General features: G+C 39.4%; 1 protein-coding gene across 2 annotated transcripts; it reads left to right on the forward strand.

Moving 5' to 3' along the window:
* Window positions 1–1,109: 1,109 nt before the first annotated feature.
* LOC136866094 (dehydrogenase/reductase SDR family member on chromosome X) lies at window positions 1,110–137,936 on the forward strand. Of its 2 annotated transcripts, none has more exons than XM_067142757.2 (6): window positions 1,110–1,437; window positions 39,971–40,078; window positions 43,079–43,252; window positions 94,732–94,942; window positions 118,047–118,248; window positions 136,286–137,936. In XM_067142757.2, the coding sequence occupies exons 1-6, from the start codon at window positions 1,266–1,268 to the stop codon at window positions 136,475–136,477; spliced, it is 1,059 nt and encodes a 352-aa protein (XP_066998858.2). In that variant the 5' UTR covers window positions 1,110–1,265; the 3' UTR covers window positions 136,478–137,936. The 2 variants fall into 2 exon arrangements, with proteins under 2 accessions (XP_066998858.2, XP_066998859.2); XM_067142758.2 differs by lacking the exon at window positions 136,286–137,936 and adding an exon at window positions 127,969–128,326.
* Window positions 137,937–259,045: the final 121,109 nt, after the last annotated feature.

Here is a 259,045-nt window from a genome sequence, read left to right on the forward strand (position 1 = left end):
TTGGACAATCCACATTGCCAGTTGAATGGGAACCGCGACAATGCACACATTGAAAGAAAGTTTCAGTACAGTTCGCCGTAGTATGGTGCAATGCACATTTCCCACACCTGGGACTTGTTGCTCTGCAATGCTTATCAACGTGCCCGTACCGCTGGCATTTTTTGCAGATGATGGGAGCAAAAACATATGGCTCCACCTCTAAATGCACTTGATATAAAGACACGTACTGTGGAAGTTTCTGTGCACGAAAAACCACTTTGATAGATCCAGTAGGTACATACTGTGTGCCTTCTTCGTTAACAACTCGACGGTTCAAACGTTTTACAGATTTTATTGTAGCAGGAGACTTCAAGTGCTTTAATATGGCATCCTCAGTCAAGGTCTTCTCTACTCCCCTGATGACTCCTACCCGCAATACATTAGAGCTAGGTATGTATGCCCGTAACTGCAGCTCAACTAATATAGGGTGTTTCAAAAATGAATTTGCCTGTACAGCATAGACAAATTCTATTTGTACCCTATTGCGTCCCTTGCGGGCCACTGATTTTATGCCTGGAATATTGTTCTCATAGAAAGTCCTACCTAGGGTCATAGGATGCATGTTACCGACATTGCCTGATGCTGTGGACTCCACAAAAATAATGAAAGGTCCATAATGAGTACTAGGATAAAGTTCCTGCGACTCAGTCTTCGAATTCGAAGTAGCAGTCTCTTTATTCACTACCTCATTGGGTGTATTAGGTGTACTCACTGTACTACTATTCTCACTTAGACTATCATCCTCATCCTGTTCCATTTGAACTGTCTCTTCCCGAGCAACTTTGAGGGTTGAAGGATCAGGAGACTCCTCACCACCACTTTGCTCCCCCATAACTTACGTATTACACTCGCAAAAGCACTACTCTATACCGTCCACGCTACCTCCTCACAGCAACCGTCAACTCAACTGCACACGAGCACTGCTAAGAGGGAACTGACAACCGAACCTGAATCTCATATTTGAAGTTCCTTCGAAAGTTAAAAGATAGCGTGTGATGGGCAAAGATCGTCAACTGAATGTACGAACACACTGTTCATGTCTACATGCATCAACTTTGGTCAGGATTTGTCACGTCCTCTGGACGATGCACATGAGGATAATCTTTGTATTTGGGATGTGTCACTTTGATTACAAATGTGGCACACAATTGAAATTGTGATCCTAAAAGAAAGTGTCCGTTCTATTTTACAAAGCTCAGACGTGGCATCAAAACTTGTGTTTAAAAATGATCTTAATTTTCACATGTGCTGTTATTTTATTGGTGCTAGGTTTAACCATAAAGATGAAGTTAAATTTAAAACATCTACTATGTGAAGTTTCTTATCAACTGTACTATTATCTTCTGGGTGGAACAGCTATGTTTGAAGATTACTTTTACCGTCGAAATAATAAAATAGGTAAATACTGTACCTGTATGCAGAATGATATCAGTATATTTCATACTGGTGGGCTGTCATTAAATTTGTGAATGAATGTCTATATCTGTATTTATTTTTTTAAATTCACAAGTTGAGATAGTAAGTAATTGATAGATGACATTGAATGATTAATAAACGATAATGACGATTGATCGTATAGCCTACTTTGTTCCTAAATTTTCTTTTCAAATCTATAGGTCAAGAAAATATTATTGAGTAGCCTTATAGGCTAGAATAAATAATAATAAAATTTATTGTGCACAATGTGCATAGATGATCACAATTAGATATGATAGCGTGACGTCTACCGCGCTCTGCATAAGTGTTAGTCCTTGATAACCTCACTAATCGAACAGGACCTCAAGGAACATTTCTGGATATGATATCCTTCACATAGGCTACTTGGTCACATAGCCTACAACACAGGTTTATGTTCGGTTCATGAAATACTTTGTTTTTACACATCTTGAAGTGGAATCCGTGAACAGCCAATCTCATAACTATGTGTCTCAGTTGGTAGCCCGTTTCCATCCATTTCCGATCCGTCATGCCCTCCGTTGAATAGAAGTCTTCCCAAATGTCCCTCTTTTTTTAAATCTTAGTTTATGCAACAGATTATCATATGCTGCGCCTCCTGGTAAAACAAGATTTTATCTCAGGTCCTCAATCAGGAAAGTTCCTCTCGCAAGCTCACATACAAGTCGAGATCTTGTAGTCTTTGATACACTCGGGACTTGCTTCAGGTATCTGGATTTTATCTTTTCCAGAATTTCTAATTGCTTCACACTCAGAAATTCCCCTATGACCTCAAGCCCATAGGTTAACACTGGTAGCACTTTTACTCGAAAAATCACCATGGCTGTATCTACTGCAATTTGTGTGATGTTCTCAATGTCATTCATCGCTTTCAGAGCTGCAATCATTCTAGCTCTTATATGGATTCTGAAACTGCTGCATGTGGTCTCAAGGTTACCCCTAGGTATCTGAAACTGTTAACTGTGCGAAGGCAGATGTTATTACACGATATGTGTCTGTTTTCTTTAGTTTACCTCCTTTCCTGAATATGACTAGTTTAGTCTTCTCATTTATTTTCATTTCATTCCTGTTTGCCCAGTCCGCTAGCAAGTTCATCGCACGTTGTAGTTCTGTTATGTCATCAACCGCAATTGCCATGTCATCAGCATACAAGTACTTTTCATTGTTGGTCTTTTCCTTTATCTCTGACACTACATCGGAGGTGAAAGCGTTAAATTATATAGGACTGAGTGGATCACCTTGAAGAACTCCTATAGTCTGTGGCATCCAGTCAGACAACGCAATGCCGTCGTCCACCTGTATATAATTCTCAGCCAACAGGTTTGATATGAGTGTTGTGACATTAGATGTTCCGATTAACTTCTCCAGCTTATCTATGATTAATCTTCTGTTTACCCAATCAAATGCCTTGGAGTAGTCAATGAATGCCACAAATAATTTGCCTCGTGGCGTTTCTAGGGTAAGACGAATGTGATTAAGTAAATTCTCCAGTGCCATCGTTGTAGATCTTTTCCGTCTGAAACCAAATTGCTCCTCTGGTAACAGTGGATCTAATTTATTCATCACTCTCTTCGTTAAGATCCTCGTCAGGAATTTCAAACCCGTTTGTTCCAACGCGATCCCTCTGTAGGCATTCGGGTAATCTGCGTCTCCTTTCCCCTTATACCGCATTCGGATTGTTGCCTTCCTCCAGTCTGTTGGGACCCTTCCAGTTTTAAGACATTTGTTCAATAAGGCACTCCGCACCGGTTACATTTCCCTCACTGTCTCTTGTAGATGCTCATTTCTGAATCCATCTGGTCCTGGTGTTCTATTGCTTCTTCCTTCGTTGATGGCCTGAACGATGTCATCTGATGGTTCTCTGTGTTGTGGGCACCTGAGTGTTGATCTCATGTCTGTCGATGCAATTGTTTTGTTGAGATGTGATTTCCATGTCGATATTAGAATGTATATTGCTCTTTTCTGGTCGTAGAGCCTTGTATGGTTTCCAATTTAGCTTCTTCTATGATCCTTTTCTGTTGTTCATCCATGTACTGAATCTTTTTCCTCTTCAGGAGCTCTTTGTACTTAGCTATCTGTTGCCGGTACTCTTCCAGGTTTTCCATGTTCCTTCTTTCTCTTGCTCTGTTCAGTATTTCTAAGCTGCTTCTCCTTGCCTCATAACATTGTTTGTCAAACCAATTTTTTGACTTTCTTGTCCACAGGCTTAGAGGAGCCGCTTCTTCATAGCAATTTGCTAACCACAATGCTGCGGAATCTATTTCACCTTCATCTATCATTTTCTTCACCTGGTCGATCTGGCTTGTCTTTGCTTTCACTTTGTTTATGTCTATATTCTTTCTCATTTTGACTCCTTTTCTTGGGTCAAGTGCTTCTTTCTTCATGATGATGTCTGTGCTCACTGGTAAGTGCTTTCTTACAACGGCGCCTTCTTTGAGGACCAGTTTTGTTTTTCCCAATGTTGTGAGTCCCCTTGAAAGTATTTTATCTATTGTGCTGCCACCATTTGGTCCTACATATGTCCATTCCTGTTTCTTGTTTAACTGCACAAATCCACTGTGTCTCAGGTAGTCCACAACTTCTTCAGTTTTCCAGCTGTGTTTATCTACTGGACAGTTCAGGTCACCGGTAATTAACACCTTTTCTTCTTCATTTATCATATTCAACGCATTCCCAAGCGTATCAAATATGTCTACTGCAGTGCGTTCAGGGCTGAAGTATTCTGCCATGATCACCAAAATTTTCGTTTGTAAAATCAATAGGTTTTCATCTCTCAACAGTTGTTTACATGGGGTTAGATTAGGTTTACGAGTACTGATACCCCTCCTGACAGCGATCCCCTTTCCTTGAAGTGATTATGGCGTACACATGATAGTTGTAGAAACCTGGTACATTTATTACCGAGTCCTCCCTGATGAATGTTTCTGTTAATACACATATGCCCAATTCCTCTAGTATGTTACTTGAGATTAGATTTAATGCACCTTTCAACCCCTCTACATTCCAAGTCATGGCTCTAACCCTGTCATTACTGTGTACTACGAAATTTCAAAGGTTTCCAAAAATGCCGGCATGCTACACGGGCGGGCCAGAATGAACTGTCATGCACTCGTTCTAGGTCTTTGTACGGAATTCCAGTTTTATATGCTGTTGTCCTCTTGCTAACTGTATCACAGAACACCTTGCCATCTATGCCGTATTCCTTGAGATATTCGCATATGTCTTCCTTGGTTGTATTTGGTTCCAGTCGTCCTACACATAACCATGCGTTTGACTGCTGCCCTTATCTTGCTATCGCCTTTTCTCGCTCCTATTATTGGTCTGCTTCGTTGGGTGGTTGTGTCATGAATATCAGGAGACTCCCAGTTTTCTTCTCTCCTCTTTTGTCTCTCCTGAAGAAAGAGGAGTAAAATTATATTGTAATGTATAATCCTTATCTTTTAGTTCTAGTGTAATTTAGTCATTTAAAATAACACGTTCAGTTTGCATTGAAATAATGCAATAACTGAGCATATAATAAAGTAGAAAGTGCGCACAGTGTGCATGAGGGATGTGGTGCAGAATTTCACTAGTGTCCTTGAGCGGAGCAGCACATCTTTCTCACACACGGTCTGTACCAGGTGCATGACAAGTATTGATGTAGCACGGCCTTTGGTGAGCACTGTGCACAGCAAGCCACGTCACTACGTGGGCATAAATCGTGCCCTACATGGGGTCCATTTGCGATTCAGCATTGCGTCAGTGGAATAAAATTCCTCCCATATTTTTTTATTCTTCTCATACAACTCCTTCATACTCTAATTCTGGTGTTGCTTGTAGTAATAGTTTCAATCTCAGATCCTCTATATAAAATGCCTTCTTGGAAAGTTCGTAGACAAGTAGTGAGAGTGTGTACTTAGAGAGAGTATTTTCAAATATATTATAACTGAGCATATGAACTCAGCTCTTTGTGTGCTATCAATGTCAGTGGTGCAGTAGGTTAGACATTGAACTTCTGATCCCAAAATAGTGGGTTCAGTCCTGTTTAATGGTGATATTCAATAACTTTTTGTTGTTGACATCTATTAAAGAACTCTTGCAGAACAGAATTCTGGCAACCTAAGATCTTTTGAAGGTTGTACCAATTGAAGGGATGTAAAGCAATCAACATTCTGTATTAGTATTCTGGTTGTCCATAAAATTATTGTTGTCATGTCTGTTCCTGAAGGATCATTGAATCCATTAGCCTATATAGGCCAAAAATGAATTTAGATAGCAATAAGAATTACCAGCCTATCTACAGCAATGCATTTATTTTTATGTCTATCCCTTAGCCCCGTTTCATGATACAGGGTCGGGGATGAGGTGAGATGAAATTATATTGCATGTTTTTATGTCCGGGTGCCCTTCCTAAGACCAACCTCATTTGAGGAGCTAATGAATTTGAAATAAATGATTGTGAATGAAATTGGGTAAGGAGGTCGAAGGAATCAGCTGTAGCTTATAAATAAGAACTGTCCTAACATTTGCCTAAAAGTGAAAATGGGAAACCACAGAAAACCATTCTCAGGACAGCTGAAGGTGGAGTTCAAACCCACTCATCTCCCGAATGCAGAGCTTGGCTTCATAGCCATACCGCATTAGCGTGCATGGCCATTTCACTCAGTAGCAAGCCACAATTACTTAAATGAGTTCAATAATTTCAGTTGTTAGATGTGAGTAATAGGAATATGTACAGGTATGAACCATGGCAAGGTTGCTACATCTAAATGCTAAATTTGATTGGGTAGGCTGGGGTAAATTGGCTATAAAAATAGCTTTCTTTTTTTAAGTTTTTAGCTTGTCACCATAATATTTTCCATTCGAGTTTTGATACAGTAACTTATGTTAGCACTCTGACCTGGAATGATTCTATTGACTTCTTCTTGTCAGTTTAACTACACCCCATGGATGGGTGAATTTGGGTATGATGTGTATTATGCAAATGAAACATGCTTTAAAGTTTTTGTAATCTTAAATTACCCATCCTCATCATTATCATCATCATCGCCAATCACTCGCGAGCGAGTATGATAGTCTTCCTGTTGGTGTGTCTTCAGTTGGCTGATCAGTTCAAGTAGTCAGGGACAGAAGATACAGATTAGGTAGATAAGGCCTACTTAAGTTTAATTAAGAAAAATTCAAACAAAAATACATTAGGTTACAAACCTGATTAAAAGTCAGTCAGCCTGTACTTTAGTTAAGTACTTAAGTACCTAATAAGACTTATTTTGTAAATTTAAAATAGCCCCTATTAAAATCAGGAACAGAAAACACTTTGGATCTTTGCTCTTCATCAGTCCACTCAATATCATCAGTTTTGAGAAAAATGTAACAATGACCATCTGCCTTGCATTTGGTTGAAAACTGGACTAAATATTGATTTTTCTTGTGTGCATCTTATCATCCCCATAATGAAGCGGAGAAGCAGGAACAAGCTAGTAAAGGTCTTCTTCTTCCTAGCGTTTTTTCCGCTGGTGCAGGGTCCGCTGTTCGCCATTTTGCACAGTGAGTTTTGAAAATCTTAAACTACTGGTCAGATCATTTTGAAATTTTAACCACAGGTTGATATGCCTATAGTTAGGATACATTCTGAATTTTAACTTGATTGCTCAAATAGTTTTTGAAATAATAAAAAAAAATGATAAAAAGATTGGGTCATAAAAAATGTTCCTTGCAATGGAGTTTTCACTCATTTTCATTCATACTTGGTAAACGTATCCTAAATAGATGCATAATTAGAAATTGCTTTTGAATTTGATGGTGCCTTTAATATGAGGATCAGGAGAGAGAATCAAAATGATTACATTTATGTTTTGCCCAAAAATCAGAAATTATTTATATTTGAAACCACAAATAATGCAGTTATTTTTTCACTGACATAAAAATTAAGAGCTAATTATAATTTTCATACATATTTAAATATCCAAACCAACTTTGAACTAAATAACTTGAAAACTGCAATACAGGGAGCTTTTTTATCATAATACCTGTAACAAAAATCACTTCATGAGAAAACAGCAAATAAAGTTGGGTGGTTAGTTATTTATATCAGAACTGCCCTGTACCATATCTATAGCCCTCAGATCTCTTCAGCCTTTCTTCTAAGGACACATTTTGCAGTTTTCTCCCTTTCCTTGCAGTTTTCCCTCCTGGGGTGCTCCTTTTTCTGCCCTGATGAAGACAGCTTTGGCCACGTTGCGCACTGATCTTCAGTGAAGAAATTGTCATAGGTTCTTGCCTAATGTCATGCATCACCTCTAATGTTTTCACACAACCCATGTTAAATTCACTCTGTGCTTTTGTAACTGCTAATTCCAGCTTCTTCTTTGAAACGAAGACCTCTTTAGGGCAGTTATGCCAAATAATGCTATGGAGACTCTCATTAGCATTTTGAATTTTCCCTCTCTTGCACCTCTCCAGCAAGGCATCTGAGGCCAATCTCTGGTAAATAGGCAGTATTTTCCCAACAATTTCATATGACAACTTGGTTTTCACACAACTAATACCGCGAAGTATCAAACCAGGAATAATTAGGCACACTCCAAACTATATTACCCTTGTCACAGATCAATATACACCAACAAATATTCCAAAAACAACCCACATGGAGCGAATGTCAACAAAGATTGGTAAGAAGTAACTATAGTATTTGAATAAGCAACTCATTTATTTACATGTTTCTTCTATTTACTTCATTACTGATAACAAAGGTATATTGGATGGCATAAAGAATATGAAACTAAGAAACTAAAGGAAATTATTTCAATATTTTATGACAGGTTATTTCATTCCCATGTATAAAAGGTTATAACTTGACTATCATTGTAAAGTATGAGAATTTTCCGTTCCTAGATGTCAAAAGACACTTGCATGACCATTTCCGCAAGTGAATTTTATGGTAACTTGTTAGCAATGATATGGGAAACAAAATCCGAAGTGTTTCAGTACATGAGACAGGTAGGCGTGCCGTGCTTAGGTATTTAATAATGACGCGCAAACATCTTTAAATCACCACCAGGGCTTTAAAAATGGCGCTATGGGAAAAATTTCAACATTCTTTTTTTTTCAGATAAGGTTTGGGCGCTAATTTTCTTCAAAATTCGGTATTTTGGCCGTATTTTCATGAAAACTCACTCATAAGTCCCCTTAGTCCAGAGTCTTCCTATCGGCATTAACTATGTCATGCCAGCGCTGCTTTGGACGTCCGCATGGTTGTTACCCATTAATTTCAAAGGTGTGGGTGAAATTGGCAACTGTTCCAGGTGCAGCACGCAGGACGTGACCATACCACTGGATACTTTTTTCCTGTGCCTTCTCAGTGATGGGTGCAGTGCCCATTTACTGGCAGACGGTGTCGTTTTTGACATGATGCGGGAGTGTGATGCCCATTGACCATTGGAGCATGCGCATTTCAATGGTGTGTAGTTAGCGCTCTGTAGCTTTGTCAGCTGGTCGACATTCAACACCGTAGAAAACAACAGGACGTACTACCATGCCGTATATTTTGGACTTCAGATGTACATCCTTCTGTCGCAGAGTGCGCGTGTAACTTCCCTCCATCTCATCCATGCTGCCTTTATCCTACTTCGCACTTCATCACGTATCCCACCATCAGTCTGTAGGCGAGATCCTAGATACCCAAAGCTTGCGGTCTTCATTAAGGTCTCTCCATCAACTTGAAATGAGCTGCTGCTTGGGATGGTTTCCAGGTATTTGGTCTTCTTTTAGTTCAGTGTAAGACCGTACTGTGAGAGACGGCTGTTCCAATCTTCAACTTGACGCTGCAATCCTCTTCTGGTGGTATCAGCAAGTGCAACATCGTTTGCGTATAAGAGTCCAGGGGACACTGCTCTGCAAGTCCCATGTAATTGTGTCCATGACAAGAATAAAGAGCAATGGGGAAAATGCAGAGCCTTGATGTACACCGACTTTCACTGGGAAGCTCTCTGAGATGCCGACAGTGCAATGTACACGACTTGTGGTGTTCGTGTAAATCATCTTGATCCAGTTGACAAGCATTTCTGGTACACTATGGTCACGAAGTGCATACCAGATAACACGATGTGGAATGCAGTCTAAAGCCTTTCCAAGATCAAGGAAGGCAATATGTAGTGGTTGTTGTTTCTCTTGATGCTTTTCAATGAGCATTCTGGCAGCAAAGATGGCGTCAGTTGTTCCAGCACCTTGATGTGATCCTGCACTGGTTGGTACTAATGCTGACAATATCACGCAGTCGTCTATCGAGGATTCTCTAAAAAATCTTCGATGTTTATGACAAGAGGCAAATTGGACAGTAATTTGCACATTCTGCTGGGTCACCTTTTTGCTTAAAGTTAGGCACAGTGATGCTTTTAGCCCAATCACTGGGGGAAAAAAACCAGAGTTAACTATGACATTGAAAAAGTTGGTTAGCCAGGTGGTCGCGGTTTCTTTTGATTCCTGCAATTTCCAGAAGTCTGCCGGAAGATCATCGGGTCCTGGTGCGTTTGCTTCTTCATACTCCTGATGGCGTTGCTGACTTCCTCTGGTGTGATGTATGAGATAGGACCTGCTGTTGCATTACTTTCTGGAATAGGAGGATGTGAGAATTCAGTGTTGGAAATCTCTTCTTCAAAGTGTTGTTGCCAACGTTTGAGGATGTCCTGTTTGTCTTGTAATTGCTGACCATCTTTGCCTTGTATGCACACATAGTACTCAATATCCTGTGCAGACTTTGTTCTAGCTTTGGCCAGCCGGAAGATAGTTTTCTCTCCTTCCTTTGAATCCAGTGTTGCATACAGTTTATTATAGTGACTGCGCTAGCTTCAGCAACGGCTTTCTTAGCCTCACATTTGGCTATGACATATCTTTCCCTGTTCTCTGGAGTCTTTTGTGAAACCTACTTTTCTATATGCCCTCGTCTTTTCATGTACCTTCTCTTGGACTTGGGCCATCCATAATCACATTTGCTTGTCAATACGGTGGGAACTAGGTTTTGTTGTACCCAAGGTTGCTGCAGCGGTTGCATTGACGGATTTGCAGAATGTGGTCCATGTGTTGTCAGTTGCGTTCGGGTCGATGGGAGGAAAATTTACACTGCCTGCTAAGGTCTCCTTTTGATCTTTAAGCTTCCACCACTTGATCTTTTCAGGGGGGCATTTTTCTCTCTACTTCTATGATGTTTACAGATTCTTAAGTCTGCCATGAGGAGCTTGTGTTGAGGGGTTACACAGTCAGATGGTATGACCTTCACATCTAATACTAGTCTGAGATCACAATGTTGAACAAGGATAAAGTCAATTTGGCTGCTATAGTCGCCACTAATGTAGGTGATGAGGTGGTTGATGTGGTTTTTGAAAAATTTGTTTCCAATAACCAAGTCAATTGCCTCGGCAAAATCCAAAATTTGAGTACCATCATCATTTTGGATACTGTAGCCATTACCACCATGGCAGCTATAACCATCCTTGGTGTGACCAACATGCCCACCACAGAGAAGTAGAAACTCATCTTGAGGACACGCTGAAACATTGTCTTGTAGCTCCTGCCAAAACTGTTCCTTTTCTAGGTCACCACAGTCAGATTGTGGTGCATGTGTAGAGAAGACACGGAGTTGAGAAGATAGTGTCATTACAAGAAATTCTGAATTTTTTACCCAGTGATTTCATCCCGTGTTTGATTATATCACACGCAAAAAAAATGTTTGGACCTCACTGAAACACTTATTTTTCATTTCCGTCTTCTCATTTGTTTTCATTCTTTTCTCTGTGGGTTTTAACACACTTTTTAGCTTCAATTATATAAAAATGTTAACCTTTTTTTCACTGAGAATGTCTCAAGTGTGTTGTTTGTTGCTCCATATGTTGATGGAGATATGTATATATTGCATTGTTTTTTATTTTCTGTCATGTCTCTTTTGTTTTTTCATTTCTTCCTTTATTATGTTTTTGGCACATTTTTAGCTTCTATTATGTAAATAACTTTAACCCCTTTTTTCACTGAAGATGGCTCAAACGAGTCGAAACATGTTTGTCTTTTATTACTCCATCTAATGATGGAGTTATGTATTGAATAGGAGGACACCTTAAATTTTCCTTTGTAAAGATAGAGTGTTGATAGTAATTGACATGAGGCGGTCTGAATAGCACTGAACCTCAGGATACAGATCTCTGCACATGGTTATGAGGATGTTTAGGGGTTGTAGTGAGGATGTAAAGGAAAGGGCTTGTAAGTCTCTGGTAAGACCCCAACTAGAGTATGGTTTCTGTGTATGGGACCCTCACCAGGATTACTTGATTCAAGAACTGGAAAAAATCCAAAGAAAAGCAGCTCGATTTGTTCTGGGTGATTTCCGGTAAAAGAGTGGCGTTACAAAAATGTTGCAAAGTTTGGGCTGGGAATAACTGGCAGAAAGGAGACAAGCTGCTCAACTGAGTGGTATGTTCCGAGCTGTCAGCGGAGAAATGGCGTGGAATTACATTAGTAGACGAATGAGTTTGAGTGGCGTCTTTAAAATTAGGAAAGATAACAATATGAAGATAAAGTTGGAATACAAGAGGACAAATTGGGGCAAATATTCGTTTATAGGAAGGGGAGTTAGGGATTGGAATAACTTACCAAGGAAGGTATTCAATAAATTTCCAATGTCATTGAAATCATTTAAGAAGAGGCTAGGAAAGCAACAGATAGGGAATCTGCCACCTGGGCAACTGCCCAAAATGCAGATCAGTATTGATTGATTGATTGATTGATTGATTGAATCTCGCAGGCTGGCGCAGACGATGATGGCAACACCATTCCTGTTGGATGTACCATGGTAGATCAGTTTATAGCTATCTCCGATGTCACAAGATTTCTGGCCTTTCCAACGTGTTTCTTGCACACATGCAATGTCCACTTTCTGTTCTTTCAGCATCGCTGTTAGTTCGCGACTGCGTTCAGTAAGTGTGTCATTGTTGAGCATGGCGATGCGTAAATGTTGTTTGCGTTGAGCTAGCTTCTTTAGCTGGTTCCGCCCTTGTCCATTTGTCACGGCGGTCAGGCAAGTCCAATGCGTGTCCCTTCTGGGGGACTCCTAGCATTATCTGACAAAATTGACGTAGACATGATTCATGGATTGAGACAGAGCTAGCGACTGGCTTTTCACTACAGCCTGGTGTCGGGCATTTTAGAGCTACTTCCAGCAGGAATTTAGGCCGCCCCTAACATGGAGAGCAGACGTCTTTCGTAACCGCTCCTAACATGGAGAACAGATGCTAACTCTGATATGCCTAGAGTTATGGACAAATACCTTTTACTCTTACTAATCCTGAATACTAGGATGCCACTTCCGCCAGCTGCACTGTTCTGAATTCCAGCTTCTCCACCATTGCTACCATTGTGGACTTCGCTCATAACCCTGAGCTGAGGCCCTCCATATTAATGACCCCTGGAGAGAGGGTATCCCAGTAGTATAAAGCCCCCAGGTGTAGGGCTGCCTGTTGGTCTGCGAGTTCATTTCCGAGGTATCTTCACCAGCCCACATTTCTGTAGGCCCTCTATCTGCCACCTGGGGACACGCCCTCTGGGGGTTGACAGGCTCCCCCAAGCTAGTCAGGGTATGAGAAGAAATAAATCTGGATAAACCAGAGCAAATTACTTCCACACGAGTGCAGTAGTATGTTTAAAATGTGGGGTTTATTCTTATCCTTTTATGTTTTCAGTACTCATGTCTTTATCTCTCCTTTCTGTTGCTACCTCTGCCCACATAGGATGTCATTGTGTTCATGCTTTTCATCATCATCATCTTAATTTCCAGTTTCCAGCTTCCCGGGTTAGGTTGTGAATCAAGGACCTCCATCGCTGCCTGTCTCTCCACCACTCTTCTCCTTTTTTATGTACATCTTCTGGTTTTCTTCCCCTCTTCTCTATGCACTCCCACACTGAATCTGTCCACTTCTTTCTGGGTCTTCCTTGTGGTCTCTTTCCTGTTAACTTCTCTGAAAAAGCTTTTTTTTGCACTCTCTCTTCTCCCATTCTCATCATACGTCCATACCACTTTAGCTTTGTTGTTTCTATCCCGTCTTGAAGTTTCACGATTCCTGTCCGTTTTTTCCTTATCTCTTCATTTCTAATTCTATCCTTTCTGGTCTTGCCCTCGATGCCTCTTAGGAATTTCATCGCCACTGCCTGTATTCTACTCTCCTCTTGTTTTGTTGTAGTCCACGATCCAGCTGTATAGGTTAGTAGAGGTTCATAATTGTTTCATCCTTTTATGTTTTCTTATTCTCTTACTGGTACCTAACTTCATATTAATGATTTATAGTGTTGATTTTATTTTCAATTGTTAATAACTTAATCTAGATCATAAGTTAAACTTTTCCTTGCACAATACTCAGCTGTATGGTGGACTCCTTGGCTGAACAGTCAGCATTGAGGCCTTCAGTTCAGAGGGTTCTGGGTTTGATTCGCAGCCAGGTTGGGGATTTTAATCACGTTTGATTAATTCTTATGACTCAAGGGCTGGGTGTTTGTCCCAACACTCTCCACTTCATACTCGCACAACACACCACACTGCCAACCACCACAGGAACATGCAATAGTGATTACATCCCTTCACATACGGTTAGCATCAGCAATAACATCTGGCCATAAAACAGGGCCAAATCCACTTTGTAACACAGTTTGCACCGAGTTTATTAACTTAACCATAGTGGTTTGATTTTATATTAGTCCATATTGACTACAATCAGTACTCCAATAAATTTAGTTATATTTGAAATCAGCCTTGTCAATACTTAAAGTTACTTATTTATTATCTCATAATATACCGTATATGTTTTGAGGACCTTAGTGTCCTCTTCCTCAGTGGTTTACTCAAACTACCAATTATCTCCTGGACCTATTTATTTTTAATTATTATTACACAGGTCAAGTACATCCTGCTACCTGTGACTGTCTGGCCAAGGGTTGGGCAGCTGTTACCAAACTGACAAACTAAGGGAGAACCAATGGCTATGGGCAGAGGAGTTCACCCCTAGGGGGCCATTGTGTAGGAAATGACACATAAATTCAACTGGAAGCTGCTGCCTGGCAGATGTGGCAGGAGACTGCTAAAGGCTAAGGGAGATAACTCTGACAGAAGATCTTCTCTAACGTGAGGCCTGACAAGTCAGTTGGAGAGTAACTGCAATTGCTTTCAACACTTATACAAGCCTCGGATGCAAACTAAGAACTCGGAGTAGACAACAGCACGCGCAGACCCACGCCAGGTATGATGACTTACAGCCTGATGATAGGCTAAGCCTTGCGATTGTGCAACAACCCCGGAGAAGACAACACACTTGAATAGGAACAATCAATGTACTGAGTTTGACTGGGAAATGTGAAGAGTTAGTGGATATATCATGGAGAGAAGGAAAATATCAATCCTAGGACTGAGTGAACCTAAATGGAAAGGTAAAGGGAAGAAAGAGTTGAGGAAAAACTATACCCTGTACTGGAATGGTAACAACAGAGACATGGGAAATGGAGTAGGATTGATATTCTCTAAAGAGTCAGATGGTATTACAGAGATTGAGAACATCAATGAGAGGATAGTAAAGGCAACAGTTCACCTTGGGAAAGAGAAGCTGACAGTGGTGCAAGTGTATGCCCCTCAGATAGGTTGCAATCAAGATGAAAAGCAGCTCGATTTGTTCTGGGTGATTTCCGACAAAAGAGTAGCGTTACAAAAATGTTGCAATGTTTGGGTTGGGAAGAATTGAGAGAAAGAAGAAGAGCTGCTCGACTAAGTGGTATGTTCCGAGCTGTCAGCGGAGAGATGGCGTGGAATGACATTAGTAGACGAATAGGTTTGAATGGCATTTATAAAAGTAGGAAAGATCACAATATGAAGATAAAGTTGGAATTCAAGAGGACAAACTGGGGCAAATATTCATTTATAGGAAGGGGAGTTAAGGATTGGAATAACTTACCAAGGGAGATGTTCAATAAATTTCCAATTTCTTTGAAATCATTTCGGAAAAGGCTAGGAAAGCAACAGATAGGGAATCTGCCACCTGGGCGACTGCCCTAAATGCAGATCAGTATTGATTGAAGTTTCTCAAAGACCTAGAAGAGATCATCAGTGAAGGGAGGGCAATCATCATCGGGGACCTCAATGCACAGCTCAGGACAGACAGGAATGGCTATGAGAAGGTGATGGGACCACATGGCTATGGGAGAAGGAATTCAAAAGGCGAACATCTCCTAGACTTCTGGATAAGAAACTGTTTGGTAGTAAAAAGCAGTTGGTTCAACAAAAGAGTCAATCACAAAATTACCTGTTACAGCTGGGATGAAAAGAGCAAGACGGTCATTGACTATGTCATCACAGATAAAGAAAGAAGTAGACTTGTGACTGATGTCAAGGTGATTCTAAGTGAGAACCTCAATAGCGACCACCAGTTATTAGTAGCAGATCTGAAAGACATTAATGTACCAAAGATAACATCCAGGAAATTACCTAAGTTTAAGATGTGGGAACTACAACAGATTGGAAAAAGGACCAACTTTGAGTACTGTATAAGAGGACAACTGCCTACTGAAGAAGTGGAGAGTGGTAAGGTAGGGTGGACAAGAATTAAAAACACCTTGATAAAAGAAGCAATAGAGGTTTGCAGGAAGACAAGTGCAAGAGTAAGGGAAAAAGAGACACCCTAGTGGAATGAGAGAGTAAGATCCTCAATAAAGGAAAGGAACATGGTACAAAAAGAATGAGAGAGAGAGAAATCCAAGCCAGAACAGGTAAGGGACGAGGGAAAGATCAGAGACCTCGAACAAGTTTACCGGGATAAGAAACTGAGAGTTTAGTGGAAGAGGAGAAGATAAAGTGCTGGGAGAAATTTACTCCAAAAGTGAAGGAAGACTGCAGAGGCAATATGAAACTATTGTTCAGAGTGATCAAAAACAAAAGGAATTCACTTGAAACCATCAAAGTAATTGAAGATCCTGATGGAAACTTGGCCAGGAAAGAAGAGGGCATCAGAGAGGTTCTGAGGAATCATTTTGATCACCTATTGAACAGGACAGAAGCAGATCAGAGAACAAAAGAACCAGCTATTGAAACCTGCACAGAGGTACTTCCCATTACATGGGTAGAAACAGAAGCAGCCCTTAAGAAGATGCTGCAAGGGAAATCCCCAGGAATCAATGAAGTCAGCACGGACATGATTAAAACAGCAGGAGTCCAGGGTTTACAGTGGTTACGCAGAGTGCTCAATGCAGTTTGGAAAGATAGCAAGATACCTACTGATTGGAGCAAGGGTGTCATTATCCCCCTGTTTAAGAAAGGAAATCGCCGAAAATGCTTCAACTACCGGGGAATAACACTCCTTTCTCATGGGCTTAAGATTCTTGAGAAAATCTTAGAGAGCAGATCGCGAGTCATCTTAGAGCCACAGTTTGAAAAGGAACAGGTATGGCTTCAGGCCTAACAGGTCCACAACAGACCTAATCTTCAGCGTCCACATGTTAATAGAAAAACATTGGGAAAAAGGCAAAGACATGTTTATGGTTTTCCTTGACATTGAGAAGGCATATGACAGCATTGCAAGAGAGAAGATATGTGAATGCGTGAGAAAAAGGAATGTGCCAGAGGGACTGGTGAGGAAAGTTAAGATACTGTATGAGAACTGTACCAGCTGTGTGCGATTGGGTGATGAACATACATCCTGGTTCAAGACCGAAAGTGAAGTCCAGCAAGGGAGTGCACTATCCCCATTATTGTTTATCACCATCATGGATGATATAATGAAGAACATCAAGAAAACCTCTGGTGAACTAAATGCAGTGGCCTTTGCTGATGATGTTATGATCTGGGGAGAAACTGAGGAACAAGTACAGTCGAGACTCAATGAATGAAAGGTTAAGTTCCAGGAGTTCAATCTCAAGATAAGCGAACTCAAAACAGTAGTGATGGCAATAAACAGAGAGGGATGACCAGCGAACATCATGCTACGAAACCATCCACTAGAAGGTGTGGAAAGCTTTACATACCTCGGCAATGTAATATCTCGAGATACACTAGCCACAGAGGAGGTGGCAAATAGAGTACAGAAGAGTTCTCACTTTTACCAGCAAGTACAAACACTCCTCTGGGATCCCAAAGTACCAACAAAATCAAAGCTGGTGATGTTCAATCAGTACTTCATACCAATCTTAACCTATGGTATTGAAACCTGCACCCTCACTAAGAAAGACTCATCAAGGTTGCAGGCATCCGACTCAGTTTCAACTTGTCTTTCCAATCTTCTGTAAATAACACATGTTAAAATTTTGCAGGCATGAGATACTAAACTAATGGTGAGGTAGCTTTCAAACCTGTCAGTACCTGCCTTTTTAGGAATAGATATAACAACATTCTGCCTAAAATCAGATAGCACTTCTGTATCATACATTATACACACTAAATGGAATAATCTTGCCATGGTGGTTTCTCCTAAAGCAGTCAGTAATTCTGAAGGTATGTCATCAATTCTTAATGTAAGGTCCCTTAAAAATTATTTCAAATCCAAGATCTACAAGGTGTTCACCTGCACTATTGCATTGTATGATACAGATTGCTCGATGGCAACAGAGGATTTGGGAATTTCCTTTCTCAGTCATGTTACAACTGAAGTTATCCAACGATAATATGGTGTGTAATTAATTATTGACCAAGAGTGTTGGCCATGCAGTTAAGGTTGCATAGCTGTGAGCTTGAATTCGGGAGATGGTGGGTTGAAATCCCACATTTGGCAGCCCTGAAGATGGTTTTCCATGGTTTCCCATTTTCACACCAGGAAATGCTCGAGCTATACCTTAATTAAGGCTACAGACGCTACTCTCTCAATTCTAGCCCTTTCCCATCCTTGTGTCGCCGAAAACCTTTGATGTGTAATGCAACTTTAACCACTAGAAAAAAGAAAATCTCTGTATATAAAAGCAAGTTGGCTTGGAGCGATCTATATAGGGTTGGGGGTCCAATACCCGGACAGATCCTATTTCCTGACACTCGTAACGTCTGTGTGGTTTACATTTGAAATAAGTGTCAGATGTGTTTTTGAAACAGTTAACTAGATGGCAGCATCTTCTTGCAGTAGAGTAAAACAGTAGTGAATGGCAGAACTCGTCAGTTCTAGCTCCAGACAATATCAAATGAAATATGGTAAGGCACATGTGTGGCAGCGTACTTACCTCTCGCACTCCTTTCCCCGCAACAACACGTCTTCTCTCACCTATACTTTTCCTTGACTGTATATTTATTCTGATCTTTCACTTAAATTGAGATGTACAACCTGTGAGTAAAAGAATTATAGTATTGAAGATGAAAGGCAATGTGTGGGTGTAATATGTAGGTCACAGCACGTGTGATCATGGCATAAAATTTGAATAATGGACGGACTTGTTCTTATTTCCGGATGCTTGATTGTTCCCAATTCCAGACACCAGTACATACTGTAATGGTTGTCGAGTCTGCCATGCTAACTCGCTACGCGCCGGGGCCGTCACCCATCGCCCCACCCCCCTTACGCTCGAGCGCGCCAATCCACGAGCAACACTCAAGCGCTGGGCCGGCCCTTCTCACTTCTATCTGCGGTCGCACCGCAGCAAACTACGGAAACGACTGGAAGACTAATCTGGAGTCTTCTATTTCGCGAGGTCCCTCGATCCATCGAACATCCGGACTATTCCAGAAGGGCTGGCGCAGGTATAAAAGAGCAGTTAGTTGCCTACAGAGTTAGTCAGTGAGAATTGTTCAGAGTGTGAGGGTGAGGAGTGAGCGCAGTCAGGCTGAGGTGTCAGCCTAAATGGAGTATCTGCCTGTGGGAGCGGAGGACTCGTTCCTGTCTCGTTGACGTCGTGCGTGTGTATCTCTTGGGACCGGCTACGGGAGAAGAACCTTGGGTGTTCTGGAGTAGCGCGAAGAGAGCACTGGGTGCCGACGTGGAAGACTGCGGAGTTCAACGGGTTGAGTGAAGAGCGAATACTATCCCGACCTGCGAGGCTGACGACCGTGACAGCGCTAACGAGTGTGACTGAGTGGCTGAGAGAGTGTACTGTAAATAATCGATGACTATGTGTGTGTGTGTGTGTCATTGTAGATGGAACCCAAGAGAAACTAAAGAGAGAGAGCGTGCGAACCGTAAGTGTGTAAGTGTACTTGTGTAACTTGTAAGCTCGGCTATTGTCTCTGTGTGTGTGTAAATCTGTAGTGGTAGTGCTTAGTTAATAAATCTTAGAAATAGGTTGCTACCAGGTGCTGTACTCATTTATTTATCTACCCCGCCAACCCGTTACAATACCAATGATATATTCTAAGCTGGTTAATTGTACAAGTTAAAGAGACCACCAACATATATAAAGACATAATTATTAAATGTAATTACTCTTTTATGTTTGATAACTTTGGTTCTCAGACTATCAATTCAACTTAGAGGGGTGCCCAAGATAAAGGGGTCTGACTTTTTCTTCACATATCAGTACAGCAGTGCTGTAGATACATTCTGAGATGAAGAAAGTATACAGTAAACACAAGATACTATCTGCATCTGATGGGAAGTCGTGGCAACTTGTAGATATGGCAGGAGTAACAGAGGTTAGGGGCTGAGCTTGCATCCAGGAGATAGTGGGTTCGAACCCCACTGTCGGCAGCCATGAAGAGGGTTTTCCGTGGTTTACCATTTTCACACCAGACAAATACTGGGGCTGTACCTTAGTGAAGGCCACACCCGCTTCCTTCCCATTCCTAGGACTTTCCTATCCCATCGTCGCCATAAGACCTATCTGTGTTGGTGTGACATAAAGCAAAAAAAAAAAAAAAAAACAGATACTGTACTCATTACAAACATTAATCGTGTTGTACTACCACTTTGAAACTTCACAACACCTCAATTCACAAGAGTCACCATGGACGGAACAGGTGTTTTATGTCAGGCCTTGAGACTTGAGATAGGCACATGTGTGGCAGCGTACTTACCTCTCGCACTCCTTTCCCCGCAACAACACGACTTCTCTCACTTGCTTCTTATTCGAATGCCAGGTGGAATGAGGAAGATACAGTTACAGGGAAAACGCACCCTCAAAAGCTATTTCTTTAAACCCATTGTGTATTGTGTTCGTGACGACTGAACCCTTATCAGGCAATTTAGCACTTCTAACAGGACAGACTTGATATGACCCTCAGGGCTGACCAGCTTCAGTTATAGAGGGGTGTCCAAGATAGAGGGGAAATGAGGCTCTACCTCAACCCCGTCCTGAAAAATTAAAAAAAATGACAAGGACAATACGTGTTTATGTGCTTTCGTGGGATTAACTATTTCAGTGATGTTTCTGCACGAATAAGATCATGGATTCAGTGCGATCTGTGCCAGATATGGTTTCACAAAGTATGTGTGGGAACGACATGATTTTATGTGCGACAAATATATTGAAAATAATATGAAATGTAAATAGTAATGTACGTGTGTGTGTTAAGTTGAATAGTGGGGAAAGAAACCATCGGAACTGGCAAAGATATGATGTCCGGGAAATGGCACACTATGTTTCAGTGGTGTCCGTATTTAAGACCATCTGTTCCTATTTTCGGATGTTTTCAATTAATTCTTCAAATATTATTTTCTTGTAAGTATGTAAGATTATCTAAATGTTAATCCTACTAGTGTCATTAAAGCATCAATATTATGAAACTGTATATATTTCAGCAGTAGAAATATTCACTGATGTGCTACATCCAAAAACATCTGAATTGTCTGGTTATAGGGCCCCCTATCCTATACAGGTATAAAAATGAAAATAGACGTGAATTAATGAGGCACTTTCAGGCATCTCAGAAACTTTACAACTTGGTACCAGAGAAGGTGATGACCTCAGGATCCCTAGAAAAATCGAAAATCCTCAAAATCTTGTGAGGGGGCGTGCTGGGGGGGCTTCTTATTTTGGGCTCAGCTAAGAACGCAATCGTATATATTTATCCAAAGCGATGACCTGTAGGTTTCCTGGGCTTAAAAATTTTCAGGAAATTCTTCATTTTTACCCCCTCCCGCCCAAATCAAGATGGCAGTGCAATCTGCCAGGCAAGCTAGAAAATTGAAATTGGGCAAAATTATAGCTTTTAGCCTGTTACCAATGGAAAAATTCCAAGATGTTTAAATTTTTCACTTATCACCCCCGAAAAATATCAAAATATGGAGGCAATTTTAATGATGGTGCAGACTTTCCTTTCGAGGTATTTGGTGGCTAAACGGTCCTATTACAAAATGGATGACACAGTCTTGGTTCAGTTTGGAGTGATCTACAAGTTAGGTCCTTTGACTTTTTGTCGTACCTCTTATACATTAGATTTGGCTGTATTTCTCGATTGTACATACATTTTGTGATTTTTACACTTATATTTCATAGTTTGACACACTTATAGGAAAGATAGATTCATCGAATTTGGCATGCTCATTGACACGACTGATGGCCATATTCGAGCCAAATTTCATGGTTCTAGCTTCCACATAAGTATGCGAAAAATAATGTAAAGTGTTAAAAATGTACCCAAATTTCTCCCCATTCAAACTTTCTAACTCAATCTTACCCATAAATAGAGGAGATAGGAGAAAATGTCATAGGATCTGCCATGTACGTGCTAAAAGGGGCATTTGATTTTTCAAATCTGTTAATATGACGTACTATTAAGCAGCATTTAATCTGTATATGAATGTCTGCTATGATTTAAACGTGGATATACCTTTGTATATTGATGTGTACAGTATTCATTGAAGTCAATTTGTAGCAATCTAGAAAGGGTGTGGCTGTCATTAATGTTAAAACTTTACAAATTGACAGTGACTGTCAGCAGGAAGGCATCTCCTGTTGTAATCAAGTCTCCCCACATCTACTTTGACTGGCAGTAGGAATGGGGTCCTTCTCCAACTCCTGTGTAACTGGCATTAGTAAGGAGGGCCTACTATTTTAATGAATAATTTCCTTCTCAGTTTGACTAGCAGAAGGCAAGGCAGCATGCAAATTTGTTTAAATCTCCCTAGCCATTTGTGTCTGGCAGTAGGCAAGGGTGCCCTGCATTATTAACTAATTTACCCCATGTAAATGTGACTGGCATTAGGCAAAATGGCCTGGTATTATAATCGAAACTCACCAATTCAAGTTTAACTGGCAGTAAGCTGACTGGCATTAGGAAGAGGGGCCTGTCGTTATGATGATAACAGTTTAACTCAGTTTTGCCGTTATAATGAAAGCTCCGCAACTGGAATGTGTCCAGAAGTAGTAAAGGCGGCCTACCATTGTAATGAAAACTCCCCAAATCGATTGTGACAGGCAGTAGGCAATGGAGCCTGCCATCATAATGAAACTTCCGAACTCGATTGTGAATGGCAGTAGGCAAGTGAACCTGCCATTATCATCACAACTCCACAACTCACACCTTACGTGGGAAAGAACGTATGGGGTCCTACCCATGACATTTCTTTGTTAACGCTAAGAGACATGCTATTTAATAAAATCTCACTCACCGCATGTAGGCTACAGTAATTTACGTGGAAATCTGTATACGATGTAAAATAACGTAGCAAAACACGGGTACATTTGCTAGTTACAAAGTTAGGGAAGACGATTGTTACTGGCATGGTCTTTATCTTGCTCAGAGTGATACCTTCTGCTGTTGCCAGAACTGTTTACACACAGGCAATTGATGGCCAATGGACACAGGTGAGCAAAGCAGAAATTGCAGAAACCTGTTAATAAGGAGATGCAAATAATCATGCTATACCTTGAAAACACGGTTGATTGAACAGTGTGGTGTTACAAGATCTGAAGAGCAAACTTTGTGTCTGCTAAAAGAAAGTAAAAGAAAAGTAAGGACCATTTCATCGTTGGCGGAGGCGGCTGCAACTCGTATCCGAGTAAACATATACTTCAGCAGTTTACATTTTCACATTCTTAATGCTTCGTGAATATGTTTCATATGACTTAGTAGCCCAGTCTTGGCATGAAACATGCAACCACACAGATCACATGGAATAGCTGGGGGAAGGCGGGACTGAGCTTGATGGAGCTTTTGTGCTTGTTTATCCTCTTCACATAGTCATCATTCCTCTTCAAACACCGTAACTGATGTAAAAATAGTATGGCACCAGAGTGTATGATTCTCAGCAAGCATATCCCAGAATTGATTGTTAATTCCAGCTCTTTTCACAGTATGCGTTAGCTGATCCTTGAAACGTTTCAAAGGGGCTCCATGAAGTCTTGTGCCAGAGCAGAGTTCACTATACAAGAGATTATGAGGAAGCCTGGTTTCACTCATGCGACAGATGTGTCCTATCCATCTGAGACGGTGACCAATGATGGTAGACTCAATGCTTATAGCATGCGCTTTCTCAAGAACTGCAAGGTTGGTGGCATGGTCCTTCCATTTGATGTTAAAGATGGATCTAAGTTTTTGCAGATAGAAGCACTCTAGATTTTTGACGTCCTGACAGTAGGGAGTCCAAGTTTCACAACCATAAAGCAGTGTTGATATGACAACAGCATGGTAAACCATGATCTTGGTATGCGTTGTAAGGTCCTTATTCATGAAGACACGGCGGGATCAACGTCCAAATGCTGAGTGGGCAGCACTAATTCTACTATCCACATCTTGTGAGCAGTTAGCATTTATTGAGAGGATACTTCCTAGATATGAAAAGTGATTGCCTTGCTTCAGTGGAGTGTCCACAGTGGAGATATTGAAAGCTGGGAGTTTCTACCCAGGTGCAGGCTGTGCAAGTACTTTGGTTTTCGTTTTTGGAACATTAATGGAGAGATCAATACAATCGCAGGCACTTTTGAAACAGCTGATGGACTGTTGCAGCTCATCAGGTGTGATCTGCATATTGCATATTGTAATTCTGTAACAGAGGAAATCTTAGTAAGCTTTTGGGAGCAAAGTCTAGCCAGATTGAACAGTCCCCCCATCAAAGTGATATCTGACCTTTACACCTTCGTTGTCTGTAGATGTTCCATATAACATGGCACCTAGATAAAGAGCGAAGAGTGTTGGAGCAAGCACACGTCCCTGTTTCAATCCATGAGTAATTGGAAATGGATCAGAGATAATATTTTGATGAATGATTTGCTCAGATGTGTTATCATGAAGAGCCATGACCAGATCTTCAAAATGCTATGGACAGACAAAGTGTTTCAGTACTGTCCACATAGCTGGTCTCAGGACTGAGTCGAAAGCCTTTTCCAGTTCATAGAACACTAAGTATAAAGGAGTCTGTTGCTCTCTGCATTTTTCCTTGCTGTGCCTTGCACAGAAGATCATATCTGTTGTGCCTCTGGACATTCAAAAACTGCACTATGACTCAGGTAGAATCCTCTCGAAAATAATATGCAGGCGATTGAGAAAAATTCTAACAAGAGTAACAATAGTGGCATTTTTAAGGTCACCAGGTATTTCGCAGGTTTCCCATATTAAGAGGATAAGCGTATGAAGTCTGGTCTCTAGAGGTAGGTCTCCACTTTGAATCAATTCCAGAGGAATGTTATCTGGGCCAGGATCCTTGCCAGGTTTCAGTTTACTGAGAGCAGCATTGAATTCCTTGAATGTTGGTAGGAGAACCATCTATGGTTGTTGGGGATGTAGAGGCGCTTTATTGAGAAAGTCTTCAGCAGCATTTGAACTCCGATTGAGAAGAGAAGAGAAATGTTCTTTCCAACGCTCCAAAATTTCTTGCCTATCAATAATAGTAGTAGCATTATTAGCAGCTTTCAGTGTCCCGGAGGAGTAGCGAGTTGGCCATATGGCTCTTTTATTCCTGCATAGAAGTTACGTGGGTCTCGCGCATCAGACATACTTTGCAATTTCTGAGTTTTCTGCTGCCACTAGTTGTTCTTTACCTCTCTTAATTGCCCCTGACTTTTACGCTTGAGTTCAAGAAAATGTGCTTTCTTTGCGTCTGAAGATGGATCTTGAAGAAGGGGATTCTCGTTTAGCATTGATGACACACAAAATGTCTTTGTTGTTGTCATCAAACTAGTTGTCTTATGTTTTTCTTAAAACCAATGGTTTGAAAATGCCTGGGTGGTTTATGGCGAAGACTGACCCTAAGTTAAGAGAATAATAGCTTGTAATCCATCCAGCAATCATCGACATTTCTAGCTGTCCTGGTGATAAGGACGTCCTTTTTATCACATTGTCGAGTGATGATGTAATCAAGGATGTGCCAGTGCTTAGAGCAAGGGTACATCCATGTGGTCTTGAAGCGATTAGGTAGGCAAAACTTCATATTACTTATGAAAAGTCCATGTTCAGTAATAGACCGAGAAGCAGCAATCTGTTGGCATTGCAAGTACCAAGTCCTTCTTTGCCCATCGCATTTTCCCATAGCAGATTATCCTTTCCAACTCTAGCATTGAAGTCACCTTGTACGTAGAGCTTATCTTTAGTTGATACGTTGGAGGTCATTGTGGAAAGCATGTTATAGAACTGGTTCTTAGCATCGTCATCAGCATCTAATGTAGGAGCATAAACAGAGATGAAAGTCATGAAGCTATCTCCAGAGAGTGGTATATGGAGAGTCATAAGTCTTTCACTAATTGCAGTTGGGAAAAGTTGGTGATTAACAAATATATTAGTCTTCACGGCAAATCCAACACCATACCAATATAAATGGTCCGTTATTGGATATTATAAATTTTCCAGCTAGCTCATTCTTGGTTGCCAGCGTTTCGCCCTCGTGTGCTAGGGTGGGCTCATCAGTTGGTACCTAGCACACCTACCAATACGCTGGCTAGTGCATACCGTGGAGGCCACTGCGTAGGCTAACTGGAGCCACCGGCAGTGCCAATGCACTAAGAGACTTTGTCTCATCACTAAAAATTGATGCCTGCTTGGCCATCAGATGATATAGTTGTTGAAATCCAACACCATGAATACAACGCTCTCCATCCCCCTTACCCTTCCAAAAGATGGTATATCCTAAACTGGATTCAGTAACTTCACCTTCACTGGATAATCTTGTTTCACTCAAAGCAGGTACATCAATATTCAATCTAGAAAGCTCGTAGACAACAAGAGCTGTTCTCCTTTCAGGTCTGTCACTCTCTTTTGTGTCAAGCAGTGTTTAGACATTCCATGTTGCAATTATAAATTGTTTTCCTTGATTGTTTCGACCACATATCGGGTGACCCACTGAGTGCGGTCGCTCAGCTGGACAAAAGTGTGACTTTCTATGTTTATCCCACCTTTTCTAGGGCCTTCCCCATTTGGGGTGGGCAGCCGTGATCCTAAATAGACCTGCCCAAACACAAGTGCAGGACCGAATTCTCAAGTACAATTCTTAGAAAGACAACCATCACACACCTGCTGTCAACGTGCAGGTCCAAACTGAAGGCTTCCAGTTTCATCCAAAAACCTGCCTCCACCATTCTTATCCCATCGCCGTTAGTCTTGGAGTGAAAAGTTACAGCTGAAAAAAGTGCCACTGGCATGGTTTTGTTTAAGGTGGATCACAGCTTGCCAGGAAGTGACCCACACACTATGATTTCGGAATCATTCACCACGGCACATATGCATAAGACATGTGGTGTCAAACACCGAAACTACAACGGACTGCTGCTGACTTGAGAAAAACCGAATGGCACCTTCATAGCCAATCCGTCTGGAATTCTCTTTCTCGCTTCACTCTCCATACCAAAGCCCATCTTCTCCGCCGAGTAAACTGTTGAGTAATGGTATTTCGGTAGCATCAGCCCTCCTAAAGAGCCTCATCTGCCTGAAGCCATTGATCTCCTTAGATTTTACTCTTATTTATCCCCAAGTCCAGGGATGCTTTTTCCGCCATCTCCACCGTACTGAAGTCCACCTTCTCTGCCGTAGATGCTGTTGAGGTCTTAACTCATAACCCGGAGCTGGGACCCTTACCAGATGCTACACACTTGGTTAGTGTGTTCTGGGACTCACATAGGCAAGGACACCACTTCCTGGGTAGGGCTGCCTACGAGGAGGGTCCCTACCTGCTATGTTTTAAGGGCCATTTAAACAACAATAATCATCATTGTGGGTGTATGAAAATCAAAAATAACAATATTTTTTGGTTATTTTGTGAAGTTTTGAGTATTAAAAACTGTGATTTAAGGTCCAATGTGATTTATTCTGATAATGAAGATGTAACTCTACCTTCCATGGCATTTACAGGATATTTTTTCTGGGGAGCCTGGACAATGCAGAGGTGGGACAGGTTTTTTCTCCAAGTACTGTGGTTTTCCCGGTCGTCTTTCATTCCAGTAACACTCTCCAATATTTCATCTGTCAGTTATCAATCATTGCCCCAGAGGAGTGCAACAGGTTTCAGCACATGGCACAATTCTTATCCTTGCTGCCAGATGGGGGCTTCGTTCATTCCATTCATGACTTGGCCGAATGACTGGGAACAGGCTATGGATTTTCAGTTTCAGATAATCTTTTTCTGGGCCAGAAAAGAAGAGGCTTGTTTTGAAGAAATAGATCTCTAGCTGAGACTTGTGGGTTCATGTATGGACATTCTTACAGAACTAGATTAAGGATTTGCTTGAAAGGACATTTGCATAAAGATCTTTAAATAGGAGTTTGAGACAGAGAAAACCTCCTGTGAGTGGGGGATGCAGATGAAGAATACACCCACAGTATCCGCTGCCTGTTGTAAGAGGTGACTAAAAGGGGTGACGAAGGGATTACTGAATTAGAACCATGAAACTACTTGTGATTAGTACCATCACGTGGGGAACACCATGGGCCATCTTGACTTGCGAGTAGTACTACTATGTTTGGTACTCGTTAGGTTTGTGATTAGTACCACTATATGCGAAACACCATGGACTTATGTTTGCCTGTGATGTACCATTATGTGAGAAACACCACAGGTTTGGGCATTGCCTGCGATTAGTATCACTATAATGAGCGACACCATGGGTCTTCGTTGCCTGTGATTAGTACCCACTATGTGAGGAACACCACGGGTTTGTGTTGTCTATGAGTGGCGCCATTATGTGAGAAACATCATTGCGATGTAGAATACTTGTGAATAGTACCATAATGTGTGGAACACCGTGAGTCTACGCTACTTTTGATTAGTACCGCAACATGAGAATTGTCATGATTCTACTTTACTAGCAATAAGTACCATTACGAGGGGCCGTTGACCTGGATTTTGGACCCCTTTAGATAACAAGCATCATTGATTCAGGATTGTGCTTAGGAAGAAGTCCCTTTGTCAGCAATAATATTGTTTCAAGATAGTTTCTGGGAACGTGGGCCATTGCGGGTCGGATCAGCTGATTGTTTAAAGTTTATAATCATTGTTCATCATTGTCCTTTTGAATTCTAGTCGGGATCAATTTTGGAATTATTTTTAACCTTCAGTATTGTGAGTTGGATTCGCGGATTATTTTAAATTAATATTCATCCATTCATTCTTCATCATCACATTCTGAATTCTGGTCAGTGGATGAATTTTGGACTTTTAAATTGCCATTACTTTTTGTCTCATTTTGTACCATTATGGGCCAGTGACCTAGATGTTAGGCTCCTTTAAACAATAAGCATCATTATCATCATCATCGAGACAGAGAAATTAGTGAAATACCAGGTGAAGCTGGAACCCATCTAGGGCTATTAAGCAAATTAAGAATATTATTTAATTCTGTCCCTCTTAGCTATTTTTATCACAATTTTATCTTACTTGGAAAACCCTTTCTTTTCTAAAACAGCCCAAGTTAGCTGGTTTGGTCCTGGTTCAGTCCGGTGATATTTGAAAGTGCTCAAATAACTCAGCCCCGTTTTTGTAGATTTACTGGCACATTAAAGAACTCCTGTGGGACAAACTTCTGGCACTGCAGCGTCTCTGAAAACTGTAATAGTTGTTAGTAAGACATAAAGCCAAATAACATTATCATCTTTGCTGTTGATACTGACTCCTATATTACTTGGCATTTCCTAAACCTTGTCTAAACTTATCATCTGCTCTTTTACATAGTGAATTCACTGATACTGTTCTAGTCCTAATTCCTGCAATGACCAGATCTACCCTTATCATTCATTAATTCACATGTCTAATAGAAGCTTTGTTGTGTGCTTTGGTTTTTTCTAACAAACAATTTTATTAACACTCTGCTCTTCCCCCTTTTAACCCGTTAAGAACACCTTGTAACTTCCTCGCTATGTCCCCTTACTGGCACATGAATATCATTAATTCTTGAGCCCCATTGATATTGATGTATCCACAATGACGCACACAAAATGTTGTCAACTTGTGAACACGGATTTATTTAAAATTATTTACAAATTGATTGCACATAACCTAAATCACTGCCATCACAACAAAACACTTCACTCCATAAACATGAACAAGCCGCCATTTCTAACAACTGCCTGTCACTTCAACATGGAGACTGCTACCATTGTATGTCAACTACCACCTTTACTAAACCAATTCACATACTTCAAACACTTGTTAGCACGACGCACGTCTGGTCAGAACAACTGTTAAACCATAACTCTTACTAAACAATAACTCGTCTCTACCGTCAAGATCGCCTCCTTATATATGTTCTGGCCAGGCTTCTAGAAAGATACGTTGCAAAAAGAAATACCTTCTCGTAGATTCTCGAGTGCCTAACAACATACATATAGTGTACAGAATATTCTCCATCGTTCTCATCTACCCAGTACCACTCTGGACGTTACAGTGTGTTTCACAATTTTTTAGTGGATTACATATCATTAATACAGGTAATAATAAATTATATACAGGTACTTACATTAACTAAACTCATATAAATGTCTATATACAGTAAATATTTCATGACATAACCTCAAACTAATAATGATACTAATAAGTGGATGTACATCACAAGTCATAATAATAATCATAATCGTAAAATAATATGTAATAATAATTCGAGCTCGATACTTGCATTATTTACCCATGGGTGAGAGAATATTTTTTTCAAGTTATATCAGCTTATCACACTTATGTCAATGCCCCCCCTATAACTTGAAACAATTTCCACACTCTGTCACACTTGTCGACTTTGCTTTGGTCGTAGATTGTATCTTCTTTCTTCCTCGATGTTGCTGGATGTGCTGTCCTCTTGACCAGCTTATGCAGTGTCAGGGGTCGGGGTTGCCTCGCTGCCAGCCTCTTCCTGGATGATAGTCGATGCATTCTCCTCACGATGACCAGATGGTGCTGTGTCATTAGTAGCCTCTCCTCCAGGCTTACTCTGTATGCGCAGCAGTTGGGTGACTTGCTGCAATTCCAATGCCTGGACTTTGACAGGAGGGTTGGTCTTCAGAAAGTAGACCCCATTGCCCAGCTGTTTATCCACCTCAATGGGACCAACCCACTTAGGTGCGAGACTTGCGTGAAACCCACCAATCTTATTATTGACTGGGTATTTATGATGCAATACTTGGTGGCCTAATAGGAAGATCTGGGTCTCTTCGACATCTTGAGCCTTGGTCTGGGTAAGGGATCTCTTCTCAGCCAAAGCTTGCTTCTCCTTGATGTTCTGCTGCTGCTGCTACTGCCACTCTGCCAGGGAAACAGCTGCATTATTTTGACCAGGAGTGGGTGGTTGATGAATCTCCCAATCCCCGGTGCCGTATAGCTGTTGACCAAGGAACAGTTCCGCTGGGGAATAGCCGGTGACACGGTTGATGCGTCGCCGCAGGGCAGGGAGTGACTGCGGTATCTGATGGTCCCACAATCGATGTTCTTTGTCTATCAGGTGGGCCCGTAGCATCCTTTTCAGCTCCTGGTTTCGTCATTCTGTTGGATTGGCCCTTGATTGTAGATATGGGTGGTCCAGTGCTCCACACCCCATTCTGTCATCCTTTGCTGCCACTTCCTTGACGTGAACTGACAGAATGCACCGTGGATAACCATAGAGGCTGAATACCTCGTCTTGTAGCAGGCTGGTGATGTATCCCGTCGTGGTTTCAAGTATTGGAAAGGCCTCAGTCCATCTTGTGAAGAGGTCGGTGATTACTAGGAATCCTGTTTTACTGCGTGGTGTTCTAGGTTAAGGACCCATCAAGTCCAGGACTATGATCTCCCTCGGGTGTTGTGGCTGTCTTCCTCGTTGGCTGGAATCTGCCTTCCTGTTGCTCGCCTTGGTGCAGGCACAGATGGAGCACCCCTTCACGTAGTCCTGGATGTCTTTCCGCATGTTGACCCAGAAGAATCTTTGTCGGATAGACTGATACGTCTCTTCGTCTCCTGGATGCCCAGCTTCAGTAGTGTCGTGGAACTTCTCAAGCATGTCTGTCGTGTGTTGTCTAGGGATCACCACTATTGCACGCGTGCCGGAGAGGTGCGACCTGTACATCAAGAGTCCTCTGTCGACCCGGAATTCTTGTAGCACTTCTTGAATTCCCTCGGGACGAGTCGACTATCGGTGTTCTGTCTCCTGATTCACTGCGTCATGGTCGTGCAGGGCTTGCCTTGCTCCTGCCAGTGTTTGATCACTCCCAGATCAAGTTCCTTCTTGATGGTCATAAGGAAAGTTTCCTTAGGCTCACTCTGGTGTTTTCATGGGAACTCCCTCTCGACAATGGTGCTCCTAGCTTCAGGTTCCATCGCCGGGTGCCTAGATAAGCTGTCTACTCCTATGTCCATCGGTCCTGGGATGTAACACACATCAAAATAAAATTCTGCGATGAACAGAGCCCATCGCACCAATTTAGATTTTGAGCCAAAGTCCGAGTTTAACCATTTGAGAGCAGCGTTATCGGTGTAGAGCTGAAACTTCCTTCCCTCCAAGAAGCTTCTGAATTTGCCCATGGCCCACACCACGGCTAAGGCTTCCTTCTCGCCCTTGCAGTAGCATTGTTCGGTGGGAGGTAGCTTCCTGCTGGCATACTCGATGATGTCCCTTCCGCCGTCACTCCTCTCATGGAATAACACTGCTCCTAAGCTGGAGTCGCTAGCGTCCCTCTACAGGCACATCTTCTGTTTAGAATCGGGATGAGCTAGACCGGGGTTTTGCATATCGCAGCCTTAACGCTTTGAATGCTGCCTCTTCCTTGCTGGTCCATTGGAACAGGCGGTTGTTATGGAGTAGATCGGTGAGTGTTATTGTCTTCTCTTCAAAACGTGGCACAAAGCTGCTATACCATCTACACAAGCCGAGGAACTGACGTACTTGTCGCTTGGTCCGCGGGTGTTCAGCTTCTTCGATAGCTCGGTTCTTCTCTGGTTGCCTTTCTAAGCCTTCAGATGTCAGGACATGGCCAAGATATTCTACACGGGACTGGGCGAAGTGGCACTTCTCCAGTTGGCAAGTCAGTCCGTGAATCTTCAGTCGTTCCAGCACTTTCCTAAGATGTACAAGGTGTTCTTGAAAATTCTTACTGTTAATTAAAATGTCATTGAGGTATACTTGGCAAAAATCTCCAACATATCCTGATAATACCTTATCCATCGGTTGCGTGAAGATGGCAGGAGCATTCTTCAATCCAAAGGGCATTACTGCAAACTGGTACAATCCTCTCTGTGTCATGAATACGGTTTAGTGGTCTAGAACTTTCCTCGACCTCCACTTGCCAGTATCTGGAGTTGAGATCCAGCGTGCTGAAAACTTACTTGTTTCAGTGAGTCTTTCAGGTCAGGCATGGAGTAGGCATCACCAACGGTCTTCTCGTTAACCTGCGGAAATCCACACAGTGTCGATACTCCCCATTCTTCTTCTTCAGTAGGGCGATAGGTGAAGCCCAACAGGATGTAGAGTGTTCGATGAGACCTTGCCCTTCCATCCTTGAATCTTCTGGATGATGAAGTTGCGCTTATCCAGGTTGATTGGATGTGGACGTTGCTTGATTGGTGAGGAAGCGTTGCATTCAATGGTGTGGGTTACCATGGTAGTCCATCCTATTTTATTGCTGATGACTTCCGGAAAGTCCTTTAAGGTGTGTCTCGGCTCCGCTTCTTAACTCGGTCAAAGATGCGTTAAGTGGATATCTCCCAGGATACACCGACTTCTGTATCCTTGCAAGTTCAGAGATTTCCATCATGCCAGGTGACCCTCAGACGTCTGTCTATTCTCAAAAAGACTTCATGAGCTGCATAGTCTAGGATCACCTTGTATTCCACCAGAAAGTCATGACCTAATATGATGTAAGATATCAGGTCCTGAATCACTGCAACATCAATTACAATAGGCATACTCATACGTTTAGCTGTTAGGTTAGTCTGTCCTTGGATGGAATAGGTTACCTCATCCGCTGCTCCCACTACCCTTCCGAGATGGTGAGACTTCATAGGCAACAGTCCCGTTGACAAATGAATGGCTTCCTTGGCTGTCAAGTATGGCTGAAAAATTCTCGTTGCCAATCCTTAAGATGATAGCTGGGCGGGGTTGACCTATTCTACTCACTATCTGACCAACCCCTCTTCTATTTGACCAGGGTTGCTCGTCTGTCAGGTCTTGAGGCACCTTCCTATTCTTGGTCCCATCCCCCTTTATCCAGAATGGGCCGGACCTAGATTCTCCGACGTCAAGGTTGGGCACTTGTTCTTCTGGTATCCCGCTTTTCCACACTGGTAGCACCACTTAATTGCACTGGTCTCTTCCATAGCTTTGCTCTTGTTTTCCTCCTCCAGCTGGGAAGTGTAGGTGGTAAGAACAGTAGGGGTAGACCAAGGAATGAATATGACAAGCAGATTAGAGCAGATGTATGATGCAGTAGTTACGTAGAAATAAAAAGGTTAGCACAGGATAGGGTGGCATGGAGTGCTGCATCAAACCAGTCTATAGACTGATGACTCAGATAGATATCTTTAAGCTTCTTTTAGAGTTTTCTACTACACACTTTACAACCTGATTCTAGATTTACAGAATATGAATAATTCATATGAAACATGAAAAATAAAGCATGTAAATCTCTACAGAGAATGTTTTAATATACTCACAATTACATGTATTAGATTGTAAAGTTGTTTGATGTCATTATATTATGGCTTTTTAATGTACCAATTAAAACCATCATTATATTCTTAATATCTTCTGTTTGCATTCTTTTGCAATTAATTTTGTTGCATGAATCCTAAACAACTCTACAACAGGTTCTCCGTTCAGGGACTCACCAATAATAACATTCATATTACACTGCAGCAAAGCTCTCACTACTTCCACACCCAGTCCTCGGGCACCCCCAGTGATGACAGCCACTTTCTCTGGTCTGGATACTATCTCTATAAGTAACAAACATTTAAATAAATTACCACATCTCCAAAAAACACACAGTCATAATATGAAGAAAGTTCTCATGCCAGTTGGTTGTGCCTCGGTCAATAGCTTCCTTTTCACGGAGCTCTTCACCCCTTCGGAATTAAACCTAGCAAGGAATTACCTCTTGAAGTCTGTCAGTTTAAATTTAGACCCTTCAGGTTATTCCACCAAGTAGCGGCTTGGCCCTTTAATCGCGGTGTGATGAGTTGCACAAAGATGTCCCCTGGTAGGTTAGTCCATCCTAACAGACTGACCGATCCCTCGATGAAGCTAGTCGGGTTCTCTTCCAGTCGCCCGTGGAATTCCGGAAGGCTCTCTATAATCACCTTCGGGTCTAGGTGTCCTCTATTGCTGGTTAGGTTTGAGGGGGTTAGAGGTGTGGCGGTACGTCCTGTTTGAGTTATTCTATTTTCTACTGCATGAAGGATGCTTTCCCTTATATTCTGCACATATCCCTTGATGGTCAAAATGGGTTTTCTAACCTTCCTTCAACAGCAGAAATATGGCTCCCGAAATTTCCCTCGATGGCAGAGATACGGCTCTCAAAATTTCTCTCAACTGTAGAAATTCTCCCCTCAACCTGTTGCTTTATGCTGGAAACCTGGATTTCCACCTCCTCCTTCAGGTTCAAGATATCCCCTTCCAGGTGGCTTACTCTACTATCAATCTGGTCAACCTGTCCCAGTTTTGACCTGATGTCCGATATCTGCTGCATTAATCGATTGGTGACGTCGCTAATTTGCGATGAAATTTTGTCATTTACGCTTGAAATTTTTTATTTTATGCCCTGTTCAACTTTGTAAACCTGCGTGTACCCTTGTGATATTTGTCGGGTTAAAACTGAGTTAGCTCGAGAAATTTCGTCTGAAATTTTGTCATGTACGTCTAAAATTTTGTCATTTAATTTCGAAATTTGATCTGCAATCTGTCCTCTTAGGCCGGAATTGATGCCTGAAATTTTGTCATTTAGTGCCTGCACCATGGTTATTAAGTTAGAACACATTTTAGGGATATTTACCTCTTCTTCTGTCTTGGAATCTTTGTTGAATTCAATGAAAAACTTTTCGGGATCTTCTCCTCTTTCCACGAGATCTTCCCGTAGCCGCGCCTGTAGCGATTTCTTCTTCCCGTTCTTTGGGAGATTCCTCTTGGTAAATTCGTCTTTGAGCTGTTTCACCGACATATTTTCTAGTATTACTTGCAGTTTGATCTATTTCGCGTTCTTATGTCCTGTCCCACGGTCGCCAATGATGTATCCACAATGGCGTACACAAATCCTGTCAAGTTGTGTACATGGATTTATTTACAAATTAAATGCACATAACCTAAATCGCTGCCTTCATAACAAAACATCTCACTCCGTAAACATCAACAAGCTGCCATTTCCAACATCTTCCTATCACTTCAACATGGAGACTGCAACCACTCCATGTCAATTACCAACTTTACTAAACCAATTCACATTCTTTAAACACTCGTTAGCACTATTTAACGTCAAAAACATAACTGGTCTGTATTGAAAAAAGATTTACATTGAAAGATAAAGGTATAGGATTTTCCACTTGAATAACTGAGGCCGTAGGGTGACGGGTGCGAGTTCATGAGAAACGGTGTTGTCAGGTGGTCAAATGTAATTCTAGAAGGATCTTGATTCAAAACGGACCTCAAGCACCACGTTATTGGCGAGAAGTTAAAGAGGAACTGCCGAGCGATGTGTCAAGGACATTCACATGTTTGAATATACTACTGAAATATAGATTTAAAAACCATTTTACACCCTGACAGTCAAGCTATTTCAGTAAGATTTAAGCAAGATACAAACCATGAAAGCCGTTTACTTGATTTTTAAAAATTCGACCAGTCTATGATGGCTTTCCGATTATAATCCATAGAGGAACTATCCTTTACAAGCATTGGGCAATAAATGCTCTTCTCTCTTACACTATAGTAATACTCTGAAAAACTTTAGCTAATATTGTATATATGCTGAAATCTCTCATGGTAGAACGTTCAAAAAGTTTTTATATATTACATGAAGGTCAATACTCTAATTTTAATCAGCTGTGTAAATAGTCTACACAGAAGATTTTACAAAAACTTATTGGCTACTGTAATTCTAGACACAATCGTAGCATTTAACATCACCAGGTGATAGAAATGCACAGAGCTGTACATAGATCAATTTTACCTTTTGTTCTGAACTTCATTATGATGTGCATATGAGAGTTTTATACAGTCAAATGTTTTATGTTGTGATGCAATTTTGAATTGCTAGACTTTTAGAAGGTTTTTTGTGTGTGTGTGTGTGTCTGTCTGTCTGTCTGTCTGTCTGTCTGTCTGTCTGTCTGTCTGTCTGTCTGTCTGTCTGTCTGTCTGTCTGTCTGTCTGTCTGTCTCCTTAACCTTAGGCTATGGCATATAAAAAATGCCAAAACCGGTACCTAAAAATTAATAATAAAATGTGACATTTTAATTTATATCACATTTGTAGTTGTATTGAACAGGTGGAAAATCCTATACCTTTATCTTTCAATGTAACTCGTTAGCACAACGCATGTCTGGTCAGAACAACTGTTAATCCATGATACATACTAAACAATAACTCGTCTCTACCATCAAGATCGCCGCCTTATATATGTCCTGGCCAGGCTTCTAGAAAGATACGTTACAGAAAAATACCTTCTCATAAATTCTCAAGTGCCTAACAACATACATATAGTGTACAGAATGTTCTCAGTCTTTTTCGTCTACCCAGTACCACTGTGGACGTTACAGTGTGTTTCACAGTTTTGTAGGGGATTACATATCATTAATACAGGTAATAATAAATTATATACAGGTTCTTACATTAACTAAACTCATATAAATATCTATATATAGCAAATATTTCATGACATTACCTTACAAATAATGCAATCATAAACTAATAATGATACTAATAAGTGGATGTACATCACAAGTCATATTAATAATCATAATCGTTAAATAATATGTAATAATAATTCGAGCTCGATACTTGCATTATTTACCCATGGGTGAGAGAATATTGTTTTCAAGCTATATCAGTTTATCACACTTGTGTCAATATTTATTGATAACACCCACCAAGTCCTATTTTGTATAGAAAGCTTTTTCCAAGAAGTCCCTGGTCTGCCAAATGCAAGTGGGAATCTTGCTCTCATAGGTCTGAGACTTTAAATTTCTGTCAAACAGTGCCCTGGCTTTACTTATACGTAGGTCCAGTGAGAACTCTTTCACCCTAATATTTTAGGTACCCTTGGTGAGATGGGTAGTACTAGCCACCGCAGTAAAGGATAGACTAAACCTTGACTCAGAATATATTAGAGATGCCCTCTGTACTCCATAGAAACTGGTATTCTGCCTCTCAATACCACTTATTAGGTCACTCAGCCAGTGCTTATAGTTCATGAAATAGGGCATGACTCCAAGATCCCAGACTATGAACCACTCCAATAATACACTGACTGACAGAGCAAATGCAACACCAAGAAGGAGTGGTCAGAACTTTATGCCAATTGCAGGGTAGACTGACGTCACTGAGGTATGCTCATGATGTGAAATGCGCCGCTGTGCTGCGCACGTAGCGAACGATAAATGGGACACGGCGTTGGCGAATGGCCCACTTCGTACCGTGATTTCTCAGCCGACAGTCATTGTAGAACGTGTTTTCGTGTGCCACAGGACACGTGTATAGCTAAGAATGCCAGGCCGCCATCAACGGAGGCATTTCCAGCAGACAGACGACTTTACGAGGGGTATGGTGATCGGGCTGAGAAGGGCAGGTTGGTCGCTTCGTCAAATCGCAGCCGATACCCATAGGGATGTGTCCACGGTGCAGCGCCTGTGGCGAAGATGGTTAGCGCAGGGACATGTGGCACGTGCGAGGGGTCCAGGCGCAGCCCGAGTGACGTCAGCACGCGAGGATGGGCGCATCCGCCGCCAAGCGGTGGCAACCCCGCACGCCACGTCAACCGCCATTCTTCAGCATGTGCAAGACACCCTGGTTGTTCCAATATCGACCAGAACAATTTCCCGTCGATTGGTTGAAGGAGGCCTGCACTCCCGGCGTCCGCTCAGAAGACTACCATTGACTCCACAGCATAGACGTGCACGCCTGGCATGGTGCCGGGCTAGAGCGACTTGGATGAGGGAATGGCGGAATGTCGTGTTCTCCGATGAGTCACGCTTCTGTTCTGTCAGTGATAGTCACCGCAGACGAGTGTGGCGTCGGCGTGGAGAAAGGTCAAATCCGGCAGTAACTGTGGAGCGCCCTACCGCTAGACAACGCGGCATCATGGTTTGGGGCGCTATTGCGTATGATTCCACGTCAAAACTAGTGCGTATTCAAGGCACGTTAAATGCCCACCGCTACGTGCAGCATGTGCTGCGGCCGGTGGCACTCCCGTACCTTCAGGGGCTTCCCAGTGCTCTGTTTCAGCAGGATAATGCCCGCCCACACACTGCTCGCATCTCCCAACAGGCTCTACGAGGTGTACAGATGCTTCCGTGGCCAGCGTACCCTCCGGATCTCTCACCAATCGAACACGTGTGGGATCTCATTGGACGCCGTTTGCAAACTCTGCCCCAGCCTCGTACGGACGACCAACTGTGGCAAATGGTTGACAGAGAATGGAGAACCATCCCTCAGGACACCATCCACACTCTTATTGACTCTGTACCTCGACGTGTTTCTGCGTGCATCGCCGCTCGCGGTGGTCCTACATCCTACTGAGTCGATGCTGTGCGCATTGTGTAACCTGCATATCGGTTTGAAATAAACATCAATTATTCGTCCGTGCCGTCTCTGTTTTTTCCCCAACTTTCATCCCTTTCGAACCACTCCTTCTTGGTGTTGCATTTGCTCTGTCAGTCAGTGTATAAGACTGCACATGCACTTTTAAATCTATCGAAATATGAAGCATATCAAATTAATTGCCACTTTCAGATCTATAGTTAATTTTATGACAACAGACTGCTAATCTGCCATCAACTTTGTTATAATTCAAATATTTACAGGAATGTCTCAGCATGTTAGCATGAGACCTAATTCAGATATCTCACATTCTGGATTCAACGATTACAACTTATTTAGTCCACCCCCAAGAATTGAATTTAACAACAAAATCTCTTCTTTTTCTTCATATTATGACTGTGTGTTTTTTGGAGATGTGGTAATTTATTTAAATGTTTGTTACTTATAGAGATAGTATCCAGACCAGAGAAAGTGGCTGTCATCACTGGGGGTGCCCGAGGACTGGGTGTGGAAGTAGTGAGAGCTTTGCTGCAGTGTAATATGAATGTTATTATTGGTGAGTCCCTGAACGGAGAACCTGTTGTAGAGTTGTTTAGGATTCATGCAACAAAATTAATTGCAAAAGAATGCAAACAGAAGATATTAAGAATATAATGATGGTTTTAATTGGTACATTAAAAAGCCATAATATAATGACATCAAACAACTTTACAATCTAATACATGTAATTGTGAGTATATTAAAACATTCTCTGTAGAGATTTACATGCTTTATTTTTCATGTTTCATATGAATTATTCATATTCTGTAAATCTAGAATCAGGTTGTAAAGTGTGTAGTAGAAAACTCTAAAAGAAGCTTAAAGATATCTATCTGAGTCATCAGTCTATAGACTGGTTTGATGCAGCACTCCATGCCACCCTATCCTGTGCTAACCTTTTTATTTCTACGTAACTACTGCATCATACATCTGCTCTAATCTGCTTGTCATATTCATTCCTTGGTCTACCCCTACTGTTCTTACCACCTACACTTCCTTCAAAAACCAACTGAACAAGTCCTGGGTGTCTTAAGATGTGTCCTATCATTCTATCTCTTCTTCTCGTCAAATTTAGCCAAATCGATCTCCTCTCGCCAGTTCGATTCAGTATCTCTTCATTTGTGATTCGATCTATCTATCTCACCTTCAGCATTCTTCTGTAACACCACATTTCAAAAGCTGAGCTAGTTATCGTCCATGTTTCACTTCTAAACAATGCCAGGCTCCACACGAAAGTCTTCAAAAACATATTTCGAATTCCTATATCAATGTTTGAAGTTAGCAAATTTCTTTTCTTAAGAAAGCTCTTCCTTGCTTGTGCTAATCTGCATTTTATGTCCTCCTTACTTCTGCCATCGTTGGTTATTTTACTACCCAAGTTACAATATTCATCTACTTCCTTTAAGACTTCATTTCCTATTTCCTGCATCACCTGCCTTCATTCGACTGCACTCCATTACTTTTGTTTTGGACTTATTTATTTTCATCTTATACTCCTTACCCAAGACTTCGTCCATACCATTCAGCAGCTTCTCGAGATCTTCTGCAGTCTCAGATAAAATAACAATATCATCGGCAAATCTCAAGGTTTTGATATCCTCTCCTTGGATTGTGATTCCCTTTAAATTCCTCTTTGATTTCCTTTACTGCCTGTTCTGTGTAAACATTGAAAAGGAGGGGGACAAACTACAGCCTTGCCTCACTCCTTTCTGTATTGCTGCTTCTTTTTCAAAGCCCTTGATTCTTATCACTGCAGACTGATTTTTATACAGATTGTAGATGATTCTTCGTTCTTGGTATCTGATCCCTATTATTTTCAGAATCATAAATAGCCTGGTCCAATCAACATTATTGACTGCCTTTTCTAGATCTACGAATGCCATGTACGTGTGCTTGTCCTTCTTGATTCGATCCTCTAATATCAGACTTAAAATCAGGATTGCTTGACGTGTTCCTACATTTCTTCTGAAGCCAAATTGATCTTCTCCCAACTCAGCTTCAATTTGTTTTTCCATTCTTCTGTAAACAATACGTGTTAACATTTTGCAGGCATGAGATACTAAACTAAGAGTGCAATAGTTTTCACACCTGTCAGTACCGGCTTTCTTTGGAATAGGTATAACAACATTCTTCCGAAAATCGGATGGGACTTCTCCTGTCTCATACATCTTACACAATGGAATAACCTTGCCATACTGGTTTCTCTTAAGGCAGTCAGTAATTCAGAGGGAATGTCAATCAAATCAAGGTGCCTTGTTCCTATTTAGGTTGCTCACAGCTCTTTCAAACTCTGACCTCAAAATTGGGTCGCCCATTTCATCTGCATCAACAGCCTCTTCCTGTTCCAGAACCAAATTATCTACATCTTTACCTTGATACAACTGTTACCGAGCTCGATAGCTGCAGTCGCTTAAGTGCGGCCAGTATCCAGTATTCGGGAGATAGTAGGTTCGAACCCCACTGTCGGCAGCCCTGAAAATGGTTTTCCGTGGTTTCCCATTTTCACACCAGGCAAATGCTGGGGCTGTACCTTAATTAAGGCCACGGCCGCTTCCTTCACACTCCTAGCCCTTCCCTGTCCCATCATCGCCATAAGACCTATCTGTGTCGGTGCGACATAAAGCAACTAGCAAAAAAAAAAAAAAAAAAAAAAAAAAAAGATACAACTGTTGAATATGTTCCTGCCATCTTTCTGCTTTGTCTTTTTTCCCTAGAAGTGGCTTTCCATCTGAGCTCTTAATATTCATACACCTAGATTTCCTTTCTCCAAAGGTTTCCTTGATTTTCCTGTATGCAGCGTCTACCTTTCCCAGGACCACACAACCTTCGACATCCTTGCACTTCTCCTTCAGCCATTCTTCCTTAGCTATCTTGCACTTTCTATCCACTTGATTCTTTAATCACCTGTATTCTTTTCTGCCCTCTTCTTTTCTAGCATTCTTGTATTTTCGTCATTCATCAATCAGGTCTAGTATCTCCTGAGTTATCCACTGATTCTTAGTTGATCTTTTCTTCCTTCCTAACATTTCTTCAGCAGCCCTACTGACTCCATTTTTCATGACTCTCCACTCTTCTTCTATAGTGTTTCCTTCAGCCTTTTCATTTAGTCCTTGTGCAACATGTTCCTTGAAACAATCCCTCACACTCTTTTCTTTCAACTTGTCTAGATCCCATCTTTTTGTATTCCTTCCTTTCTTCAACTTCAGATGGCATTTCATGACCAACAAGTTGTGGTCAGAGTCCATGTCTGCTCCAACACCTGGTTTCTGAATCTCTGCCTAATCATAATGAAGTCTATTTGATACCTTCCAGTGTCTCCAGGTCTCGTCCACGTATAAAGCCGTCGTTTGTGGTGTTTGAACCAAGTAATAAGGCTTCTTTACTGACTACAAACTGAAAAAGAGTGAGGGGATCTATTTCAGATGAAACTTGTATCCTTAAAATGATTTTGTGTAGGCCTATAAATCAGTTTGCTGCATGTTGATAAAGTTCTTTTCTCCTTCCTTTTTATTTAAAGGTTGCCGAAATGTTGAAGCGGGTGAAAAGATGATTGAAAAGATCCGGCCCTCTGGGGATTACAATGGAAGAGCTTCTTGTGTACATCTAGATTTGATGTCATTGAAGTCTGTCCAATCATTTGCTGAATTTGTAATAAATAAATATCCTCGGTTACATTATCTGATAAATAATGGTATGTATCACCCTTCTTGCTTGTATTTTGAACTTTCTGCTCTGCAGTATATCATAATTATTAATTATCTCTCCAGCATGTTTGTGGGTTGTTTGGGAAAATATTTTTTTATACTGGTTTGTAAAAGAGGAAAAAAGAAAAGATGCCATTCACCGACTCTCTCTTTAAAAGTAATAAACTTCATTGTTAGGTTCCGTATTGAGTTGAGACTATGCTTAAAGTAAATACAAAATTTTAATATTCCACCTACTCAATACTAAAAAATCATGTGATGTTTTTACAAAAACATTACAATGACATTAAAAGGTACTAGTTTCGGTCCACTGTGGACCATCATCAGCCTAGCCAAATTACAACAGTAAAAGACATAGTGATAAAAATAGTATGGAGAAATGAGAGGATCTAAAAGGATGGGATGGTGGTGGAATGACAGATAAAAGTGAAAAAACCGTATTTGCGAATAATGATAAAAGTAACAGAAGTGTTCACAATGACAAGTAAAATCTTGTGAAGTCACAGTAAAAACTCTTGATGAGATAGTCAGGTTGGCAGTTGCTCCTCTGTTGCACGATTGACATATATAACTACGTATATGCTTCTAGAAAGTTGTAGATGTAAGTTCCACTTTTGCGTAGAGGGAAGTGGAACTTACATCTACAACTTTCTAGAAGCATATACGTAGTTATATATGTCAATCGTGCAACAGAGGAGCAACTGCCAACCTGACTATCTCATCAAGAGTTTTTACTGTGACTTCACAAGATTTTACTTGTCATTGTGAACACTTCTGTTACTTTTATCATTATTCGCAAATACGGTTTTTTCACTTTTATCTGTCATTCCACCACCATCCCATCCTTTTAGATCCTCTCATTTCTCCATACTATTTTTATCACTATGTCTTTTACTGTTGTAATTTGGCTAGGCTGATGATGGTCCACAGTGGACCGAAACTAGTACCTTTTAATGTCATTGTAATGTTTTTGTAAAAACATCACATGATTTTTTAGTATTGAGTAGGTGGAATATTAAAATTTTGTATTTACTTTAAGCATAGACTCTCTCTTTTATCATCTTACACATTTTCCCCCCTGAAGTCATTAACATACTGTTTATTAATCCAATCTTCTCTAACAGTCCTTCACTATCCTGTAGGGTACAGTCAAATGCTTATATTCCATATTTTAGAGTTAATATGCCCTCGATTTTACCGTTTGACGTGACCATGAGGGCTGTGAGTATGGAGGCCAACGGGAGCTGACAATGCCAATGGAACAGCGACTATGTGGGCAGGGTCAGTGGCGAGCAAAACAACAACCCCTGTGAATGGTTGAGGCACATCATAACAAAGTTGGCCAAGCTCCTCAGGAGATACAGGAACCTGCCTGACAATTAATAGGCACCCGGAATGATCTGAAAGTGGAAACTATGAGATTATCTACACTCTTCTGTTAGCTTATATAAAAGCAAAGCTGGGGAGTGTGAGATGGTCTCAAGTCAGTTGCGTGTATGCACAAAGGAGTCAGCAAGGAGTGAGACATTCTTGATTACGGGAAGTGCAGTGTGTGAGTTGAGTTGTGGAGTGAACTGCTCTGGGGGTAACAATGTACCATGACAGGCTGTGTTGGAGCGCAGGAGTTCAACACATTGAAGGGCTGTGTGCAGGGCTGTAGTCCCAAAATTTGTACAGGGTATACTCTAAAGTTAGATGATGACTAATCCTGATTGTAAGATCGCCATTGTCCCCAAAATTAGTGTTTGGCGCTTTATATACTACTGATTTCCCGTAATATGCAACAAACGTGGTACACAGAAACAGAAAAAATGAAATGAAATGGCGTATGGCTTTTAGTGCCGGGAGTGTCAGAGGACAAGTATCATAATGCTCACATTGACACATAAATACAGAAAACAGCTTGAAAACATAATTACATGTATTTTGTTTATATAGTAATCTTGTATGATAGCAACTTCCAGGTATCTATTTAAAAACATTCCAAAATACCTCTTTTAATCCTGTGCTTACACATGCGTCCAGCATCTCCCATATGTGTTCTGTTGAATTTAAATCCGATCTTTGACATGGCCATGACAATACTTTTATTTTTGCTTTTCCACATAATCTGTTACACATTTACATTTATGTTTGAGATCATTATTATGTTGAAAACCCATTATTGACGTATGTTTTCTCTAGTATAACTTGTTCAAAATATACTTGAACTCACGACACTTTATTATACCATCGATGCACACTAATGGACCTACACCCTTAGCGGAGAAGCATCCCCAGTTAACACCATGTTAATTTTGCTTTCGTCGCTCCATAATACTCTAGACCACTCCTCCTGCTTGCAAACGCAAGTCTCTTTTTTCTCTTATGAACTCTTATGAAGGGTTTCTTGCAAGGGCAGAGAGCTAACAAATCATGATCTTTTAATCTGTTTTACAGTATATACACGGACATCTACTCCATAATTCTGCCTCAGATCAGCAGTGATATGTCGAGCTGTCTTTCTAGGGTTTTCTGATTTTCTTTTATTTAGTCTATCCTCTCAGTTGTTTTTTGAGGTTGACTTTGTTATGGTTTATTGTGCACATGACAGTGTACCTTGTTCAGTTTTTCCCAGACAGATGCCAGTTGTCTTGATATGTCAAACGTAAGAGCAACCTCTGCCTGAGATGTCCCCTCCTGCAAAGCACATATTACTGCCTGCTTAAATTCTATGGAGTACTCTTTACACTTAGGAGGTGGCATTGAACTAGTTAATGATTTTCAATTACCCTGCAACACACGGAATTTCACACTTGAGGATGAAATCTCTAAAAACAGTTCTTGTCAACATTCACTACTGTGTTAATGCCCATTGGAAAACTCTTTTAATACGTAGACTTGTTGACTCTGCGGTGTTGTAGTAAACACTGCAATCCCCCTCCAACTTCAGGCACTATAGTTGGATCGTCTGTGTTTGTGCTGCCATCGTTCAGAGGTCAAACACATTGTGTCAAAATACTTATGAGCACTCCTGTGTTTGTAAAATATTCAAAGCTATGCAATAACAATACTGTCCTGTACAATAGGTATCTGCCTTTATAGATGCTACATTATAAAATATGCCAGTAAAATTTATTGGTAAAATAAAAATGTTGGCAGCACTAAGTACAAATCAGTCGGACATACTCGATACCTCGAAATCTGAATTCATGGTGGGTTGAACTGTGTTTGTATCATCTGTAACCAACAATTGCTATCTACTCCCATAACGACTGCACTGGGGGTAGATTGCTACTAGCAACTTTCTAGATATTTTAATGGAACATGCCCGACCGGGCGAGTTGGCCGTGCAGTTAGGGTCGTGCAGCTGTGAGCTTGCATCCAGGAGATAGTGGGTTTGAACCCCACTGTTGGCAGCCCTGAAGATGGTTTTCCGTGATTTCCCATTTTCACACCAGGCAAATGCTGGGGCTGTACCTTAATTAAGGCCATGGCTGCTTACTTCCCACTCCTAGGCCTTTCCTAACCCATCATCGCCATAAGACTTATCTGTGTCGATGCAACGTGAAGCAAATAGCAAAAAAGAAAGAAAGAAAGAAGAAAAAAGAAAAGGAACATGCCCAAAAGCAAACACCATCACATATTATTCAATAATGGCAAGATAAAAATTATATATGTTACAACGTTCATGATTATTATGAGCATAATGCTTAAGTAGGAATGTTAGAAATCAGTGGCAGAATAGCAAAATAAAATTAAGTCAATAAAACAAAGCAGAAAGTATATTCAAAAAAACAGAAAGTATACTCTACTGAATGAAGTTAAGCAGAAGGCATCCGGTGTATACCCGCATATACCCTTGACTACAGGCCTGGCTGTGTGTTCAGCCAAGTTCATGAGTACCAACTGTATGAAGTGGAAAACTCAAACACGAGTGTATTTACAAATAACTGTAAATAGTACAGTTTAATTAATTTAGTCATTTGTAAAACACATTATCTCTCTGAGTAGTCATTTTAGTTTTAAGAACCCTGATAACCTGTCACAGTATATGCCTCAGCTTAGAATCAAAGGGAAGGAGAGGAAAGGCGTGAGGACTTCCTGGTTCTCTAATATACTAATGTGGACGGGTCCGAATCTACAACAGCTTACTAGAACAGCTCTGGACAGAAATGCATGTGCTATAATGATTGTGAACTTTTTTTTAAGAAGCATCAGTACCTGCCTTTCAGTGCTTTTACATAGAAGTGGTGACTTCTAGCATTTTGAAATTATAAATTTTTTATTTTGATTTGTACATTTAGCATTTTGTAGCATTTGCAATTTAGCATTTTATTACATTTTGAAGAAAGACAGAATTTGATATAATTCTGATAAATAGATAGTGTCTTTTGATAATATTAATGTGAAATTAAAATTTCATTTGCAGAGAGTGAATATTGAAATAAAAATCCATAAAGTATAAAGAATTTGTACATTTATTTTCAATTGATATATGATAAAGCAAAACATAGAAAAAATACAATTTAATTTTTATTCAAAATCGGAATAATAAAAATAAAATATACAATATTAACTTAAATCATGTTTATGAATTTGTACATTTATTTTCAATTGATATATGATAAAGCAAAACATAGAAGAAAAAATACAGTTTTATTTTTATTCAAAATCAGAATAATAAAAATAAAATATACAATATTAACTTGAATCATGTTCATGAATCAGTGACACTGTTGAAGGAAATCATAGAACATCAATCTCCAAACCTCTGATCACCATCAGGAATGCATTAGCATGATGCAAATGGTACCAAGACCATGCAACATGGACCAACAATAATTGGAAGAGAGTAATAAGGTCTGATAAGTCATCCTTCCCTCCTCTGCGAACCATGTGACCTTATTACAAGTGATGAAAATCATTTTTCGTCCGTATTGAAAGTTTCATAAACTGTATATAGGATAATATTTTTTGTTTATTTCCACCTATTCAATACATTACAAGATGTTGGCATTTACTTTAAAACATTATTCAGATGAGACTGTGAGGCATCCTCAGTCATTATCAAAAACCTTATTATTTTACCAGGCATCTGGTTAAAGATACTCAAAAATGTGTTTGATGATTATAAGAGAGGTAAGATTTACGTTTGTTATAAACATGTTCATGAAGTAACTAAAAATCTAATATATTGATAAAAACATATGTAGTTCTTTGTTGAATAGGACTTGTTTGATTGTACTATAGTAAAAGAAGGTGGCTTGAAGCCATAGTCATTAATAGATGTCTAATAGATAGTGGAAGGCATAAAATATCAGTTCTATGAGAATATACATTACATTCAATTGATACTAAAAACTAGTGGATTCATAGGTAATACATATAAAATGTTCAATGAAATAACTAAAGATCTAATAAAATGATAAACACATATGTAGTTCTTTGTTGATTAGGACGTCGTATGATTATTATCCTAATAGCGCCTCGCACAGCTTGTCAAACGGGCCTACAACGCCATAGAACCAATCTATAACAACAATAATTCAACAGCCTCATCAAACTTCCATAATACTCTTCAATAGTATAAATTATTAAAATCAACGTTTTATAAAATATATTGTCATCGAAGAAGAACACAACAGCTCTCCAACCTTCACGTCAAAAAACCAAATCAACGTTGAGAATTTCCACCCATCATCATCTCTGCAACTTTCTTGATGACTTAATACAAATTAGGCCAACTATAAACATCTGGTGAACTTCTTGTCAACGCAATCTTGCCGAATAAATCTAAAATAACCTACGAACTGTTGACCAATAAATATCACGGACAAATGCATGCCAACGTCAAGTAACTTTTGTCAAACAATTGGAATGTTTTTCCTTCATATTTTTTATACTAAGCTTTATATTTTGACTTATATCTTTTTACCATATATTAGCAGTTATTGACCTATATTTTAAACTTTGACTACGGCTTTAAGCCATCAACTGTCATTTATAGTCACATGACGCCTTCATTTTTAAATGTACTGCTTATGAATCTACCAGTTTTTATGTATGAATTGATTGTATTATATATTCTCATTGAACTGATTTCATATGCCTTCCACTATGTATTAGACATCTATTAATGACTACGGCTTTAAGCCGTACAATCATACGACGTCCTAATCAACAAAGAACTACATATGTGTTTATCATTTTATTAGATCTTTAGTTATTTCATTGAACATTTTATATGTACTACCTATGAATCCACTAGTTTTTAGTATCAATTGAATGTAATGTATATTCTCATAGAACTGATATTTTATGCCTTCCACTATGTATTAGACATCTATTAATGACTACGGCTTCAAGCCACCTTCTTTTACTATAGTACAATCAAACAAGTCCTATTCAACAAAGAACTACATATGTTTTTATCAATATATTAGATTTTTAGTTACTTCATGAACATGTTTATAACAAACGTAAATCTTACCTCTCTTATAATCATCAAACACATTTTTAAATATCTTTAACCAGATGCCTGGTAAAATAATAAGGTTTTTGATAATGACTGAGGATGCCTCACAGTAGGAGGCGAAACATGTCTCATCTGAATAATGTTTTAAAGTAAATGCCAACATCTTGTAATGTATTGAATAGGTGGAAATAAACAAAAAATATTATCCTATATACAGTTCATGTGACCTTGCCGCGGTGGGGAGGCTTGCGTGTTCCAATGATGCTGGTTGAATTCTGCACTGATCATAATTTAGTCCTTGCCAATACTTGGTTCAAATACCACAAACGATGACTTTATACATGGATGAGACCTGGAGACACTGGAAGGTATCAAATAGACTTCATTATGATTAGGCAGAGATTCAGAAACCAGGTGTTGGAGCAGACATGGACTCTGACCACAACTTGTTGGTCATGAAATGCCATCTGAAGTTGAAGAAAGGAAGGAATACAAAAAGATGGGATCTAGACAAGTTGAAAGAAAAGAGTGTGAGGGATTGTTTCAAGGAACATGTTGCACAAGGACTAAATGAAAAGGCTGAAGGAAACACTATAGAAGAAGAGTGGAGAGTCATGAAAAATGGAGTCAGTAGGGCTGCTGAAGAAATGTTAGGAAGGAAGAAAAGATCAACTAAGAATCAGTGGATAACTCAGGAGATACTAGACCTGATTGATGAATGACGAAAATACAAGAATGCTAGAAAAGAAGAGGGCAGAAAAGAATACAGGTGATTAAAGAATCAAGTGGATAGAAAGTGCAAGATAGCTAAGGAAGAATGGCTGAAGGAGAAGTGCAAGGATGTCGAAGGTTGTGTGGTCCTGGGAAAGGTAGACGCTGCATACAGGAAAATCAAGGAAACCTTTGGAGTGGGAAAGAAAATCTAGGTGTATGAATATTAAGAGCTCAGATGGAAAGTCTCTTCTAGGGAAAGAAGACAAAGCAGAAAGATGGCAAGAACATATCCAGCAGTTGTATCAAGGTAAAGATGTAGATAATTTGGTTCTGGAACATGAAGAGGCTGTTGATGCTGATGAAATGGGAGACCCAATTTTGAGGTCAGAGTTTGACAGAGCTGTGAGTGACCTAAATAGGAACAAGGCACCTGGAATTGATGACATTCCCTCTGAATTACTGACTGTCTTAGGAGAAACCAGCATGGCAAGGTTATTTCATTTAGTGTGCAACATGTATGAGACAGGAGAAGTCCCATCCAATTTTCGGCAGAATGTTGTTATACCTATTCCCAAGAAAGTCGGTGCTGACAGGTGTGAAAACTACCGCACCATTAGTTTAGTATCTCATGCCTGCAAAATTTTAACACGTATTATTCACAGAAGAATGGAAAAACAAGTTGAAGCTGAGTTGAGAGAAGATCAATTTGGCTTCAGAAGAAATGTAGGAACGCGTGAAGCAATCTTGACTTTACGTCTGATCTTAGAGGATCGAATCAAGAAGGACAAGCCCACGTACATGGCATTCGTAGATCTAGAAAAGGCACTCAATAATGTTGATTGGACGAAGCTATTTATGATTCTGAAAATGATAGGGATCAGATACCAAGAACGAAGAATCATCTACAATCTGTATAAAAATCAGTCTGCAGTGATAAGAATCAAGGGCTTTGAAAAAGAAGCAGCAATCCAGAAAGGAGTGAGGCAAGGCTACTGTTTGTCCCATCTCCTTTTCAATGTTTACATAGAACAGGCAGTAAAGGAAATCAAAGAGAAATTTGGAAAGGGAATCACAGTCCAAGGAGAGGAAATCAAAACCTTGAGATTTGCCGATGATATTGTTATTTTATCTGAGACTGCAGAAGATCTCGAAGTTGCTGACTGGTATGGATGAAGTCTTGGGTAAGGAGTACAAGATGAAAATAAATAAGTCCAAAACAAGAGTAACGGAGTGCAGTCGAACGAAAGTAGGTGATGTAGGAAATATTAGATTAGGAAATGAAGTCTTAAAGGAAGTAGATGAATATTGTAACTTGGGTAGTAAAATAACTAACGATGGCAGAAGTAAGGAGGACATAAAATGCAGACTAGCACAAGCAAGGAAGAGCTTTCTTAAAAAAAGAAATTTGCTCACTTCAGACATTGATATGGGAATTAGAAAGATGTTTTCGAAGACTTTCGTGTGGAGCGTGGCATTGTATGTTAGTGAAACATGGACGATAACTAGCTCAGAAAGAAAGAGATTAGAAGCTTTTGAAATGTGGTGTTACAGAAGAATGCTGAAGGTGAGAAGGATAGATCGAATCACGAATGAAGAGATACTGAATCGAATTGGTGAGAGGAGATCGATTTGGCTAAATTTGATGAGAAGAAGAGATAGAATGATAGGACACATCTTAAGACACCCAGGACTTGTTCAGTTGGTTTTTGAAGGAAGTGTAGGTGGTAAGAACGGTAGGGGTAGACCAAGGTATGAGTATAACAAGCAGATTAGAGCAGATGTAGGATGCAATAGTTACGTAGAAATGAAAAGTTTAGCACAGGATAGGGTGGCATGCAGGGCTGCATCAAACCAGTCTATGGACTGATGACTCAAACAAGAAGTCATCCTTCATCTTCTTTCCAATAACAGGTCAGGTTTATGAATGGCATATGCCCTCAGAAGTTTATGCATCCGAATGCCTATTTCCTAATTGTAAACATGAAGGTGGCTCTATGATGGTGAGTTACACTTTCATGGCATTGCATTGGCCCTATTCTTAATCTCGAGGAATAGGAATACAGCCAAGGACTGTGTGAACCTTTCAGGTAACCAAGTGCATCCTATGATACAGATAATGTTCCCTAATGGGGATGCCATCTTCCAAGATGACAGTGCTTAATTCACACTCCTAACTCTGTTCAGACGTGGTTGGACAATTTTCCAATGAACTTCAACGCCTACCCTGGCCCACTCAGTCACCAAACTTGAACATGATCGAGCAATAGTAGAGAATCTGGTGTGCATTTCCACTCCTATCATCACTGATGGAACAGAGTACTGCACTGCATGGCAAATGGTTAAAATTCCTGTGGAAACAAATCAGGAGTTGTATATATCCATTCCTCAATGAATCACAGTTGTCTGATGCCGTATTAATCATGTTTGTTCAGATGTTTCCATTATTTTGATAACTCTGTATATCCACATTCCTTGCTCCACTTAGGTCCTTTAATGTTGTCAAATTCCGATCTCAGAATTGTATTTCCCATCTCAACCTCATCAACTGCCACTTCTCTTTCCAGTATATGTTTATGAAGTTACATTCCTGAATGTTGCTGTACTTATTTTGTCTCTTAGTACTCTCCACTCCCTTTCGATGATGTTTCTCACCATTTAGGTTGGTGACCTTGAGTTTAGGCCCCTTAAGACAAGAATCCTTCTAAAATCACATATCATTTTAAATTAGGCCTTCTGATATTTTTTTTTGTTTGCTTTTTGTTTTGATATTCTCTCTAATGAATTGTTACCAGAATCCATGTCATTTCAGTTCAAGATCTAGTTCCTGATTCTCTGTGTGATCAACATACACTATGAGTATATTCTGATACCTTTCAATAACTCCAGGTCTTCTCCACACAAATAGTTATTTATGATCAGTCCAAAAATTTTACAAGCTGCCTTCCTGCTCTGAATCCATTCTGCCACATTCCCTTCTCTTGCATGTTCCACAGTTGTCACCCAATGCAATTAGATTTTCACTCTCCACTGGAAAGTGTGGAAAACTTTGCAGCGGTGTAGTTTCTCAAGACACACTAGTCACAAAGGAGGCAGCAAATAGAGTGCAGAAGAGTTCGCACTTTTACCAGCAATAAGAATACTCCTTTTGGGACCCTAGAGTACAAAGAAAAGCAAAGATGGTGATGTTCAATCAATACTTCATACTGTAACCGTTCGTGGGTGGTTTGACTAAGGGTTCGAAATAATGTAGATGCGCCTCGGCTGGTTCAACGGAGTTCACGAGATTCCACTCACAAGCATGGACATTCAACAAGCACCAGTTACAGTCCATTTCTATTCAACATCAGGCTCGTATTAATATAATGAGAATCCATTCTACCATTCCACTTAACTTTTGATCATTATAAACTTAATAATATGTTGGCAGTTGAAACTAACTTAAACTCAAGCCTCTCTAGTTTATAAATCCAATATGAAACTTGCTGAAGGCTTGATTATCAAGAAAATTTATAGTATTACATTATTCTTTTACTGTTTGGCAATAACGAAATAATAAACATTCAATTTGTTCACTCATTAATCCAAGATCTTGTCCTCTCATATTCCATCAGTATCATAATTCATTGCCTGAATTAATTATCTATTTGACAACTTGACTGAAAATGAAAACCTACAACCTGTTTTCCAGTCATTTGACCGGGTCAGGGATGTAATGAATGAAAGACATATAGGCTGTTATTACAGTGGGGTCGCCACTCCCAAGGTGATTTATTAATGAGTGATAAATGCTATGAAATGATAATGGAGAGTGTTGCTGGAATGAAAGGTGACAGGGAAAACAGGAGTTGCAAGTGATAAATATCATTGTTATCCGTATTGAAGATACTGAATGTAGGATGCTAAAAGGTTTGTTTTTTCCACCTATTCAATACATATAAATTTTATAAATTAGGAATTTATTATTGATTCCACTTGAGACATGTTTCGCCCTTCATTGAGGGCATCTCCTTGAGGTGATATTTTGACAGATGATGCCCTCAATGAAGGGCGAAACATGCCTCAAGTGGAATTAATAATAAATTCCTAATTTATAAAATTTATATGTATTGAATAGGTGGAAAAAACAAATCTTTTAGCATCTTAAAAACAGGAGTTCCCGGAGAAAAACCTGTCCCGCCTCCGCTTTGTCCAGCACAAATCTCACGTGGAGTGACCGGGATTTGAACCACGGTATCCAGTGGTGAGAGGCCGACGCGCTGCCGTCTGAGCCACGGAGGCTCTTACTGACAACTTGACTATCCCATAGTAACCTATGTTTAACATTGTCGCTTCTTAATAATGTAATCATATGCTATTCAGAGAAACTGTAGTTAATTCCAACAAATAAATTCAATCATATGGCAGAAACAGCACACTCCTGGAATCCTATGCTCTGCCGCACCTAAATATACAACATCTAGCTACTAACATCAGTAAGAGATAAGAAGATTTTGAACCGATCCCACAGCATCTGGCCTCATCCGATCCCACAGCATCCTACACACGAAAATTATCCTATTAGAAGACCTCAACACCAACATATCTTAATCATTTCTCATCATTTCACAAGAATTATCCACGGAGTAACTAGTATGTCATCTCAATTATGAAGACAATATCTCTTGAACACACGGACAATCTTAGAAAATCAGAAATAATGACCATGATTGCGTGCCTATTACCAGTTGAATATTGCACGGGGATCTATAGCTTCAACATCTCAATATCAAGAAATTAACTACTATTCACAGACATTATGAAATATTTGTGACGATCACGTTATGTTACTCAAGTTGTACCTCAGCCATGTCACCTTATGACAACATTAAGAAAATCTGCACTATCACAATGCATTTTACATGATAGAATAGAGGAAAGACAATATCTCGGGGTACCTATCGTTGACAGATTCTCATAGATTATGACGGATTCTCGTAGATCATCTCCATCATCTCAGCTGCTCGAATTTCAGATATTATTTTCATCCCACATGATTCCAGGCCTGTCAGGACACTAATCCTGATTAAGCCTGCATGATTGTCTTAATTGAAGTATACAATGACAATCTTTCACCTTCTTAGACATTCTGACCTGAAACTTGTACAATATTATAACACACACATTATATTCCAGTGTTAATCTATAACACTCGCCTTGTTCCCTTATGTTAAATGGTAGATTTTATGTTAATACAATTCTTTCCTTATTCTCATACAATAATTCCTCAATTCTTATAATTTAGATCAGCTTCCTTCTTAACGTATAGCAGTTTCTCTTTTTATACGACCTTCAATCCTATATTTACCATATCATTGTTCATATAAAACAAAATCCTATTTTAAACATTTCAATAATAACATTGGTTCACATTTTCATAATTCTTAACAAATCGCTGGTCTGCAATTTCTTATCCATCTGTTTTTTGACGTTTGAGGAATGACTTCTGTGACAAGATTACTCCCTTAACCAAGAATTCACATAAAGGAATACGCTTAACCATTCGCGTTATCTTCTTAATATGTACAGTTGATTATTTCATAACGCCTTCTTGATCACTGAAATTGTGTCATTCAAACCATTCCATGGCCTCCGCCATATATGTCATCACTGGACCTGAATGTCGCATATAGAGAGTTGCTTTATTCTCCTGCTGAAATGCGATCTTTTCATTTACTGGTTTTCGCTTGAATACTAGATAATACGTGTTTGGACATAATTATCTGAAAACCACGGGATTCTGTGCTTATGAATTTATGCATTCATCCCATTTCCATCATCATTCCTGTTCAAATGAGCGAGTTATCTCGGCCCACAGACATAGCTGGACGTATAGTGACTGGACGTATACTTCTGTATAATTTCCGTTGATTTCCTTGTTCTCATAACCTTCAATGGTTCCTCTATCTCTGATCTGGAGACCATTGGAAGGTTCTAATACCGATCTCAATCTATGATATTAAAACATGCATCCTCACCAGGAAGGACTCGTCAAGTTTACAGGCATGTAAGATGAAGTTCCTGATTTCCACAATTCAGAAAACAACACTGGAGAAGTTAAGGAAAGATGTGGCGAGAAAGGAAGCTGAGACATCATCATTAGATTGGATCAGCATTTTCAGATTGATGTGGTTTGGACAAGGACAACTTATGTTAAACTGGAGAGATATGTGGATGGTTGAAAGACCAAGAACCCACTGAATGGACATTGTAAAGATGGGCCTTGCAGCTAGGGCAATGACAATAGTGGATGTCATGAAGAATCACTTATTTTAGTTATTTATCATACAGCTTATAGTACTGGAAGTGTCCGAGGACATGTTTGGCTTGCCTGGTGCAGGTTTTTTTTTTTTTTGATGTCCATGGGTGACCTGCATGTCTGGATGTAGGATGATGATGACAGTGAGGCAGGGAGAGGAGAAATCTGGTCACCACAAAGCCTACTCCTGGTGAATAACACCAAGGAGTCTGCCCAAGGTTTTACGTCTCCATCCAATAGACGAATCACCACCAACAGTGCCATATGAACACCATGGTGAGGATTGGAATTGAATCCAGGCTTTTGGTATGCAATCTAATGATTAGAAATCGTATACCATCACCTCTCCTACCTAGCCTGCTGACATTCTGATGGTGAAAATTCTTCCACCAATGAGATGGACTCTTAACGATCATGACTACCAGATGGGCATTATGAAGAACAGAACATATCTCAATAAGACAGAGTGGAAGAGGCTCACCAACAGTACCTGGAAAACTAGAACTGTGAAATGACGAAGAGGATGAATTGTTTTATAACATTCTTATTTATTTTATTTTCATCTTCTGATGAAAAATGAATTAAGCTTGTAGACCTGCACTACTGTGGTAGGTTTTACCTAAATTGGTGATAATTTGTTTGCTATGGTCATTTTAAGTTTCATATTGTCTTATGTTCTTATGTGTGTATCAGAAACAGTCCTGTATTTCCCTTGCAGTCTTCTTCTGCTTCTGCTTTCATTTCAAGTTCTTTGATGTGTTAGGTTGTGAATGAAGGACCTCCATCATTGCTTGTCTCTCCATCACTTTTCCTGCTTCCAGTATTTCTTCTATCCTCCTGTCTTCTCTATACTCTCCTCCACTGTATCCAGCCACCTCTTCCAAAGGCCTTCGTTGTGGTCTCTCCCCTGTTGTTTTCTCTGCAAGTACTTTCTTTGCAACTCAGTCTTTTCCCTTTTTCATCATGTGTCCATACCATTTCAGCTTGTTTATGTTCTCTGCCATAGTTTTGAAACTCCAATCTGGTGATGGAAGTGAAGCACCTGCTCTGAGTGATTGAATCGGTAGTAGCGATTACAGTGCCCCTCCGGAGATATCCGAGTGACAGCAAAGTATTCGGAGTAGCAAGTGACACCGAAGTAACTATAGGATGTTAGGAGGGAATAAGCGGTTAGTACGCAAGTGAGCCTTGTCTGGTGTCCGCATTTTCGACTAAATGCTGTGACCTCAATCTGTTGTGTGGTCGTTCTTAGAACTAAACATATGCAAGAAGTGGGCCAAATCTAAAGTGTGTGAGCATTTATTTGCTACAGGAGGAGGAACATCTAATCGGAAATGTGTTCACTCCAGCCAGCTCAATTTGTAGAAGAATGAAGATGTGCCTGTCTACCAGCGGTTTTGCAAGCTGAGATACGATCCACACTGGACATCCTGAAACCAGATCGTGTTAAGGACGTGATTGAAAAAATGAAAAAGACAACATCCTTCTACGATAGATATTTCTCCGAAGTCGAAAGGATAGCTGCTCATGACTACTGGTCTCCCGACAAAAAATGGGCCATAGGTACAGTCCCAAGTAAGAATGGAGCACTGGACTGCGCGTTATCTGTCACTGGCCAATTATTGCGAAGACATATCAACCAGACAAAGTCAAGCGCACCCTCAGTTCAAGAGACACCCACTACATTCTTTATGCCCTTCCCTTTACATCATCCAGATAAGAAGACAACCATAATGACAACAATGTCTCTACCAGCGACACCGACAACCAGATCGTGACGCCCACTTTAGCCAATCCGGACTCTGCCCTGCAGCCTGCACTGCGGAGGTCCAGCACGGCACTTAGCATTGCAGATTCGCAGCCAACCGCGACACCTGAAAGAGAACAAGTCTTGTGGTGCTCTAGTAGGACTAGGAAGGCAGTGGAGAGATTGAATTTGTAAGGCACTTCCTTCCCTCTCCCTCTTAACACCAGAAGAGGAGAGATGTCATATTTCTTTGGATTTTACTATTTATTTTATTGTAGCACCATTCAATATGTTACATACGCAATGTTTTTTTTTTGTAAAAACTTGGACCTAGGTAAATGTAAATCCATAGCCTCTTTCCAGTCATTTGACTGGGTCAGGAATGGAATGAATGGAGCACCCGTCTAGCGGTGAGGATAGGAATTGTGCTGGCTGCCGAAGCCTGTTGCACTCCTTTGGGGCAATGATTAATGAATGACTGAAATGAAATATGACAGGGAAAACTGGTGTACCCGGAGAAAAATCTGTCCCGCCTCCACTTTGTCCAGCACAAATCTCACATGGAGTGACCGGGATTTGAACTACGGAACCCAGCTGTGAGAGGCCAGCACGCTGCCGCCTGAGCCACGGAGACTCTACTTGGACCTAGGTAATAGGTTATAATCCAATACCGTATTCCATATTACTTTTTAATGTTATTAAACCGAATACATAACAAAACCCACACACCTTGGCTGGGATTCGAACAGTGCCCACATTGGTGAGAAACCAGATTGTTGTTTTCATTCCATGCCAGGGGTGTCAACTGTGATTATCTGATAGTCTGGTGTTATTGCAGGGCTGAGAAATACATTACCATGAATGACATCACATTAGGCAAGTCCTCTAAACACGTGTTTAGATCTCAGAATTTGTGTTGTAGAACCCATGGTTATTAGACTTTTTTTTTTTTCTGTTATGATGCATACTATCACCACCTTAAATATTGGATACTTTCATTTTAACACCCTGTAAATTACTTTACTTTACTTTACTTTACTTTACTTTACTTTACTTTACTTTACTTTACTTTACTTTACTTACTTAGTTGTTCTTTGTGTACTTTGCGGTGTCGAGGTTTGGCAGAGAGACTGCCTGGCTTTCTTGTCTTCTTTAGCAGTCCAGTTGTCTCTCTTTGTGTGCTTTTAGTAGTGGAGTTTTGGAACTGGCCTGCTACTTCCTAAGTGTGGTAGAAGGGCTGCTTCCTCATGGCCTCTAGACCTGCCATCTGGATAGTTCACTGCGTCGTCATAATTCACAGTTACTTTCTGAGATAGTGCATTATTCTGTGGTACCCTCAGGTGTGTCCAGAACCCTCTTCCTTTCTCAACACAGGCTTGGGACCAGCTATGGTGGAGTTACCCTGTAAATTATGTATAATATTTGGTTAAATCTCTGATTTCTGATTCCATCTTTCATGTCTTCTCTACCATACCAAGAAGAAATTCCATCCCTGCTGCCTGAACTCAACTCTCATCTCGTTTTGCTGTCTATGTACTTGCTGTATATGTCAGTATCATTAGATGATGATAATAATAATAATAATAATAATATAATAAATAATAATTATAATAAATAATAAGTAATAATAATTATTATAAGGAGCCTCCGTGGCTCAGACGGCAGCGCGTCGGCCTCTCACCGCTGGATACCGTGGTTCAAATCCCGGTGACTCCATGTGAGATTTATGCTGGACAAAGCGGAGGCGGGACAGGTTTTTCTCCGGGTACTCCGGTTTTCCCTGTCATCTTTCATTCCAGCAACACTCTCCTTTATCATTTCATAGCATTTATCACTCATTATTAAATCACCTTGGGAGTGGCGACCCCATTGTAATAACAGCCTATATATGTTTCATTCATTACATCCCTGACCCGGTCAATGACTGGAAAACAGGTTGCAGGTTATCAATAATTATTATAATAAATAATTATTATTTATTTATTTATTTATTTATTTATTTATTTATTTATTTGTTTGTTTGTTTGTTTGTTTGTTTGTTTGTTTGTTTGTTTGTTTTATGGCCTACATTGGACCACTCTAGTTAGTTATACAAGGGATTCCTTGATTTCCTATCAGCCCAATATTTTTTCATTCTGAGAGATGCTGCCTTCCCCTGTTGAAAATACCCTCTCATTAGACCTTTTATTGATCTTGGCCTGTAGCCTGGTGTGGGTGTCTTGAAGTATTTTAATTTTTTCTGTTTTATTTTTGAGATCGTCTATTGTTATTTGTAGTCCTTTAATATCGTCCTTAATTTACGTGACCCATTTAATCTTGGTCTTGCTATTCCATAATTTTTCAATTATTCTGCTAATTCTGATGTCAAGTGTTATGATAAGATGTCCAAAGAATGATATATATTTTTTCCTAATCATGCTCAATACTGGTTCAATTTCCTTATAAACTGTTTCATTTGATGCTATTCTCCATTGTCCATTAACTTGTATTATTATTATTATTATTATTATTATTATTATTATTATTATTATTATTATTATTATTATTATTATTATTATTATTATAATCATCATTCAAGGACTACCACCAACAAAACTTGGTCAGAAGATTCCAAGAAAAGCCACAACGAGAGGATGAAGACATTTTGGGAGAAGAAAAAGGCAACATCATCTGCTGAATAAGTTCAATCGCACTCCTTAGTTGGGCACAATGAAGAATGAATAATATTATTATTATTATTATTATTATTATTATTATTATTATTATTATTATTATTATTATTATTATTATTATTATTATTATTATTATTATTATTATTCACTTGTTAATCTCTTATGTAGGCCTATTACACTTGGTGCACCTGCAGGATAGAGTTTGATTATTTAATATATTTTATGTTCCTCAGACTGTCAAAAATGTGTTACTGATACCTATATGCCTACTGTCAATAAATTATTTTAATAGCATCTGCTTCTGAATTGATTAATGAAGAAAATAGGTCCTTCTCAAATTCAGTACTCGGAACATCAAATATTTGTTGTTACACAATTGCGAGTTGTAACCTCATTTCTTATAATTTGCTAATAGGCCCTACATCCATTAATCATAATTTCATTCTGAATCATTGTACGGCATGTACATAATGTCCAAATGACAGTGCAGCACCTCTGCTACAAGTAAAGGAAACGGTGAGTGAAATGGAGGAGGTTTCGGAGGGAACAATTGTTTCCATCCCATGATTTTCCTTGCGGTTGTATTCTGTTTCTCTGATTGAATGTGCGGGAACCTTCAACTCGGCTCGGCTCCGTTCATTCCCAGCACTACTCCAATCCTCTTTCTAACCTATCTATTTCTGATTCCATCTTTTATGCCTTCCCTGCCATACCAAGAAGAAATTTCATCCCTACTGCCTGAACTCTACTCTCATCTCGTTTTTTGTTGTCTATGTACTTGCTGCATATATCAGTATTAGTAGATAATAGGTTGAATACAGAACTTCTGTGCATTTACTTGAGGATTCTTGGTTCCACGGTATATCCCTCACATTCTGTTAAAAGCCATTTGTTTGTAATACTAGTCACCATAGTTATCTTCCCCTCTTCTATGATTATATTTCCCAAGTATTTGAAACTTTTCATAATTCATGTTGCTTTACCATTTTGTTATTTACCCATTCTTTCCTACTTCTTGTCATCACTGCTGTTTTACTCTTTTATGCTTATTCTCATTCCAGACTCATCTGTCACAGGATTCCATACATTAGCCTGTTCTTGTACCTTTGTTGCAGTTTCCTAATCAGAAATATTGCATTAATTGCCAACTTGAACTTCATCTTATCCAGGTTCATTTTCAGATTCTCTGATCTGCTGTTACTGCCCGTGGCTATTTCTTCATTAGATAGAGTATATTTACACCCATCTCTTTGCACAGGTCAGAACAAAATGTACCTTCCACTGAAGTCTAAGTCTCATTTATGGCTGTGACAGTATGGTAGATACTGAGGTCTGGGTGGTGCTGAGTAATGACGTTCAGAGCATGACTAGTGCATTGAATGTTATGAAAGGAGAATTAGTCATGTTGGAATAGGACTTTTCGGCCCAGTGAGAAAAGCAATGGTGAACAAGCTTACTCCTTATCTTACCTTGTATGCCATATTTTGGAGCCGCCCTTGGTTATTGTGGTTTCCTTGTGACTGCATAACCAGTGATAATGCTATTTGAGGACTGAGTGTGCCTCCAAGTTGAATAGCTTAACAAACAGATCTACTTCTACAGACCTCAGCACATAAGGCTATAACATAAACATGCAAAAAAATTTTGGAAACCCGCTAGTTGCTTAGATATGACCTGTGATCGTATGGTCACGCTAGTCCTAAACAGGTACAAATCTCAGATCTTCAAGGCAATTGAGCAAAATGCTCATTTTTCTGTATTTTTTCAAATGTTTACATTTTAATTGTCCTTTTTATGTCTGTTTTTACATTCTATCTGCTATGATAAGTTGCAAAGCACTTCAACCACAATCCAATGCCACACTTTCTGCACTGTGTGTGTCTTACGCTGGTGGAGAATTCTTTAGCGCATCTCTACCTTTTCTTTTCTGGAACAGGTTCATCACAGTGATCCTTCTCGTCAAACCTCGCATTGTGAAGAATGCAGTCGGAAGGTTTTGAGCAGCCTCCCTTTGGAAGTCCAGCTGTGGACGGTCAGAGTTTACATGAGAATCGAGGTGTTCTGTACTGCTGTGTCTATCATCGAGATGAATATTGGCTGCCACAACCACTTCTTGCCCTAACTCCAACACGTTACTTTCAAGCATTAGCATTCATCTGGTCGGTACCCCCATGTATTTATTGTACTTTGTGGTGTGTTTAAGGCATTTGACTTTGATTGCATTTTTTCTCAGATCAAGAATACCAGTTGGCTGATGTTACTGCTTTCACGTCATGCACTGATGATGTTACTGTTATGGTGGTTCTGTCCATTGTTATTTTTTTTAATTAAACCATTATGATCCCTCTAAGCTTTCTTCAAGCCTCTGAACATTTTACACAACAGTCTTTTAGAATCCAGTTTTGCCAATTGAGTCTGTGCCAACGTAGCTCAACTCTTTCAAGTGTGCTAGAAGAGTCAGTCTAGTACAAAGTTTGTCAAACTAAAACCATAATGGCGAACATTTAACTTGTGTGGGGAGGTAATTTATCATCGTAACATAGAAGCAAATACATTTCCAAACTTTTGGCTCATCAATTACATTGGAATTTTACTCTGATAAATTTTGAAGTCAAATCCATTTCTCATAGTCAAACACCATACATTACAGCCGAATCCACTAGGTTTGGTTTTGATGAACTGCTTGCTCTCATGGCATCCAAGTACTCAATCATTCGTTTGTCATAATTCAAATGCTATTCTGGTTTGAAATTAGTGGCAAACTCATAACAAGTCTCAATTGTCCCATGTTATCCAGTCTATCAAGTGAAGTATTATCTGCATAATGTAAACAACACATAATTGAATAATCCTATCCCTGCACATTGAATTGCACACCATATGGTTTCACATATCATATACGGAATCCCTTTATCTCAACCAATTCTAGCCATAGACACAAGAATAGCTTCAGCAGGCGCTTGCAGTTGACAGTCTGTTAAATTATCCAACAGGCCATCACCACCCTCATCTACTGAATACTCATCGGATCCCTTATTAACTTCAGGAGGCTCTTTATATATCTTTTCAAACTCATCTTCATTTTTAAAGAGATCAGTTATTTCTTTAACACACAAAATGGAAATAAAATAAAAACACTGAGTAAATAGAAATGTACTCACCCTAACTAGAGTTACCATATGGTAACATAAAGATTTAAATAGCCTGTATCAACCTACCAATGTTTTTCTACCGAGCTCAATAGCTGCAGTCTTTTAAGTGCGGCCAGTATCCAGTATTCGGGAGATAGTAGGTTCGAACCCCACTATCGGCAGCCCTGAAGATGGTTTTCCGTGGTTTCCCATTTTCACACCAGGCAAATGCTGGGGCTGTACCTTAATTAAGGCCACGGCCCCTTCCTTCCCACTCCTAGCACTTTCCTCTCCCATCGTCGCCGTAAAACCTATCTGTGTTGGTGCGACGTAAAGCAGCCAGCAAAAAAAAATGTTTTTCTGAAAACAAACACTACTATTCTCTCTAGCCGTTTATTAAGTGAAGGCAATATGATGTACATAAATTTGGTGAATGCTATAAACACGTGAAATATAGTATACATTTTCATGTGCTCCATGCTTGCTTCACTTCAACAATACCTACATCTTTGACAATCACTAGTGAACATTTAAATGATAATGCAGTCACTGTTACCACTTGGAGAAGTATTACCAACCTTCTGTGTAACGTGCTAAACAAATTTACCCGTCTGAAGTTAAAATTGTCAATAATACATCACCATGAGGGCTGTCACCATATGGTCACTTCTTCTTCTTATTTTTTTAAAGCCTATTTCAATCTACTGCTGGATATAAGCCTCTTCCATATGCTTCCATCGTCTTCGGTCTTGAGTCACTTGGAACCAGCGTGTTCCAGCCAACAGCTTTAGGTCATCGAGTCATCTCTTCTGGGGTCTTCCAATGCCTCTCTTGTATTCCCATGGTCTCCAGTGAACAATCCTAGAGGTCTGCCTGTTGTAGTCTTGTCGAGCTACGTGTCCTACCCATTGCCATTTTAGCCTTGCTACTCTCTCTAGGATGTCTGTTACATTCGTTCTTCTCCTGATGTCCTCTGAACAGATCTTATCCCTAAGGCTGATCCCTGGCATCTGTCGCTCCATGCCTCGTTGTGTTCGCTGAAGCTTGCGAGCACTTTCCTTCGTCAGAGTCATCGTTTCCAGACCATAAGTTGTAACTGGCAGCACGCACGTATTATAAAGCTTGGTCTTCAGGTTGATTGGAACATCCTTGTTGGTCAGGATGAATCTGAGTTTTCGGAATGCTATCCAATTCGTACCTATCCTACAAGGAGTTTCTGCATGTTGGTTGTCTTTTCCAAGTTTTGTTTTGTGTCCAAGATAGATGTACTCATCGACAGCTTCTATATATTAGTTTCCTATTTTAAGTGGTTGACTGTCTGGGCTTAGTATCTACATTTTATTAATGTTCATTTCCAAACTAATCTTAGAAGAAGCAGTTTTTATTCTTGGATCATGCCTTCTAGCTCATCTCGATTTTCACTTACGAGCACAATCAATCAATCAATACTGATCTGCATTTAGGGCAGCCGCCCAGGTGGCAGATTCCCTATCTGTTGCTTTCCTAGCCTTTTTCTAAATGATTTCAAAGAAATTGGAAATTTATTGAACATCTCCCTTGGTAAGTTATTCCAATCCCTAACTCCCCTTCCTATAAATGAATATTTGCCCAGTTTGTCCTCTTGAATTCCAACTTTATCTTCATATTGTGATCTTTCCTACTTTTATAAACGCCATTCAAACTTATTCGTCTACTAATGTCATTCCATGCCATCTCTCCGCTGACAGCTCGGAACATACCACTTATGATGTAGATGTTGATTCCCATAGGGAACCTAAAATATTTGTCCTGAATGAGTAAATTTATAATACCAATATAATGGTCCGTTATTGGACATTATAAATTTTCCAGCTAACTCATTCTTGGTTGCCTGCGTTTCGCCCTCGTGCTAAGTTAGGTTCCCTATGGGAATCAACATCTACATCATTTGATGGCCAGGCAGGCATCTATTTTTTGGTAATGAGACATGGCTCTCATAGTGCATTGGCACTGCTGGTGGCTTCAAATAGCTTATGCAGTGGCCTCCACGGTATGCACTAGCCTTGCGTCTTGGGTGGTGTGCTAGGTCCCAACTGACGAGCCTAACTTAGCACACGAGGGCGAAACGCAGGCAACCAAGAATGAGTTAGCTGGAAAATTTATAATGTCCAATAACGGACCATTATATTGGTATTATAAATTTACTCGTTCAGGACAAATATTTTAGGTTCCCTATGGGAATCAACATCTACATCATTTGATGGCCAGGTAGGCATCTATTTTTTGGTAATGAAACATGACTCTCATAGTGCATTCGCACTGCTGGTGGCTTCAAATAGCTTATGCAGTGGCCTCCACGGTATGCACTAGCCTTGCGTCTTGGGTGGTGTGCTAGGTCCCAACTGACGAGCCTAACTTAGCACACGAGGGCGAAACGCAGGCAACCAAGAATGAGTTAGCTGGAAAATTTTTAATGTCCAATAACGGACCATTATATTGGTATTACATACCGCTTAGTCGAACAGCTCTTCTTCTTTCTCTCAATTCTTCCCAACCCAAACATTGCAACATTTTTGTAACGCTACTCTTTTGTCGGAAATCACCCAGAACAAATCGAGCTGCTTTTCTTTGGATTTTTTCCAGTTCTTGAATCAGGTAATCCTGGTGAGGGTCCCATACACTGGAACCATACTCTAGTTGGGGACTTACCAGAGACTTATATGCACTCTCCTTTACATCCTTACTACAACCCCTAAACACCCTCATAACCATGTGCAGAGATCTGTAGCCTTTATTTACAATCTCATTTATGTGATTACCCCAATGAAGATCTTTCCTTATATTAACACCTAGATACTTACAATGATCCCCAAAAGGAACTTTCACCCCATCAACGCAGTAATTAAAAGTGAGAGGACTTTTCCTATTTGTGAAACTCACAACCTGACTTTTAACCCCGTTTATCAACATACCATTGCTTGCTGTCCATCTCACAACATTTTCGAGGTCACGTTGCAGTTGCTCACAATCTTGTAACTTATTTATCACTCTATAGAGCATAACATCATCCGCAAAAAGCCTTACCTCCGATTCCACTCCTTTACTCATATCATTTATATATATATAAGAAAACATAAAGATCCAATAATACTGCCTTGAGGAATTCCCCTCTTAATTATTACAGGGTCAGATAAAGCTTTGCCTACTCTAATTCTCTGAGATCTATTTTCTAGAAATATAGCAACCCATTCAGTCACTCTTTTGTCTAGTCCAATTGCACTCATTTTTGCCAGTAGTCTGCCATGATCCACCCTCTCAAATGCTTTAGACAGGTCAATTGCGATACAGTCCATTTGACCTCCAGAATCCAAGCTATCTGCTATATCTTGCTGGAATCCTACAAGTCGAGCTTCAGTGGAAAAACCCTTCCTAAAACCGAATTGCCTTCTATCAAACCAGTTATTAATTTCACAAGCATGTCTAATATAATCAGAAAGAATGCCTTTCCAAAGCTTACATACAATGCATGTCAAACTTACTGGCCTGTAATTTTCAGCTTTATGTCTATCACCCTTTCCTTTATACACCGGGGCTACTATAGCAACTCTCCATTCATCTGGTATAGCTCCTCCGACCAAACAATAATCAAATAAGTACTTCAGATATGGTACTATATCCCAACCCATCGTCTTTAGTATATCCCCAGAAATCTGATCAATTCCAGCTGCTTTTCTAGTTTTCAACTTTTGTATCTTATTGTAAATGTCATTGTTATGATACGTAAATTTTATTACTTCTTTGGCCTTAGTCTCCTCCTCTATCTCGACATCATCCTTGTAACCAACAATCTTTACATACTGCTGACTGAAAACTTCTGCCTTTTGAAGATCATCACATACACACTCCCCTTGTTCATTAATTATTCCTGGAATGTCCTTCTTGGAACCTGTTTCTGCCTTAAAATACCTATACATACCCTTCCATTTTTCACTAAAATTCGTATGACTGCGAATTATGCTTGCCATCATGTTATCCTTAGTTGCCTTCTTTGCTACATTCAATTTTCTAGTAAGTTCCTTCAATTTCTCCTTACTTCCACAGCCATTTCTAACTCTATTTCTTTCCAGTCTGCACCTCCTTCTTAGTCTCTTTATTTCTCTATTATAATAAGGTGGGTCTTTACCATTCCTTACCACCCTTAATGGTACAAACCTGTTTTCGCATTCCTCAACAATTTCTTTAAACCCATCCCAGAGTCTGTTTACATTTTTATTTACCGTTTTCCACCGATCATAGCTACTTTTTAGAAACTGCCTCATGCCTGCTTTATCAGCCATATGGTACTGCCTAACAGTCCTACTTTTAAGACCTTCCTTTCTATCACATTTATTTTTAACTACCACAAAAACAGCTTCATGATCACTAATACCATCTATTACTTCAGTTTTCCTATAGAGCTCATCTGTTTTTATCAGCACCACATCCAGGATATTTTTCCCTCTGGTTGGTTCCATCACTTTCTGAATCAGCTGTCCTTCCCATATTAACTTATTTGCCATTTGTTGGTCATGCTTCCTGTCGTTCGCATTTCCTTCCCAATTGACATCTGGCAAATTCAGATCTCCCGCTACGATCACATTTCTTTCCATGTCGTTTCCCACATAGCTGACTATCCTATCAAATATTTCCGAATCTGCGTCAGTGCTACCCTTTCCCGATCTGTACACTCCAAATATATCAAGTTGCCTATTATCTTTAGAAATGAGCCTTACACCTAGAATTTCATGTGTTTCATCTTTAACTTTTTCGTAGCTTACAAATTCTTCTTTCACCAGAATGAACACTCCCCCTCCCACCCTTCCTATCCTATCTCTACAGTACACACTCCAGTGCTGTGAGAAAATTTCTGCATCCATTATATCATTTCTCAGCCATGATTCAACTCCTATTACAATATCTGGTAAATATATATCTATTAAATTACTTAATTCTATTCCTTTCCTTACAATACTTCTACAGTTCAACACTAACAATTTTATGTCATCCCTACTTGATTTCCAGTTCCCTGTTCCCTTATCACCGCTCCCTAGGCTATCCCGTTTCCCTGAATGTACCTCCCTATTACCCTTTCAAACAAATTTCCTAACTTATACGTACCACTGCGGTTTAAATGAAGGCCATCTGAGCGCAGATCCCTATCTCCTACCCACCCATTAGGATCTAGAAATTTCACTCCCAGTTTCCCACATACCCACTCCATAGTCTCATTTAAATCCCCAATCACCCTCCAGTCAGTATCCCTTCTACACAGTATTCCACTAATAACAATCTCCGCTTTCTTAAACTTCACCCGTGCTGCATTTACCAGATCCCACACATCTCCAACTATGTTGGTACTTATATCAGCTTGCCTTACATTGTTGGTACCAACGTGAAACACTACCACCTTCTCCTTCCCCTCCTCCCTCTCTTCTACTTTCCTCAACATCTGCCTCAACCTAATTCCTGGATAACACTCTACCCTGGTACCCTTTCCTCCACACACTTTCCCCACGTGTCTAGCGATGGAATCCCCCATGACCAGAGCCTCAACCCTACCCACCTCATTTGATCCCCTCCCCTCCTGGTCAGCCCTATCTTTCCTGATAGCTGCAGAAGCTACTTCCTCCTCCCTTTTCTCCTTCCCGTGACCCTGTTCCACCTGTCTTTTCCTATCCTCTACTGTACATTTTCCTTTCCTACCTTTTCCCTTCCTCCTACTTCCACACATCTCAGCAACAGTTCCCTGTCCCTCATCTTCCTTCTGTTGTTCTACCTGGAGTGACTCGTACCGATTTCGCACAGCACCTGTCCTGAATTCTGATCCTGAATAGAGCCCTTAGCCTGCAATCTCCTTCCCCTTAGAACATTAGACCACCTGTCTTCTACAACACCTCCCTTTCCTTCCCCTCCCTCTTGTACACCTACTGTAACCTGTACATTGTTTGAGGGAGTCCTATCTTCCTTCCTGTCTTCTGTGAGAATCCTAATTATCTCCCTCAAACTTTCCAACTCCTCCCTCATACCCCTCAATGCCTCGCCACATCCACAGTAAGTACACTCGCGCTCCTTAGCCATTCTTTAACGGGGGGAAAAAAATGAAATTAAAAATAAAATAACTTATTTGCAAAAAATAAATGAACGGAGGGATATATTGTCTGGGATAGCACACAACAATAAGGTAATTAATATACGACTACACTACAATACTACTTAGTCGTGCTCTATTTTTTTTTTAATCCTACAACCCCTGACAGGATAAAAACTGCTGTTAATTACTGAATATCGAAAGTAATAGCCTACACAAGAACGACACAATTCCAAACTGCAATTAAGCCTATTCTAATTACAACAACAGTATTTTAGTAAGAGTTTCTACGGATACCTCTACTACATCAGTACTACACAAATATTTTACAATAATAAAATAATCACACTAAATTCTAATAGGATATTACTCGTATACTACTGTACAGTACACTACAGTAATTTTAAACTACTTTCAGATGTATCCTAATTACGATACCGGTACCGTACCGTATGTCACTAAACTAAGCACAACAGAAATGAAATTTGCAAGAACTACTGTACTCAAAGATTACCAACGAAGCTAAATGCTTAGACAAATTATTATTAGTATTACGGTCTAATAGATACACATGAAAAATAACACACGAATATAGCAGGCAAGATACGGCACTATCTAAATGTACTGTATCTATACTACAATGTATCTACACTACACTACACTGCGTTTGGTTAAATGCTGAAGTATCGAAAGGATTGCCGTACACGAAGAAAAACACGAATATAACTGGCAAGATACTATCTAATATATTATACCTTATCTTCACTACAATTCTACTGAAATGTGGTTATGTGATTATTATAGCTGGTGGATTACTATTATTTTCCCTACTCCACGGGACGGAGAATGAAAGTGTCCTTAATTAGGCCTACTGAAAAATACGAGGTTGTCTACAGTAATTTCTCAAATATTTATATCAAAACTACTACTTCTACTCCAGGGACTTGAACTGCAATTTCTGGGATATATGAACTTTATTTATTATTAGCTAACTGCTCATAAATACTGAAAGATCTATCTATCTATCTAGGTATTCTGCCTTATGGCAGGTCTTGTCATGGGATGAACCTCTTCCACTGTTGCCTGTCCTGCGCCAAGTTTTTCATGTCCGAATATTTATTTCCTTGGATATTGTCCAACATTTGATATTTTTTCCTTCCTCTTCCTCGTTTGCCTTTCACCATTCCTTCTATTCCTTCTTTCAGTAAACAGTCCCTCCTCAAACAATGTCCGATCCAGTTCATTTTTCTCCTTCTAATGGTTTGTAACATACTTCGTTCTTCTCCAACTCTTCGTAATACCTCCTCATTCCTTACCCGGTCTTCCCATTTCACTCGTTCTATTCTCCTCCATACCCACATCTCTAGTGCCTCCAATCTTCTCTCATCTTTCTTTCTCAATGTCCAAGTCTCTGCTCCATACAGCGCTATGCTCCAAATGTAACACTTAGCAAGTCTTTTCCTCAAATCTTTGTTTAGTGGTCCACAAAATAATTTTGATTTTTTCCTAAAGCCTTCTTTTGCTATGGCAATTCTTTTCTTAATTTCTGTTGTGCAATACATATCATCTCTGATCATACTTCCCAAATACTTGAAGTTACTGACTTGCTCTATTTCTTCTCCTCTTATACTGTACCATTACGTTACATTAGCGGCCGTCAATGGAATGAATACAGTGGACAAAGATGGCGGACAATAACTTCAGGTGCAAGTACACAGAGTAGTGATCGAATAAATCGATATCGCCCGGCCGCAAGGGAAAAGAATTTCAAGAGTTAAATAATGACGGACGAAAAAAAATTTGAAAGAGAACGATTCTTGACTACTTTGTGACTGATGAAAGATACAAGTTTAAGGGAAGCTGCACGGCTTATAATAAGATTATTAAAAGATCAACTCAACGCCACATACGGAAATATTGATATATTAACGGAATAGAAGACTCTATCTGCAAGAATACAATACGGAAAAGGAGTATATTTGAAAGAAATATTCGTCACTGTGAGATCTGAAGTCAGAATCGGGGAAAGAAAGCTTCAGCTGAATTACACGTTGCCGAAAGTAGTACCATAACGGCAAAATTTATTGTTTCCAGGAGGGAGGCAATAGCTGTTTAAGCAAAAGAAAGAACAAGGAATAGGCCAAATTAGAGAACATTATAAATTTAAAGAAAAGAATATTTTCGTCTAACACGAGTTTCCAACAACAAGTATTGGGAATTGAATTGCCTATTTTTCACCAGTATACTATGTACTATACCATGTTTTTGTTCTTTTATGATTGCATGATGACTGGTGACATGGACTCAGCTTAAACAGAGGAAATGTTTTGCTCAAGACTGATTAGCTCAAGCCAAGACCCAAGATGAAGCCGCAGATGACGTAGTCTTCGGATCGCAGCGATTGCCTGTTCCATGATGCCGTAGTCCAGCTGAGAGCCAGCAGAAATCCAGTTACGAGATAAGTATTACGAATTGCATCGTAATGAATTTCAAATCAATTAATGAAAAATATTTATAGGTGTACAGGAGTGCTAGATATAAGAGATCAAGTGCCAATGAGAAGATATATGAATATAAATGCGATTTATTAGCCGATGAAAAGTGCTATTTTGTGCTATATAACTGCAGTGCTAATGTGATAATGTTAAGGTTATTGGAAACTAGATCTGACTGTGTATTTATGCATGTTTTGTGCCAATTAATACGTATAGACCGTGAAGCGTTTAACCAGTTGTGGATGTATAAATATAAGCGAGGTATAAGACGTAACCTAGAAATTCGGGTCAATATGTATACCAACCATGGCCAGTATGATTATAATATGGTAAAGAAGTGTTTGATATTACGAAGTTGCAGTGTATAAAGTATAGTCAGGTTATTGAATACTGCGTCCGTAACACAGGGGTTATTTTAGTGGAATTGAGTGATGATATATTTTAAATATGAAGATATATATATTTACAGAGGAAATGAAATGTTAATGTGGCATGTTATATGTAGAATGAGGAAACATGCTTCTGTTCGTTATTGAAGAATGGGATAGATAATTAGAATGCGGATTCCTGTGTTACGTAATATATTAGATTTGGGTTAGCACTGCAAGTAATGAATATAGGCCATGTTGAGTTGAAAGCATGTTTCGATCCATGCTGTTTTTGTTTCGTTGTAACTTTCGGAAGAGGATATGGTGAGGTTACGTGTTTGTTACGTATTACGATATATATATCTTTAGGAGTAGAATGAAATCTCGCACATTTACGTATTTGAAGGTCAGCATGTTAGCGCTTACACGAAGTACGGTCTGCTTTATCGAGACTATGGCACAGCGAAGAAATATTTGGGAGTATGTAAATATTTTAGCACATGACTTGCACTGTATGGCACGATTTTCGCAGATTAGAATGACGTACCGTCAAATCTATAGCACTCCGTACTAGATTTAGTTGGTTTATGTTGTACAGATGGTGATGTACTGAATTAATCTATTCATTTGGGTTATGATAGGAATTTTTGATAACTATATGGGTGTTTTGAACCCATAATTAAAAATGCTAATGCTTATCTCGTAACGTGGAAAGTCATTAACAAGAAGCCAAACGTATATTTAAATTGTTGGTCAAATAGTCCGTAAACCAAAATAAAACTTAACTTATGCCCCAAAGAAAATTCCAAACAACATTAAATGAAAGATATTCCACTCCTCCTTGATTTAATAAAGGTCTGATCCCTATTTGTCCCCTCATACGAATTTAATCATGGAAGATATGGTATAATTTGGTTATTATCAATTATGTAAGCAAATGTATTGAAGATTTGAACGTTTTTCAAATATGTTTATTCCGGAATCCAATCACTTTGGGGATGATGCTTAAAATATTACGATTTTCCTTTCCTTATTGCCAATGAATATATATGATTCATTGTAATTATACATTAGCATGCTAATAAATTGTATATAGATTTGATTTTGCTTTTATAATCCTTAAGTAGGTAGTAGTAGGATAGCATACGGAATTATTGAGCTAGCTTACGCTTAATATTAGGTGAGGATCTGATAACTTCTTTTAATATAAGGATATATTATAAATATTTCAACGGATGGCGACTCTTCAACGGAATCCGCGATTTATTTAATGCATTTAGGAACAACGAAGTGAGTTTTACCCTGAGAAATGATTATATGCTATATGTTAGAACTTATGCTCGTGAATACAATTCCAGTTTGGAATCTTTGTGTGACTTGCGACCCGATACTTAGAATTAAGAGACCGGAGTAATATTTACATATGTGTATGCACAGGTAATATTTCAAAAACGTAAGACAGATATGCTGGTAAAGGTCGCAACTCAAAAGTAAGGCATATATAAAATTGGTCGCCCATCGTGGCGCAACAACATAAGATAGAGGCATCGGGAAAGGTTACACTGATCATATGGTATAATACTTTTGGTCTTCTTCTTATTAATTCTCATTCCATATTCTTCTAGTTTCATGTTGAGTTTATCTAACATTTGTATCATTTCACGTTCGCTTTCTCCCATCACAACCATATCATCTGCAAATCTTATACATTCTACTCTCCTACCTCCAACACAAACTCCACTATTTCCATTAAAACTTTCATTGATTATTTCTTCGAGATAGATGTTGAACAGTGTCGATGATAAAGAGCAGCCCTGTCTTACACCTCTTCCTAATTCAATTTCTTCTTTCAACTCATCTCCTATTCTCACTCTTGCTCTCTGGTTTATATACAAATTCTTTATTAGCCTTCTATCCCTCCAATCAACTCCATGTTTCTTCAGGATTGTCATCAATTTGTCCCATCTGACACAGTCAAAAGCCTTCTCAAGGTCAATAAATACAGCATAAACCTTCCTGTTTTTCTCTATGTACCTCTCTCCTATCACCCTCAGAAGTCCAATGGCGTCTCTTGTTCCAACTCCTCTCCTGAAACCAAACTGTTCTTCACCTATAAAGTTATTCAGCTTTCCATATATCCTTCTGTTGAGCGTCTGCAGTAAGACTTTGGTTGCATGTGAAATCAGACTCAATGTCCTATGTTCTTCACATTTTTTGCTGTTCTTTTTCTTTTCCATAGGGATTAAGATGATTTCACTGAAGTCCTTTGGCCATTTTCCTGTCATGTATATTTGATTACATAATCCAATCAACTCCTTTCTCCCTTCATTATTTAACGCTTTTAACAGTTCAACAGGAATCTCATCTATTCCCATTGCTTTTCTATTTTTCATCTCGTTCAGTGATGCTTCGATCTCTCTTCTCAGTATGTTTTCCCCTTTATCATCCTCTTTAACCATATCTTCCTCCTCTAATTCAAGTTCTTCTTCATTTGGTCGATTGTCCCGATCATATAGCCATTCTATGTATTCTTCCCATCTTTTCATTATTTCTTGGGGTTCATATATCATTGTGCCATCTGTAGCCTCTATTTCCTTATTGCTGTTGTTCCTTCTCTTTTCTCTGAATACTATATTTGTTGCTTCTTTGTACATCAAGTCATATTTCCCTTCTTTCTCCAGTTGCTCTATCTCATCATACTTTTCTGTCAACCATTTCTTCTTTGCCTTTTCTGTTTCTCTTCTTAATTCATTATTTAACTTCCTGTAGTTACGCTTTCCTTCTTCTGTATTTACTGTTTTCCATTTCCTGCGTTCCTCCATTTTACTTATCATTTCTGATGTTATCCATTCCTTCTTTGCCCTTTTCCTCTCCTTGACTCCAAGCGTTTTCTTAGCTGCTTCTTTTATCCCATTTTTAAAAGTTTCCCATCTCCTTTCTATATTTTCTGTTTCATTTCCTGATGTATTATTGTTACAATACTCATCCTCTAGTTCTCTACACTTGTCTTTATCTTTCAGTTTCTCAATATTAATTTCTTCTCCCTTCTTTCCTTTCCATACTATTTTCAATTTAATCATTACCTCTGCTACAACTAATATATGGTCAGAATAAATGTCTGCTCCTGGGTAACATTTAGCATTCTTTAGGCAGTTTCTGTACCGTTGTTGTATCATTATATAATCAATTTGATATTTCTTGTCATCTAATCGAGATATCCAAGTATACCTTCTCCTTTTGTGGTTGTCAAACAAAGTGTTTCCAACCACCATGCAATTTTCATTACAGAATTCAATCAACTTTTCTCCCCTCTCATTTCTGTCTCCCAATCCAAATTTACCAATGGTCTTACCATCTGATCCTTCACCAACAACCGCATTCCAATCGCCCATTACAACAATACATGCATTCTTTTCCTCTTTCTCAATGAGTTGATCTATCTTCTCATAACACTCTTCTACCTCTTCATCAGAATGATTACAGGTTGGCATATAAACGTGAATGATCACTAAGTATTTTCTTTTCCCATTCAGTCTTATCATCATAATCCTTCCATTGATATATTCAACCTTCATAACTTTGTTCTTCAGTCGTTTTCCAATCAGTATTCCCACTCCATGCAATCCATTTTTATCTTCACCCGAATAGTACATTCGGAAGATCGAGGGAGCGAAATATAGATTACGGATACTTTAACTACCTACTCAGAAGTACAAATGAATGGAATACAAGGTCAGCTGATTTTTATTTACTTGACTACACTACACCCTTTGTTCACGACTGTAGCCAACAATGCAATATTTGAATATGAGGAGCGACAATAATCAATAACAATACGACTGTTAACTATTACCGTGTAATCTCTTTAACTTCTTTTTAAATGGAAGTTTACAGGCCTATCGTGTTTTTTTTAAATGTAGTAAATTATTACCTTCGCGATAGTTTGAACGGATATCTATACGAAATACCGGAGAAGTTGCTGCAGAAGTTACGGTACTATTCCTTATGATAATCTGCCTTTGTAAGTATAACCAACGGACCTACAGATATTTACAAATATTTTTAAAGTTAATATTATTACCTAAAGTATTTCCTAAACCTAAATTCGAAACAAGGTACACCTAGCTAGCCTACTTAACCTAGAAAACGTAATTTACTGAAGACCAACTGAATTACTTGTTACAAAATTTAAATAAATATCACTACTCCCAATTTCTACCAACAAGCACTAAACACCACTATATAAACAGCACTAAATGATATACACAAAATTTAGCTATTTCAATAGGTTTTCACTACTTTATCACTACAATAATGCAAGAGCTCTCTCAACAGCCAACCGTTCTCAAGCGCATCCAACAATACAACAATATCATTGGCAAACCGCAGGTGGTTCAAATATAACCCGTTGATTCTTATTCCTTTATTATCCCAATGAAGGGTTTTGAATACATCTTCCAAGGCAAGGGTAAACAGCTTTGGAGAGATTGTGTCACCTTGTCGAACTCCTTTGCCAACTGGGATTTTATTGGTGATGAGGTCTTTGTCCACTCTGACTACCACTGTTGCTGTCCGGCTCCATGGCTAAATGGTTAGCATGCTGGCCTTTGGTCACAGGGGTCTCGGGTTCGATTCCTGGCAGGGTCGGAAATTTTAACCATCCTTGGTTAATTTCCCTGGCATGAGGGCTGGGTGTATGTGTTGTCTTCATCATCATTTCATCCTCTTCACAACGCGCAGGTCGCCTATGGGAGTCAATAAAAAGACCTGCATCTGGCGAGCCGAACCCGTCCTGGGATCTCCCAGCACTAAAAGCCATATGCCATTTCATTTTTTTGCTGTTGCTTGATCATAAATGTTTTTCAGGAGCTTTATATACCTTGAGTTTGTCATGGCATTTTGAAGTGCCTTCATGATTACCGTGAGACAGTATTACGGATTTAAAACTGCTTTCCCAAGGAACGGTTTTGATTTGGCCAATTAGCCGTAGAAAACAGTGTCACGTTTATATTCTCAACTTGGATTTCTCCTACTTGTAAACCATCATATTTCTTAAGTAATTAATTTATTCTCTGGGACTTGCTCTTGATACTTAACTCTCATTCTGCTGTGTGCTGCCATCTGTTATGGTGTGGTCGAAACGTGACCTCGCCTCCGACCAATCAGGGAACTCCTCGCCATCTTGTTGAACTGCTCTCTTCCAGCGGGAGTAATCGGCCATTATGAAATGAGAAGAAGCTTGACCATGATGGAAGAAGGACATGCTACTCACTCGCTCCGGCTTTTGGCCTTAGCGCACATTATGGATCCGACATAATATATTAGTGCGATGGCTTTCTGCCATTCTTAAAGGTTTAATTTTTAAATTTTGAAGAGCGTCCTCCTTTCTTCAGTAAATGCAATATTCTGTGATATCATTACGTGAGTATGGAGCAACTGACGCTTTGATGTTACTACAAGCCTGATGCTGCAACTGTAAGTTTCTTCTTCATTTAAATTGAACTTAGTCTCCGGAGACCGGAATGATGTTTTGGAAAACATGCCCTCTTCTAGAACTTTCGTACCCCCTGCGGGTGGGGGACGCACATGTAGAATACACCCGCGGTATTCCCTGCCTGTCGTAAGAGGCGACTAAAAGGGGCGACCAAGGACTGACTGAATTAGAACCATGAAACTAATTTTGAATCGTACCATCACGCGGGGAACACCATAGGTTGCCTGTACTTGCGAGTAGTACCACTAAATTCGGTACGAAATCGGTTTGTGATTAGTAGCAGTAAAAGCCTGGCCTGGTGGATTCCAGTACCCGTGCGTCGTACCCATGTGAGCAACACCGCGGGTCTGGGCGTAGCCTGTGAGTTGTACCACTATATGAGCAGCACCGTGGGTCTGCGTTGCCTGTGATTAGTACCCACTATGTGAGGAACACCACGGGAATACCGGCGCCCGTGTTTAGTACACCTAGGTGGGGAACCTTCTCAGTTTGCGTTGGCTATGAGTTGCACCATTGTGTGAGACACACCATAGGTCTGCGTTACTTGTACGTATTGCAATACTTGTGAGTAGTACCATCTTTTGTGGAACACCGTGAGTCTTCGCTACTTCTGATTAATACCCCAACATGACACATACCATGGTTCTATTTTACTCGCGACATGTACCATTCTGTGGGGCCTTAGACGTGGATTTTGCACCCCCTTTAGACACCAAGCATCATTGTGCTTTGTAAGTGGTTCCTTGGTCGGTAACAATGTTATTTTCGATCTGCATTGAGTCCGCTCCACTGGTTTTTGTTTGTTTGTTTTGTGTTTTGTTGGGTTCCTGTCTATCCATTCATTCATTCTTCATGACATTTTATTTTTATTTTGGTCAGTGGATGCCTTTGAATTTTTTGTTCTTTCATTTCGTACCATTAGGGGCCGATGACCTTCGATGTTAGGCCCCTTAAAACAACAAGCATCATCATCATCATCATCATCAGAACTTTCGTGTGTTTAAGACCTTTGAAAAGGCCATAATGCTAATTGTTGGTTCAAAAATTTAAAAGGCAGTAACTGTTCAAGTTTTCGGGTTTCCTCTGTAAAAATATATATATAATATACATATCCTAATGATCTGGATATGTGTGGTATGAAGGTGTATTGCGTTTCATCTAGTTTGGGAAATTATGAAAAGTTATGATTATTATTAATGTGGAGTTTTGGGAGATAAGCTGTATCTCCTCTATATGTACTTCAAAGGAACTCTACCTCTTGGAAAGGTTTTAGGACCATGTGAGTTTTCTCCAGGGTATCAGAAATTAAGTTTGGGTCTCTTTTAATTTTATTCCTGCTTTTCCTTTTATTTTTTTCTTGTAAAATGTAAATGAGTTTTGGAATTTCCGGGTTCCTTATGTTTCGACCATTGTTATGCTAATGCTTTGTGATTGGTCATTGCTAACTCTTGATGGCGTATGTTGGTTACCACGGCTACTCTGTAGTGATGGTAGTGGTTGTTTTTGGGATACTGACGCTTTAGTAAATATTTTATTTTGGTGTCTGTGTGACTTTAACACCTTATCCAACCTTTCATGACTTGATATTTTCCCGGTTTGTGTTTGTTCGGCTGTCTTAACGTCTGTTCATTCTACTTGTGTTTATGTCACTCGAGACGTAATTACCCTGATCCCCTTGCGAAAGCTCCATGATCACACTATCCGGACGAATATAATAAGTTAAATGAAAGTAAGAGTAAATGAAGAGAAAACTTGTACTTTCAAGGTCACCCTTTGAAAAGCACCCCAAAGGCACTACTCACTTAAAGTAATTATCATGTAGTCATGTACCTTTTACACTTATTTTTGGTTGGCCGACCTCAGTTTTTCAGGAGTTTTCCTCAGTTGTTAATTACCTTATATTATTGTTTGTTTTTCTCTTCTATGGACGGTTTTATTTAATTTTATTTTTTATATTTAAAAAAAAGGTTGTTCTACTTTGGGTATCAAGATTAAATTATTTTACCTTCTTAAAGGTATGTTGTTGTTCTTTCACTTTTTGGTATTCTGATGACCAGTACAGTGGTTAATTAAAATTATCCACGGTTTGTTGTGACACTTCTCCACTTGTGAAGGTAAGTTTTTCTTGTTCTCTTGTTGTTGTAAGGAGTGTATAGTGTCTGATTGAGCTTCCACTTATTTCTTACGAACTGGTGCAGTTGTGTAACTGCTAGTTCATACCTTGGGCTGGCCGTTATGGTTGTTGTTGTGGTGTTTGGCAGTGTAACGGCACAACCCAAATCTCCACTGAGTCAAAAGCTTTTTTATAATCAATGAAGGCCAGATGAATCTTGATGTTGTACTCAGTGTTTTTTTTTTTTTTTCAAGAAGACGAATAGTCTGGATGTGTTCAATAGATGAGAAACCTTTACGAAATCCCACTTGCTCAGCAGGTTGATAAAAATCCAGTTCTCTTGTGAGGCGGTTGGTTACAGTTTTAGTCAAGAGCTTGTAAAGGTGTGATAACAAACTTACAGGATGATAGTTCTCTAAATTTTCCTTATCACCTCTCTTGAAGAGAAGTATCACTTCAGCATTTTTCCAATTTTCTGGTATTCTTCCAGAGTTAATACACTTGTTGAGGAGTATTCTCACGGCTTCTAGCAGATCTCTTCCACCTAATTTTAGTATTTCATTCGTTATTTTATCCTCCCCAGGGGATTTTTTTTATTCCTTAGTTGTTTAAGTGCACTTTCAATCTCAGCAGTGGTTACTTCCGGTGTTACTTCATGTGTATAATTCTGGGCTAGTTGTTCATCACTGGGTGGTTTATTAATGGTTGATGTATACAGCTTATAGTAGAAATCTCTAATAACTTCAGTAACGTTTTGCCTATCTGTGACTATTTCTCCATTTTGGTTCTTAACCTGTTAACGCCTTGCGTGTCCATATGATCACGGCCTGCATTCTTTCATTTAGATTGCTCTCAGTGCTTTGTATAGCACTGGAATTGATTGCTGACTGTGTAGATCAATTCAAGAAGCATGTGGCAACTGTGTGTGAGCATATTATTACGTGATACATATCGACTCATTGTTTCGGCGCACTTTTGTTTCGTGTCATTGTCACAGCAGCTGAATCATGATGGCGCGCTTCAAGTAAGTTTGATATTTCACATATATTTATGTTTAGATTACACAACTCATATGCTTATTAAAGTCCTGACGCTCAACCCGTACCCAGCGGCATTCAAAGAGTTCGGCAAACGTTTGATCACCCTGGCCACTTACGGGCCTAGCAGGGGGTGATTTATGACGGCAGTGGGCTTTAAAACGGAAGTTCGCATTCCCCTTCAGAAATCCTCACAACTCTGTTGCCAATGCACCTCTTGTTAAATAGACGTCAGTCTCTCTTTTCAGCTCAGACAATTCACACTTGCTTTGTTCGCTGTTTGAAAGTTTTGGATTATTTCTTTGCTTCGTTAATTAATATTTGTGAAGTGTGTTGTTTTTCACTTCACTTCACGCAGTAATGTGGAGGCCGTGGGAATCACACCTGGAAATTATCGCATGAGAAAATCCTGAATTAAATCTGACAGTGCAGGCAAACGATCCTCAACCGAGCACCGGTAACAGTGATATTCGACCGAGTAGTACTGGTTCCGTGTCCGCGAGTGATACTCAGCCGGGTAGCAGTGGTTCTAGAAAAGGATATAAGTTGAACCAACCTCCCTTTGTAGTTCAAACCCTCCCCGATAGATGGAGCCTGATGTAAGTCCAACAGCATTTTTGTAGGGAGTGATACAAGTGCCAGCGCACTCTGTGGAACCGTTTGTGCACCAACGAGTTGTTTACTTGCGGGAAGGTTAGCTAAATGCAAGCTGCAAATGGTGGGACAAAAGTAAAACAACGGATTTTTAACAGAGAACATCGCATTCACGGACGTCCTTATGTTAATGGCAAAGGTTACAATGAATAAACTTTTAATGTCCACCTATTCAATACAGTAATAATGTTGTTTATAGATGTAATTACAACATTCTAATTATATTCAGTACTAGTTTCGACACTTTTTGCATCATCCTCTGCTGTACAAAGAAATCAGAAAATAGGCAAATTATATAAAACTCATGATAGATATCGAATTGTGCCTGATATAAAAACCCTATGAAATCTACATTAAAACAATGACACATAATAAAACCTTATTGAATAAGTTAAAGACTTGAGAGTCAAACATATTATACTGAATCCTGAATAACAGTTCTCAAGTTGATTCATGTCCCTGTGGACATACAGTAGTAAGCTCAATGAATTTGGTGAGCGATTTACAATAATAATAAAATATTTTGTGTTTTAAAACATTTTTACACTTAATTCAACTACAGTTCATAATCTGCAGAGTCATCTTAAAATAATCGTGAATGTTGCTGAATAAAATGTGGGTATGGCGGAATTCTTCTATATCTAAGGCCTATGAGGTGGAAACACATAAATAACTCCTTAAGATGTAAACAGGAACCATGTTATTCAGTTCAAATGTGGAACCTGTGAAGAATAAAGAACACCAATAACGATTCAAAGGGGAAAGTTTTAAGACTCTACTCAATATTATAAGTGTATGCAAGACTCACCCCATACAGCCGTAGACTGATCGTAATGTAAAAAACATGCAGTAAACAATGAACAGCTCGAGTCAGGTGTGCATATCTGAATGGGACAAGGGAGGGGCGATAGGGGTAGGCAGAATTAGGGCGTGTGGACCGGTCATGTGGAGGGGATCTGGTAGGCATGGACTACGAAACGAATATTGAAAAAACTTGTTGCGCATAATATGTAAAATTAAACGCTTGTTTGGAATTTCAACATTTTTGAGAAATGCTATAAGGAAATCAAAGAGAACTTTTGGTGTCTCGGATATATCATTTAGACTGAGATTTGCATTGAAATACTGGTTGGATATAACAGAAGTCAGTAGCATCCAACAACGGCCCTTTACTTAAAGTCTCTAGTATCTGAGTGTCTTGCTCCAAGCTTGTGAAATTATGTTTTAATTCGTGGACATGTTGGCCTACCGCAAAGAATCTATTGTATCTCACGGCATTAACATGTTCAGTATATATAATCTTGAAGTTGCGCCCAGTTTAACCGAGATAGGCGCTACCGCAGTCATTGCTCTGAAATCTATATACTCCTGATCTGAGATAAGGATAGTGGCTGAATTATGTAACACCTCAGTCTAAATTCTAAAGCTGACTTGAACAAGGAGTTGAACACCATTCGCTCTATAGCTTATGCTAACGGCTATAAAGATTCTTTCATCGAACGTATAATCAGTAAGATTAGACATTGTCCGCAAACCACGCTAAGCAGAGATAAACCCAGTCATAATTCCTATTCAAACTTCACATTTAATGACAACATTTATAAAGTCACTAATATATTTAATAAGAATAAAGTAAAGATATCCTTTAGTACTGATAATAGGAGTACTGAGGTGTTACATAATTCAGCCACTATAAATAAATCCAATCCTTATCTCAGATGTGGAGTATATAGATTTCAGTGCAATGACTGGTAGTGCCTATCTCGGGCAAACTGGGCGCAACTTTAAGATAAGATATCAAATCAAATCAAGATTTCTTTATTTGTAAATGAGGTATCTACCTCGGTGGCAAATGGTACACTAAAATACATTATTGTCAAGTACTAAGTATTAAATTAACAAGAGAAGAAAATTTTCCTATAATACAATATTATACAATTTACGCTAACAATTTTTTCTATTAAACACACAGCTCATCCTTAATAAATTTATATTGTTTACAAAATTCTACTTATAATATCTCCTGTACTACTTACAAATATAGTCAACTGATATACAGTATGTAGAATTACTTCAAAAGATACTATACAACTGGTATAAGTTTAAAATTTACATTGCATTTATTTACTTTCTTCTTTTACCCATTCTGGAACCCAAGTAGCATAATGATCCGCTGCATCTTAACCAGAGCCCCTTTTGCCACCACTTTTCAGAGCTCCTGAAGGGCCTTCACAGCTACCGTAGCGGTCCCGGGCCCTCGAAGTCCCCACTGTACTTCACCCCTACAGGCAGTCCCATACTTTGGCTGTCCAAACTCCTTAGACCAGGGGATGGAATTAATTTATTCACACACATTTTTTATTTACATTAACCTGCACTGGTCGAATGCCCTCTAACATTTATTTTCTCTGTTGCTGTTTATTCTCTTCTTGAATATCTGTACAGATTTTGGAAAAAGATCAAACACTACCCCTGGTAAACTGTTCCACTCCTTCACACCCTTCCCAATGAATGAAAATTTACCCCAATCGCTTCTGCCAAAATTTCTTCTAATTTTATATTTGTAGTCAGTCCTGCCGGTATAATTATTTTCCAACTGAAGCCTCTCACGGATATCTCCTCATGCTGCTTCTCCTGTATAGGCTCTATATAATCCTATAAGTCTAGTTTTCTCCCTTCTCTTACTTAAAGTTACCCACCCTAGTTCCTTTAACATTTCTGATACACTACTCTTTCTCCTGAAATCCCCTGTTACAAATCTTGCTGCTTTCCTCTGCACACTATCTATTTCTTTTATTAGGTATTCTTGGCGAGGATCCCAAACACTGTTTGCATATTCCAATAATGGACGAACCATACTTAAGTAACTTTTCTCTTTTAATTCTTTGTTGCATCCTGAACTTGTTAATGCCGTGAGATACAGTGGATTCTCTGCGGTAGGCCAACATGTCCACGAATTAAAACATAATTTCACAAGCTTGGAGCAAGACATTCAGATACTAGAAACTTTAAGTAAAGGACCATTGCTGGATGCTACTGAATTCTGTTATATCCATCTAGACCAGTATTTCAATGCAATTCTCAATCTAAATGATATATCCGAGACACCAAAAGTTCTCTTTGATTTCCTTATAGCATTTCTCAAAAATGTTCAAATTCCAAACAAGAGTTTAATTTTACATATTATGCGCAACAAGTTTTCTCAATATTCGTTTCGTAGTTCGTAGTCCACGCCTACCAGATCCCCTCCACACGACCGGTCCACATGCCCTAATTCTGCCTACCCCTATCACCCCTCCCTTGGCCCATCCAGATATGCACACCTGACTCGAGCTGTTCATTGTTTAATGCACATTATTTACATTACGATCAGTCTACAGCCATATGGGGTGAGTCTTGCATACACTTATAATATTGAGTAGAGTCTTAAAACTTTCCGCTTTGAATCATTATTGGTGTTCTTTATTCTTCACAGGTTCCACATTTGAACTGAATAACGTGGTTCCTGTTTACATCTTAAGGAGTTATTTATGTGTTTCCACCTCATAGGCCTTAGATATAGAAGAATTCCGCCATACCCACATTTTATTCAGCAATATTCATGATTATTTTAAGATGACTCTGCAGTATATGAACCGTAGTTGAATTAAATATAAAAATGTTTTAAAACACAAAATATTTTATCATTTTTGTAAATCGCTCACCAAATTTATTGAACTTACTACTGTATGTCCACAGGGACATGAATCAACTTGAGAACTGTTATTCAGCATTCAGTATAATATGTTTGACTCGCAAGTCTTTAACTTGACAATTAAATTGAAATAACAAATAACGTAGTTCAACCTATTCAATACAAATAAATAAGAAACTCTGATACAGTTCTATACGGAACATCATGAAATTGTTATCTTTAAATAAGTTTTTAGCTTGTTCAATAAGGTTTTATTATGTGGCATTGTTTTAATGTAGATTTCATAGGGTTTTTATATCACGCACAATTCAATATCTATCATGAGTTTTATATAATTTGCCTATATTCCAATTTCTTTGTACAGCTGAGGATGAGGCAAAAATGTGTCGAAACTAGTACTGAATATTATTAGAATGTTGTAATTACATCTATAAACAACATTATTATTGTATTGAATAGGTGGTCATTAAAAGTTCATTCATTGTAACTCTCAGTTCAATACAGACAAAAAATGTAATTTCTTACGTTCACTAAATGGCAAAAGTGAAATGAAACCAGGGAAACTTCCGCCTCCATCTGTGGTATGTATGTTATGATATTTTTTTCTGTCTGCAGCCATGCATGTAGGTTATGTCTACATTCAAGAGTCCTAACAAAATTAAATTACAATAAAATTCTGTCCCATTTAAATTCGATTAACATGATCACTTTAACTAAATTAAGATTTCGTTATTATAATCCTCATTTGCTTGTTACAGGTGAGCTGCAAGTGTAAATACAAGTGCCGAGACCTTTTACAGAAGCAGAAAGAACGTCTCTTCTTAGTATTTTACAAGATTTCTAATGAGCAACAGGGAACATATCTCATGAATCGCATAGACATTCTGAATCTTGCTAGAAGGCGACATGGAATTTATTCAGATCCCTGTGAAAGCAAGCGACTATGTGTTATTCAGTTCTGAGTGGAAACGGTCTTGTTCAGGTATGTGCGAGAACATTTAAAGAAATTTTTGGTGTATCCAATAGAAGGCTACAAACATTGAATATGAAGAAGAAATTGGGCAACAGTGCCTGTAATGATCAAAGAGGAAGAAACCCTTTGTCACATATTCATAAGGTGAGGTATACTGAGGAAGACCATAACCTCATTCGCGAACACATACAGTCATTTCCGAAAGAAGAGAACTATTATGGAAGGAATGCTAGTAGCAAGCTGTATCTGAGTGCTGATTTAAATGTCAGTCGCATGTATTATGTATTCCAGCTCAAATATGAATCCCATGTGCAGTACAATTATTATCAAGGAGTTTTAAAGAACGATTTTCTGAATGTGTCATTCGGTAAGCCTAAAACTGACACATGCTGTCCCTGTGATGCATATTCAACTTAAAGCTTCTCGAGCTACCGAGCTCGATAGCTGCAGTCGCTTAAGTGCGGCAAGTATCCAGTATTCGGGAGATAGTAGGTTCGAACTCCACTGTTGGCAGCCCTGAAAATGGTTTTCCGTGGTTTCCCGTGGTTTCCCGTGGTTTCCCGTTTTCACACCAGGCAAATGCTGGGGCTGTACCTTAATTAAGGCCACGGCCGCTTCCTTCCCACTCCTAGCCCTTCCCTGTCCCATTGTCGCCATAAAACCTATCTGTGTCGGTGTGACGTAAAGCAACTAGCAAAAAAAAAAAAAAAAAAAAAGCTTCTCGAGCTACAAAGATTGCAACAGAAAAGCAACTTGAATTACATCAACGTAAGGCTGAGAAAGCACTTTCTTTACTAAGCCAAGATAGACATGCATCACAGATGCCTTTAAGTGACATGTTATGTGTATCCATGGACCTGCAGCAAGTTCTTTTCACACTTAACACATAGTGCTATGTTCTATTCAAGGCAGCTCTCAAATTTTAATTTGTGTGTTAATATTGGTGATACTGGTGATAGCTACATGTGCATGTGGCACAAGGGTATAGCAGGTCGTGGAGGCAATGAAATTGCTTCATGTCTCTTCCATGTTCTCACATCCCATAACACTACTAAGATGAGACTGCCACTGTGGTGTGATAACTGCGCCAGACAAAACAAAAATGAATGATTTTAATGTTACTAGTGTACCTAGCAACACAAAAGCAGTACCTAGCAACACAAAATCAGTTTGAGTACATAGATATGAACATTCTTGTCAGCGGCCACAGTTACATGCCATGTGATCAGGATTTTGGTGTGATCGAGAAACGTAAGAAAGTGTGTAAAGCTATGGTGCCAGAGGATCTCCATAACATTGTTAGGTCAGCCAGGATTAAGAAACCTTTCAAGGTAGTAGCTATGCAAAGTAGCGACTTCCTTGATTTTGCTTGTAAGGCCGATGAGTTCCTGAATACTACGAAGGTACAAATAAATAAGGTTTCATGGATTCGGGTTTCCTCCACTACTCCCACGACTATCAAAACTACGAACACATTCAATGCTATGGAAGAGTGGACAACACACAAAGTTCAAAAAAAAAAAAAGGAAGAAAGTGCAAGACATTTTGACTTGGAAGTTCACCCCTTCCAATTCTAGCAGCAAAATTACAGCAGAGAGGAAAAAAAGATCTTCTGGCAATGCTGGAATATTTGTATCCAAAGTATCATGACTTTTATAAAGAACTTTGTAAGTGAGAAATGCTGGGAACCTTCGTTACGAAATGTTACGAATGAACGATATTAGACCTACTTTGCTGTCTCATATTTTTGTCATCAGTTGCATAGTATAATGTGTTCTTCTGTAATAAATGCTGTTCAAACTTAATAATACTATTATAGTCAATATCATGCTCCCTGCTCCTCACACTTGTATCACTTTCTAAAGACATTTCACATGGCACTTACATCTTTCCCAGTGTTAAGTGAACAGGGAACTGGAAATCAAGGAGGAATGACATAAAAATGTTAGTGCTCAATTGTAGAAGCATTGTAAACAAAGGAATCGAATTAAGTAATTTAATAGATATATATACTTACCAGATATTGTAATAGGAGTTGAATCATGGCTGAGAAATGATATAATGGATGCAGAAATTTTCTCACGGAACTGGAGGGTGTATCGTAGAGATAGGATGGGAATGGTAGGAGGGGAGTATTCATTCTAGTGAAAGAAGAATTTGTAAGCTAAGAAAAAGTTAAAGACAAGCACGAAATTCTAGGGGTAAGGCTCATTTCTATAGATAATAGGCAACTAGATGTCTTTGGAGTGTACAGACCTGGAAAGGGTAGTGCAGATGCTGATTCAGAATTATTTGATAAGATAATCAGCTATGTGGGAAACGATAAGGAAAAGAACGTGATTGTAACGGGTGATCTCAATTTACCAAATGTCAATTGGGAAGGTAATGCAAACGACAGGAGGTATGAACAACAAATGGCAAATAAGTTAATATGGGAAGGGCACCTGATTCAGAAAGTGATGGAACCAACTAGAGGAAAGAATATTTTGGATGTGGTGCTTTTAAAACCAGACGAGCTCTATAGAGAAACCGAAGTAATAGATGGTATTAGTGATCACAAAGCTGTTTTTGTCGTAGTTAAAAATAAATGTGAAAGAAAGGAAGGTCTTAAAAGTAGGACTATTAGGCAGTACCATATGGCTGATAAAACAGGCATAAAGGAGTTTTTAAAAAGTAACTATGATCTCTGGAAAATGGTAAATAAAAATGTAAATGGACTCTGGGATGGGTTTAAAGTAATTGTTGAGGAATGTGAAAATAGATTTGTACCTTTGAAGGTGATAAGGAATGGTAAAGATACGCTATATTATAACAGAGAAGTAAAGAGACTAAGAAGGAGGTGCAGGTTGGAACGAAATAGAGTTAGAAATGGTTATGGAAGTAAGTTCTTTTTTTTTGCTAGTTGCTTTACGTCGCACCGACACAGATAGGTCTTATGGCGACGATGGGACAGGAAAGGCCTAGGAGTTGGAAGGAAGCGGCCGTGGCCTTAATTAAGGTACAGCCCCAGCATTTGCCTGGTGTGAAAATGGGAAACCACGGAAAACCATCTTCAGGGCTGCCGACCGTGGGGCTCGAACCCACAATCTCCCGGATGCAAATGGAAGTAAGGAGAAATTGTAGGAACTTACTAGGAAATTGAATCTAGCAAAGAAGTCGGCTAAGGATAACATGATGGCAAGCATAATTGGTGGTCATACAAATTTTAGTGAAAAATGGAAGAGTATGTATAGGTACTTTAAGGCAGAAACAGGTTCAAAGAAGGACATTCCAGGAATCATTAATGAACATGGGGAGTGTGTATGCGAGGATCTTCAAAAGGCAAAAGTATTCAGTCAGCAGTATGTAAAGATTGTTGGTTACAAGGATAATGTCCAGATAGGGGATGTGAGTAATACTAAAGAAGTATTAAAATTTACCTATGATAACAATGACATTTACAATCAATCAATCAATCAATCAATCAATCAATCAATCAATCAATCAAGTAAGATACAAAAGTTGAAAACTAGAAAAGCAGCTAGAATTGATAAGATTTCTGGCGATATACTAAAGACAATGGGTTGGATATAGTACCATATCTGAAATACTTATTTGATTATTGTTTGGTTGAAGGGGCTATACCAAATGAATGGAGAATTGCTACAGTAGCCCCTGTGTATAAAGGAAAGGGTGATAGACATAAAGCTGAAAATTACAGGCCAGTCAGTTTGACATGCATTGCATGTAAGCTTTGACAAAGCATTCTTTCTGATTATATTAGACATGTTTGCAAAATTAATAACTGGTTTGACAGAAGGCAGTTTGGGTTTAGGAAAGGTTATTCCACTGAAGCTCAGCTTCTAGGATTTCAGCAAGATATAGCAGATATCCTGGATTCAGGAGGCCAAATGGACTGTATTGCGATTGACCTATCTAAGGCATTTGATAGGGTAGATCATGGAAGACTACTGGCAAAAATGAGTGCTATTGGGCTAGAAAAACGAGTGACTGAATGGGTGGCTATATTTCTAGAAAATAGAACTCAGAGAATTAGAGTAGGTGAAGCTTTATCTGACCCTGTAATGATTAACAGGGGAATTCCTCAAAACAGTATTATTGGACCTTTATGTTTTCTTATATATATCAGTGATATGTGTAAAGAAGTGGAATCAGAGATAAGGCTGTTTGCAGATGATGTTATTTTGTACAGAGTAATAAATAAGTTACAAGATTGTGAGCAGCTGCAGGGTGACCTTGATAGTGTTGTGAGATGGACGGTGGGCAATTGTATGATGATAAACGGGGTAAAAGTCAGATTGTTTCACAAATAGGAAAAGTTATCTCAGTTTTAATTACTGTGTTGATGGAGTGAAAGTTCCTTTTGGCGATCATTGTAAGTATCTAGGTGTTAATATAAGGAAATATCTTAATTGGGGTAATCACATAAATGGGATTGTAAATAAAGGGTACAGATCTCTGCACATGATTATGAGGGTTTTTAGGAGTTGTAGTAAGGATTTAAAGGAGAGGGCATATAAGTCTCTGGTAAGACCCCAAGTAGAGTATGGTTCCAATGTATGGGACCCTCACCAGGATTACTTAATTCAAGAACTGGAAAAAATTCAAAGAAAAGCAGCTCGATTTGTTCTGGGTGATTTCCGACAAAAGAATAGCGTTACAAAAATGTTGCAAAGTTTGGGGTGGGAAGACTTGGGAGAAAGATGAGCTGCTCGATTAAGTGGTATGTTTCCACCAATCAATACTTATTTATTGTATATATTAAACTACAGGACCGGTTTCGACCTCATATTCAAGGTCATCTTCAGCTGAACCATACATACATATTTATATAATGAAGCTTTGATTAAGATTGTGGTGTTGAAGGAATGCCATATGATGATGATGTACATTTAGTTACATACAAATGGGGCACGTCTTAGCGTGAACTGGCGTATATGTCATTCTGTACAATATTGCAACTGTATGTCTAAAATGTTGAAGGTCTTAAAGCTAGTGTATAAAACACGTCTTTTCCTAAACTAACTTATATATATGTACAAGATAAAAACAATATATAAAAACACTTCATGCATATGAACATTCGTTCTTGCTTGGTGGTCAATACATCGACTAACTTCCGTATTTAAGTCTTATTCACAGTTGTACACTTCAGCTGCTATTCTTGGAGTTTGTAAAATTGCATGGATAAAAGTTTTGTCTTCCTGTGCGTATGTGAGATAAAACACTTTCTATTTTTAAAAAGGTGCCAAATGTATGGATGAAATTCAAGTAAAATATGATCAGCTCTGCTGTGTGTGTTGCCCTTTTATTAGAACCAATTCATGTTATCTTTTTGGTGAGCATGTCAAACACAACTCAGCTACACCAACAACAATAAACATAACATCATTGCACAGCTACAAATGGGAAAGGAGCCACTACTTTGAAACCAATGCCATCCAAATTTACGGACGCCAAAAAGACAACATGAATTGGTTCTAATAAAAGGGCAACACACACAGCAGAGCTGAACATATTTTACTTGAATTTCATCCATACATTTGGCACCTTTTTAAAAATTGAAAGTGTTTTATCTCACATACGCACAGGAAGACAAAACTTTTATCCATGCAATTTTACAAACTCCAAGAATAGCAGCTGAAGTGTACAACTGTGAATAAGACTTAAATATGGAAGTTAGTCGATGTATTGACCACCAAGCAAGAACGAATGTTCATATGCATGAAGTGTTTTTATATATTGTTTTTATCTTGTACATATATATAAGTTAGTTTAGGAAAAGACGTGTTTTATACACTAGCTTTAAGACCTTCAACATTTTAGACATACAGTTGCAATATTGTACAGAATGACATATACGCCAGTTCACGCTAAGCCGTGCCCCATTTGTATGTAACTAAATGTACATCATCATCATATGGCATTCCTTCAACACCACAATCTTAATCAAAGCTTCATTATATAAATATGTATGTATGGTTCAGCTGAAGATGGCCTTGAATATGAGGTCGAAACCGGTCCTGTAGTTTAATATATACAATAAATAAGTATTGATTGGTGGAAATCCTCTCCTGTTTTTAATTGTGCAATTGTCAATACGGAAATGAAGATTATAGATTACGATAAGTGGTATGTTTCGAGCTGTCAGTGGAGAGATGGTGTGGGAGGACATCAGTAGACGAATAAGTTTGAGTGGTGTCTTTAAAAGTAGGAAAAATCACAATATGAAGATAAAGTTGGAATTCAAGAGGACAAAAATTGGGGCAAATGTTCGTTTATAGGAAGGGGAGTTAGGGATTGGAATAACTTACCAAGGGAAATGTTCAATAATTTTCCAATTTCTTTGCGATCATTTAAGAAAAGGCTAGGAAAACAATAGATAGGGAATCTGCCATCTGGGCAACTGCTCTAAATGCAGATCAGTAGTGATTGTTTGCTTGAAAACTGTACATTTGTTGCACTTCTGTGTCTTAGTAAGCAAGACTGTACTACACTGTTCTGTATCATTATCTTTCTTTTAACCTAAATGATACCTGGATATTGTTAAAATGTACTTAATTATATTAGTTTCAACGTAATATAGTTTTCTTTCATTTCCCAAGATTTTTGATTTTGGCACGTATATCATTACCCAGTTCTACTTCGCAGTTATTTTTTCATGTTTTATTTTTCAGTATTTCTTGTTTTGCACGGTTAGTCTTTATGATAATTTTAATAAAAGGTATTGTCTTGCTTATTAACTTAAATTCCTAATAATTTGAATAAATTCCTTCTTCAGTCTTTGGTAAGACCCCAATTAGAATACGGTTCCAGTGTATGGGACCCACACCAGGATTACTTGATATGAGAAGTGTAAAAGATACAAAGGAAAACAGCATGGTTTGTTCTGGGTGATTCCCAACAAAAGAGTAGTGTTAGAGAAATGTTGCAAACTTTGGGCTGGGAAAACTTGGGAGTTGGGAGATGAGCTGCTCGATTAAGGAGTAGGTATGTTCTGAGCTGTCAGGGGAGAGATGGCGTGGAATGATATTAGGAGACAAATATGCATGAGTGGAGCTTTTAAAAGTAGGAAAGCTCCGTAATATGAAGAAAGAGTGGGAATTCTTGAGGAAAAATTGGGGCAAATGTTCATTTATAGGATAAGGAAATGAAATAATTTATCACGGGAAATGTTCAAAAAATTTCCAAATCCTTTGAAAATATTTAAGATGTCAAAAGTATTACATGAGAAAGAAAACAGAAACACCTTAAAAGAAATGATCCACAGCTTTTTGCCATAGTAAAAGTTGAAATAGATGACTGATGCTGGAGATTGAAGTTATTCTTGTGTCAAAAAACAAAGTCCATAATATTTGTAAGTTCAGTGAGCCTTTTTGGTACACTAGCTTCTTGCTGCGTTATATTCAAGTCCCCCAGTTTAAACATTATTAACCATTTTTCCTTCTTAAACAAGATCTTTTAATTATTAGGGTTTTGTAAACAATCTGTAAAATATTTTTATATTTTGTTACAGCTGGCATCATGTTTGTACCTTATCAGTTAACAGAGGATGGATATGAGTCTCATTTTGCTGTCAACTACCTTGGTCACTGTTTGTTAACACATCTGCTCCTACCACATCTAAAGGCAGGTGGCCAGGAACAAGACATAAACTCACGTATTGTTAATGTCTCATCGTGTGCATATATGGCAGGTTCAATACATTTCAAAGACTTCTCAATGAAGTGAGTATACCTCTTAGTTTTTTCGAGATGCATGAAAGAAATTATTACTTTCATATACAGGGTCTTTATTTATGCTTGGAAGGTACTTTCTCGCTCGACCTTGGCCACCAGTGACGGTTCAGTTGCCGGCTACCGCACGTGCGTATGTACGGCAGAATACAGTGCTCAAAATCATTATCATGCATTTTATTCACCATGCTTACAGTTTATGTTCAAAAATCATTATCATGCATTTATCTTGCATTTTACTCACCATTTTTACAGTTTATGCTGAAAATTTTCCCCATGCACTGCCACAATAATCGGCATCTCCTAATGAAGTTTTCGGTTACTCTACAGAGTTCTTCAGCACTGATGGATGCAATTGCAACTCGTATATTGTCTTTAAGTTCATCTAGTGTGTGAGGGTTGTTCCCATAAACTACATTTTTTAACATTCCCCACAAATAAAAATCACATGCCGTTAAATCTGGGCTACGAGGGGGCCACAGATTTTTACTTATGATCCTCGTACCAAACACGCTTCAGTAAGGGAATAACGACATTTACGTCTATTTTTATTGTTTACTGAACCTGTAGGTTTGAATCTCTTGGCCAGTTGTTTTATTGTCTGATTGACAGGAATGGGTCTCCCTGGAAATTTCGCTCAAAACTTTTGTCTTGTCCTAGGGCACGATTTTCTGCACTTAATGCAAGTATTATGCAGATATACACATTCACGTTACGAATATTTCACATACATTACAGCACTATAAACAATCACAATAAAACACTATACAATACGACATACAGTGCGCAGTAGCTTCATTGAACATCCTACTATCTCGGAGTTCAGCTCTCAACAACTGCCGAGTGCCGAAAACCGCGCGCGCCAGCGGCCGGTAGCGACCTGTAATCGGCGGCCAAGTTCGAGCATAAATAAAGACCCTGTATATATATACGAAGGTTGAACAAAAAGTAAGTTTACAAAGCCTGCAGTGAAACTTGTACATTTTATTTCATACAACCAATACAGCCAACTGACAGTACATACATTAGGTTACTTTTCGACTTAGTCTCCATATTGGTTTAGGCACTTGTCACTTCGTGGGATGAGTTTGATTATTCCCTCCTGGTAAAAATCCTATCCTTGCTACATTGTCATGAAGTGTATCATTTCCTCGTCATAAGCCATAACGTGATCCTCCTGTTGTCCTGAATGAGCTCCTCCACACAAGCTGTGTTCAAATCTGTTGATGCTGTGCTGGGTTGGCCAGTACGATCCTCATGGGTGACATTTTCTCTATTGGCCGCAAACTCTCGACACCATTCTGCGACATGCTGACGAGACATTTCAGTCTCTCCGTAAACCTCTGTTAGCTGCCGGTGAATTTCAGCCGCGATTACATGTTCCGCCTACAGAAATCGAATAACTGAACGGATTTCTTCACCAGCTTTCCAAGCGAGTCACCATTTGTGTTCACCTACAACTAGCGCTGTAGGTGGTGCATGACTGAAACTCTGCATGGTTGTCAACGACATGTATTAGAATTACTACATACTACTAATTTCTCTATAACAGACAAAACTCCAGGAATATCTATCTTGTGACCTTAGTTTTTGATCATCCCTCGTACTTTACCCTTTTAGGGTCTGATAAATTGCATTGTTTTGTTTTGTTTTGTTTTGTTTTGTTTTGTTTTGTTTTGTTTTGTTTTGTTTTGTTTTGTTTTGTTTTGTTTTGTTTTGTTTTGTTTACTTATGCTTTCTTCCCTTAAAATAACAATCACCACCACGCTTTATCCTTTATATTTTACTTTAGTTACATTTATGCTGCTTGAAGGAAGATTGTTGTTGAAATCCATGCAAGGTATTTATGAACAGCTCCTCTTAAAAAGCGTTATAAATGAAGTCACAGCCTTACCTCATAATTAAAATACAGTTGAACCTGCCTAATACGTAACTCTGTTCTACGTAATTCGTATTTGTATGTAATTTTCTTCAGGTCCCGGCAAAACATAATTTAAAAGCGTGTTAATAAAACTTTATTTATACGTAATCCGTTTAAACATAATTCGCTGTTAAACGTATTAAGTGCCAGTGAAATATAACTCAGATTTGCGTAATTGTAATGAGAATGTGCTTTTTAAAAAGAAACTACTGTATTTACGAAGTTTCCTCTTTGTCGGCGTAGGCGGAATTAGAGCGATCGGGTTTCGGTGCTGAAACAGAACACAAGAGTTTCGCCGAGTGACATTGTTGACCCTTACTTGCGGCTTAACAAAGGAGAGTCCCCTTCGCTCCTCCTCTGTCATCGTCATTTTTGACACGCCACCAAAAATTGAGATACATTATAAGCAAAGTGGGCGGTTTCGGTGCGGAAACAAAAGTACAGTAAATTTGTTTGAATATGAGAATTTCTTTCGTGGGAACAACGGAGAAGTAAAATGTCCGCGATGCCGGTATCTGGTGTTTACTGTTGAACAGTAGTTTTGTCATTCAGTTACTTGGAGAACAGAAAAAGGAAAAGTTATACGAGAAGTGGACGCTAATCCACACAAAACAAAAACTGAAATCGCTTCAGACTTAGGGATTGCTTATATCACACTATGTACAGTCATCAGTAAAAGAAATGGTATTTTGGATGAGTTCTTAAATCTGGATTCAAAACAGCAAAGTGCAGCCGTCAGCAAGAAGGATGGTACGTAGATTTGGAGAAAGAACTTTTCACATGATTCCAGCAAAAGCGGGCTGCAGCTCTACCAATTAGTGGAGACATGCTGAAGGCAAAGGCGATAGATTTAGATAAAATTATGAGTATCACTGCTGCTTTCAAGGCTTCATCAGGATGCTTGCAAGGATTTAAAGATCGTCGTGGAATCACAGGGAGAACAATTTGCGGTGACTCAAAATCTGCAGACGACGTCACGGTGCAACACTGGAAAGAAGAGGTTCTGCCGGATATTGTAAGCAATTATCAGCCTCCAAACATCTACAACTGTGATGAGACCGGTCTATTCTACAATCTCCTTCCTAATAAAACATTAGCTGAAAAAGGTGACTCATGCCATGGAGGGAAGAAAAGTAAAATTCGTGTAACAGTACTTCTCGCCACTAATGCAGATGGATCTGGAAAACTTCCCCAACTTGTGATAGGAAAATCAAAGAATCCAGGTGTTTTAAGGGTGGGAAAACAAAACCTAAGGAATATGAATCCAATGGAACAATGGTTGAAAAATGAAAAAGAAACAGAAGAAGATCCTTCTTATGGATCGATGTGCAGTACATCCACCTCAAATCGTTCTGGAGAACGTCCGAATGGAATTTTCCCCCCATAACTGTGCCAGTGTTCTACAACCGCTTGATTTGGGCATCATTGCAAATTTCATAGTGCATTATAGAAAAATGCTGGCTCAAAATTTAATAACACTGAGTGATGCAGGAAATGAACCTCTCTCCATTAATTTGGTACAAGCCATGGACTTTATTTCGGCTGCCTGGAAGCAAGTGTCATCCTCCACAATCAGCAACTGTTTCCGCAAAGCTGTTGTCTTACTAGAAGAGGCTGCCTCTAACGATGATTATGGGGACGAAGTTTTGTCTGGCAATGAGCTAACGCTACCGGAGCGTGTAGAATTCTATACTTTTGTGCATTTCGATGACAGTCTGGCTGTATGTGGAGAACTACCGGATGAAGAGATTATTGCTGATGTATGCCAACAACGCAGCGGTGATGAACCCAGCTACAAACGATAGTGTCATTGGAGATGGAGATAACGACTTGAATCTTGACACCTGAACTGAGTGAAATGTTAAGTGCAATCGAAGTGTTTAGGCGTTACATCAGTGCGAAAAGTTGAAGTGAAAATGCTTTGAATTCATTATCAAGTTTGCTAAAGGAGGTTTATACTCTTAATGCAAGAAAAGTGAAATAAGCCAAACTATCTGATTTCTTTAAGGCTGGACCAAGTTCAAAATAATATTTTCTGTCCTAATGTATATATTATTTGCAAGTATTTACACATATAGATTTATTCCATTGGTTTTTCAATAAATATGTGATGTATTGCGTAAGTCAGATTTCTAAGTAATTCTGAGTTACAAGTAGTTTTTTCTCTGCCCCTTGATATACATATAAGTCAGGTTCAACTGTATTATTCATGATCCATTGTGATGTGTGATGCTGGGATGAGTAGCTCAGAATGCAGAAGCATTGGGGTTCGATCCCGGCTCAGTCCAGTGGTATTTGAAGGTGCTCAAATACACCAGCCTCATGTCAGTGGATTTCCTGGATTATGTTATTATCATTTTCATATAGTAAACTACTAATAATAATAACAAGGATATGACCAGAGCATAAGTTAAAGCGCTAAATTTTGAAATTTAATTTCTATCCTTCCTTTCATTTTTAAACTTTAAAATTTGCTAATTAGAAGATCTGAATAAATAAATAGTAACAATATAATTTTTTTTTCGAGCTCGGTGATGTTGTTGTTATTGTTGTTATTATTATTATTGTTGTTGTTATTATTATTATTATTATTATTATTATTATTATTATTATTATTATTATTATTATTATTTGATTATTATTATTTATTATTATTATTGTTATTATTATTATTATTATTATTATTATTATTATTATTATTATTATTATTATTATTATTATTATTATTATTATTATTATTATTATTATTATTATTATTATTTGCATATGGACCCTGTTAGATCATGCATTACATTTAGTATTTGCCTTTGACCATATTGCTTTCCACTGTGTGCCTGTTTTCTTTCCTCTGACCACTTAGTCCCCGATCTTTTAGGGACTTCATTCTCTGGTTTTACTACCCATCTATTTATCTTCTGGCGGTAAATGTTTCTGTCCAGTATTTCTGATGTTTCTGTCTGCGCCTTTTCCAGATCCTTTTTAACATCTTGTATCCATGGTACATTCTTCAGTTTTTCAGTATATGTCAGAATCATGTGGGTTAGCCTTGAACGTGTCCATAGAATTTCAGTCTTCATTTCCTGATGTCTGCGGAAAGGTTGGACAGTCTTTCCGTAGCTTTGCGTGATTTGAGTCTATACCCTTCTTCTTTCTTCTCTGGGCCCAGAATTTTCCTCAAGATCTTCCTTTCCTCCTTTGAGATGTTTTCCAGATCACATTTATTATTAAGTACCAAGATTTCACTTGCATGCAGCACTTCACGTTTAATCACCGTATTATAATGTTTGATTTTTGTATGTATGGACATGCATTTCCTGTTGTAGATGTTACGGGTTCTCCAATATGCTTTTCTGAGTTTTTGTAATCAGACTTTCTTTGCTTCGTTTTCCAACCCTGTTGGTTCTAGGATCTCACCAAGATATTTAAAGTATGGAACTCGTTTGATCTGCCCATATTTTGTTTGTAATTCCTGAATCGAATTTAGTGCAATAAACTTGATCTTCTCGAATGAGATTTGTAGTCCACTTTTCTCAGCGGATTTCTTGAGGACTTCAGTCTCTTTGATTGCTGAAATATCACTGTCTGTTAGTATTGCTAGGTCATGTGCGAAAGCTAAACAATGGACCTTTATGTCATCGTTCTTTCATCCAAGTTGAATGGGTTTCCAGTGCTTCTGAGCTTTCAATTCCTTCTCCCATTCTCGAATGACTTTATCTAGAACAAGGCTGAAAGGCAGTGGTGACAATCCGTCACCCTGTTGCACGCCAGTCTTTATCGCAGAGGCCTCCGACAAGGTCTGTCTAGGGAGGTCAAGTCACGAATGCCACTTATGGAGCCGCCATATTGGGTCTTTAAGCGAGCGTAACCAAAGGCAAGTGTACTCGAATTTAGAGGATTTCGGTACCGTAAATTGAAATAAATACTAAATACCAACTGTTTCTCATAAAAAAATTAATTGGGCATCTACTGGGCATGTAGCCTATATATAACGGTATAACACTTAAATGATATGAATACATTCACAGCTATTTGAATAGGAAGATAATTAACATAGCTTGAAATTCTTTTTTGAGAAACAAGAACCAACAGAAAAGCTTAAGTTCTTCTCTTTTACTTCCTTACAATTTGGTCTTACTGTGTTTCTTATTAATATCATCTGTCAAATACGTAATCTTATTGACAGAAACATAGTAATCTGTACAGTATCTGTGTCATATTATGATTACCGCTACCTGAAATACTGAACTTGAAGTACTGTAGTTAAAGTACTAAATGACGGTTGTAATAAATTACCTTCTGCGTTTTCTTTATTAAGAAAGTCATTTTCGATATCTACTGCGTTTCTAAAAGGTTACCCCAGTATGTTGACAAACACTAAATGCCTCTGGAGTTGAGTGCATTAAATTATGTATGGTAACTGTTGTTATCCAATCATATGGTATTTATTTGGGTTCTAAGGCAAAAATATTCTGCTCATATGCAACAAGAGTGATGTTCTTAGCTACTCTTAACTATTTTATTGATAACCCATGAAGCTATATAGTACAAAGTGGTGGTGGTGATAATTGTTTTAAGGGGAACTACAACTGGACAACCATCCTCTATAAACACTAATCAGAAAACAAATGGAAGGGGACCAACACTTCGAAAAATGAGGGTATCTGCAAAAGAAAGATGAAGACTACAAAGTGCGTGGAAATGAAAAACTTCCTAGGCCTCGAATGCGCTAATGCCGTCGCGGTCGGAAAAGAACAAGTGTTGACCAGGGGAGGTCGGATGGTCCAGAATAGTGAAAGCCATGTCAAGACTCAGCTAAGTGCCTCGTAGTCACAACCCAAAATAGATTTCCCCGTGGGTTGGGCAATAGAACAACACCCACGGTATCCCCTGCCTGTCATAAGAGGCGACTGAAAGGGGCGTCAGGCGCTCCTAACTAGGGAGCGTGGGTTGTCGACCACGAGGCTCTTAGCCGAGTCCTAATATTCATGTACATAATAATAATAATAATAATAATAATAATAATAATAATAATAATAATAATAATAATGGTTAAGAAAATTAAAGCCATTGGTAGACACTATTCCATCAGAAATAGAAATTCAGTCGCTATTAAGTTGAGTTAACCTAGGTTAGGCTATTTTAGGGAATGATTAAATTAGGATATTATGTTAGGCTACGGTACTTTAAATTACAGTAGTTGGTTAGTGCGAGTGAAGCGAGTGTTGTGATTTTTAAGTATTTGTCCAGCCATATAATGTACTCTATAGAGCATTTGATATGAATGCAATTTAGCTGTAAATAATAACTACAATACAGCATAAGACTTATTCACAGAAAAATAGAAATCTGTATAGTACCTGTGTCATATTATGATTACCGGTACATGAAATACTGAACTTGAAGTAACTTACTGTATTTAAAGTACTAAAGGACGGTTGTAATAAATTACCTTCAGCGTTTTCTTTATTAAGAAAGTAATTTCCAATATTTTGAACTAATTTGAACTTATTATCAATAAAATAGTTGTAATGATGGCCAGCTGGACATAAATTGTTGGTTTGAAGTAATAGGCTTATTCTTTGTTGTGATTGTAATTGGTAAATGAACAGGAACAGGCATTTCAAATATCTGTGAAACATTTCTACGTTGCATGTAGGGTTAGAAAGATACTGTCTGTATCAATCAGTTCAATCAGTCAATACTGATCTGCATTTAGGACAGTCGCCCAGGTGGCAGATTCCCTATCTCTTGTTTTCCTAGCTTTTTCTTAAAAGATTTCAAAGAAATTGGATAATTATTGAACATCTCCCTTGATAAGTTGTTCCAATCCCTAACTCCCCTTCCTACAAACGAATATTCGCCCCTATTTGTCCTCTTGAATTCCAGTTTTTATCTTCATATTGTGACCTTTCCTACTTTTAAAGACACCACTCAAACTTATTCGTCTACTAATGTCATTCCACGCCATCTCTCCACTGACAGCTCGGAACATACCACTTAGACAAGCAGCTCGTCTTCTTTCTCCCAAGTCTTCCCAGTCCAAACTTTGCAACATTTTTCCAACGCTACTCTTTTGTCGGTAATCACCCAGAACAAATTGAGCTGCTTTTCTTTGGATTTTTCCAGTTCTTGAATCAAGTAATTCTGGTGAGGGTCCCATACACTGGAACCACACTCTAGTTGGGGTCTTACCAGAGAATTATATGCTCTCTACTTTACATCTTTACTACAGCCCCTAAACACCCTCATAACCATGTGCAGAGATCTGTGCCCTTTATTTATAATCCCATTTATGTGACTAACCGCAATCAGTCAATACTTATATTAACACCTATATACTTACAGTGATCCCCATTAGGATCTTTCATCCCATCAATGCAGTAATTCAAACTGAGAGGACGTTTCCTATTTGTAAAACTCACAACCTGGCTTTTAACCCTGTTTCTGAAAAATGTAAGTTGTTCTGAATTTTTGCTAGAAAAATTAAATAAAATTAAAAGCTTAATGATATCTTGTACAAATCAAGAAAAAAATATGTAGGTTAATTCACAAGTAAGTTAAATTTTATACATTAATAAACTGAATTGACCATGTTAAATGCTCTTCAAAATATTTTGATTAACTTACTCCCCTAAATACTCTTACCTGAGTTCTTTCAATGATTTCATAAGTTTGCTGCCAATGTTTTTTGAAGCTCTCGGAGCATCAGTAGCATCACAACCTTTGGTGACGAACTGCTTGTAGACCCACGTTTATGACCAAATCTAGCCCTTAACGGGCTATTCCGGAGCCATCTCATATTTAACGAGCTACGGATCCATCGAAGATCTAGTCTGGAAAGTCACAAACGGTTACCTCCAAGAATTGCAAGAAGTTTTGCAATCGATCAACAATTTAGAAAATATATTTAAAAACCAACGGCTACCGGGAGATTATCCGCACATAAAATGCACTGAAAGAGGGAAAGATTTAAGACCTCTTAACTCTACAATAATTAAAGACCACAGTTTACATGAAAAGGAATGGAATGAAATGGCGTTTGGCTTTTAGTGCCAGGAGCGTCTGAGGACAAGTTCGGTTCGCCAGGTGCAGGTCCTTTAATCTGACTCCCGTAGGCGACCTGCGCGTCGTAATGAGGGCGAAATGAAGATGAAGACGACACATACGCCCAGCCCCGTGCCAGCAAAATTGACCAATTATGGTTAAAATTCCTGAACTCGCCGGTAATCGAGCCTGGGACCCCTGTGACCAAAGGCCAGCACACTAACCATTTAGCCATGGAGCCGGACACATGAAAAGGAAATTTTCATAAACATCAATACTACTATTACACACTTCCTGCTATTTTTCTTTCTTGTTTTGAAAGACAATTCTCTTTCTTTGGGAGGTTTCCTATTATATGTCAAAAACTTAGGTGGATTAGGGACGTTGAAAATTGTTGGGATAGAATTCCACTTGAGTAGTTTCCGTCCATCTGCCCTCTTTAGTTCAAATTGCGATTCTTCAAAATGATGCTAGAAAAAATACATAAGACCTATAAATATAAAACATCGTTCATATAAACATACAATTATTCAGGGATAATACGAATGTATAACTTCACTAACATGGCACAAGAAGAATTATCTGTAGGTTGACATTTGCCACGGCTACAGTTTTGTACCCACTGAGCTCTCCTCTGCTTATCTCTCGGGAAGCGAAACACTAATTCCGTCAGTTGTCTTAATTTTACAATTTGGTGCGGCGCAGTATCCCGTTTTCCTTCAAAATACAAGTAATAACTCGCAGCTTTAAATCGGGCACGCCCACATAACAACGATATTTGAGACCCAATATGGCCACCACCGCAAAGGATTGTGGTAGCGCGACCAGACCTCCCTAGACAGACCTTGGCCTCCGATACTTCACCCATGAATTTCACTTTTGACTTTGTGTCCGTGAGTGTTTCCTTGATGTGTCTTTATGTCTTTGGATCAAATTCTTGTTCTTCAAAAATGTTAAAGAGAGACTGTTGAAAGACCAAATCGTACGCTTTCTTGAAGTTGACAAAACTACAAATAATTGAAGAAATTCAGGTTGCTCTATATTTCAATATTGTCTTCAAGTTAAAAATTTGTTCAACACTGGAACGCCCAGGTCGGAAACCGGTTTGATATTCTCCAATTTTATGTTCAAGCTGTTCTTGTACTCTTTGAAGAAGACACGCGGAGAGAATCTTGTAGGTGACCTGAACGAGAAAAATCCCTCTGTAGTTATTTACATCCATTCTGTCACCTTTTTTGTGTAATGGATGGATAAGTGCACATTTCCATTCTTCAGGTAGCTTTTCTTTTTTCCAGATGTCCCTGATAATTAATGTGAGCTCCGCAAGTGTATTTGGGCCTATGTTTTTTAAGAGTTCTGCAACTATGCCATCTTCTCCAAATGCCCTGTTATTTTTGAGTCTGAAGACGTGTCTCTCGGTTTCTTCTTTGGTAGGTGGTAGAGATTCAGGATTTACGTGTACAGGAGTTTCTTTGGGCTATCGTAATGTTGGTTCCTGACAATTGAGTAATTCAAAGAAATATCGAGCCAACTCCTTACAATTATTGTGGTTAGACAGCGCGAGTTTTCACTTTTGTTTTTGGAAGCATAAGTTTTGTGGGGTGTATCCTCGGATTCTTCCTGCAAAAGTCCTGTAGAAGTCTCGCATATTGTGATCTCTGAAATCGTTTTCTATAGATTCCAATTGGTCCTTCATGTATCTCCTCTTTCTTGGTATGATTACTTTTGACACTTCCTTCCTTGTCTGAAGATAGTGTTGTTGAGTCTCGAGTGACTTCTTGGTGGGTGTTTCGTATTCTTCTTCAATGAGATTGTCTCTTTAGCTCTCGTAATGATCTTGTCATGGAAATGTTGCCAGGTGTCTGTCTTTCCTTTTCCCATTCATCTTTTATGTTACCTTTATCTTTTTTGTATCGAGCTTCTGAAGATTAGATTTCTTGTAGTGGATTCTTTTTGTGGAAAATTTCACTCTGATATACACTAAATAGTGATCAGAATCAATATTAGCTCCTCTTTGAACTTGCACATCGTGAATTTCTTTCTGTAAAGGATGTGTGATGGCCACATGGTCGATGTGATATTCTCCAAGAGATCGTAAAGGTGATCTCCAGGTCTTCTGTTTTCAAGCATGCTTCCTTAGAGAAACGGACATTATCTTCAAGTTATTCTGTTTACACATTTCAATAACATATAAATAATTCACAGTAGAGTTTTCCACCTATTCAATACTAAGTTGTATTTACAGTATTTACATTACATGGGACTAGTTTCAACCCTACTCGGGGTCATCATCAGCCCTATTAAAACATACACAAAATAAATGCGAAATCCTAAAACATGTTTTCTAGCAGTAAAAGTCGTATGAAAAATATAATTTTACAATATGAAGTGTGGTTGAAATGTTGCAAATGAAAATGAAATATTACATGTGATGTAGGTGAGTAATAATTAATACAAGTACATTATACATGCTAAGAATTCTGGAACAGTAGTACAAGTAAGGTGCTCTGCGTTATTAAAATTTATAGACTCATGGAATTCAGTAGGTCCTGGTGATACATAACGGGTGCTATGGCAATAAGAATTAACACAAAGTAAACTGACACATATATAAAAATATACAGGTATGTACAATGTCTGAGTAACAAAATGTGTGGTTGGTACTCTCTGGAAGAAGAGTCGACTAAACACTGTATCAGCTTAAGCGGATAATTTGGCAGTTGGTGTATTGAGTAACCAAGCCGTGTTGATGAGCTGCATGGTTGATTGTTGTGCAGAATGTGAAGTTTTTGAATTCTTGTTGAGAAGAAAATAGACACTGCACGTGGTGATATTAATTGGTGGAATTCTCAGTTTATAGCGGAAAACAAATTGGACCTATTAAAATTGAGAAAAGCCAGTAAAAAGCAAAGTGCGCGGAAAAGGAAAATATTAACACAAAGTGAATGGACACTCATCTCGCGCTGTGGTGTGTGTAGTTTAGCTGATAGTGTGCGACTGTTGGTGGAAGGGGAAATATGGGCAGGGAGGAGGGCAGGTGCATGCGGGTTGGGTAGATTGTGGTGGCTTGAGAGGGGTTGGGGGGGGGGGGGTTGGAAGGGGGGATTTAAGGCGGAGCTGAAGGGTGCAGGAGAAAGGGTCATTGTTTCGGAAAAGTACCTTTAATTAAACTTAGGATTGAGATCTGGTTGGCTGAAATATTGTTTCTGAGAAAAGTAATAAATAAATTGTAAAGTATGTTGGGTTTCTCTGAGATTTCATTAAGATTGTAATTGGCATTAAAATATTGGTCTGGGTGAATGTAGTAATTTTCCATTATGTTGAGTAAAGGACTCTTATTTGCTAATTCAAGGATGTCCATGTCCTATTCAATATGGGTAAAATTATGGTTATAATTATGGTCCCGATGTATGATGTGGATTTCTTTGATGGTAGTTTGCCAGAGAACTCTGACTTTCTCTGTGATCGTGGTAGCCCAGGTCCCCACCAATCCGAAAACCTGGTTGCCATCCATGGACGGGTGGATTGTTTACCACCTGGGGTAATTTTGTAATTACTCTCACGAAACATAATTGAATTGGCACATGCTAAAAGGACCTCGGTCACACAAAATAGCAGAGTGAGTTAAGCATGAAAATTGCATGTTATAGGATAGCTTCAACTATCTATGATAAAAAGGATTGAGTCACATGCGCGGGTTAGCTAATATTAGCTAGGGAAATTAGTTTTTTTTTTAAATAGGGTCGCTGAGAGACAGGTTTTTTTTTTCGTGGGTTGCTAGGACTGAGGTCGTTTTAGCATGTGCCAATTCAATTGCTTGTAATCAAGGATTAGTCCAGTGTTTCCACTGAGAGTTTCGGATCAGAGATTGCTAGTTCCTGGAACGTAATTTGTGCAGCGTCACCTACTAGGTAAACAGACGCTGACCACTTTGCCGCTCGATCCAAGTCAGATGTGAAGTGGATTTCATTTTTGGTTCTTCCGCCCTCTCTGCCATTGAGACATAAGTTCTCGTCTGCTATCAAAGACGTTGACTACAGTTCTGTTCACCTCAGTTGATCCGTGAGTGCTTTGACTAGGTCTTATTTGCACCTGTCCTGTATATCTACAGGAAACTTCCCCTATTAGACATTAGGACGCGCCATGTTGAGGTTGAGATCCCCATGCAAGTGTCTTACGCAGGGTTACGCTTAGCTCGTACTTAGTTCGGAACTAAGCCCCCACGTGAACTGACCAGGTAATAATGTAGTATGCTGTCCAGTACAGAAGTGTCACATTGCCGGTCTTGAAGATGGCTGACAGTAGTGGCTGGCTGTGTGACCTAGGTAATGCCGAGAATATAAAGAATAGTGCATATCTCATTTGTGGTTGCTATGGAAGTAATGACAAAGGAAAACAAAATGGGGTTAGTTAAGTCTGTATATCTGAATAACACTTTTATCTATGGAATAATTGTCACAATTACCAAGATGGGTCTATGGCACAAAATTCATATTAAATATTACCCCAGAAACACTATTATACAGGAACAAAATCACAAGATAACACTAACACACTTTTAGCACCAAAAGTTAAACCACTATTATTCCTCGGAAGCCACAAACGAAGTACAGTTCTTCTGTATAAGCCAACATAAGACGCAGCACTATTATACATGATCTTACCCACTGGGCACGAGGATGTTTTTATGTTGTATAAAGTAGTAAAAAAAAAAAAAGTTACTTCATTGTGAGTGACTGCGAGAAGACCTGTTGTGAGACGGAGAGCACACAATGGTATGATGGTAAATGGGACGAAAAGTCAGATTGTAAGTTTCAACAAGAGTAAAAGTTCTCTCAGTTTTAATTACTGTGTTGATGGGGTGAAAGTACCTCATGGGGCTCACTGTAATTACAAGGTGTTAATATAGGGAAAGGCCTTTATTGGATAATAACATTAACAAGGTTGTAAATAAAGTTTACAGATCTATTCATATGGATATGAGTATATTTAAGGGTTGTAGTAAAGATGTAAAGGAGAGGGGCACGCTTCCATTTTAACTGTAAGCAGGTTATGCTGTATTGAGTTATAAAAACTGCAGTTCTGTCAGGAGAAATTGATTATACGTTGCTGTCAGTCAAGGTTAATAGAGAACAGTAAGGTTAGTCATTCCGCGTTACGGGCTGCCATTGGCTGTCGCTGTGACGTCACCATGGAACATCGCTGGTAGCCGCTGACGGCAGATTGTATTAGCGCGTGGGTAATGTTTCATATTTTAATAATATACCGAAGCGATATTTTATAATTTTTGAACGTCATCCAATGTATTCTATAGAAACATACATTCTGTACAAGATAAAGTATGTGTAACATCGTAGCGCTACAAAATAAGAGGTACTCAGAAGTGCGCGATAAGTTAGGTTTAATCAGATCAAAAATTAGATGTTGGCTTTTCAGGCGTTTGCTCTATTAACCAGCATTTCGTCTTAGGTCTGACACTAGACTCGTCAGAGTGGGATGTGTCAGACCCTACCCACTGATGCTGGGGTGTATGCAGGTGAACTTATCAGAAGCCTCTTATGTGGCACAGGCTTCTGATAAGTTCACCTGCATACACCCCAGCATCAGTGGGTAGGGTCTGACACATCCCACTCTGACGAGTCTAGTGTCAGACCTAAGACGAAATGCTGGTTAATAGAGCAAACGCCTGAAAAGCCAACATCTAATTTTTGATCTGATTTTTGATATACTCTATTGGTGGAAAAATATCTAATTCGCTTTATGGGAATTTAGAATTACCATTAAGTTAGGTTTAAATCGACAGATTTGGGACAAATAAGACTATTTATATTAACTGATATTCACTCTTACCTAAGTGAAGATGATGTTGAGTAAATGCATGGAATCTGCACCTTACTGTGACTGACAAATGGGGTTTGTTTTATATCACAAACACTGTTAATTTGTTCAACACGTCACGGTGAAAACTTTCAGGACACATTGCGAAATGTAATAACTTCAAGTCTTGGAACACTAGCATCAAATAAATGGTTGGTCTTTCTTTCCGTTTACATAAGTCAAGAAGAGTATCACAGTCTAGTATATTCACTACCTACTCGATTTTCATCAAAAGGGCTACAGTTCGAATCGTATTTGATGAAATTAAGACAGGGTATGAAATACGTTCTTTTCCGAGTTCTGTGCAAAAGGTAAAGTTCCCGTGGCTTTGCACATGAAGTTTAAAATAACAAATACAACGGTAACGAACATTTCTTGACCTTGAAAACATTTATTTTGTTGATAAATGCCACATTCTCGCTTTTCGCTTAGGGGCAGCCTCTATTTTTTTGGATTTCTATTTTGTACCCAACCAACGCAAACGGAGTAAGGTTCGGATCTTAGCATATGTTTTCAAGACTTGTGGATGGACGTCAGGAAAACGGCTTTTCAGCTTCACAAACATTGTTCACAACTTCTGGTTCCCTGTTCAAATCTGTTCGTCCGTGAACTTCAGCAAATATCAGTTCGAATTTAGTGATCATTTCCATGAAATCATCGGAAGGGACGAGCAAACCTCCCCGAGACAGCACGTGTATCCACGCCAGACTTGGGTCATCAGGCGGTGTCAACAATTCTCCTGTAGGCGTGCCCAGGGACCTGTCAAATTTTCGGCAGCGATATGCGATGAACCCCGCAACGTATTTGAATCCCTCCACACTACAGTCAGTATCTTCCTGTAAGGATAGATCATCACTATCAACAGCTGGCAATTCAATGTCATTAATATCCTTGTCACCCTCAGTCATCGCCAGAGCTTCAGTCATATCCGGGAGGATGTTGCCAAACATAGCCGACGTAACAAATTCTCCTCCTTCGGCAGGAGCTACAGGTGCCACATTGGAAAGAGGAATATTGCTGGAATTGGCTCCTAACAACAACAGTCTGATCCTATTTTTGACATCAGGTGGAGATGGATGATCGTAAAAATGTCCAAGACCTCTTAGGCACGAAAAGAAATTTTCCAGGCAATCTTGATTCAAACGTGCTGTGAGAATGTATTTAATGCCGAAAAATTCCATGTCTTTGAAAAGGCCAAGCAGGGAACGGATACTTTTCAAAAATCCTTTTTGAAAGGGAAGCATATGTTTCGCAGAGCCAACACGCATGTTCTCACAACATTCATAAAATTCTGTGAGGCATTTCTCCTGTTCATAGCGATGAATGCCAAACCCACATGCAAGTGGCTTGTCACTCTCAGGTATTCTAGAATTCAAAATGTCTAGTGTCTCATCGGCAAGCTGTATGAACGCACTAACATGTTCTTCCTCTGGCATCAAGTACCGGATAGCCTGTGCGGTTGTGTTAGAAAACAACTCAGCTGCTAATCGTACACGCTGTCGCTCCCTGCCTACCACATTAATATGATGCTGAGAAAGCTTAGGACACATTTTAAATTCACCACTATCCAGAACCAATAATTTTTCAATCACATTTTTCATTGCTTGTTTTTTGCAAGGTAGTACAATACCTTTGTCCAAGAAGTGATTTCTCATTAACTTAAATAAATGAGGTACGTCAGCAAACACCCACACATTTCTGCTCGCATTGTGAGGATTAGAAAAATGAGTGTTTAGGTATGTTACCTCAAGTTCTTTCCACACAGATGCATTCTTGGCTCCCATGTCTGCTACAGTAGCTACAACACTGTACGAGATGCACTCTAAGGCCAATATTATTCTTTTCAGAAGCGTAGCTGTCATTTGAACGTCAAAATCAAAGTAGACAGGTTGTTTCCAAGATGAAAACAACCCTCGTACCATAACAACGAGAACATTGCTATATGGGCCTACTATTCTGTCGTCTTCTTGGTCATAACAAATTCTGCTATCGATGTTCATTTCATCGAATGATACAACGGAGATTCGTTCTTTGTCGCTCAGTCTTTCAGCTTGCATTTTCATCAGAAGTAGAACGTCTTGCAGTATGCCTGGCCGACAGCGAAAGGAGCGGTTTATCCATGTTCTTAGCGTTGAAACTGCAGGCAGTGGGTATCCCATTTTTTCTCGCAAGTAAGTGTAGCATTTCTGCGAAACAGCACGTAGAGTAATCGCTTTACAAATGTCGTCCTTATTCCACTGAACTCGTTTAGAACCATTTAACAGACGTCTTATTTGGCTGGGTGAAAATATTTTCCCTAGTATTCGTTTAACTTCTTCAGACACTAAAGCACTCATGTTCTTCTTTAGTTTGTAAACATTTCTTTGTGAAAGTGACAGCTTATTCGCAAGTCCTTTGTTTCGTAATTTTAACTTCATATTCACATCAGACAACCGAGCATTTCTTGCTTCAAGAGCTGCAATAGTTTTTAGTAAGTTGTCCTTTACTGAGGTGGCAGTAGGATTATCTTGTGTGTCAGTACATTTGTCAGCTGTTCTCTTAATGGGTGATAGTTGTTTCAAAGTCTCAAGAGCTCGTTTCTGCACTAGTCTTTTGTCGTACCGCTCTTTCCTCTCTTCTGCAGTAGGCCAGATCATGCAGGCACTAACTACAGGCATGTTATCATTCCTATTCACTAAAACAGCATTCGTGTTAATACATGGCAACATAAGTGAGGGAACAGCACCGGGTTTGAGCACCCACTTCCGAGGCAAATTTAACAATTCAGACCTCAAGTCTCTTATGTAGTCTGACTGCTGAAAATGAAGAGAGCATATTTGAGCATTTTTAATATTTACCGAGTCTTTTCTGCAGCATTTCGATACCCAAACCTTTTGTAGTTTAATCTCACGCGGGAAAGCATGCAAAACTATTTCACTTTCTTTGGTGTTTCGGTTGTGGGATTTACAGTTTACTACAGCGCAACCCGGCATTGTTTGTCACAATTTTAGAGCACTGAGAAGAATAGAACCGTCGCCACCGTATCACGACCGCCTGTTAAGCGATGTCTCTGTGAATACACTTTACGGCTTCAATTCAGAATTATCTCATACCTTGTACCGCGTAAGTTACAGTCGAACAGCACAAACGAAAAAAGAAACTAGGTCCTCTGACACTCTTTTGAACAGCCACGAACTGTAAACGTAAACAAATACATCCGATACATGTGATAACTGAAGGATTTGCCGCGGTCTACCCTGGTCCCGCGTGGCTAGCTGTTCCACTGTGACGTCATGTGCTAAACGAGGAAAATGCAACACATTCTGCGCACGGCTGAGTGCACCCCCCTGCTGTCAGTCAGTCATGGAGAACAGAAAGAGAAAAGTTACATGCTGGATGAGAAAGACCCCAATTAAGTTTGGTTCCAATTTATTGGACCTTTACCAGCATCACTTGATTTCAGAACTGCAAAAGATCCAAAGGAAATCAGCATGATTTGTTCTGGATGACCTCTGACCAAAGAGTAGTGTTACAAGAATGTTACAAACTTTGGGTGGGGAACAGGAAGACTTTGGAGTAAGGAGACCAGCTGCTCTACTAAGTAATATGTTCCAAGCTGTCAGTGGAAACGTGGCATGGAATGACATTATTTGATGAATAAGCTTGAATGGATTTTTTAAAATTGGGCCAAATTCTCATTTATTGCAAGAGGAATTAGAGAATGGAATAATTTATGTAGATTCCCAACTTCTCTGAAATCGTTATAAGAAAAGATTAGGTAAACAATTGATAGGGAATCTGTCAGCTGCGCAACAGGCCAAAATGCAGATCACTGATTATTGATTGGTTAATTGTTAATTTTTTGTACCTGAGTTGACTGTTTGGAAGATATTTGCATCTGTGCCAGGCGCTCATAGCAGCAAATGTCCCATGAAGCATGCTAAACTGACAATGAAGAATTTCTTGAAAGATATCAGTTGTATAGGTAACAAATCTACTTTAAGAAAGAGCTGTTGGGTTACTGTATATGAACAGACTATAGATGAAATAGGAAAGGATATTGATGACCAATATATCTGGTGATCAGCTGACAAAACAACTGATGATTGTGATCACCTCATTGTGAAGATGGTTGTTGGAAAACTGGTCCCAAATGAATTTGGTAGATCTCATTTAATTCTTTGTAGAGAAATAGTAATAACTAACAGCAGATCAGCAGCCTGCTCAGTCAGTGACTCTCTGTATATATTGTGGCCTGCTGAGAATAAAGATAGCAATTTCCTATTGTTAAGATAGACAGTGATGCCATTAAGGCAGGCAAATTTCTACAAGCATCCTATCTCGGCATGGTGGCCATAATATTGGGGAGCAATTACAAATAAGGAAGTGCTATGATGGGAGATCTTTGGAATGGAAAGACAAGGAAAGGAAGATGTTGTAGGACCCTTTGAATATGGAAATGGAAATCCAGAAGGCGAGTTGTTGGTGGATTTTTGCATGAGGAACCAAATGATTGTTGGCAACACCTGGTTTAGGAAGAAGAACAGTCAGAAGATTACAAGGAAGAACCTTTTAGATGTTACAACCATGCCCGAAGAAGCCTTTGGTGGAGATCATAGAGTTGTGATAGGAAAACTGAAAGTGGGAAAGATTTTTAAAAAAAACCTGTTAAGAAGAGAAAAAAGAATTAACGTATGGAAGTTGAAGGAGAAAAGCATACAAGAAGAATTTCAAAGGGAAATAATACCCTTGGTACCCAGGATGGAGATGGGGAAGATGAATGGAAAAGATTTAAGGAAGCAGTGGTTGGATGTGCAGAAAAGTATGTGGTAGAACATCAGGAAATGTGAAAGACAAAGAGACACACTGGTGGAATGACAGGGTAAAGATTAAAGAAATTAAAATGGCATGGAAAGCATGGAAAACATCTAAGATTGAAGAAAGTAGAAGAAAATATGTGGAGGCAAAGAATTTGGCCAAAAAAGTAGTGGAGGAAGAAAAGAGGAAAAGCTGAACCTTATTCACACAGAAATTGAGAGATGATATGCAGGGCAGCAAGAAATTATTGTATGGTATCTTAAGAAACAAAAAATAGATCAAGTAAACACCAGATTTGTGAAGGATGAAGGCGGCATAATATTAACAAAGCCAGAAGAAATAAGAAATAGATGGAAAGAGTATTTTCAAAAGTTGCTGAACTTGAGAACTAATGACAGTCATTCAACAGACCACCAGTAAAGACAATTAGTTGATAAAGAAATGGATAAATAAAATACAATGAATGAAATTGAAATGGCAGTAAGAAAGATGAAGAATGGAAAAACTGCTGGAATAGATGAATTTTCAGTGGAGATGATAAAGGCAGCTGGAGCTGTAGGCCTGCACTGGACATATTGAATTCTCAGAATTGTCTGGGAGAATAAGAGATCCCTGAGGATTGGCAAAATGGAATGATCATCCCAATTTTCAAGAAAGGTGATAAGAAAATATTGAAGAACTACAGGGGAATTACTCTGATATCCCATGTTACTAAGATAATGTAGACGATAATGGAAATTAGGATAAGGTTTAAGGTTGAAAATCAGATACAGGAAAATCATTTTGGTTTCAGAAGTGGAAAGTAAACAATAGAGCCCATTTTGATTATGAGACAACTAATGGAAAAGCAATGGGAGTATGAGAATGATATGGTGATGGCATTCATTGACATTGAAAAGGCATATGACAGTGTCCCCAGGACTAAAGTTTGGGACAGTCTGGTGCAAAAAGGAATTTGACAAGGATTAATAAAAATGATCATGGCAGTGTACAAGGAATGTTGTACTGTAGTTGCTTGCAAACACAAGTTGGCAGGACAAGTTGGTTCAAAATCACTTGTGGGCTGAGACAGCGAAGTGTTCTATCGCCAATCCTGTTTACAATAGTAATGGATGATATCATGAGAACAGTAAAGGCAGTATATGGAGGAAGAGAAATAAACATGTTGTTATTTGCAGATGTTATTGTGATTTGGGGAGAAGAGAACATGTATGTTCAAGAACTGTTGGATGTAGTGAATAGGAAGATTGAAGAATGAGTGTAGAAAAGAGTAAACACTTGTTATGACTAGAGGAGAGAAAGAAGGGAAAGGTCAGAGTAGACTTGCAGACAAGCCCCTGGAAGTAGTGTAAATGTTCAAATACCAAGGGAGTGAATTAATGGAGAATGCTTGACTGGATGCTGAAATTAATACGAGGATTCAAGCTGGAAGCTGTTTCTATCATAGTGTAAAAAATATGTTATGGGACAAAGATGTGCCATTGGAAGCAAAAGAAACTATGTACAAGATGTATTACGTACCCATAACTTTCAGAGCAGAAACTTGGACAATGACAAAGAAGGATGCGAGTCGAATACAGGCATCCGAAATGTAGTTCTTGAGGAGTATGATACAGAAGAATAGAAGAGACAAAATAAAGTATGAGAAAATCTGGGAAGAAATTGGAGTGGAAAAAATGAGTAATAAAATAGAGAAGATGGTTTGGGCACAAAAAGTGAATTAGTGATGAAAGAATGCCAAAAAAGGTGATGGAAATGCAAATGCAAGGAAGGAAATGCCATGGACGACTACGTTTGAGATGGAAGGACACAATCCAATGCAGTATTAGAGAAAGAAACCTGGACTGGGACGCAGTGTTGGAGGAGGAGTGGTGGAAAGACCAAAAAAAGTGGAGAGGAACCATATTTACCCCTACCCAGCTACAGCTGGATAAAGGGAAATGATGATGAATTATAAATAAATACAATGTATGGAGAATTTCTTGGAAGATAACAGTTGTTTCAGTGTACCTAACGAATCTACTTTAACGAAGAGCTGTTCGGTTTCTGTATATGAGCATACTTTAGATGAAATTGGGAAACTGGATCCAAATGAATATGGTAAACCTCATTTCATTCTTTGTAGAGAAATAGTAGTATCACTGAGTTGGACATGCAGTTTGAATCACATAGGTGTGAGTTTGCATTCAGGAGATGGTGAGTTCAAGTGCCACTGCCAGCAGCCCATAAGATGGTTTTCCTTGTTTCTCATTTTTCACACCAGGCAAATGCTAAGGGCTTTAATTAAGGCCATGGTTGCTTACTTCCCAGTCCTATCCCATCATTGTCAGAAGACCTGTCTGTGTCAGTGTGACATAAAAAAATAGAAAAAAATAAAGGAAAAAAATAGTAATCGGTAACAGAAGCTCAACAGCCTTCTCAGCGAGTGATGCATTGTGCACATTGTGGCCAGCCGAGAATGGGTCTGCACCGTCTGGCAGAAGAGATTAGAAACCACTTCAACTTCGATGATATGAGCAGTATGGAATCTTCTGTTATGAAGGTTTTTCTAAAAATGGCAACTTGCATACAGATGTTCAAAGAGATGCTACCAGCAACCTTTATTCTGCATTAGCTAATACTCACCCTTTGAGGAGTTGGCTGTCTAATGCCGTTTACTATTCTGAGCACCTAAACAAAATGGGTGAAACAGAAGCTCCTTGCATTGCCAAAGTTAAGAAATCACTCTAGGCTCCAACTATTTTTTGCATGCCTTGCATATACACAAGCAAATTTTGGTAATTTACCAGAAGCTATCATCTGGAAACAACCCTGCCAATCAAAGATGCTCTTGATAGGCAGTGTTTCTAGAAAATAAATTTCTGGGCCAGCATAGGTTGCAAGTGCTTCAAAGCTGCAGAGAATCATTCAACGGAATTCTTGATTGTGATGACTTGAACATTTGATCAGTATCGGAGGGAGACAAGTTTAAAGGAAAATTAATCCTGAACATGCAGCACTTAATAAAGTATTCTCCATGACATGTCCCATTGAAAGAATGTTTTTCTCTTATGAGAATGTGTTGCGAGATAATAGGAAATAGTTCACATCAGTAAATGTGGGCTTGTATTAGTTTAGTATAATTGCAAATATAAGAAATGTATTTTGTGTCTGTGTGTGTTTCTGATGTTGAATTTAATTTAAAAAGATATTGTAAAATAAGTAAATATATAAATCCAAGTAAAATGCAGCACTTTGAATATTTAATCTCTTTCCCCATGAATGATGAACCCAATGCAATAGTTCTACCATATGCTTTGACCAACTGTTTTGTGAGTGACATTTTTCCTTATTCTGTAAAATTTGTTTTGTATGGGTTCAAGGTATTGCATCACCAGTTTGGTGGGACTGGATTATGTGATTAATAGATATAAATTTTATGGTAAGCATGTTCCTTTCTTCCTTGTATTTTTACAGGGATATGTACATTCCAAGTGCAGCTTATGCTCAATCCAAATTGGCTCAAATTTTGTTTACTAATCATCTTGATCGACTTCTGAAGACGGATGAAGCTCCAGTGCAAATACATTCTGTTCATCCTGGCATTGTGAATACAGATCTGTTTAATGGAACTCTTCTCAAAACTATTGCACCATGGGTACCATACATATTTTTCAAGGTAACTTAAATCTGGCTATTAATCTACTAATTTTTTTTAGAAAAGCACCAAGCTACTACACTACTGTACAATACTACTTAGCTGTACAACTTTTTTTTTCCTTCCTACAACACCCTAACAGGATGAAAATGGCTGTTTTTACTGAAAACAGAAAATAATACATAAGAATTACACAATTCTAAACTGCATTTAAGTCTACTTTAATTACTACAACAGAATTCTAGTAAGAGAGTTACTACAGTTACTATACTATACAAATATTGCACAGTAATAGAATAAGCACACTAATTTCTAATAAGATACTATAACACACTACAATAATTTTAAACTACGTTCAGACCTATCCTAATTACAACAGGTTATTACTAAGCACAAACAGAAATGGAAAGAACGTCATCAGATTTTATCAAATTGCACTTTATTTTTTTGAATTTATTTTTTAAAATTCTGAATTGATGAACATTATTAAAAATGTAAAACATTTATGTTTAAATTTTGTTTATACACTGCAATATTTGAAAGTTAGAACTAATCTTAGTGAAGTGCTCCAGCAGTGCTTCCTCTCTCCTTGCTAGTCCATAAAAGAGTGCAAGGTGGTACAATGCTCTGTCACTGGCATGAGGCCAGCTGGTGAGTTTGTCTGTAACTATCTGTTATGTCATGCTCCATTGACATCAGTAGGTTATGCAAACTGTACTTGTAGCTTTTTTTTAACGCAGTGGCTGCCAAGATTGATGTAAGCCAATGCTCAGTGAATCTTGAAACTGCAATGATCCAATGGGATCTGATGCAGTGAAGGCAGTTTTTCAAATACCATTTGTTCAGGTTTAACGCAACAGATGACTCTCGTGTGCATGTTGGCTGATCCATGGTATCTCTAACTACAAGTAAATACCATTTTCTCTGTGACAAAGAGAATATAACATTCTTTTTTCTATTTCTTTGAGAGCTGGCACGCGCTGGCCATGTCATGTGCACCACAAACTTTGCGCGGCAACTGTGTTTGAACTCAAAGAAATATTAATGTTTATTAAATTCCACCTATTCAATACAAAAAAGTAATTTTAATTAAGAATTAAAACTTATGAGGTAAATTATAGGGACACGTTTCGCCCTTTCTTGCTTTTATCATGTTTTTGCGTATTATACTGCGAATTTGTGTAGGGTAAGATGGGTAAATATTATTTGCAACACTTGTGTTAAAAATACATTCAGGGTATGTTGTTAAAAAGTGACAGTGATATATATAATTTTTTTTTTATTTTTCTTTTTTGCTATTTGCTTCCGACACAGATAGGTCTTACGGCGACGATGGAACGGGAAAGGCCTAGGAATGGGAAGGAAGTGGCCCTGGCCTTAATTAAGGTACAGCCCCAGCATTTGCCTGGTGTGAAAATGGGAAACCACAGAAAACCATCTTCAGGGCTGCCGACAGTTGGATTCGAACTCACTATCTCCCAGGTGCGAGCTCATAGCTGCGTGCCCCTAACCGCATGGCCAACTCGCCCGATGATATATCTTCTGGCGATGAAAACAGTGACAGACAATAACAGTTCATATGACAGATATTATGCCTAATGATGTTATCGCTCCTAAAATGACCACTACTACTACTGGTGCTGCTGCTGCTACTGTCAAAAGTAAAGATGACAATGATCTTAATGTTAACTAGCGAAATGCAAGTCACTGTGACGACGAACTTAACCTTAATTTTAATTTTCAAAAAACTAAAATCATTTTAGACATTTTTAAACAAAGAGATTTAAAAACTTTTAACACTAAAAGAATACACAGTTTAGTGATTCTAACAGTGACAGTAACATGATGTGAAATAATAATTACTATGCCAAATACTAATTCAAATTTGTAAAATTAATTACAGAAAGTGGAAATTAATAATTCATTAATTGTTTGAACATAAAGACATAAGCCCCAATAAAGTAAATCACAGGACATATCCATGGACATATCGTGTATCATAAAAAAAATCATCTATATAGCTTCAGAACTGAGGCGAGTACAAAATTTTCAGTAAGAACTTATATTTTGCCTTAATTTAGGTTGGCAGTTTTAGCAGTACTACAGCATTTTAGCTTGGCAGGGAAAAGGTTAAGGAGGCTAACAGCTAGGTCATCAGCCCTGTAGCTCTTTTTAGTATTATTATTGCTATCAGTAATTTTCAGTCACGTCATTTTCTGGCGATGCCATCGCCTTGCGTGTAATTGTACTTGTAATTTTTTTTATTATTATTATTATTATTATTATTATTATTATTATTATTATATTTTAATTTGTTTGGTAATGATTTTGGAGTATTTGAATGAGTATTATTGAATTACCAAATAACATAATTAATGGAGTTTTAATTGTTATGGCTTATTGATTTGTGATTTAATTTAGGAAATTAGAGAGTGGGAAACATTTAGGCATGTGTAATTGTTAAGGTTATTCTGGTTGGCTTTTGTTTTTCACGATGTATATTTCTATTGCCTCCTTTATGTATAATGATTTTCTATTATTTTTGATGTGGTATTTTAAGATCTGTGTCGTCGCCTGTGAAGTAGTGGGCACTGGAATATATGTGCTCAAAGAAGGTTGAGTGTCTGTTGTGTTTAATTGCATTTTTATGTTCTTGGTACCTGGTGTGGAAATTACATTTTGTTTGTCCAATATATGTGGCATTGCAGTTTGGTTCTTGGCATTTGAGTTCATATACTGTATTCCTGATTTGGTAATAATAGAAAATGATTATACTATACAGTACTAGTACTTCAACAAGTTGCTCAACTGTGATGAGCCAACGCAAAGACTGTTCATCTCCCCTCCTATTCAAAGTTTGTCCAATTCTCAGCCATCTTGTCAGATAGAAATTAAACAGATCATAGATGGTCTGAAAGATAATAAAGCAGCTGAGGAAGATTCCATTGGCAGAGAGCTATTGAAGGTGGTAAATGAGGATAGTCTGGACATATTATCTGTCTCTTTCAGGAGATATGGAAAACTGGTACTATACCAGTTGAACGGCAGTCAGCAATAACCCATCCTTTCCATAAAACAGGAGACATGAAGAACGTTAACAGAAGTATATCGATAGTGCCTGTTTCTTACAAGATTCTTTCTGAAGCACTCCTTGAAGAAAAAAGGCCGGACGGTTAGGGGCGCAGCTGTGAGCTCGCATCCGGGAGACAGTGGGTTCAAACCCCACTGTTGGCAGCTCTGAAGATGCTTTTCCGTGGTTTCCCATTTTCACACCAGGCAAACGCTGGGGCTGTACCTTAATTAAGGCCATGGTCCCATCGTCGCCATAAGACCTATCCGTGTCAGTGCGACATAAAGCAAAAAAAGAAGAATTAAAGTTCATCTTGATAAACAGTTTGGCGAATACCAGGCTGGTTTCCAAAAGGGCCATTTCTGTCCGGAACAAATTCTCAATCTGCAGAACATCATCGGATAAAAGAAAACTAGGAGGTTTATATATGTGGTCATATTTGTGGACTTCAGAAAAGCTAACGACTTGATTGACCAACAGTCATTGTTGTATGTTCTGGAAGAATTTTTGGTGGATGCTACATCCAGAAACTTGATTAAGCAGACTCTCACCAACACAACATCAAAGATGAAATTCGAGAATGATATCTCAGAGCCTTCGAGATAAAGACTGTGGTCAGACAAGGGGTTGGACTTTCTCCACTTCTTTTCAATTGTATCTTGGAAAATATAATTCGAGAATGGAGAAAATCATTGAACAAAGAAGGAAACAAAAATTGGTTTAGATTAGCCCCAAACACAAAGGAGTGTATGATGACTGTCTGGCTTTCGTGGATGACTTAGCCATATTTGCCAACAACATCAGTTCAGTAATCAGGAAGATAAACTTTCTTAAAGAAACAGAAGAGAAAGCAGGACTACAAATCTCCTTTGAGGGGACAAAATACATGACAAACATCAGTGATGATCCAGAATGGATGTTAACAGACCATGGAAAGATTGGAAGAGTCAAGAAGTTCAAGTACCTGTGTGAAGTACTCCAAGAAAATGGGCTAGAACAAGAAGCAACCAATATCTGCGTTGACTTAAAACATCTATAATAAGATGCTGAGTTTTGGAGCCAAATTAAGACATTACAGCACTGTTGTTAGACCAAAAGGCCTATATGCTTCGGAGACCCTGTGCATGAATTGAAAAAAGACAAGTCAATCTCCTACTTAAAAAAGAACACAGGCTACTACGGAAGATCTTTGGCAACAGATGGGTTTAGGATGCTAAAAGGTTAGTTTTTTCCACCTATTCAATACATATAAATTTTATAAATTAGGAATTTATTATTGATTCCACTTGAGACATGTTTCGCCCTTCATTGAGGGCATCGTCAGTCAAAATATCACCTCAAGGTAAAAAATCAGGTAACTGGTTAGTAGTTGACCTGTACAAATTAATACATATTATTAATACAATTACAAAAATTAAGTATGGGAAATAGTTGTACAAAAGTGATGGTTGAACATACAGGTTTATAGATGAAAAGTCAGCATCAGTGCCTAAAATTAACATAGTAGAGTTCGGCAGTGGTGCTCTGGAGAAACAGTTGACGCAATCATAGGAAAAAAAAGTTTAAAATATTTACATTATAACAATTAAGGGAGAAAAGGTGTAGTGTTCGGCGTCAATGTTTGTAACCAAAAATTGATGTCAAAGGTTGGTAACTATACAGTATTTACATTGTTCAATTGAACAGTTGAGATAAAGTTTTAAAATATTTACATTATAACATCAGCGTAAATGTTTGTAATAAAAACTAATGTCAATAGTTGGTAACTATATAGTAATTACATTATCTAATTGAATAGTTGAGAATTACAATTATATACATAATTACACAAGAGCAGCTGGTGTGCAAGGATAAAAAATTTTCAGTACGAAGTGCGTCCTGATGTTTTAGAGGTTGGAAGAAGGATTTAGCATTGACATTTCAGAAATATGTAGAGCAGTTTATTTTAGTTAAAATCACCGGGGGTAGGGAAATATTGCATATCCAAATGAGGTTTTATAGGCATCAAGCTGAAAGTTTTCCAGTTGCAGCGCCGAGATCGGTACGGAGACTGGTCAGTGTGGATGGAGATTCATGGGTATTCGGTGCGTTTGAACGGCAACAATGGTGACAGTTATTAGTAGGTAATTGCTAATTAGGAAAATGTTGCGGGTTGAAACTTTCGCTTATTCTTTTAGTTGACTTCTGTTGCATCGAATGTGGTGTGAAGACATCGGTGTGAAATGCCGGTGAGACAAATTGATATTGTTCCGTGGAATAAAGTATGGCGGACGTCGGGATGAAGTTATTGTTCTTTACTGGTCTGGTGAGATAGAATATAGTAGCTTGATTTGTGAACTGCTGTGGAGAGATTATAATGTATACGGCAACTGCAGAGTCAGAGCGTTAAAGCTGGGGTGAGGCATCTTCTCATTCTGACTGCGAAGAGGAGCCGTAGTGGCACGCCATATTTGTGCCGATGTGCGCTGGGTTCCGGCGTGTTGTTGAAAGTTGTGTTGTGTTGTACGCCGGAACCCAGCGCACATCGGCACAAATATGGCGTGCCACTACGGCTCCTCTTCGCAGTCAGAATGAGAAGATGCCTCACCCCAGCTTTAACGCTCTGACTCTGCAGTTGCCGTATACATTATAATCTCTCCACAGCAGTTCACAAATCAAGCTACTATATTCTATCTCACCAGACCAGTAAAGAACAATAACTTCATCCCGACGTCCGCCATACTTTATTCCACGGAACAATATCAATTTGTCTCACCGGCATTTCACACCGATGTCTTCACACCACATTCGATGCAACAGAAGTCAACTAAAAGAATAAGCGAAAGTTTCAACCCGCAACATTTTCCTAATTAGCAATTACCCACTAATAACTGTCACCATTGTTGCCGTTCAAACGCACCGAATACCCATGAATCTCCATCCACACTGACCAGTCTCCGTACCGATCTCGGCGCTGCAACTGGAAAACTTTCAGCTTGATGCCTATAAAACCTCATTTGGATATGCAATATTTCCCTACCCCCGGTGATTTTAACTAAAATAAACTGCTCTACATATTTCTGAAATGTCAATGCTAAATCCTTCTTCCAACCTCTAAAACATCAGGACGCACTTGGTACTGAAAATTTTTTATCCTTGCACACCAGCTGCTCTTGTGTAATTATGTATATAATTGTAATTCTCAACTATTCAATTAGATAATGTAATTACTATATAGTTACCAACTATTGACATTAGTTTTTATTACAAACATTTACGCTGATGTTATAATGTAAATATTTTAAAACTTTATCTCAACTGTTCAATTGAACAATGTAAATACTGTATAGTTACCAACCTTTGACATCAATTTTTGGTTACAAACATTGACGCCGAACACTACACCTTTTCTCCCTTAATTGTTATAATGTAAATATTTTAAACTTTTTTTCCTATGATTGCGTCAACTGTTTCTCCAGAGCACCACTGCCGAACTCTACTATGTTAATTTTAGGCATTGATGCTGACTTTTCATCTATAAACCTGTATGTTCAACCATCACTTTTGTACAACTATTTCCCATACTTAATTTTTGTAATTGTATTAATAATATGTATTAATTTGTACAGGTCAACTACTAACCAGTTACCTGATTTTTTACCTTGAGGTGATATTTTGACTGACGATGCCCTCAATGAAGGGCGAAACATGTCTCAAGTGGAATCAATAATAAATTCCTAATTTATAAAATTTATATGTATTGAATAGGTGGAAAAAACTAACCTTTTAGCATCCTACATTCAGTATCTTCAATACGGATAACAATGATTTTCATCACTTGCAACAGATGGGTTGACGGGCAGGTTCGACTGAAATCCAGTAAAAGAAGTATACAGCAAGATGAAACCGTTAACAACAACAATTAGTAAGAGAAGACTGCTATTGTATGGGCACATCTTCCGTATGAATAATGACCGATTTACAAAGAAAATCTGGAATATTCTAAAACCAAAGGCTAAGTTGAGTTGGTTCCAAGAGTGTGAGAAAGATCTGAGAGAGGTGGGCATTACGGAGGATAAAATCATTGACAGGATTTTAGTTTTAGAAGGATGGTGAAAAGCTATCAGGGTTTAATGGTGGAGACAGAGGACAGGAGAGGCCCTTTACCAGATGAGCGGAAGAAAGCGCTGATCGATGGGCGCAAGAAATACTGGCAGGATGTCAAATCCAGCAGATGAACAAGACACAGACACTGAAAATTAGATTGATTGTTAACTCACAGAGGCTCAATTCAAAAAAGAAAAGTTACAAGTACAGTTCTCCGTAAGCCATTGACATCACTGGAACATGACGTAACGGAAGGTTACCAGCAAACTAACTAGCTGGCCTCATGCCAATGACAGAGTACAACACCACTTGGCACACTAGTACAGAGACGAAGCTCTCCTGGAACACTTCATTAAGATAAGTTCTCACTTTCAAGTATTAAAAGGGCAAAAAACGGAATTTAAACATAAAGGTTTTACATTTCTTAATAATTTTCATCAACCCGTAGTTTTAAAAATACATAAAAATTGAAAATGTGATTTGATAGAATCTGATTCTTTCAATAATGAAACATTCTGTTTTTTATTAATGTTATCTTTTCATGTTGATCTGTTAATAAATATTTTCTTTTTCAGGTATTTTCTAAGTTCATGTTATACTGAATTTGTTTTGAAAGATAAAGAACCTCACAGGTATAAATTAAGTTTTAAAAAAGGCCTCCATTATAAGAGAAAAAAAATTGTGTTTTTCACAACTTCCAAATACAGTACCTCCAGAAATATCAATCTATATAGTGTAAATAACAAAAATTATAAACAAAACAAAACTCAAACAAACCTTATAGCACTACAGCCTTGATGGGTCTTGGCCTGCCAAGCGACCACTGCTCATCCAGTGCAACAAATCCTCTGTTCACATCTACAATATTTCTACACTCACTGTTGTAGTTCCATGTAACAAATGCATAAAGTACAAGATGACAATGAATTGAGATGTGCTTAAAAACAAGAATTCTCATGGCCTGCCATCTTCCATGGAACAGATGCCTAACTATGAGAATTACCAGAGACTGTACACAATGTATTAATAATTCAACAAAAAAAGTCTGCGCTCAGCTCCCACTACTAATTTGTTGTTTTGTCAAAAAAGATCGGTCATATTACTTTGTCATTTGTCTGACTCCCTGGCTGAATGGTCATTGTTAAGGTCTTCGATTTAGAGGGTCCCGGGTTCAATTTCCGGCCGGGTTGGGAATTTTAATCATGTGTGATTAATTCTTCTGGCTCAGGGACTACTTGTTTGTGTTTGTCCCAACATTCTTCTCTTCATACTCAGACAACGCACTACGCTACCAACCACCACAGAAACACACAATACCGGGCGAGTTGGCCGTGCGCGTAGAGGCGCGCGGCTGTGAGCTTGCATCCGGGAGATAGTAGGTTCGAATCCCACTATCGGCAGCCCTGAAAATGGTTTTCCGTGGTTTCCCATTTTCACACCAGGCAAATGCTGGGGCTGTACCTTAATTAAGGCCACGGCCGCTTCCTTCCAACTCCTAGGCCTTTCCTATCCCATCGTCGCCATAAGACCTATCTGTGTCGGTGCGACGTAAAGCCCATAGCAAAAAAAAAAAAAAAGAAACACACAATAGTGATTACATCCCTCCATGTAGTGTTGACATCAGGAAAGGCATCCAGCCTTAAAACAAGGTCAAATCCACATGTTCGCCATGGGTTGCCCCTGCAACCCCACAAGGTCTGGGAAAAGCAGTAGGAGTAGTATTATTTTGTCACTTCTGACTGTGCTCCACACTCTTATTGTCTGATTATGAAGGAATTCCGTGTGGAACAGATTAGGTTTCTCGTCATTTCGGTGTTGGCAGTGTTGCAATTTACACATTAACATAGGAAAATGAACACATTGAAAATTGTTCTGATGGGCTCCATATCCATATGTGGCTGGGAGGCGCAAGCAGTCATAATGGGTAGGACCGAGCTCGATAGCTGCAGTCGCTTAATTGCGGCCAGTGTCCAGTAATCGGGAGATCGTGGGTTCGAGCCCCACTGTCGGCAGCCCTGAAGATGGTTTTCCGTGGTTTCCCATTTTCACACCAGGCAAATGCCGGGGATGTACCTTAATTAAGGCCACGGCCGTATCCTTCCACTTCCTAGGCATTTCCCATCCCATCGTCGCCATAAGACCTATCTGAGTCGGTGCGACGTAAAGCAAATAGCATAATGGGTAGGAAGAGCATCGGGACATACGAAGTTTTAAAAGAAAGCCATCCATATGTTTCACGTAGCACTAGATGCTGCAGTTTGCTAAGTTCTATACCAACTGTAATAAATGCTTGACAAATATCTTGTGACAACTGGCATTTTGCTGGATCAGGTCTCACATCTTGCATTTAAGGAAGCAAACGTTGTGTCGGCTTCTTTAACAATGCACACTTCACGTGTTTTGCTGTCGCAGTATGTTGCATAACTTGCGGATGCATGTCTACAGTTATGGGTTTCTCACAAATGTTGCAAAATAAGACATTTCACTTTTTGCGATACATCTTATTCACTGAAACGAGAACTCCAGACTGTCAGACTTACAAGTTTGGCAGACCATTGTAATTTCAGGTGTAATTTCTTGTTTAGGTTCGGACTAGCAGAGGGGGCAAAGGAAGTTTAATGAGACTCTGACGGCTCCAGTCCCCTGCTGTCCTTTATGACCGGGGAATTCCTGTCTACAAATACACCCTTCTCCAAATAATTATACAAGGAAAAATCAAGGGGAAGAGAGGTCCTGGGAGACCCCGTATGTCTTGGCTGGAGAATCTGCGACATTGGTTCGGTCAAACAATTGTTTCATTATTCCACGCAGCTGCCAACAAAACTAAGATAGCCAAAATGATCCCCAACATCTGATGATGGATAAGACACAAGAAGAAGAAGAAGAAATACTGTACAATACAGAGACAAGGGTGTATTTACAAAACAGAGAAGCCCATTGCTAGAAATGCCAAAAATCAAAAATGTGAGTATAAGACATCTAAGAAGTAGAACATACCACAGAGTATAGTGTAGAAGAGAAAATACATACTTATGAATAAATATGCCAGAATATGTATTTATATATAAAAACAGCAAAATATGTAAATAAATCAAAGACACATATTTATTTAAATAAAAAAAATGCTTAAGCACATAATTATCCAAGCCTTAGTAATGAGTTATCCACTAATTTGTAACTAATCTTTCCTTTCTTTCTATCTTCTGATCAGGAACCCTGCTGATTTCTTCAAAATTGTCCACTCTTCATCTGTTGTGTTTCTTTCTTTCTTTCATTCTTTCACCATTTCCATTTAGACCTAGTGCAACATGTTCCTTGAAGCATTCCTTTATTTTCTTTTCCTTCTTTCAACTTATCTCTGCAATATCTCTTTGCATTCTTTCTTTCTTCAAATTCTTCTGCTCCATTCAGGATTTCATGACCTCCAAGTTGAGGTCAAAGTCCACCTCTGTTCCTGAGAAGGTCTTGCAATTCTTCACCTCATTTCGGAATATCTGCTTAACCATAATGTAGTCTATTTTATATCTTCCAGTATCTCCAGGTGTTGTCCACATATACAGCCATTGTTTGTGTGTTTTGAATGGAATATTAGCAACGACTAGTTTAAAGAATCTGAAAAGAGAAATTGATTGCCTGATTTTTAGATATAGTTAGTATAAGTGATTTGAGTAGTGCAGAATTCTACCAGGTGACTTCCTCTTTCATTCCTTTAAAAACAATCCAACCTTGTGGCACTACAGCCCTGATGGACCGTGGCCCTCCAAGCAACTTCTGCTCAGCCCAGAGGCCTACAGATCACAACGTGAAGCATGGTCAACGTAATGAGTCCCTTATTCTTGGCTTTCTACATCGAGGCTGTTATCTCATAATCGGATAACTTCATTATTCTCACCTCAAACAAGCCCTCAGATTTAGGTAAAAAAAGAAATTCCCTGATCTGGCCGGGAATCAAACCCAGGTCCTCCAGGTAAGAAGTAGGTTTGCTACCCCTAGACCGTGAGGCTGGGCTCATTCCTTTAACCTGGTCAGTATTCTCCTACTACATTACCTTTTCTTCCTTGGCCAACCACTGCATTCCAGTCTATCATAACTAGGTGGTTTATCTTCTTTTTACATATTGTATTAGATCCTCTGTCTCTTCATACATACATTCTTTCTATTTCTTAATCATCTGCTGAGCTAGTAGGCATAAACACGTGTACTGTTGTAGTGGGCATTGGCTTGGTATCAGTTTTGACAACAACAATCCATTCGCTTTGCTGATTGTACTAACTCACCCATTTACTGTTATTTACTTTTTCATTATTAAACCAACTTGTGTAGTTTCCCTACTTGATTTTCTATTAATAATTCCGTACTCAGCTAATCAGAAATTATGGTCTTTCTTCATGAAACCTGTATCACTTACGTCAGCTATATCTAACTTTAGTCTATCTATTACCCCTTCTCAGATTCTCTTACTTACCATGATTCAGGCTTCTAACAACCCACGTTCGGACTCGTAGAGCGCCAGTATTCATCTTAATAATGATTGCCCCCTCTCTTTTAGTTTCAAATGGGTGACTAGAATATTTGGCTTGAAAGGAAGACATCAGTAGAACATCATAAATAATATAGTGAGCTGTAATTCCTCAGGAGGTACAGCTTTAGTTTTGCAGTTCTTTCAGTTGTGCAGCTGTATCAGTATCACTAAACTATGTTAACTTACGTAATACTATGAAGTGATTTCAGACAGCCATCCGGACTACAACTTTCAAAAGGCTACTTGCTATCTATGAACCATTAGTCAGTGTGGTCTCTGTATAGATCACCATAATCATCATCATCTTGCAAAGTCTCCAGCTGTGGGCCAGATCTGTATGGAACATAGGCCTCTCCATCTTCTCCCGTTTTTTAACCACCTCTCTATCATCATGCTGATCCAGTCTTCTCCTCTGGACAGATCTCCATCTGAAATGGTTGCAACTATAGCTTGGTTTCCTGCTTCCTTAGTAGGGGCACACAAGCCTTCCTGCTGTGGCAAGGTTACAGGGTTCAAGAGGGGGAGGATATTATTAGTATTGTTGTTGTTAATTAAAGCTTCTGTTTGTATTTCAGTTATGCCGAGCATAGAGGAAGAAAAAGAAGAAAGATCCCAAAATTCTTGGAATTTTACAAAATTTTAATTTTTGGTCCATCTTTTGGTACTTTATAGACTAACCGTACCCATGCGAGAACTCTCGCATGTGGAAATCTGCCTCCCCACTCCCACCCCTACTTTCTCCCCACTGTCTCCCCACATCCGTATGAAGGGTGAATTTATTTCTGACTTATTAAGCTTCTTTGCATACAATGTTTGATGTAATATCATTGGTATCAAGTACTATTTAACCGTAACTACCCCGGTGTATTATTCATGCCTTATGCATTAAAACAAACATGAGTCATTACTTCCATAACAACATCAAACCCCACCAAACCAAGCATCGGTCAGATATTTGTGGACACTCAATCACAGGTTGGAAAATAAGACGAACCACGGATTTTCATATCCTCCTCCCCAAGTCCTCCCCTCTTAACCTATCTGGCACGTACTATGTTACCGTACTGTTGATTAGATTCAACACAACATGATAGACCATGCCAAGCTTGGTCGTACAACTGCTATGACTTGATGAAAAACGCATACATCCAATCTTGGTCATATTGGACATTCCAAATGGGGCTGAACTATTACTTAAACGGCATCCAGATTGTCAGATTTCCTCTCGGGGATCTTGAAAACTATGAATTCGGCATTAATATCTGGGTGGTAAGGATTTCTTGTCCCCACAGTTGTTTTTTGTTTCAGATACTAAGTCATATGTGTACCAAGTTTGGTCGAGATCTATGCTGAAACATACATACTTTCATCCATAATCTCTATCATTTTGGACATATTCTTTTCCGCCCCTTCTCACCGCCGTGCCAATGGGACTGATCTTGGACTTAAATTACGAGGGTCGGTCATAAGTTATAGCAACTATTTTTTTTTCTCGCGAACAGGAGACAATACGGAAAATCTAAGATATGCATTTGGAAATATAGGTCATCTACTTATGCATAGTGCTTGAAGACAAATTCTGATTTTAGCAGATTCTCGTAGGAAAGTGACAGAACACAGGCCATTGGTAAACATTGTTTTATTATGGTAAGCAAAGCAAAGTCACCTCCGTACAGGCCATGAAGATCCTTAGAGGAGTGGAAGGTAAAGGCTTCCACCATTGTTAACCTTGGCACGTGATGAGGTAGAGTGGTTAGCTCTACGCCCGGCCGCCTTTGCCCCCAGGAATTAAACTGGTACTTATTTTTTTGTAGGCTGAGTGAACCTCAGGACCATATGCACCTCCGGAAGTGAAAATCTTGTTTCTTAAATTTTATGACTTCCTGACGGGGATTCAAACCCACATCCTTCCGGGCGAACCAAGCACGCCTTTAACGCCTCGGCCAGGCAGCCCCTGTTTTATTATGGTATAGACAGCAAATACACAAGACTACATACAAAGGACAGGTCTCCACTGGTTACAGGCCTTCGAAATAATCACCCAAGGTTTCCACTGTGCGTTGCCAGCGGTGGGGCAGGCACTGAATACCATTCGCTGCATGTGTGTTGCTAACGTGTGACACCTCTCTCCGAAATGCTGTTACAATGTCCGCTTTGTTAGCAAACCGTTGTCCACGTAATGGCTTCTTGACTTTGGGGATTAGATCATAGTCACACACTTAATGCTTCCCACAGCTCTGGATGGCATTGGCTTGCATTTCTGCCGCGGAGAACTGCTATTTTAATATACGATCGTTGCTCCTGCTTGTTGACTTCCATTTTGTGATGCTCTCACTCACACACTGAACTTGGGGGCATGCTTAGACACTGGTGTTTACATACACCATCTAGTGGCATCATACGCAAGTACATACCGTATGTTTCCAAATGCATATATTAGATTTTCCTTGTTGTCTTCTGTTCGCGAGAAAAAAAAATAGTTGCCATGTGGAGAAAACAGTGGAAAAGCCGGAGGGGGTTTCCAAGGTTTCTCGGGAAATAAGAAAGGAGATCAGCAGTTACAAAATTTATTATATAAATGATGTAGAAATAACAACAAGAAGTAGGAAAATTTTAACAATAATTAATGTTTTAACATTATATTTCAGCACTTGGCCTTGAGTGAAAAAGTTGCCACAGGCTGTGCAAATAAAAGGTAAATAAGTAAGACTGTTGTCTTATGACAGCTGCGAAAATCAGAGTACAATATCTGAATAATTGAATTACTTTGAAGGCTGGTTAAAAACCAGACCGAATTAAGTTGAATAATTATGAACAATTAATAAGATTAAAGCTATCAAAATAACAAGGTTAAATGTAGGAAATTTTTATGAGAAATTTTACGCTGTAGCACAACAGTTCTTGAATTGAATTTTAGCATACAATTCTCTGCCGGGGAGTAACAAATTCAAAGAAAATGGGATCTTTTGTCCAGTAACTTCATTATTCATTAGAGAGCTGCAGTTAATAAGTTTTGTAGACGAACCAGCTGACATCTAGATAAAACGTGTCCATAGACACAATTAGCTAAAATGGTCATTAAAAAATTCAGTAGATCTTGGTGCAAAAAGACCAAACCCTAGGCTGGTGTTGTTTTTATATCCAAGTGGAAAACAAGGCCAACAGGGGCCACATCAGTGCAGCTAGCTGGTTGGCAGTCATGCTTGGAGCGCACCACACCTAAGCGAAGAAGGCGAGGTAAATGACCTCGAGTGGACTGCAGCGAGGTGCACGCTGACGAAAAGTCGCTAATCCATTATGCGTGCAGCGAATGTGTTGCTAATGAAAGTACAGCATAGGAGCTGCTGTAGAACACCAGCGGCAATTCCGGCCAGACCCGGAATGAGAAGGCGAAGGATTCCCGTAGGCTTGTCACTTAAATGGCACTAAGGAAGATTCCAGATGGGACGCAACATAGTGCTGCAAAACTAACAGAAGTAATTTACAAACTGTGCATGGAAATCTTAACAAAAAATAACAAAATAGTAAGAAAAAGGGAGCCCAGAAAGAATATCTTTAAAAATTTACAATTAATAAATATAACAAATACTAAATACAAATAACGAAAGGAACTAATGAAAGGACAAGAAAGCGCGGAAGGTTACACTTTCGGTACCAATCAAGAGAAAAGTTGCCAGTGACATAAGAAGTCATGTTAAGGTGCTGCAACCAACCAAAAACCAAAAAAGGAATGACGTAGGGCAGCGAAGAAGAGAAGGAAAATATACGAACAGAGTACGTTTAACTTGTGACATGATTGCACGTCGAAGGAAACTTGTAATCAATTAACGAAAAGTAGCCAGACCAAAAAAAGTAATTCAGGTAAGAACAACATATAACATAGATTTAGAAAAATAGGAAAGGTACCGAAAACAGCAAAAGTTATCAACAAATGGTACGTTCATAAACGCATGAACCACCATGACTTATGACTCGACCTCTGTATGTCTGGAGTGTGACTATTCACCTCAGTGACCCCAAAAATTATGGATTCTGCATTAATATAGGTCGTTTTCTATTATTTTTATACTTCACCCCCTATCCATCCCTGCCTGGTTGGCAGCTATACCCAAACGTACATGCATAATCTCGCTGCTGCAGAATCGTGGAGCTGATGTTGCCATGTTATGGCAGTTCATTTCTTTATCCGATTCCTAGAGTGGTGCCAATGTCTCCATTATGGTTGGTTTTAGGGCCTTAAAACATGGTTTTCGGGCCCATAGGGCTTACCGAGTTTTGTTCTTTGTGTCAAGGGGCTTAAAATTAGCTTTGTCTCATCCTTGTACGACAAAATTGATATTTTGCCTATATTAGCCTAGTATTTTTATATCTCCCCCCCCCCCCTCGAATTGTTTTGAAAATAAAATACAGCCCATGTCCCTCAGGGATAATATGTATTTACATTAATAAAATAATTTTTAGAATCTGTCCAGATATACACAAACTCACAAAATTCGCACTCTCTCTTTATTATATTAGTATGAATAACATAAAATAAATATATTTCCATTGGCTTTTCAAGAATGCAAGATTATTCCTGTACTACTGAGATGATTTGGGAGATTTTGGTACAAACCACACCTTTTAACTCCTCCTTGAGTTTTGTGAAACATACACATTAGCGTTTTTTGTATATAGATTATTTTTAATTAAATGAATTACATAAATAAATATATTTCCATTGGCTTTTCAAGAAATGCAAGATTTTTCCTGTACTGTTGAGATGATTTGGAAGATTTTGGTGCAAACCGCACCTTTTAACTTCTTCTATTTTTAGAGCTTGAGTTTTGTGAAACATACACGTTAGTGTTTTATATATATAGATACTCAAACAATTTAAAATATTAGTCATGTTATGTTTTAGGTACATTTTTTGACCATTTGTGGTCATCATCAGCCGTATATATAATTGATAAAACATCGGAAAACATCTTAAAATCTATGAATGAATGTCTTTGCGGAAACATTGGTGTGTGAATTAGTGTTAGCAAGTTAATTTGGATAAATGGAGAAGTTTCCCTTTCTGTTTGTCCCGTCCTGTTTGCTGTCCGAATCACATTCCATTGACGTTTCATAATCATAAGCTGTCCACATGAGTTCAAGGTGAATTTTAAGGAATATGGGAAGTTCCTACAACAACACATCAATTCTTATATCAACAAGAATAGCTTCACCAACACATTGTGAATTTTAATGAAGACAGGAAAAGAAAGTTTTATGACAGACTCTTCACAGAGTGCTTTAAATAATGTTTCACCCACTAATTTCACTCATCATTTTTTGTCCATTCATTCATAGATTTTAAGATGTTTTCCAATGTTTTATCCATTATAGATATATGGCTGATGATGACCACAAATGGGCGAAACATGTATCTAAACCATAACATGACTAAACTTATTTCTTAAATTGTTTGAGTATTAGTCTATAAAGTATTGAAAGATGGACCAAAAATCAAATTTTGTAAAATTTCAAGAATTTGTAAGTCAATACAGAACCACAGTGAAGTTCATTCTTTACAAAGATCCCAAAAGAAATGCTCTCAAAACAACATTAAAACATTTTTTCAAAATATATATTGTAACTGACTTTGCTGGTTAGACCCAGTGTTGACAGTGCACTATGTCTTCTAGTATGGGCTAGAATAAATTTTGTTACGTTCATTGACCTGTTTCTGTCTCATTCTTGACTTTTGACAGTTTGAAAGTTACTGATGTATGAGCAATGTTAGTAACATCATTCCTTATGCAGTCAGTCCCTGTTATGAATGGTGCGAAAATATTACTCATAATGTTGGTTGGTGCATGCATTTCAGTGGGCTTGGTAGACTGATGTGTGATAGCAACTTTTGACTTGGTAAGGAAAGCAACAGGAAACTGCCTCACTCTTTATGTCCCTTGTAAGCCTCTTCGGTAATGCCTAGGCCATATATGACAACTGATGGCAGAGCTGTTGAGGATCCAACCAGCCTGCAGGCTGAGTACTCAACAAATCAATCAAACAAACAAACATACATACATACATACATACATACATACATACATACATACATACATACATACATACATACATACATACATCATACATACATACATACATACATACACACATTACATACAGTGTTTGTAAGTGTTCAAGTTCATGTGTATGTTATGAGACAATGTAATTGAGCCATAGTATTCCTCAGGCATTATACGTTCTCAAGAGATTATTGGTAATATAGTTCATAGAGAGTGAGAACCATCAATTCAAGTTGTGGTAGGTGTGAGTATTCATTGTATTTTTATTTCTATTCTCATTCATGACTATTAGAAACATATAAATATATTTTTAATTTACAGACCCCTCGACAAGGAGCTGCTTCTGTATTATATGCATGCCTTTCAGCTGATTTGGAAGGATGCGGTGGGACTTACATTTCTAACTGTCGAGTTTCTAAGACTACTTCCAAGGCAAGAGATCAAGCAACTCAAGAGTGTTTATGGAGTGCAATGCTTAATATGATACACGTTAATAAATTTGGTGAGAAATAAGAGAGTTGAATAAGAGAGTTTGATTACTTTGTATGTTTCTAAAAAGCTCTCTGAATTGTGTGTATCTTTATGAAGAAGACCATATCATAAGTCAAGATAAATATCTAATATAAGATTGTCTGCTGTTGAAAATGATTAATCTTAGATGTTTTCCATCTGTACTCGTCTGCACCAACTAAGTCTTGTAGCCAAAAGATCAAGAGATATACATATTTGCACCATCTTCCCTTTTGGTTGTTACTAGAATTCTATGGCAAAGTGGGAAAAGTAGAAGTACAAAAGAAGAAATTGGCGTGGCTTCTCAAGTGAAGCAGACTTTTTACAAGAAAGTTCTTTAGAGTTCTTTTGTATGAAGTGCTGATGTTTAATTTTTAAGGAAATAAGAGTGTTTATGCTTTGCAAACTCTTCTTGAAACTTTCAAACCATTTAGATTCTTATTAAGTCCTGTATGTTATTAAGATATTAAGTTATTCTAAGTTGTTTGGTACTGGACAAAACTATAGATCTCAATATCATTTTCATTTTCTTCCTGTCAATTTATTACATATATTCTTTCCTATATTAATATATAATACCAATATACTGTATTTACTCATATATTAGACCCCATCGCCTATTAGACCTTCCCTGGCTTTTGGGGACAAAGAAAATGAAAAAAATAAATCTCGCATACAAGACCCCCCAACATAATTCGTCAGAGAAGAACAACGATTCTGCTTCAAAGTGGGTACAAGCCTTATTGCAGCTCTGATAACATCACACAAATTTGTGAATAGTTTCGTCCGTATGACCCGCGCAATGAAAACACGCGTCAAAGTCATGTGGTACATCTGTGTTTCGTAGTTAAGAAATGTTGTCTCTGTAGCGTAGGCCTACTGCAACTCTGATGACATCGTACAGATAGGTGAATAGCTTCGTGTCCGATCTACGCAATTAAAGCATGCATCGGTCATGCTATATGTCTCTTTTTTGTAGTTAAGAATGTCTGCCAGCATAGTGGTTAGCACAGTCAGCTGCTGTTCTTGGGGGCCTGAGTTTGATTCCCAGTACTGTATTGCCAGAGATTTAAGAATGGCAGGAAAGTTGATATGTGGTCAAAGTGGTACGTGCAGCTCCCCTCCATTGGGGGCTGCACCACCTCAGGATGAGGAAATGAGTTTACTTTATGTTAAGAAATATTCGCAGTTGTTGCTATTAATATAGCAGGCGAGATCACTAACAAAGTGATTACCGGGCGAGTTGGCCATGCGGTTAGAGGCGCACGGCTGTGAGCGTGCATCCAGAATATAGTGGGTTTGAATCCCACTGTTGGCAGCCCTGAAGATGGTTTTACGTGGTTTTCCATTTTCACACCAGGCAAATGCTGGGGCTGTACCTTAATTAATGCCACAGCCACTTCCTTCCAACTCCTAGGCCTTTCCTATCCCATCGTCGCCATAAGACCTATCTTTGTCAGTGCGACGTAAAGCCACTAGCAAAAAAATAATAATAATAATAATAACAAAGTGATCGTTTAATATCTCGTAACTTGGCCCGATACAGCCTACATAATCTTTGGAGAGAAGTAGGTTTAAAACGCAATAAAAACAATCCAATGATAACGATTGTTTTACTCGCCAATGTACCTAAATAATAATAGTATTGATTTTACATCCCCACTATCATTTTTTACGATTTTCGGAGACACCAACAGAACATACTGTGCGGGAGACAACGAATGTGCAAAATTAAATATTATGATAATGAAATGCATTACCGCCACACCTGTAGATATCTGTAAATGCAACAAGCTATCCTGTAAGTTATTTTTATTTTTTCCGTCGTGGAACTTCGACACTAACCGGGCACTTAGTAGCATACCTAACTTGAAAAATGTGGTCTCTCTTATCTCAATTACAGCTGTTTAGGTCAATCCTGATGTGATAAATGTAGAGAACAAGCATGAAATATGCTTAGAAATAAAGGTTTGGCTTTCAATAGCCGCAGTTATCCAAAGAATGCTTCCAGTCACTAAATTGGGCTCATCAGTTGGTACATACCACACCTACCAAGACACATGCCTAGTGCATACTGTGGAGGCCACTGCGTAGGCTTCTTTCAGCCACCGGCAGTGCCAATGCACTATGAGAGACTTTGTCTCATTTTCAAAAATTGGTGTCTGCTTGGCACACTGGGGCGAAACGCTGGCAACCAGGGATGAGTTAGCTGGAAAATTTATAACGTTCAGTAACGGACCAACTACAGTATATTGGTATTATAAATTTATTCATTTAGGACAAATATTTCGGGTTACCTATGGGAATCAACATATATTCTTTCCTTTCAATGTGTGGACAGCCTCTCCCTCTTTTGCCCGTAGGTCAAACATTAAGGACCTGTTTTGGCTTATGATCTTCCTCAATTCTTGTTCCATGACCGAACCACTTCAATGGCCTCCGCTGCATCATGTCTATAAAAGATTCTTGTCGGGCTTAGCCTCTAATGATTTTTTTCTAATCCTGATTTGTCTTGTCTTCCCAACTGCAAGAACCTCATTTTAGATACATGTATCCTACTTTGATGTTTTTCTAACAAGGTCAAATTCTCTGTTCTATATATAGCAGACTGGGAAGGTATACTTTTTTTTTTTTTTACGCTTTGTTCCCTCTTACCAATGACTCTGTTAGAAAGCTGCTAATATGCCTGGTTATCGTTCTGTATTCTGTTGTTACTTCTTCATCTAATTTTATATTTAATGTTATATCTATTCCCAGATGAAATGTATAAGGGCTCCATCTATTCTGTTTTTAGCCACCATTATCTCTGCTTCTTTTTAAACACATTAACGTTCATCCTGCTGAAAAGCATAACAGTCTATAAAAACGATAGACATGATATAGGCTTTTGGGCTTATGCTGTGTCAAGAAAATAAGGTGAAATTCTTTACGTTTTGCAGAGAAGTATGCTCTGCGACATCAGAAGAAAATCTTGACTATCCTCCAGAAAGGCTTCTAAAAATGAGCTTTGAATTTAAACATTGTCCAATAGAAGTGGAAATGGTACGTTCATTCATCACCAGATGGCTCCTTGGATGCGGTACAGTGCTAGCGTAAGAAGCGGAAGCTGATGGAACCATCAGAATCAGTCTGAGAGGGTCACATAACATAACAGGCATACGCACATATGAAGATATGACATTGGCACAAGTCTGGAATGAAACATCTGGCGATGAGGAATGTACGAATTTGGAAAACATCGAAACGAAATAACAATAGTGAAGGGACAGGGAAGGGAACTACCTACAAAAATCCTTAATGGCTGGCAACCAGGTATTACTTAATTGATAGCCAGTGTCCCTGTTGAAATTGTTAGGATTTCTATGTATTTCCACAGCTTCCCGTATAATCCTGGACCTGTAGTGTCGTGTGAGTAAGAGCTCAAGCATCTTGGAACATGACATCATGACCCGAAGATAGAGTATGCTCAGCTATTGCTGATTTGTCTGGCTGGTTGAGATGAATATTACATTCATGTTCCTTGATACGAGTACCATTGGACCAGCATGTTTGGTCAGTGTATACCTTACCGCGAGTATGGGGAATTTTGTATACTCCAGGATGTAAAAGTGGGGATAATTTGTCCTTGGTTTTACCCAGACTGTGAGCAATTTTAGTGGCTGTACCAAACACTGATTTTATATTGTGTTTGCAGAGGACCTTGGCCTTTCAATCTGTGGTGTTATGAATGTAAGGCAGGTAGGCAGTTCCCTTCACTTCTTCTTTCTGTGAGCTTTGCTTGGTCATTTCTCTGGGATGCAGGGCTCTATGAATCTGCAAATCGCTATAACCATTACCCTTGAACGTGACTTTGAGTGTGTCCATCTCCATCTGGATGTTTGATGGCTCACAAATTCGTCTCGCTCTTTTGGTGAGTGTTGTGAGAATGCCTTGTTTTTGTGCTGGATGGTGGTGAGAATCTGCATGAAGATAGCGATTTGTGTGGGTAGGCTTACGATAGACGGCATGTCCCAAGGAGCCACCCGGTTTCTTTCTTACTAGAACATCCAAGAAAGGAAGGCATTAGTCCGACTCCATCTCCATAGTGAATTTAATTGAAGGATGTTGCTGATTCAGGTGGTTTAGAAATAGATGAAGTTTCTCAGAACCTTCTGTCCAGACCACAAATGTATCATCAACAAACCTCCACCATATCATAGGTTTGACGGACGCTGAAGCAATAGCCTCCTCCTCAAAATGTTCCATAAGGAAATTAGCCACTAAGGGCGAAAGTGGACTTCCCATAGCCACTCCGTCTGTCTGTTCGTAAAAATTCCCACCCCACAAGAAATAGCTGAAAGTCATGCAGTGGTAAAATAGCTTAGTAATGTCCTCAGGGAACAGGTGTTCAATGAGAGACATGACCAAGTCAATCGGCACTTTAGTGAACAAGGACTCCACATCAAAACTCACCAAAAGTGCATTAGGTTGAAGGGTTATGGTTGACAGCTTGTTGATGAAATACCGAGAGTCCCTGATGTATGATTCAGTACGTTCTATGTGTGGCTGAAGCAATTTGCTTAGGTATTTAGCTAGAGCATACGTAGGAGAACCTATCGCACTAACAATAGTCTGAGGGGAACATCTTTTTTTATGGATCTTAGGAAGTCCATATAATGTAGGTGGCACAGCGTCCCCTGGGGACAGATGTTTAGTTTCCTCTTTGGAATTGAAGATTGCCTTAAGAGCTTCACGGTGGCATTAGACACACAAGTGGTAGGGTCACGTGAGCTCCGTCTGTAAACAGGCTCTGACAATATACCCAATAACTTATTCTTATACTCGTCAATGTCCATAACCACTGTCGCATTACCTTTATCAACTGAGAGAATGGTCAGTTCAGAATCATCTCTAAATTCCTTCAGAGCTCTCCTCTTGCCTCTTGTTAAATTGGGCGCGGGTACAACAGCGGACCTTATGAGTCTCACACATTTCTGTCTTAACTCCTCAGCCTCATTCATAGGTAGTTTGTGGATGGCTGCCTCAACAAAAGTAATTAACCCCTCATTAGGAATTTCAGAGAGAGCGACAGTGAAATTAAGACCCCTAGCTAGAACTGCTGTTTGGTTCTTGTCCAAGGATTTCTTGGAAAGATTGACGACAGTTTTACTAGCACCCGGGTTCGAGCAAGAGACCGTCTGTTTCTGAGCTAGTCGGAAGAACTTAGATTTCTGTCTCGATGACACCTGGTTGAATTTGCATTCAGCCTGTATAGCAGTAATGCGATCGAAAGACAACCACAATTCCTGCGAGAGTGTTGCTTAACAGCAGGTGTAAACGAAACAACTCTCGGGAGACTGAGTCCAGTTCCTTACGATTGTAATGCACTCTCTCGATCACAAGAGCCGTGCTAGCAGGTTGATATATTCTCCTGGCCTTCAGAGTATTTAACGTGTGCTTCAGTTTCACACAGGTGGGAATGATGTTATGGTCCATGCATCTCAGCAGAAAGCATGAAGAAGAAAGAAGAATAGACTTCTTCCTGCTTAATTTGCTGAATTTAGAAGCCTTCTTACAAGTATCCTCCCCATAGAGGTTTTTAATGTTGCCATTGATGTTTTCACGGCCCGTACTTATAGACATGATATAGGCTTTTGGACTTATGCCGTGTCAATAAAATAAGGTTAAATTCTTTACATTTTGCAGAGAACTATGTGAAACGTAAAGAATTTCACCTTTGCAGAGAACTATGGGAAAAAGAATTTCACCTCATTTTCTTGACATGGCATAAGCCCAAAAGCCTATATCATGTCTATAAGTACGGGCCATTAAAGCATCAATGGCAACATATAAAAAAATATATGTGTGTGTATCTTTTATTTCTTATTCATGGGGCCTTTTTGATCACTTCCCTCTGTAATCTTACTTTTTGTTGGTAAGGCATTGTCATCAGCATAGATGAATGATTGTATGTTTATTGGTCTCACTTGTCCATGTCCACCAATTCTCTGTCTGTACTGATTTATTACCTGGTGCATCAGGATGATGAAAGGCAGAAGACTAATGGCCAGTTTCTGGAATGACAGTTATCTGTAGATGTGTAGTTATCAGAGACTTAACATGGTGATACGTTTAAAATGAGTTTCCGAAACGACAATTATCGACTTCTTCACAGTTATCTGCACAACGACTGGTAACTGCAGCTAGTGCTGTAGTTACCTCTATATTAGAACTGATTCCAACAAATACCAATATGAGGCGACTGTTTCATGCAAGGTCTTATATTGGATTCGTAAACATTAGTAAGGCCCGGTTTCTTCAACGAACGTTAAGTGTTAACACTGCTGTTAAGGAGACTTAACACATAATTTAACAAAATGGTTGTCTCATCAAGAATAAATAAATTGTTAATACTTGTGTTAAATTAACATGGCAGCAGCCCTGTGTTAAACCTCTTAACAGCTGCTAAAATTTCAAAATGGAGGCATGTAGAAGATGTAAGTTTGAATCTTTACTGCTGTATGAAGACTATTTATAAACTGAAGAAGGCAAAGGACGACCCATACTAAGAAAAAAACAACTTTTTAGAGTTGTCAGAAGAAAGGTTTCTAATGAGATATCTAATTACCAAAGCCATAATAAAGAAGGTATTAGAACAAATTGAAAATAGGTTAGAGTTTCCAACAGATTGAAACTTACTAGTATCTCCAGTGCAGCAGTTACTTATAGTTTTTACAGTTGATTTCAACAAGGTTAATGTACCTGTTGGGGGACACTCAACAATAACTCGTGTATAAGGGTTTAGGTCAATACGCTTTCGTTTTCGAAAGTATTGAGAACAAATGTCATGAGGCAGGATCTGCTTTGGACCAAGTGGAGGTGATAGAACACTGAAAAGTGAACACATTTTACTTAAACTTGTCAGGTTCCAAACCAAATAATTTCCAAAAAACTGAAGAATCTTCCTATTCTAATGCAATGCCTATATACTTGAGGTGAGAGTTGCAAGATAGACAAGCGGAGCGGTGGCCGAGTCGTCACTGTACTTGTCTATGAACCGCGACGACGTGAGTTTGAGTCCCACTATAGCTTTCTTTTTACAAATTAAATTATTATTTGCGGGAACGTGAAGATAAAAATGAGAATAAAAATATTAAGCAAACTGCAGTGAACTTTATTTTCTACCTCAATTTAATATATATACACAGAGAGAGAGAGATCCAGCAGTAACTGTGAGCACGTTTAGGCCTATATTAATTTCTACCTGAAATTATATAGGGTGAAGCATAATTCGCGCACTCGGGCGTCGCAGCGCGACTCCTCACATGCCAGCAATAAAAAAATGTCTCTTACAAAATTTCGTCTTGCGAGTATATCCGGCAGAAAAACGACGTTGAAGAGTAGCAATCTGGCAACACTGTAACCACATGTATGGTAACTATCTCTGTCAACAAGAGTTAGTCGTACTGTACAGTTGGTGCAGTGGATAGAGTTTTGGGTTACCATGCAGGAGGTCGAGTGGTCGATCCTGGGTTCAGGCGTATGTTTTTTCTTTCGTAAATGTAGTCCAGGTGGTATGGTATCTGTCATCTTAATCGTCAACAGCGATTGCAGTGGGTCCTCTAGAAACCATTTGCACTTACATACTACGATCCTAGAAATGGACGAACAATCATTTTCATTGGTCAGCTTTGAAAGGCGCCCTTTTCACGTCGTGAGCGTGAATTTATTCGCACCACTTCATCTACTAGATGTGAAACCTGTTTGTTTCAGCTGTCTATTTCTTATTAGTCTAACCACGTATTTGTTGTTTCAGCGTTACAAAATGTTGTCACCTCAGAAACGGAGTCTTACTGTATTACAGTAGGTAATGTCAGATGGAAATTAGCAAATAAAAAATGCGCCTCAACCCAGGATCGAACCATCGACCTCCTGCATGCCAACCAAAAACTCTACCCACTGTACCAACTGTACAGCACGACGAGAACGTGCTGACAGCGGTAGTTACCCTACATATGGTTACAGTGTTGCCAGATTGCTACTCTTCATCGTCCGTTTTCTACCGGATATACTCGCAAGACGAAATTTTGTAAGAGACATTTTTTTATTGCTGGCATGTGAGGAGTCGTGCTGCGACGCCCAAGTGCGCGAATTACGCTTCACCCTGTATATACACACACACACAGAGAAATCCAGCAGTAACTGTGAGAACATTTAGGCTTATATTAATTTTAGGTGGAAAATAAAGAATACTGAATTTGCGTAATATTTTTGTTCCCATTTTTATCTTCACATTCCCTCAAATATTAATTTATTTTATACAAGAATGATAGCTACGTCAAGACTCTCATTCACGTCTATGAGGTTCACAGACAAGTACAGTGAACACTAGGCCACCACTCTGTTTGACTGTGATGTAACTCCAAGTATATATATGCGTTGCATTGGAATCGGGGATTTATCAATTTTTCAGAAATTATTAGGTTGCGGACCTGACATGTTTAATTAAAATTGTTTGCCTTTTAGTGTTCTATCATCTCCACTTTGTCCAAATCTGATCCTGTGTCATGACATCTGACCTTGTTTTTTTGAAAATGAAAGTGTATTGATTTAAACCCTTATTCTCGAGTTACCGTTGAGCTCGGTGAAATCAATTGATCGCAGGATCTGGCCTTTCCTTGTTAGATATTATGCTTGAGACACTTTTCATGTAATTGTAGGCGACTATGTTCATGAGTGCAAGACGAGTGTGTAGAATTCTGTAAACAATTCCTTGCTGCCATTGCAGCATTAACAAGGCATTACATTATTTTCCCTGCAATAAAAAAATGCCCGAAAATCATTCAAGACATATCAATGAACACATTTTTCCTGTGATGTAGGAGCCTTAGATTGCACTCATAAGAATAGGCTATATCGAATATTGTGATATAACAGTCCGTTCTCTCATTTTTCAAGTACACTGGCATGCTTTCAAATTAAAATTATAACAACATTTGTCTCACATTCATCATGATAGCTTTTGTTGCTTCTTACATGACATGTTAACGTCTTAGCGGTCTCCGCTAACCATAACCTATAATAATGTCAACCCTGTGTGACAAAATACTATTTCAACACACCACTGGGAGCGCTTTATGTAAAGAAACAAAAGACGCTCACTGCCAAACGTGTTGAGAAATCACACGGAAATCTCTTCATTTGTCTTTAACAATTGTTTTGTATCAAATGTTGGAAATGTGTTCGTGAAACAGAGTACTTTTAACCAAAGTGTTAAATTAATAATAAGTGTTAATTAAAATTTGTTAAGGAAAATTTAACACAGAGTTGAAGAAACCAGACCTAAATAATAATTTTAACGTGCTTGGGTGTAGTGGAGTCGTTAATTTTTCAGTCAGTACGTTTACTTCCACGTTATCATTGATTTCACTTGTATGGTGTCATCTGTCCCAGCTGTTTCAGTTACAATCTCCTCGGAGCATGACGCCTCTACTGCAGATATATCTTCTAATATGGAAAATGAATCGTCAAATAAAATAGAATTTGAATCAAATGGATTTTCTTCAGGTTCAAATTGATCTTTCAGTGCAGCTATAATGTTAAGATCTCTTTCGTTGGGCTTTGAATCTTGAGTCCCACCAACAGTTAGTGAACACCCAATATGAAATTATGGAGTATTTACCATTAATATTTGCATTTGTACTAAATAATAAATATCTTAGTTACTGGTATGCATTTAATATAAGACTGCTGAATAATGAATACCAATTTTTTCAATTTTTTTTTTTTTTTTTGAATTGTTGTTACTGTATATCCTTTAACTGGTGACGTGAGGTCTCATAGACTCCCAATAAACATAACACATCTGGACTTTGTAGAGTTCTTAACTCCTTTAGTAACTTTACAAACATACTAACCTGCATTTAAATTGAAAAATATGAAAATGAATATTCATTAAATAAAATACACAATCGTCAGACCTTGTACTCATACTTAGACCATACCTGCTTACTTACACATACGTTATTTGAAGGGCGCCAGCTACAACTCAGTGCAGCAATAAAAGAATGAGCTTCTTGTATATCTTTAGGGTGTGGGGTAATAAGCTTACTTTTGACAACATACCATATAAGTTCTGGGAAAAGGAGATTGGTGTTCAGTTTCCCCATTAAATTTGAGGTTATCTAATTCTGTCATTGAAATAATACTATAAATTCATTTGATAGAATAAAATATATTCTTTAAATTGTATAGAAAAAATAGTAAGTCTTGCTGCGATAAAACAGATGAGAATATAAAATTATGACATTGCAACTGAAAGAAACTAGGCATGAGTTTGAATTCTTCTTGACCGGACATTTAACAATTATACACAAAATTTATCCCTCACTGGTTCACTTCACTGTACCTTCAACACTTTGAGTGTAATTACGACGTATTCCTTTGAATTGGTATTTGCTGTAGATGTATCAAGCCTAATTTGGTGATGTATCCTTTTTGTTTCACTGGCAACTAAGTATCCATCTGATGACTTCTTGATAAGTCTGTCCTATATGACTTCATGGAAAGTCTATCCTTCTGTGACTTCGTGGTAAGCCTTGCCGTCCATATCTTCAACTAAGAGACCGACCAACTGTAGCCTCACTCTCTCAATGACCAATGACTAATCACTCACTGAGTGCTCTCCTTCCCGTAGACTCCCGTTGACTTAATGACCGACTGAGGCCTCTCCGTCTCGTTCACTCAATGATTATCCATTTGACTTCTTCACTGTTCACCTTCCGTTTAACTAATGACTGACTGAGGCCTCTCCATCTCGTTCACTCAATGACTGTTCACCTTCCGTTGGCTTAATGACTGACTGAGGCCTCTCCATCTCGTTCACTCTCCGACCAACTGTGGCCTTTCCTTCCAATTGATTAATGACTGACGCTACAATATGCAGCCACCTTTTATAGACGTTTGTTGACACACCTACGCAATCTCCAGGAATAACTATGATCTACTCGCACCTCGCGACAAATGTTACACCCTATGGTGAAACCACCGGCGGCACTCTAGGTATCTCCAAGGAAGTGAGCTCACCGCTAAATGCTTATGATAGCAATGACTCTGCAGTTACTCCAGCAGTATTTCGCAATATTACAGTGTCACAAGTTATTGCACACACTACATCCACAGATATCATTTTGTAACGGGATTTGAACCGTTACAACTTCTTTAATTAAAAATCTTGCAGGGAGCTGTAGTTTGTTACCTTCTTCTCTCTGTCAACAACACGCTTCACACCCTGGGTCAGGGTTAGCTCACTACATTCGATTGAAATTCTCAAGTGGACTTCATGTCAGCAGTTACGAGAGTATTTTTGTCAATGCGTGTTGTGTGGTCAGTGTAACATCTCAAATGACTAGTCCGTTGCAGTTCTTAAGAATTACAAATCCTCAGTTCGAGGAGTACATTAGGGAACTACTAATGAAAAATGTAGTGATATGGCTATTGCAGATAGCAGTTTGTAATGCTTTCATGTTCAAGTTGTAGTTTTCATTTATATGATAATATGTTTTCTGCTTGTTGTGTTCTGGATCAGTAAAAAAGTGATCTGTTTGGTAATTGCGGTGTATTTGTATAATTTTACTGATGATCACGGTGAAATTTAAGATGTCTGCATACTGTGAATAAGAAAGAACGGGAAATATATCTAATTTTTGCATTATAGATCATACATATATATCCATATTATGAGAGAATATTACCATACCTGCCAACTTTCCCGATTTAGGCGGGAGACTTCCAATTTTTGACAGTTTTTCCCGCCTCCCGATTATTCTATTATTTCTCCCGATTTTAGCTTATTTTTTTGTGAACTTCATTTGTTTTCAAATCCCGCCATTTCAGCTTTTTTACGCCAGTGGCCAGAAGTCCTTCACTCATTGGCCGCTTTCAAACAAAATATCGACGTTTATTCATGCGAGAAATGTGCGTGAATGTGCGATGTTTATTGAAACCTATATATCGCAACGTGAATATCGATTGTCAGTATTCCGTTCTCGCTTTCTATGTTCGTGTTCGTCTAGTCATTGCATTCTCTTTGGTCGATTCCAGAGACTAGTCGCTAGATATTGAGTCTTTCTTAGTAATTTAGTGACAGATTTTCAATGATAAAGACTCAATATAAATAAAATAATATTTTTGTCTGTACATTGCTCAGAATTCAAAAATAATGATATTTCCGTACCGGTCGTGACCATACTAACAAGGGGAAATGCATGTTTTAATTTTCCGTAATGTGTGTCTGTCTGTCCTGTCTGTCTGTACGTACTCACGGTCATCACAAGAAAATGGATGAAGAGAATTTAATGAAAATCGGTATATATCGTCCGAGAATAAGTCACTACAATCTAGGCCATAAATAATTTATTCACGCTGAGTGAAATGGTAGTTTAGGGAAAGGCCTAAAATTTCACTCTAAAATATTTGTTATTATTGGCCCTATCGATAAATACTACATAACTAAAGTTATATATATTATTAAATTTCTTATAATTTACGTCTTATACATTTTTACCATACCGGCTATGATGGAGAGATATTCATGAATTTGGATTTTTTTTTTTTTTTTTTTTTTTTTTTTTGCTAAGTCCATAACAGCGCCGAGGTACGTGAAAATGGGTGAACAAAATTTTATGTAAAGTCGGGGAATAAGGAGCTGCAGTCTATGCTATAAATAATTTTATTCACTCTGTTCGAAATGGTAGCTTAGGGGAAAGTGCCAAAAATTTAATTTTTAACATACAAAAGTTATAGAGAATACAATTTCCTATTATTTGTGTCTTATTCAGTTTTACCGTACCGACTCTAATGATATTGGTGGTGTTGGTGATTAAATTGTGAAAATGATTATAAAAATGAGAAAAAAGCCATGAAGGAACAATTGGGAACATGCATCATTTTCAAAAATATTTTTTTTGAAAAGTACACCAATGAAATAGTACGTAAACGTATTACATTGTGGTATGTTGCCTTGTTTTCTACCATTAAAAAAATATTTAATAGTGCCTTTCCGCAAGGCGAGTGAAACGGCCTCTGACGTAAGCGGCGCGCTGTGACGTCACGATCCAGTACCGCATGGAGCTCTACCAGCCGTTGTGCATCAGCCGTTGCTAAAAGCCGATCGTTTATTATTCATGATCGCGAATAACTTCGAAATGACAGAAGAAAGGTTCAAAACAGCACAGTCAGACAATCTACCATGTGTAGATTTCATCATTCTTGAAAAACGTGACTTTTGTGGCCGCAGAAATTAGCGGATAAGAAGCAAGTTTGTAAGTGGCGTCTTTTATATATGTGCAATGTACTGTAACCCATAGTATTAGGATAACAACGAACCTGGATAGATATCACATCACTTTCAATATTTCCTTCTGGACTGATTCCCCTATTAAAGAATAACATTACATTTTCGGGCTTTCAGCATTAGTAAAGTAAGAAATCAGATTTCAGCACTAACATAAACATATAGGTAGCATTATAGTACTAGTCCGCTTCTGTGGTGTAGTGGTTAATGTGTGCCACTTCCGGAGGCCCTGTTTCGATTCCCGGCTCTGCCATGAAAGTTGAAAACAAATAGTACGAGGGCTGGAACGGGGTCTACTCAGCCTCGGGAGGTCAACTGAGTAGAAGGGTTTCGAATCCCACCTCAGCCATCTTCGAAGTGGTTTTTCGTATTTTCCTACTTCTCCTCCAGGCACCTAAGGCCACGGCCGTTTCCTTCCCTCTTCCTTGTCTATCCCTTGCGATCCGCCCATCCTCCAACAAGGCCCCTGTTGAGCATAACAGGTGAGGCCGCCTGGGCGAGGTAATGGCCCTCCTCACCAGTTTCATCACCATACTCAAAGTCTCACGTTCCAGGACACTGCCCTTGAAGTGGTAGAGGTGAAATCCCTCGCTGAGTCCGAGAGAAAACCAGCCCTGAAGGATAAACTGATTAAGAAAGAAAGAAAGAAAGAAAGAAAGAAAGATCATAGTACTATAGGTCTATAACCTATCATTTCTAAAAAAAATATATATTTATGGTTGGGGCAACTGGCCTACCCACTTCCGGGGCCCATGAAAGAGAATTAAATATCTTTGTGGAGGGAAAAAGTTAAACATGATAAAGATAAATATGACTTCATCTAGTTTTCACAAGTTGGGCTGAGTGGTTCAGACGGTTGAGGTGCTGGCCTTCTGACCCCAACTTGGCAGGTTCGATCCTGGTTCAGTCCGGTAGTAGTTGAAGGTGCTCAAATACGTCAGCCTCGTGTCGGTAGATTTACTGGCACGTAAAAGAACTCCTGCAGGACTAAATTCCTGCACATCGGCGTCTCCGAAAATCGTGGAAGTAGTTAGCGGGGCGTGAAGCCAATAACATTAATTACATTTGGCTTTTAACAAGCTGAGCATATCAGGAAAGAAAAGTGTCCTGGTGACATTTTAGTCGCTCAATACAGGAATGTCTTTGGGTGCTGTGACTTTTACTTTTGTTTTGTTTTTGCTGTTTGCTTTACGTCACACCGTCACATATAGGTTTTATGGCGACGTTGGGACAGGAAAGGCCTAGGAATGGGAACAAAGCGGCCGTGGCCTTAGGTACAGCCTCAGCATTTGCCTGGTGTGAAAATGGGAAACCACGGAAAACCATCTTCAGGGCTGCCAGCAGTGGGGTTCAAAACCTTCTATCTCCCGGATGCGAGCTCACAGCTGCGCGCTCCTAACCGCACGGCCAACTCGCGCGGTATTTTTACCCTTCGGTTTATTGACTTGTCTTGTATAACCTAAAACTTAGGCTAAGTTGGATAATATTTTAAACACCTACATCACTATTTTCACCTGTGTGCAATTATGTTATTTATTTCATTAATATGATGATAATTATTATAACTGAGCATTGTTAACTTATAAGACCCCAACAAACAAGCATTGGTTTTGTGTAGAGTTATACATTTGTTAAATTCACGTTGTTTCCTTTCATGATGTACACGCCTATTCTTTGTTACATTATAGACTATTTAGATATAGCCTAAATTTCTTTACCAATTTTTTTTTGCTAGGGGCTTTACGTCGCACCGACACAGATAGGTCTTATGGCGACGATGGGATAGGAAAGGCCTAGGAGTTGGAAGGAAGCGGCCGTGGCCTTAATTAAGGTACAGCCCCAGCATTTGCCTGGTGTGAAAATGGGAAACCACGGAAAACCATCTTCAGGGCTGCCGATAGTGGAATTCGAACCTACTATCTCCCGGATGCAAGCTCACAGCCGCGCGCCTCTACGCGCACGGCCAACTCGCCCGGTTCTTTACCAATTAAGCTCTTCAATAAAGACATACATAACTGTCCCATGCCAAGATATATTGGTAGAATTAGAGCTGTCAAAATGGTTCATAACCCCTTTGATTTATTATCTTGACATGGATCACCCAAAACATAGGTTAGGTGTGGAGAATACTTTAATAATCAGCATTATTTAATGCACTGTTTATTACTTTCATATTCCAAGATGTAATTGAAGCATTTAAATAAAGCATCATACATTAAAATTTAAAGTTTTACCACTAGAACAGCTGACATGGAAAAATGATTTGAAAATTCAAACAAATTCATCTTACGTTAAAATCTTCAAAAAAAATAAACTGTAGACTTTTCCGATATATCACCAGCATTTTTCCGGCTCGCCAAAATCCATTTCTCCCTAGTTTTAGCGTCTTTGGAACATGTATAAACAATTTGTTTGGTATGGTATGCGATGTGCTATTGCACATCGGAACGCTACACCATTTATAAGTTTTCTGCTTCACTGTCTGCGCAGGATTCATTTTAAGTCTAAAATATACCACTCAGATTATTATCCGATGTATAGACCTCGAATTTAATCATACTAGACACTAACGTAAAGTAGAAATACGCTAAGTGTATCCTGCTTCTCACAGCGCACTATGTGTTATTTCGTCTGCTAATTCAGTCAACCTGTACGATGACGTCAGACCAATGAGATCGCGTACTTGCGTGACGTGACATTTTCGTAGATTTTTATCATGTTTGGAGTTATTATTTGTACATTCTGATCACATTTTTGAATTCTGCACGAAATTTTGAATCAGATTAGCATATTTTTAATTAAAACCCCGGATCATGCATGTTCCCTATTGCTTAAGTAACACAAGAGGTTGTCATGAAAGAAAGGAGGACTCACTTGACGTTATATGCTCTAATATCACAGATTTGGAAGAAAACTAAATGTGAAGGCCTCCAATATAGAAAGCTCATAAAATTGTTCAACAATAACATTACATTGACCATTGTTTGTTGTGATGCGCTTTGTGTATTCTGCTGCCATTTATCTCTGATAGATGTGATTACTGCTGCGTATCGAGTGTAACAGCCTGCTTGAATATTGGCGGGAAGTAGCTGGGGAGTAGGGAGTTAGATCTCTCTCTTCTTTAGCATGCCATTCTTCTGGTTCATAAATTTTCTGATGCTACTGGTACGTAACACACTGGATCATCATAGTACTCCAGCTATTCGATCCGTACTCTGAGGCAGTGATTGGAATGAGCAGTGTGCATACTTAAACGGAATAATTACAGGAATATTCGCGGCAGTCTGCAACTTCATCATTCTAGCTCTGAAACTTTGAACTGTTAGATCCACACCGTAGTACTTTTCGCTAAAAGTGAGAAAATGTGCTGTTTTCATTTTATCGAATATTTCATATGACAGCATTGGTTTTAATCGAGACATTCATACTGACATCATTGTAATGACCTATGTTGACTTCAGTTCGGAAAACTATAAGGACAGTCTTTCTGAGAATTCCGTAGTGAAGCACGGGTACATCAGCTAGTTATTTGATCCAAATAGCATTGCACTTCGCATAATCACGCGGCCGCTTGATGCAATACTATATTAATCTATGCATTTGCTAAGTAATGGCATCTAAGTGCATGGCTGATTCACACGTGGAACATGAGCTCGTACTATTTTCAGCAGGCTTATCAGAGACCGATCGTCTCACTCACATACTTCCTGTGAGGGAATAGAGATGTATAATTTTTAGCCTTGTAGTCTCGTATAGCAACTGTCGGGCTTTGAGACAATAAGTGTTATAAATATACTGTAGGCCTAGTACTGTATTGCGCAAAACATGTAGAATAAGCAGTTTTGACCAATTGTATCTCCTGATTTTTCCTGATTTTTCCTGATTTTCATATCAAAATCTCCTGATTTTTGATTTTGTAAAGTTGGCAGGTATGTATTACATGTTTAATCAGATTGAGATGACTGTGTACATGTTTGCCAACCAGTTTTCATTATAGAAAACTTCTGCTAGTAAAAGTAACTAGATATTACCGAAATAACCCTAAAACATTTGCATAGAGACATCTATTGGAGGACGAGAGATAATAAACATGATGATATCTGTACCAGTACTGTTCATTACCAGGGCCTATAAATCTGGATTTAAGTTTCCGGAAACTCATTAAAGTTAACAGCACAGTTAAAGTTTCAAGTGCATTTAGGTAACTCATAGGTAACCAAAAACCGGCCATAAGACTATCACCCTACTTCATACCTTTATCCACTGTGAATTTATTTGATTTTCTCCCTTGGTTGTCTTACCAATTCATTTGAATTATATTGAGAGATAGGAACTAGAAAGGAACACAGAATGGTAGACCAGTGTGGGAAGAGGGAGGGGCAGAAAGAGAATACAAGAAAAAACATAATGAAAACACAAATCAGCCATTTCCACGCATCCATACACTTGCTTCTTCAAATGTATAAGCTTTCGCCTTATCAATCCCCTTAATTCTACATCCATATCTTCTCAGCACTCAACAAGCTCGTTTCTGCTTCCCAGCTTCATGAAGAGGGTAGGCTTCAACACTCCTTGAGGGGCCATCTTGACAGATCTGTAGCCTTGATGTGGGAAGTAGAGAATAAGAAGAAAGCCAGATAAGTACAGGAAAAGGGAAGAAACATTTAGACAAAGATAAATACAGGTGGTAAAAGATTAGAAACACAAGAGGAGAAAAGGATTCCAATAGGACAAAATAACTAATGGAAAGGAACATTGATTTGCCATTTCTTTGTTTTTTTCTTTGTGCCTTATATACAGTACATACTGTTACCTGTTCTGTACATGCAAATCCCCTAATGTGGATCTTTCTGCTTCACCTGGCACCATCAAACCATGTTTGATGATTGTTTCACTGTTAAAATCCTCAAACATTTATTCCCAACCCACTCACCCTTAGAGATTTCGAAGTTGGACATCAACTGGTGCTCAAGTCTAGGGAAGTACTTGGCCTTAACATTAGACAACAACTTCTTTTTTCTCTTGTATTTCTATCTCCTCACTCCCTTTACCTCACTCAGCATCTGCTTGTCAACAATGACTGCTACCATTATTATTTTGTTCTCCTCTGATGAAGGTGCAGCCAAAAATTTTGGGCCCATGTCTTTCTTTTATGTATAGTCTATCTACGCATTCTTACACAAGTCACTGCTCTCCATCTGTTTCCTGCACATATATATTGCTGCTGCTAGCGTTCAAACCTGAACACGGTAAGAATGTAACCAATATTCTCATTATTATCAGGGCTTTCCAGATCTACCACCTGAGCATTGTCTCAGATGCTGACTTCAAGTCTAGGAAGGCTACATATATTTCCTTCTCTCTCTCTCTGAGTTTCTTCCTACTGCACAAATATGTGATCCTGTGTCTAGCAACATTTTCGAAAATGCGGTTCTGTACAATTCACACTTGGTTGCATTACTTCTCTTAAAACTAGAAATCATTAAATTTACTTCCCAGTCTGCTGGTAGTTTATTTTTCTACCAAGCTTCACAGTGTAGCTCCAGCTTCATCATTTTGGGAGCTACATTATCCGCTGCCTGCAAATTTTCAATTTTACCTGCCTCAACAAGCTCTCTCTTTCTAAAAGAATACTTCTTGTTCCCTTTGATTAATATAATTCTCATTAAAAAAAAATTATATATATATATCCTCATAGTACTCATTCCACACTCTCAAGATCTCCTCTGTTAAAAAAAATATATTTCCACTAATATTTTATTTTACAGCTGAACTATATTTAGGGCTGTTGCCCAGATGGCAGATTCCCTATGAATTGAGAATTGTTTATGTAGTCTTTTCTTAAATAATTTCAAAGAACTTCGAAATTTATTGAACATCTCCCCTGGTAAATTATTTCTATCTCTAATCCCTCTCAATGTCTTCATATGATCTTTCCTACTTTTAAAAACTCCATTTAAGCTTATTTGTCTACGAATGTCATTCCACAATATTTCTCCCCTGACAGCCCAAAACATACCTTTTAGTCAATCAGCTATTCTCCTTACTCCCAAATCTTCCCTCCCGAAAGATTGTAACATTTTTGAAACACTATTAGTTTGCCTGAAATAGTCCAAAAAAATTGTGCTGCTTTCTTTTGTATCTTTTCCAGTTCGCGAATCAAGTTATCATAGTGAGGGTCCCATACACTGGAATCATACTGTGAATTAGGGTCTACCATTGACTTACAAGCTCTCTCCTTTACATCCATACTACAAACCGTAAATACCTTCATAACCATATGAAGAGTTCTATAATCCTTATTTACAACCTCATTAATGTGGTTACCCCAATGAAGATCTTTCTTATGTATGTTCTTACAGCTCTGCCTACTGTCATTTCTTGATAGCTGCAGTACTTTTTCATCTGTCTCTTGGCAGAGGCCAGAGCAAAATATAGCTTCCACTGAAGTCCCAGTTTCATCCATGGCTGTAATAGTATGGAAGCTATTGGTGTATGGGTAGTGCTGAGTAATGACATTTGGAGCACGACCAGTGCATCTGATTGTTATGAAAGGTGTTGCTCGTAGGTCCAGTCATGCTGCAATAACACTTTCTGGTCCAGTGAGGAAAGCAATAGCAAACTATCTTACTCCTAATCTTGCCTTGTACACCTCATTTCGGCCCCACCATTGGTTTGTGCAGTTTCCTTATAACTGCATGACCTTTGGTAGTGCTATTTGAAGTTTTTATCAACATCTGGGCTGATGTCCTAACAGACAGACTTACAACAGTTCCCTTGAGGTATATTCACTCCATCAACACAATAATTGAAACTTAGAAGACTTTTCCTCTTGGTGAAACTTACAACCTGACTTTTCATCTCGTTTACCATCATACCATTGTCTGCTGTCCATCTCACAACTTTATCAAGGTCTTTTTTAGTTGCTCACAATCCTTTAACATTATTATTATTATTATCATCATCATCATCGTTTGGATCTACTTAGGACCATGGGGCTCGTTTTGACTCTTTACATAGTTCTTCTGTTTCTTCTTGGCCCAGAAAGTTTCATTTTCTGGCTGTGTGCCAGCTTCCTTTCCTCTGTCCACTTTGGTCTGGTGGTCCCTGTGTTCTTCTTGCTGGTGAGAGACACCCTGCATAGTGATCTGTTGGAATTGGGATCAGAATTTCTAATTGTTCTAGATCCAATTTCACTGCAATAATCCATTTGTTCTTGGAGGCTTTCCCTCCACCTATTGTGCTGAAGATCTTGTTGGTGAGCCTACAGGGGTCCATTCGTGGCTGTAGAAGGCTAATCACATTTTTCTCATGGAACTAATTATGTCTTCCTACTGATCATAGAGCTCATTATTGTGCCTGATCCTATATGTGCCATCCTCTTCTCTTATGGGTCCTGATATCCTTCCTAAGATTTTTTGTTCCTTGAGCTCTATTTACCTGGGTGGGCCTTTCCTGGTCATCAAGAGACATTCAGAGGTGTAGGCCACAGAGGTCTTGTTACTGAGTTGTAATGTTCAAGATTCTTAGAAAGGTATCTGGATGTGTAAATGCTCTTACAGTAGTGGTACACCCTCTCCATCTTGGCACATCTGGTGTCTATTGCCAATATTTCGCTCCCTTTGGCTGATATCCACTCTCCTGAGTACATGACCGCAGGGACTTTACGAGTGGTGGTGCCTTCTAGTGGGATTGTAGATGGGATTCCCTTGATGTTAATCATGAACTCACTTTTTTGTATACTGACCTTCAGACCGGTCTTAGCTGCAATGTTGTAAAGCCTCTTCAGTTGGTGAGTAGCCTCCTCTTTGTCTGTGGATAACAAGGTAAGGTCATCAGCAAAGGCTAGGCAGAATACACTGAGGTTGTCTTTCCTGTATCCAATCTGTAGTCTACTTCTTGATGGTAGTATGGTAGTCCATTCCCTAGTAATCGTCTCTATTCCCTAGTAATCGTCTCTAGTACACAGTTGAATAGAATGCAAGAGAGGCCATCGCCTTGTCTTACTCCCGTTTGGATGGAGAAGTTTTCGGAGAGCTTACCTCTGAACTTGACTTTGGAGGTGGTGTTCCACAGAGTAGCCTGGATTAGACTGGAGGTCTTCTCAACTAGATCTAGTTCCCATGAGCTGGTGAAGAGTGTGCCTGTCTGTCTGTCTGTTGAATCATGTGCCTTCTGGAAATCCACTAAGGAGACTAGCCAGGGGTGTCTGCCACAACTCTGGTATGCAAGGATTTTTTTGATTTTTTGTGTCTGCTCTGCCCAAGATCTCCTACTGCAAAAACCAGCCTGATATTCACCCAGTTGGGAATCCAGTCGGTTGGTGACTGTAGTTTGAAGGGCTTTAGTGAGAATCTTGTATGTAACAGATGTTAAAAAGATTCATTGACATATAATTGTCGAGGTCAGTCCTTTACTATTCATATCTTTTATATGTATAAGAAAACATAAAGGTGGAATACTACTGCCTTGTGGACCTCCTCTCTTACTTGTTATAGGATCAGATAATACTTCACCCACTCTAATTCTCCGAGTTCTATTTTCTAGAAATATAGCCGTCCAGTAGCCCTCACTTTCATTGGTAGTCTCAAATGATCTACCATATCAAAAGCTTTAGATGGCTCAGTAGTGATATACTGTAGTCTGTTTTGAGTGATTGAATGTAAATATTCACTACATCTTGTTGGAATTGTGGAAGTTAAGCTTCACTGTAATGACCTGCCTTCTATCAAACCAGGTGGTAATTTCACAAACGTATAATCAGAAAGAATGCTAAGCTGACTGGCCTGTAATTATCTGCTTTATGTTTAGCATCCTTTTCTTTATACACTGGAGGTACTGCAGCAACACACCATTCATTTGGTATAGCTCCGTCATGCAAACTGTATCTCAACCCATTGTCTTTAGCTTATCCTCGGAAATCATACCAATTCCTACTACTGTTCTAGCTTTTAACATTTGTATATTTTGAATTTGTAGATATCTTCATTCTGTGTTGACAGCGAGCATGACTGGGGTTACTAGATCTGTAACAAAATAATATTCTTTTTTATATAACCTTGTATTATGTAAAACCAAGCTATTAACAATCCTAGCTACAACAGACCAAGGAAGAAACCTGTGAACAATACAAAACTGAGTGAGTTGGCTGCATGCTTTTGGTCATGTAGCTGCAAACTTGGATTCTGGAAGGGGGGTGGGGGAATGTTGTGGCAGTGACTGTTCAGTGGAGAGGGGAGGGGAAGTGCTGCTTTGTCATCTTATAAGTGTGTACAGTGCACTATGTCTTCTGGTATAGGCTAGAGCAATTTTGTTACTTTCATTGATCTGTCTCTGTCTTATACTTGGCTTTGACAATATGAAAGTGACTGAGGTATGAGCGATGCTAGTAATGCCATTCCTTTTGCAGCCAGTCCTTGCTATGAATGGTGTGAAACTGTTGCTCATAGGGTCGGTTGGTGCATGCATTTCAGTGCGCTTGGCAGACTGATATATAATAGCAACTTCTGGCTCAGTGAGGAAAGCAGTGGGAAACTACCTCACTCCTCATTTCCCTAGTATGCCTCTTCAGTGATGCCTAAGCCATCTATGACAGCTGATGGCAGAGCTGTTGAGGATCCAGTCAGCCTTCGGACTGAGGACCAAACTAAACATACACATGTATTTTTATGTATTAGGGAGTAAATGCAAGATAATTATTTTAATTAAATAAAAGTGGGGAATTAAAGTAATGAGCATCTTGTAAAACATTATTTTTAGTGATAAATAATAACCTACTAAAATGTCTCAATTGTCAAGAGCGTTGCCTAAATTCAGAAAATTTAGTACAAATAAGAATATCCTTACCCACATTTAAGAGGTTTAACATTAGAATAGCCTCTGTAGGATTCATTAAGCTCTAATGCAAAAAATTTTGAAATGTTGCTCGAAAGTTACGTAGTTCGAAGACGGGGAATTTTATAAATGTGTGCAATCGTTGAGGTTGGTTTGGTGGCTAAATAGGAGGGTGAGGGGAGTGTTGTATGTACTAATTCTGTTCAGTAGAGAATGAAGGGGAAGTGCTGTTACATCATTTTATAAGGGTTGTGATATACCTCCAAGCAAAGAATGTGGAAGCTGACATTGCTCTTCTTGCGTTATTTCCAGATTGCCTCACCCCACTGTGTGCATCAAACTTTTTTTTTTTTTTCAAGTTCGTGGAAGATCCCATTCAGTTAACTCGGGAGGCACACCTTTATAACAGGTCTTCCTGTGAAGGACAGTGAGTTACAGAGCATCCCAGGTTTCCATATACACTTTGACTACGTATCATGTGAACCCAAGGAAGTCCAGATTTACCCTTCTGCCTTTCGGAGTCAAAAAGTTTGCAAGCATTGTTCATAGATATATGCAGTAGGTATCATGATCCAGTACCAATTTTTGTTCATTTTATTCATATGATACGAAGCTACATTTTGATGTAATCGATCTGCACCACCCATGTAGGTATTGTACAAAATAATGGCCAAATACTTCTTAGCATTATTCCACCTCTGGACTTGACTAGCAGGAAAAACACCACAAACAGTTGAGACAACAGTAACAACTTCATTACCATTGAAGCAGACAGGCATACAGTAATTCCTGACATACAATCTGTGAGCTAGTTGTGAATGTCATAACCTGTGACATGATTATGTCAGTGGCTTAGCTCCTTGCTCTCCAGCTGGAAGGCGAAGATATGAATATCGGGCAGTACTGGGTTGATATTTTCATCTCAAAAATCACATGCCATCATAAAGGGCATCCAGCCTTAAACCACCAGCTGAAACCAAAATAAGCCTGGGTACTTCCAACAACCTCAGAAATAATTGTTGGAGCATTTTCAACTCTGTTAGCGTTCACAGTTCCAGTCCCTTCATGTCCTTTCTCCTGCAGTAGTCTAACAGACAAAGAATAATAATAATGTTATTTGCTTTACGTCCCACTAACTACTTTTATGGTCTTCGGAGACAAAGAGAAGTGAAATATTTGTCAGAAAACAAGCTAAGGCAACTGTCTTTAAGAAGTTCAGAAATCAGATTATTAGTCACAACAGAGCCCCAACTCCCAGTTCTGATATGGTATTTCCAGTAGCTGCTCCTCGGTAAAGCTCTTCTTAGATTAGATAGCCTAAACAAATTGATCAAGTCCAAATTTTGAAGCTGAAACAAATTTCCGTGAATGTGCCATTTTGTACCATGTCTTCCAAAATATGCCACCATTGACTCATTCACTGAAAGATGCGTATTCAATTGCTAGGGTAGTACTGAAGCCAGTTTAATTTATCAAGTTTTAAGTCCTCGTAAAAATGTATACATCTGAGCATTTCTTCAGACCTATTTCTTGACATTGGTACTTTACTAATAGCATCGTGAGGTACATCTTCAGCAGTTTCCCAATACATTCTTGACTCAGGCATCCCATTGTAACCAGAGAGAAACAAAATTGCTCAGAAAATTCAGAGTTTATTTTTGTCAAACATAAATAACATATTGCCTTTCTCAACAGAGTATTGTACAATATACTGAACAATAAAATCAAGGAACTTCATCATCAAAAAATAATTCTAACAATTGGAATAGAGGGTAATGTGTAAATGGGTTTGCTGTTATACACTTCAGTTATTATTATTATTATTATTATTATTATTATTATTATTATTATTATTATTATTATTATTATTATTATTATTATTATTGTAACCTGATCCACACTGTTTATACTTTCATCATGTTGTTTGGTAATTAATGTGTGAAACACACAACTGTAGTTTACATTTCCTGCTATTAATTATAAGAATATTATTATAATTCCATTTCACTTGACCATTTGGTGCAGATATTTAGATAACATTATATGTATTAAGCTTGTAATTTTAATTTATCTTGTATCAACAGTATTATGTGTATCTGTCTAGTATTTTGTTGAATTACTGTGTCTTAATTTTATTATTAAATTTTAAAATTTTTCTACAATCCAGCATTATTATTGAAAGTGGTTAAGTGTAAAGGGACCCATACACGTGCAGACTTTGGAATACTTACCTGCACAGACTTGCCTCCGGGAGGTAAGGCGGAAGTATGCAGTTGCCCCTACACGTTCAGACTATACCGAGGAAGTTGAATACGACACGCTCAGCTGTTTCAAGATTATGCTCTTCGGATGGTTGAAAAAAGTATACAGATTGAAATTAATTAGTCGGTATAGAAGATGAATTGATACTTGGACATAATGTAGCACTCTGCCTGAAGAAGATGCACCCAAAAAAGAATTTGCATTTTCATATTTGTAGGTTACCATGTTTATATTTTCTTCCGCAACTCTGATATAGCGCTTTTGTCGCAAAGTCTCTGGTTGAAATCAAGCAGCGCTAAAATGTCAGAGACTTGCCTGCAGGCTTATCAGCCATACACACAGAGACATGTCTGAAAAGACTGGTTTGCACAGATTTACCTCCCACTAAGTCTGCGCGTGTATGGGGCCCTTAGGAGAGGGCTATGAGGCCCAACATCGCCACAGATATAAGTCAAGAATAAATAAAAGAATAGTCATAACAGAGATAGCTCAGACGAGTGAATTCAGTATTGTTGGCTGTTAACTGCACTTTCAAGAAAAAATGGAAATGGCTTTACTAACCAGTGCTGCTTACTCTATTTAGAATGTCCATTACCAATAATCCCTTTAGATACAGGCCTGCACATTTCTGAACAACAAACTCCACTTTTCAAACTATCAACCGAGTTTCTTGCCTTGTTGTCTATGATTACTCCTTGGTTCACTCCTACCACACCAATTCTCCATGATTTTAGAACAAACTAATTCTAACAACCAAATTATAAGGCGGTACAATTCTACTATCAAGTAAGGTGGCAGTTGTGCGATGAACAGGTACCTCAGAAAACAAAGATGGCACTCTTCAACTCTTATTATACACCAATTCTTACATACAGCCTTGAAACCAGCACACACTTTTTATCTGGATCTGAGAGCTGGTTCGAGTCTCACTCAGTCTACATGATTTCAGTGAGCAATCTGCTGGTGAGATAGTGATGCAGGAATCAGGACTGAAGTAGTTTGGACACATGAAGAGGGTGCCAGAGAATAAAACTGCAAGGAAGGAATTTGAAAGAGAGGTAAAGGAAAGTCGATCTTTGGGAGGATGAGAAGAAAGTGGTTAATTTGGTGAAGGAGATGCTGCAGAGAAGACATGATCAGGACAAATTAGTGGAAGAAGAGTGGTGCAAAGACAAGGAGGAGGGGTTTGTACACCATGCCTGGGCAACTGGAGGTGGTTTAAGATGATAACAATTGTACCCTAGCCCTTTCAGACCCAAGAGTAAATAAAAATAGTTTTTTAAAATAAAACTTATTACAATACCTAAACTGATCCCGAAAAACATATAAAAGTTGTTTCTGCAAAAAATCTTATTCCATCGTTATTTTTTTACAACCCACACATTTGTGTGGGCTGGGTCTGTACTCAGTCATTTGAGTGAAGAACTAGTGAAGTTATCAAAGTTCACTTCATATTAATATCATGAAATAATTATTTTTAGATGGTGATTCAAAATACACACTTTATCACATCAGATATGTTTATTTTTCTGAAAATTCTAATACAAGCAGTGAAAAATATACTCAAATTTTGAAAACAATTTATTTAATCATGTCAGAAACATACATTATATTTACAATAATAATAATAATAACAGGACAATAACAAATCTGGTACTATGATCATTAATCACTTCTGATGATGGCAGGTAACGATATGATTTAAGCTCTCCATAAATACAAAATTAATTAAATGTGGTGTGACCAGTAAGCGGCTAATTTACATGCATCCTTGGTAGCGTCCATCACATTCTGGAGAGAGTATTTGGACACAAGTTACAAACAAGGAGATGGCTCATTGTCTGTTCTTCACCACATTCACATAGAGTGGAGTCGCAGACAAAACCCCACTTTCTCATGTTGGTCTTTGTTCTTCCAACTCCTGAACGCAACCTGTTGAGCGACTTCCATGTTGACCAGCTTTCCTCGTGGCCTGGGGGAAGTCTTTCGGAAGGCGTGATCCATCCCACAAAGTGGCTGGATCTGGAACGCCATGAATTTACTCTGAAGTTCACTGGTGATTCAGTGAGGCTTTCAGTTGTATGGAGAAAGTTTTTCCTTGATTTGAGCCGTTGGGTTGCTGGATGGTACCCATATAAAGTATGGGTCGTCAGGTTCAGTGCTTTAGATTTCTCCAGTCTGGATGCACACTCACGGCGGATATCTGGAGGTGGGATACCTGCTAGACAATAAACTTTATCAAGTGGTGGAGATCTCAAACATCCTGTAATGAGTCTGCAGGTTTCATTTAAGGCGACATCCACTTGATTAGCATGAGTAGGAGTAGATCTACACCAGACAGGGCAGGCGTATTCTGCTGCTGTAAAACAGAGGGCTATTGATGTTCTTAAAAGGAGAGGATGTGTCCCCCAGGTTGAACCTGATAATTTCCGGATAATGTTGTTCCTTGCAAATACCTTCCTTTTGGTATTCAGACAGTGTGTTCTATAGGTTAGTGCTCGGTCAAGAGTTAATCCTAGATATTTGGGAGTGAAGCAGTGTTCTAATATTTTACCTTCCCAAATCACTTGCAATTTTCTCGCTGTCTGTCGATTTTTTAGGTGGAAGGCATAGACTTGTGTTTTTGATGGGTTTGGTTTTAGTTGGTTCTCTTGGTAATAACAATAAATTGTGATAAATGCTTATGATGATGTCGTATGTCTATCATTTTGTGTGAAAGTCTCTGAAATACTTATATAGACATTAGTAATAATTACATTTAATACATAGCACTGTGGTTCGGCTGGAGCAGCTCGTAATGTCACACACGTTGCCAGTCCATACACAGTTGGCCAGTGCACAAAACCATCTAGCCTTTTGTCCACACATGGGAGCAGTGCACACATCATCTTGTTTGGTGAGCTTTCTTCTTGTTCTTCCTCCCCTTGAAAGGGCACTAAGTGGGTTGATGCAATAAGTACTTCAACTATGGCTAATCGAAATTTCATGAGATCAAGAATGTCTTTCTTTGCGATTCCATTGCTTGCATCTCCCCTACACTCCATCCACGTATTAACTGCTGCTAGATTAGTAAGATAAATGGCAGTTTTCAGCGTCCATTTCTTTGTTTTTGTTCAGTGCGCTGATCACAGATGTCTACACTACTCATCTTTTCATGATTGTTTTGGCTATGTTTGGAAAGGATACTTTAATGTAATTCTTTTTTCTCCCATCTCTCTACTTCATGAATTGGGGATTTTGCATTCAAATTTGAGGCCATAATCACCACTTTATAGTCCTCCTATCAAATTAAACTTATTCCATCGTCCCATTGGCAGGAGGAGGAGATGTTCTCTTCTCTTCATCATCGGAGCTTTGCTCTTCCCTAAATGGTACTTCATATTTAGACCAACAGTATTGTGACCATTCGTGGGATGCCTAGTTCGAAGATGATAATAAATTTTATAATGCGCTTGACTAGAATTCAGTGGTTTACATGATCCTCCACTCAGGGCATGGCCCTTCGGAAAGAAAGCGGTCACATCCTATCAATAATTAACCTGGTAATGATCCAATATCAGTCTCAAAATAATGAGTTCACTTAAATTAGGCATAAATGAAAATTGCAATGAGAAATTGGAAATATAATAATTTTAATAAAATGAAATTAACTGACTACAATTGAACAACTGAAATATGCAACGTAAAATAAATTATCCTTGTGCATCTCTTATCGCACCGCATAAAAAGAATCAAGTCCATCTTGAAAAATAATTGTCAGTCATTAAATTAAAATCTCATCATTACACAACACTGATTCACTTAAATAAATGTAAATTAATATAATGGAAAATCAGCAATTTCAGTTTATATTCATTCATCTTGTTTGTTCATTCGCTGACGCATTTATTAGACGAACCTGTCCTCCCTGCTCTACTTTTCCTATTACTTCATTATAACCTTCTAACTAACTGAATAATAACTTGAATTTTCTAACGGCGCATGATAAACACAGAAAATCCTTCAAATACATAATAATAGTATCATTGCTCCATAAATAAACAAATGCATGTCTCCATCCAACCAACGGCATCATATGGCTGCGCCTGAAATAAAGTACCAACTACTGTCATAAATAAGTGAACGATCAAATGCCAGACGATCTGCGTTGCATCGGCTCCACTCCATCCTGCTGGAAAATACTTCTACAGCGCCAACTTACTACATCTAGCAATGCTACAAGTTGATCTACAGTACAGGTGACAATACTCCCACAATCTAATTATCGTTCGAGTAGCTTGTCGAAGATCCTACTCGTGTGTTCGTAAAATACATTCCGCTATCCATGTGATACCAAATTAAACTCAAGTCAGCTCGTATGCCTAACCAATCTCTTCGAAAAGCATTCAATCAACGCTACGAAACTCGCTCATCTAATAAACTCAAACATACGCGGCGGAAATACCTCTCAATAACACCATCCTAACCATTGACCATCTCAAAGAATTAAATTACTACATTCAAGTTATTTCACTTTATATCACCTGTGTGACATTTAAGAGATCTACTTCTACTATAAGCATCTACAAGTAAACAAGAAGGGCAAAGTTCGACAACTCATCTGACTTCTTCGCTTCTCCACAGGTATTGGTCGTCAGGTTATTTTTTCAGCCATCTCATTCATCCCGGCAGAGTGCGGATCCACCAGGATCCTACTGGTTTACTCGAATACCCTCCTCTATATGGACTTTCTTATTCACAAATATAGGCAACATCTTGGGTTCAATCTGAAACTCGAACAAAATAATTAGAGCGAATTCATACAGATTTACAAGTCCACTGTTATCGATTAATACTGGCCTGTATAAATTAGTGTCGCTCAATGCTATATTTAGTTTATCAATCGTTATTTAGGCCTCACCTTCTTAAATTTTAAAGACTTCAACTCGCATACAAGAGCTGTGCTCACTACTTGCTTCCCGATCTTTTTTTGCTACTCAAGAATTAACATTAAAACAAATTCTAACTTCATTATTTACAATAACAATAATAAAAATAATATAATGAGGCTGCTTTCCATGAACCACATAACTATGATCCTGACTTCTTTACATATGATTTTGACATTTATTATTATTATTAGAAAAGCGCACGAATGTGCATTACAAAGATTATTGACCGTTTTAGTCTTTGCTATAATCGCATAGAGATTTGTTGTTGTTTTTACATCTTGTGATGTGATACATGTCACAGAACTGATCACACAGTGAACATTCACATTTTTCATTTGGGTCGTGATAAGACATATTTTTACATATTTTATGGTGGTACCCGTGTACTGCTAGTTTTATTGTCACAGGTCTTAGCTTCTGGTTGGCGTTCGTCCAATTTCGATCCAACATGGCATCTGTGCTGTAGAACTCTAGCGGAATTTCTTCTCTCTTCTTCCGCCTCTCCGCTAGGTGTGCTTCTACATTCATTGTGGATGGCAGTGGTAGTTTTATCCTTAGTTCTTCAATAAGAAAGGGTTCCCGTGCTAGTTCGTATGTTACGCGGGAACGCGTGTATTTTGAGATGCCCATTATGGTCTTTAGGAATTTTGCCTTAACTCCTTCTATGGTGGCCGGATCTCTCTTTGTTAGTCTTTCCCATATCAAGTGGATTCCATAGGTGAGTATTGGTAGGATCGTTGTGTCAAATAGGCGCATAGCTGTTTTTAAGGATAACTGCTGTAGATTGTTGATGTCGTACATGGCTTTCATGGCTGCAACTGCTTTGTCTTTTATGTGTAGTCTGAACGTCCCAGTAGTCTGTAAGGTTATTCCCAGGTATTTGAATGAGTTTACTATTTCCACTTTGCCGTCTTCGTATTCTACGTTGTCGTTTGCTGCGTTTCGTCCGCCTTTCCGGAAGACCATCTGTTGAGTTTTTTTCCAGTTTATTTTCAGGCTGTTATTTCCTGCCCATTCAGCCAGCGCTGAGAAAGCGTGTTGGAGCTCTTCCTTCTTTGTTGACCCTAGGACCATGTCGTCTGCATATATGTAGATCACTGCATCCTTTGCTCTTTCTCTGATTGCTTTTGTTACATCCGCGGTGGCAATATTGAATAGTATGGGGCTGAGTGGATCACCTTGCAGCACTCCATTAGTTTGAGTGATTTCCTTTGTTTTATGGGTCGCATCATATATGGTGATCTGGTTGTATGCCAGAATATTTCTTATTAGATCTGTAATGGGAGTATTTCCAGCCATAGTTTGGAGTTTTGACATTAGTATCTTCCTGTCTATTATGTCGAAGGCTTTTGTATAGTCTATGAAGACTGCATAAAATTTTCCTTTGTGAAGCCGTTGTGCTTCTTCCATGTCACTGAGTAGGTTTTGGATTGCATGAAGGGTTCCTCTTCCTCTTCTAAATCCAAATTGCTCTTCTGGCATTTTGGGGTCTACTTCTTCAACTATCCTGTTGGTTAGGATTCTTGTTAACAGCTTGAAGATATTGCTTTCTAGAGCGATTCCTCTGTATGAGTTTGGGTCGTTGGTTTCACCTTTCCCTTTATAGAGGGTTATAAATGTTGATTTTCTCCATTCATCGGGAATATTTCCTAATTGTAGGCATTTATTAAACAGTTTGGACCATATTTCTGCTAGATGCTGCGCGGATTCTTTAAGGTGCTCATTATAAAACCCGTCCGGTCCAGCGGCTCTTTTACATTTTGTAGCTTTGATAGTGTCTAACACCTCTGCTTTGGTGATGGGAGGTATCGCTTCAAGCTGGTTGTTGTATTCAATTTCGTACGCCGCCTGTTTCCTTGCATTGTTGAGAATATGAGTGAAGTGCGTTTCCCAGGTTCCTATTTCTACGTTGCTACTTCTTGATGATCTTCTGGGTCTGATGGCTACATATGGGTCTTTTATTACTTCTTCAGCGGTTTTTTCACCTTCTTTCTCTATGTATTGAGTGCGTTTTTGTGTTAGTAGGTTCTTGTAGTATTTTCGTTTTTCGCCGTATATTTGTAGATCTTCTGGTTTTGACGTCATCTTGGCTTTATGCAACGCATTTAATGTGATTTGTCTTTCTGTGTAGCACTCCTTGTCGAACCACGGTTGAGCTTTTCTTGTGTTCAGTTTGTGGGTTATACTTGCTTTTAGCATATTGTTGGTTGTTACTAGGGCTTTGTTTAAATCACTTTCTTTGATTGCCTTTTCTGCTTTAGTTACATTTCCTAATGCTCTCTCTAGTTCTGCCAAGTCTCATTTGTTATAATTTTCTTTGGAATCTTGAGTAAGAATTTGGTCTGTATGGGGATGTGTTTTCTCAGCGGGGTTACTGGTTCCGTACTGAATTAAAATTACATATAATATACAAAGTTTATTCCACCTACTCTATACTGTACAATAATTGCAATGTTTATAAATACATTACAATATATTATCAAGGTACTAGTTTCGACCCTATATGGGTCATCATCAGCCTAACTAAGATATGATTATGGATTTGCTGAAGTCCTAAGACAGAATTACATTGTGGAAATAAGATTTAAAGGAATGAACTGTGTATGTGATGCAATAATGTACATATAAAATGGTGGATTGATGAACTGTTATAGATAAAATAATGTACTTATCAGTGACAAATAAAATATTTTTAGAATTTACGTCAATTACAATTAGACTGTAAGAATAGTTATCATACAATTATTACAATAATGATTAAAATATGCCCTTGTTAGTGAATACTCTAAAATTGCACTTTAAAAACGTAATATGCCGGATGAATGCAAAGTCCAGATGCTTCTATTGAGTTCTAGAATTCCGAGTGCATCTTCAGGTGGAGAATTGAAAGTTGAACATTGGCGCAGAGGGTATCTGTCTTGCTTGAGGTCTAATATTTCTGATACAGAAATTAAATGTAAATAAAACCATGCGACATTCTTATCATATAATGAATTCTTGCTGTAGTGTGAGGAATATTCCCAATCCAAGTTGGAACCAATAGAACCTTGCGCGCAATGTGAACAACCTGACCGGTGGATTGTAAAGAAAAAGCAACAACAGGTGCAACACAAATATTATTCTTCGGCAACATGCAACCACCTATGTGTATGGGAATCTGATTCTGTCTCCCATTTTGGTGTTAACCCATCCTGTGAAGTGAAGCATGAGTGGACCCGTCATTGGATGCTGTCCGCAAGGCACTTGAGGCTGTCCTGGTAGATCGTGTTCCACTCTTTGACAGCAGCACTCCATCGAGGTGAGAGATAGATTCGTTCGTCTTCGCACTGCCTGTTTCAGCATATCCCAGGCCCGTTCAATGGGATTCCTCTCAGGAGATACCGCAGGCCAGTCCAACCAATGGATGTGGGCCTCCCTGAGGAAGAGGTTTACAAGATTGGAGTGATGTGGGCACGCGTTGCCATCTTGCAGAATGAATCTGTCATGAAAATGTTGTCAGTTTGGTTGAACATTGGGCCCGAGGATTCTGTTCCAATATTGTGTACTAGTCATATTGCCCTCTATGACGATGAGTGGCGTCCAGCATCCATACATAATGCCGCTCCAAAACATGATAGATCCGCCTCCCTGAGGGGCATGTTGGATGGCGTACAGGACTCGTCTGGCATTACCTCACTCTCTCCAAAGCCTCCTCCAACGATTATCCTGCATCAGATACATTTCGAACTGCCGCCATTCTTCCAGAGTCCAGTCTAAGTGCTCCCTTACCCATTTGTACCTGGTGCCACAGTGTTGGGATGTACGTGCAGGTGTTCGCCAAATAACTCCTGAGTGTAGGTGGCCCCTATGGAGAGTATTTCTGATTGTCTGCGTAGACACAACCCTACCAGTTGCCTGCCGTAAGGCATTACACAGTTCTGTTGCAATTTCTGCTGGGTTCCTGCAAGCAAGGATTCATATGTAACAATCGTTAGCTGCTGTTATCGACCTCGGACGACTGCTGCAAGGACGATCTTCAACATTTTGTGTCAAATGATAGTGACAACATCGCTATGGTGTACACCAACCAGGCCGGCAATTGCCCTCACAGACAGGCCTTGCTGATGCGATGTCACTATGCGCGTGTGATTACAAGCGGTAATTACTTGTCAAGGTATGTCTGTATACTGCACAGGACACAAATGTGCTCTTACCATGTTGTGTCCTCAGGTGACAGTAACAGCACACTCTTCTGAACCGTTCTGAGACTGTGTGTATTACCTTCACGTCCACTAATAGGTAGTGTTACAAGTCATTCGAATATCTGTCATGCAACAACTTTTAGAGCGATATCCTTCACGAACACGAAAAATACAGGTGGTGCAGAACTTTTTTGAGGTGTGTATTATAAATTAAAAAGGCAAAAACTCTTATCTTAATGTTCTTTTTCAAAATGCTCAGTGTTTTAAAAGTTACCCATGTAATTTACGTAACATAGAGGTGGTAACATTATGGACTGCCCGTAATTATTACGGATTTCGCCTCGGTATTAAGGAGAAATTATTATGGAAAAGCGAGATTATCACAGAAAATAATTCTATAAAGAATGGAATGTGTCAGTGGTGCTTGTTTCTATGCACACTAGCGGGACCAGCATATGTATTCGAATGACGCTTCCATTTGCTAAAGAAACTGGGAACCTCTTCCTGATTTTCTGAACACTAATCCATACATTTCTGTCATAAGTGTGTTTAGAAACTGGCAAGTTCTCTCTCACCAGTTTCAAAAATAAGGTCCCTGATGAACATAGGCATTAGTTTGAGGAGTGATTAACTGATGGCTTGCTCTGAACAAAGTAGTTCATTTTCATAGGTTGTTATGTTTCTTGTAGTGGCTGTGTACGATGGGATCACTGATAACCCACTTCATAGATTGGCATTTTATGATAAGCTCTAGCTGGTTTGACTTATGATACATTTGAGTTCTTTATGCCATTGTAGGTGTTTGTGCAAAATCTGTTTCAAGATGATTATTCCAGAGTATCATAAATATCCTCGAGCGTCACTCTTATGTACCATACTGTACCACGAAAAGATGTTTATCTTAGAGGCGCTTGACACTAAATTGATGAGCATGGACTACATCTTAGGGTGTGGCTTAAAACATTGGAGTTGGTACAGAGAGGGGTATAGTTCATCGAACTTAGAGATTTTTTGGATAATCTGAGTTTATTGGCCATTGCAAACAAGTTAATATCACCTTCATACAGTAGAATTGAAGTGTCGTGGCCGGTTGGTAACTCCGGGTCCTCGGATGGTGCTGGATACGGCATGGGTAGGAACCACGCCCGCCTGAATGGGAAGTTCTAGAATTTCTCGAAGTTCTGGATGCACACGTTCCGGGGTTCGATTTTTACGACGTGATTCACGTGCAAGTTCCCTGTACGGCACTCCATTTGTGGCACTGTTAAATAGATATGAACTTTAAATGATTGCATCTACTCGTACAATGAAATGTGACAAGTGTTACTAAATCTTTGATTCAGACACTTCATTGAATCGAAAATGTTCCTAAACAGTCACTTGAAAAACAGGATGATTGCATTAAATATTTGACCTTGTACTGGTAGAATTAATGTGTAAAATGTTACGTTCGTGACGTGAGCTTCAAATCAAATCAAAATCTCTTTATTTGCAAATGAGGTGTCTACCTCGGTGGCAAATGGTACACTAAAATACATTATTGTCAAGCACTAAATTTTAAATTAACAAGAGACGAAGAAAATTTTCCTAGAATACAATATTATACAATTTAGGCTAATAATCATCCTTAATAAATTTATATTGTTTACAAAATTCTACTTATAATATCTCCTGTACTTAAGTCAACTCATATACAGTATGTGAAATTACTTCTAATAATAATATACAACTGGTATAAGATTAAAATTAACATTGAATTTATTTACATATTTATATTTTACCCATTTTGGAACCTAAGTAGCATAACGACCTGCTGCGTCTTAACCAGAGCCCCTTTTGCCACCACTTTTCAGAGTTCCTGAAGGACCTTCACAGCTACCGTAGCGGTCCCAGGGCCCTCGAAGTCCCCACTGTACTTCACCCCTACAGGCAGTCCCCTACTTGGGCTGTCCAAACTCCATAGACAAGGGGATGGAATTAATTTAATCACACACATTTTTTATTTACAATATCCTGCACTGGTCGAATGCCCTCTAACATTTCATTTATTTTCTCTGTTGTTGTTTATTCTCTTCTTGAATATCTGTACAGATTTTGGAAAAGGATCAAACACTACCCCTGGTAAACTGTTCCACTCCTTCACGCCCTTCCCAGTGAATGAAAATTTACCCCAATCGCTTCTGCTAAAATTCCTTCTAATTTTGTACTTGTGGTCAGTTCTACCAATATAATTTTTTTCCAACTGAAGCCTCTCACGGATATCTCTCCATGCTTCTTCTCCTGTATAGGCTCTATATAATCCTATAGGTCTAGTTTTCTCCCTTCTCTTACTTAAAGTTTCCCAACCAAGTTCCTTTAACATTTCTGATACACTATTTCTCCTGAAATCCCCTGTTACAAACCTTGCTGCTTTCCTCTGCACACCATCTAGTTCTTTTATTAGGTATTCTTGGTGAGGATCCCAAACATTTTTTGCATATTTCAATAATGGACGAACCATACTTAAGTAACTTTTCTCTTTTAATTCTTTGTTGCATCCTTTAAGTAGCCTCATTATGACATGTAACGATCTGTATGCTTTCCCAACAATGTCATCAACATGACCCTTCCAGTGCAAATTACTTTCAAATCTCACACCTAAGTATTTGCACTTGCCATCTTTAGGGATAACTACCGTACCTCATCCAAAGTATATTCAGATTCAGTTTTAGAGCTCCTGTTTGTAAATGTTGTAACAGTTGATTTGCCTCCATTAATCTTCATATTATTTTCTTCAACCCATTCTTGGATACTCTCAAGGACCCTTTGTAATTCTGAGCAATCCTCAATGTTATTTATTTCCCTATAAACAATTATGTCATCTGCATACAATCTTATTTTCGATGTTATATTGTTCCCTAAATCATTTGCGTATATTAAGAAAAGTAACGGACCGATTATACTACCCTGTGCAATTCCCTTCCAAACTTTCTCTTCCTGTGATATATTATTTCCTACTTTGACTTTCTGAACCCTTGAATTTAGAAATGTTCTTATCCAACGTATAACCCTTACGTCCAATCCTATTCCCTCCAATTTCTTTAATAATATTCCATGTTCCACTCTATCAAAGGCTTTGGAAAGATCTATGGCTATGCAATCTAACTGGCCTCCTGAATTAAACTGATCTGATATGTCCTGCTGAAATCCCACCAGTTGTGCCTCACAAGAAAATTTCTTTCTAAATCCATACTGGCTCCTCATGAACCAATTTCTATCATCACATATACCTCTGATGTACTTTGCTATTAAACTCTCCAGTATTTTACAAACTATACTGGTCAGGCTGATTGGTCTGTAGTTCTCTGGTTTCCTTTTATCACCCTTTCCTTTATAAATTGGTATTACTATAGATTCCTTCCATTCCTTGGTATTACACTATTATTTATGACATAGTCAAAGAGAAATTTTAAATAAGGCACTATATACCACCCCATTGTCTTTAATACCTCCCCAGTAATTTGATCACTTCCTGCTGCTTTTCCTTGCTGAAGCAGTTGGATTTCTCTGAAAATATCTTCATTTGTGAATGAGAAGCTTCTTGTTTCCCTATGTGTCTCTCCCTCTCTATCTTCTGTTTCGGTTTCCAAGTCCTGACAATCTTCTACTGAATCCCTGAATTCCCTACTGAAGAGGTTTGCTTTCTCAGTATCTGTTAAATAGTGTTCACCCCCTTCTCCCACCATTGTAGGAATTTGGATTCCTTTTCCTTTTTGATTCCTGATATATGAATACAGCTTTTACCATTTCCCTTTGTGGTCATTACCCTCTTGAAGAATGCCATTCATATAATTCTCTTTTGCTTCCTTTTTCACTCTATTCAGTTCCCTCATTAGCTGTTTTCTACTTTCTCTATTCTCCCTACCCTCTTTGATTTTTCTGTTTACTATTCTACATTTTCTTTTTAATTTTCTTATTTCCCTTGTATAATAAACAGGGTCTGAGGTCATTTTACCCTTCTTAACAGGTACAAATCTCTTCTCTCCTTCCCAAATGATTCCTTTAAATTTATACCAAAGTGTATCCACATTACTCCCTTCACTTATCCAACAACTGAATTGTGATTTAAGGTAAGTCCCAAATTCATCAACTTTAGTTTTTCTGTATAATTTCTTCTCTTGTGTGACCCTCTTATTAAGCCTTTTTGGTACCAGTCCTACATCCATTATTACAGCCGTATGGTCACCTATTCCTTCAATTATCTCAGTTTTATCAACAATTTCCCATGGTTTAACCAGGAATACATCTAGTAAGTTATTGAGACGAGTCGCTTCTTGTACTACTTGTGTAAATCCTCCCTCCCAAATTAACTTATTTGCCAGTTTCTGTTCATGGGCTTCACTTGCAGCTCCATTCCATTCAACTTCAGGCAAGTTTAGATCTCCCCCATTTATTACCATATCATTATTATTGTTTTTATGAGTATAATGTATTATTTTCTCAAATATTTCCATGTCTCTTTCCTCTCTTCCAGGCCTGTATGTTCCTATAATTCCCACCTCCTTCATATTATGACAAACTAATTTTATCCCTAATATTTCATCCCTTTCATCGGTAAACCATTCATGTGAACAATAAGTTTCCTTCACCAGAATAAACACCCCCCTCCCTTTTTATCACCTCGGTCTCTACGATAGACTGTGTACCCTTCTGGAAATACTTCTCTATTACCCACCCCTTCTCTCAACCATAATTCTACTCCTATCACCACATCAGTCTCATAAGATTCCATCAATGTACCGAATTTTAAATGTTTATTTACTACACTCTGACAGTTTACCAAGAGCAATCTCAGACCTCCTTCCTCCCTAAAACTTGACTGTTGCAATTGGGTAACGTTTGACTCATGAGTGGAGAACATCCCTGGAACCCAGATCCTTGTACATAGATCTTGATTTAAGGGTCTGGGTTTTCTGGCAAGTTTCCCTGTATGTGCCAGTTTAAGGGTATACGGAAAGCAATTTTGGAGGAAAAAAATCAAAAAAGTTTTTTTGGTTGTTATTAAACTTTGGAATTTCCTCTTTAAAATGACATATAAATCTTGAACAAATAATGTATAGAAGTATTTTAAATTATTTTTTTAAAATTTATTGTCTTATGCACGGCGAGTATTCTGCCATGGCATGGCGGATGACTTATTGTCAACATTTTGACATTTCATTATTTTTGTGCATATCGTGCTGATGTAGGAATTATTTCTGTGTTTGAAAGTAATGTTGTCTTAGATTATTGTCTATTGGTCATATTGTAACAGCTTACATTATTGATAGTCCTTTGTTTGCTGTTTAGCAACAGGTTGGGCCACGTTTTTTCGCAAGATCTTTCTGTGAGTTTATGTAAAGTTTGTGGAAGTTATGCCTCGATTTTCGAACAAAGTGTTCAGGAAACGTGTGGCAGAAGATGAAATGTCCTTCTTCAACTCTGCCAAAAACCATTGTTTAGAACCTTCACGATGTGAAGCGGGGCCAAATACACCTAACCTAATAAACGTGAGTGAAAATATTTCTGAAACCCCGTCTGATAAGACGGATGCTGGGACTGAGCGCTCATCTAATAGAAAACTGAATGGTGTCGAACAGAAATACGATAACTTTCGTACTGGACGTCAAATTCACGAAGTGATAAATATATCAATTTTATCTGATATATTAAAACATAAATTATGTTGCAATGAGTGTGTTATGTATGGAATTTCCTTGAAAACAAAGAGACATATTGGCCTTGCTACTGAATTAGAACTTTTCTGTGCTTGTTGTTAATACAGTGTCAAGTTTTTCAATTCCTCAGCTATAAATAGTTTACAACAAGACAAGAGCCTTTACACTATAAATATTAGATTAGTTTATTGCACTCGGTCATTAGGGAAGGGCAGAGCAGCAGGTGGGTTCCCGAACAGTAAATGCTATGTATTCTATAGACATGGAGCGACTAAGATCATCTGAAAATGCTACCAAGTACATCACGAACTGTGGAAGAAACAGGAGAGCAACCAAGAAGAAGCTTCTCGATGAATTGCAAGAGGATGCTGATAATCTCAGCTATGCACCAGGCATGCATTGATGTTGAAACTTTGGAGGCGATTTCCCACAAAGTTACTTTTTTCCTGCAAAAGGAACATTATCTCAAAAACTATTACAGATATCACTATGAAATTTTAAGTACTCCTTTGTAAGAGTATGCCATATATTCTGAAGCAATATAAACAAACATATTGCAAAATTTCTTAGGTGGGTTGGAAAAAATTCATGAGAATATTAGCAAAAAAATTTTCATTATTAAAAAATTATAATTTTTCCAAAAAATGATCTTTATTTTAATGATCTTAGCATCAGTATACAGCTAATATACCTGTTTATAATGTATAAAAATTTCAAGAGTCTGTGTCAAACAGTTTCTGAGAAAATGTTCCTTAAAGGTGACGTAAATTAACATTGTGAAGATAGGGCTTTCCGTATACCCTTAATGGCATGGGTTTTCTTAAGTACAGATTAGTTTGCAAATGTCTGTTGATAATTGTAGCAATTTGTCTACAGAGATTTGCTTTTTCATTACCATTCAGATGTAACCCATGCCTAGTGAACATTTGCCTGCCAAGACCTAAAGTATCTACTACATAGACATTTCTAAAACTCTTACATAATCTCTTGATTTTTATATTTACATCATGTACAGCTTTGTTCACACATGAGTCCTCTAAAAGGTCATACCTAGGTGGCACATTAACTACAATTACTTTTGAGTCAGGTAGTTTGGAAATCTTACCTCTGAGAGTCGTAATTAGTTCCTCAACTTCATTTGCAGCAATGCCATTTGTACCACTCACAATTACCACATAATTGTCCTTCCCTAACACAGGATCACAACTTGAAAGGACGTCTTCAGTTTTGGCACCTGGTTTTATTAGTCCTAAAACCTCAGTTTCTGGATTCTGCAGCTCATCCTTGATGCCTTCTGCCATACCCCCCCCCCCCCTTGACTGTCTGCGTAGAGATGAATCTTTGGCGATCTTGACTTTCGGTTGGTTTTCTTCTTCTGTAGGTTACCTCCACTGGATTTAAAATTATTTGGAAAACTTGGTGTGTCTTCTTCTGGAACTTGCTGAAGTAACTGAAATCTATTTTGGCACTGCAAAGAGTTTTTTCCCGGTTTTAAGTTGTACGTAGTTTCTCCCATATGTTTAACATTAGGCCCAACGTGCTAGAATAACATAGAGAGGCGGAAGCGCTGCCTGGGTGAACCTAATAGAACGAACGTCCGCCATGTTTCCTGTGGTCACACAAGCAAGGCGGCATGGCCTTTTAATGACGAAAAGTGTAGAAAATCCGCATTTTAGAATCGCTGGGGGAGAATTAAAGTCCGTTGCCGAAAGCTTGAAGCATGAAAGCGAATACCGCCACTTCATCATATTGCGGCACGAGGCCAACATCACGATCAGTTGATTGTAGGCTAGTTCGAAATCATCGCACAGTGACATACGAATAGGCCTCGAAATCGGAACAAGAGCGTTAGGCCCCATTCACAATGCAAACGTAACCGTAAACTTAACGACGTAACGTAACCGTAAAATTAACGTAAAATTTGTGGTATTCACAATGGAGGAACGTAACATTAACGTAAAGAGTACACAGCAGCCAATCAAAACACTACCATGTTATTTAGTACGGAAGTCCTTTTTTGGGCTATCTCGCAGTTTTATATTTCAATACTTCGATGGAATCAAACAACGTGGTAGCGGAATTCATATTACTTCAAACATCTATTGCTTTGCTCCTGGGAGCTGTGTAGGCCTACGGTACCTGAAAAAGGCAATGTAAACAACGGTGCAGAAAATGGGTTCATCCCTTGAATCAAAGAAGGTTATCTCAGGGAGATTTCGGTAATCTACTGTAAGAAATGACCCTCATCAGTTCGTTTTGGACATGCGGATGAAACCTGAACTGTTTGCCTTTCTTACGATTTGCTTCCCCTTTTGTAATAAAAAGAAATGTAAGGTCTCCTTTACCGACATCTATGACCCTATCTACCACACCCCGATGAGATGTTTGGATCTATTTGTTTGGATGATATCGTTTTCGTAAAATAGTAGTCCGTCATAATGTTAAGAAATATACAGGGACACTGTTTTATTTATGACAGGGATTCTCTCTCGTCCGTTTGCCAGCGCTGCGAGCTTGTCTCCCGCCATTTATTGTCAGATTTCATTACTACAGGATATTAATTTCCACCAATTATTTTTAGGTACAGCGTATTTGTAATTCTTTTTCCTTCTATCATACATAGCCTATACACAAAGATTATTTTGAAAGAGAATTACAAGTGTTTCGTCGAAAGAAGTCATTATATCGTGCACAACACACAGTGTTTACCTCTGCTCTGATTGGCTGGTTCTTAAAGTTAACGTAAAATTAACCGCAAGAGCTCGGAGTTTGCAATCCCTTAATTTATCGGACTCGCAGTTAAGTTTACGTCGGCGCATTGTGAATGGACCCATTAGATAAGATGGCCGCTAACTTCTAAGTGAACGTTAATTTTAAGTTTACGTTACGTTTGGTTTGCATTGTGCTTGGCTGTTGTGGTTAAGCGTAAATTAGAATAAAAACGATGGACATAAATACTGTATTTATGACAGGAAACCTTAAAATCATAGGGACCTATAATAGGTTACAACCTCATTCTGTTAATATTTTTAAAATTATTGCATCCTCATGAGTACTGTGTTCCTTTCTTAATCTGTTTACCCTCCCGGGTTGGTTTTTCCCACGGACTCGGCGACGGATCCCACCTCTACCACCTCAAGGACAGTGTTCTGGAGCGTGAGATATTGGATCGGGGGATACAACTGTGAGGGAGGGCTGCACCTGCTATGCTGAACAGGGGCCTTGTGGGGGGGAGAAGGAAGCGGCCGTGGCCTTAAGTTAGGTACCATCCCGGCATTTGCCTGGAGGAGAAGTGGGAAACCACGGAAAATCATTTCGAGGATGGCTGAGGTGGGAGTCGAACCCACTTCTACTCAGTTGACCTCCCCAGGCTGATAGAATCCCGTTACAGCCCTCGTGCCCCTTTTCAAATTTCGTGGCGGAGCTGGGAATCGAACCCGGGCTTCCAGGGGTGGCAGCTGCTCACGCTAACCAGTGCACCACAGAGGCGGCCCATGAATACTTTACCACAATAATCGTTTAGTGTAATTATGTATTATAATATAGGGGGGATATCATGTTTCTCGCATTACCATATCATACTGGGATTACTAGCTTGAAAGTTGTCCATTATGAAGTGTGGCATAGTTTTAAAAACCAAGGCAACAGACATCTGCAATAAAGGCTGTATACATTTCAAAAATAGCAGTAAAATGCTGTATTTATCATACTTGGTGTACGTTTGAACGAAATAAGTTATTTTTGTGGTTACGTTTTCTTGGTGGTGGGCGTTCCATTTCCTTTATTTGTAAATGTGAATGAAAATTAAATAGGGCTGGAAATGTACAGAGCATAAGCAACTGAATTGAGTGGGATACCATTTATCTCTTTTCTTCCTCACAACGCATTGTTCAGTTAATTCCTTGTTCTTTAAACGAAATATGAAACAAAATTCTACAAATAATTACCGTGGCTATCCGTACTTTCGCTAAGTAAACAATAAAATGGATTTAATTACAAACAGAAATTACAAAAAGGAATCTCGGCTATAATTCAGTAATACTTACTTAAAGTACGATATATCCTTGGTTTTATTACTCCGATTAGTACAACCATACGCTGAGCTTACGGCTGGCATTCTTGAAAGCGAGAATCTATCTTTTCACTTCTTAAAACTTAGGGAATTAAATTGGCATGCACGATCTCCCTGTCACCTCAACATATGCTCTCGCGCCAATTCGCTTTGTTTTGACAACAGTTAAGATGGCTGCCCCTTATCAACTTGCTTCAAGCAGGGAGCGCTGATGTCAGGTATACAGCCCCTCTATGTTATTCTAGCTCGTTGATTAGGCCTAAAATGGCTACGCGTCACTTCCGTCCACGGCGATCTTTCTTCTCCAATGTCTTCTTTATCTTCCAGTTTCTTTATTCTGTCCTTTAAGCTTTCATTCCGGTCTAGAAAGCCAAGAATAACGGCCGAGAGGATTCGTCGTGTTGACCACACGACACCTCGTAATCTGCAGGCCTTCGGGCTGAGCAGCGGTCGCTTGGTAGGCCAAGGCCCTTCAAGGGCTGTAGTGCCATGGGGTTTGGTTTGGTTTGGTTTTTTTAAGCTTTCATTTCCATGTTTCAGAGCGCATAAGTCTTCTTGTAGCACTCCTAAAATCTTAATTATGGTTTCGTATGTCTCTCTTTCTTGTTGTTCTGCCTCACTATCGGTTTGTTTACACTCGGGACACAGCCACTCACTTTCTTCAATATCAGTCCTATTTACAATATTTGCACAATGAAAATGGTACCATTCATCACACTTACGACACAGAATCCCATTTTTAACTACTCTTCTGCATTTGCCACATTTTTCACTGCATCTTACACCATTATCTACTACGGATATCACAGACTCACACACAGTAGTCGCCATCTTCTCAGTACTTGGGTAGGCCCTAAGCTTACTAACACAGGTACGGTAAACTAGAATGTTCTATACGATTGCCGTTTATAGTCAACACAGTTCTTAATGCACAGTTTATGAAGGTTCGGAACACATTGGCACATTTGCAATAAGCTTAGTAAATGAAATAGCACTCGGAAAATGTCTCATTCCGTCGATAAGCAAAGTAAATAATCATTAAAGAAAAATAGTACTTGGAAAAAGTCTAACTCCGCAAACTGTGAGTTCACTTATGACGCTAGAAAGTTCTATGTTCCCTGGGAACATAGCATGTGTATTCTAAGTTGTCACAGTCTATCATATTGACACGAGCCTAAGCACAAGTCCTGATGCAGTACTCTGAAAGTATTTCATATTTTCACAATCGAACGCAATGTTTAAAAATACCTTAAGTTCTACAGTTTGTCATAAGACATAAGTTCAATGTGGTACTTGGAAGAAAAATCATACCATTCACACGAAAGTTTACGTTGACACAGCTTGTCATAGAACACAAGTCCTACTTACGCACTCGGAAAATTTCTTTGTTCCTGAAATTGATCCATGAAAGCACAAGTTCGAAATATAAGTTCAAACCTGGAACTTGCAGAAGTCACGACACTCACGAGAATTCTAAGTTCCTTCAATTGTCACCGGATAACAAAGTCCCAACACGACACTTGAAGAAAATAACAAAGTCCCTACGCGGCACTTGAAGAAAATGACAAAGTTCCAATGTAGCACTTGAAGAAAATAACAAAGTTCCAACACTAGGATTTCAAAGACTTTTCCAACTATAGGTTCGGTCAGCACTCACAGCGCTCCTCCCGTCACCCGTGCTGCAGAGACGGTGGAGTGACAGATACTGAATTTGTAGTCCGGGTCGTCCTCCTTTTATACCCGATTGTGTGGAAGTATCTAGAACATGGGTATTATCTACCCTTATAAATCTTAAAGTATACGGTGGATTTCCCTGAAATGTTGACAGGTTGCGTCAATTATAATGGTCTTTACGATGGCAGTGTCAAAATAGCGATATTTTAACGCAAAATAGACTTTCGCAGGTAGGCTGGAACTCGACCATAATATTATATGGTCATGTAGAGGACATCCGAGGCGGCTACGTCACTCGCTGCGTACGTCATTGAGTTCGGCGGGCTGCATATACTTCGAACTTCGCTTCCGTAGCGGCGTTCCCAGTAAAATACATACATACATACATACATACATTATCATTATAGATTGTTATGCCTTTCAGCGTTCAGTCTGTAAGCCTCTGTGAACTTACTAAACATTGCCACAATCCTCTATTTGCAACTAATGCTGTGGCCTCAATTTGTTTTATACCTCCATTGCCTTAGTCTCCCTCTGCTTCTCCTATGTTCCATAATAGAGTCCATTATTTTGCTGGGTAACATATCCTCCTCCATTCGTCTCACATGAGCCCACCACCGAAGCAGGTTTATGCTTATCCCACTAAATAAAGGGAAAACAGATTTAGGTTACTGGTGGATGTTCGGTCTCATGATTGAATTGATTATTTATGTCGCACAAAGCCTAGCTTTTCACACAGTTCACAAAAATGTACTTCATTACTATCATTAAGGGCAAGGAATGTACGGTACATTTCATAACTAATTTATTCACTAAACTATTTACACTGTACAAGATATATACACATAGGACACTGTGGCCTATGCTATAGCACACCGCCACGACCAACCTCAACAGTCAACATATCTACCCATATTCTTCTTCTCCCTGAGGGTTGTGGGCTCTGTTAATGTCACCCAGTCACAATACATTTTATAGAATTACCCACTCATAGAATATTATTCCGCATATCACTCACAATATAACACCTGCTCGTATGCAAACTATGAATAATATTGTTATACACTCTCGGTATTGTGTCGTATTCTATGAAAAGGACAGGCTGAGGACTTGGGTTCGTATATCAGATTGACCTTGATATAAAACACTTTCTGACACCAATAAATTCTTACTCTAATTTATTTAAACAAACTATCAAATATACCCTTCCAGTAATATTACATAACACCTGTAATTATTCTCTTCTCAATATTACTTTTAAATGAACAGTTCATCAGTCTCTGACTTCTTTGGAAAATACACACACTTCTATGATTCACTATACAACATTTATAAATTCCCTTCAGTCTTTAAAATCTCTTAACTATTTGACACTTATCTCGGGTTATAAAGCTTCTTTTTTCTTGCTTCTCTCTTGAATCCTCGTTGTGGTGTTCCTATGAATCTTCCCTGACGGTTTCAGGCTCGAACACAGAACTCTAAGGTGAATACTAACTGAAGCTAGAGTCTCCTTCGAACACTCAGTAAGTTCTCTAAGTACTGTCTCTGTACTTTACCCTGTGGGACACTGCTAACCAGTTCTACTGCTTGACAATCTTAATTGCTGCCTAATTTGAATAACTTCTTATACTGCTGTCTTCACTAACTGATGGCAGACTCAACTACTGTCTGATCTGTCTAACTCCATATACTGCTATCTTCACTGACTTTATTCTACAGAGTCTGTTCTCTGCCAAGTGATCTAGTGTCTATCCCTTCCCAAGAGAATATTCCTTTCCAATGTTAACAGAGTAACTGCCAGAATGACACCAGAATTACGACCAACAGAATGACCAAGAGGCTCCCTTGTCACTCCCCTTTATCATTTCTCTGAGCTTCTGGAATAAGTCATCCTCTACTACTATGTTCTCTCACATCACTGATCTGTTAGTTTCCTATTGGTTACTTCAAGTGTGGCCCCACCTGTCTCATGGATGTACATATGACTGGTGACCTTGCAGAGATTCTGTCTAGAAAGAATTATTGCACCGCAGCGTGCGTTCTTATTTTTACAGGGCACCTTGCGACGTGACTAACAACGGGTTTGCTTTTCCTGGTCCACGCACTAAAAGCTTCTAACTATGCCCTTGTAGTCTGTTTACTTGTTTCTCTGACCAATATTCTGATTGCACAAGTGTGCCTCATTCTCAGCTCACTGAAATGTTCCAGGTTGAGACTAGCTTTAAGAAATGCTTTTAATTATAATTGTAATTCTGCATTTATTCACTGCACTGATATTCTATTACACTTAATCATTCACTTCCACTGTTTCTTGCTGTATCTTCCCTTTATATACTACACTTAAACTATTCGTGATTATAAGGGATTGCTGACTGGGAGGTCACGGATCGAATCTCGTTCGATGCGCTCGCCTTATAATTTCCCATGGAAAGACGTGTTGCGAATCGGTGCTCACGACACCTCCCCACCCAGGTAAAGAAGTGTATCGCGACCCACGTTGCGATCACTTCTGTCAGTCCCTTCCTTTTGATTTTTTTATACTCTGACCTTTATACTCTGGCTTTGTCTTTGATCCTCTGGCTAGGGGATGTTTGTACTTTTTCTTTATCCTCCTCTATCTCTGAAATACCTGATTTTGATTCTATGTTATGAATATTAGGCCTAGTGCCAATTACTCTAGGTCTCTCAAAATGCACTACTATGTCATCGTCTGATGACTTCGCCTTTACTCGACTTGCATTAATTATATTTTGCCACGAACCTGGTACGCAGGCGTAGCAGGGGGAGAGGTGATACTCCCACGTGGCGCGTCCCAGGTGGCGGATAGGGGGGTCCTAACCGGCTTGCCGGCGGACTTGAGGGAAATAAAATACCTCTCGCGGACAAACACACCCCCTCTGTGGGTGGGGGAGGCTGACGAATAATACACCCACGGTATCCCCTGCCTGTCGTGAGAGGCGACTAAAAGGGGCGACCAAGGGATGATTGAATTAGAACCATGAAACTACTTTTGATTCGTACCATCACGCGGGGAACACCATGGGTAGCCTGTACTTGCGAGTTGTACCACTATGTTCGGTACGAAATGGGTTTGTGTTTAGTAGTAGTCATGAGCGTGGCCTGGGGGTTTCCAGTACCCGTGCGTCGTACCCATGTGAGCACCACGCGGGTCTGGGCGTAGCCTGTGAGTTGTACCACTATATGAGCGACACCGTAGGTCTGCGTTGCCTTTGATTAGTATCCACTCTGTGAGGAACACCACGGGGCGCGTGGGACCGGCATCCGTGCCTAGTACACCTAGGTGAGGAAACTCATTGGTTTGCGTTGGCTATGAGTGGCGTCATTATGTGAGAAACACCATAGGTATGCGTTACCTGTACGAAGTACAATACTTGTGAGTAGTACCGTCTTGTGTGGAACACCGTGAGTTTCGATACTTTTGATTAGTACCCCAACATGCCAATACCATGGTTCTACTTTACTCGCGACATGTACCATTCTGTGGGGCCTTAGACATGGATTTTGCACCCCTTTCGACATCAAGCATCATCGTGCTTCATGAGTGGTCCCTTGGTCAGTAATCAATTATGTATGATCTTTGAGTCTGATCCATTGTATTTTGGTTGTTTCCTTTTTTTGTTTTTTTGTTGGGTTCATGTCCATCCATTCATTCTTCATTACATTTTTTTGGTCAGTGGATGAATTTGACATTTTTGCTCTTTCATTTCGTACCATTAGGGGCCGATGACCTCGATGTTAGGCCCCTTTAAACAACAAGCACCATCATCAATTATCTTTTGCCTGACGGAAATTTTCATACAACACCCAGTTACTGAATCCCAATATTTATTTTACATATGCTAACAAGACATGGATTACAACATTTACAACACATTAATATGGCAAGTATGGCTACAATAGTCCATACGATTATTTTATAGACGTTAAAATTGGAATACATGTGATTTGCATACATTTCCTTTTCTTTATCAATAATTAAGTTCTCGACGCCCTCTACTTTCTTGCCTGCATGTTTAAAGTCCTCAACACGTGTTACCAAACTGTGCAAGGGGCTTCATTTAAATTTATTACATCTCCTAATTTTAAATCACTGTTCAAATGTATACAACAATCATATTCTAACCAGACATCTGGTAATAGATCTTTCCTGTCAGTGGTATTTACCTTTTCTGTGGACCGTATTTTACTGTGTGGTCCATACATTGTACAATATTCATAAAATGTAATTATCCCTGAAATATTTAAAGTCACCTCAGTGGTGTCCTTACATACTACAGTTATTTTTGTTGGTTCTGGTGCTAGATACACATATTTATTTTCTTTAATGAACAACCATGTTAATTGTTTAATGCGAGTGATATCTTTTGCACAGTTTTAGGTACAGTATTTATTCCTTTTAATAGAGTAACTATACAGTCTTTGTCTTCCTGTATTATCTTTAGTGGAAAGTCTGATTTGCATACCCTACAATCCCCATTAATTTCTTTACATTTTCTTATTTGCTTATCAGTTAAGTATGCATACAATTGCTTTTCAGCGTCAATTACAATAAAATCTTTCTCTGCTATAATGTGTACAAATTCTCGTATGTTATTTTGCACTGGTGTTGGGAAAGGAAGTATTTAATACACTTTATAACTCGTTTTATCACTCAGAGGCATCATCACTACATATGCCAGCACATTCTTATTAATAAATGCATTTAAATTTACAATCTTATAGATTAAATGTTCTTGAATCGTTCCCAGCTCAAATGGTAAGGTCATACTGCGTGGAAATTGATCCCTAGATTTTCTATAGGCTCTTATAATTTCTCTGGGGCTTAAAATCTCCACATGTATAATTCCTGATTGTGCACACATTTTCCCTGATGCTATTACCTTATATTGATTATACAACTGTGATATCAGATCCTCAATTTCAAACAGCTGCCTATTGACCGCAATTTCGATATCCATTTGTTTAAATACTTGTTTTAACTGACCCGTTTCATTTTTAAGAAATTCTTTTATTTGTTCTAAGTTTTTATTCAAGCATACCTCATTAGCTGTTACATCATATAAAGTGCTATTGACCGATTGTAGAGTTATCTTAACAACGGTTAACTGTTCCTTCGTGATTTTGATCATTGACATCTGCTCTTTCTCTAACTCTGAAATTTAATTTTGATAGTATTCGGAGTCGTTTTCATCTAATGTGCCAAATAATATTTTAGATATCGTTCCTATAAAATTGGAAATTCCTCTCTTTTCGCGCTTACCCTTTTCTTTAGTAAATTGCTTTATAGTTTCTTTTTGTTACGGAGTTTTCCGTGGTAGTTAGAGGTGAAAGAAGGTGCGGCGGGTGAACAGGTCTCAGGCTACGAAATTAAAGTGAATTTAAAATTTAACAAGGTTATATTTTCTTAGCAAAAAACAAGAAAGAACAATAATGGCAGGTACAGAGTAGCAAAACCACTAATCGAGAATGTACAATTACAGGATTTGGGCTCCGAGAGCCAGACACACAATTCTTGAGCAATTAGCCCAACTTTACGATATACAGAATTCAACAAAGGGGCAGAAGACCCCAATTAAGCCCAGGAGCACTTGCTCCAAATTACACAGTAAAGCCTCCTCGAGGCATACAACACTCAATTTTCGAAAAAGAGCCACTCGCTCTCAACTTTAAGCCTATCAAAGGCCACACCAAACTCCACCTTCAAGTTGTCCTCAAAGGACATATACACAGGGGTAACATACCCAACCTACTGAGGTCTATTAAGTGAGAAAAAGGTTAAGTACATGACCTCTAAAATAACAATTTGAGAGGAGGCGATCTGCACTCCTAATACATTTGTTTAAAACCTAATCTGGCTCTAGGCCGCTAATGCAAGGGCTAATCCCATACTACGGAGGTGACTTTAGAAAAGAATAATTTACATTGCATTAAGGAAGAATCAGTTGTGAGAAATAAGTTCACCTCAAAACAATATGAGTGGGAGCTCGAGAGGGTTAAGCACTCTCTATCCCAATATGTAGCTTTAAAAGATAATAGATGCTAAGAGTAGTTACATTTTAGGAAAAGGTTACATGGTGGAAACTTGAACATCAAAGAAGCTGGAGTAAACTTGTGAGATTCATGGACCGCCGAATTCAAAGCAAAAGCTAACCAATGCAGGGACGTGTCCCACCTAGAATGATCTTCATGTTGATAGGCAATAAGCGCGGACCTGAGATTACGATTAACCCGTTCAGCCAGAGATGGTTGAGGGTAATAAGCAGAAGTCGTCACATGAGAGATGGACAAGTCAAAACAGAATTTACGAAAAAGATTTGATGTAAACGCCTTAGCATTATCAGACACAATATATTGACACGGACCAAAAGAAGCAAAGATAGAATTTAGACACGTAATGGTGGACTGAGCGGTAGCCAGCTTAGTCGGAAATAACCAGGAAAATCTTGTAAAACCATCTACGCATACAAAGATGAACTTGTTGGCATTTCCCTTTGACTGGGGGAAGGGTCCTACATAATCAATATACAAGTGTTCCATGGGGAGCGAAGCCTAATGCGAAGACAAAAGGCCTACCTTGGTGGACATGGTGGGTTTACTAAGCAAACAAGATTTACAAGCTTTTACTAGTTCACGGATTTCACCGTCCATGCCCTTCCAGATGAACCTTTCACGAATCTTTTCACGAGTTTTAAAGATTCCAAGATGCTCCCCTAATGGGGTCTCATGATAGTACTTGAAGATCATAGGTACAAGAACAGCTGGAACGACAACCTTCATCATCTTATCATGCCTCGAAGGGCAACATAGAACACCATTCCTCAGTACATAAGGGACAACATGTTCCCCAGAAGAAAGGGTTTCCATTATCGGAGCCAGCGTCGGAACTTCACGTTGGTATTTCTCGATATCCCTAAAGAGCATGGGAGCATCTGTTAAGATGGCATTACATCGGGTAGTATGGACTCGGGAGGTGATGAACTGTCGACCGGTTCATGGTTCTCAACGTTGTTGGAAAACATACGGCTGAGTCCATCAGCAACAACATTTTCGGTACCTCTGATATGCCTGACATCGAATTGGAAGGCAGAAATACGGATGGTCCAACGGGCTATACGACCAGTACGACGCGGCCTACCTAAGACCCAGCTTAAGGCTTGATTATCTGTCTCCAGGTCGAATTTGACATGTTCCAGACAGAGACGGAACTTTTCTAAGGCAAATAAGGCTGCCAAACCTTCGAGCTCATATATGGAATACTTTGCTTCTTGAGCCGATAGAGTCCTAGATGCATAGGCGATGGGTCGCCTCCCTAGTTCAGTCTCTTGAAGAAGGACTGCAGCTACCGCCGACGACGACGACGCGTCGGTTTGGACGATGAATTTCTTCGAGAAATCAGGCATAGCAAGTACAGGGGCATTACAGAGAGCTAATTTAAGATCTTCAAACGCGGCTTGTTGAGAAGGTCCCCACTCGAATTTGATGCCTTTCCTACGAAGAAGGTTTAAGGGCGCCGCTCTATTAGCGAAGTTAGGAATAAACTTCCTGAAGAAATTCACCATACCAATGAACCTGGCGATACCTTTAATGTCCTTGGGCGGTTTAAAATCACGGATGGCCTGTGTTCTAGAATGATCGACGGCAACACCATCAGGTGACACAATATGCCCTAGGAATGACATAGAGGGCTTAGCAAAGGCAACCTTGGACAACTTGACAGTTAACCCAGCCTTACGAAGGCGATTGAGAACTTCTCGCAGATGATCTAGATGTTCTTCAAAGGTCTCCGAAAATACGACGACATCATCCAAGTAGTGATACAAGTACTCAAATTTGATGTCAGAGAAGACCCTATCTAGCAGCCTAGTGAGTACAGCTGCTCCCGTGGGGACCCCGAAAGGCACGCGGTTGTATTCATACAAATTCCAATCCGTGGCAAACGCTGTAAGATGTTTAGACTCTTCCGCTAGGGGAATTTGATTGTAGGCCTGATTCAGGTCCAAGATAGTAAAGAACTTGGCCTTACGAAACCATGAAAAACAAGAATGAAGGTCAGAAAGGGGCACAGATTGTAACACCACCTTCCGATTGAGAGCCCTATAATCAATGACAGGCCTGAAGCCACCTTGGGGTTTCGGGACTAGAAAAATAGGTGAAGAATACGCCGACTTAGAGGGCCTAATAATACCATCCTTCAACATCTGATCGATGATTTCTTTCAGAGCCTTCATTTTAGGTGGAGATAGCCTATATGGCGGAAAACGGACAGGAATCGAGTCCGTGACCTCAATTTTGTATTCAATAAGGTCAGTAACACCAAGAGTATCAGAGAACACCTCTGGAAACGACTGACACAACTTACGAATACTATCAGCCTGCTCCTCAGGTAGATGTCTAAGGTCTAACAACATCTCATCCTGGGCAGGCGAAATAGATGAACATGATGCAGAATTACATTTTAACAAGGGTATTTTACAATTGGAAGCAAATTTGAAAGTGCACGACCTACTCTGAAGATCGAGCACAAGACCAGTGTGAGAAATGAAGTCAGCTCCCAATATAATGGGGCAAACAAGTGCTTAGCCACAAACAATTTGATTTTCCATGAAATTTAAAAATACGAATTTTGACCTGTAAAGAACCTAGAATTTCTAATGGAGATGAATTAGCCGAAACATATTGGATCGAAGAGGAACAATAGTCAGGAAGTTTACAAACAGATTTCAATTTTGAATACCATAGATCCGAAATAATTGAACAAACACTGCCTGAATCTAATAGAGCTGTTATAGGCTCATTATTTAACTCAATTTTAAGAAAAGGAACAGGCGCGGGGGTATCTGCCGCAATCCTAAGACACTCTTTGGGGCATTCAAAAGATGAATTTGAAGACTGAACGTTCCCTGAATTTACGACCTGTTTGCCAGGGGCTGAGTCTTGGGAAGCAGAATTAGTCGACTCAGCCGAAGCCGCTACTCACTTATTATTAGTGACCTTAGTGGAAGTTGCACCAGAAGTTGAGCAGGAGGGGGTGCTATTTGAATTTGGGCAATTCTTGGCGATATGTGAGAAAGCCCCACATTTAAAACAGCCTTGTGATGAGCCAGCTCCATTATTTGCCCTACTAGATTTGATCAATGGACACTTGTTCCGAAGATGGTCAGGCGACCCGCAAGCGTAACATTTACGAGGTGTGACTGATCGGCGAGGTGTAAGCCCAGTATTACCAAAAGAAGGCGGGGGTTCTTTCGCGACACGCAAGGAATCGGCGTATCTAACTCCTTCCGCTGAGACGGCCAATGCTTCAAGTTCAGAGAAGGTTTGCGGGTACGCCGCGAAACAAAAATATGACCTATAGGATGGTGAAATTTCTTCTACAATAGCCTGTACAATCTGATTTTCAAGAAAATGAAGAGCAAAAACCCTAGTATAAAACTTAATGTCTTGTATGAAATCAGCCAGATTTTCATCCAATCTCTGTACTCGATAATAGTACTTCTGAATCAGAGATGACCTCGCGCGAGCAGGAATAAAATTTGCAAGCAAGTGTGCGTGAAAATCTTCAATAGATAACTGTTCAGCTATGGCTCTTACTATTTTGTCCGAGAGAATACCTATTGCATAGGGATAGATGATTTGCAAAATCTGACATGGAGAAAGAGAAAAAACAAGGGCATGATCCTGAAATTCAACTAAAAACCTTAAGAAAGAAATAACTTCACTGGTAGTGTTAACCGAAAACTTCGAGATACCACTGAGCAACATTGCCAATGGATGAGGCAAGCTGCTGAACACAGGTGACATAGTAGGTAAAGGTTTCAGTGGCAAAGAAGTTAATTCAGAACGTACATTATTCAGCGATGCACGGCGTTCAGACTCGTTGTCCAATGGGGCAGAGATCGTTTGAGCTCCAACGGTTATCCTATTGACTTCTCCCTTAGGAGGCTCTTCCTCGCTACCTACATTCACCGTGGTGGGTTGATCGATTTTGGGAGGAACTTCCCCAGTTAACAATTGGGTAACCTTACTGGATAATTCAGAAATACTTTCAAGCAACGTACTAGCTTCCTTCCTCTGAACGTCATTCAACTTCAGAGACAACAGATCGTTAACTCTATTAGAAAAATGAAATAGTCTGGCTTGCACACGCTTAATTTGATTAGGAGAAGGATCATTTTCGTCAAAAAACTAACTACAGATGCTAGCCCCGTAGTATTCTCGGTGATCGTGGAAAGAGAGTCGTCAATTTCTTTCTCTCCCAAGGTGGTGATGGAAATAGGCAAATCAAGGGACTCTCTAAGCTTGTTTGTGTCTACTGCAACCGTGCCTCCAGATTGCACATTTCTGATAGTTAACTCATAGATCAAGTCCTCCTTGCGCAAATAGTTAAGATGGAGAACATCGCGAGGGCCGGGCATGATGACAGAACAATTTTGAAAAAGAAAAAATCAAAATTTCCAGCAACAGAGAAAATTGTTGGAGTTCGAATCAAAACAATGTTTAGCCGTCAAAAGGGGCTAAATTGAGACCCATACAACCACGCCCTGCTACCACTTGTTACGGAGTTTTCCGTGGTAGTTAGAGGTGAAAGAAGGTGCGGGGGGTGAACAGGTCTCAGGCTACGAAATTAAAGTGAATTTAAAATTTAACAAGGTTATATTTTCTTAGCAAAAAACAAGAAAGAACAATAATGGCAGGTACAGAGTAGCAAAACCACTAATCGAGAATGCACAATTACAGGATTTGGGCTCCGAGAGCCAGACACACAATTCTTGAGCAATTAGCCCAACTTTACGATATATAGAATTCAACAAAGGGGCAGAAGACCCCAATCAAGCCCAGGAGCACTTGCTCCAAATTACACAGTAAAGCCTCCTCGAGGCATACAACACTCAATTTTCGAAAAAGAGCCACTCGCTCTCAACTTTAAGCCTATCAAAGGCCACACCAAACTCCACCTTCAAGTTGTCCTCAAAGGACATATACACAGGGGTAACATACCCAACCTACTGAGGTCTATTAAGTGAGAAAAAGGTTAAGTACATGACCTCTAAAATAACAATTTGAGAGGAGGCGATCTGCACTCCTAATACATTTGTTTAAAACCTAATCTGGCTCTAGGCCGCTAATGCAAGGGCTAATCCCATACTACGGAGGTGACTTTAGAAAAGAATAATTTACATTACATTAAGGAAGAATCAGTTGTGAGAAATAAGTTCACCTCAAAACAATATGAGTGGGAGCTCGAGAGGGTTAAGCACTCTCTATCCCAATATGTAGCTTTAAAAGATAATAGATGCTAAGAGTAGTTACATTTTAGGAAAAGGTTACATGGTGGAAACGCTTCGGACCCGCCCCGAGAGTTAAACTGCTGAGCTAGCAAGAAAAGAAGTTATTAAATGGCCATTACCTGGTTGTTGAGCTGCTGCCCGAAGAAAGAGGCGCTTCCCGCCCCCTGCTATGTACTTTACACACTGAAAGATGGTACTGAAGTGGTGCAGAGACCCTAAAATCAGCAGCTTATATACTCCCGCGGAAAGTTCGAGGCGTTTCAGGAAAGAAAACACCCGCCCACAATCATTTTATTGGTGGATAAAGAAAACCCCTACACAAGATGAAGAAGAAACACATTATTGGTTGAAAATTAATTAAAGAAATTCGGGATTGGCTCAATTCAAAACAAGGGGAAAGAAAGGGTTAATATTGCCAACTTAAACAATGACAGAAAGAAATTTAGTAAAGAACAAACTTTTGAAATTAAATTTTCTCCAAAAAAACAGTTCTTTCACTTCGCACTAGGGTGCACCGTTGTAGTTCTTCAGTAGTGTCCTCTAGAAGCGAATGTTCACACTTCTTACTACAAGCAAAACAAAAATACGTCGAAAACAACACAGTTCAGAAACTTCCAATTTTCCAAGTAGTGACATCTTCTGAGAAACTTGAACATTAACACCTTAAATAAAGTTCAGACTTCCTCCAGTAGGGGAGTTTCAACTGGCGCAAGATTTGAATTAGCGGCGTGGAGGTGTACCGCCCGGTACACTTTTAATTCTTGAATCTTTTGCAATCGGCTTGCTTCTAGCTGTATTTCGTGTCGACAAGTGTAATTAAATTCTTGTTGTAATTGATAGCACAATGTTAGGGTCTTTTGCTTATTTTTCTGTATAACAATGTACGCATCATTTAATGTACTCAAATTTACATATATGTGATTAATTTCCACTCTACGGAATATAATTGCATTTCCCCTTGATTCTTAAAATAAACACCTGGTGTTTTCTCGTAAGGCATAATCTGAAAATCTAACGACACTCCCATAAAATTTAACATGCATATTAAAGCTAGAGTATAGACTATTTTCGTTCTGGGATTCTCCATATCGTTTGTCGTATGACCTGTAAAGAAAACAGAATGTCGCTATACTTTTGTAAGTGTAATATTCTTGTGTTAGTCTGTCTTATTCTACTGATTCAGGTTTTTCATTACATCAACATTCTACATTACAATCACTATGTATGTAGGGGTTTGTTATTAATTCATGTCGCCTTCAAATACAGGGGCACTTATTTATTAAGTGCAGGACTCAGCTTTTCCAGCGCTGTTGTCCTTTTGCGAGGTTGACATCTAGACTGTGGCCTCGCTATCCCACAGTCTTTTTGTTACAGGTACTAAGGATATATACGCACTGATATTCCCGTACCAAAACTCCTTGGCTTCAATACCCCAGGTTAAATTTCTAATTTCTCTTCAAAATTTTGCACGCAGTTTGGCACGGTATTTCTACTAATCACACCAGGAACTATCGATAGTTCTAAAAAGACGTTGGGATGATGAAGAGCGTAAGACTATCGCGGCCGAAATGAAGTCAATCCTTTCTCACACTCAAATATACAATTTGAATCTGTTCCTATGCACCTTCATTAATTTTCCTTTTCTGTTAGTTTTTAGAAGATAGTTCGCGCCATCAATTCGCTCTATCTCATATGGGCCTCTAAACGGAGGTTCTAGCTTTCGGGACCTACCCCGTCTCAGGGTTTTATCCCATAACAACACTTTATCTCCTACCTGTAAGGTTAGGTCGTGCTGTCGTTTTTCATATCTCTCTTTTTCTTTCTCTTTATTCTGTATTAGTGTTTTTGAGCACTCTCATGATTTTCTTGTAGTCGGCGAGTTAAGTCTTCGACTACATTTTAATACTCATCATAGGATGTCTCGGGTTTCCTTTGGAGGACTCCCGGAATATTCGCCCTTTCTTCCGAATATTAATTCATTGGGCGTAAATCCCGTATTTTTGTGTTTTGAGGTATAGTACACGAATGTGGCTGTGGGTAAATATTCATCCCAATCGTTTTGATCCTTGCAAATATAGTGACGTAAATACTCGGTGAGCACTCTGTGTGCTCTGTCTATACTACCATTACTTTGTGGCCGAAATGCACTTTTGTGTACTATTTGAGATTGTAAAATTTTGCACAGCCTTTTAAAGGTTTGACTCATGAAATTACTCCCCATGTCAGTCAAAATTGAGCTCGGTATCCCAAATACACTAATAATGTTCATTACCAATGCCTTCGCCACAGTATCAGCTTCCTGATTAACCATTGGTACTGCGACTAAATACTTGGACAATTGGTCCTGGCAAGTAAGTATGAACTTATGCTGTCTTTCTGTAACTGGTAGGGGGCCTACGACGTCCAATGATATATTTTCGAAAACAGTATTTGGAGTATTGTTAATACTAAGGGTGCTCTAATTTCCGGACCTGTAATTTTATTTCTCTGACATGACGGACAGGAGCGTATAAAGGCTTCCACATCCTTCTTCATGTTTGGCCACTGAACAACGTCTTTTATTCGCGCTAATGTCATTGTGATCCCCTGATGTCCACCTGCAAGGGACGTGTGGGCATCACGTAGTATTGCTAACTTTTTTCCTACGTCAAATCTTTACGCTCGTTAGCAGATGATTCTTCTTCTTCCTTGGACTCATTCTCCTCTGCTTTTGCGTCCTCGGAGTGAGAGTCTTTGGTTCGTACTTTCCCTCCTGACATCTCTACTTTCGCGTCCACGAGATCATTCCGCTCATTTTTTACTCTTTCGTTCTCACCTGTCTCAGCCGTCCCTTGGGGTATGATTCCCTCTTAATTCACTACTTGTACCGCTTTTTCAGGCACAATGGAAATTCTGCTTAATGCATCGGCATTCTTATTTGTTTTACCCATCTTGTATACTATTGTGAAATCATATTAAGCTAACTGTAGCCTGAACATAATTAACCTAGATGGCGGATCTTGGATATTGAATACCCATTTCAGTGGCTTATGATCTGTTACTACTGTGAAATGTCGCCCGAATAGGTACGGTCTAAAGTACTTCACTCCCCATACAATTGCAAGTAATTCTTTCTCTGTAACTGAGTAGTTGTTCTCTGCCTTATTTAGAGTTCTACTCGCATATGACACTGGTAAATCTTTCCCGAATTCTCCCTGTGATAAAAAGGCTCCGAGAGCTTCACCACTTGCGTACGTAGTTAGGTTGAATGGCTTTTCGAAGTCTGGATATTGTAATAGGGCTTTTCGGTCAACTTTTGTTTCACGATGTTGAAAGCCGTCTCCTGTTTTTCTGTCCATACGTAAAGGACATTGTTCTTCAGGAGTTCATATATAGGTTTTGCGATCTTACTATACTCGGGTATGAATCTCCTATAATATCCGCTCAAGCCTAAAAATCCCTTCAATTGTTTGGTGGTTGTAGGCCTTGGAATATTTCTCACTACCTCAACCTTTCGTTCATCCGGTAGCAGCCCGTTCTCGGTAATCACGTGGCCTAGAAATGCCACTTCTGTTCGCAGGAATTCGCACTTATCTGGCTGTAATTTTAGCCTGTGTTCCCTGAGCCTCTGGAAAACCTCCCGCAATTTCTGATTATGGTCCTCGATTGAATTCCCATAAATTAAAATATCATCCAGATAAATCAAACATTTTACACCGTTTAGGCCTGATATCACTCTCATCATGAGCCTCATAAAGGTACTTGGAGCGTCTTTAAACCCCATTCGCATACGCAAATACTCGTAGTGCCGCCCTAAGGCTGAGAATGCCGTGTTCTCACGGTCCTCTCTCCTGATTAACACCTAATGGTACCCCGACGCTAGGTCCCTAAAGCATCTAGGAGCTCTGATATGAGAGGTATTGTCCCTATGGTCACCTCATTGTGCTTTCGAAAATCGATGCAAATGCGGTGTTTTTACTTCCCAGAAGCGTCCATTTTCTTTTGGGCGATGAGTAACGGTGCACACTACGGACTGGTACTAGGCACCATTATTTCGTCCGCTAACATTTTGTCAATCTGTCTTTGAATCTCCTCCTTTTGAGCCTCAGGTAATCTGCAAGGTCTCACATTAATTGGAGGTTGATTTTCCCTGATCCGTATTTCGTGTTGTAACACATCGGTCTAAGTTAATTTATCCCCTTCCGAGTGAAAAATATCATATTATGCCGCACAGATAGCATACAACTCTTCTCGGTCTTTGGGTGACAAATGGTCGACTCTTAATTGGTCTATCACCCTTTGTTCTCGGGACATTATGTTCTCACGTTTTACTTGGGTTACATGGTTGTCTTTCCTTCGCTGATATTGCTTCGGAGGTGTCACGGGTTCGACTTCATGGATGCAGAGCTCTGGCATTTCAAATTCAACTTCTGCATCTCTTGTATTTAGCACGTTCACTACTGCCTTGTGTTTACGTGCTTTAGCCAGGCAACTTCCTACATATACTCCTGGCAGAACCTCCCGTTTTTCAATCTCACCATCTGCCATCCGCTTATCTGTTCTTACTTCTATTATAGTCTCCGATCTTGGTTCGAGATGTATCACCTGGACTTGAGCAGTCCGTTCACCTAAGGGATATTCCTTCCCAGCTATTATAGCATAAACTTTTCTGAAATTAATTATGCTATCTCCCAAGGCATTCCTTTCCATAATGCCCAAATAATGTGAATTTAAAGTTTTCATCCACTACGTAAAAGTTAGGGTTCGATTTCCCTACTAGGAGTCTTACTCTGCCCCTAGTTTCGATCTTTCCTGTGCCTAGCCCTCTTAATTTTAAGGTAGGCTCGTTCACAATTAGTGCTTCTCGTGGCACAAACTTTCTTTTCACAAAGGCACTTCGCTTCCCGTGTCTATCAGGAATCGAACGGGGTCCTTCCGACCCGGCACCTCAAGACAAATTACACTTTTATTCTCTCTTGGATGATTAGTGCCCTTAATTGTTATGCAATTAATCTCTCGTATACTTAATCCCATAAGGAACTTTTGTCCAAAGATTTCCACGTACCCTTCGCGACAATTAATTATACTGTCTTGTAGAAGGTCTCTTCCATCTACTGAAAAACGAAATTCTCTCCTATCACATGAAATTCAGGAGTGGATTTCCCTATATGCAACTTCACAGATCCCCTTGTACGGGATGCCCTTCCTGCGACACCGGATAACTCTAGTATCGGGTTTCGATAATGGACTTCCTTTTTGGGCACAATCCTTTCCTTAATTACACTGACATCAGCTCCCGTATCAATAAGGAACTTGAGGGTTCTTTACGCTCTCTGGTTCGCACTAGAATAGAGCCGGTTCGATCATGTTCTTCCCGTGTACCTGTCCTCCTGTCCACTTTTTCTTTAGCAGACAGATTTTTCGGGGCTCCCCTACTCCGTGGTTCGTTACTTCGTGGGTCGTTTACTTCTTGAGACCCGCCTTTCGACCCGTATTGGCGGCCCCTTTCTCGTTTAAATTTTGGGTTTTCGGTTTAGCCCAATCTCTATCTCTGCTACAGACCTCTTCTCTACCCTGTTCTTTATCACGAGTTCTGATTTTCTCCTTTCCGCGATTTCTTAGACCCCTTGTGTTCTGAGGATTGAACCAACAGTTCCTTTGCAAGTGACCCCTGCGTCCACACGTAAAGGACGCCCTGTCTCCGCACTGTCTTTGGACATTCATACAATACCGTTCGGTATGTCCCATCCTGTTGCAATTATAACATCTTATAATCTCACAAATCTTTATTTCGTGCTTTTCACTTTGCCTCCTCTCTTTTTTATTCCGACAGTCTTTCTCGAGAAGCCCTATCTTTTTACAATAGCTACAGGTATCTCGTCTCTGTTCCCGTTTCACTATTATTTGAACTTTACAAACACGGACGAGATGTCCCTCTCTGTTACAATTGTAACATATGACTCTAATGGTTGCCTGTCTCTTAGGTTTACGGGCGGGCATGGACGACCTCTGATAGTGAGGTTCCGTCGTTGTTCTTACCTCTACAGGTCTTCGCACCTGTGTCATTAATTGCTGTTTTGCCTGAGTGGAGATGATAATAGTCTCCTCCTCTCTAGCAATATCCATGGCTTGTTCTAGAGTTTGAGCTTTTCTACTTTTAATTAAGTTTTGGATTCTTTCATCCTGAAGGCCCTGGACAAAACTAGCCTTTATTAGTTTTCTAATAAATCTCGCCTGGTGTTCCCTAGCTACAGGCGTTTCCCCCCGTGTGGCCGCGTTTCTCAGTTCCGTTCCCATACGTTCAATTCTGTGGGTCAATTGGGCAATACTTTCATTTTTGCCTTGTCGGGCTGCGAACAACTGACATGCATAGAAATCCATGGTTCGCCTTTCGCTATAATATTCTTCCAGCGCACACTTAATATCTTCCCATGTTTGGATATCTGATCTTACTATCAACTTACTTCGCGCTTCTTTAGTAATCTTCATTAGGATTAACTTGTAAAATAAGTCTAGGTCACCTGGTCTCACTATCCCCAATGCATTCTCCACATTTTCACAAAATTCTCTTAACCTATCAGAGTAAGAGCCATCAAACTCTGCTCCCATAAGTTTTAAAGCCTCTGTTACTGTAGTATAATGGTGAGCATGCACTACTTCCTTATGAGCTACATCAGTGTTGCTGGGAGCAGGACTACCGCTTCTATCTGACCCATCCATTATGAACTAGGAATTTGACTCACCGTACTGTTGAATAAAACAGAACTCTGAGCTGGGCTGCTACTGCTGGTAAGTTTTTCGATGATGCCTCCAAGTGTTTGCTGCTGGATACTTCCTTTCAACACTGGTCTTACAATACTCGAACTTGCTGGAACATGTACAAACTTGTATTAGATAGGTTATTACTTCAACCTAACTAATTAAATACCCCACATCTGACACCAAAACTGTCTCGTCCACCTGTCGTATTCTATGAACAGGACAGGCTGAGGACTTGGGTTCGAATATCAGATTGACCTTGATATAAAACACTTTCTGACACCATTAAATTCTTACTCTAATTTATTTAAACAAACTATCAAATATACCCTTCCAACAATATTTACATCACACCTGTAATTATTCTCTTCTCTATATTACTTTTAAATTAACAGTTTATCAGTCTCTGACTTCTTTGGAAAATACACACACTTCTATGATTCACTATACAACATTTATAAATTCCCTTCAGTCTTTAAAATCTCTTAACTATTTGACACTTATCTCGGGTTATAAAGATTCTTTCTTCTTGCTTCTCTCTTGAATCCTCGTTGTGGTGTTCCTATGAATCTTCCCTGACGGTTTCAGGACTCGAACACAGAACTCTAAGGTGAATACTAACTGAAGCTAGAGTCTCCTTCGAACACTCAGTAAGTTCTCTATGTACTGTCTCTGTACTTTACCCTGTGGGACACTGCTAACCAGTTCTACTGCTTGACAATCTTAATTGCTGCCTAATTTGAATAACTTCTTATACTGCTGTCTTCACTAACTGATGGCAGACTCAACTACTGTCTGATCTGTCTAACTCCATATACTACTATCTTCACTGACTTTATTCTACAGAGTCTGATCTCTGCCAAGTGATCTAGTGTCTATCCCTTCCCAAGAGAATATTCCTTTCCAATGTTAACAGAGTAACTGCCAGAATGACACCAGAATTACGACCAACAGAATGACCAAGAGGCTCCCTTGTCACTCCCCTTTATCATTTCTGAGCTTCTGGAACAAGTCATCCCATACTACTATGTTCCCTCACATTACTGATCTGTTAGTTTCCTATTGGTACCTTCAAGTGTGGTCACACCCGTCTCATGGATATATATATGACTGGTGACCTTGCAGAGATTCTTTCTAGAAAGAATTATTTCACCACAGCGTGCGTTCTTATTTTTACAGGGCACCTTGCGACGTGACTAACAACAGGTTTGCTTTTCCTGGTCCACGCACTAAAAGCTTCTAACTATACCCTTGTAGTCTGTTTACTTGTTTCTCTGACCAATATTCTGATTGCACAAGTGTGCCTCATTCTCAGCTCACTGAAATAGCTGCCTCTGTGGATCTGTGGTAGAGTGTCGGCTTCCGGATCCCAAGATAGCGGGTTCAAACCCGGCAGAGGTAGTCGGATTTTTGAAGGGCGGAAAAAAGTCCATTCGACACTTCATGTCGTACGATGTCGGCATGTAAAAGATCTCTGGTTATACATTTGGTATTTACCCGACAAAATTAATTAAATCTCAGCCATAGACGCCCAAGAGAGATCCGGTTTACACTGTCTGCCATCTAGCGGACCTAGAGTAAAACGGAACGTCGAAATTGACGAGCAGACAGCCAGATGGCGTCAAATCGAAATGTCTGCAAACGGTAGCTGAGGCCATACGATTATTATTATTTTATTAGCTCACTGAAATGTTCCAAGTTGAGACTAGCTTTAAGAAATGCTTTTAATTATAATTGTAATTCTGCATTTATTCACTGCACTGATATTCTGTTAATCATTCACTTCCACTGTTTCTTGCTGTATCTTCCCTTTATATATTACACTTAAACTATTCGTGATTATTAGGGATTTCTGACTGGGAGGTCACGGATCGAATCTCGTTCGATGCGCTCGCCCCATAATTTCCCATGGAAGTACGTGTTGCGAATCGGTCCTCGCGACAATCGACTGTATATTCGTAGATCAGATACTAAATGTGGTTGCGCACGGCACAATTGGAAACAGGAGAGTATGGTCGTTTGTTAAACAAGTGAATTACTATTGTTTACAAAATCAATTTGGAGTCATCATTGATCCAATTTATGGTAATTATTATAGTGGGGGTAAGATCTAATTACAAACAGGAAACACTAGTTGGGAAGGAGATTTTCAAAAGTGTGAAATGAGTTAAAATATGCGTCATTGGGAGGAATATTGAGGACATTGTAATAATAAATGGTTAACATCTCAGTGCAAGTCTCGTCACTGTTTGACACAAGTAAGTAGTGTCCGTCACCTAGTCCACCCTTCCACGGTAGATGTAGCTGTCTGATAAGTGCTGCCCTCTGTGGGACAAAGATATACAGTACATGGCGTTCAACATACCGCCCACCTAATCTGTATACAAATTACAAACATAAAGATTATTAACCACAACAATAAATTAGCACTCGCACTGAGGAATGTCAAATGTAAGAAAAGAATGTTTAGCACATGAAAGATCACACATTTTATCTATGTACAGTTTCAACCTCTTCCGGGAAGAGACAAATTTTTGCAGCTGGCCGCTTGAACGTTCCCTTGGGAGTTCGAATAGTGGCAACTTGCACCAAGCCGTCGGCCCCTGCTTGCATATCTACCACGATCCATGTCTGCCATACGAGAGGTGGCAAGTTGTCTTCCTTGAGAAGAACCAGAGTTTCGGATCGAAGGATGACCCTTCCTGATGATCACTTCGTCCGGTGCAGAAGTTGACCCAGATAGTCCCTTGATCACCGCTTCCAGTTGTACTACATGAAGCGCTGAAGTAGCTGCCACCTGGACAGACCAGAACCTGAAACTGCAAGTAAATCTGCTCTGGGATGGATGTGCGAGATTCTCCAATAAGGAAGTAGCCAGGAGTCAGGAATGAATAGTCATCAGGACTATCAGACGGTTTGGTTAATGGTCTCGAATTCAGGCATGCCTCAATCTGGACTAACAATGTGGACATTTCTTCAAAATTTAGTACAAGATTTCCCACAACGTTCTTCAAATGGGAGTTAGTAGATTTTATGCCGGTCTCCCACAGCCCACCAAAATCAGGAGCATGGGGTGGAATAAAATGCCACTGTATTCCACACTGAGATGCGAAGTCATCCACTTTCCTCTGATGTACTTGAGATCAGAGGAGGGTGTGAATCTTCCACGAATGTACCGTACCTCTGTTGTCACTGTAGACATTCCAGCAGACACCCCGATGCAATGTAAATCTACCCAGAGCAGCTGGGAATGCATAAATAGACAGATCAGAGACAAGTTCAAGATGGATCGCCTTGGCTGCCATACAGACAAATAGAGCAATATAACACTTTACCTTTGTTTTGCTCATGGGTCCCTTGCTTGATGTAGAGTGGACCACCATGTCAACTCCACAGTTCAAAAATGGTCTGTTGAGTTCTACCCTGTGGTGTGGGACCTGGCCCATGAGTTGAGTTGATGTACTTGCCTTCAACCTGTAGCAAGGGAGAGACTTGTGTATTATGTGCCTGATGACCGACTTACCATTTGGAATCCAATTTCGTTGTCCAATGTTTGCCAGAAAAAGTTGGGGTCCAGCATGCAAAAGTTGCATGTGCTTGCACATTACTAACAAGCTGGTCACATGATGATTGCATGGTAGTATGATGGGATGTGTCTGGCTTTGCGGAGCTTGAGATTGTCCCAATCTGCCGCCCATCTTAAGCATCTGGTTTGCATCTACAGTGGGATGAAGAGACTTCAACTTGCTGTCCTTTGCAATCAGTCTGCCAAAGCGCAGATTTTGAAACTCCTTACGATATTCTCTTCCTTGGGCAGTATGGTTGATCCTGTGAGATGCCTCTTGAAGTTCAACTACAGTCAGACCTTCCATCTGTCTCCTTGAAGCAGGAAGCCTGAGGTTCATGTACCTCAGTATGAAGGCCATGGCTCTAATCAGCCATGACCAAGAAGAAAAGCGGTGGATTAAGTCTTCAAGGAAATGACTGACAACAAGAAAGCAAACGGCTGGTTTCTATTACTCTGGCACATCAGTGAGTTTGGGAGTTTTCTTCATTTCGCTGACAGACAGGGCTGACTGTGGCTGGTAAAGCCAGGATGGTCCCACCCACCATAACTGGTTGTCTTGAAGAAGATGTGGTTCAATCCCCCTCAAAATGATATCAACTGGATTGTCCTGTGATACCACTTGGTTCCATTGTTCTACAGATGACTGCTGTTGTATCTCAGACACTCGGTTACCAACAAATGTTTTGCACGATGCCGGCTCTCCTGCAAGCCAAGTTAGTACTATTGTAGAGTCTGTCCAATAGTAATTTTGTTCAATTTTTAAGTTAAATGAAGTTCTAAACTTATCCATTAATTTTACAAGGAGTAATGCACCACATAGTTCAAGTCTAGGAAGGGAAATCTGCTTTAGTGGTGCTACTCTGGATTTGGAACTTAACAAAACTACTTTTATGTTGCCTTTGGTTGTAGCATCATATACAACCATTAATCCGGCTCAAGGGAGACAGGGCGCCCTTCCATGTCATCCACTTGCGTAATTTTTGCTTGGCGTGTCCACGTCACGGTCGTGGGCTTCCTACACTCCAGTATGCCGGAGTGATAGGATGGATGAGTTCAGACAGGGACACAGTCCCGTGGGGTATGTCATGGAATCCACGGTAACGGGTGAAGAGCTCAACGGCAGCGAAGGCGGTGATGATGATTCGGTACGGCAGAGCTGGCGGAAATGCAACCCATCCTCTGGGGTAATACAGATGGAACCCACTGCCTTGTGGGATGAGGAGGGATATTCAAAGGCTAAGGGAGTAAACCCTGAAAGAAAATTCTTCTTTATGGTAGACTCAGCGAGCCAGTAAAGAAGTAATTGTTTGATTCCTTTCAATGTATGGACAAGCCTCGGATTGAACATACCAGGAAAATACTCCACTTCTGGCACTTCAGGAACTAATCATAACCCTAAGAAGGCTGATGCCTATCCTGAACATGCAAGAAGATACCATATACCGATCAAAGATATAACAACCGGAATAGACCTTACCAAGAAACCAAACTGAGAGTAAGAATATTGAATATAATTACACTGACCAACAAGTGTGAAAAGATGGTCGACTTGATGGAAAGGAGGAAGATTCATATATTAGGGCTGAGTGAGACAAAATGGAATGGGATGAAATCAAAGAAACTGAGGGAAGCAAAGCAAAGCAAAGCAAAGTCACCTCCGTGCAGGCCATGAAGGCCCTTGGAGGAGTGGAAGGTAAAGGCTTCCTCCATTGTTAACCTCGGCACGTGATGGGGTAGAGTGGTTAGCTCTACGCTCGGCCGCCTTTGCTCCCAGGAATTAACCTGCTACTCATTTTTGGTGTAGGCTGAGTGAACCTCAGGGCCATATGCACCTCCAGAAGTGGAAATCTCGTTTCTTAAATCTTCCGACCTCCTGACTGGGATTCGAACCCACGTCCTTCCTGGCGAACCGAGCCCGCCTTTACCGCCTCAGCCAGGCAGCCCCTAAACTGAGGGAAGATTACAAGCTATACTGGCATGGTAACAAGAAGGAAACAAAAAATGGAGTTGGATTTGTGCTACATAAAGATGTTCAAGACATAACAGATATCACATATATAAATAAAATAAAGCCAAAGTAAAACTTGGCAGTAACCAGTGGCGGCTCGTGAAAAAATCGTCCTACGTGCTACAAAAACAAGCTAAATACGCTGTTTTAAATCTGCATATTGCCATGATGAACAACGTATACTTCAAACTTGGTAATAATAATAATAATAATAATAATAATAATAATAATAATAATAATAATAATACAACTTTTCTCACAATTTATAACTCATAACAAACAAAAACAACATTAATTTGGAAGCAGATGAATACTTCGACAACTGTCTACGAAATTAATAATTCATTCGAGAAATATTGCTTTTACTAACCTAATGGCGCAACTTACATCAGTGCAAATAGAATCGTGCGAATATAGATCCTCACTATGAACACTAATTTAATTTCACTTTATATACACTGCAGTGGATAAATAATTTGATAAATCTCCGTATAAACTTTAGCACTAACACAATGACAGAAAAAACACGCACCAGTAATATAACCGCGAGATTAAAAACTGCACAAAGCAACTGAAAGAGCTGCCAACTGATTCATTGAGACCTCCCCTATTACCAGAGTAAATGTCCGACTCCATGGCTAAATAGTTAGCGCGCTGGCCTTTGGTCACAGGGATCTCGGGTTAGATTCCCGGCAGGGTCTGGAATTTTAACCATCATTGGGTGTATGTGTTGTCTTCGTCATCATTTCATCCTCATCACGACTCGCAGGTCGCCTACGGGAGTCAAATCAAAAGATCTGCATCTGGCGAGTCGAACATGTCCTCGGATACTTCCGGCACTAAAAGCCATACGCTATTTCATTTCACCAGAGTAAATTACATTGTAATGCGTGATAACATTTAGCGTCAGTCAAAGATTCTTTAACTCACCTACGAATTCCTCATTTTTGACACAAAAGGAAGATGGATATTTTAATAAGCATGTGTGAGATAGATTGCCTCCACTTACGCTTTACTTTCGAGCCCAGACGATGTTACTCTCTAGTGGCAGATTCGCTTACCACGTTCAACATGAGCACGGCCGACTGGATCCCTCGCTGCGCTCCAAGGAGCTAGCTAGAGCAACGCATCAAGTCGGCCGTGAACATAAGGGTAGCAGGAGACATCGAGTAATTCTACCTCCTTGCGGGAGAGGAAGTAACTATAGACGGGATCAGTGAAAGTTGATCCCGGTTTACGGTATACTCCGCCGGCTAGGGGGAGTGTTGCAAGCTTGGCTGCGCCTGCGTATTGCTTCCTTCAGGCTACAGGCAAGGGCTCACTTCACATGAGCACGAGCCTTGTTCCCCGGGAGAACGGCGCTAGGTGTTCGACAGATCTCGTCCTGATTTTCACAAAACACAAATTCATATCGTACTCAAAACAACGAAAAGGCACCAGGATAATTGTACTGTACATAAATAATATTCCTTACAGTTCCAAGCTACGTGCTGGAGCCCGGTAGCACGTACTGACCGGCCGCCACTGGCAGTAACAGTCTTACAATAAGCCAAGTATATGCTCCACAGACAGGATGAAATGATGACAAAAATGCTTGAGTTCCTTGAGAATTTGGAGGACCGTGTACAAGAGGATAATATGATAATAGGGCATCTAAATGCCCAAGTTTGAGTAGATAGAACAGGCTATGAAGGGGGTAATGGGGCCCTTTGGATATGGGAGAAGGAATGCTGAAGGCAAGAATGTCCTAGATTACTGTGCCAGAAATAACATGATAATAAAAACACCTTCAAGAAACAAGACAGCCCTAAAATAATCAGATACAGCTGGGATGGAAGAAAAAAAACAGTCATTGATTATGTGATAACAGATAGAAAAAGTGGAGAAGGTGTAAGAGATGTAAGAGATTCCCAGTGAATGTTTAAACAGCGATCACAGGCTACATCATGATTATGTGACTGAATTCAAAAAATTCAAGATCTCTTTATTTGCAAATGAGGTGTCTACCTCGGTGGCAAATGGTACAAAAAATACAGTATTGTCAAGCACTAAATTTTAGATTAACAAGAGAAGAAAATTTCCCTGGAATACAATATTATACAATTTACGCTAACAATTTTTCTATTAAACACACAGTTCACTCTTAATAAATTTATATTGTTTACAAAATTCTACTTATAATATCTCCTGTACTTAAGTCAACTCATATACAGATGTGGAATTACTTCAAATAATACTATACAACTGGTATAAGATTAAAATTTACATTACATTTATTTACTTATTTATTTTTAACCTATTTTGGAACCTAAGTAGCATAACGACCTGCTGCGTCATAACCAGAGCCCACTTTTTCCACCACTTTTCAGAGTTCCTGAAGGGCCTTCACAGCTACCGTAGCAGTCCCAGGGCCAGTCCCCACTGTACTTCACCCCTACAGGCAGTCCCCTACTTTGGCTGTCCAAACTCCTTAGACCAGGGGATGGAATTAATTTATTCACACACAATTTTTATTTACAAATAACCTGCACTGGTCGAATGCTCTCTAACATTTCATTTATTTTCCCTCTTGCTGTTTATTCTCTTCTTGAATATTTGTACAGATTTTGGAAAAGGATCAAACACTACCCCTGGTAAACTGTTTCACTCCTTCACGCCCTTCGCAATGAATGAAAATTTACCCCAATCGCTTCTGCTAAAATTCCTTCTAATTTTATACTTGTGGTCAGTCCTGCCGATATAATTATTTTCCAACTGAAGCCTCTCACGGATTCTCCCCATGCTTCTTCTTCATTATAGGCTCTATATAATTCTATAAGTCTAGTTTTCTCCCTTCTCTTACTTAAAGTTACCCCATCCAAGTTCCTTTAATATTTCTGATACACTACTCTTTCTCCCGAAATCCCGTTACAAATCCTGCTGCTTTCCTCTGCACACTATCTATTTCTTTTATTAGGTATTCTTGGTAAGGTCCTCAATCACTGTTTGCATATTCCAATAATGAACGAACCATACTTAAGTAACTTTTCTCTTTTAATTCTTTGTTGCATCCTTTAAGTAGCCTCATTATGACATGTAACGATCTGTATGCTTTCCCAACAATGTCATCCACATGAACCTTCCAGTGCAAATTACTTTCAAATCTCACACCTAATTATTTGCACTTGCCATGTTTTGGGATAACTACCTCATCCAAAGGACCGTATTTTCAAATTCAGATTTAAAACTCCTGTTTGTAAATGTTGTAACAGTTGATTGCCTCCATTATATATCATATTATTTTCTTCAACCCATTGTTGGATACTCTCAAGGTCCCTTTGCAATTCTAAACAATCCTCAATGTATTACATACTATCCTCAATGTTATTTATTTCCCTATAAACAATTATGTCATCTGCATACAATCTGATTTTTGATGTTATATTATTCCCTAAATCATTTGCGTATATTAAGAAAAGTAACGGACGGATTATACTGCCCTGTGCAATTCCCTTCCAAACGTTCTCTTCCTGCGATACATTATTTCCTACTTTGACTTTCTGAACCCTTGAATTTAGAAATGTTTTTATCCAACGTATAACCGTTACGTCCAATCCTATTCCCTCCAATTTCTTTAATAATATTCCATGTTCCACTCTATCAAATGATTTGGAAAGATCTATGGCTATGCAATCTACCTGGCCTCCTGAATCCAACTGATCTGATATGTCCTGCTGAAATCCCATCAGTTGTGCCTCACAAGAAATTTTCTTTCTAAATCCATCTAAATCGTCACGAACTGATGTACTTTGATATTAAACTCTCCAGTATTTTACAAACTATAGTGGTCGGGCTGATTTGTCTGTAGTTCTCTGGTTTCCCTTTATCTCCCTTTCCTTTATAAATTGGTGTTATAGATTCATTCCATTCCTTTGATATTACACTAATATTTATGACATAGTCAAAGAGAAATTTTAATAAGGCACTATGTACCACCCCACTGTCTTTAATACCTCCCCAGTAATTTGATCTCTTCCTGCTGCTTTTCCTTGCTGAAGCAGTTGGATTTCTCTGAAAATATCTTCATTTGTGAATGAGAAGCTTCTTGTTTCCCTATGTGTCTTTCCCTCTCTATCTTCTGTTTCGGTTTCCAACTCCTGACAATCTTCTACTGAATCTCTGAATTCCCTACTAAATAGGCTTGCTTTCTCAGTATCTGTTAAATAGTGTTCACCCCCTTCTCCCACCATTGTAGGAATTTGGATTCCTTTTCCTTTTTGATTCCTGATATATGAATACAGCTTTTTTCTTTTCCCTTTGTGGTCATTACCCTCTTGAAGTATGCCATTCATATAATTCTCCTGTGCTTCCTTTCTCACACTATTCATTTCCGTCATTACATGTTTTCTAGTTTCTCTACTCTCCCTAACCTCTTTGATTTTCCTGTTTACTATTCTACATTTTATTTTTATTTTTCTTATTTCCCTTGTATAATAAACAGGGTCTGAGATCATTTTACCCTTCTTAACAGGTACAAATCTCTTCTCTCCTTCCCAAATTATTCCTTTAAATTTAGCCCAAAATGTATCCACATTACTCCCTTCACTTATCCAACAACTGAATTGTGATTTAAGGCAAGTCCCAAATTCATCAACTTGATTTTTTCTGTACCCTCTTATTAAGCTTTTTTGGTACCAGTCCTACATCCATTATTACAGCCTTACGGTCACCTATTCCTTCAATCACCTCAGTTTTATCAACAATTTCCCATGGTTTAACCAAGAATACATCTAGTAAGTTACTGGGACGAGTCGGTTCTTGTACTACTTGTGAATATCCTCCCTCCCAAATTAACTTATTTGCCAGTTTCTGTTCATTCAACTTCGGGAAAGTTTAGATCTCCCCCAATTATTACCATTTCATTATTATTGTTTTTATGAGCATAACCTATTCGTTTCTCAAATATTTCCATGTCTCTTTACTCTCTTCCAGGCCTATATGTTCCTGTAATTCCCACCTCCTTCATATTATCAGAAACTAATTTTATCCCTAATATTTCATCCCATTCATCGGTAAACCAATTATGTGAACAATAAGTTTCCTTCACCAGAATAACACCCCCCCCCCCCATTTTATCTCCTCGGTCTCTACGATAGGCTGTATGTATACTTCTCTCTTACCCACCGCTTCTGTCAACCACGATTCCAATCCTATCACCACATCAGTCTCATAAAATTCCATCAATGTACTGAATTTTAATTATTTATTTACTACAATCTGACAGTTGACCAAGAGCAATCTCAGACCCCCTTCCTCCCTAAAACTTGACTGTTGCACTTGAGTAACTTGAAATTCCTTACTTTTCTGAGTTTCATTTTCTAGTTGACTGAGCCGGCTTGAAGTACAGCTGGCTCTTTCTACTACTAGTTTTCCTGGTCAATATTATAACTCAAGGGAGTTGTCTTTTTTTACAGTACATATCTTAAGATTGATAAAACCTAGACCATTATTTGCTATCTTTCGTTTACCTGAATTGTTTAGATGAAGGCTATGCTTTGTTTAACAGTGTCTCTCTAAACTGCTGCATTCAATTACGGTACCTAGGTATTACGAAAATGTTTAAAAATTCAACCATATCTGTATTAACTTTCTCCACTTCAATGTTCACACACGGGTCTCTAATCAAATCATGCCAGTGGGGCACGGTCACTACAAAGATTTTAGTGTGAGTCAGCTTACCTAGTGTACATTTAAGTTCAGAAATGACTTTCTTAGCGTCGTTGTGAACTACGTCGTTCGTTCCGCCGATGATAACTACTGTATCACGACTTCCGAGATTTCTTGCTGCCTGCTCCGTGTTTTCCAATTACTTCTTGATTGGGGCCCCATTTTTACGACTTGCTGATGGGGATTCGAACCCACGTCCTTCCGGGCGAACCGAGAACGCCTTAACGGCCTCAGCCAGGGAGCCCCTTGAACTATAGCGTTGTGCGAACACCAAGTACACAGAAAATACTAAGAATAAAATATTTGAAATTGAAAGATGAGGCAAATAAAAAAGCTTTTCAAGAGTTAGTAATGGAAAATGTACCGAAAGTGAAACACGCAGTGCACAGGAGGAATTGAACCTGTTTAAAACAACATTAGTGAGTTGTGCAGCAAAAACATGTGGCAAAACAAAATGAGGAAGAAAGAAGAAAGAGACCAGTTGGTGGAGTGAAAAATATGAGAAGCTATCAAAGACCGAAATATGGAAGAAACATAAAGATGTTGAGAAGCAAAAGCAAATTCAAAGTGTCTTACCACAAGATAACCAAAAAATAGCCGACCTCGAACAAATATATTGTAACCGTAAATGCCGTACTTGGGCTAGAAGAGCATAAGATTCAACGCAGAGCGTGTACGGTACAGAAGAAGAGAGGAAGTGAGGTTTATTGAAATAATGTCTAACTCAAAGAAAACTGAGTTCAAATTTCACATCAACTCTGTACCGGTACAGAAGGAATACTGGGAAGTGTTCTTTCCTTGTCCTGCGGCTGGCGACGTTCCTTGAAGTCTGGCTGCTACTCTCGTACTACCATGGGTCTCCTCTCTGCACCATGGAACCACGATTCATCCCTCGATGGAAATTCTAGACGTTCTGAAATTTCTAGAAGATCGATAGTGTCTAGAAGTTCTCGTAGAATTGGCGTCGATTTTGGTCACGTATAGGATGAATATGAACACACGCACTTACGCCCTGGACGTGTTAATTTGGAAAGCGGCTTCTGCACAGATTGGAAAGAGATATAATAATGATCTTAAACAAAGTTTATAGCACATATAAATCGTGTACTCAAAGATTAAATCACACGGTAGAATGTCTCTGGAATGTACCCCGTGTTCTAACACTACGGTAATCATTTAATGCGGCTGAATGTCAATAAAACCGAACACGCAATTCAGTGTTAACACTTGGAAGATAAGTAAGCGGAGTCGAATATCAATGAAATCGACCTAGTAAGCTCGAAGAATGTGACACTTGGCATAAGTTGATATTTTCACTTGATATTTCTAAGTTTTATACAGTTTTAAAGACAATCACTTTGATCGGATGGAAACGAAAATATTCTACTTGTGAAATTATTTCTGATCACATGTGTTAATGGAAAAAATAAACTGAAACTGACTCTGTTCGTTAACAGTCCTTGGTTCGATCACTCGTAAGGTTGATGAATACAAGTTCAAATATACTGTTCGCAGTCTATCAACTACGAAATTATTTCCAAGTGTTTGAAAATTATTTACACACGGAAAAATTGCAAGCCTGGTGACATAGATACAGACTTTAAGTTCACGTTATATTCGATCACCTGTCAATGTTCGACGCTTGGGAAATTCTAAGTCTTATAGCACCATTATGCCAATGAAAAGTCTCGAAATATTTCAATCTCTTGACGAAATACAAGCATCGTTCAAGAATCTATAACTGATTAGAACGTCTCATTTACTTTGAAGTATGAGCACTTGGAAAATAAACACAAAAACACTTGTCATAAATAATCAATAACGAGAATATTAATGTCGGCGAAACACAAGTTGTATTCTATCACTGAAGAGAATTTTTAAGTCCTACTTTCAATGCCGTAGAACATAAACTGTTACTCGACGTACATCGCGAATGCCACGAGCCGACCGACCGGGTTCGACCGTGGTGATAGAAACACTGATCAGTCTTGGGAATTAGCCCCCCTCATATAGGCTGTACCGGCCGGTACACCTCCGCGCCGCTAATTTAAAATTTGCGCTAGTTGAAACTCTCCTACTGGAGGAAGCCCGAACTTTAACTACTGCGTAAATTTTCAAGTTCCTCAGAAGATGTCACTACTTGGAAATTTTGAAGTTTCTGAACTGGGTCGTTTTCGATGTATTTTTGTTTTGCCTGTAGTACGAAGTGTGGACATTCTCTTCCAGATGGCACTACTGAAGAAATACAATTATGCACCCTGGTGCGAAGTGAAAGAACTATGTTTTTGAAGAAATTTGGTGTTCATAAGTTTGTTCTTTGTTAAATTTCTTTCAGTCATTGTTTAAGTTGGCAATATTAACCCTTTCTTTCCCCTTGTTTTGAATTTACCAATCCCGAATTTCTCGAATTAATTTTCCACCAATAATGTGTTTCTTCTTCATCTTGTGTAGGGGTTTTCTTGGTTAACCAATAAAATTCTTGGGGGAGGGTGTTCTCATTCTTGAAACGCCTCGAACTTTCCGCGAGAGTATATAAACTGCTGATTTTCGGGTCTCCGAGCCACTTCAGTAATATCTTTCAGTGTGTAAAGTACGTAGCAGGGGGCGGGAAGATCCTCTTTCTTCGGGGAGCTGTTCATCCACAAGGCAATGGCCGTTTAATAACTTCTTTTCTTGCTAACTCAGCAGTTTAACTCTCGGGGCAGGTCCGAAGCCTTTTACCATGTAACTTTCTCTTAAAATGTAAAGACACTCGGTACCAATTCTATCTGTTTAAACTATAAATTGGGATAGAGAGTGCTTAACCCTCTCGAGCTCCCACTCATATGGCTTTGAGGTGAACTTATTTTCTCAACCGTTTCTTCCAGTCTAACGTAATGTAAATTGTCTTCTCATATAAGTCACCTCTTTAGCATGGGATTAGCCCTTGCATTAATGGCCTAGTGCCAAGTAGGTTTTAAACAAAATGTATTAGGAGTGCAAGAACGCCTCCTCTCAAGTTGGTATTTTAGAGGCCATATTATTGACCTGTTTCTTTACTTAATAGGCCTCAGTAGGTTGGGTATTTTCCCCCTGTTTTCATGTCCTTCGAGGACAACTTGAAAGTGGAGTTTGGTGTGGCCTTGGACAGGCTTAAATTTTGAGAGCGAGTTGCTCTTTCTTGAAAATTTTGTTTTCTGCGCGCCTCGAGGAGGCTTTACGGTGTAATTGGGAGCAAGTGCTCCTGGGCATGATTGGGGTCTTCTGCCCCTTTGTTGAATTGTGTATATTGTAAAGTTGGGCTCATAGCTCAAGAATTGTGTGTCTGGCTCTCGGAGCCCAAATCCTGTAATCATTGTAATTGTACATTTTCGAATTGTGATTCGGCTACTGAGTACCTGTTCTTTTGTTATTTCTTAATCTTTAAAAGAAAATATAACCTTGTTAAATTTTATCTTAACTTAAATTTCGTATTTTGGGACCTGTTCACCCCCGCACCTTCTTTCACCTCTGCTGTTCCACAGATACCTCGGAACATAGGCAAATCGGGATTCCGTTCACGTTACTGAATCGATGCAATGAGCCGATTCCCAGCATATTAGACTCATCGATGCTATTGCATCTGTGTAGTGTGTACTGATAAGACAGCAGCGACAATATTCAATGCTTGCTGCTGCCACCTGGTCTTCATTCCATGAACTGCTTCCCGATGTGTCATCTAACTTTCAGATTCAGTACTCTACTTGCTTATTATATTACACCACAAAACTTACGTAAGGTAGTTAATAATAATAATAATAATAATAATAATCAAATAATAATAATAATAATAATAATAATAATAATAATAATAATAATAATAATAATAATAATAATAATAATAATGCCATAACTCAAATTTTATTCACTACCTAATCGTTTTCCACAGTTCTCTGAAAGTCACAATATATATATATTCAACACATATAAGTCACCATATATATAGAATTAGATGTAAAAATACCTGTGTCCACAATAAGTAGCCCACATATTAAATATTAAATAAGTTGCTTTACGTCTCACCGACACAGATAGGTCTTATGGCGACGAAGAAATAGGAAAGGGCTAGAAGTGGGAAGGAAGCAGCCGTGGCCTTAATTAAGGTACAGTACCAATATGTGCCTGGTGTGAAAATGGAAAACCATGGAAACCATCTTAACGGCTGCCGACGGTAGGATTCGAACCCGCCATACCCCGAATGCAAGCTCATAGCTACACGACCCTAAGCGCACGGCCAGCTAGCTCGGTTATCTTTGAAAATGTATTTTTCTATCAGCAGAGAATTTTTAAATCGTCATATTTTGTATATGATACCTGAGATGTACAGTAGCCCTCTGTTTTTCTGATTAAACATATTTTTATTTAAGCTATTGCATCACTCTGCTAACTTACTCACTGTCCACGTATACCGGTCATCTCGTGATTCGATTATTGAAGTATAGTGCAATGATGCGACATACGAACTGAGAGAATACCGAGCGGTTCTTCCGAATATAAAACAGACAATTTCGAGTGGTCGTGCCCACGACTCATAGTCATAGGATAGGCTAGATAATAATGTTATTGGCTTTACGTCCTACTAACAACTTTTATGGGTTTTGGACACGCCGAGGTGTCGGAATTTAGTCCCTCAGGAGCTCTTTTACGTGCCAGGATATCTAACGACACGAAACTGAGCACCTTAAAATACCATCGCACTGAGCCAGGATCGAATCTGCCAAGTTGTGTTCAGAAGGTCAGCGCCTCAACCGTCTTAGCCACTCAACCAAGCGGGGAATCTAGAGATCTAAGTTTAATTAATTGTCGAACGTCAACTAGTTATAAAATATTAAATTAATACGGTAAATAGAATAACCTTATACCCTACCTACTCACAAGCTAGGTACTTTGGAATTATGTTTTAACTACCTTCTTAACACTGCAAATAAATCCATCTATAATTTAAAACTCCCTATAAGAAGAGGACAGTGAATGCAAGTGGGTATTATTTTCAAATGACTTGAGCTCGAGAGTCCATTATAGCGTACGATTCTCTCAGTGCACCATGGCTCTGCATGTATTGCTTCAGAGGAAGTTCGGCTCCTCGTCAATGTCCAGTGTACGATAATCAACCGGGCGTGTGTTGTGTTTCACTGATCCGTGACTGCGTACGATTCTTTCGATGTGTCACGGCTCAATGTATGTCTCGCTGCAGCGGAAGCTCGGCTCCCCGCCAATGTCCAATGTGCTGATAAGGAGACGCGTGTGTCTTGTGTCTCACTGAGCCGTGATTGCGCACGATTCTTTCAGTGTGCCATGATTCACTGTGTTTGGCTGCAGCGGAACCTCGGCTCCCCGCCAATGTCCAGTCTTCCGCTAGTGAGCCGTGAGTGCGCCACTCAGCACTGTTCCCAGCGAGTCAGCTGAATCGTGTGCCGTGAGCTCGCCGTTCCTGTGAATCGACTCACTCAGACACTTGAATGAATCGATACACTGCTTTGAATCATGCACTCAGTGGCCAACACTAAAGAGGACGCAGGCTGTGACATCATAAGCTCCACGTCGCATACGAATTTCATGCCGTAGCTAGCTGTTGAGTCGGCGCGCAGCACGTAATTCAAGTTCGAAGTACGTGGACTTGATTTTAGACCAGCGTTCCTGGTACAATATAGAGATAGGAAATTATAAGTGAAGAGAATTGCGAAGGAAGAGAAAGATAAGAGTTGGAAGATGTTCACACAAAAACTAAATGAGGACTAAAAAGAGAATCAAAAGATGTTGTCTGGAATATTGAAGAGTGGGAGATCAGACACGGAGGATATTAAAGCAATTGAAACAGAGGATGGAATTCTAATCCGGAATATAGAAAATATCAGAAAATAAATGGGAAACTATTTAGACACGTTGTTAAATGGCAATGGAGAATAGAAGCACGAAAACAATGAATCTATCAAACATGGAGAAGAAGAAAGACCAATAAACGTGATCAGAAACACTAAATGCCCTGAAGCTTATAAAAGGAAGAAAAGCACCAGGAGTAGATGGATTATCTGCAGCTATAATCAAAGCGGCAGGCATACAAGGTCTTCAGTGGCTACATCGAACACTAGGAGTAATCTGGAAAGAAAATAAGAACCAGATGAATGGAAAAAAGGAATGATCATACCAGTATTCAAGGAAGGAAGTAGAAGAATGTGTACAAAATAAAAAAGGTATATCACCCTGCTACCACATTGCCTCAAGATCTTGGAAAATATCATAGCGAAGAGATTAAGAACAAGGATAGAACGTCAGTTTGAAGAAGAAAAATATGGCTTCAGAGGCAACAGAGGAACAATAGACCTATTTTTTGCCGTTAGAACTAATAGAAAAGTACTGATAAAAAGGGAAAGATCTGATAGTAGTGTTCTGGATATAGAAAAAGCATATGACAGTATTCCAAGGAGCAAAATATGGGAATTTCTGCATAAACTAGGGGCTCCAAGTTCTCTAATTCGTAAGATTCAACTGCTATATGAAAAATGGGAAAGTAGTGTACAAATAGGGAATGGTAGATCTGAATGGTTCCAAACAAAGAGAGGTGTACAACAAGGCAGTGCACTATCTAACCTACTTTTCCATGCACTCATGGATGTAATCATTAAAGAAATTAAAGCTGCAAAACCTGGAGATTTGAATGCATTAGTGTTTGCAGATGATGTTGCCATTTGGGGAGAAACAGAGCAAGAAGTCCAAAGGAAATTAGATTGCTGGGTCAACAAATTTAAGGAATATTAACTGTGAGTAAGAAGAAAACAGTATCAATTAAATTGAATAGAACACCCAGCGAATATGACCTCAAACTTCATGGAGAGAGAATTGAATGCGTAGAAGAAAGCTTCAGCTATCTTGGAAGTATTGTATCTAACCATTGGAGTGCTAAATTGGAAATCTAGAACAGAGTGGCAAAAGGTTCCACGTTCTTCTATCAGATACGAAATCTAGTGTGGGACAAAGCAGTTCCCGTAAAAGCCAAACAAACAATGTTCAAATCTTACCTCCTGCCAATCATGACATATGGGTTGGAGACCTGTGTGTTATTGAAAAGAGGCATCAGTAAACTGTAAGTATGTGAAATGAAATTTTTACGATCTGCTATACAAAAAACAAGAAGACACAGAATTAGAAATGAGTGCATTAGAAATGACACTAATAAGTAAAAAGAAAGTATAAAATGGTTCAACCTTTCAATACTATTAAAATAAGAAATATAAATTTACATTCCTATTTAATTAAAATTGGTACCGGTTTCGAACAGCATTTTTGGTCATCATCAGCCGATCACAAATAAGTGTACAACAATGCACAGATAAATAAATTGCGAAGTATAAAGAATTCTGTACTTTGCTGATAGTGAAGCACTAAAATCTTTAGGGAGAACTGTGCATCGACAAATAGTCAATTACATGCAGTTTATGAAGCACTATAACACAATGTAATGAAAAAAGTCTAAAATCAAATACGTATTTATCAGCTGCAATTTATAAGGCAATGTATAATTTTCAGGATCAGCACTGCGTATCAATCATGAAGAACTGAATAGTTATGAATTTCAGGCCTATATATTGATAGGCCTTTCTCTTTGCCTGGTAGGCCGTTTTACTTATAGTTATGAATTTCATTGGGTTCCTAAAATTATACAGGGCCTCATGGACTGCAATTGAACTCTTCAAGAATTTACTCCGTGCTACATTTAGATTCGTATTTGATTTTGGATTTCTTCACACACAGTGCTCTCTAACACATCTAACTTAAGGGACTTTTAGAATCACAGTGCCGAACTACCCTTCAGGAACTTGCTACGTAGTGCATTTTCGTATTTGAACGGCGACTTCTTCATAATTTTGGGATCGATCGACGGGCAGTGCTATTCACTAAAATTATACAGTGCCTCATAAACTGCAATTGAACTCTTCAAGAATTTGCTCAGTACCGGTACTATATTTGGATACGTATTTGAATCTGGACTTCTTCCCATACAGTGCTCTCTAACGCGTGTGTCTTACTAACGTTCTTGATCCATGATTTCATGATTGACACGCAGTGCTGATCCTTAAAATAATACAGTGCCTTATAAACTGCAGCTGATGAATACGTATTTGATTTTAGACTTTTTTCGTAACATTATGTTATAGTGTTTCGTAAACTGCATGTGATTGACTATTTTTCAACGCACAGTACTCCCTAAAGATTTTAGTGCTTCACTATAGCAACCTACAGAATTCTTTATACTTCACAATTTATTTATCTGTGCATTGCTGTACACTTATTTGTGATCGGCTGATGATGACCAAAAGTACTTGTCGAAACCAGTACCGGTACCAATTTTAATTAAATAGGAATGTAAATTTACATTTCTTATTTTAATAGTATTTGTTACCGTGTTTATGTGGTAGGTAGAGGTGAAAGAAGGTGCGGGCTTGAACGGGTCTCAAACTACGGAATCAAAGTTAATGTAAAATTTAACAAGGTTATATTTTTTTTTCAAAATTAAGAAATAACAAGTACGGCAGGTACAGAGTAGCAAGGCAACAAAAGTACGGTTACAACATTTACCGGATTTGGGCTTCGCGCCCCGACTTCACAAATCTTGGGCAATCAGCCCAACCTTACTCCAAAATAAGTTTTAACGGAGGGGCAGAAAACCCCATTCATGATCAGGAGCACTTGCTCCAAATTACACAGAAAAGCCTCCTCGAGGCATACAACACTCAATTTTCAAGAAAGAGCTACTCGCTCTTAAACTTTAAGCCTCTCAAAGGCCACACCAAACTCCACCTTCAAGTTGTCCTCTCAGGACATAGACACAGGGGTAAAATACCCAACCTACTGAGGTCTATTAAGTGAAAAAGGTTAATTACATGACCTCTAAAATAACAATTTGAGAGGAGGCGATCTGCACTCCTAATGTATTTGTTTCAAAACCTAATTTGGCTCTAGGCCACTGATGCCAGGGCTAATCCCATACTACAGAGGTGACTTTAGAAAAGAACAATTTACATTACATTAAGGAAGAATAGGTTGAGAAAAAAAGTTCACCTCAAAACAATATGAGTGGGAGCTCGAGAGGGTTAAGCACTCTCTATCCCGATATGCAATTTAAAAGATAGAATAGATACTAAGTGTCTTTACATTCTAAGGAAGGTTACATTATGGAAAAACTTCGGACCCGCCCCGAGAGTTAAACTGCTGAGCTAGCAAAGAAAGAAGTTATTAATCGGCCACTACCTTGTTGTTGACCGCTGCCGAAGAAAGAGGCGCTTCCCGCCCCCTGCTATGTACTTTACACACTAAAAGATGGAACAGAAGTGGCACCGAGACCCTAAAATCAGCAGTTTATATACTCTCGCGGAAAGTTCGAGGCGTTTCAGGGAAGAAAACACCCGCCCACAATCACTTTATTGGTTCGGGATAAGCAGCATATTCAAGTTGGGGGAAGACACATCAGATTGGTCAGAAATTAATTAAAGAAATTCGGGATTGGCTAAATACAAAACAAGGGGGAAGAGAGGGGTATACAGCCAACTTAAACAATAACAGAAAGAAATTTAACAAGAAACAAACTTTTGAAATAAAAATTTCTCCAAAAAACAGTTCTTTCACATCACGCTAGGGTGCACCATTGTAGTTTTTCAGTAGTGTCCTCTAGGAGAGAAAGTTCACACTACTTACTACCGGTAAAACAAAAATACATCAAAAGTGACACAGTTCAAAAACTCCAAAATTTCCAAGTAGTGACATCTTCTGAGAAACTTGCAAATTAATACCGTCGATAAAGTTCAGACTTCCTCCAGCAGAGGAGTTTCAACTGGCGCAAATTTTAAATTAGCGGCCTGGAGGTGTACCGCCCGGTACAGTATTGAAAGGTTGAACCATTTTATACTTCCTTTTAACTTATTAGTGAACTCACTTCAATACGGAACAGTGTGAAATCCTTATCTCTTAAATAAAAATGGCATGCAAGTGACCTTACGATGGAAGAAAGACTACGCATTGCACGGTTGAAATGGTTTGGGATTGTGCAAAGGTTGGAAGAAACTAGAACCCCCAAACAATACTTGGAAATGGCAGTACCTGGGAGGAGACCTGTTGGACGTCCCAGATGAAGGTGGCTGGACCAAATAAATGCAGACCTTATCGAGAAAGGAATGCTGGATGTGAAAGAAGAAGAACTCTATAATGACAAAAGTCCTACCCGGCCGCTAGAAGGATACCCAGATGATGATGATGATGATGATGATGATGATGACTATTATATTATCCGTGACATATATACTCCGTAGGTAGATATATGCTCCAAAGGCCCTTTCTAAAGCGTCAGAGAATCCGTGTCATTCATATCGTTTAATTTCCCTGTCTCCTCTCACTCTTCGGAAGATAGGAATGTCACTTAGTGATGGCAGTTGTGCCTGAAGCTGTTCCCAAGTAGGTAATAGCTCAGGAAGCAAACTCTGATCCCAGTCCACTTTTGCTTGCCACAAGTGGTGCAAGAAAATTTTACACTTCATGATTACTGGACCTAAGAGTCCCAAGGGATCGAAAATGGATGAAATGCACGATAACACACTATGTTTACCGAGCTCGATTTCTGCAGTCGCTTAAGTGCGGCCAGTATCCGGTATTCGGGAGATAGTAGGTTCGAACCCCACTGTCGGCAGCCCTGAATATGGTTTTCCGTGGTTTCCCATTTTCACTCCAGGCAAATGCTGGGGCTGTACCTTAATTAAGGCCACGGCCGCTTCCTTCCCACTCCTAGCCTTTTCCTGTCCCATCGTCGCCATAAGACCTATCTGTGTCGGTGACGTAAAACAACTAGGAAAAAACACACTATGTTTTGTCCAGGATTTGCTCTTCTGGGTGTGACTGATAGCTACAAACTGGAAGATATCCTTTAGAGGATGCCACAGCAGTCCCAAGGCCTTGATGGTAGCATCTTCCATGACATCCAGACTGCAGGGCAATTGTGATTCTTGGTACTCAAGAGATACGTGTTCTAAGAGTGCGATGGTTAGCACGCCATTTATGAAGAGGAAAGCCTGCGCTGATGTGTAGTTCGATCAGCTTTTGTTGCAGACTGAGTGCTTCTTAAATGGTATCTGCTCCATTCAGAACATATAGAAGCCTCTTCGTAATGTCTCCGATGCTCTTAGATACTGCAGTGCACCATCGTTGGCAAGTTGTACCAGGCATATCATGGCCTAGAAAGGTGCTGCTGAGGTACCATAAGTGACACTGGAAAGTCGATACATTTGGATAGGTTCATTCGGAGATGAACACCATACAATGCGTTGCAGATCTTGATCATCAGTATGAACTATTAATTGCCTGTACATTTTGTGACATCTGCAGTGAAGACATACTTGTGTGTTCTAAATCGCAAGATGATAGAATACAAGTTCTCTTGCACCGTAGGTCCAACCATCAATATATTGTTCAGCGAATAGTTACTAGCAGTTTTAGCAGAGTCGTTGAAGACGACTCTGGCATTACTGGTAGTGCTGGGCTGCTTGACCACAGCATGATGAGGCAGGTAATATGCTGCCTTGTTGGTTTACATTGTCACAAGTTCCATGTGATTAAGATCAGTATATTCTGTCATGAACTTGACATAGTCCTTTAAGTCTGGTTGGCGATGTAACCTCTGTTCAATTTGATTGAGATGAGTAGTGTATTAAAATGAATCCCCAAGTTCCTAATGATGTGGTTTAATAGGCAGTCTTACAACATATCTTTCATCCCTAGTAGTGTTGTTCACAAAGTGTTCTGCGCACTGACTTTCTTCCTTAGAACACAAGGTGGACATCTTTACTTCCTCTTGTTGCCAGAACCGTTCGACCAGTGCATGAAGTTCGTTGCTGCGAACCAAACATTACTTTCTTGATAGAATTTAGAGAGTGAGGTGTTATCGTGCTAGTAAGATCCAGCCACATGCAGTGTCCTGTAGTATGGGCTGATTATCTCTGGAGTTGACCACGACGTAGTATGTCAAGGAATACAGAAGCCCCCAGTAGAAAATCAACTTCACCTGGTGTACTAAACTGAGGATCCGCCAATGGAAAGTTCCGTGGGAGCTGCAGTCAGACGTGTCAAGCTGTGCTGTAGGAAGCTGATCAGTTACGCGAGGAAACACAACAAAAACAATAGGAGTAGTGTAGTCTGAGTTAGCTCAACATCACTATTCCCCTTTATGGGAATCGACTGCCGACTCAGTTCAATCTCCATGCGATCTGCCAAATGCCTGGACATGAAATGCATTTGAGATGCACCATCAAGTAGAGCTCGACACTGATGTCCAATCCCATGTTTGACTTAAACCACCACCAGAAATAGAACTTCGAAATGCGTATAGTTGCTCTTCACAGCACAGTAGGTTTACTGCTGAATTTGGTTGGTTTCTGATGTAGCAGAAATATTGTAGGAAATACTATGCTCCTTGTGCAACCGAGTATGATGTCTATTATTGCAGATTCGACAATTTCCTGAACTATACTCCTTCAAATCATGATTAGCACCCATACAGTTAAAGTAAAGTTTACACTTCTTGGCGAAATCTATTCTATTTCCATCGCTGGCTTCGCGAAACCTAGGGCATTTTGTTAGGATGCGAGAAGCTTTACAAAACTCACAATGAGGTGATGTTGTTACAAAGGACTCTTCTTCCCTTATCTCCACCATGTTTGGGTACGACCAGTTGCTTGTCGCCTTGATGTTTTTCAGGGTTGATTAACTCCATAGTTTGACAACAATTCTCCAAGAATGCTACTACATCCTTTAAGCGAGGGAACTTCTTATCTGAGGATTTTGCCTCCCACTGTTTTCTAAGATTGAGACTGATTCGATCTAACACTAAGCGTATTAACAAAACCTCATTCAGAGGCACGTCTATCTCCATTAGGCCTATTTCGATACCGCTCAGATTGCTTTTAAAAATACTCTTAAATACTTAGCTGATTCTGTTTTCACTTATGGAAGATCTAGCTGTCTGTTGCTAAACATGTAGGTCTACAATAAATTTGGGGTTATTTATTATATCTCCGAAACATTAATTCGCAAGCTACCTGGATATTACTTTCAGTGACAAGCAAGCTTTAAATTAATTTGTGAGGTTCTCCTGATAACATGACATTAAGTAATAGTTCCTCTGTAATTTATGTTCGTTAAGGTGTGCTTATTAATTACCAGGCTCTGGAAGGTATCTCGAAAATGAACGAATTCAGAAATAATTACCATAAATTATGGCAGTGAAACTGTAGGGAGACTTATTTCATGCATGCTACCAGTATTTGAAGAACTAGCTGTTGCAGAGGGAGTTGCACTCGAATTTGGACCAAACAGTGTTTCCATTTTAGATTTTATTTCTATACCTATTTTCACGAGTGTTTGATTTTGATGTAAACAAATACGCGGAGCACCTTTCATTTGCACGTAGACATAGACGTAGTTGATTGGGTAAGCAACCGTCGCACTCACTCGACGGTATGCAACCACGAAGAAAAGTAGTACGTCGCATTAATTTTATTTTATTTTAGTTTATTACATTGATAGATTTTAAAGAGTTCGTAATGAAATTAAAATATGGTTGTCATATATACAAGTATATATATATTGTACCAGATACTGTATTAGCCATGTATATTATTCTAAAAGTTACTGGAATATTTGAAAAAGGACGGCATGAATATGTGTTTATGTGCCCGACATCTTATGTGAGCTCGATATGAAGTTCCTCGTGGCAAGCAGGACACGCCACGAGCGATGAACCTGCGGGTGACGTCAATCCCACCCGTATGTACGAGAACAAAAATTTACTAACTTTTTAACCGATGAAGAAATGTGACATACCTCATCGTGTAGCTAGTGTTCTTAAGCCAAATATAAGTCAATCTCAGCAAATTCCATCAAGGCGTTCAAGAGATATCAAGTGGGAAATAAACCACATTTTTTTCTCGTGACGTAGAGAGTAACCTTGGCCTTCCGGAATATAAGCCGAGGCTCCGGCCAGAGCAAACCAACGAGTTGACTGCCGTAGGGGAAGCACGTACGTGCCTCTCGCTGCGCTTTCTCTCTCCTTTCACCGAGAACTTCGAGAGACTACACTACCTGTCCCAACCGGTTACCGCCTCTCGGTACCTAGGGTTAGATAGGGATTCTGTGGCCCAGAAACCCCCGTAACAAGGGATAATCCCGCGTCCACTAGTTCGATTACGTATGTCCCAACAGTTACACACACGGGACCAGGCTTGTTTTCCCAGAAAGAGCAATGTTACGCTTCGTAAAGAGCAATTTGTCGGCAAGCCTGGAACCATACAGACAAACATCTACGAACTTCAAGAAATGACGGAGAGTGAGGAGCTGTCGTTATTACGGCACTCTGACCACTCTACGGCCGTCAGTACATCAGCGGAGGGCAAAGCGCAGTTATCATAGCGCTGCCCCCTGCCAAATACTCCCACCGGCAATATATTGTTTAGTAATAATATATTGAATATGTCTGCAGGGTGGAATGCTACAAGCGCGCATAGCTTGTCGCTACCGGCCCTCGCTCGCGTCACTGACCCGGCCGAGCGGGAGCTGGAGGTGACTCAGCGCCTAGCGTGCTCCGAGAGCAGGAAGCGAAATGTGCAGGAGCTGGGAGCAGGCTTTACCCCTGACTCACAGCAAATAAACCTGACGGGAAACGTTTACCTGACGGGGCAAGCTATGCGCAACTATGCGTGCGCCACCACCACCACTACTACCACCACCACGACATCTCCGATTACCATCCCGTCAGTACAAGCCAGCTCGCACATACCAGTGCAGCCGCTCCCCAATCGGCCGGCCAGCCACAGGGCTGACCCCCGAAATAAGAGCAGGAGAAGCCTGGAAGCTGAGCTGGAGTGCGTGACGTTGTGCTCGGGCGACCGGGAACCGGGGCTAGCCCCTGATGTGCCGGAACCCGAACACGGGAAGGAACAGTCGTATGGCTCCACTGAGCTAGCGGCTGCGGAGCAACACGAACACAAAATGGAGGCTAATCCTCCCCCTAACATGAAACGAACCCTCAAACCCAACCCAGTGGTCAGCCAGTCGGACGCCGGGAAAGCGGGACCCAGTTCCGCAAACCCGAGCGCGAAGACAACAGCGCACAAGGGAAGGAATAAGAGGGAGAAACGGACTCGGCGGATGGCGCCAACTAAATTCCAACCCCCACCCGGGCGAGCGGGAAACTCGGACTCGGAGTCGGACGAGGCCCCACTGGTGATCGACCTTTCAGGCGCATCCCGGGAGGCCGAATCTGAGAGCTCCGAGGGAGAGAGACTCAGCCAGCACGGGGTGACCGAACCCGAGGACCCAGCCACCCAGCCGGGAAACCAGGGTGACGGCTTCAGGGAGGCAAAAGGGAGGAAGAGGGGGAAGGGAAAGGGGAAAGGAAAAGTAACTCAGCCCCTGAGCCGCAATGCCCAGGCAGGCAGGAGAAATAAGCCAAGTATCCGAGTCGATAGTAGCACCGAAACATCTATCGGCTCAACCCAACCCTAGCACTCCACACACAAGAGGCAGACTCGTCAGAGCCCACCTCCACCACCACAACAGAAGAAACAGATCACCCGTAAGGGGTCAATCCCCACCCCTTACGGTCTTCACTACCAACACAAAGACACTCGAAACGGAGCTCCTCAAAAAGCTGCCGCATGAAGAGAGAAAATATTATTTCTCTAGGCCGAGAGTAGACGCACATGAAGCGATCCGGCTACACATGACGAGCTTTGAGAGCTATGAAACCGCTATCGAAGTGCTAAAACGGCTAAATATTACATTTGTAAGAATCTTGCCCAATAGCACTGTGAAGCGATTCGTAGTGAGGAACCCCGTTAACGGAAGTAATGCGGACGAAATCCAGCTTGCATTGAAAGCACAGGATATCCCCGCATTCTCCGTTGTGCGGATGCGAGCAGGGAACAGGCCAGCCAAGGGCAACCTATTCCTAGTTGCCGTGGCGGACACCCCAGACGCGGACAATCTGCGGAAAATGCGGATGCTCGCGAACATGCTTGTGTCGGTCGAGCCATACCGCCCCCCAGCCACTGGCCCCCAATGTGGAGTGTGTCAGAGGCATGGCCATCCAGGGGCGGCGTGCCGACTGGAGCCCAGATGCCGCAGATGCGCCGCCTCCCACTTGTCCCGCGACTGCCCCTACGGCAACGACCCCGCGTACTCTAAGTGCGCTAACTGCGGGGGAAAACACGCGGCCAATTTTAAAGACTGTCCTAGCCGCAAGGACTACGAAGCCGCTCATCAAGGCAAAGGGCCAAAGGGTAATAAGCGTGGCAACCCTAAGGCCCAAGCAGGCCCCTCAGGCACAGGCGCTTCACGCAAAAAGAACCCAGGCCCATCAGGTACAAAGGACCCTTCAGGTCTCGCAGGCCCGTCAGGCACAAAGGGCCAAAAGCAAGGTCCTTCAGACAACCAGCGCCCACCAGGTGGAGGCATTTTAAATTTCAAGCCCGTACGGACGGTAGGCAAACACAACCACGGGCCCTCAGACCAACCACCCCCACCACCGTCCGAGCTAAGACCTCAAACAAGAACAACAAGAAGGCCCAGTCCCAAGTAAACAAACAAAGGCAGGTTAAGTCCACACCAGCACTTCCCGAGCTGCTAGAAGGCCCACCCCAGGCCAGCTCCACCCCCCGCAGAGAACCTGCCGATAATCAGCCGGCATCCGCACCACCACCCCCCTCGCCCCCACCTCTCACCACACCAATCTCACCAACTACACAGTTACAGGCACAACAGCCAGCGGGGAACATGGCAGTAAAGGCGTTCAGGGAAGGATAGAAGAAATCCTGAAAACTTTCTTTCCGAACCTGAACCTGTCGGTAGCCATAACCACTGGGGTTATGATGGCCAACATGCTCCCCTACCCCTGGCTAAGGGACCTGGCTAATGCAATCTCCGAACTCCTAACCCCGGATGGCTGAACAACCCAACGAAGATAATAATAATAATAATAATAATAATAATAATAATAATAATAATAATAATAATAATAATAATAATAATAATAATAATAATAATAACAATAACACGCAGGAGCTTCGAGTTCTAATATGGAACTGCCAGGGCGTCAGGTCTAGGAAATATGAACTCGAAGCCTTCCTAGCCGCGAACACAATACACGTAGCTCTCCTAACAGAGACCTTCCTCCCTCCGGGGAGGAAGTTCACTATAAGAGGCTACAAAATGCACAGAAGCGATAAGGCTAACAAAGTTGGAGGAGTGGCAGTCCTGGTAAGGAAGGACATCAAGCACATGGAGGTAGACATACCAGAGCTGGTCACGCTGGAGGCATGCGGAATAGCCCTACCAGTGCAGGGAACACTTATAAATGTCATAGCAGCATACTCCAGACCGACAAGCCTAAACACTCAGGACACAGAAACAGTACTAGGGCTAAATCGAAACATAGTGCTAGGAGGGACTTAAACTCGAAACACGCCACCTGGGGATGCCTGAAACCAAACCCAGCAGGCACAAGGCTGTATGACCACATGCTATCCCAGGACTATGTGGTAACAGCCCCCAGTGAGCCCACGTTCCTAGCACCGAACGATCACGTATCCGACATGCTTGACATAGCCATATTGCGACATATTCCTCAAAGGCATAGCATAAAGGTAGCGAACGACCTGGGGTCGAGGCACCAACCAGTGATATTTACACTAGATGCGAACCCAGAGGAATATGAGAAAAACCCCAGACGCCGGCTCAACTATAAAGCAGCCAACTGGGGCAAATTCGAACGCAAGCTAGACACACTCCTACAGGGAAACGAAGGCATGCTAATAGACAGCACAGCCCAAATTGACGAAGCAGTCAAAACCCTGGTAGAAGCAATTCAAACAGCCACAACTGCGAGCATACCGCTAAGCAAACACAGAGAATCACCTCTTTTCGAGATTGCAGCGCACATATAAGAGTTAATACGCAGGCGCAACAGCCGCAGGCGTAACTGGGCTCGACATCACAGAGACGAAGACCGCGAGATGAAAAACGAACTAAACACGGAAATACAAACTCAACTACTGGAATACAGGTCGGAAAAGTGGAACAACCACCTCAAACTTTTCGACACCAACACCAGGCCAGTGTGGAACTTAGCGAGACACTTCACGCGAGAATCACACAACATCCCTACCATCAAGGGACCTAACGGTCCGGTATACGAGAACCGTGACAAAGCCGAAATCATAGCGGACTCCATAGAGGCGGCTTTCACTCCAAACGAAATACCATCTCACCCAGCCTTCTTCAGGCAAACTGAGGCAAAGGTAGCAGAATTCCTTGAAAACGCACCTAAGCCGGAGGTTAAGAGGACAAATATACACGAAATTAAGTGGATTATAGGTCATCTTAACTCCAAGAAGGCGCCAGGCCCAGACGAGATCCAGAATATAATAATTAAGAAATTAACTCACAAAGCCCTAACACTACTTACCAGCATCTTCAATGCAATGTTCAGACTCCAATATTACCCTGAACAATGGAAAAGGGCTAGGATCCTTGTATTTGGAAAACCAGGCAAAAACAAGTCAGACCCCAACAACTACAGGGCCATCAGCCTTCTGGACGCCCTCAGTAAAGTATTCGAGAAAATACTACTGAAAAGGTTAATAGGGCATATCAAGGAAAAAGGTATAATTCGCAACGAGCAGTTTGGCTTTAGGAACGGACATTCTGCCCCACAACTGCTCACTCGATTCATAGAACAAGCCACCATAGGTCTCAACAAACGAAGAGACACAGGAACGGTTTTCCTTGATATCCAGAAAGCATTTGACAAAGTCTGGCACGAAGGCCTACTAGCGAAACTAATAGACCACGAATTCCACCCAGGCTATATAAGACTTATTAAATCTTATCTGGAGGGCCGAGAGTTCAAAGTAGACGTACATAACACGCTGTCAAGTACACGCAGGATTAGAGCGGGCGTAGCCCAAGGGTCCCTTATCGGCCCAATCCTCTTCGTCCTGTATACAAACGACATGCCTACGACAGAACTCACTACCACACACCTCTACGCTGATGACACCGCTATCACAGTTCAACATCCACAGCTAGCGTGCGCTCGAAAGAGGCTACAAGTAGCACCAAGAACTCTCGAGCCTTGGCTAACGAAATGGCGCATCAAGGTCAATGTTGACAAGTGCCAAGCAGTGCTGTTCACTAAGAAGAACAGACTCACACGCAGACCAGTCAACATAAAAGCGCTAAAGCTTTTCAACGAAGATATAGTGTGGCATGACAAAGTCAAATACCTAGGAGTAGTCCTAGACAGAAAGCTCACCATGCTACACCACATCAATGATATTCAAAGAAAAGCACACATACGACTTAACCAGCTATATCCTATACTGAACAAAAAGTCCAGTATTAACACGGAAGTAGCCATAAACATGTATAAGGCCCTAATCAGACCAATAATCATGTACGAAGCCCTAGCGTGGGGGTTCACTGCAATGACGAACCTGGATAAGCTGGAATTAATACAAAATAAATGCCTACGAGCAGCGACCAGACTCCCTTACGACACGCCAATACGCCAACTACGCAGTATTGCGAAAGTCAGCTCAAGAAGGCACCAAATACGTAAACAGACACTAAACATGTACAGAAAGTCATGGAGTAATAAGATCAACCCGTTAATAAGCGGGATCGGACGCTACGACGTTGATCTGTACAAAAAGTATCCTACACCGAAGCACATTCTGTTCAGCCACAGGGTTGGGTGGGCGAGGGGCCGATAGCCAACCGACTCCCGCCAAGCTGACACCTATATACCACATAAACCCACACACTGCAGACACCTATGTAAATATGTAAATATGCCTCATATGTTTCAGCTGTCCTGGACCCAGGGACCAGGCGAGGAAGATTGACAAAAAGTACAACCTAAGAAGACGACGGCAACGCAGCCAGACGGCCAAGGACGTATCAATCCACCCCGCCCCCGACAGAGACATGGGAGCGGAACACCGCCCGCGCCCTATAAACAGTTTAATAAGTTTAATATCTCACTCCTATCTATGTTGAACGCTGGACACGAGAGCAGGCAAACAGCCGGCACTCCAATGCGAACTTGTATATACATGTTAATAATAACCTTAGTTAGTTTTAGATCTGCAGTGACAAGGGTGTTCCAACAACACCGCATAGAGGGACATCGACAGGAGGAAGAAGATAGCCCCTTGCATCCAAGGCTTGGCTCTAATTCCCCCCTCTCCAAAAGGAGACTTGGCACCAGGGACTGCTGGCTGCTGGACAATGGGACGAACCTGTGGCCCAAAGCCCAGACGCTAGCAGACCCGAGCCGACCCGGCAGTGACAAGAAGGAATGATCCCCATAATAACAAAAATTGCAAGGAAATGGTTATGATTGCATGACACCTATTCCTAACTAACACAACCTCTGGACTTTATCCAGCCCACATCCTTGCATGTGCTATCACAAGATGTCAGGTTTTACATGTAGGCTCTTTCTTCTTTCTGCCTATGTGGTTTTTCCCTGACCCTTCAATACCAATAATCATGTACGAAGCCCCAGCGCGGGGGTTCACTGCAATGACGAACCTGGATAAGCTGGAATTAATACAAAATAAATGCCTACGAGCAGCGACCAGACTCCCTTACGACACGCCAATACGCCAACTACGCAGTATTGCGAAAGTCAGCTCAATAAGGCACCAAATACGTAAACAGACACTAAACATGTACAGAAAGTCATGGAGTAATAAGATCAACCCGTTAATAAGCGGGATCGGACGCCATATACCTAACACAAACTCTTGCCGTGGTAGCGAGTCTGACTCGGAAACCGGCAGATACTCCTTGTATCACCTCCCACTCCTCCCCGCTATCTCTTTCTTCTTCTTAGAAATAATAGCATGTCGGAGGCCATGTAGATTGAGTCGATGGTCACGCGGGGGGAGCGGGCTTCGGCCCCCCCCGATAAAAAACAAAAAAAAACAGAGCAAACCAGTTCCAATTCTTCGCTCACAGCTGGCTTGTCAGTCATGCTGATCGCGACAAGTGAAGTCGAACTTAGGGTTCATTCTACGGAAACGTCGTGATACTATTTTCGACAGCAAGTTGACACTTAGTGTATTTGAACACCAGTGAGTAACGTATGACTTTTCTTGAGAAATTGTTGGACTTACAATTCGTCAGGGAATTTGAACTTTGAAAATTAATGTGTTTATAACATTGAAGTTATAAGACTTGTAATATTTCGCCAGTATTTGAACATATAAAATATCTCGATTTTTGTGTGAATAACTTTGACAAAATTGAAGCTAGCACGACTACTTTAAATTTTAATGGTCATGAACTGTTTCAACTTAGAACATCATAAGTGTAGGCTTGCAACTCATTAACTATTTTGAATATTATCAAAGTCTAAAGACTGTTTAATAATTTCTGCAACAGACTGTACCATTTGAAATAAATGTGTGTGAGTAGACGGTCTAACGACCTGTAAATACGCCTTATTATATTACGCATGCTTCATAATTCAGTGACATTGTGAATTAAAAGATTCGTACACGAATATTTGAGGAACTGTGATAGTGAGAAGGAACATTACGATATTTTACGACAGAGAGATATTTATTTATTTTTACTGTGAAAGTGAGTCATGATAAACTGTGCTTAGAATAGAGTCATTTCTGACAATACGAACGGTGTGGAGTGAGTGTAAAGATGCACTATCCATAGAAAAATTTATTTTTCATTTTCCAATTATATCAACTTACGTACACACTGGGACTGGTAAAAAGAAAAGAAACAGTGCTTCGACAAATTTATCATCTAGTGAATGGTGATTATTTCCGAAGCTGTTTTAATCAGTCCTAATACCGCAAATGAAATTGTGCTCGATTCAACACAAGACACTCTAACAGTTACCTAGTCAGATGGACTTTCTTGTGGAAAAGCCACTCTTTTATTAACATGTGAAATCCTGACTCAAGACGACGCAGATCGGCGGAGAATGACGCAGATCGACGGAGACTGATGCATATCAACGCGGAATTTGGGCTTGGTACTACGAGGGACGGTTCCTGGGACGCGGCACTATGGAATATCGTGGTACTTGCTGTTAGCTGAGTTCCAGATTGCTGCTTGCGCAGCAGTATTCAACAGTCCGAGCTTAACAAGAAGACATATGACAGGTGATATAAGTGTCTTTTCATTCAGAAACATAATTCTGACTCTCAACAGAACTCTTACAGACATTGTCATTGCTTACAAAGAATATTAAGTCATTTCAAAAGCTCACTTACTTAATATTTTGATGAACAATTATTAGCAAAATATACACTTTGAAAATTAACGTTTTACAATAATTAAAAATAGAAACAGACTTTTGGAAGACAGTGTGTTATCACGTTAGCTATCGTAATATCGTATGTTCTCACTTGTTGGAACTTTAGAATTTCAATTGAGTGGTTAATTTATAATGAAGGTGTACAATAAACTCTAAATTTGCAATATTCATATAAAGTTCATATAATAAGTTACGTGAAGTAGAGCAATACTTAGAACTTTCTACCGGAAGATCGAATTTAATTTCAAGTGTTTTATATATGAATATTTTGAGAATTTCACGAGAAGATATTATAGAATTTACGTAGAAAACATACTCTGAAATCACAAATGATAATAGAAAGTCAGCCACAGTATATTTCTTCTAAATTCATCTTTTTATCATCATTTCACAACTTAAATACACGTTCTAGATTAATTCTTTCTACACAGCACCACACACATAAAATTAATAAATCATTTGTGGTGACTGTCGCCATATTATGGAATACCCTGCCAGCTCAGGTCAGAGGAACTAGATTTTTTAAAATCACGATTTAAGGTCTCCTGCCGAGACTACCTGCTGACGGCAGCTGACTGACTGATTGAAGTATGAATGTGTGCGTGCCTGAGGATTAGTCTTTTTAAGAGTTTTTAATATTAATTAATTTTAGTAGTATAATTGGATGGTTCTGGCGCCTCCTCCCGCGGGAAATTCTACATCGAAGAACTGCAGAAAACAAAATATCCTGATCACTATTTAGTTGAACGTGTTATTCGACGTCGTGGCAATAAATGTTAAATGGCTTGGTTTTAATAACAGCTTTAATTCATGGATTAATAAAGAGGATGTACGTTAAATCTTATGTGTGTTTTCTTTTAATCCTCTACGTTTCCTTTCTTCTAAGTCACTAGGACATGCTGTAGGATTAAACAACACCTGTAATATGTTTTGACAATTCATATTTATTTTAGAATATATATATTAGAATATATATATATATATACATTTTTATCCTTTGTTTATTTTGCGGTCTTTGTCACTCAGTTTTCGTTTTATTACACCAACAACGACAAGTGCTGCTATATTCTTCTGAGCAGCTAAAGCACTAGGTAATAACACACACACACACACACAGCATAACTGTACGAAGCAGATTTTAACAGCTACACGACATACTCTATGCAGGCAGCATGTAACTACGTGTCAGGCGAACGTGTTCTAGCGGCGCAGGGGAGATGAAGCACGAAGAAAAGAAGATCAATCGCTCTATTGATGAGTCCACGCCCAACATGCTTCCTCATCTTTCTCCCAGCACGTTTCTTCACCTTTTCCTTGTTTACTCTCTCCACAGCCATGATGAGTGTTTATAAGCGAAGACAACTCGTTAGTTTTAGGTCCGTGATACAGTTTAATTAGTTCACATGTACGGCACTGTCTCACAGAAGGTCGTCTACCTAAACTCACGTGTTCATGATGTAAACTACACGTTTGAAGCTCTGACAAAACAGGATCTTGAGTCCACTCACGAGGCACCTTATCCCAAATCTTCTTTACAGCATTCGCAGCTACATTAACCAAAAATGCCTTTGGTAATGCATTTAACTCTTCTTCAGTAAAAGTGTTTAGTTTTTTTTTGCATGCATAAAACTTTACGATCGCCTTTTCAACTGCGTTACATTTAGTATCTGTTAGAAATGACATGATGTCTTTACTCTACAAATGTTTCTTTTACACTAAGGTTATTTCGACACTGCAGTTTACCAAATAGCTTAATAAGATAATAGTGGAAACTGTCCTCACTTAGCACGCAGAGCAGCGGCGACAGCAGGTAGTGCTGCCATCTAGCGGCTCGCAGGGAACACTAACATAACGTGCTATTCAAACACTATACATTTCGACTTCCAACCCAACGAAATACAGATTTTAAGACGTTTGCGTCGTTCTTGTAACATAATATAGGGAAGGTAAAAGGTGGATGTTGATCTGAATGAACCAGTGATAAGAATAAAACAAATGTAATATCCAATAAAAACATTAGATCGTCGTGTTATGACTAGGGCCTACAGTCTTCAAGAGCAAATCACACATGCAATATATTTTTTAACTTGGCATTTTTACAGGCAATATGTTTCACTGTTGAGTCATTGATTCTATTCACAGATGCCTTTATAAGGACTTTGAAATACTTGTTTGTCGGTCAGTAATTTTACACAGCTGTTACATAAGCCTACACTACATTCATTCAATGACAAAAACCTGTCATTTAATTTTCTTCTAATTCCATCTTTGCTTTCTAACAAAAACTAAAAAAAAACAAATCTTCAAATGTTTTTGATATTTTAGCATCTAACTTTTCCCCACAAATATTTGGAAACATAATTTTAGAATTGTCATATTTTTTCATTTCTATGTGCAAGTTTCCCATGCTATAATCATTATCATAAGATGACAATACATCCCTACACTCAGCATGGGGAAATTTGCTACATGCCCAGCCCATGACATAATTGTCTGCATTTTTCTGTATTATATGATGTCATAATCAGTTACCTGATCACTTAACTCACACTGTCGAGAGACATTAACACCAAAATTGCACTTCATCACATCATTATGAGTCAGTAGAAAGTCTGCAACATCAGATTCACAATTGCTGTCATCAGAAGCACAGAGCAATTGATTTATCATAACACTCCTTATGACACTGCAAAATTTTGTTGCATCTGGGGTTACATTGTTACCTTCTCTTGCTCTGATGATGGAAATAATGTTTTCAATGCAGTCCTGTGTGAGCCTCCTTGTTAGCAAATAATGAAAACCATAATCACTATATAATTCAGACCACAATAGTTTCAGTGCAGAAATATTGTCTATCCAACCCTGAATACAGAGAGGGTTGCCTTTGCGGTTATTCTAAACTTTGAGTTGTTTTAGACAATCACAAATTTCATCCAGCTTTTTCATATGCCCGGAGTCATTGCTTAAAGGTCTCCTGAACTCTTTGGGGTTACTGAGACTTGAAGAATGAAAAATATCAGATAAAGTATCACACATTTCTATAAACTCTGCAGTGTTTGCAGCACTTGATTGCAAAGAATTGAATGACACATGAATTAGCATTCCAGAAGCTACAGAATGGCTGAGGACTCTGGTGGCTAAACATAACCTCATACCTTTCACCTAAATCTGCCCTTCTGCTCTTCACCCACTGAGTACACCTAAAAATCGATTAAATGCATAGGTTTAATCATAACAACATTTTAAAGAAAGTATGTTCTCATAGATAGAAAAAAATACCGGCACGTAAACATTAACAGGTAGGCCTATACTCACAGCACTTTGTTGTTAGGAAATCTGTAAAATGGCTTGCGATTACTTTGTCTTCTGTAATGAAAACACCCATGCATAGCACAAATAACTCCTCTTCCTGCCATTTCCAAAATCGTGATACATTACAAGTACAAAACTATCTGAAGTACAAATAAGACACTTCTGGCATACACAGCTGACAGCCGTAGTAAGAGTAGTTGGCCTCTCGAGCCGCTAGATGGCACGCAGAAGCGGTGTCGCCAGTTTCTCGCAGGAGTTTCCACTATTATCATATTAAGCTATTTGAGTTTACATATGTTGTTCACTTCCCGGCATGCACTGCGACACAACCAATCAAAGAGCATGCATACATGTTGTAAAGACTTTTTACTTGTTTCTCTGCTATGCTCTTTCGGAAGAGTTTTAAATGATGGGCACCCTAATTCATGCATGTCGATAATTTCACATGATGGTGGTAGAAAATCACGCAACCATTCTTTCTTTTCACAACCCTTTAAAAGAACAAGATCTGCTCTTGACAAATGTGCATTCATCATTAAAGGTAGAAAACGATAAGGTATTCCTTTTTCTTCCCACTTCAAACCTAAATTGTTTTCAATCCACTGAGTCTGCTTTTTATCTTCATCTGTTTGCAAACAGTAAGGGAACGGTGGACTAAATACTAAACTAACAAGTTTTGGAGCCCACAACACACTGCAATCTAACACAGCCACCTCTTTAAACACAAATTTGTTTCCGTTTACTTTAAAGCCTTGCACATCAACTATTAATGTTTTCGTCCTGTTTGCACTCCACACTCTATCACTGTTTCTCGAAGACTAAAGCTTTTAGTCAACGAACGGGTTTAAACATGCACAATGACGTCATCACTGCAGCACGTGTTTACTCTAGCTTTCCCGATGCGTGATTAAACTTGTTCGAATTTACCGTCACCACATTTCAACTAAAGAGTGCAGCATCGTGGTAAGCGATGTAAGATGGCAGTAGCTAAAGATGGCAGCACTGTTCTCTCTGGATTAAAGATGGCTGCTTGTCATAAAGGTTTTTTCAAATTATCCGCCACTACATAGAGTGCAGCACTGAGGTTTGCGATGCAAGATGGCGGGTGACAGCTTGTCAGATAGATTTTTTTCAAAGGTAAGTAGCTAAAGAGGGCAGCACTAAGGTTAGCAAAGCAAGATGGTGGATGACAGCTGTGACGTAAAAAATTACTCGCAAGATAGCAGCACGATGCTCTTTTCTTTAAAGATGGCAGCTTGTCAAATAGAATTTTTCAAATTAACCGCCTCAAAGGTAAGTAGCTAAACAGGGCAGCACTGTTCTCTCTGGATTAAAGATGGCTGCTTGTCAAAAACGAATTTTTCAAATTATCCGCCACCACAAAGAGGGCAGCATGGTGCTCTCTTGATTAAAGATGGTGGATGACAGCTGAAGAGCACATAGAATTTGTTTCCAAACAAGAGTACGTGGAATTTACCACCACAACATAGAGTGCAGCACTGTTCTCTGGAGATTAAAGATGGCGTATGACAGCTGACGAAATTACCCGCATGATAGCAGCACGGTGCTCTGTTGATTAAAGATGGCAGATGACACCTGTCAAAAAAAGCACATGGCTTTGTTTCCAAACAAGAGCACGTGGAATTTGCCGCCACCACATTTCAACTGCAGAGGGCAGCACTATACTCTGTTGATTAAAGATGGCGGACGGTAGCTGTCAAAAAAGCACGTGAGTTTGTTTCCAAACAAGAGAATGTATAACTTGCCGCCACCACATTTCAAAGGTATCTAGCTAAAGATGGCAGCACGGTGCTCTCTTGATTAAAGATGGCGGATGATAGCTAACAGAACTTTTCAAATTGCCCGCTACTACGTGCTTAAGGTAGTAGCCATAAAGAGGGCAGCACGGTGTTCTGTGGATTAAAGATGGCGGATGACAGCTGATGAAATTGCCCGCATGATAGCAGCACGGTGCTCTGTTGATTAAAGATGGTGGATGACAGCTGTCAAAAAGGCACATGGCTTTGTTTCCAAACAAGAGCACGTTGAATTTGCCGCCACCACATTTCAAAGGTATCTAGCTAAAGATGGCAGCACTGTGCTCTGTTGATTAAAGATGGCGGATGACGGCTCTCAAAAAAGCGCGTGAGTTTGTTTCCAAACAAGAGCATGTAGAATTTGCCGCCACCACATAGAGGGCAGCACTGTGCTCTGTTGATTAAAGATGGCTGCTGTCATGCTGAATTGCCTGCCACCACATTTCAAAGGTATCTAGCTAAAGAGGGCAGCACGGTGCTCAAAGATGGCTGCTGTCAAAAAGCATTTTTCAAATTATCCGCCACCACATTTCAAAGGTAAGTAGCTAAAGAGGGCAGCACTGTGCTCTATAGATTAAAGATGGCGGATGACAGCTGTCAAAAACACGTGGCTTTGTTTACCTCGCGCTGGTTAGGTTACGTTGGTAGCACTAAGGTTTAGACCCGTCAAGATGGCAGCACTGCGGATAACAGGTGATGAATTTACAGCTACTTCGATAAAGAGGGCAGCACAGTGCTCTGTAGTTTAAAGATGGCGGATGACAACTGTCAAAAAAGCACGTGGATTTGTTTACCACGCGCTAGTGAGGTTAAGTTGGTACTACTGAGGTTTAGGCCCGTCAAGATGGCAGTACTGAAGTTGGCGATGCGTTGTTGTCTGTCAAAAAGCACGTGGCTGTCAAAAAACACGTGGCTTTGTTTACCTGGCGCTAGTTAGGTTAAGTTGGCACTACTGAGGTTTAGGCCCGTCTAGATGGCAGCAGTGAGGTTAGCGATGCGTTGTTGTCGATGACAGCTGTCAAAAAGCACGTGGCTTTGTTTACAAATTCAATACTCGCGTCAAAATTCAAATTTCCCGCCAGAATTCAAATTTCCCGCGGGAGGAGGTGCCAGAACCATCCAATTATACTACTAATTTTAATATTAAGTTAGCTAGTAATTTATTTAAATATGTTTTCAATTCTATTAATTTATGTAGTTTAACTATTTTAAGTATCTCAGTATTTTATTTAAGATTCGGATTAGTATGTGGTTAAGTGTACGAGGGGCCAGGAGCCTTAACTTCGCCACTGTACAGAAGGCACTAATAAATAAATAAACAAATAAGTAAAAAAATATAGAATGCAAAGCGTGTGGGTATAGATATTTTGTTAGTTGGTAAAGAAAAATACACGTCACAAGATATGCTATTAGTTTCCCTCGTGGTTAGGTCCACGTAGCTGTGAGCTTGCATCCGGGAGATAGTGGATCAATCAATCAATCAGTACTGATCTGCATTTAGGGCAGTCGCCCAGGTGGCAGATTCCCTATTTGTTGTTTTCCTAGCCTTTTCCTAAATGATTTCAAAGAAATTGGAAATTTATTGAACATCCCTCTTGGTAAGTTATTCCAATCCCTAACTCCCCTTCCTATAAATGAATATTTGCCCCAGTTTGTCCTCTTGAATTCCAACTTTATCTTCATATTGTGATCTTTCCTACTTTTATAAACGCCATTCAAACTTATTCGTCTACTAATGTCATGTGGATTAAAGATGGCGGATGACAGCTGACGAAATTGCCCGCATGATAGCAGCACGGTGCTCTGTTGATTAAAGATGGTGGATGACAGCTGTCAAAAAGGCACATGGCTTTGTTTCCAAACAAGAGCACGTTGAATTTGCCGCCACCACATTTCAAAGGTATCTAGCTAAAGATGGCAGCACTGTGCTCTGTTGATTAAAGATGGCGGATGACGGCTCTCAAAAAAGCGCGTGAGTTTGTTTCCAAACAAGAGCATGTAGAATTTGCCGCCACCACATAGAGGGCAGCACTGTGCTCTGTTGATTAAAGATGGCTGCTGTCATGCTGAATTGCCTGCCACCACATTTCAAAGGTATCTAGCTAAAGAGGGCAGCACGGTGCTCAAAGATGGCTGCTGTCAAAAAGCATTTTTCAAATTATCCGCCACCACATTTCAAAGGTAAGTAGCTAAAGAGGGCAGCACTGTGCTCTATAGATTAAAGATGGCGGATGACAGCTGTCAAAAACACGTGGCTTTGTTTACCTCGCGCTGGTTAGGTTAAGTTGGTAGCACTAAGGTTTAGACCCGTCAAGATGGCAGCTTTGCGGATAACAGGTGATGAATTTACAGCTACTTCGATAAAGAGGGCAGCACAGTGCTCTGTAGTTTAGGATGGCGGATGACAACTGTCAAAAAAGCACGTGGATTTGTTTACCACGCGCTAGTGAGGTTAAGTTGGTACTACTGAGGTTTAGGCCCGTCAAGATGGCAGTACTGAAGTTGGCGATGCGTTGTTGTCTGTCAAAAAGCACGTGGCTGTCAAAAAACACGTGGCTTTGTTTACCTCGCGCTAGTTAGGTTAAGTTGGCACTACTGAGGTTTAGGCCCGTCTAGATGGCAGCAGTGAGGTTAGCGATGCGTTGTTGTCGATGACAGCTGTCAAAAAGCACGTGGCTTTGTTTACAAATTCAATACTCGCGTCAAAATTCAAATTTCCCGCCAGAATTCAAATTTCCCGCGGGAGGAGGTGCCAGAACCATCCAATTATACTACTAATTTTAATATTAAGTTAGCTAGTAATTTATTTAAATATGTTTTCAATTCTATTAATTTATGTAGTTTAACTATTTTAAGTATCTCAGTATTTTATTTAAGATTCGGATTAGTATGTGGTTAAGTGTACGAGGGGCCAGGAGCCTTAACTTCGCCACTGTACAGAAGGCACTAATAAATAAATAAACAAATAAGTAAAAAAATATAGAATGCAAAGCGTGTGGGTATAGATATTTTGTTAGTTGGTAAAGAAAAATACACGTCACAAGATATGCTATTAGTTTCCCTCGTGGTTAGGTCCACGTAGCTGTGAGCTTGCATCCGGGAGATAGTGGATCAATCAATCAATCAGTACTGATCTGCATTTAGGGCAGTCGCCCAGGTGGCAGATTCCCTATTTGTTGTTTTCCTAGCCTTTTCCTAAATGATTTCAAAGAAATTGGAAATTTATTGAACATCCCTCTTGGTAAGTTATTCCAATCCCTAACTCCCCTTCCTATAAATGAATATTTGCCCCAGTTTGTCCTCTTGAATTCCAACTTTATCTTCATATTGTGATCTTTCCTACTTTTATAAACGCCATTCAAACTTATTCGTCTACTAATGTCATTCCACGCCATCTCTCCGCTGACAGCCCGGAACATACCACTTAGTCGAGCAGCTCTTCTTCTTTCTCTCAATTCTTCCCAATCCAAACATTGCAACATTTTTGTAACGCTACTCTTTTGTCGGAAATCGCCCAGAACAAATCGAGCTGCTTTTCTTTGGATTTTTTCCAGTTCTTGAATCAGGTAATCCTGGTGAGGGTCCCATACACTGGAACCATACTCTAGTTGGGGTCTTACCAGAGACTTATATGCCCTCTCCTTTACATCCTTACTACAACCCCTAAACACCCTCATAACCATGTGCAGAGATCTGTACCCTTTATTTACAATCCCATTTATGTGATTACCCCAATGAAGATCTTTCCTTATATTAACACCTAGATACTTACAATGATCCCCAAAAGGAACTTTCACCCCATCAACGCAGTAATTAAAACTGAGAGGACTTTTCCTACTTGTAAAACTCACAACCTGACTTTTAACCCCGTTTATCAACATACCATTGCCTGCTGTCCATCTCACAACATTTTCGAGGTCACGTTGCAGTTGCTCACAATCTTGTAACTTATTTATCACTCTATAGAGAATTACATCATCCGCAAAAAGCCTTACCTCCGATTCCACTCCTTTACTCATATCATTTACATATATAAGAAAACATAAAGGTCCGATAATACTGCCTTGAGGAATTCCCCTCTTAATTATTACAGGGTCAGATAAAGCTTCACCTACTCTAATTCTCTGAGATCTATTTTCTAGAAATATAGCAACCCATTCAGTCACTCTTTTGTCTAGTCAAATTGCACTCATTTTTGCCAGTAGTCTCCCATGATCCACCCTATCAAATGCTTTAGACAGGTCAATCGCGATACAGTCCATTTGACCTCCTGAATCCAAGATATATGCTATATCTTGCTGGAATCCTACAAGTTGAGCTTCAGTGGAATAACCTTTCCTAAAACCGAATTGCCTTCTATCGAACCAGTTATTAATTTCACAAACATGTCTAATATAATCAGAAAGAATGCCTTCCCAAAGCTTACATACTTACTGGCCTGTAATTTTCAGCTTTATGTCTATCACCCTTTCCTTTATACACAGGGGCAACTATAGCAACTCTCCATTCATCTGGTATAGCTCCTCCGACCAAACAATAATCAAATAAGTACTTCAGATATGGTACTATATCCCAACCCATTGTCTTTAGTATATCCCCAGAAATCTGATCAATTCCAGTCGCTTTTCTAGTTTTTAACTTTTGTATCTTATTGTAAATGTCATTGTTATCATATGTAAATTTTATTTCTTCTTTGGCTTTAGTCTCCTCCTCTATCTTGACATTATCCTTGTAACCAACAATCTTTACATACTGCTGACTGAATACTTCTGCCTTTTGAAGATCCTCACATACACACTCCCCTTGTTCATTAATTATTCCTGGAATGTCCTTCTTGGAACCTGTTTCTGCCTTAAAATACCTATACATACCCTTCCATTTTTCACTAAAATTCGTATGACTGCCAATTATGCTTGCCATCATATTATCCTTAGCTGCCTTCTTTGCTTGATTCAATTTTCTAGTAAGTTCCTTCAATTTCTCCTTACTTCCACAGCCATTTCTAACTCTATTTCTTTCCAGTCTGCACCTCCTTCTTAGTCTCTTTACTTCTGGTGGATTCGAACCCCACTGTCGGCAGTCCTGAAAATGGTTTCCCCATATTCACACCAAGCAAATGCTGGGGCTGTACCTTTATTATTAAGGCCACAGCCGCTTCATTCCCATTCATAAGCCTTTCCTATCCCACCGTCACCGTAAGACTTATTTGTGTCGGTGCGACGTAAAGCAAATTGTTAATTACTTTCCCTCGCAAGCCTGGGATACAGAATATAGTACCGTAGTATAAAGTTAGTTTTGTGACGCTAATATTCGTATGTATAATTTTTATTAACATCCCAGAAACCAACGACACGGAGCTGTTGCCATTTTAACACCGTTTTAAGGGCCACCGATCCAAGCCGGGATTTGAACCTGCGAACTTGGACTCGAAGGACAGCGACTCAACCAACTGAGCCACATAAAAGGAGGCGTTTTTTTAATTACTGTTGTAAATAGATGCAGTTAGAATTTTTACAAAGATTTTATGAGGAGCATTTATTAAGGCGTACGTTTTACAACTGTCCTAAATGCACGAGGCCGAACAGAAGAACTAGCTGGAAGCTAAAGAGTCTTGCAGGGGTGTCGCTTACTTCTCTGTTCACTTTTTCAAACCAAACTCTATGGCGTAACAGCTCCAAAGGGCCATCACCTACCAAGCGACCGCTGTTCAGCCTGGAGGGTTGCAGATTACGAGGTGTCGTATGGTCAGCACGACGAATCCTCTCCGCCTTTATTCTTGGCTTTATAGACCGGGGCCGCCATCTCACCGTCAGATGGCTCCTCAATTATAAACATGAGGACTGAGTGTACCTCGAACCAGCCCTCAGATCCAGGTAAAAATCCCTGACCTGGCCGGGAATCGAACCCGGGGCCTCCGGTAAGAGGCAGGCATGCCACCCCTACACCCCGGTGCTGGCTGGTTACTTTTAGGTCTCCTTATTTTAGAATTTGACTTAAGGTATCCTGCATTCGATTCCCGGCACTGACAGAATTAAGAAAGACATGGGATGGGGAAGATACAGCCTTGTTTTTGGGTGCAGCAGAGTTGGGCTTGAGTCTCCCGTAATTGAAATATCTATGACCTGGAGGGTAGTCACCTTCATGGGGTATAGTACCAAAGTGGTTCCTTCTTATAAGAAGACAAATTAAATGAAGATTCCACTTCCTCACAAACGAAGAACGATATTACCAATTTTACAAACAGTTTCAATAATGCAGCCGGTTTATGTTAACAGCACAGAAGCTGTGATTGTACATGGTAACAATCAAAACCATCAATATCTACTGAAGATCCGTCACCGCACTCGGTAAGCCTGGTTTTCTTTTCATATCCACCGTGCAAGTTGGCTGTGCTGTTAGGGGCATATAGCTGTGCGCTTGCATCTGGGAGATAGTGGGTTCAAACCCCACTGTCGGCAGCCCTAAAGATGGTTTTCCGTGGTTTCCCATATTCACACCAGGCAAATGCTGGGGCTGTACCTTAATTAAGGCCACGGCTGCTTCCTTCCCACTCTTAGCTCTTTCCTTTCCCATCGTCGCCATAAGACCTACGGTGCGACGTAAAGCAAATTCTAAATAAAAATGTAAAAAATCTTTTCTCAGCCCCTTCCAAGGAAAAGTTGTATCCATGCTACTGGCCTTTTGTGGTTACACCACAGAATCCACTTACCATTTAAGGTACAAGGTAAGCACGGAAAATGGTTGGATACTCAAAATACACCACCATTAATGATGCGGTTATGGCTCAAAAGTATAAAGAAAGGTAAGGGACGGGATCTAGTGTTTCAAGTGGAATCCGTATCAATAGAACATGACTTCCCATTTTAAAAATGTTTCATTCATGGACTGCGATTCAAGCCTGGGCCGTCCGATGAGAAGATAGAACCATTGGAACTGAGTTATCACACCCGCCAATTACAAAATAGTTTTGATGGTGCCATTTGAGGTTCCAATCAGTTCCCGGGCATTTGACAAAATATATAGGCTTATCTATCAAACTTAGGCAAGCATCCGCGATTGTCTTGCTACGGTTAGAATTTGTAAAAAACTTATTCATAACTTACTGATGATGTACATAGTTTTGGCTTCTCATTGACAAAACGGTCCCTCTTTAAAAAAAAACTTATATGACACAAAATGAGGAACTAAGTGCAGCTCACAATTGTCACTGTCTTCCCAATGCTGCAACTTAAACACAGCACACCTCTCAACCACGGTACAACCCGAGGATCCCTAGGACGTTGTTTCCGGGAACCGAAGTGCCAAAGCCGACACGATGTTGTAAGCTTGCAACTGTTTCTGGCTGTGGCACCCGTTATCTCGGTGGTCACGTTCCGGCCCCCTACTGAGTAATCTCTTGCTAATTTCCCTTTTCCTCATGTCTTGACATTTGTCAACACACGGTTACATTCCCAATACCGAGGCCTCTACAGGGAAATATGCCCGTGCATCACAATCCTAAGTGTTTTCCTTTCATTCAAGCAGTACAAATATGGAGAATTATGTATGGCCCTATTGAGCCTTGCTAGTAAATTCTTTGTCGCTTCGTACCGTACGTAAAACAACGGCTGATCCTCGCTCTAGTTTCAGAAAATATTTTGGGGGGGAGCCCGGCCCCCTTGGCCCCCCCACCCCCTAGGCTATGCCAGTGTTACCTATGATAACAATGACACTTACAGTAAGATACAAAAGTTGAAAACTAGAAAAGCAGCTGGATTTGATAAGGTTTCAGGGGATATACTAAAGACAATGGGTTGGGATATAGTACCATATCTGAACTACTTATTTGATTATTGTTTGCATAAAGGAGCTATACCAAATGAATGGAGAGTTGCTATAGTATCCCCCATGTATAAAGGAAAGGGTGATTGACATAAAGCTGAATATTACAGGCCAGTCAGTATGACATTTCTGATTATATTAGACATGTTTGCAAAATTAATAACTGGTTTGACAGAAGGCAGTTTGCATTTAAGAGAGGTTATTCCACTGAAGCTGAACTTGTAGGATTCCAGCAAGATGTAACAGATATCCTGGATTCAGGTCAAATGGACTGTATTATGATTGACCTATCTAAGGCATTTGATAGGGTAGATCATGGGAGACTACTGGCAAAAATGAGTGCAATTGGACCAGAAAGAAGAGTGACTGAATGGATGGCTATATTTCTAGAAAATAGAACTCAGAGAATTAGATTAGGCGAAGCTTTATCTGACCCTGTAATAATTAAAAGGGGATTTCCTCAAGGCAGTATTATTGGACCTTTTTCTTATATTTATCGATGATATGCGTAAAGAAGTGGAATCAGAGAGAAGGCTGTTTGCAGATGATGTTATTCTATATACGGAGGAATAAATAAGTTACAAGATTGTGAGCAACTGCAAAATGACCTTGATAATGTTGTGAGATGGACAGTAGGCAATGGTATGATGATAAACAGGGTTAAAAGTCAGGTTGTGAGTTTCACAAACAGGAAAAGTCCTCCCAGTTTTAATTACTGCGTTGATGGGTTGAAAGTTCCTTTTAGGGTTCATTGTAAGTACCCTAGGTGTTAATATAAGGAAAGATCTTCATTGGGGTGATCACTTAAATATGATTGTTAATAAAGGGTACAGATCTCTGCACATTGTTATGAGGGTATTTAGGGATTGTAGTAAGGATGTAAAGGAGAGAGCATGTAAGTCTCTGGTAAGACCCCAGCTAGAGTATGGTTATAGTGTATGGGACCCTCACCAGGATTACCTGATTCAAGAACTGGAAAAAATCCAAAGAAAAGCAGCTCGATTTGTTCTGGGTGATTTCTGACAAAAGAGTAGCGTTACAAAAATGTTGCAAAGTTTGGGCTGGGAAGACTTGGGAGAAAGGAAACGAGCTGCTCGACTAAGTAATATGTTACACGTTACAATTCTCATGTTAGGTCCGTATTGAAATGTACGTAAATACAAAGTGTGTTACAAGTGTTATTTTAATATCCACCTATTCAATACAAAGAGATCTATTAAATTAAGAATTAAATCTTATCATAAAAAGTTACAAGGGACATGTTTTGCCCATTTTAAGGGCATCATCAGCCTCGAACTCAAACTTGTCAGGTGAATAATCAGGATCCTGATTGTTCTTACAATCGTAAAAAGAGGATATCAATGTAGGTGTTTGTCTAACATAAAATTATTAGAATGTCCTTGGTTAACACCATAGTACCAGGCTGCATGTCACAAGTTCACAAGATTACACACTCCGGAGCGCTGAGTCAGTGCTCCCAAAACCTGTTGAGGGTGGAGCGATAAACGGCTCAATCTTTATAATTATGTAGAAATTGTGTTTCCTTGAATATTCCTATTGGAGGATAAGAAAAAAGTAAAGCTGATAGACTGTTAAAGATGTTAATTTCGTATGTTAAGATAAGACAACAGTCTTCTTTAAGTACCTGTGGAGCAAGGAAAAGTGTTCAGCTGTCTATAGTCCTATTTATCTGGCTTGAAGGAGCAAAAATCGATTGTGTTAAGATAACAGTCTTCTTGAAGTAGTTGTAGGAGCAAGGAAAGGTATTTGGCTGTCTATAGTCTTAATTACCTTGCTTGAAGGAGCGAAAGTCGAAGGTATATTGATGTTGATTAGAGTTTCTTGGTGTAAAGTCTGTAACAAGAGGAGAGTGAATGCTTAGGAAAAGTATTTTTGAAGAGAAGGTGGGTTTAAAAAGAAAAAATGGAGAATGTATAATCACTTACCCTTTTGTCTGTAGAGATGTGAATGAGTTATGGAAAGGTTAGTTGAAGGAAACAATGTTATGTGTATGTTCATTTATCTCCTTGACTATTACAAGTTATCCTGATTATTCACCTTACAAGTTTGAGTTTGAGGTTGATGATGCTCATAAAATGGGCGAAACATGCCCCTTGTAACTCTTTATTATAAGATTTAATTCTTAATTTACTAGATCTCTTCGTATTGAATAGATTGATGATTGATTGATGTTTGTTGTTAAAGAGGGCCTAACATCGAGGTCATCGGCCCTTAATGGTACAAAATGAGACGAGAAGGAAAAATTAAAAGTCCAAAATCCTCCACTGACCAGAAATCAAAACGTGAGGACAAAGAATGAATGAATGGATATGAATTTAAAACAATCAGTGGATCCGACCGGCAATGCCTCACATTCACAGAAACTGACGTAAAACAATAGTATTACTGACCAAGGGACTATTTCTATAGCATAATACTGAATCTATTATGCTTGTAGTTTAAAGGAGTCCAAAAGCCAAGTTATCGGCCCCTCATAATGGTACTTATCGCTAGGAAAGTAGAACCATGGCATTTGTCATATTGCGGTACTAATCAAAAGTAGCGTAGACTCGTGGTATTCCACACATTATGGTAATACTCACAGGTAATGAAATTCGCACATGTAATACAGACCTATGGTGTTTCGCACTTTGCGGCGCTATTTACAGGCAACGCAAACCTATGGTGTTCATCACCTAAGTGTACTAACCACAGGGACTCGTACTGTCCCGTGGTGTTCCTCATATAGTGGGTACTAATCATAGCCAAGCCAGAACCATGGGTTCCTTCATCCCATGGTGTCGCTCATATAGTGCTACTAATCACAGGTACTGTAAAAGCCGTCGAGCCCTTGTTTGCTACTAATCACAAACCTATTTGGTACCAAACATAGTGGTACTACGCACGAGTAAAAGCAACCTATGGTGTTCCCCGCGTGGTGCTACTAATCACAAGTAGTTTCATGGTTCTAATTTGATCATCCCTTGGTCGCCCCTTTTACTTGCCTCTTACGACAGGCAGAAGATACTGTGGGTGTATTCTTCGTCTGCGTCCCCCACCCACAGAGTGTTTGTATTGAATAGGTGGATATTAAAACAACACTTGTAACACACTTTGTATTAAGTGGTACGTTCCGAGCTGTCAGTGGAGAGATGGCGTGGAATTACATCAGTAGGGGAATATGTTTGAGTGATGTCTTTAAAAGTAGGAAAATCACAATATGAAGATAATGCTGGAATTCAAGAGGACAAATAGGGGCAAATATTCGTTTACAGGAAGGGGAATTAGGTACTGGAATAACTTACCACAGAAGAAGTTCAATAAAAATTCCAATTTCTTTGCGATCGTTTAAGAAAAGGCTGGGAAAACACAGATAGGGAATCTGTCACCTGGGCGAGTGACCTAAATGCAGATCAGTAGTGACTGATTGATACTGTGATTTGGGAAACCATGAGGGTTAAGAGTCCAACAGCAGCTTGATGCAGTAAATGGGAAAATTGAAGAATTCGTGTACGGAAAAGCAAGACAATAGTGATAACAACAGGAAGGAAAGAAGAAAAGGGAACAATAAAAATAAGACAAAAGTATGCAAGTTGTGGGGAACTAAGTACTTGAGAAGTGAACTGAACATTCATTCAAGCAAGTATATATAAATCAGGAGGATATAACTTGGTAATGTTTTCAATCACAGAAACGATGGAAAATCATCTTTAGGGCTGCCAAAAATGGACCTAGGACCATTTCCTGAATGCAAACTTACAACTATACCATATAAATAACTCTCTCAGTGAACTACTGTAGTTTCTTTTTTCCTACGATGTACAGAGGATCATCACTATTAATGTTTTACTATTTAATTTATGTTGCACTGCCACAGACGGGTCTAATGGTGACAATGGTATAGGAAAGGACAAATAGCATTGCCATTCGCTCGTCAATCTCCTTTTTTTTTTTTTTTGCTAGTGGCTTTACGTCGCACCGACACAGATAGGTCTTATGGCGACGATGGGATGGGAAAGGCCTAGGAGTTGGAAGGAAGCGGCCGTGGCCTTAATTAAGGTACAGCCCCAGCATTTGCCTGGTGTGAAAATGGGAAACCACGGAAAACCACGGAAAACCATCTTCAGGGCTGCCGATAGTGGGATTCGAACCTACTATCTCCCGGATGCAAGCTCACAGCTGCACGCCTCTACGCGCACGGCCAACTCGCCCGGTGTCAATCTCTTCCATCGAGGGTTTATTAATATTTTGTTTTCTTCAATCAATTCTAATTAATAGCAAATGGTCTTTATTAGAACAAAAGTAATGTATTTTAAATATAAATACTTACATAAACTTAAGTGAAAACATTTAGTATGGTAACATAAAAGATTCCAAATTATAAAATTACATAGTAAAAAATCTAATCACAAATACAGAGAAACATTTTTAAAAGCTGACTTAATAGGTAACAGTATCACAGAAAACAAAATTTAGCATATTTCTTTATGCGTACGGTATATAAAATAGTTACATATTATGTGCATATGATTGTGTTATTAATTTTGTTACTACTGTGATAAATTGTGCAGATATTTTCAAGCATTATACTCTAATTATGATGCACATTATATACAAAAATACTTCACAATGAGGAATACAAGTTTAGTACACATATTAACTACCAAACAGTATTGTTCAGAAACATTACAATATTATTTCACGTAATAAATATTAAAGGCCCTGTTGTCTTCCAATACACATATTTAGCTATATACAGTTTGCAAAATATGTTAATATATTTTTCTTTTTAAACTGATACACAAGTGAAAGGACTGTGCCACAGAATCTTTTTGTCTTTCAAAAAGCATATTAACACAAAACTGATGGACATTACTAAAAGAAAACAAAATGAAGAAAGGAGGAGGAATAAAAATATATCTAACTATTATCTTGTATGTGTTAGAATTTAAGTCAATGTAGTGTTGTGCAGTGAAGCAGGAGAGAGGGTATGCTCTATATATTTCTAAATTCTCAATTTCTTATTTTCTTTGTTGAAGATAACATTCTATATTGTCAACATTAAGCAAAGATTCACTGATAATGAATGTGTAAAATCAGTACCTAAATAAATATACTCGAGTATACTAAACTAGCTAGCTTTTACTTGCAATAGCAAATTACCTCACCTACACGACATGTCAGATTAAACAAAAAGAGGATAAAATCTTCCCATTATTGATTCCTAAAGGTTTCAATGAAATGGCTACTCTCATGAATTCCATCAGTACTTGTAAAAAGTCTCTGATAGTCTGTGTTTCTATTGTGAAAATACATTTAATTTGCCTCTGGATTTGAGAAAGGAGCCTATAACTAGAAAAAACGAACTATATCAGCATTTGACGCGAGAAACTAGGAAAATTCAATATGAAAACTATGCCATCAATTCCAGTAATGTTTAATTCTTGGCTGCAGTGAAAGTCTTGATCATGCCAGTTAGTCTAACTCCTGGATGAAATATGAAAAATTATATGAAAGTAAGCCTATGCCAGAGATACTGAATCAAGTTGGTGAGAGGGAGTGATTTGCTGAAAGTGTACCAGAAAAAGATATTGACTGATGACATGTTGAAATACCTGCTGTAGAGCGTATTCAGTAGGTTTTTTGGAGAAGTGTAGGAGAAAATGGTAGGGAGACGCCAAGGCATGAATATGACAACAGGTTATAAAAGAGACATAGGATGTATTACTATGTATAGATGAAGAGGTCAGCACAGGACAGGGTGGTAGGGAGAGCATCACTGAACTAGCCTATGGACTGGTGACCCGTATGACAAAGTTTGCCTGATTTCTTGATGATAACAGCTAAGTTTAACTGAAAACCAATATTGATATATGAAATAATAAGCATTAAATATAAACTTTATTTCCCTCTTATATGCTGTGGCTATAATCCATTCCAAGAAATACTTGGAATGTGTAAAAATCAAGAACATTTGAAATAAATATACAGATTATGAATTTTAAAATCCAACTGGTGCTTCAGTGAATTTGTAATTGTTATTATTCAATAATTCAACAGAAAGCAAACTACTGTCACAAATAATGTATGTCACAGGTTATGCTACAGATACAGTACTTCCAAATGTTGGCAGATTAACTCATCTCAACTCCTTATCCTAGAAGTAAATCAGTTGTTCAAACAGAACTAACAAGCTTATTTTAGCCTGCCAGCAGTTGTACTGAGTGTATAATGGCTCTAGAATTAAGAAAAATAATGACTGTGTCTATTTGTCATCATCAGTATGAATAGACTCCAGTAACCCCAGTGCAGCAGATGAGCACTTTTTCTATCCAAGTAACCTTCTTCTTCTTCTTCTTGGATCTGTTTCTATATAATAAGAACTTGATTGCAACCAATGGCCAAAATATTACCTGCACAAACATTCTTCTTTTTCTTCAGCGTTTGTCCCTCCTACTAATGTAAAATAATGTAAAATAAAAGCTACAGGTTTTCACTTATTCAATGCTGGCGGGGTCTGCTACATGAATTCGTTGCCTTCATTTAATTCTGTCCAGGGCCATATCAGGGTGGAGATTAATGCTGTTCAGATCTTTGTGAAGGGTATCGGCCCATCGCTGTTTTGGTCGTCTTTTTGGTCTCCTACCGGCGACTTCTTTTTTTTTTTGCTATTGGCTTTACGTCGCACTGACACAGATAGGTCTTATGATGACGATGGGACAGGAAAGGGCTATGACTGGGAAGGAAGCGGCCGTGGCCTTAATTAAGGTACAGCCCCAGCATTTGCCTGGTGTGAAAATGGGAAACCACGGAAAACCATCTTCAGGGCTGCCGACAGTGGGGTTCGAACCACCTATCTCCCGAATACTGGATACTGGCCGCACTTAAGCAACTGCAGCTATCGAGCTCAGTCCTGGCAACTTCTAACATGTAACCCGTTTTCATGATACTGTCAGCGCCTGCCCTTTTACATGTCCAAACCATCCTAGACGACTCTCGGCATTTTCCCTTGAATCGGTGCAACGCCAAATCTCTCCCTGATGGATTCATAGGAAATGCGATCCAGTTTATAGACGCCAGCTGTCCAACTCAGCAGTTTAGTCTCCATGACGCCCAGTCGACGCACTGTCTCAGTCGTAGTTGGCCAACATTCGCAACCATACAGTGCTGTAAGCCGGATGACAGTATGATAGATTTTGGATTTGAGATTATTTTTCATCCTTTGGTCATGACGCCAGTTGTTGGTCTCCATTTCATCCAGGCTGCGGATATCCTTGCATTGACCTCTTTGACAAGTCAGTCATTATTAGTGATTGTGGAGCCAAGATATTTGAATCTTGTCACTCGCGGCAGGTCCTCACCGTCTACCTAAATGATTCCAATTGCTTGTGAATCTGACATCATATATTCGGCCTTTTAAAAAAATGTAAGTGTAGGCCGTACTGCGCCAGCCGATCGTTCCATTCTTGGGTTTGGCATTGTAGATCAACCGGGTCTCAGAGGCCAACATGACATTGCCTGCATAGAGAAGCATCCATGGCAAAGAACGGTGCAGGTCTGCTGTTACGGTGTCCATCACTAGAATGAACAAGAGCGGTGACAGTGCTGAACCTTGGTGAATGCTGACAGTGATTGGGAAGCCGCTGGATGCTCCTGCGGTGGCCTGAACATAGCTCTGTGGGTCTGCATAAAGCAGCTGAACCCAGTTGACAAGGTGTTCTGGTATGCCATGCTCTCGCAGTGCTAGCCATATGAGGTCATTACATGCACAAATATTAATAAGGAATAATTTCTTATGATCTTCAACTTAAGTTTGTCAATATTGCAGTACTGTCTCCGAGTTAATTTCGGTTGTTTGCACATTAACACATGATAACGTTCACATTTTTTTGTACGTAGCTTGCATTCACAATTTTTGTCTGGTACATGATATTTTCTGTCCTGCATATGCACGGCAAATCTCATCATTAAACGTCTTAACTTTTATCCGAATTGCATCCATTGTGTGTTCATAATTGCATCAGTTGTGTAAAATTCTGGCCAGATGTCTTCTCTTTTTTCATTCAATTCTTTCATTAATTCGGTGTATGCCATGGTAGATGGCAGCAGAAAATGGTGTTGGAGCTCTTCTATGAAGAATTGCTCTCTAGCCAAAGTATATGCTAGTTGAGACCTGGTGTATTTCAATAGACATAGTGGTCTCTTTAAGAACATTCCTTTCACTCTTTACAGATTTCTTTTTTCTGAGGTGATCCCATATTATCTTTAGTCCACATGTTATAATGGGTGAAATTTTTAGTTGGAAAAGTGTTATAGCCATAGCCTAAGTCAGTCGATCTAAGTTCCTTATTCCATTTATTGCAGCTATGGTTTTTTTTTTAATGTGCATGGTGAATACGTTTCCTTATATTTGGAGGGTGATCTCAAGATATTTAAAGTGTGAAACAATTGTTAGAGAATTGTTTCTGTATTGTATTGTATTGTATTGTATTATATCAGTGGTTGTGATATGTCCTCTTTTGAAAGTAATTTCCTCTGTTTTCTCTCCAGTTAGTTATAGCTTGTTTTTTGTCAGCCCATAAAATTAGTTTGTTGAATACATTCTGTAGGTCCTTTAATGATAGTGATACAATGATTGTGTCATCTGCATATGCATATATGCTGAAGTTTTCTGTTTCTATTGCTGTTGGGATCTCTGAAGTCGCTATTATGAAGAGCAGTGCGCTTATGGGGGTCACCCGAAGGACACCATTAGTTTTATTGGGTCTGATAAGGATATTGATCTATTTCTACGTAATTACTTGCAAGAATCTTTCTTATTAGCCTGGTTTTGCGATGTGTGTTGTGGTTCTCCAGTTGTTGGGTATCCTCCCTTGGTTTAATATCTAACTGAACAAATCTATCCAAATTTGAGTAATGCTGCCACTGCTTTTTAATATTCATTGAATAGCTCATCTGGACAGCATACCTTGTTATCCCTTGGGAATAGTATTATTTCCTCTACTTCTTCTACTGTGAAGTATTCAAGAGTTGAATCTATTTCTTTAGCCTGGAAAACTTTGATGAAATGCTTTCCCCATATTTCAATTCGTAAGTCCTTCGGAAAATGACGTTGCTTAGCTTTCTATATTTTGTAGCTCATTTCCTCTGCTTGTTTTAGAAGCTTTCTCTCTTCTTTCTTTGGTGATCTTTGCATTTATTTTATCATTTGTTTATAGTTCTTTCTTTTGATATTATATTCTTCCAAATGTTCCGCTGATTTGGTGTTTCTCGCTTTCTGTAGTGCTGTTAAGGATTCTTTTCTTGCTGTGTAACATTCTTTCATGAATCATGGCATTGCTATCAAGCGCCTTTGATCATTTCTTATTACTGCACACCTCATTTGCTTCATGAGAGTGTCCAGCACTTCACCCATATTTCCTTCTTTTATTGTTTCTGATATCTTTCCAATGTCTTCGCGGGTTATCTATCTTGAGTAGATCAATTCTTCTCGTTATTTTTTTTCAGCTTCTACATGCGACTGTTAAAAACTTATACAAGTAATGGAAAGGAACAAACAAGCATCCAATCAAGTCATCAAGATAAGAACATGAACAGGAACTCACAAGAGTATGAAAACAATGACAGGTCATTCATTGTAGGAAGAAGGAGCAATAGAAAGAGAAGGTTATGACAAACATGAAAATACAATCGGACGAGGACAATCTTCACATTTTCATACACTGCCATCTTTGAATAGATAAGCTTTCTCCTCATCAGTTCCTATTCTTCTAAATCCATCTCTTTTCAGCCCCCAATGGTCTCATTTCTGCTTTCCAGTTTCATCAGGAGCTCGTCACGGCCTGAGAAAAGTGGGGATTGATGGGGAGAGAACCTATCTATTTGAAGATGGCAGTGTATGAAAATGTGAAGATTGTCCTTATCCGATTGTATTTTCAGGTTTGTCCTTCTCTTTTCTTTCTATTTCTCCCTGTCATCGTGTTGGTCCTATTATTCCTTCTTCATATTCCTATCTTCATATGACTAGTTAAAAACTTGTGTACTCTGGTGTTTTTCAATGTTTCAACTCCTGTCCATGATTCAATCTGTCTATCTCTCCTATATTTTGGAACTATGAATTCTTTATGAACCATCCAGATTAACTCAGAACAACTTTTTCACCATGTTGATGTGCACCACATTGCTCCAGTGATGAACATATATCATTTTGACAACAAAGTCCACTATTCCTTTCTCTCCTGCTTCATGAAGCATCTAAACCACTAGTTTAACTTAATTATAAATATAATAAAATACTGAAATGCTAGTTCAATGAGGAATAATTTAAAACCTTCAGTACTATAATATTTAACAATATAAAACAAACAAGTGACAAATCAAGTAATACAGATAGGAACATCGAAAGAAACATAGGATAAACAACAATGACAGATCACTGTGGTGGGAAGAGGAGAAATGAGACTAAGATAATTCCCACACCTTCATAAACTGTCATCTTCAAACATACTGGTTCTCTCCTCATCAATCGCAATTCTTTTAAGACATTTTTTTTCAGCCCCCAAATGACCTTGTTTCTGCTTCTCAGCTTCATCAGGTAGGTGGGCTCCCTTTTGTCTTCCTGTGTATGTCCAGTCTTCCTGGTATTTTACCACCTGTGTTCATCATTTCCTTTTTCCTTTTCCTGTGCTTATCTTCCTTCTTATCCTGCACTTCCCACAAAGACTGGAGATCTATGAAGATGGACTCTCTACGAGTGTGAATGCCTACCCTCCTGATGAAGGTGGGAGGCAGAATCTAGCTTGTCGGGGGCTGAGAAGGAGCAGATTTAGGAAACTGGGATTTAAGATAGGAAGGCGAATCTATTTGAAGATGGCAGTATATGAAATTGTGGAGTTATCCTTGCCCTTTTGTGTTTTATTTCTATATTTCCCCTCTTCCCACAATAAAATGTCACTGTAAGTGTTGGAAAGGTGTTTATCCCATTATGTGTTGCTTTTAATGTTCCTATCTTGCCACCTTTTACTATATTTAAAATTTTACAGAAATATATACATACAATCAGAACTATGAAACATAATAGGAACAATTAACAGAGTTTAATCACCATTAAAGCTGCATTTTATACACAGAGAGTCTTTTTTGCTATATCAGTTTTGCAAATATTGTAGTATCAGTTTATAACTTAACATGTTATTTTCTTCTTGGCTTTCAGGACTGAAGAGCAAATTGTAAACTGCAGTAACCCTTCAGAGAGCATAACAACATTTTTATGGAAGGATTCAAAACTAGTCAATGTAAGACATTTTCTGGCATTACTAGGAATAGAATTATAACATATACAAACATCCAAAAACAATTTGGTATGAAGAAAGTAGCCCTGTTTGAAGGCAAGAGGAGGAAATCAACATAAAATGTTTGCAATGGATTCAAGGATATTTAAATCACACTCCAGTAAATATTGTAATTGTTTTAATAAGTCATTTAAGTACATGCAATTTTACTTATTCTTAAATTAAAAATAATAACTTAAAAAAAGATAGGATCACAGTGCAAATGGAATGTACAATCAGAAAAAGGAAGAGACTTAAAAAACTGAGAGCATTTGGTTAAAAACTCATGTTGTACCTTTGAAAGAAATACTGTTAACTTCAATAAAACAATCCTAATCTATTTAAATGTGATAACAGATAAAGTTTCCACAGTATGGAGTAAAGTTAAGTCACAAAATCAAAATTATAGTTCACTACAAACATTCTTTACAGTTCCAACTTCGCCACATGTTATTATAGAAATGATGACAAAAATACATATAAGCTTTTCTCCTAATAATTTCAAAATGGCAACACACAAAACATTGAAGTAATGCAGGCAAAGTTTAAAATAAAACAGTCCCTCAGTAATGATGTC

This window comes from Anabrus simplex, chromosome 3 (assembly GCF_040414725.1).
Source record: "Anabrus simplex isolate iqAnaSimp1 chromosome 3, ASM4041472v1, whole genome shotgun sequence".
NCBI classification, from domain to species: Eukaryota; Metazoa; Arthropoda; class Insecta; order Orthoptera; family Tettigoniidae; genus Anabrus; species Anabrus simplex.

Bases quoted from the DNA above. Each gene is read 5' to 3' on its own strand.
- LOC136866094 (XM_067142757.2), top strand. From the start codon at position 1,266: ATGATCTTAATTTTCACATGTGCTGTTATTTTATTGGTGCTAGGTTTA. The intron at 43,253-94,731 runs GTATGTATCACC...ATTTTGTTACAG, and splicing joins ACATTATCTGATAAATAATG to CTGGCATCATGTTTGTACCT. The intron at 94,943-118,046 runs GTGAGTATACCT...GTATTTTTACAG, and splicing joins TTCAAAGACTTCTCAATGAA to GGATATGTACATTCCAAGTG.